Source organism: Pithys albifrons, chromosome 9 (assembly GCF_047495875.1).
Source record: "Pithys albifrons albifrons isolate INPA30051 chromosome 9, PitAlb_v1, whole genome shotgun sequence".
NCBI lineage: Eukaryota > Metazoa > Chordata > Aves > Passeriformes > Thamnophilidae > Pithys > Pithys albifrons.
This window is the reverse complement of record NC_092466.1, coordinates 21,002,488-21,241,899: the sequence shown is the minus strand read 5'-3', so window position 1 is coordinate 21,241,899 and position 239,412 is coordinate 21,002,488. Positions and strand designations below refer to the sequence as shown.

Genomic DNA, 239,412 nt, shown 5'->3' with positions numbered 1-239,412 from the left:
TCAGTTTTGAAACAATCTTCTGCATGATACACTTTTATATTTTACTCTTTCCTGCCTTATTACAGTTCTTCCCACATCCTACAGTTCTACCTTATGTTGTGCCTGACAGATGTGGAAGGAGATAAATTCCCCTTATCACATCATATCTCTGGGACACAGCTGCATCCAGCACTAAGGAGATGAGGAATTTTTAAGGAAAACCAGGGAGCTGTGCAAAACAAAGCAAGTCACAGCTGAAGACAGTGAAGCGGCTGAATTTCCTCTTTTGGTTTATTTCATTTATCCCTAATTCCTACACTCATCCTTTCTACTATTTTCCTCATTTCAGCACCAAACCTCCTTTCCTGCTTCCAATTTGGCCTCATAGTGCTGAAAACCTTGTTTGATTCCAGGAGGAGCACAGGAAGGCAGCTCCCACCTCACTACTCCCCTGGCTACTGTGAACGAAGAGCAAACTGTCAGTGAGAGTCTATAGGGCCAGAGTCACTAAAGGCAGCACTGAGGTCCTTTAAAATAGAGAAGAAACACAAACAGAAAGGACAGCTCTGTAGCTATTGGCCTGCAGCACAATACCTGCATCGCTATTGAAAGGAGAGGGTATATGAACAGCATTTGGACACATACACTGTGAGCTTAATGCACAGATGATATTTAGCATATTCCTAAATCCCTGAAAGCAGCAGGGGCAACTCCACCTTAATTCAGTGTTGGTTGAGTCACAGTTGGGGTCTGTCACTCCTGCAGCTTCACAGGTTGGGTTTGCCACCCTGCAAGAGAAAGGAACTGCAACATTGTCACCTGCTGTCTCACAGATGAAGAGGAGCTGACATGATCGAACAGAAGCTTTATGTGTTCTACCCACACCTGAGGGATCACCTAACACAGGTGCGTCTGTGTCTTTTTCAGGGCTGGAAGAGGGAGAATGGCTTGAAAGCCAAGTAGGTAATGATGTTTAATTCTCTACCCTGATGGTTATCTTGAAGAATTCCCATCTCTGTCACTCTTGGACAACCAGAGCCCTATAGTTGTCCCCCAAAGGGCCAGGATATACACAGAAGATTTCAAGGTCTGGAAGAGAGATAAACCAGGAAGCCTCCTTAAGTTTGTAAACCCTGAGGCAGAAAAAAGGCTGGACACAGCTGTTGTGGGTTGACATTGCTAGAAAGGAACAGTAGAGCAGGCAGAGTCCAGCCCCCAGGCTGCCTGTTGTCACTGCTCCCAGCTAAAACACAGCTGGGAGTTGTGAGGTGTGTGCACTGATAATTGGACACTCACTGTAGTATTCCACTGCATGAAGTGAAATGCCTTCATATTGCTTCTATGATGACCATATATAAGAGATACAGAACACAGCACTGCCACCAGTTCCTTCCTCTAATTTGAGAGGTCAGTCATGTGATTTTAACACCATACCCACCCCTTCCCCAGAAAAGGTTTAAGTACAGTTGGTTTGTGATACGGCAGGTTCCTTTCCAACTGCCTTGGGAATTTTCATGGTAAATGTAGCACACACAATACCTTATTGATGTCTGTCCTCCTCAGGGAGGAAATGGGAAAGGGAAAGGCATTTTCAAGCCTGTATGCAAAATACATTCTTTAAGACAGACGATTTCTCATCCTCCCATGGTTTAATGGTTGCTGGAAGGGGATACTACACTGTCTGAAAGGTCAGCATACCTGTGCCCAAAAGGTTACACCTAACAGCAGTACATTCACTTACTCTTGCTCTGTAATGAGCATTCTTCAAACAACTGATTTTCTTTACTTTTTCAAGTATGTAACCTTGTAGGCTGTGTTGAGGGGGTTGGTAACAATGCTTATCAGGATTTAGTTCTAAAAAGGACATGTGTGCCTTCTTGGTCAAAAGAAAACTTCCTTCATATTGGTGCAGGGCTCCCAAAACACACATCAGCATTCTCCTTCCCAATCATGGTACTTTTTCTTGAAGTCCTAAAGTACCAAAATTCTTCCAACTAAAAAAAGTTATAGAAGACCAAGAAGTCTCAGTGACAATCCTGGGGAAAGTCACTAGAGCTTTAGGCAGGAAGAAGTAGATAAAAATATTTGGGTCCCACTTATAAATAATTTAAGACAGCCAAAAAATATCTGTACAAATATATATAAACAGAAAAAAATCTCATATTCCACAGATGTTGAGAGATTCAGCGACCTCTTGGGGGTACAGGTGGAGGATAAAAACCTTCACAGCTTACAGGCCTATAAAAAGACAGAGAATAAAAATGCATGTAAGAATAGTAGAAAATAGAGTTCTGGGACAACACATTGCATGCAATAACATCATATGTAAGAATATTGTACAAGAAACAGTCATACAAGAAGAAAAACAGGCTATCAGTGATTCAGCAACAGAGCAGATGCCAAGCTGCCGGAGCCCTCTTCCTGTACAAGCTATTTCTTCTGCTCTTTAGCTGCACTAATTCTACTATTACTATAAAGAGATGCTATTAGGGTTGCTTCCTCCTGAAAATTAGAGAACAATAGGAAGAGATCAACAATCTTTTTTCAAACTAACTAAATTCCAGCTATATTCTTTGCCAGAGCCAAGCCAACATTCAGAATTTTCTAAACCCACACAGTGGCAATTACTGCTTTAGCAGTTGGAGAATTTTATTAGTATCTGTACTGAGATAGCTTCTGGGGGGCTTGGACTTCATAGACTTGCACTGTTTGGACCAAAGGAGTGTTTACAAGTTACTTAAGTTTGTGGTAGTCTGATGATATCAAGGCAAAACCCCTTAACACCTCCTATAAAGCCCATGCAGTTCTTTCTTTGAGGCCAATAATACATGTAAATACATCTGCTTTAGAGAGATCTGCACTTTGTCAAAAGGCAAAAATCCAAGAGAATGCCAAAAGGAAATTGCCCCTGCACTACACTTCGTATGTACCAAGAGGACATTCTCCGGAGGGTCAGGTACTGTATCTCTGCCTCGGGAGGATGCAACTCCATCTGGGCCAGTCTTACCATGGCAAGCGCTGTGTGCCCCAACAGTGCTGCCCCTTGCCATGCATGAACCTCAGCATTGCAGTAAAAATGTAACCAACTAGGAAATTGATTCCTCCAAGTATTACAGATGAGAAACAAGGATCATACAATTCTTAACAGTGTGTGTTGACAGGTAACAGCCTGGTAGATTTTGTTCAAAGACACATTTGCTTCCTGCCTTGCTCCCTGTGCAAGGCTTCCATATGGATCACCGAACACTCATGTTTGAGCTGCCTTTTAGCATTACCTGCTTGCACCTCGAGGAGGCACTCTGGGAGGCCTTTCTGGGAAAGGTGGCCTCTCTGCTTGATGGGCAACTGGGCTGCGGCTCCTAGTTGTTTCTGGGACTTCGTTGTCCTACAAAACAAAGAGAAGTGTTTACAGACCAGCAAAATTTGGTTCTCGCTAGCTTCACAATAGAAGTGGCTACATTCTTCTATCTCTGCAAATGCAGTGCCATCTCTGAGCTCTTTCTCTTTTGCATGAAACGGAAGCCATTTACTTAAGAACTAGTACACAGCAGAGGTGAGAGCTTACCTCACTGTCCCCTTCCATCCCACTGCTGACACTCAATATGCTCCGAGTGCTAGAGCGGTTACTCGCACTACCTAGAGTGAGTAAGCAAGAGAAAACAAATCTTAAATCCTGGTGATTTAACTGGAAATCCCTTACTCAGGGGTCTTTCTAACCTCATGTTTAACTCTTGCACATATAATTTAATACTTGTTTAGATTAATTTATTTCCATTGTTGTTTTTCACATATCCAGGATTCAAACAATCGCATTTCATAAAACAAAAACCAGAGGTCCAAACCACTGAATTATGCTTTCTTTCTAGAAGATTTCTGCCCTACCTAGATCTAGTCTTCTGGTTAAATACAACCATAAACTAACTGAAAACATCCAGGGCCAGTATCACCTGGCAAGTCAGGCAAATATTTTCACAAGGGTTACACACCCAACATTTACACATATTTAAATTATCAGTCCCCTATCTTTAACAATGGCATGAAGGTAGATGGCTCTGAGCTGTCACGTAAATCACTTTTGGAGTAAGTGACTGCATGAGAGGTTACTGTTCCAAATAGCTGTTTACCACCTCCTCTCACAACAATTCTCACTCGTTGCAGGACTGTTTCCTAGTCTGTTTCCAAGCTAAAAATTACAAGTTTGTTTAAACAATCTTCAGCAACCATGTACACAAACCCATTTAACTGTCATTGACTCAGAGCAGGGGTTGTTTTGCAAATAGTTATGCCATCTCCAAAGGTGACAGCAACTCACAAACATGTCCTACACTGCTATGGTTGGTTTCAGTTGTAAACAGATAATAAAATGTTACATAGAGCTGTGAAATACTGGGACACTAATGTTCAGAAATCTCTACATTGAAATGGTGGCTAGAGGTTTTCACCTAAGATGCACTCCCTCTCCTTACTAGCTTTGGTAACTCTCACTATCAGTTGGTACAAACAGCAGCACTTAAGAGTACTAAATACTGTGGTATGGTCCATTCTCACAATCACACCACGTTCTAGAAAGAGCACCAAGCTGCACATAGAGAACTCTGCAGACTCAGTTAACTTCTCTCAACTGCTTGTATGCAAGTTACTGGCTCAGTTAGCCATCTCTGGCCCCTATTCTGGATGTGTGTCAGCTCTATCTTACCAAGAGTCACAAAGGCAGTGACCTCACTGGGACTCAGTTTTCCTTTCAGAGGACCAAAATGATACTAATCCTTTCTGCAATAATTGCTCGATCTGCAGTAAGACCAAGAATGCAGGGATTCAATTTGAACAAATTAAACCTAATGAAAGCCAAAGATAATAAAAATGTGCAGACAACAGTCCAAGTCACTCAAGAGGTCCCACAGTTACCAATGAAAAATGCTGTCTTTTTTCTACAACAACTGAGGAAATGACATGTAGAGACTGGTTTCCAGCCTGAAATATAAATATGCCCCACAGGCCAGAAGAGCACAGAGCCTGCTGGCAGTCACAGCATGGGAGCATCCTTTTCAATAAGAGAGCAGCTGCCATCTACTTTCAAGAACTGAAGACAGGTGGTATGCCATCCCCAAGAAGACTCAAGGGAATATTTTGCTCAGGTTTCAGGTTCTCCTCCTGCAGAGATGCAGACACAAAATGCCCAAACCACTTTAAGGACACCTGGAGCTGCTTTTACAGTTTTAAGAACAGCCAGCATGAGGCATGCAGGGTTTCGGGTGGCAGTGTCAGTGCCAGGATTCAGGAACAGAATTCCTGTCCCCTGAGCTGGCTCGAGGGTCAGGCTGGTGAAGTGTTTTCCATCCAGCTTTCCTGTAGAGAGAGTGACACTCAGGGCTTGCTTACTTGTTGTACTGGATGTGCTTTCTGTTTTCCAGTCTCCTCGTTTTAACTCCTTTTTCTGTGGAAAAACGTTTTTCCTGGGAGTGTACTCATATATTCCACATTCTGGTCTCCCCAAAGTATTATAAGAATGTCGAATGGGTACTGTAATTTCTAAATCTGTAAGGGAAAATGAAAAGCTCAGAAGGGTCTATGCAATTATAGCCTCTGAGAGACAGTTTTGCACTTAAGAAGAAAGAGAGTGATTGTAACAATATAAATGAATCGAGATGCACTCCACAAATGTGGACATCCTTTCTTTGTCTGTGAAACTGAGAAGTAGAGAAACTTCCCTATGTTTTTGCCAGCTGGCACATGGATGTGTGTGTTAAAATATCACACAACTACAATACATATGGACAAGTTTCTGCCTGAAGAGCCTATTAATATGGCTGGGTGCTTCATTACCAGAGAATATGAGAGTCAGAGACTGTTACCTGCACTTTTGTCTTTCTTTTGCTTCTCCATTTGCCTCCTGGTTATGCTGTCTCGTAGACGTTTCAGATTTTCCTAGAAATATCACAAGATATTTTTTCAAGGCTTTGGCTAAAGAAGGATGAGCAGCTTTCTGGCAAAATCAATATTATATTTCATCGAGTTTTGCAACCAAGCTGTAACAAACCCTGCTAGACCTGGCTGAAGTCCAAACCATGTCAACAGGTTTTAATGTGTTCCATTCAGAAACCCATGTGTGCCTTTCAAAAGCCTAGATTTTTTAGATAATCATTGTGTAGATAAGGTCAAGTTCACACACCCACTGGCAGCTGCAGATAAGCAGCACACTGGGTTTAAACTCCCTCTGTTTTCTGTTTCCACTGTGACACTGGCACAGAGACAAGACCCATAACTGCACAGTTCTTTCGGCACTAATAAACAGGTAATTCTGACTGCAGAGACAGAAGAGGCTGCTGTGAATCCCAGAGTGTGAGGGACAACTCAAAGAATTAAGGACATCCTGAACAAAGCAAAAGGGGACACCTGAAAATGTAACTGGGAGCAAAGTCTCTTTACTATTGTGTGGCAGCATACTGCACCTTACATTATGAAAAGGTGGGGAGAAAAAAGACAACTTTTGTCAGCAGGGCAAAATGTACATATCTCCCGAGATATGGTGGAATAAGTAGAAAAGGAGGCAAAGCTATACCATGAAGCAAGATTTGGAGCAGAGACTTTGAAAGCTGCTCGTGGGATGGGGCACAGAGCATGCCACTTCATCTCGTCTACAGACATCTACTAAAGTAGCACTGTGTTCTTCACTGACAGGAGAAGGGATTCCTCTGAGTGTTTCTGGGTAGAAAGGACCCTTCCAAGAGAGAATCTGGAGGAGAAAAGCCTTGACTTTGTTCTGACAGCTTCCAAAACAATGTCACACACTGGAGACCAGCACCTCAAGTGTGAGAGCAGACTGCCACAGCGTGAACAAAAGGCTCCAAAAGAAGTAAGTAGTGGTTTTAAAGAGGGAACCTCTAATTTGAGAACGAAAATTTTAAACTATGACTACCAGTTAACATCGGTCATTATGTTGCTGCTGCCAACAAAATTACTCCCTCATTCAGTTAAGCCACCCAAACACTGCTTTGACGACTAGTGACTGTTGCTACACTTGTCCAGACTGCATAGAACAGTCCTGGAGCCATCAACAAACACTTGGGCAGGGATTAAACCAGCTACCAGTTGGGACTTCACAGCCAACACAGCATCTGGGACACAGACTCTTCACTGATCTGAAATGGATGAGAACCAACAAGCTCCATGTTCATCACACAAGTCCCTTGTCAGCAGGGAGGTGCCAGGTCACCTCTAGAAAGGTAATTTAGCCAGCTGGATTTGGTCCAATTCCTAGTGCACAGATCTCCAAAACCTAACAATACTACTGCAAGACAAACAGAGCTGTAAAACAGCTACCTGCTTGCTGCTACCTGGGAACAGCCCTTCCACATCAAGAGACAACTCTGCTAGCTGGGGAACTGTGTTAGCCATCTTCCTGCTCCAACCGGAAAAGAAACACACCCACACTGAACAGCTTGTGATACAACCCAGAGAGACAGTTGTATTTCTTAAACAGTAGAGTAAGTCTGTACCTGCTGGAACCGGAATGATTCTGATCTCTTTTTCTGATTCAGTTGCCATTCCTTAAAATGAAGTACAGCTTCATCCACGCTGAGTATGCCCATTTTCACTTGCTCCTGTAATGTTATCAGCTGCCGTTGGCCTGGGGTTTTCATTCCAGCAAATGGATCATATATGCTTGACTGAGACAGGTCCCTTACAGGCCTGACTATTGTCTCTGAAGAGAGAACACCATAAAAAATATTACTGAACTGGTGGCATCTGCCTTCCTCACTGAATACTCAAGCACCTTTGATATACCAGATGCCAAAAAAACCCCAAACCCCACAACAAAATCAATATTACAGACTGAATGTTTCCTAAGAAGGGCTTTATTCTTAGGCCATCCTGCTATTTGTTAGGGCTAAAAGCCCAGCTGAGAGGTAGCTTTGTTTACAAATACTTCCCAGGCATAACCTCTGTTCTTAAAAACATAACTTAAGTGAGCATCACAAAATGTATTCCTTAAAGTGCTTTGCTTCCTCAGCAATCCAAAAAACAGAGCTTTCACCTTGGCAGTCACAAAGCTCTTCCTAGGTAATTTGTGTAGTGTAAGTCCAGAAACTAAAAACTCATTCTACTGATGCTGGCATTTTTTAAATCATTTATAACACAAAGAGGAGTTACCAACACATGAGATAAAAGTTCAGATGTGGTACCTGGCACTCTGATAGTGCACAGGATAAGAATTGAAAGTATAAGGACAGAGTTTTGGAGGTGCAGATATCAATGGCAATCAGTTCACCAGAAGTTAAATCATGCGAAATAATGATCAACAAGTAGTGGCTATATACAGAACATTAAAAGTGGGACATCATTTGCATGAAGTAATATGGTTCACACCATAGAAAAGGACTTCACTGATCATTATGATCCTCAAGATAAACGTCAAGATAAGAGATACATGTAGAGTACATGATAAAGGGGTACTACCCTCCCACTCTGCAGTTATAAAAGTTTCCAGTGTCACATAAGGTCAAAAAGGTTGGGTCGTTCATAAAGGACTGTTATCCCCAGAGCTTTGCAAAACAGTCTATTCTGTCATATTTCATGCAAATTAAGCTACCTCAGCATATCTCCTTTTGGACTAGTAGAATGATTTTCAGGGTGAACTTCTGACTTACCTTTCTTAACCCTTCCTCTAGGGACATAAAGATTCTCAGGTCTTTGAGCTTTCTGTGCAAAAACTGCAAAACAAACATTCTTTAGATACTGAAATACATCTTATGAAGATAGAAATAGCAAGGATGAATTTGGGAAGCATACACAATTCTGCAGGGCATTGCAGCTTCTGTTACCCTACTATGTCCATTGAATAACACAAGTATTTGTACAAAATTCCCATTTTATTGACTTCGAAGAATTTAGCTCAGCTCCCTCTGAGAGAAATCTGGACATGCTTTCCCCATAGTCCTGTCATGGGGGGAAGGAGAAGTCACTGAAATTCCTCTCTCACATGTTACTGTTGTTCTTGTTAGAATGTTTGTGAGATATGATGAAGACTTCCAAAACTGCCTAGCAAACTTAAGAGGCACAATCTTCAATTTCAATTAAATCCCACCTCAGAGGGAAGTATGGAGGTATAAAATCATGTCCTATACAAATGCAATTGAATCAATGATACTATTACAGAGCAGCAATGTCTCCATTTATTAGCTTGATTGTGTCCTTATAATATCAGGATCTTTTCAATTTAGTTGGATTTGTTTATACCGTTTGGGGGTAATCTGTCATCCTCCTGCCTTCATTAAAAGCAAGCTCAGGCCATGATCTTGAGATACAACATCCCTGCATTTTCAGAGTAGGGAGAAGATGGAAAACATACGAAATTGGATCCTAAAGGTAATTAACTCCAGAGTAAAATACTACAGGGATCTCAAAAAGCATAGGCTTTCTTGGCATCTATTTGGCAACTGAAGCCCACATGAATGCCATACTACAGTTGACTAGTCTACATTTCCACTGGTCCCAACTCACTTTTGGAGATGTACAGCTCATTGTCTGGCTGTGGAGAGCTAGACTCTGGTCTTGGAACAGGAACTGGAGGTCTGTTAGCCATTTCCTGTGGAAAAGTGTCTTGTTCCACTGGGCAGTACACACCTTCACCACACCGCTCATAAACTCCTTCCTCTGAATTTGACATGTCCATGCTACCTCCTACAACAGAGCAGAGTTTGTAAGAATAACAACCCGGTCACTTCCATGAACACTGGATCCCTCCAGGTGCATTATGCACCACATTCCTACCGAGCTGGCCATTTCACAGGCAAAAAACCCACCAGCTTTGCAGTGACTTAAATGTGCCAAAGCCATTCAAGACAGGACTTGACAAAGTCATTAACATCCAGTAGCATGTAACTGTTTGCCACTAAAACTGTACCATCTGTTTTGCTGAAGAAATAGTGAAAAACCTCCTAACTTTTTTTAAGAACTTGACGAACAGTTGATTTAATTAATTCCAGTTAATTAACATACTATAATAGTTAACAAATCAAACAGAGCACTGGTTTCCAAAAACTACTTGTGATAGTCTACAAAGTACTAAAGAGGATTGTTCCTTTGTCTGAAACAAGCAAACAGTGCAGACTATTTCCTATCCTTAAAAGATTGAGGAGAATTCTCAAGTTCTATTTAACTGTTCTAACTGTGCTGCTGCCACCCCTCCCTCCAAACAGGTCTCACCTTCTAAAAACTTGCGCAGCATTGAGTCTTTTGTAGTTAGAGAAACTTCATCTCCAGCAACTGGAGTGTCTGGTTTGCACTGAAGCATCTCTACATCTGAGAAAAAAAAATCAGAAGAATATAACATAATATAACATAACATAATATAACATAATATAATATAACATAATATAACATAATATACTGCTGTGGTATTTTTGACTGGACCTTTGGTTTATGGTGACAATCTAAGAAGAAGCTGGGCAACTGATCAAACATTTTTGTCAAAAAAGGCTTTTAAGTTGCTGTGTTTGGTCCACTCTGCACAAATCATCTCCGTCTGCCTGATGCTGACACTTGAGGGTGACTAACATTGCTGTTGAGAAGTTCTGACAAGGCTTCAAGCAGGCACTGAATATTGGCTGTTACTGCGAGTGTGATGGCCAGGTGAAAGTTTTGGCCTATGCACGGTGCTCCCAAGAGGAAACCTGTGATCTCACAACACAAGACATTAAAGACAATTTTCTTGTGACATATAAAATAGTGTTTGTTTTGTTTATTGGATAAAAGTCAAAACAGTTGGCTTAGTTAATTAGTTGGAGTGGAAGGTGTTTAAAGGATCAAATGATAATCCAGTGTTGAAAAAGGAGTGACAGCAAACGGTATGTTGTTAACTCAGTGTTTTAACATGAAGAATTATGATTTTTTTTTAAAAAGGGCCAACTTTACTGTAGCCTTAAAAATAAAATGTTAGGTAACCATGCTCCTAATGATATTAAAAACAAGAGTGATTAATAAGTGAACTGTTGAGGCATATCTATTACTGTGTCACTATTCTACTGCTATGTAAAATAGATGGTTTGGGTTACATGCGAGAATATGAAATATTATTTATAAATCTATTTTTATATTTTCCAATATTTCTTTTTTTTCCCCTGCAAAGCTGAAGAGATTATGGAAAAAAAGGGAAAAGAATGTGCTAGCAAGATCTTTGTTGGGGTTTTTTTGTGAGTTTTTTTTTAAACCAGCGATTGCCAAAGGACTCACTGGCAGTCATGAATGCACTCAACCTCGATTTAACCTCCCAGGAAAAGCTCTAGCATATACACCACACTGCTGCATGCTGTGTGGATTAACCACACCAGCAGCTTCTTAAGAGCTCTGTGCTCATTGCCACCTTGCATGCTGCTGCAGCTAATCTTCTCACCATCAACAATATGTAAAGTTCACGTAAGTGTCACATGAAAGCACAGATTTGACATTTGAGTATCCTAAAGAATCAGCACTATAGACCTGAAGTTTTTTGTGGAGCAGTATTTCTACCTTACAGCCAGCTTGATTATTTTGAACATAGCACCTAGAAATGAACTTGTAGCAAACACAGGCTCAGAGGAAAGCCACTACTTTATGGGTTTGGAGGCTGAACAGAACGTGACAGGTATGAAAAAGTTCCTTTCACTCTCTGTGGAGGAAACAGTGTCTTCCCAGTTTTGGCTCTGCTCTGCAGGATTACCAAACCATCAGTGCAACAGGGTATTGCAGGTTTTGTTTTCTATCTCATTGTCAATATAGTTAAATTTATCAGCTAACTAGTTCTCCTCAAAGACTAGACTGTCACTTCACTACCCTCTCGCATACAGGCCTGTTGCATACAGAGACCTAACACCTCATCCATCCATATACTGTAACTGAAAGGTTTTGAATTGGTCAGTGACACCTTCTGTTCCACTTGCTGCAAGAACAGGCTAGTGAGACAGAGGTGACAAGAAGATGGCACACACAAATGGGTGTTACAGGAAAGGTCCACAGATTTTCCTGAGGCTACTGGGGAAAGTTGGTCTGAAGGGTTAGCAGGAAGAGGGTGAAGCAGTTCCCAGAAGTCAGAATTTAGTAGCTAAAAGATATTTATTCAAAGAGTTTCTGTTTCCCTTTGTGGGGCTTAAAGCTTCAGAAGGGAGTTCAACCAACCTGCAAATAGACATACAGAGGGTAAGTTATGACCTACAGACCCTTCACAACAGCTAAAATAACAATGTGCGGGCACCCTTTAGAAAAAAGTAACACTCTTCCGCCTGTAAACATTTGTAAACACTAAGGGCCAGGTATTCTTGCAATAAAGCAAGCTACCTCTTTACAGAGATCAGTGCTTCATTATGCAAGACAAAAGATTCAATGTGTTGGCATAAATCACAACTCATAACTTTATAAGCATTTATATATTTGTGCACAATTCTCTCAGCTTGCTCAAGGATGACAAGGTTACTGTTTCTTGCATTAACTAAGACAAAAATAAAAATCAATGAGAACAGTGCTGAAAGTTTGGTCTCAAGAGAATAAATTGGTGGAGGAGGGAGAATATATGGAAGAGAGCAGAATAAGAGCATCACAACTTATTTATTCTTTAGGTATTGGAGGTATGCAAATTACAAGACAATAGCTTTTAGTCTGGAAACTGTCTAGGACAAAGGATTAAATCTCTGCATGAAACTCATACTATCTAGAATCTGATTGTCTACACAGTTCATAAATATGGAAAGAGTGCTATGAGTCCAGATGTTTCAAACAGCCCTCAGCTACTGTCACTGTCAGATCTTGGACAGTGGGAATATAACCTAACTCTGTTCCTAAGTAAAACAGTCTAACACCACACAAACCAGACTGTTTAACTCTCACACAAAACAAACAAGTTCTCAGCACTTTGAAGTGGCCTTGCTCTCAGAGTCCCTCCTGTGCACAACTCCAGCCCTCTCTAAATACTGCTTTGCAAAAATCAGCAGGAGGTGCTGGTGAAAGGAAATCAGAAAAAGTAAAGCACTTTATCTGATGCTGTAGTTCATACTACCAGCTCGATATGATGGAGGCAACCCTTCCTTTTTGCTGTTCAGTCAGCTAAATTCCATTTACCTGCAACCTGCACCAACCTGAAGCAAATTCTCAAAAATTATGTTTGACTGTACAGGTATTTCAGAAGTGTAGTAGGAGTGAAGTGTGAGGAAAGTGGTCGTCTGAAGCAGGAACAATTAGAATAATGATTAAAAAAAATAAGGCAATTCAAGCTTATTAATAAAGAACAGCAAATTAGATAAGAGCAGGAGCTAGTAAGGTCCCACTGTTGTGTTCAGGAGTACTTTATGATTTACACTGCTCAGGGCATTAAGACCTACCTGGCAAACAATGCTCCCCTCAAGCAGAAGGGGAGGGAGTGTTCTGTAGATGAACAAAACCTTTTCTATTTTTTTTTTTAATTCCATCAATTTTTCCAAAACTTAAGGCACAACTAGTAATTCAACACAGGTGTGCGCAACTTAAGCAGCATCAGTCTAAGCAAAACTGGGCCCTTGCACAGCTTCTGCACTTTCTCTGAAAATGTTTTCCCAAGAACAAATGCAGAGAGAAAAAAAATATTGAAGTGCATTCTAAAATCAGAAGTGGGATGACAAATACAACAGAACACTCTGGTATCCAAGTATTTGCTAGTCCTTTTAACTCATTAAATGGCTCCAGTCCTGTGTTACCTTATTCTCAAACCAGTTCCTGCCAGACAAATTGACCCTGTGGCACCTAAGCTTCCTTTGATCAGTCTCTGAAAAACTGTGGTGGAAGCCCATCTTGACCAAATAAACAGGCACACTGACACAGTATGATTACACTTTAAATAGCCCAGGTATTGCCCCCTACCCCACTGCCATATCTACTCACACAAGGGTATGTCCTGGAGAAAGTACCTCAGTAGAAGTTAGATTTGATTTCTTAGTGAGTTTTTCATCCTCACAAACCTTTAAGTCACTACAAAAGCTTGAATCCTTTCTTTGTGATGGCAGTTCTAAATCAACCAGCACTCCCATTAATTTCAGTGGGGGTTTTCCTGTGTGCTGGTATTCTAAATTATAATGAAACACCTTTACTTTGAGAGAACCAATCGAAGTATCACAAATTGTGCCAATTTAAACTTACCTGTTACAATACAGGTAGATTTTAAGCACTGTTCAGACAAGCTGTAAATATTCTTCAGGCAAAGACTAACAAACTACACAGGAAAACCAGAGAATTTCCATAAAAGACTCCTGACTAGAAGGCAGCAGACCTGCGTGTGCAGAGGCAACATCCTAAAACTCCAGAAGAAGCAGGAAAATGAGACTTTTCAGAGTCCAGTTCAAAGTGCTAAATTACAGGGAGCTCGATTTGCATACATGAAAGAAAGGAATATCCCCTGCACAGTTTCTAGGACATATGGGTATTTCAGGACTGAAAGAAGACAAGCTGGGCTTAGTAATTTAAAGCATGTTTTTTCCCCCTCCACAGGCTTAGTCAATCAACCTCATTCAGCCGTGTACTCATTGCAGGCAGAGCTTGCAAACACACCTAGAAACTCTCTCCCCCATTACTGCAAACAACAGCAGCTTTGTTCCTTACAAGTCCAACCCGATTTACTGCTTATCTCCACCTGAACGCAGAATTATCCTGGCTTTGGTAGGAAAACTATCCCTGCAGTGACCAAACAAAACTTTGCAGAGAAGACTTGATGATTTCAGGCAAAGAATCGACAGAGTCTTCTGGACTCCATAAACAAGGAAAATGTGTTTTATAGTACCATTTAATCTAAAACAGAGAAAAAATAGTCCAGGACCAGTAGAGCCTATAAGAAAAAGTATTTCAGAAAGAAAACTTTTCCCTGGAGGCAGCACGCTTAAAACCTGTAGAAACACTAACAGTCCTTATGGAGGTACTTAAATTATAAGAACGTAGATTCTCTGCTCATCATGGGAATCACCAAATACATCATGGAAGAAGTCAGATCAAATAGGCAGGTAAGTAAGAACAGCAAATTTACAATTGCTTAACATAGGTACTTAACTTGACATTTGCAATTGGCCTCTCTGAATATTAATAGAATGGTGAAAAAGTTCAACATCTGCATATTTATCAGAATTAACTCTGTATTTTTAGCAAAAAACCAACCAGATTAGAATTAGTTATAATCTTGTCAGTACACATATTTCTAGATGTTTCCTTCCTTTTGCTTTCAAGTTGTTGAGCTAAAGCTCAGCTCTTGATTTTCAGTTTCCCAGTTGTCAGTAAAATCACACCTTTTCTGTTGGTGTCTGTAAGTCAGAGTGCCCCCAGGCCCCTCCCCTGGTTCTCAGGATGGAGAAGCAGGACATGGTAGAAAATTTAGTGTCTTCTTTATGCTAATTTACTTGCTCAGGGTTCAAGGAGTCCTCAAAACATGGAGGCAACAGCTCTAGATCTTGTACACTAGCAATCAAAAAAAAAAGGTATAGAACAATTTTATCAGCCAGCCAATATTATAACTGGAGCTCAGTTTCCTTGTGGTGAGAGCAGACAAGCTGTGGCTGAGGCACTACTGTGCCTAAGAGAGATGGGAGCTCTGAGCAAATGATGTGGTTGAAGATGCCTCTGCTCATTGCAGGGGGGTTGGACGAGGTACCTTCTAACCCAGATCATCCTATCATTCTGCGATTCTATGAATATACATACAAAGATCTTCTGGAGGACCAGGGACAAATCCAGCCATGGATTCGTAAAGCTCTTCATCGGAGCCAGGATTCAATGAACATTTCATTAACAGGTCAGTGGACAGATGAGCCATGGACTCATAAACAGACTCATCCTCCTCGCCTTGCATCAGCTCTTCCTTAATGTGAGTCTTCAGCATATCTGCAGTTTCCTGGAGAGGAAGGAGGGCAAGAAAAAAAAGTTCAAGTCTCATTTAAATAAAGAATATGGAGAATCAAAGCAGGCATAAGATACTTCACTCTCCCACCACTGACGGAAAAAACCCTCTTAAGGTAGCCCATTCCCAAAGATTAAGGCTTCTCAAATGAATTAAATCCCCACGACAGCTGTCTGGGCCCAGCCTTCAAGTTCTGTGTTGTAGTAATAGGTAAGGAAGGTGAAACAAGTTGGTGCTGACACATTCTGAATAGCTGTTACAGCCTTTCACCCCTTCAATTTCATGTCCTGCCCAATGTCTGCAAACTCCCGGAACAAAAGCATAGCTCATTCTAAAAATACAAATGCCTGTCAAAGGCTATTTTGGGGCAAGCGTAGCTAACCGTAAGGGGGAAAGCTTGCCACATGTAGAGCACTTGATAGCAAAGTTTTAGCTTTGATGTATATTCAGTTTCAGTTTCTTGGCCATTAGCAGCAGCATGTAACACCCAAAGAGGGAGTACAAAGACCCTTTTCTGTGATATTAACAGGAAACCTCACAGCAGGCAGCTGCTCACGTAATACAGGCAACTTCCAATTCACAGGATAACAGAAGCCTTTCTCAGATATCTGCAACATGGAGCACAGGGGGAATGCAGATCTCTACCAAACACACAGGAGCAAAATGTAAAGCTTCATTCCATCTTATCCCCAAGTTCCAACTGTGTCACAAGCACAGCCATCTTAACCAGTCACAATACAAGATATTCTTCCATGCACAAATGCCAGCTCATGGGCCCTCAATCAACAGGGCATGTGTGTCAAAACTTGCTTTCCTCCACAGTCAAAATGAGCCAGGCCAGTAAGCTCATACAATGCTCTACAGAGGTGCAGAGGAACCTCTGTCAGAGAGGAAAATCAGGTAAGTAAATGGTTTTACGGGGATTTTCAGATATCCATTCTAGTAGTGATTCTAGTCACTACCTTGCAGTGGTCACACTAGTGCACATGATTTGTGTGCTCGGGTACTGTGCTGCACAGCTTGACAGTCAGTAAGCAAGACCTACTCAACACAGCTGTCACTGTGCTGGTGGAGAGAATTTGGGAGGAGCACAGTACTGCAATATGAGGTTGGAAACACTTCCTGCACATCTCTCATTTACCCCAATGCAAAGACTTGGATCACACAATTAACAATTTCTGCAGCCCTTCTGATCTCAGAACATGGAATGACTTTTATTAAGCTCTAATGTATAACCCCAAATTCATGCTTATGTCAAGAAACAAGCCCCAGATCCAAGCACCACACACTCCTCCTAAATAGGTTTTAAACACTAGTGTAATTTGCTGGCACGACCACATTAAGTCTTGCAGATCTATCACTCTCCATTCTGACAATTTTTAAGGACAAATACACACAACTTTTCAAATGAAAGCAAAGGCAAATAGAGTTCATATCATCTGACTCAAGGAGCTTCTTGTTATTTTGAAGCATATGGGCTTGAAACAGCTCAAATGGAAAAGAAAGAATAAACTCCATGCATGCCAAGTACCCCATAGAAGCAATTGCTTGGTGCAGCTGGATTCAGGTTCATGTCATAATCTGGACAAGTCAGAGTGCTGTTTTCTGGGGATGGGGTTACCTCAAAGAGAACTCAATTGTGAATTGGAATCCCAGATAGAACAAATAGGGAACAAACAGCTATATCAATGCAGTGATATGAAGTGGAGAAGGTTGACTACACAGATCAGCTATGAACGAGCTAATAAGCAATCCTCCAATACACCTTAAATTCTATCTTTCCAAATATATTCTGTTCCCATATTAGTACCTAAGGTAAGCAAGATGAAAGGGCTGTAGATCAAACTTTAGACGAGTAACCAACCACATCCCTACAGAAACTTCATTAGAAGGATGGATGATAAGGAAAGCCAGCGTGGCACTCTGCTTACATCTTACTTGCTCTGTGCAAAAGCCTCAGGAATGTCCTGAGATGCACCTAACCTGACAGACTGGAAGCCTTCAGTGTGACTGGATGTCTGTGCTCTACACCCCACACACCCCACTGTACACTTTATCACACCATCACTCCCGCGACACTACGTGCCAAGCTCAGTGCCACTGCCCACACTCACTGTGGGACAAGGCAGAAAGACTGTTGCTTCCTCTTACCACATATTCATCAATGAACTGGCGCAGATCCTTAAAGCCATGCTTTTCTGCTATGGTGTTTGGGTAGTGGCCATACTTGTTGGCTACGCTGTAGGCCTGCAGCGCTCCAGGGCATGTAAGCAGCAAGGCAGTGAGATTCTTCAGCCCATATTTTGCAGAGAAATGAAGCAGTGTTGGCAACTCCTCATCCCTCTGATCTGTAAGAATGGGAGCCCGTTAGATTCTAAGTTTTTCTCTAATAGCAACAGAGACAGTAGGTGAGAAACAAAAGTCCTAGCAGACAGAACAAAGCAGGTGTGAAATCCCTTAAAAAGCCTATGTGCAGTTTCAAAATGGAGATAACTGCACAAATAAACTGAGGTATCCTGTGCATCTCCAGGCTTAAATCCTGTAACCTTTAATGGGGAATATGGCACTGTAATAGCTTAATGCATGTAGAATCAAAGGTTTGCAAGGACCTCTTAGATCATTATTCCAGTAAGACTGCATACCAACCTAACTGCTGAGTGCTCACTGTGCACCTTAGACTAGCATTATGGGGTTGGAGGAAAAGGACTGGGCCTTGGAAAAATGCCACATGGGACTGAGAGAATAACAAGGGAGAAAATACAGGAAACATTTGGGAAGCATCACCTTTTCACTCTGGTTGTATTTGAACCTGTCTACACAGCTGCATCTATTGCAGTACAGGGAAGTGAGACTGATGCATCTAACAAAAAAAGGGTCACCTGACTCAAATGGCAATCCCCTTTCTATAGAAATTAATAGAGAAATCACCAGAAACTTAGCTTCCTGGCTGAGACCCAAGATTTTTGAAACAGCCTGTGAAGGGACCAGATACTGCATTGTTAAGGTGCTTCAAGGTAAAACAACTGACACAAAATTTAAAAATCAACCAAAAATCTTTCAGCTTACTTGCTGTCATATCTTCTTCTTCCAGCTGGTTGATGCCAAACAGGTGTAAACCACTGGCAGGAATGTTCTTCTTGAGTGACTCAGTCAACAGTTTGTCCAGTGCTTCTATGCTGTATGGCACGATTTTAAAGGCCTAGGGATAAATGGAAAGCCATTTTATTTGGCGGAGTCTGGAGATTCAGTTAAAGTGAAATTTATATGGTCTTTTTACTATTTAGCACAATCAGAAAATAGTAGGTATGAACATAGAAGATAAAAATGTTCAGGTCGAGCAAAGAACGTGAATAGCTTGCTGGTCCCAAAACAGAGTATCGTTAAACTGACCAGATGAGAACCATACACTCCTCAACAAGACAGAGCACAATGAGAAAGTCACTCAAGAAACTGCAGCACAGAAAACTGTTATCTCCTACTTCCTTGACAGGCATAATCTTACTTTTGAAACTGTTCCAGTGAAGTGTCACTCCTACTTTAGTATGTACTAGTCCATGTTTAATTACTGTGGTGTAAACTCTGGGTTTGGCTTTTGAACTGGTTCTCACCCACTGGGAAGCATGTCCGCTCCCCAAGCAGAGGCATCAGCCAGTACCAGCTGCTCCACAGCTTGAACTAAAATGTAAAAGGAACACAGTTTTCCCTGCCCCAGGTATACTGGTGACTAACAAAACTATCTGTAGGCTTCTCCTACATGGTCTGTCAGGGACATGCAGGCAGGCAGCAAGGCAACACATCTGAGAACTTGTTTGTGCAAGCTTTACCATTCTAATAGCATTCAGAAACTCCAACTGAGCAAAATACAGTATGAAAACTGAGGAGTGTTTTTATTAAAGAAGTCTTAAGAGTAAACAAATGATTTTATATTACTCTGCTCCATCAGATATGAACCTTTGCTTCTATTCACATCTTTTTCAAGAACCCTTAGGTACAAATTCCCAAACAATTTATTTCCCTATAGAACTTTCTGTCATACCAAGTTCTGTCATTCCAAACATTTCAAGTCATCAAGGACTACATGTGAGTGTTGATTGACTGCATTTTTTTGTTAGTTGGATAACCTGACTCACCTTAGCCAGCTACGTGCTCCAGAGACAGAAAAAGCACCTACGCTTTTGCTAAAAGGGGATGTTAAGGTTATATGATAATCCCTAAATAACCCTGCATTTCTTCATTTTCAAAGAGCTACTTCATGGCAAGCACTTCTGCTTATGCCCACTTGTCTTAGCCTCTGGAAGCAGGTTTCCAAAGCAGCTGTTTGCTAAAGTCATTACCTGGCACATGAACTGTACAGGGTTGGCTGCATTAGCCAACAGGCTGCTGATTTCCTCCATATCGGTGTGGTAAGTGACACTTGTTTCTCCCACCATCAAGTCCCCTGAATATATCTGCAAAGGCACTGTCCCAGAAGTCAAATCTTTGAAAAGAAAGAGCAGAAATCAACATTAGTAACAAACAATGGCCATGAGTTTGCACCAAATACTGTGAGGATAGGAGTTTGGATATACTGCCAGATGGATACAGTTCTTTATAGCTAAGTCAATGCACATAGCCTGGGACCTACTAGGTCCTCTGCTAACAGCAGACTGGACCGCTGATGTAAGCAGTACTTCACTTCAAACTAGAAAACCTCACATCCCTCCATCTGTGGCTTTCTCTGTCTTTAAAGCTGTGCCTTAAAATACAAAAGCTGTGGAAAGGAGAGAAATCTGAAAAGTCAGTGAGGATTCTGCAACCTCTGTCAGCCTCACTAGCCTCTGAATAAGATAAATTTAAAAGAATTCCAGCTTTGCAACTTTACCCATGCACAGTATTTTCTTCCACCTGCAATTTAGAAGATTCTTGATATTTTGACTAGTGTACATTCATAGGTCTGGACTTCCTCTTTGAAACAGATATTTTGAATCCCACTGAAATTAGTCTTTCCTTGTTACAACTCAGGAAATTATGAAACAGTCACAGTCACACAAGAAACTTACTTCTTATACTGTTAGAAGCTACAGAGCTTAGATTGTACACTCCATCGTGTGAAGGTCATGTTTATAATTCAAATACAAGCTAGTTTCCAGGTCTGTGTTTATATTATAAGTCTCAATTTAAGACAGATTAAATTGAACCTTTATATGTGGGTGAGGTCACCTTCTTTCAATCAACCCACATCACTGACTTTATGGGAGTTGCAATAATGACTATTAGTCTCTGTTCTCAGAGTTGGAACAATGACTCTTCAAGAGGACAAACTAAAGTAGATTAAATAAAATAATACTGGGAAACCATCATCAATCTTTAAGGCTCTGAAATCGTGGCCCTAAGGTTTTGTGAACCTAAAGTTTAGACAACCTTCAATTTTGTAAATGTAAATATCTAGTAACAGAACATATCTAAATTAAAAGGCAAGACAAAATAGTTTCAGTTCTGATCACAGTGATCATTACACATTAAGCTGTTACAGTCATGCAATTCTTTACTGGCACTTACCTTCTCTTGATACCCTGCCAATGCTAACATGGTGGTGGTCATCACACAGAGTTAAGTTCAAAGTGCTTTACAGGCTGCAGTCTGCTCTCCAAACTCCCAGTAAGGTGTTTCCACAATGCAACCCTCCTGCTACTGAGGGGAAACCAGAGCCCCCAAGCAGTCTCCCTCAGTTCCTCATCACAAAAGTATCACAGATGACAATGCTAGTTCAAGATTTTCTGGCCTCAAGTTTTTCTGTATTGCAGCCTTTACCCTTATCCCTCTAACACTTCTCAGGACAGGCAGGTTGAGACAGAAAGGAAGCAATGGAGGAAGGAGGTATGGGAAATCTCAGTCCAGCTTACTTGGAGCCTTCACAGAGATGGTGTACTCATTCTCCATCTCAGCCAGCACACGCACAGAGAATGCATTCTCTGGACAGAATTCAACTTCAGTTTTCATTTCACCATCTAGTTTACATTTCATGATAATATAAATCGTTGTTTGCACCTATGAGAAAAAGCATTACAACACACAAGTTCAACAACATAAAAACACTGACATTGTGAAGTCCATTTTCTAGGGATTTTGCTGTCATTGCAACTAACACATGAATTACCATCTGTCATTTTCACAAGCCTGATGTTTTTCAGGAGCATCTTGCAGTCATGGACTAACTGGGCATGTGGCTTTTTTTACAGCTTGCACTTGCATAGGTACATGCATTAAACTCAAACTCCAGATGTGCCAGATAGATTTATAAATAGATTAAAGCTGGATTTGTAAAATTATTTATTTTCAACTCTGTCAGTCTCTTCACTCAAGCAGCACAGCTACATTTTAAACAGGAACACAAGAAGGAACTTAAACTCGTGCCATCTGAGGACATGCTATGCTAAGAAGTGCTGTATTTCAGACTAGAAGCCATGATCCAAGATCTTCAGAGTCACTTGTGAGGCACAGACCAGAACTGTCACCTTATACTGCAGGCTGTGCAGTTAATTGGTTCACTACAATCACCTTACTCCACTTGCCACCAGAAAGGAGGAAGGGAGGAGTGTGAACCTGCCTCACGGCACACCAGCCAAGCAGCCATGTTAACGAGACTGCCAATCAGTGACATTGCAGCCTAGACTGCACTGAATACCACATGTTACCAAGCTATTCCTGGGCCTAGGGAACCAAGCTCATGAAACAGAGACAGTGAGGACAGAGGGTTTAAAGGGAAGGACTAATTCCCAGGCCTGTAAAACTGACCAATACAGAACAGCACAATGGGTTGCACCAGTACACAGTAAGAACATAGCCCAAGGAGTGGACATACAGTACCCCACACTGTATGCGATCAGGCTGCACCACTGGATGGTCCCCAGTGCTCTTGGATGACCCGTGTTCTTCACTCATGGCAAGTCTGTGGGAATAAGCTGGATTCTTCTCGTCTTCTGTTTCTGTATCAGTCACAGAGTCACAGCCCGAGTCTAAAATAAAGCATACAGAGACCTGTTACATCACTCCCCTTTGCTGAAAATGCCTATCACACACATTCATCCTGAGAAACAGCCAGGGGGATAGTGGGGTGGAACTTGCCATTTCTCTCAAAGAGAAAAGAGGATCTAGTTGAAGAAAGGGAAACTGCAGAGCTTCCTCTTTTTTTCCCCTTGAGAGGATTTCCGGGAAAAATTCACAAAGACATAAAAGTGGTAGAATAGCACTGAATATGCTTATGAAACAAACAACAATACCACTCTTCACTAAGGTGGATAGTCCTCTCTCTCGTTATATAGGAAAACTAGTATGTGAATGTTTAATATACGAATGACAGGCAAGTGGACTCATCTGACTCCAGCTGCACCCTGATACACTGTGGGATGAATAGCAGCCTTTAGTCTTTCTTTCCCAAAGTACATGATGAAAACCAACTTTTCTGTCATTTTAGTAGCATCTTTAGTTTCCTCAATCCTGCTTATGTTGCTCACCCCAACTTCCAAGGTTTTTATTGCATCAAAAAATACAACATGAGGCAGTAGTATGAAAGGGTTCTGTTCCCTGAGCAAGAGCTATAAGCTCCAGTATCTACACAAGCATGAAACTGAAACCTACCAGAGCTTTTGCTTTGAAAATTAACAGCACTTTACCTAAACAGACTCAAAAATAGAAGTAAACATATGTAAGCCTACAGTAAGTGTGTACAAAACAACATTCTCATTCCCATTTCTCAAAACCCGCATGCATATTGATGGAAGTGCAAACAAACTGAATTGGTATTACTGGTTGAAAAAACCCTAGCCAGAGTTTATTATAGATCACTTACCCCTCCCAGGAAACACTTTTCTCAACTAGAGAAAGGAAATAAAAAATGCTTTTGCATCTACTTAGTAGAAAACACTTTTTTAGCTAGTTTCTACCTCTTGATTCACATGGTTCACACTGGGTTTTTCCCATCGTCTCCCAGAACATGGGGTGAAAGTCACTGACTTCCCCTTGTCAGAAGACTAGTACATATTCTTAAAACTGCCTCCTGTGACCAAAATTTCCCAAACTTTGGAAAACTGTGGAGCGGTCAAGGATTTAAGACATCATTTTGCAAGTCAATTTTTATTTACTACTTAGTATAAAACACAGCTGTAAAGAGCAGTTAAAATTATTTACTAGATAAAATATCGGATTTGGACTGGCAGAATTTTTATATTAGCAAGAAATGTTCTATTTAAAATATTCAGTCCTGATGAGAAAGACCTAAGCAACCAACTGTGTTGTCTAACCTGTGGCATTCCTACAGTGAAGCTGCCAAGAGTCCAGATTTTACTCAGAATCCCTCAAACTCCAAGTACATTAAGTTTCCACAAATCAAGAGAGATGAAGCAGGCCACCTCTAGGAGTTCATGTCCTCCTAGTTTCAAACAGTGAAGGTAGAAGTCAGCCAGGAATTTAAATCTAGACTTCTTCATCATTAGTATTATTATCAAAAACTTCAACTTAAGACATATGAAAATCTTTGTCATGCATTTGTTTTTTAATATATATTTTCTGTACATTTAAAATGAGATTTTAGGAATTATATGAACTCAAACATTGCATTCAGGAGACAAGTTTTAAGCCACAAAACTTTAGCAAATCATTCAGATGAAACTTTTGGTACAAGTAGTGCTGTACATACACTTAACTAAGTATGTGAATCTCTCCACATAGCAAGTAAGCCTGCTCACATGAGTACAAGTAGATTGCTGCTTTAATGTTTGTTGTAGAGAGAATGAAGCCAAAAATTTACAGCTCTAAAGTTCAAGTAAGGCATCACCACTAACACTGACATTTTTAAACAAACCTGAAACAATATGTGTAATTTAGCAAATAGGTTTTAATACTGCACCAACACAAACTTGAAGATTTGACTCAGCAACTACTTTGACACAAGGATGGAGGCTGTACTGAAGGTGGTCTTTTGGATTTTCAAACAGTAGTACCAAGTATTAGAAAAAATTACTTGAGGCTTTACATTCCTTAACTCAATATTTTAATAGATACTGTTCAAATTCATCAGCTGCGAGAGCCAGATACATTTTGGGAACACTTCATTTAAAGGAACATGCACTACTCCCACCTGCAAGTGCCAGGCTGCCCAGCTGCACTTGGCAGAAAATAAAGTACAGGTCCCTCATCCTTCCCTTATATGATACCTCTCATAGCAGATGTTTGGCATACACAAAGCAAGATGCCATGTCTTTTGGGGAGGAGAAGAGGCAACTATTACTGGAATAGTGTCTCTGTAATCTCTGTTGGTTATTTCCCATGTGAGTAAATCAGAAAGAATAGGCTCACAGCAGATGAGAGCCAGTGATGACCAAATTACAGCAAAACATTAATGTTCCTCTAACATATGCACAAAAGGACACTTGACAGCATCCTCATCCTCAGTGTATCACCCCCAACCCAATATGGAACCATTAGTGTGGTAATTTTTACCTCATTTGTCCAACATATGGTCCTTTCCAGAGAAAAACGGATCTCAGCTACAACATCTACAGTAAGCAAGCATAAGACAGGGCAAGGAGAGAACAAGCCCACAGTCTTTGCTTTAATGATGTTATTTGATACTAGAAACAAATTAACAGATAAAGAATAACTAGGGCTTTTAAGAAGTTCTGCCTGACCCTGTCTTGCACTTCTGCATTCTTGTAACAGAGGTGACTGCCCAGAGGTCATATATGAGCACAGAGCTGTTAGGTAATACAGGAAGAAGCAAGCAATGTTAATCAGTAATTGGATTAACAGCTGATGGAACAGGAACTCAGAGTTTCAGATATGAATTATTCAACTGTTTTTTCATTCAGAAAATACTGAAATTGCAAAGTACCAAATTCCCACATAAGCAATGCAGTGATCCTATGATTCATCTTGCAAGTTTCAGTCAAGTCCTACTGACTGACTTATGAACATGCAAGAACTGGAAGAGAAAACCATCCCATTACATTCAAAAATATCCATGCTCTAAAGAAGTGTTAGATCAGGCTTCCCACTCACTAAGATACTTGAGTAACAACAACCTATTTGCACACACAGATACAGCAGTTATATCATTATAATGATGCCCGGGCTAGAAAGGCCATCGCTGAGGAGATCAATAGACCTACTAGAAAGGTTAAGTGAATACCTGAATAAAGCTTCTCCATGTGCAGCTGCTGTAGCTCAACAGCTTGCAGCTCTGCCTTTCTGTTCCCCTTTAAATGGAGGCTACCTCAGGTCTCACTTGACAGTCTGTAAAATATTTGTGAGAACCAGTAGCAAGGGGAGGAGATGTGGTCCAAGAAACCCAACCACATTTCCCCTTGAAGAACATGCCCCTGCTCTGAGAAGTGTCAGTGGCTGAGCTGCAGAGAGCAGTGCCATACCCTTCTCGCCTGCCCTGCTGAGCTCCCTGCACAGCTGTCCTGCAAAAACTCACCCCAGAGAAAAACCCAGAGAAAATGTAGGCATGGACATATGCTTCAAGAGCCATTTAGCAGCTTTAGAAAGTAATATGAAGCAGCCAGTTATTTTGGCATGCTGCTGTCGAGCCCACACAGCTCGCTCTGTCATCCATTTCCTCCTGGCTTCGCTGGGGCTATCGGCATGGAGCCCACAGCTGTGGTTTCTCACAAGTCAGCCCTTACACCACAGGACACGTGAATGCTTGGAAGGAGTCAGCAGTCTGACCACATCACTCTGTCATCCAGATAATAATGCAAATGGTACAACTGGGCAGCACCATGTCTCTACACGTTCTGCACGTGCAGACCAATCCCTCACTGGCATCTGCAAATATTTCTCATTCTGTCCATTGACCAGTCAAGACAAATCGTTCTCATGAGGCCTCAGACCTTCACCTCAGTGTGCTGAGAGCAAGAGGGAAGATCCTCAAAGTGAGCTCCCACTTTTACCTAAAGCTTGCAACTGGTCAGTCTCCTTTTCCAAATGCTAACAAGGACATAAAGTCTCTGAGAGCAATCCAGTTGCATTTGCAAGAAGCAGGCAGAGTATCAAGAAGTAGTCAGGGAAAGCAGGGAAAGTTATCTTTCATCATACTAACGTCAGAGCCCCTGCTTTACCAAGGAGATAAACACTCATCAGGGAAACATCTTGTGATAAGCCCTCAAAGCTGAGTTATACTGTAGCAACATTTCCCCTTTCAACAGAATGGAAAGAAGCTGCAGAAAAGGAGCAAGTGAGAAGAGCAAAACACAGGAAAATGTAAGACACTGTAAAACTCTCCCTTTTCTCCAAACCCCTCATCCCAAGCAGCACAACTACAAACAGATTTTCAATTCTACAAAGAACATAGTCATGTTTCATACATTGTGTAAAGCTCAAATTTACAATAAACTATTTCTCAACCTCAGTTAAGGAAATAAGGTGTAATTTACTATGTCGAATTTTGCTGAGGGGTCTCAAAGGTCTAGTGGTCTATTTGTGACAGGATCAAGTGTATAAACCTAAAGAACTGGCTGGGGAGCATGGGAACAGGACAGAGACAGGAAAGAGTTTCTGAGGAAGAAGCAGGTTTCTGGCCACCCAGATAATTGTGTACATGACCAAAATCTCAAGAAAGAGAGCCTGGAATAGTTCACTTCAGCCGTCTGTGCCAGAAGGAGACAACACATACGGACAAAACATACGCATGGCTGATGAATTTTGAGAGTGCCAAGAATCGCATTACATCTGTCACTGATTCAAGTTTTCCTGAGCAGCCACAGGTAAGAAACATGAACATCCAACCTGCCAATTCAGTGCCTCCTCTTGCAATACCTCCTTGCTTCAGCTTAAGCTCAATGCATAACACTTGCATTACAGAAAAGACAGTTCCCATAAAAGCCTACAAAGCTGGAATTCAACCTCGGAGAGCTGGGTAGCTGTTTTAGAAACATTTGATCAGGAGAGATCACTGATTGACGGAAGGTGTGGTTCTACAAGTGACTGCAGGAGATCTAAGACCACATTACTACTGAAAGGGCAGTCCTACCCTCCCTTCTCCTTCAAATAGTCTCTCTTGGAATATCACCCTTGCAGTCCAGTGCCACACCAGATCCTCCAGACAGGTGAAAGGTGGAGAATGAGGCAGACCACTTTTTTTTTTTTTGCAGCACTCCCTACTGAGGTCAGCCTATGCCACTGATGAAACTTCCCCCTGGGAAACTTAAGATCCACTGTTGTTCTCAAGTCACTTATGAAAATCATGTCAAAAGTTTTCTAAGGTACTAACAGACAGCCATGAAAATCCTACAAAATGCAATCCTGGAAACAGAACAACTGTCCAAGTGCACAACAGAGGTCTCTGACACAACCTGAATTCTGCTCCACAGATCTCTTCAGACCTGCTCTGTAAAGCGTCTTTGATTTGACCACACACTTCTGCAAAGATTTTTCAGAAATTACTCCAACTGTTCCAGACTTGAAAGTGATCAGTGATGGTCACTAGGCTCTTATTTTAAGCAGGTTTTTTAAAGCCTTGCCATTCACATTGGCAGATACCTACAACTAGTCTTAGACACTACTGTAAAGTAACCTGTGAGGAGATTATCAGAACTACAAGACACAAAGAAATAATAGTATTTGCGATGTGCATGAAGACTGTTATTGCCGGACGGTTCCCAACCACACTGGTTTTTGTCCTTTACTACTTCTGGACTATCATTTCACTGTCTCTCTTAGAAAGCTGGTATGCTAGCACCGCTGGAATTTTATACCATCATGAAAAACAAGCCATGAAGTACTGCTTTTAATATGCATAAACTGGAACTTTATGAAACACATTGATGACAAACAATTCATCCATCCTGCAGCCAGGATTTCAACTGCTTGATTTGCTACATAGGGATAAGGACGTTCATGCAGTTCTCTCAGTATCACTTAGTGGCTTATTTGAGGTTTTCCCAATTGCTTTAACCAGCTCTCTGAAGGCTGTGTTTCCAGCACTAATACCCATACTAGCATCTGCAAGGAAAGGCATGCTACCAGCATGTTCTCTCAACCTTAAGTCCTGAGCAAGGGTGTCAAAGTTTCCTCTCTTTGACAAGCAGTGAGAACCAGCCAGGCTGCCAAGCTCCCATACAATGAAGCAGGTCTCACCAGCACCCAGAGGGCTGACTAAGAGCTCACCCGTTCCTCTTCAAAGAACAGGGTCAAAGAACCATATCCTTCTGTTTGAACACAACATAACAGAGAAAAACATAATTTTAAGAATTCACTTTATTTTTCCCCTTTAAAGAGCGATAAAAAGGAGGCAGTTGGAGGGAGGACTGCATGCTACCTCATGTCTTCAAGGCCACTGGCATGTAATTATCTGAGATAGGACTATTCAGAATGTATTCCTCCGGAGAGCACCGAGAGCCAGAAGTAAACATCAAATGCCAGTTCCTGCCAAACTTAAAAATTCATTGTGAATTTCAGGTCTCTGGCCCTAAATGGCAGCTATTAGCAAGTGAGCAATCAAATAATTACAGAAGTGTCAGGCTGAAGGGACTCTCCCACATACTGCAACTTCATCCCTCTGGGCTGAGACACACTTGAGAACATCTTATTCATCTGTCCAACCTGACCTTAAATTCCAAGTAGCTTATTCCAAGGTTGCTTTAGCTTTACAGCTTGAGTCTAAGCCAGGACCGCAAAGATGATTAAGGGACCACAGATCTTTCATAAGAGGAGAGGCTGCATGAGCTGGAACTCTTCAGCCTGGAGAAAAGAAGACTCAGGGGGATCTTATATTGGTAAGATAGGAAAGATTGAAAAAGAGGTACCCAGACTCTTCCCCATAGTGCCCACTGACAGGAAAAGAGGCAATGTGCACAAACTAAAACACACAAAGTTCCATCGGAACACAAGAAAACGCTTTGTTACTCCTGAGGGTGGTCAAACAGTGGAACAAGTTGCTCAGATAGGTTGTGAAGTCCTGCAGAGTGTCCACCTGCAGAGGCATTCAAAACCCAACTGGACATGGCCTTGGGCAACCTGATTTATCTGACCATGCTTGAGCAGACAGGTTGGATTAGATGATCTCAAAAGGTCTCTTCCAACCTGAATGATTCTGCGATACGGTCTCAAGTTTCATTTGTGGTTTCATCAGTACAACAGAAGACAGTCAGGAACTCAATTCAATTCCATGACATGAACAGGAGGGAGAATGATACAGCTTACATGGTTCTTGTTATGCCACTTCCCTCTTGAAAAAGCTCACCACCGTGGTCTCTGGTATCTCTCAGTTAGGCCCTCACTAGGTGGAGTAATATTGCAGCTCTTCCTGATCTACAGAGCTCCAGAAAAAAATCTCATCTTCCTTCTAACTGTCCTCCATATTCACCATATAATTCCTTAAACCCACTTCTGACCCTCCTATTTCGCAAAGTTTGCTTGTACTCATCTTTTATTTTTGCCTGTTTCACTGCACAAGGGCTCTGCTCAGCCAAAGCTGCACTTTTCCTTCAGCAGCTGCTGCCACATTCAGTTTTCACCTTAGCAATTTCAGGCAGATGTCAACTTCCCTGTGTATTTACCTGCAAGAGTTTGCTTGGATACAGAAAGTTCAAAGTCACTGGACTTTCAAAGTAAGAAGTTTGAAATGTTTGGAGACAACATAGGTATGAGGTTGAAATAAATGAGCAGTTGAAATGTCAACTGAGCTTTGATAACACAAGAGGAAGAGAACGGTCACTGACTGCGACTGTGTGGCACAGACTCCCAGCTGCTGATTCCACACAGCACAGCACAGTGTGGTATCACAAGCCAGGCAAGAGGGATTAAGTAGCAGGGTGGTCACAGCACCCCAGCTGGTGACCATACCCTGCCAGACCTGAGCTGGTTTCTACAGAAACATTGTGATCCAGAATGTTTAATTTAGAGAGAAGGAAGCTCAGGTGGGATCTTATTGCTCTAAAACTCCCTTAAAGGAGGCTGTAGACTGGTGGAGGTTGTTTGGTTTTTTTACCCCAGGCAACATGCAATGGGACAAATGGAAACAGCTTCAAGTTGAGCCAGAGGATGTTCAGATTGGATACCAGAAAAATTTCTTCACTGAAAGGGTGGTCAAACATCGGAACAGTCTGCCCAGAGAAAAGGTGGGATCACTATCCCTCCAAGTGTTCAAAATATTTGTAGATGTGGTTTTTAAGGACATGGTTTAATGGTGGACTTAGCAGTGTTAGGTTAATGGTCAGACTCCATCTCAGAGATCTTTTCCAACCCTAATAATTCTGTGATTTCCATGTCCTTAGCACAGTAATTGCATAACCTGAAAAACTTCCCCAGAGATAACAGGAGTGCCTGCAAATGCAAACCTTTGTGCCTTCTGTATTTGGCAGAATTGAGAAACTGTAGAAGTAAAAATACCCCATCAAGAAGAGAGCAAGTGTCAGCACACAGTTTTCAACAAAGCTAGATGAGTGCTTCCTCATTTTAGAATTCATACTAAACTAATATAAATTAAAATAGGTTTCAGGATGTGATTTCTGGAGGTGTCATATTCCCATGATGCCCTAAACAAACCGCAGCCAACAGCTGTATTAGAGGCAACAGCACAGCCTGAGCAGGACCAGCGTGCAGCCTCTGGAGAATTTGCCTTCACTGTATCCTGTCTCACATGCCCCACTAGCTCAGGATTCAGCATTTAGGAAGCTGAAGCTCAGCCACTTTAGGCTTAGTTTTTCAGTGCATGCTGACACTGCTGTTAGAAGTACTGGTGAATGCACATGAGAAGTACTTCCCAGAGGAAGACACCCAGACCCAAATAATTTCAAATATGGTCATAAACTTTCCCCGCTAAGCACTGTAAGAATTGACTTACGAAAATCACAGTCTGCTGTGATTCAACTAAGACCTTCTAAGAGCTCCTGACTTCCTTTAAAATCCTAACAATGAAGTCCTTGGAGCAGGGCACAGGCCATATTTCTCTTCGGGAGAGGGCTGCTGTCACAGATCCTCTTACTTTTAGTCACTCATGCTGGAGCTGGCCGCAACCAAACCAAAAGACAGATTTGTTTTTTATTACCAAACAAGAAGAAAGTTTTCACAGTTTCACCCAAAAGGGGAACTACGTACACCTGGGTCTGACTTCTCTTCAGAGGAAACATCAAGACATTTGCATTTGAGGTCATTCACAAAACTTCGTCTGTAGAATCACACAATGGAATAGGTCACAGAATATCTTTTTTTCTCCATACAGAAGTTGGATCTGATATGTTCATCCACATACTTTGGCCATGAAAGTAGTCTATCTTAAATAGGTTCTTCCTTCACAAGAGTCAGTGAGAGAGCAGATAGTTGGCCATTGCAACTGCTCTGATGTGCACAGATCAAAACCTGACATTGCATGCAGGTGACAGCCAATATCAGGTAGGACTCAGTTACCTGTAACAGACGTCCAGAAATTCCGAACCTTTGTGTACCGAACTATCTGGAAAATGCTACTACAGACTTGGTAGTAAATGAGTTTGGTTTTATCTCTTTTTTTCTCTCAGTAAAATATTTTCTAGATATGCTGAAGTCAGTTTGAGACCAATTGTATGCTTATTAGAGTGATACGTAAAAACAGCAACAAAAATCCAAAGCACAATCTCACTTTCAAAACATCATTTACATAAAATGAAAGCACAGTTCTTTTCAGCACATGCTAAGCTGCAGCACAGATAGCACCTCTGGAGAAGGACTCTACACCCAACTATGAAAAGTCAGACTGTACAGTCTTTCCCTAAAGAAGTTTTGCCATAGATGCCTGACAGCCAGACCATTAAACAGCCGGGCAGCCCACTAAACCGTTGCTCAAAATGCAGCAAATCTGAAAAGCCCGCTGAGAGCTGGCTCTGGGAAAAAAATTCAGGATCAATGCCCTTTGTATTCTCACACACTCTTCAACTACATGAGAATTTTCTCCCAATCTGCCTAAAATAACTGACAATCCTTGGACATGTTAAGTAAAACCACTAACACTAATAATTCAGTGAGATGTTTAAACCTTTCCAACTTTGAGTAACATATTTAAAAATCAATAAAACATTGTTGCCATGCTCTAAACCCAAGTTCGGAGAAAAACAGTAAGCAAACATTTTCTTTTGCTAGCTAGAAAGCATCAGTAAAGCTAACATAATCTCTGTTCAGTTTTATTTTTCAGAGTATAAAAGTTCAGCCACTGTTTTCTGTCTTCTTCCAGACTGAAAGCAAAGGAGCCAGACTACTTTAGTTCTAGGTTATACATGGGGAAACCAAGATGTTTTAGAGGTGTGTGAAAGGGAGGTGCAAACTTCAGTTTATGGAGATTTTTAAAAGGTACTAGGAAGTATCTGCTGTGATCTGGTCTCCTGAGAATGACATCTGCATATTCTCTAAATTATCTTTATTCAGGAGGACCATTTTGGCCAAGATCATGACTTTCAAAATTTAGTGATAAATTTGCTAACGTGCTATCGTTGTTATCCTGACATAAAGCATCTTCATGCACACAACACCAGAAACACTGGAAGACTGCACTGCCTCATTTATGCTTCTAAACAGAGACAAATCTTAGTCCAAGATCCAACTGCAGGATTCCCATCTTGCTAAGGCTGACAGAAAATACTATAACCCGTTGTATGGCAATGTCATAAAAACACCTTGACCAGCACAACTCTCCAGAGCTCTCCATCTTCATTGCAACAGAAACAGAAAGGAATACTACATGCTCTTCTAGAGTTTAAGAAAGTTCAGAATCAATTAAAACTCAGTACATTGGGCTTCTGGAGTCTCCAGCTGTTAATACTTCTGTGCTACTTACAAGGTGATCACTTTCAGAAGGGTTGCATTATTTTTAAGGCCATCAATGCAATTCTCAAGTTAAATTAATCTCCACCTTTATATCACAGGTAACAAGCTCATCTGTTGCCGTATGGTTACACCTCTGATTTTAGGCCCAGTGCTAGAGAATAATTATTAGAAAACCTTATTTTGGTTCTGGCATGACAGGAAAAAAAAAAGTCTGAAGGAAAAGATAATTGTTTTCCTTAAATGATATAAATGAAAGACAATTTTCCATTAATTTGAGTGAATAAATTGCAGGGCACAATATTTACAGGCAGAACACTAAAGGTAAGCAGTTTTAATTTTCACTTTGCTTTCAAAACCAAGCACCTAAGATAACCTCAAATTCAGAAGTTTTCTATGAGTAACCGGTAAACTTTTCTGAATTATGGACCAATTGGCCAGGCAGAGAAACCTTTGCTTGCAAAAATTCCTCGTTTACAAGGGTTGGACAATGTGCTTTATTTTTCTGTTTCAGTAAAGCACATTACCAGTGTTCAAATCAGAACAATGTCACGTATCTCCCTCCTCCAACCCTTAACCAGAAAGCACAACTTCATGGCTATTGCCTTACCTTCTGAAATAGCCTTCTTGACAGCTGCAAGATAAGCCTCAGGCTCATCATCATTTGTGAGTTCCTGCCACTGAGACCAGTCCTTGAAAAAGGTCCGATAGTCATCACTGTCTGTAACACCACAGAACAGCTTGACTACTTTGCACGGGGGCCATAATGCTTCCTGAAGGCTCTGCAGGACGTGAGGAAGATAAAAATTCTGCACCAGCTCAGCAGAAAGCAAAAGGATGATGCTTCGACTTCTGTTGAACAGGTCCAGCTCCGGGTGGGAAATGGCAGACTCCCCTTCCAGCTGGTAGCTCAGAATCCGATGCTTTCGAATGTGCCGAGTAAAGAGGAAGAGGTTCTGCAGGTACTGGCACCATTCAGTGGCGTCACTTGCATACACAATCAGCACATCATATTCTCCAGGGGTTCCTGTACAGGGGCAAGATTATCACAAGAAAAAGGATTATATTCAAAGCCTGAACTGACTCATAGCTTTGCAACAAAAATCCCACAGCTCTGTCTCAGTAATTCATGTCAGAAGCTACAAAGAACTTCAAAAGAACAGCAGTTCTATCCAAAGTGAGGTGTTCGCACACAGAAATTCTAAGGGTGGATGGACTCCTATTTGTATCTACTAAAATTTAAGTAATTTTTCATTCTCAAAAAACTTTCCCATGAAGAAGAGCATTTCATATGTAGTTTGAAGTGTAACAAACTACATGTTGAGATTTACAGATTTAAAGCATATTGGTGGAAAATAAAAAACCACAAAAACCAGACCTTCAAAACAAACTAGCTTGAAAAGGGGAGTTCACCTTTGCATCTGAAGTTAAATCATTTTAGGCAACTACAGTGCTTAAAATGTCTGTGCAACACAACTGCAGACCATTACACGATCAAGTGAAGCATACACTAAACAGCACATCTAAAATAAGAAAGTCCTTTATTTAAATGAGGTCCCACAATACTTACAGGAAGTCACTATGGCTTCCACGGTGTTAGATATTTGCTTTCACTGCAGCAGAAAGCAAAGCGCCTGCAAAGTGTGCATGCACCTAAGGGTACACCAGCCCCAGTGCTCGAAGAACATCAGCTCTGTCATTCAGGTTTCAGGCATTTCGCAAGCCTGCGTTAGAGTCCTTCCTCCAGAACTGTCGTACAAAGGTTTCCCAACAATTTTGGCATGACAAACCTTCACTTCAGCGGGAAAGAATTAATACAACAGTGGTGTCCATAGCACAGCCCAAAATATGCTCATCAAAGTTGACTTCTTCCAGAATTCTCTAGAGACAGCTTCTACCTACAGACTCGTCCATTTCTGTGCTCTAGAACAAAAGTACTTTTAAAACTGTTACCAGCTTGTTAGGATCAGACGCAGGCTGAACCAGCAGGTCATGATGCAGTGCTCTCCCACCAATCCCAAGGAAACTTTTAAGGCTAAATTTAATTTTCCCTTTTACCTGTGATGAAGTTTACCCAAATCTGATGTTTACAGCTTTGGTCACATGGTAAATACCAGAGCTGAGCATTTAAAAAATCTTATTAGCCAATTGTCTTCTTCTAATTCCAGTTTGACTCTTTAACACTGACAACATTTCCAATGCATCTCCATCCACAAGCAGGCAAAGGCAGATTTGTCTAATTACAGTAGAAGGCAATGCCTAAAATTTGGCATGCCAAAAAGAGGATCTGCAGAGAGTGAATTTACCAGAACTGAAGATGACAGTTTTACAATCACCTTATAAAAATTCAACCCAAACTGCACAGCCTCCAAAGACTTTATTCTACCACCTTTCCCAGAACTTTCATTACAAAATTAAGGCTGAAATGATGTCTAGGCTGAGGGACACCAGCCTTAAACTGTACAATTAGTAGCTTCAAACTGTAGTTCAGCAGAGTGACAGAGTTGAGAAGTAAAGCACAGAGATGTGCTCTGTGTTCAATCACTAGTGTTATGGTTACCTGCATAAATGGGAAGTCTCTAGCAATGAAATGATGATGTCCTATCTATGGAGAACAGACAGTGCAGTTCTGCAGCATTCACTAGGACGGCTGCTTGTTTCTGAGCAAACACAGCTCCCGAGCCCAGATAGAGACTTGGGGGGATCCAGCAAGCTCACAAAGCAGACAAAAGGACTCAAAACCTTGGGACCTTTAAGCTATGAGTGAAGACCTGCTAAGAAAAAATATGGCTCTTGCACCAGCAAGCACACTATTATTGCCAAAATACCACTGATAATGGCTGAACACCACCTGACAAAGACGACAGAATCACAAGCAGAAACAGGAAAACCAAGCAGAATTCAAATTTTATTCTAGAAAAAGAGATGTTCCACCGACTTCTGCTTCCAGTCATGTGCTGATTTACATGCAGTACAGTGGGAAAGGACAGCACAACTGTCTGCTGAGAATGGAGCCCACGCACTGCATCCTGGCCAGCTGAGTCCAACCTCAGCAGATGGGGAGACCATGCAGTGACTCTCTGAGGTGTACTCAAGGCTCCTAAAGTCCTACCCTGGCACTCTCTGGGACAAGCCTGACCACCAGTCTCTGGGAAAAATCAGTGATGGCCTTTCAGGCATTTTAACATTCTGTAAATTGGAACACCTAATCCTATCATTAATCTTTAAAAAGTGTATGGCTTCTACAACTAAATCTGTTAGCCAACAGGCCCTTCTCCAGTCTGCCAATGAAAGGAAGCAGCTGTATTTGGAGACAGGGTAGAGAAGGCATTGATTTTAAACATCCACCGCACTGCTGGGACACTGAGTATCTGAGAAAGCCTCCCTTCTCTGATATGCAGACAAAAGAAGCAAACTTGACAGACTCACTGCCAAGTTCCCCGACAGAACAGCATAGCCTTTGCATCCAGCAGGAAGGAACTTCACCCAGTGTTTAGGAAACATATTGATTCCCTGGCTAGCACTGTCCTACAAGCACACCATTCCCTTTAACAGAACTGTGCGAGCTCTCCTCTGGCCCTTTTACCTCAACTCCTACAACCTTCTACACTTATCCGATGAACGGAGGAACAACAGTCCTAAAAGGAGAACTGAGAAATTACTGACTCCACTCTTACAGCCAAAAAAAAATGCTTTATGTTCACAAGCAAAAATACTGAAAGTGGATCTTGCAGAGCTAAAAAGCTTAAGTCAGCACTGGAACTGTTTCAAATAAAACAAAAATCTAGAAATTACTTCAATTGCAACATTCTCTTTTAAAATAAAGATGACACAGGACTCACTTTCCTGGATCATGCTGTTGCTTGTCTAACCAAATTGCTCCCTTTGCAGCACCAACTACTGCCCAGTCTTCAAGGAAAAGCATAAGTGGAGAATACAAAACATTTCAGGGAGGTTTTTCCACAGTTCTTCACACATCAGTTACTGAAAAACTCACAGAGCACAACTCAAAACACAATGTGTGCACTGCCTATTGTACACATATAGGGAAATGCCTAGGTGAAAACCAACCATTTCATTTCCTTAAACCCTGACTTCAGATGGATGCTTTGACAATGCTTTTGACAGGCTGGTTTTGGAAAACCCAAGACAAGGAAGTTTTCCATTAAAGTAAGAATATATGAAAACTACATAAAATAGCATGAGAAAGAAAGAATTGTGCCAGTCGACCATCTCAATAACCTTTCACACTCTCAAGAGTAACCTAATTTAAATTTTAACAATACCTTCCTTCTGCATTCCTAAACTCAGGGTATTAAAATCACTTTTGCCTCCATCTTCAAAATATTAGCACTATTAATAATATTGCAGAGCATATTTATTTATTTCATAGAAAAATCAGGAAGATGCAGTTCTGTTGCAGTTTGCAATGATGAACCATAACCTCTGGATTCCTTTCCTGCTGTAAATGCCTCTTCAGTGCTTAGCTGCATACTCCATTATACAGCAATGATAACAGACTGATGAGATTACAAGCCAGTGCAGTAGAAATGTCTAAGACCTCTAACTGAGATGCAAGGCCCACAGACCAAATAACACAGACAGAACATGACACAAAGCTTTCCCTTAGCTTACAAACTGTGCACAGAATGGAAGCGAATGAAACAATTCACACCAAAAAAAATCACAGGAGCCCATGGCAAGTGAATAGAAGTATACTATAAGTGCTAGACTATGTCATGACTTTGATAGTCCCTCTCTGAGGGGTAAAAAAATCAGTCTTATTTTCAAACTACATCTGAGAGTAGTAGGGTGATGGTCTTCAAGTTAAGAGCAAACGTGGGATAGCAGTTTATGGCCACATGACAAGGTTCTGATTGCCACCAAAATAGATAAAGAATACCCTGGGAAGTTGGCATATCAGCTCTGGGTAAGACTATATCTTAAAATATCAATTGTTAGTATCTACTATTTCATTCCGCAAGCCAAAAGGATTTGACCCTTTTCAATTCACAGATGATAAAGTTTTCAATTGTACTTGTAGGTCCCATAAAGAAAATTCAGGGCCTGTAATAATACACAGCTTTTCTGTATCATCTTTCACATACCTCTCGTAAGTAGACTATGATTTCTCATTGTCCACAGACCAGATAAACAGCTGAGACACAAATTCTTTACTTCAACTTAGACGATCACGCGCAGTGGCGAGCAAATCTATTTCCATCTGCTAGCAAAAATCTACCTCCAAGTCCGATGACATAAGAAAAGCATTATGTAGGCTTTTCCACTTTGGTGTGGGATTTATGACTATGGATGATACACAAATATCACAATCCAAAATAACAATCCTTGATAGAGGGGAATTCACTCTTCATGAAAGACAATTGCCTATTGGTTAAAAGAAACCCAACTCAAGGTGTCTTAAAAATAAAACTCTTTAAATAGAGTGCACTTCCAAGAGGTAATAGAAACTGCTGGCGGGCCTTGAAGAGAAGTCCTCAGCACCTTTCATACTTTAGTGTCTGAAGTGTGAGTATTTAAGTGATGTATGAAGAAATAAATGCATTCCTTGCATAGATGGAATGTAAAGTAATAGTGATCACGCACAGTAATTATTAACATCCTAGTAAGACTTCTTACCTTGACTGGAATAGAAAACCTTCACTTTATAAATAAAGTGCTGCAAACAAGTAAGAGGAAATAGCAGAATCAAAGCAGATACAAATTCTGCAAACCAAACTTCAGTGATAGGAACCCGAGATTTGCATTATGATATGTTAATCTAAGGTTGTTCTATTTTTAAAAGTCTCTGTGAAATCACCTTCTGTTTATAAGGAGAAAAGTAGTCTTGCCCACAAGTCTCCTGAGGCCTCCCTTTAGCTTATTTTTACATCACAAGGAGATACGCACCAGTGAAACGCAAACGCTACTTCACACCCTGAGAATGGCACGTTTTTCCTTTTTTAGATAAAACACATACACTTCCCTGCAAGAAGAGGAACTTGCACAGTGAGCTTTAGCAAGACTTACACAATACAGGCTAGATGCCTCTCCCCATTGAGTTTACAAGTCTGTTCTAGGTAGTTTTACCTTCACATATGTTAGCTAAAACATTTTCAGTTACGGCAACCTAGCTCAGTTTGTGATCCTGTGCCAAGGGGCACCGAGTTCTACGCTCAAAAAGAAGTGCAGTGCAGGGGGGATAAAGCCGTTTTTAGGAAGAACTGACTTCTCTATAAAACATCACAGAAAAACATAGGTAGTAAAGGCGGACGGGGCCCGATTCCTCTACGGAACACCCTCCCTTGCGAGCTCGCTGATCTGCCAACCCGAAGAGCATACAACACGTAGGAGAGCTCTGCCAGCACCTGCCCTGAACTCAAGCTAAACGAAACAAGGCAAGGTAGCAAGAAAGGAGCGAAAAAATGATCCAGCAGTGCTCTGAAGAGCTCCGCGGTTCCCCTAAACTCGGGGAGCGGACCCTCCTTCCCCTCTCCCCAGCAGCGAAGCGCCCGGGGCGCGCAGAGCCGGCAGCAGCACCGCCCGCAGCGGGAGCCGGCAGGGCTCTGCACCGCACCGCACCGCACCGCCGGGGCACAGCGGGCACAGACAGCACCCCCGGCCCCACCCGGCTCCCGGAGCCACAGCCACCGCACCTACCGGGTGCCGCCATGGTCCAGGGCTGACGGGGCAGGGGCCGCTCCCTTCCCTCACATCGCCGGCGGGGCGGCGCGGAGCGTCCTGCCCGTGGCTGAGTCCTCGCCTCCGGCACGGCACAGGACTCGGCACTGGGATCGCCACCGGGCACGGCCCCGGGCACGGCACAGGACTCGGCACTGGGATCGCCACCGGGCACGGCACCGGGCACGGCACAGGACTCGGCACTGGGATCGCCACCGGGCACGGCACAGGACTCGGCACTGGGATCGGCACCGGGCTCCTCCCGACCCCGCCTCCCTCCCGCCCGCCCGCCGGGCCGGGGCCGCTCGGCGGCGGCAGCGGCGCCCCCTGCTGAGCCGGGCACGGCGCGGCCCCTGCCCGGTGCTCCGCGGGACTCTTCCCCAGGGACGGAAACTATGGTCACGCTTATGTAGAGAGAAAATAAGCAGTGGAAGGACACTGTTAGAACTCAAGAGAGTAGGACTTAATTTATTAATTTTGTTGCTGAAGGCAACAAAATCTGCCTAAATCATTCAGTCTAATCCTTTGCAAACAGAAAAAAACACTTGCACCGATTTGGATTCAGAAAGTTCTTTGCTGAGAACCAGTGATGCACTTCAGCACAGCAAAAGCAGACTCCTTATAGTCTGTTTCCCAGTTAGGGCAGTCATTCCCAAGCAGTCAAGTGGACATTCTGTATGCACCTTAGTGTCACCAACACTGTTAGAACTGAGCTGGTTACAAGCAGAAAGGAACCAAGTATTTCCTACTAATCAGCTCTTAGAAGTTGGTCAAACTCTCTTGTTACATCCAAATCATTCTTTACTCAAAACCCACTTCAAGCTTACAAACTGTGTCTTCCAAAATAAAAACATTTCTTCTCACAACAAGAAAGTACTAGGACAAACAGCACTTCCTGAGCACAGACCTATGAGAAAATTCAGGTATGCAAAGAAGAAACCTTTACTTTCCCACCTGAATCATCCCAAAAACATACACTAAAGAAAACACAGGCAATGGAGAAGTGTGCCAATACAGAATCTACTTGGGTAGATTGGAAATTAGAGTCTCTAGCCAATTTTTTTACTATTATGGAATAGTAAGCATATATTAAGAACTATTAAAACAGATAAACAATCACATGTGACTTTATGATTGTTCCGTATTATTTCCATTGTAGAGCTGTTTATCTTCTAACTTCCAGTATAAAAGTTAAAAACAAAAGCATCTCTCTGATATTAGATGAGGGTTTCAACATGATTTTATGAAATGAGCTTTTAAATTATTTCTGTCTTTATAGCCTTGCAGTAACACACGAAGGTGTAGCAGAGTCAGCTTCCTGCTTTGTGGGAACCCACTGGGCTTCTCCACATATATATCAGTGTCACTTAGGATGCTATGCATTTTATTTAATCAATGCAAGCCCACGGGAAACCTCTTTAAACTTCCCAAGTGTCTAAAGTGAAATAAATGTACCTCCACAAATGAACTTAAGTAACTGCTGGCGGGTTGTTTCAGCAACCTCCACCTAAAAACTTGGATGACAAATTGAGGCAAAAGCAGCCTATAACATTAGGGTAGCCTAGGGGACAGTTACACAGCTCGTAATGAATTAAGAAAAAAATGAGGAAATAGAGGGAGCTTTTCATCCTCCCTTGCTCAAAATTGACTATACAACACTTCAATTCACTGCATCTTGTGAACACAGCTGCATTTGCAGCATTAATCTCAAGGGTCTGTCTTATCCCTGTCAAAACAAAAAGGACTAGATTACTTTTTCTGGAGCCACTGCTTTTTTTGCTAGGTACTTATGAGGGGTAACAAGGAAAGATATGGCAGTCAAGGGGAGGACTGAAAAGACCTATGAGGAGTAAGTGAGTGGAGCAAAGGAGTTCACAAGCAATTACATAAATCAGTTGGGTTTGTTTGCTTTTTAGATCCAAAGATCTCCCACTACTGCCTTGGGAAATACAAGAACAAAATATGTTTCCCTGCCAGGTCATCTGGACAGCTGCAGGCACAACATGGGGGAACACACCTAGACAGCCACACAGCTCTGCAGAGAAGCTGCCAGACAGCACAGGGAACAGACCTTACTGGCAAAGGCCTGGCAGGAGAGAGAAATACTAATCAGACAAGAAACAAAGGGAGTCAGTGAAGCAAACAGCCAGTAATTTCCCCAGTTCCTCAGAGCAGTTACTTCAGACAGCAGGACTTAAAATAAGGACAATTTACCAGCAATGGCTATATCTCTTCCTTTCTGATGCAGACAGAAGCACAAGTTTGCTGAGCTTAGCAGATGGAGCTTGCAGCTGTAGCTTACTGTAGATGGAAACTACAAAAACTAAGAGAAATATTAGTTCCTGAAAACAGTTTCCTTTCTACAACACAGTCCCATGTTATTCCATGCATAACAGGGGCAGGGCAGGGCAATTCCGGGATATCTGAATGTCCCTTTTCTACACTACAGGGTACAGTACCCCTACAAAATTACAGGATCTTACAGTATGAAATACAAAACCTGACTTCTACTTCCCCATGAGTGCAAACATGGCATCTTCCAGAGACACCAGCAACAGGCATGCTTTGCTGAGAGCAGAGCCCGCCCAGGTGTGTGTGTTCATCAGGCAGTACAAGAGGGACAGAACACCCACACGGCAGGAAGCAGCAATATTTAGAGATGGTTAAATGCAGAGGGCTAGGTAGGGGAAATGTAAAAAGCACAATGCTAACCCTCAGCAAGTTTTACAGCACATTCTATTGAAGAGAATAAAGAAAAATTGCATCACAAAGGCAAGAACAAAGAGGCAGAACCATTAGAGCAAACCTTCAGTTTTACAGAAAAAAAACTTCTCTAGAGAAAAGATTGATTTACAGCCACAGACCCCCTTTGCCCATAGGCTCCATTTACGCTCAGACTTGGGTCTTCAGAGTTTGCTTCAGATATACCTGTTTCATGCCCTGTTTCTAACCTTGCCTCTTTGAAGCTCTTCAAGCCTTTATTGTAAGTAGCCTTACCTCAAATTCCCTTTTTGTTTCTGTCTTATAGGCTGTCACTTTAGGAACCTGGTGTTACTTTTACCATAGTCCTTCCTCTAGCACCATTTCCTGTTGTTCCTGCATGGATTCATTAGGAGTATCTCAGACCTGGTTTGTTACTGTAAACTGGCAAATAAGAAACCCCTAAGACTCAATTTTTGAGCATTAGGAGGCAGGCAATCTTTATCATCAGCACTGGGCACACAGGGAGGGCAGCTCTTCTAATCTTGTGCGTCTTATTTTTTGGTCAGCACAGCCAATATTTACTTACAATTTTACATATTCATCAATGGTTATGTATTCATTAACTAATTCTCTCATAAATTAATACATATGTTAATTGACTCTGAGAAGTTCTTATTGAGTCAGTAGGGGTCTTCTGGTGGTCTCCGGTGGTTGGTTGAAGCTTGAACTTTCCTTGAACTTGTCCGCTGAGCAGCGCATTTACCGCTGGTTATAGAGCGTCTCTGCTCGGCATCTCTTATCAAAGACTGGATACTTACGTTACTTACGTTACCGCTACTTTAACTAAACCATTCAGAAACTTGTTTATTTCGCAGTTACCGTAAAAGAAACTTACATTGCAAAGGCCAGTGGAAAATTACAATGGAGAATTATTACTCTCAGAGTCATAGCTCATTTGTCCTGAGACTACCGATAACTCGCGGTCAGTATCCAGCCCTGCCTGGCTGGTACCGTGTTGTGAGGGCTCTGCCAGCCCCAGCTGCCCACAGCCCCCGGCCTGTCCTTCCTGGGGCAGCCCCACTCCTGCTCCGCAGCCACCCACGAGCTCCGCGCTGCTGCTGCTGCCCCACGGTCTCCTTCGAGCCACGGCGCTGAAAATGGATTACAAGCAGGAGCAGGCTGACGGAACTTAGGCGAAGCCTTCTCTCTTCCAGGGTGGCGCGGGCACTCCCGGGTTCCCAGCCCTTCCTCTCTGGTTTTTGCACCTTCAGGAGCCGCCCCCACGTCGCCGGCACAGCTGGATCGCTCACCCCTCCCCGCACCTGAGCACAACACGGCCGCGGGCAGGGGGCGGGGACGCGGGGCCGCGGCTGCGCGCACGCACGCGCACGCACGCGCACGCACGCACGCACGCGCACGCACGCACGCGCACACGCGCACGCACGCGCACGCACGCACGCACGCAGGCGGGAGCGCGCGCGCAGGAGGCACGTGTCGGCGCGGGCAGCATGGCGGAGCGGCGTGCGGTGCCCAGCGACCTGTTCCCGCTCGTGCTCGCGTTCCTGCGCGAGAGCGGCTGCCAGGGGGCCGCGCGCGCCTTCGCCAGGGAGGCGGCGGCGGTGAGCGGGAATGGGAATGGGAACGGGAACGGGAGCGGGAGCGGGAATGGGAGCAGGGGAGGGAGAGAGGCGGCCTGGCCGGACCGGGCTGGGGCCAGGGCCGCGCGCACTGACACGGGCTGACGCGGTCTCTCTCGGTTTAGAAGGAGCAGGACCCGAACGCGGCCTCCCTCCTGGACATCTTCACGTACTGGCTGCGGTGAGTGCCCCCCGTGCCCGCGGGCCGCGTCCGGCCTGACGGTACCGGTGCCCCGCCGGGCTCGCTCCGCAGGGCCTCGCTGAGCTTGTCTGTCCGCAGGTCTCCAGCGGCCAAGAAGGGAAAGCTGGTCCCGAACGGCGCCCAGGCGAAGAGGAAGCCGTCGTCCAGCAGCTCCAGCGAGGAGGACGAGAAACCCCCGGCCAAGAAACCAGGTGGGGTTTGTGAGCGGCCCTGGAGCACGCCAGGGTTGTGTTTGGGATTGGCTCCTCATCTGACAGGGTTGAGCGTCAGCAGCTCTTTTGAGGTCCTTCAGCAGCTTCAAGCACTGCGTTTGTATTGACTGATCTCGTTTTTGGCAGGTGTTTTGTCCATGGCATGTAACGTATGTTCATCCTAGGTAAGGGCTATCTGGTTATAATTTGGACATATTAGAGTTTGTGTCCCCTAGAAGGTGTTAGCCATTCTTTTTGTCTCTTTAGACTGAGCCTGGGGAAGGCACTGGGCAGTATTTAATTTGAAGGTGCTAATGAAGTAATGCCTTCATTACCTTGTCCATACTGAAGTTCTACTTCCCAAACACGCATTGCCGGGATATCTCAGCAGGGTTATACCCACTTCTTTTGGCACATTCATATGTGTTGATCTAAATATTGAGGGAAATTTGGGGTTGAAACTATGGAGATTGGGCAGGTGCTGGAAGGAAGCTACCTCATGCAGCTTCTTCCATGTAATTTTCCAGGGAATCTGTTACTGAGATCTTTAAATAATGATTCTTATCTTGATTTTGTAGGAAAATGGATTGAGGTTTTACAGGTGCTTGTACGTTTGTGAAAATAAATGTAATTTGACAAAACTCCTGCATGGCTAGGGTTTATCTAAGTTTATTGGGGTCCTCTGTATTGGTGGACACCATGGCCTCTTGGGTGCAGAGCAGTTGGACATAGTATTCTTGAATTCCAGAGAAACACCAGGAATCCTTATTCACCTGCTGCTTCTGGGAGGTTACTACCCCTTTTTCTCTCAAGCTTGTATTCTAATGCTATCAAAAAAACATCCCTCCACTGCATTCTAGTATGTGGTGAGCTGCATTTTTCCTTTTTATCTGGAATTGTTCTTGTATCTTTTCTTAATTACACTGTACAAAAGATTGTGTGTATCTCACAGGAGATTTGCAGGGGAGAAGGAGTAAATAGGGAAAGGGAGAGACAGAGAGACAACTGGTCTTCAACTTAAACCATCCTAAAGCTGAATTTGAACTTAGATCTGATTTTTATTTGATAAGGGCAATTGCAAATATATGATGAGACAAAATTATTTCTTTTGATCCGTGTTACTAAAAAGCAATCAGTAGGAAGTAGCAATCAGTGGCTAAAACACATTCAAGTGTCTGGAACTTGAATACAGCACTTTAACCACAGAGAGTGGTTCTCTTTGCAAGGACAAGTCTGTGCTCATTCAGCAGGTTTCTTTAAGCTGAAAGGTGTGCAGACCCAGTTAATGTTATCTTAGTTTAGGGGGAACTCCTTTAGTGGGCTCTCCTTTTTGGTGATAGAAGTCTGCACTTAAATGTGTATGTGACAAAGATAAAATCTAGAATTGGTTTTATCCTCTTGTTTACCCATTTTGGACTAGTCTGCCACGTACTGCTTAAGAAACAAAGTCAGTTTTATGAATTTCAGTCATGGTTTAATAACCTTAGTATATCCTTTGCCTTGACACCCACTAGTACAGAATATACGTATGTGAAAATTGTGAATTAATCTGTCATCAATGTGTGTTGTGCCATATTTGCAGCTAAAGCAGCAGCTGTGCCTAAAGCAAAAGCAGTTCCTCCAGCCAAGAAGGCAGAGAGCAGCAGTGAAGACTCCAGTGATGAATCAGATGAGGAGGAGAAGCCAACAAAGGTTAGCTTTTCTTTTCAGCCTCTTTGACATGTTTGATAGTGATGAAAAATAGCAAATTTGACCAGCAGAATTCTCTGAAATGGGGCTCACTTATCCTGAACTAGGAAGTGCCTGTGCTGCTGCAGGTGCCATGCAAGACATCTCTGTGGTGGACAATGTGCCATTTGGAGAGCTCTCAGGAGAAGTTAATTCTTGTCCAGCATCTGCTTTGTTTCATATCCAAGTCTCCTCCTTGCTTTTATCCTGAGACTTCCAGGGCTTCCTTCTTTCCAGAGAAAGATTGATTTGTAGTTGCTACGGTAAATTTGATCTTTATATACGTGTGTGTGTATGTGTTTGTGTAAAAAGAGAGCTTTTCCTTTTTCATGCTGCAGTTGTGGTCTTTGTAAGTGTGGGGGGAGGAAGAGTGATGTCAGCATACGCTAGAGGAGACTGACCAGAGTTGCCCAGTCAGTATTTTAAGTCTTCAAACTAGTGTGGTCTGTAGAAGGAAGAAAACAGTGCCAGTCTCAGATCTGCCCCATTTTGAGGAGACAGAACTCAAAACTGAGGTGCAAAGGAAGCAAAATTGTTATCCAGAGATTTTCAGACCTTGGCCATTAGGCAGGGTGGTGTTTCCAAATCAAAATAGTAACCTCTGTGAATGACAGGTGTTTATACATGTATCCCAGTTACCAGCCTGATATCTTTGTCATGACTATGAAGGCTAATCAGTTTTTCTTCCTGTTGTTTAGAAAGGTACAAAACCTGTGGTGAAGTCAACTGGAACCAAAATCCAGCCTCAGAAGAAAGCAGAGAGTTCCAGCTCTGACTCAAGCAGCTCGGATGAAGAAGCACCAAAGAAAGAGCCACCAAAACCAGCAACACCTAAATCGGGTACTTCTTACTGTGTATCTTGAGTTAAAGTGGAAAACCAAAAAAGCCAGGGGAGGTGCTGGGAACTGTACCCTCATACAACACATATATATTAACATAGCAGTCTGGAAATCTGCTGTCACTGCCATTTGCACTCCAGTCCAGTCTGCTGCTGACATAGAAAGAGATAGAACTGATTGCAAATAAAACATCTGTCCTGAATGCTGCATTGTTCCAACAGGTAGCTGTAGTCAACAACCTTAACTGCTGAAGTTTTGCTTTTGACAGTGTCTTCACCTCAAAAAGCAGGGAAGATCTTTACTTAGCCTTTAGTCCTGGAACTTCCCGTGAGCTACAAAAGACAGTTTTCAGAAAACTTTCTCTCTAAGCTTGCAGTAGGTTAAACCAACAGTTTGGCAGTACTACCTTAATCTACTCTATTGGGTTCCTGTGGTTCTTTTCTCTCTATGATACTTTCTGCTCAGTGTAATTATCCCCCATCTGCCATGGCATGTTTTGTAATGTTCCTTTTTACTTCTCTCAGGAGGAAGTAAAGCTGCCCAGGCACCTACCAAGGTTGTTAATGGAAAAGCAGCAAGCAGTAGCAGCAGCAGTGAAGATTCTGATGAGGAAAAGGCTGCACCAAAAAAGGTAAATTAGAGCATGAAAAACATCACGAACACTGCAGAAGTCTAGTAAGACCAGGTGTATCATCTTGCAGGCACAGACTGTATAAATGCTGTGTTCAGCATACCACTTATAGCTCCTTCTCCTTTATGCAGTGGGATTATACATACCTCTATACATACCTCTGTTCTATACATACCTCTACCTCACCATGCACTGCTTTCTTCCCTAACAGCTCCTTACTGCTTTTTGTGTTCTGTCCTTTTACAGAAAACATCTCATTGTGTCATAACCATATCATAGCCTCCATTATATGTTCACTTTGGCATGACTTTTGTGTTTAGCTGACTGTAACTGAGTTTTCCACTAGAGTGTTTAAAAGTGTTTTATTCAACACAAAAATAATCATAGTTCTTTTTAATCATGTGGCAGTTGCTACCATTTCAGTCAGTTCTGTGCCCGTTTGTCAAGAGGAGCCCCTCTTGAAGCAGGAAACAAGAGGAGTGGCCAAAAAAATAATAAAAGTTGTATTTGAAATTAATCTCTCTTTGTCTTCAGAATTTGCCCTCTTAAGTGAGGTGTGGAGTTAAACAAGATGTCTGCAACTTCCTTTTTTTTTTTTTTTGTTTATTTCTTATGATAAGGCTGTTCCCAAGAAATCGCCTTTGCCGAAACCTGCAGCCACTCAAGCATGTCCAGGGAAAAACAAACGTGCCAAGGAAAGTTCTAGTAGTGAGGACTCATCTGACAGCTCAGATGATGAAAAGCCACCTGCAAAACAAAAGCCAAAGTCTGGTACGTACTAAATACCATTGCTGCTGTGTGGGAGGATACTTTCTGCTAGTCCTGTCTGGGAGAAGTGCATGTGGGGCACAGGCAAGCCCTGCTGCACACAAGGCTCCAGGGGGTGCCAGTGGTGGTAACATGAACCAGAGGTACAGCAGCTCTTTTCATGGGTGCTGTTGGGGCTGGGTTTACAATTCAGCTTCTCCCTCAGCAAGGGATAGGGAGTGAGACTGTGGTGCTCTGCTTGGTTGGCCTGCCTTCTACTTGGACAGCCTTTAACTGCATTCTTTGCATGTTTCCTGTGTGCCAGGATTTGGGAAGTAGATACCAAGTGGTTTGGTCTTTCTGCATCTGCAGCATTTTAAGCTTTTTTAGGTTTTTTTAATGTGAAGTATCCAGGGCTGTTCAGTTGTAGTTCAGCTAATGGGCTAAATCGGCCTCTGGTCAATGTTGCATAAATGCTTTTACGGTTCCAGTAGAGAGCTGGTCTGAGAGGAGGGATCATCAGAGGTCCGTGTAATGCTCTAACCAGAGGATTTGAGAAATCAGTAAATGAAAACAATACATAGGTGATATGTCTAGTTTCTTTCCCAAAAACGTTCAGCAACAAGCTCCTGTTCTTCTAAAGGTGCAGAGGAAACTTCTGCAGAGGTTATTGGGTCAGCTGAACTCCAAGAGGAGAGTTAAATTCACAGTAGAAACAGGGAGGTAGCAGTGCGGTGGGTATTACCTTTCATATTATAATACAGTATGTCTGATTGTAGTTACAGAAGGGGAATAAATGGAACTCAATAGCAGAAGTGCTTTATTCTAACTACAACAAACATCTCATGCTGCTCACATTATCATGCAGGAATCTGAATGCTATGTCTTACTTCATAGGTCAGTACAGTGCTGTGCCACCTCCTCAAGGAACACAGACAAAGAAAGACCTTGCCAAAGCTCCAGCAAAAAAGGCTGAGAGCAGTGACTCTTCAGACAGTAGTGATGAGGCAGAGCAGGTGCCCCCAAAAGGAAAAGCAGCAGGTATGTTGTGAGGAAGGGAGGCTGCAGAGGAAGTACTATATGGAACCAACAGTGTTTTGGCAATGTCCTAGTTTCCTTTAAAAAAACATTTGTCTTTGGTCTGTGCTTTTTTGGAAGCTTCTGATTAATTTGAAGGCCTCCCAAACAACACTGTTACGGATCTGAACTCTGTGCAGGTCGGATTACTTTACACATGTTGGTTTGAAAAGTCATCAGATAGTGGGAATAAGCTAGGTTCTTGCTTGGCTTCCAGTTGCTGGCTAGTACACTGAGAAGATATTTGGGGAATATCTGATATACTGAGAATGGAGCTTTTTGACACCTGGAAAGGTTTAGATCTGAGGACAAAGGTTTGGTGTGGATGTGGCCTCTTAATTTTCAACTTGCTTTTGCAGGCAAAGCAGTAGTAGCTAAAACAATCCCTGGCCCCCAACACAAAGCTGTGACTAGCAAGAAGGCTGAATCAAGTTCTGACAGTGACTCAGGTAATTCAAGAAATAAAGTTTTGATTCTTTTGGTTTAATGTTTCTATTGGCTAGGTTGCTGTATAGTGATGTATCTGCTAAGATCTTTAGTGTATGAGCTCAAAAACTTCAGTCTATGGGCTAGCAGGATGTGAAACTGGAAAACAGGAGCCTACTATGCTGAGTGGAGTCTGTTCATGAGACAGACCATTGGCAAGTGCGGAAAGGTCTGCATGTTGCTAGATTGAAAGAATGGGAAATCATATGTCAGGTTTCTTCAAGCAGGTTAATGCTTGACCTTTTTGAAGATCTGTGTCTTAAGATTTTTGGTTTCTGTTATCTCATCAGTCTGGGAGAAGTTTATGAAATAAAAATGTAATCACCATACGAAGTTCAAAATAGACTGAAAAGATGACCCTAGAAATGGGGTGGTGTGCTTTGTAGCTCCTGTTATCAGGTTTAAGGTTTGTGGTGTTGTATTTCCTATGTAAGTTCTCCGTGTGCTCCATTTCTCGAAGTTTAAGGTGCTGCTGTTTTGTATCTCAACATCTCTGGTGCCACAGCAAGGACTGTGGATGGCAGCTGCCCATCTGTCTGCCAGCACTAGACTGTGACACTGCAGCAAGTGTCAGGACTTGTGTTGTCTGTTGCATAGTTTCTCTCAAAATAGTCAAGTTTTTGATTGCTGTTATCAAAGTGTTCAAAAGTATAGGAATAGATCAGATTTAGTATTCCAGATTCCTGTAACACACAATAAGAAGTGTATTTATACTCAGGAGTCTCTAGTCCATCCTCAGACTGCTGCTAAGCTCATCTGATACAGGAAGTACTAACAGGAGATACTGTCGCTGCCTCACTTTGCTGCTTTGTCAGCTTTATCTCCTAATTGTATGGTTTTTTGATCATTATGACATTTCTTCTTAATGTTTCTTCTCCCTAAGTTTGGTTGTGGTGATACTGGTACTTTCTCCAGTCCTATATTCTGTACCTCTTCTCCTGCATTATTCTCCAAATTCCTGTTTCCTTGTGCATGTATTCATGAAGAACTTAAACTGTTTTTTTCCACTTCCCAACAAAGGCAACCACTCAAGTGTTCATCAAATGCTGCTGGTTGCTAGTTAGCTAGTGGCTCAGCCTTGAGCCACAGGCCATTTTGTTTTTCACTTCCCTGTTTATATACATGTTATTAGTAAAGTAACTTGCTCGTGAAGCCTATTAACTTAAAGAATTTTTTTTTTTTAGATTCTAGCTCTGAAGATGACAAAAAGAAGGTAGGGAGTAAGCTCCCAGCTAAACAACCTGTGATAAAGAATACATCCAAACCAGCAAAAGTGGTTGTCAAGCCTGGACAAGCAAAGAAGGACTCCAGTTCTTCCTCAGACAGCTCAGGTATTGGGGTGGGAGAAAAGGAGAATTTCTACATGCATGTTGTTCTTCAAACCTCTGTTTCTAGGCAAAGTACGAGGGTGCGGTTGGACAGGAATACTCATTGCAGAGTTGTTTCAAGCAGCTAATGAAGTGCACTGTGTATCAACGTTAAAGCTGTATGTTAAATTTGTATTGAAGGAATGGGACTTAGCTTTGATGGTTTTCTTCCTCTTCTAGATTCTGATAGCTCTGACAAGAAGGCAGCTCCTGTGAAGCCTACAACTAAAGCAGCAGCTCCTGCAGCAAAGAAGTCACAAGCTGCCACAAAGAAAGCACAAAGTAGCTCTGATTCAGATAGCAGCTCCAGCAGTTCTGAGGATGAGAAGAAGAAGAAAGCCCCTCCAGCTAAATTAGCTGGCAAAGTGGCTAAGCCAGTGTCCAAACCTTCTACTCCAGCTCCCAAAGCAGACACATCTGACTCTGATAGCTCAAGCAGTGAAGAAGATAAAAAGCCAACAGTGAAACCAGCTGCCAAATCTACAGAGGCAGCAAAAACAACTGTGGGGAAGAAGACAGCTGCTTCCAGTAGTAGCAGCAGCTCATCAGATAGTTCCAGTGAAGAGGATGAGAAGCCCCAAAAGGCAGCAAAAGGGGTACAGAATGGTTCTAAGGCCACTGCCTCCACAGAGAAAGCAAAAGCATCCTCAACAGCAGCAAACAACACAAAGTCTAAGCCACCTGGTGGCAGTAGTAGTAGCAGTGAAAGCAGCTCTGAAGAAGAGACCAGAAAAGTTAATGGAGGTATTATTACCTGGAGGCTGGGAAGGGGGTCTGTCAGACAGTGTTACTGAGCTAAATATGAATGGAAGACTTTCTTAAAAAATATTCGGTCTAATCTCTGTTACTCGTGCAGTACTGAGAGGGAAGGGCTAGTTTTGAATTTGGTGGAATCCTTTTTGTCTGTATTGCATCAATGCTGGCAGTAGAATTTGTAGTAACATGAAGCACATTTCTGTATAGCTGTTGCCAGTTGCCATCTGTGCATGCACAAGATGTGGTGACAGCAAAATGGACTGCTGGAGGACCTTGTCCTTGTGGAGTGGGACACAACAGTTGATGCGGCAATGCACAATCTCAATCTTTAACCCTCCAGGAGGAAAACTAGTGATGCCCTAATGATGTGTGCAAGTACATATGGTATGACTCCAAAACCTGGCAAACTTTGACCAACAGAACTCTCTCAAGTGTGCAAAATCATTAATATACAGGTATCCTATTCCATAAAATTATTTTTATCCCTTAGGATAGGATAGAAAGATCCTTGCTGACACAGAATGGTTGTTAGTGTCTGGTACAGCAGTCTGGTTTCTGGGTGAAGTAATGCAGGGACCAGTTCTCACACCTGTGTCAACACTGGGTTTGCTTTCTGGGGGAGAGATGCCCTTACCTTTCCCGACACTACAGTTACTCACTTTAAAGTTTTACTGCTGTACATCTAACAGGCACAATCAGGAAGAAACAGAAGAGGGAAGATGGCCAGGAGCCAGAGACACCACACAGTAAAAAGGCAAAGATCAAAGCCAAAACACCACACACAGTTCCCAAGGTGAAACGGGTGAGTGAGGGTGGACTATGGCAACTGACTGAAGAGGCATCTCTGTCTTCTGAACCCAAGTTTTTGGGGTTTTGTGGGAGGTTGGGCCCATAGGATTACTTGTATTTTTATTTCCCCCCTCAAGCACTTATACCTGGTATGGAGAACCCTAAGTGGAGTGCACATATGTGCATAGTAGTATTGTGGCTAAAGCTAATGGGATATGCTTGCACAGGAGCATGACTGAATTGCCTGATCTGAAAAAGGGAAAGAATCATGAATCTGAGAAACACTTAAAGATTGAGGTGATGTGAACAGGGCTCCATATTTGCAGGGCAAGGAAGGAGGTTGTCACTAAGGGAATGTTCTGTGTTTACATATGTTTACTGTCTTGTTTTCTTTCTCAACAGCCAGCCTCTCCATTCCGCCGTGTAAGGGAAGAAGAGATTGAGGTGGATGCCCGCGTTGCTGATAACTCATTTGAAGCAAAGGTAGGGCTAGGCAGTGTCCAGAGTGGTAACCCTTAGTTTTTGGAAGTGCATGTCTGCAGAGCAGCCTTGGTTGCTTGTGAGGAGTGGTTTTGGTGAGAACCTTTTCCACCAGGAGGAGCTGTTAAGAAGCGTGTGAGCAGTGGCAGGGGGCGCATGGGAGGGTGGTATCAGCTCCAGTGTAAAATGACTGGTGTTTGCTGGGTAGGGTGAACTGCGAAGCACTGCCTTTATTCGCTTGGGTACTGACTTGAATTTATTTTTCCTTCTCCCCCTTCATCCCTCACAGAAAGGAGCAGCTGGTGACTGGGGTGAAAAGGCTAACAATATCCTGAAATACACTAAAGGCAAATCATTCCGCCATGAGAAGACAAAGAAAAAACGAGGCAGCTACCGTGGGGGTACTATATCGACCCAAGTCAATTCTGTCAAGTTTGAAAGTGACTGAGAACGTTTTCTTTGGAATTTATAAACCATCTGGTCACCAGTATATCTTGGATGGGCATGTGGATGTTACACATGTCAAGTCTGCCTGGAATGCTGCCTACCCTAGCCCCTTGTGGGGCAGGCAGCTCCAGTGTAGGGATGTGGGAGAATAGTTGGATGTTTCCCCTTTTTATTTCTAATTTTGCTTTAGCCCCCTAATTTGGAGCCACCTTTGAGCTGGTATTATTGGCACCACCAGGGTGATCTCCAAGGCTTAGATTTTCTACAGTCTTATTTTAAAAGGCTGGCAGTGATTTTTAGTTTTGGTTTCCTACCAATCTAATAGAAGAAAGAGAAATCATTCTCATGTATTTTAACTTCCCATTTCTTTCTCAACTGGGTTAAATCTGATACCTGTGAAAAGGTAAGTATTATAACTTGCCTTTGACTAGTCACTGTAAGAACAACTGATTCGAGCCCTCTGGCTGTAAGCCCTAACCCCACATGACATTTCAAGTTCACACTTGCAGTGTGACAGGGTTCCTCTTTTCTGTGTTCTTTTTTGGTTTTACCTTGCAATAAATACTTTTCTGTGCACTTCTGTTGAGGCCACTAACCAGAGTACTTGGAGAAGCAGCATCTAAATACATCTTAGTAGTTGAGTAACAGTATTGTTTGCAGTTGCAAGGTAGGGGAAGAAAGACCAAGGTCTATAGTACAGCTGTGGCACTCTTGATAACACTTCCATTAGGAGTGTAGCTGAGGACTGCAGTTGTGCAGAAACTTGACTGCATGGAGATTGTGGTATTTCACGTGGTGGTAATGGGTAAGGAGGCAGAGGAGATAAAGCCCTGTTTGCCTGTCTGCTTTATTCTGGTTTTGTTTGAGACTGACTGCAGTGTGGCATTAGTACTTGTTCTCTCTGAACATAAAATGTGCCAGCTTATGCTTACTGCCAGCAACATCAGCTGCAACTTGGTAGGAGTCAAGATTAATGTATTATTAATGCCTTTAATTTCTTTTCTGGGTTGGATCACTTGCTTTCCATCTGTTAAATTCCTTTTGAGAAGTAAAATGCCAGTTTCCCTCTAGCACTGAGGCAAATAAAGCCTGGTATGGTAAGGTTTGAAGTGTTAACTTTGAGTATGTGTTCACTATGGGGACCCGCAAACAAGTTCAGAATCTTGTAGCCTAAACTGAGACTTCATGAGCAGCTGACATAATATACTGGCTTACTACTGCTGAGGAGTGGGCTTGCTTTCCCTCGAGTTGTGCAGCTGCCTCCTTACGGTGCAGCTCTCATCTGGTAGAAAATGGTTCTCCCAAATACAGGTGGGTTAACTAGTTTGTGGAGCAGTTGAACGAGCCCACAGCCAGTGTGAATGGAATAGTGGTAGTGCATGTTTGGGAAGCTGAGTAGTGGGCTGTGAGAGCTGCTCACTCCATGTGATGAAACTGCCAGCTACTGAGGGACATGGTGTGGGGCCTGATTTCCATGTTTCCATTCCCTCCCTAAAGGCTGCCAATGAGAAGAGTCATTACAGGAAGCTGCATTTGTGTGCAAAGCAGTGTCACCTAATTGAGGGTTAGATGAGACTTGATGAGCCACCCCCATGTACATGAGCAGCAGTTTTTCCCAATGAGCATTTTTCAGGACTTCCCCTCTGGCTTGCACACTCACTCACTCTGGTGTCTGGATTCAAGGCTGTAGTGCAGAGGGGCCCACAAGACCATGGTTATTACAAGAAAGTAAAGGTTAGAGACGAAGGGAAGGTGGGAAGAGTATTTTCTGCATGAGGACTTGAACATCATCTTATATGTCATCTGCCATCTTTTTTCTGTATCAGGAACTTACATTTGGAGCTCTTTTAAATATTTTTATGCTTTGGGATCTTTTAAAAAGTGTGAATTTGATGTGTCATAAAATAAACATTGCTGCCTTTGTAGTCTGAATGAATCTGGTAGTTAAAGATACAGAGTAGCAGGTGGGCAAAGGGAGGGCACCAGTGCTGGCGGTAGCAGCACTATCTCTACATGTCTGCAACCACTTGTCATCTTACTCACGTGATTGTGGGCATGTAACAGACCTTCAGAAGTGAAAGAGGGCATGTGGAGCTCACTGTGTTGAGTGATTGCAAGAAATTTTGATAAAACTCTAGAGTATTCGTGTATGCCAAGACAAACTGAGGATGCTCATGTCCCTTCTCACAAAGAGTATCGCTGCCAAATTACAGTATGGCAGCTGTCCATACAAGCATCACCATGCTATGGGAATAAGAAAGAATAGGCATAACTGAAAAATCCTCTATATGCCAGGTTAAAATAAGTAATTTCTGTAACCCCTTAGATTTTTTTCTTCCTCTGATCACGTGTGCAAAGAAAAGAAACTTGCTAATACATAGGGCCTTGTGGAGATCTTGAGTGCTGTAATGCTCAAGTTTTGCCCCTTGTGCTATATGGAAAAGTTGGGGTGAATCACCAGGTCCATCAGGCTCTCAGTTGCCCTAAAACCAATGCCCTTTGCCACGCTTTCCACCTTGAACATTATGTTGTAGGAGAAGGTGTAAACCTATTGGAAATTTCAACGGAGGATGCAGAGAATGTCATTGGCCTCGCTGCAGATCAACACCTGACTAAGGAGGTGCAACAAGTGCTGGGTTGGGAACTGCTTTGTCAAAGCTATGTGCTTGACACTCCAGGGAAGAACTTTTTTCAAGATTTTGCACCTGCTAGGCAGGCTTAACCTACATCTGTGCTCTCTGCTGCTGTCCTGGTGTAGAGGAGCGTTCTGGTTTCCCTGTGCAACACTGGTGCAGTTTCAGCTGTGGTTAGTGCTGGAACTGGACCAACAGGACCTCCCCTCTGGTGTGTGCTGTCCCTGTATGGGTGCCCTGCAAGACTGCCCCTCACATCCCAATTCCCCTGTGCCCTATCCTTTCCCTCTGGCTGTTCTACCGTGTTCCTTTCTCTCAACGAGGTCCCGGCACTGAGAGGGTCCGAGTGGGGCCCAGCAGCGGCCACTGGAGGGATGCTCTGACTCGTTTTAGGCGCTGTGGCCTGGCCGGAGGCACAGGTAGCAGCTGTCAGGCGCTGCCCCTCTGCCTGCTCGAGCTGCAGGGGCGGATCTCCGTGCCCCTCGGCCCCGGTCTGGCCCTGACTCCGTGCCACAGCGCCGGGCTCGGCCCGGGGTGCGGCCCGTGGGACGGGGATGCGCCGCCCGGCCCCGCCCGCGCCCGCCGGCCTGAAAAGCGAAGGGGGCGGGTGGCGGCCGCCTTCCTCCTTCCTTGCCTCCCTCATTCCCTCCCTCCTGCCGCGCCTCTCACTCGGGCCGCGCTCCAGCGGGACGTGCTGCAGGTGGGTCCCGGCACCGCGGCGGAGGATGCGGGGCGGACGGGCCGAGAGCAGCCAGCCCGGGAGCAGCTGCGGCCCGTGCTCCTCGCCCCGTCCCGCCGGGGCGGCTTCTCGCTCCGCTGCCCTGCCCTGCCGCGCCCTGCCCTGCCCGACCGCCGTGCGGGAGGGCCCTTCCAGCCCGCGGTGCGGGGCCGGGGCGGCGTGGGCGGGGGTCGGTGTGAGCTGCGGGCGGTGCGTGCCGAGGCTGCGGGCCTGTGCTGGGCTGCGCTTACCAGGCTGGTGGCAAAGGCACCCGAGCGGTCCGAGCTTCCCCGCTGTCAGCCTGGCCCCGGCGCCTCCGGACCGTGTGCGCAGCCTGGGTCGGTTTAGCGAACCTACTGACGGGCCCGAGTTAAGCATCTGCTTCAGGGGTAGGACCAGAGTGGCACCTGGACGCAGGTTCAGAGCACTTGTTTGTAACTTACTTCATCTTCCTTTAGGAGATTACATCTCAGGAGTGTCTTCCCTCTCCTGTTCTGCCTCCTCTTCCTATGCATCCCTCTTCAACCTTTGTTTGCAGCAGCTCAACCAGGTCTCTCCTCTGGCGCGCTTAGAGCCAAGGAGCTCTTCGTTTTGGTTGTGGTTTTTTTTACATGAGGGCGTCAATTGTTTCATTGAAGATAAGACTCACCCCTAGCTTCTCTACTCCTGTAACTGTCAAATGTGATCAGACTTGTCTGTCAGGACTTTATCACCCCCAGTGCTTTCTACACAAGATTTCACAACTTTATGGGGTGCTTAATAATTTTTCTTTTAATGTGGTGCTTCTCTGTAGAATGAATATGAAATGACAGGGCAGTAAATGGGGAGACTCTTTCCTCTTCACTCCTCTTGACTACTTCTCTAAAGTTTGGTCTGCTTATATCTCTCCAGTTTTCTCTGCAGTCTGAAGAACTTCTTCAACTTGACTGTACAGAAGTAACTCCTTAAGACCAAAAAGTGCACTGCACTGTCATGTGCCCTCACATTGAGGTCTATAGCTCACCTGACTATTTGGAAATGGCTCCAAGCTGTTCTATCTCTTGCATCCAGGGATTACAAATAATGTTCTGTTGTGCTGCCACACCTCAGACTTCAGACCACTCACAAGGAGCACAGTCTCACATCAGCTGCTTAGTCTTGCAGTTGTGTTGTAAGTGAGAGGAAAAGGTCGTCCGGAAGAACTTGCTATTACAGGGCACCCTGGTGTCACAAACCATCTCTGTTCCTTTCAGAAGACAAACAGGAAGCCTCTGGATATGAAATGAGTGAAATCTCACCACCTAGACTGATTTAATGTATGATGAGAGGCCAGGTGGGGAAGCAGATATGTGCTGTTTGATGCCAGCCCCCAGCTCAAATTCTTGAACATGTGTGTGATTTCAAATGCTGCAACAAGCTGAGATACGGGTCTTTGTTTATTTTCTCAGTTTTTACAGACCAGTATTTTCTTTAATACTGTGGTTCCCTGGCAGTGACCTGGGGACTTCCAGCCTCCTGCTAGCCCACAGATTCCTACCTTGCCTGTCCTCTGTATAACTGTAGTGAGACAGGAAAGCTGTTGAAAATGGTCCAACATCCCAAAAGTTTGGAACCAGTTGGGGACTACATCAATCTTTGTCCAAAACAGATGACCCAGAGCATTTGTAATGCTGTTTTGGCTGTAGCAATAGTAGCACTAGTGTGGTGCAAAGTATGGATTATTTTGTTGCTGACTTGATCACTGCTGTGGTTATTCCCTTTAGTCCTCTGGGGATCTGGACTTCATCCTCTGTGTTTGTAGTGAGCTTCCGGGAATATGTAGAAAGAAAGATGTTGGAAAGGTAGGCCATTTTGAGCAGACCATCTGTGCACTATTCATTGTGTGAGCAAACAGAATTTCAGAAAAATCAGAGCTGTAACCTGCCAGGGGATGCTTACGTTTGAGGGAGAGGTTGGGGTTTTTTTCTTGCTTATTGTTTTCTATACTAAAATACTAATACTAATGAAAGTGTATTGTAATACTAAAGTTAGTATTCTATAATGCTAATATTAGTGTTTTATTGTTATTTACTCAGGTGACTCTGTTGATGAAGGAGTCTGTGATAAACCAAAATGAGCACAGAAGGCCACTAAACACTGGGCTGGATCTGATTCATAGTTAAACTTCTTTAATTCCACCTGTGCTTTATTAAGTTTACTTGGTACAGTATTGTGTCTTCTAGGTTTTTATTAGAGATTCCCCTGGGCAGCTTGTAGTGCAGCATCTTCCTATAGTGACAAAATTCCTCTTGGAGCTTCATACTGCCTCCTTGCATGGAGTCATGGCTCCCATAAATTAGCCACAACTAGGTTGGCTGCCATTAACTTGATGGTAGAACATGGTCCTGGTTTTTCTGGATCACACCCAACAGAACAGGCATAAAGTAAATAAACTTTCACGGAGAGAAAGGACTTCACCAACAAGCTTATGAAGTTTATAGTGAAGACATTTTATTTCACACAGCACATGGTTTATATAGGGTTAGAGGTACATCTTATTGGCTAAAAAGGTCTCACCCCAACACCCTAGAACTTCTAATTGGTTAAAAGCCTATCTCTCACAAGTCCAGTGTTTGTATTATCTCATCCCAATGTTTTGAGGTCCATGTCTGGAGATCAGGAAGGCAGTTGAGACGTTCTCATGAAAACACTTGCAAGGAGTGACCGTCGCCTACCGGACAAACAGCAGGTGTGTGTCCTTGCAGGCTGAAGTATCGGCATGATTCTCACGGAGCTGAAGCAGTTTGGATTGCTCAGAAATTAACTTTTTGCAAGCAATCTTACAACACAGGCAGACTTCAGTATCTTATTCCAGGAAGAGTTTTGAGCATCCAAGGGAAGTTGTCCTTTGCTTTTGGTTTTAAAGGAATTCTGCTGCTTTCTTAACTCCTGAAAAATTTGCAATGAAAACATTTCTTACTGCAGGCAAAACCTAGACAGCGACTAGGGTAGGGTGCAGGAGGGGAAAAAATTCTGTCCCATGAATATGGGCTTCCAGGGCCTAGACAGGAACAAGGTAATATGAAATACTGTAGGAGAGGGAGAGATGTAAACAACAGACTCCTTGCACTTGAACCTGTTCATTGCCCATTCTTTATGAAGTTCTTTGCCTAATCTGCTTGCTGTCAGAGGTTTTAGTACTCCAGCCTAATAAAAGGCACCTGAATTAAATTAGACCTGTAGCTGTTAATTTAAACAAGTTTTCACTTAAATTAATTGATGTAATTTTCCATCAATACCAAAGTCATACCCTGTCAAACATGTTAAACAGGGCAAAATTATGGGGCAAATTTCAGCCCAGTAAGAGGTTTCTCAGGGGGATTTCAGAGCACTGTGCTCTCTTTGCTCCCTTTCTGCTGCCTCCCATTTTAATGTCAATGGATTGTTGTGACTTTGAAAGCAAACTCCCAGCCACTGAGTGTGGCCAGGTGTGCAGGGCAAGGATGCTGCTGCCTACAATAAAAGTCTCAATTCCCCCCTGCAACAGGTTTTGGTCTTCCTCTCATTGAGGTCCTGCTCTGCTCTGTGCGCTGCAGTGGTGAAACTTAAAGCCTTTGTGGCATGGGCTTTTCTATCAGTTCCCTTGAATCCTGGCTCTGGCTTCCAGTGTTAACTGTTATGTTAGGGGATTGCTTTGCATGGCTCCACCAAGCATTGCCATGAAAACAGGAAAGGGTCTGTTCTCTCTTTACAAGCCTACTTGCAGTGCCCGGCTTATTTTTGCAATATTTATGTGATTTAGCCACTAGTCCAGAAATTCCAGACCACAAACGAGGAGGTGATTCTGTCTACTCTGCCCTCAGGTCTAGTGTGGGATATGTCATTTACTTGGATTTTGCAGCTGCATCAAGGCACAAGCTGTGAATTCACCTCTCTACAGAATCTCGTTCCGGTGCCCAGATGTTTGAAGGTTTCTGTTGAAGGCTACCTGCCTGCAGCCCTCAGTGGGTGCAAACAGCTGAGCTGCTATAGCCAGAGAGCTGGGCTGAGTCCTGTGCTGCGGATGATGCTGTGCTGCCCACAGCACCTGCCCTTGTGGAGGACCCTGCCGCAAACCTCATGGTGCAGCTTTGTTGCACAGTGTCAGTAAGACGTAAAGCAGGAAGGTCAGCAGGTGGATTTTGAGCCATCCCTCATCTGGGCCACTTAGCCCTTTTCTAGGTCTGGGACTTCTTTCCTCTTTGCTATCAACCTGAGATTGTAACAGTGACTAGCTGCTGAACGAGGGACAGAGAGCAGAGCACTGCCCTTTGTGCTGGTAGTTATGCCTTCGTTATATCCCAGGAACACTAAAAATCAGGGATGTGTCTGGTGTATCCAGCACAGCTCTAGGGCTGGAGCTGTGGCCAGGATACCTCTTCAGCCACAGACAGAGCAGAAATTATCTCTGGTGGTATTGAGCTGGGGTTGGAAAAAAAGGTCTCTTCTGCAGTCTGGCATCCTTTCACCACTTAAGAAGATTTACAGCGTCCTTTGTTGCCTGGGCAGGGAGAGGAGGTTCCTGAGCCAACACCTTTAGGGGTTTCTCCTGATGTTGGAAAGGATAAAGCTGCCAAGAGCAGTTTGCAAGTCTCACTGTGTCAGCATGTGCCCCTGACCTGAGGGTTGAGATTGCCAGCTTGTCATTTGGATTTTGGCAACCCGTAGACAGTCCTGGCTGAGCCCCTATAGGGTGATGCCTGGCACATAGGTCCATGGCAGAACATGGTCTTTGTTGAAGATGGATGACAAAATTTTATTTAAGTAACTATTCCTTTCACCTGCACTATTTCTTAACCTTTTACTTGTTGCCCAATGAGAAAACACCCTGTCCCACATATAAAACCTCTTCTGCTCTTCTCAACTATACTTATGTGTGTGTATGACCCATGAGGTGCCCCAGGACAAGCCTATTCCTGCACCTGTCCTAAGCTCCCTGCCATCCTAGAGAAGACCAGGAGTGTGTGGCTGCCATCCTTCCCTTGTTTCCTGGAAGCAGTATGTATTCTGAATCTGCTGCACAATGTCATAGCCAAATGCATTATTTTACCTGGTGTTGAGCAAGATAAATTTCCTTTGGACCTCTGAAGTAAGCTAAGAACTAGACTGGCTTTGTGGGGTGTAGCTCCATTGTGACCAACACTTTATCACAGGCCAGCCTGTTCCCGCTGATGGAGAGGCAAGATGCTGCGCAGATCCTTACTTTCCTTGCAGAGCTTATGATCTCTTCTCTCCAACCCATCACCTTTGCCTCCATTCTGCTGGAGCTCTTGCTCTTTGGGTCCAACAACACCTTTGGTATCTGTTAGGGTTTCTCATGTTTCTTACCACTCCTGCAGGCATAGCCACATGGTTGACCCTGGGTGGGAAGGGTGGGAGTCCAAGCACCAGCAGGAGTTGCCTTTGAAACAGGGGAAGGTCCCAACAAGCACCTGCTCTGTTTCCTTCCCATATCCTGTCCCCACATGGGACAGGAAAGCAATGGAGGAAGAACGAGGCACTTTTACTCTCCCATGTCTGGACCCTAACTTGCTTGGTTTGACCAGAGGCAACCAGATGCTGAGGGTAGTCTGAAGATTGTATTTAGCAGGAACTTGTCCATGACTTTCTTTCTCACCTCTTAGTTGATCAAGCACTAGTGGAAAGACTATCATAAGATCTTGTACCAAATTCTGTTCTGTCATGTCCCTGAAGCTCTTCCAGGGCTTAGTGTGTGGGGCCATCCAAAATCCAGTTCTAATTGTTCCCATTTTAACTTCTTCCCCTTCCCCCCACTTCTTAGCATGTCTGAACTGGGTCATCAGAAAATGACTCTGCTTCTGACTATTCCCAAATAATTATCATGTAATTCTTTTCTCAAAATAATGTTAGGTGTGGGTGAGGTGCGTTTGATTCCAGTGATGTAGCAACATCCCTTACACAACAGAAATGTTGGGTGTTTCACCAAACTGAGAAGGGGATGACGGTTTTAGTAGTGTGACTAAGGGGCGTCAGTGTGCCACCGGTGTTGCGTGTTATCTCTGGGGTTGCTTTCTGCGTTTGCCTCCTTTCCAGTGGATGAGTATCCTGGCACCTGCTTTCCCTTTCCAGCCCTTTTCCCAGAGCCCCTCATGACTGATCTGTAGTGGAGCAGCTCTCTGTCCAGAGCCCTGTTGTGCTCTCAGGGATTGCAGTTTCTCTTAGCAAGTTCTAGTGTGACCTGGATTTGCTCCCGCCCTGTCTGTGCTGAGCAGGGTGCCTTGCTAGCCATGTGAGGGCCAAAGCCAGAGCACACCTCTTGGCATTCCCACCCAGCTCTGCAGGCCTTCTTGCGAGCTTGCACAGACATCAAGGGCTCAGAGGGAACCAGCCACTCTGGCTGGACAGAAATAGAAATGAAATCCCGCTGGGCTGGTTCCGTAGCGGTAACCAGGGACTGAGCAGCAAGTGTCCCTGCTGGTGCTGTGACCCAACAGAGCTCCTCCAGCTGCTCTCCCTCTAACTCTCTGCTGAGTTAGTCTCTCTAAGTCAGTCTGCTAGTTTTTGAGCCTTAGGAGCATGGAGAAGAGGTTTTATGGAAAACTCCCCAATATACCCTGATATATAACTTTAGTTGTTGGGAGGGGTTTTTTGTGTTTGATTTGTGGGTGTTTTTTGTTTTTTCAGGGAAAGGCAGATGGATGGGGATGGATGTTCCCCAGTGAAGAGCTCCAGACTGCTCTCCTTTCCTAGCTTGTGAGCTTCTGGCTTGCAGCTACAATCGCAGCTGTTAGCTGCTCAATGCAGGACAGAGCATTTCATACTACACTAATGGCATGTTTCTCTCCTTGCAGTGATGAAGATGTTGAAGGTGCTACTGTGCCCTGCTGCTCTTCTTTTCCTAGTGACTGCATTCACTCTGGAGCCATCTCACTGTGCCAAGGTGCTGATCATGCCCACTATAGTCTTTGACAGCCATTTGCGAGTCTTCATGCGAGTGGCAGAAGCGCTGACTGACAGGGGCCATGACCCTGTGCTACTTCTTCATGAAGGTCGGGACGTGGAAACCCACGTGCCTGGCTTCCGTGTGCAGAGGTACTGGGGGATCTTCAGCACAGAGAGCGCAGACGCCTGGGTGCAGGAGAAGATAAAGCGTGTCTTTCAAGGGAAGATGACCTCTCTGGAGGTGTTTTCCTTTTTGGAGAAGTACCTGGAAAACTGTGACCTAGTACTGGGAAACTCTACCCTTCTGCAGAAACTCCAGTTTGAGCACTTTGACCTGCTGTTGGTGGATCCCAATGAGATGTGCGGATTTATCCTGGCCCATATCCTACATGTCAAATATGCTGTGATTTCCACTGGTTTCTGGTTCCCAGCAGAGATTGGTGCCACTTCCCCCATTGCCTATGTCCCTGAATTCAATTCCCTGATGACAGACAGGATGGACTTCTTTGGTAGGACTTGGAATCTCCTAGTCTACATGATCACTCGTGTGGCTACAAAGCTGGTCATCCTGCCCAAGTTTGAACGTCTCATGGAGAAGCATAGGGTGGAGCCCAAGACATCCATGATGGACCTTGTTCATGGAACTAGTCTTTTCTTCCTCTGTAATGATGTGGTGTTGGACTTTCCCCGTCCAACACTCCCCCATGTAATTTTCACAGGGGGGATCCTCGCTGAGCCTGCAAAGCCCCTTCCAGTGGTAAGTCCAGGAAAACTTTGAGCTATAATTGCAGGTTAACTGGGGGAGTTATTTAGTACAGCTCTTCTTTTGAAGAACCTTGTGAAAGTTCTAAAGCCCTGGGAGTCTGGAAAGCTGCAGTTCTAAAGCTGCTTGTGGGTACATCAGGGAGACAGAGAACACTGAGAGTTGTCAGGCTGCAGAGAGGATGTAGAATTAAGTTGTCCCCTCTGAAGTGGGGTTTGGCTTCACTGTCCATGTAAAATGGAGTATGGAATTCCTAAGCTGCAAGTGTGACCCCTGGGACTTGATCATGAGTAGTTTGTTTGCTCATATGCTGAAGTGGAAATGGGAAGAACAATTAATTTTTCTTCCTTCATCACTGATACACGTTAATCCAGAATTTTCTCTTTCACCCGATTTCTCTCAGGGCATTTCTGCCCTTGAGCTTATAATCATAAGAACCTTGCTTGTTTCCTCATCAAATTCAGTGCAGAATCCCAAAGTTACAAAATAGAGGACCATCATCCCCCTTTTCTCAAGGTCCAACCTCTAGGATGCCTGAAGAGTTTTCTCTGGCCTATACCTCATCACTGTCTGTAACTACCTGAAGGGAAGTTACAGCCAGGTGGGGGCTGGTCTCTTCTCCCAGGCACTCAGCAGTAGGACAAGGGGGCACGGGCTTAAGCTCTGCCAGGGGAAATTTAAGTTGGATATCAGAAAAAAATTCTTTACAGAGAGAGTAATCAGGCATTGGAATGGCCTGCCCAGAGAGGTGGTGGATTCACCATCCCTAGAGATTTTTAAACGCAGATTGGACGTGGCACTGAGTGCCATGATCTAGTAAATGGACTAGAGTTGGACCAAGGGTTGGACTCGATGATCTCTGAGGTCTTTTCCAACCCAATCAATTCTATGATTCTATGATAATCCCAGTAGTAAAGTCAGAGGAACAAGCTCTTAAAGCCTCCACTTAAGACAGTATTGGAATAGAGCAGGATCTGTCTGCCAGTACACTTATTACCTTACCACTTTGAAAAACACCGGGGCGAAATAAACCTGGATAACAAAACTTGAGCAGTCAAGCTGTCCTGGTGTCCTGACTACAGGCCCGAAATGAAAATAAGATTTCAACTTTTAAATTATTAGAGGCCAGTCAGGATCTCTGATGGCAGCCTTAATTGAGAAAGGATGACAATATTTTTCAGTTATAAAGAAAAAAGTGAGATCAAGTGCCTTTGAAAATAAGGTCTCTGGATGTGTATGCACATCAGCCTTTCCAAGTGGCACAGCATGCAGGTAACGAAATGCACGTAGGGTGCTCTGAAAGCTGTGTCAGAGAACTCTGTGTCACAGCTCTTGCGCAACACTGGCTTGGTCCAATCTGCCTGCATACCTACCTGCCTTATAAAGAAGGGAGTAGTTTGCTAGGGCATTACTCATGTGCTTTACAGCTTCCAGAACAGATCCCAGGGTGCCTAAGGAAGGAATGATGGAGATAAGTCCAGAGCCCTGCAGTGGGTGGTGGCTGTCAGGCTAGCAGGTAAGCATGTCTGGGTCCAGCTTACGGGATGCCAACAGAAGAGAGAGCCTCTGTAGGTCTAGGTGTAGCTTAAAAAGGTCCCATCTGAGCTGGAGTAGAGTTATGTCATTAAGGTGTTTATTTTCTCCTATTTGAAACACTATGATTTTTGAGTGCTCCTAACTAGGACTTGGTGAAATATAGGTATGTATTTGAGAGATAGTGAGAATGTTTGGTGGTCAACCATGTTTCCCTAATAGCTTTAATGCTGTTTATGAAAGTCAAAAGTTAAGGCCCAACTAGAATGGAAAACATATCATCAGTTTTGTGAGTCATTGTACTTTTATTTAGAAAAGTAAAACTACCACATTCTCTTCTGTAGCAGTTTCAGTGGTTGTACTTCTCAAAGGTTGTGAAACTCAAGAGAACAGAGAAGCCAAAAATCTCAGTTGTAAACTTTTTGATTCTTGGACTGTTTTAGGGCCTTTTAAGCATTTCTGCAAAGGTAGGCTTGAGTCCCTGAAGCATACAACCAAGGACAAATATCGCCAGAGAGTAACACTGAGATGTGCTTTGTAACACTTTTGTACTAGGAGCCTCTGACTTACAGACTACTAGTAACATTCTGAATTATTCACATTATTTTTCTCTTTTAATAATAGAAAGTGTGGGGGGGTTTGCCATTCATGTTCTCCTACATGTTTATTTCAAGGAAGTATTCATATTCAAAGATAGTTTTTATTAGACCTCCCTAAAATGCTGCTGACTGGGATAGATGGGAATCTTGAAGCAGGACAGAATCCATAAAAAGGAAGAGTCTACATTTGCTCCACAGCAGCTGTGGTATCTGATCCCTTCTCCCTGCTGCCTTCTGGCCTTGGTGGAAAAAAGCACAGACTCTGTTCTGGATATACATCTGTTTATGTAGCATTACAGGTAGCTTCTAAATGAAGAACCAGTAACTGTGGTTCTTACTGGATCTGTAGCTACCTCTCTGCCTAGTGATCAAAAATGAAATCTGCTGCCTGCAAGTAGCTATCAAGAATGGGTAGAAATCTCCTAGCAAGATAGCAAACCCTTCTGCCACCTCCAGGAGCCTTCAGCATTGGAGTGTGGGGAATCTCTAGCAAGGTGTTATTCCTGACTGTGGGATGTTTTCTCTGTTGTATTAGCCTACTGTTAGAGACCCTGACAGGCCTCCTGTCTTAGTGGTGATGGGAAAATAGCCTTCCTCTTTTTACTCCAATTTCCTTCTCTGCTCAGAATTTCCTACATGGGCCCTATGTTTTCAGAACCTTGTCAAAGAGTAATTGTGTTACCTCCAATGCACGAGGTAATGCTGTAAAATGCACGTTTTGGACAACAGCCTGCAAGTTCCCAAGATCAGCAGGTGCTCAAGTAATTTCTGCCTGGCTGAGTGCAGCAATCAGTGAGTTTAGAGTTTATTCCCTGGTGAAAACCATGTAGCTTTGTGCTCCAGGTGGATTTGGCTTCTTCTCTGTAGACAACTTTCTACTGACAGAGGCAAGAGTGGGAAGGGCCTTTCTCCATCAAGACTTCAAGGCAGCTGTGTGTGTTTTGCCCACAGGGTCTGCGTCTCTGGGTGGAAGCAGCAGAGGCAGGTGTAGTTGTGGTCTCCTTTGGCATTGGGATCCGAGCTCTTCCAAGTGATTTGGTGGAAAAGATGGCTGGTGCGTTTGCTCGGCTCCCGCAAAGGGTGGTATGGAGGTGAGAAGGGAATGGGATTCCTTTTAACTTGAGCTGGATGAAAACCTATGTTGAGGGGGGATTCATTTCAAAACACAGAATTTGCTTTCTATCTCTCAATCTGATTGAATTTATTGTTGTTCTCTGTTTCTTTCTCTTCCCTTTTTTACCCCTCCTCTGTCTCCTCCCACAGATACTTTGGTCAGAAGCCAAGAAGCCTGGGCAAGAATACTCTGATGATGGGGTGGCTGCCCCAGAATGACCTGCTAGGTAAGGCTGGGTTCTGTGTATGTGTGTGCTGCTAGCAACATCCCTGGGGTTTAGCCCAAACCACAGCAAAGGCATAAAAGGACAACAGCATCTGTGTGGGTCTAAGTCTGCTGCTTCCTGTGAGTCTGATCTATACAAAATATGGTCCTCACCTAACACATGCTAGAAGCTGCTTGGCTCCAATCTCTCCTCTCCTCCAGGTGCTGCTCAGCAAGTTCTGGGCTGCCAAAGGCCAGGTGTGTTCCCAAAGGGTAGCATCCTCTTTACTCAGCATGCCTAGTTTTCCCTAAGCATATATCGACGCTGTGTGTAGCCCCTGGTAGCCCTGTTTCAACATGGAAGGCACTGACCTGCTGCCATTTCTTTACCTGCAGGCCATCCTAATGTGAAAGCCTTTGTCAGCCACTGTGGGATGAATGGTGTATTTGAGGCAATTTATCATGGTGTGCCTGTGGTGGGATTTCCTTTCTATGGGGACCAGTTTGACATCATGACCAGAGTGCAGGCGAAGGGCATGGGTATACTCATGGACTGGAGCAGAGTGAAAGAAGAGGAGCTTTACCAGGCAGTCATCACAGTCATCTCTGACCCCAGGTGAGGCATCTGGAAGCATCAAGCTCTTCCTTGGTGCAAACTGTGTGTAGGAACCAGTGTGTGTTGTTGTGTTGACCCCTACACAGCCCGTGATGGCTTCTGGATGAAGCACAGTTGCAAGCATTGCTCAGCTGGCCAGGTGTGTTAGTGCCTCAAAATCCTGAGATGCAGTTCAGTAGATACTCCAGCATTTGCTGTTAGAGAATGTGATCTAGTCCTGTTTGATTCTGACTGTTAACATTCTTAGAAAGCTTTCTGAAATGTTGGGACACAGACCTCTTCTCTTAACGCTAGCATATCACCAGGGAAAGTGAGATGACACCTCACCTTGGGATTTCCTCTGGTGTTGTCCAAACAGCTTTCTGCAGAAACAGAGAAGGGACTGCAGGTAATGCTCCATCTGTTTGTTCTAACAACTGGATACTCTGCCCTTTACTAGAACTGCTGCAGCACAGTGGCACAGGGCTCCCATTTTCTAACAGGCCATGCAACTGCTGGTGCTTGAAATACTGCCTGAGAGCTTGATTTTCTTAATATTTTATATTTCTTACATATCGGGACGTGTTGCAACTTGGTACCTTGAAGCATTTGGCCAGTCATCAAGTGTGTAACTTTACTTGATGCTGGGGGAGGTTTTGCGTGCAAGTTCCCCTCAGAAAGTATAGCACACATGAACTCACTGAACAGGTACTTATGAGCTGAACTGTCAGTATTGTTAACAAAACACAAAGTAAATACACTCTGGTTTGTGCTTACATGGCTGGCAATTGCCATCAGAGTGGCTTTCAGAAGAAGAATGGAAGAAATTTGCCCTTCTCACAAGGTATTATTTGGGACTTGAAAGCATCACTGGATGTCTCATCCCTCTTCTCAAGAACGACACTCATGTCAAAAGGTTAACTTCTTGTCCTCTTCCCTTGCAGCTACAGAAAAGCAGCCCAGCTCATCTCAGCTCTGCACCTGGACAGACCAATGCATGCTCTCAATAGGACAGTGTATTGGCTGGAGTACATCCTTCGTCACGACGGGGCACCCTATCTTCGCCCTGCTGTCTATGACCTCTCCTTATATGAGTACTTCTGCCTGGACATCTTGGCTCTCCTCTTGTTGTGTCTGGCTGGTACTGGATTTGTTCTGTACAAGTCTGTGGTGTGGTGCAGAAGGAAGAGGGCCAACCCTGTGTATCAGAATGGCAATTGCATGAAAGGCCACTTCACAGAAGAGAAAAAACTGCAGTAGTGGCTCAGTGTGTTCCAGAGTCAATCCTGTCACTGTGAAATGAACTGCTGCTGTGCCAAGAAATGTATGGCATGCAGGCACAGAGAGAGGTGAAAGATTCGTGGGTCTGCATGAGAAGAGAGTGGGGAGGGAGGAGTATTGCAAAGGCCTGTGTGCACACCTCTGTGTACAGCACCTGTGGGCGGGGGGGCAAATTCAGGTGTGGGTGGGAGCACTTGGCCAGGACACTGGGAATGGGACATGGGTAGCTAGACTTCCAGGGAGGAGTGCAAGTTGTTCCCTTTGTATTGCACGCTGGTTTAGATGCTGGTGTTGTTCTTGTGGCTTTTTGGATTATGGAGGCTCGGAAGGTAGGAACAGCATTTTATGAGTGGCAGCCACCATTTCTCCTCTGTCTTGTTACTGAGAGCCCCAGGAGTCAGGATACCTTTATGTGCAGGTGAGGACCTGAAGAAAAGCAGTGGACAGGGAAGGACACTGAAAGTATCACCTACAAGAGAGCAAAATTGGTCTGTTTTAAATTCCATGGGTAAATAATGTTCTCCCTGCTTCAATGACCCCTTTGCAATTCTGTTTGTGTTTGAACTAAATTATTATTTTTTAAAATAAAGTTATACTCTTTCTCCTGTGTGGCAGTTCTCTGGTCTTGGTTTAATGTGAACCTGTGATATTTGCAAGAGGAAGTTGTTCAAGCAAGATTAAAGTGCTTTTTCCTTTTTGTTACTGCTGCTAAGGTCTCTGCATACCTCCATCAGCAATTTTTTGGCCTTTCCAGAGGGTTTCATGCAGTGCCTTCCCTCCTCTGCCAGCATGTGGCACACACCCATGCCCATGGCATCTCTAAACCTGTGATGAAAGAAGAACCTGGAACAGATGCAAGTGCCAGGACCACAGGAAGAGCAGCCAATAGCTTGGAGATCTGGTTGTAGGCATATGGGCCATACAGCATGTTTATAGAAGCAGAAAGCTCTGGCCTTTCAGAAGAAAAGGGAAACACCTGCTCATTTTGATGTGAACAGGCCTACTGTTGCCCCACTCGGGGACATGGTATGGAGCGACACCTAATGTGTTTTTACTCACCCTGGACTCTGAGACAAACCCACACTTGAGTGCAGTTGCACAACCCACCTACAGTGCTGACCGATGGTCCCACTGGCAGTGCCCCATGCTGAATGTCCAGGGCTCTGCTCTGTGCTCCCAGCTGGGGCCACTGCATTGCTGACACAAACTAGAGAGTAACGTCACTGCCACAGCTGCCCTCGGTGGTGTTTCCATGCTCTGCCCTTGCTTGCTCTTGTGTGCGTTTCTCTTTTTGGTTAAAAAGTGTGTTACCACGTGAAACAGCAGCTTGGCTGGGCTCCTGGGCTGCTCTTGGTTGGGATAGTGCAGTGCTGTCTTCGCTTCCCCAACCCTCAGCTTGCAGAGGGGCTATGGTGAAGGTGACTTCAGTTGAGGATCTCATTTGCCATCAATGACATATGAGAAGAGCCCATAGTCCTAACCTGTAACTATCTGGGAGTTGTAACTATCTCATGACAGAAGATGCTCTTCCTGGAGCTTCTTGCTGCCTGGGATGCCCAAGCCTGACAACAGGCAGTGGTGGGCACGGCAACCCATCAGTCTTCCTCTGTAGTAGCCCTTTGTGGCTTTGAGCCCTCTGAGCTGAGGATGCGGAGTTTAGTTGTCCCTAACAGGACACAGATGGAGATCAGAGCAAAGTGAGCTGCTAACACATATTAGGGAAAAAACAGGTCCTGTAGACAAGTGGTAGAAACACTGTCTGCCTGGCACCTTTCTATCCGCAAGTTGAAATTTAAAGGTCGATGGGATTTTGGGTTTATTTTTGCATTAAAAAAGATACTGCCACAAGTTTTCAGTATTCCTGCCTGTTGCCAGTTGCACTATGGCGACCTTGTTGTCGTCTCCTAGCAGATGAGCGTGGATAAGGGGGTGGAGGTGCGGCATTTTGTCATCTCTGAGGTGGAAGGAGATCATTACTGCTGCCTACGTAAGAGTTTGGATGTTCAGATTAAGCTGAATATAGCAAGAGAGTTGGCAAGGTTGTGGATTGGTGACAATCTTGGATTGTTTTGAACTTTAAGAAAAAGTAGCAGAGGAGAAAGGCACCATGTTTGCAAACTGGTGCACTGGCAGGAGCACCATGGCCTGATGGGGACAGAGCCCAGTACATTGCTTTGCTTGCAAACAGAAGAGCAGACAGAAATGTTTGAGACCCAAGGAGCCTGTGTGGGCTTACAAAAATATTAGTCTATTTCCCTATGCTGCCTCCTTGCTAGTCACAATTCCACAAAGAAGTTCAAGCCAGCACCACATGGAGCATTAGCATGTTGTCTCCTATCAGATATGCCCTTAACTCCTTGAATTTCTCATGACTATCATTTCCAAAGGTATTGCAGGGTTAGGAGGCATACCTATCCAGGGAGTAAAAATATATATAATCTATTAAAAAATGATTCAACAATTTGGTGAGAACTACTTCTAATGTAGTAAAGCACTAACCTGCCCAAGGACACTGTCAAAACACTCAAAACACTCTGAAGTGATGAATCTTGCCCACAAAAAGCTATGTACAGGATTAGAAACTGTCAGAAGCCATTCTTTAAGTTATGAGGTTGTTTTATGGAAGTATTTGAATATACTCATTAAAAATCAGGGCTTCTCTAGCTTTCCCAGCTTTATTCCTGTCCTCTTTAAATCTTTTCCTATTGAAAACTTATCTCTTTACTTTTCTCCTTGATATTCTTTCAGTATTGAATACAAAAGGAAAGTATAACAAGGCATTAAGCTACTTATTAAGTTAGATTAGAAGTAATGAGTGGCCTGTCACACACATTAAAAGCTTTTGTGGGGGAAGGGATGTGGGTGAGCTTTGTCCTTCAGGCAGCTCTGCCTTCATCTTGGTGCCTGATCTCTGGGCACAGGGCGCCTCAGTTACTGAGAGCCCTCCCCCGTCACAGGTACTGAGGCAGGCAAGTAGAGCTCTGGTGTAACTTGGGAAATTATAACTGCGGTTTATGAGGCAGCAAGCAGGGAGCAAGCCTTTTTTTTTATTTTATTTTTTCCCCTCAAGGAAAAGTAGGACATGAGTCAATACTTCTCAGAAGGCTGAAGAAGCCCAGGTGCTGCAAGCCCAGCTAAGCCCGGCACAGTGCAAAGCTGCTTTCTGCCCCTCTGTCCTGCTCTCGCAAGGCGCGAGCAGCCTGAGCGGGACGCAGCGATGCCGGCAGTCTCGCTGCTGTGTGCTGATCCGGCTGCGAGGGCCCCGAGTGGCTCTGCAGCGGGGAGGTGTTCAGGGCATGCATGAGCCAGCTTTTCAGGTTCATCCGGCCCCACAGCTCCTCACAAACCGGCTCTGTGCGTGAGGCACGGCAGCCTTGAGATCGGGAGCCATGCCGGCGCTGCAAACACCCTGGGTTTGCCAATGAGTGTGTTTTCCAGGTGCTGGCTGTCCAGCTCTGCCCAAACTCTCTCCTCTGCGGGAGCAGCCCCTTGCAGGGGACAGGGAAGGGGTGAAGCCACTCTCGCACGGCTCCTCCCTCAGCCCCCAGCGCCAGCCGCTGCACCATTGCGGGAGCGCACAGCGGAGTTGGCACTGCCTCAGAGGCTACTCCCCTGAAGGATTTGCAACCAGCTCATAAACTGCGGCTGCTCATCCCCGCTGCCTGGCTTTGGGAGGGTCCCCGCATACCCCTGGCAGCATCTCCACGGGAGTGCCTGGCCGTGGGCTGCAGGAGAGCCACGTCAACTCCACGGCTGGTTTTTCCGGCCTGGTAAGGTGTCGGCACCAAACTGTGTCAACAAAATTTGGCTAATAAAGAGAAGCCGTCTCCCTCTGCAGGCGAATGTGAAATCAGTGCATCTGGGAGAGCAAAACCTGGAGGAGCCTGATTTTGACTCACCCCACCGTTTAATGACAGCGAGGAAAAGCGCACCTCTGTGACAGGAAATCCCTTCTCTTCGGCTGATGGAAGGGGCTGTGCATGGCTCAGCCCCGGCCACTCGCCCCCCACAGGCACGTTCTGCCCACGGACATCTCCCTCGTGGCCTCCTTGCACCTCTCTGACGCTCTCGAGATCATGGGCAGTACTTTGACTCTGAGGCTTCCACATTACAAATATTTCCCACAGAGGAAGGCAGTGAGCCCAAGCTCTGTGGGTGCTCAGTCTCCAGCAGTGGCCTTTTGCCTTCAAGACTGCTATCGGAGTGGGCAAGTCCCCCTGTCCCTGCCAGGACCTCCCTGGGGCTGTGTCACGGCAGATGGAGCTGCACAGCCGAGAATATCACCAACAACTATCCCTGTTCCCAGAAGCAGGGAAGTATCAGACTGGCGCCAAATTTCCAACCCTGATTTATTTCAAGAGGGAGGTTTCCCTGGGGGGATGAGCTGTATTTCAGCCCTGGGGATCACCTGACTCACCAGCTGTGTTGCAGGGGCTGGAGTCTTCCATGCCACTGGAGCTAAAAGTCCTCTTCAGTGATGCTTACTTCATGCTCCTGTGGTGTGAGCCCAATTAGCAACATGCAGAAAGTGATATTCCAAAATATAGTACTGCTCTCCCCAGCATCAGTACGCACATTGCTATTCCTCATTTCTGAAAGAGAAAAGCCAGCTGCTAAGCTCTGCACAAGCTCCCAGCTGCTCTGCAAAGCTCAGGGAGCCCAATATGATGGCAAGGTCTGTGCGGCAGCACCTCTCTGCCAGGGCCAGCCAAACTGCAGGAGTGGGGAAGCAGGGCCCTGGCACTTAGAGCAGCTTCTGCTCACCTGGAGAACAAACGAAGCAAGTCCTGAAGGCAATGCACAGAAAGCAGCTTTTCTCCCAGGTACTCAAAGAGGGCATGATCTCAAAAATAAGAAAAGCCTGTGGTGCCTCTTAAGCTGTGCTTTTGGAAGGGCTCACCAAAGTCTTGCAAACACCAAGGACACATTACACACCAGCCAGGAGCTGGGCACCATGCCTTTCAGGACAGCTGAGGGCAGCCAGTCATTTCAAATAGCTGACATCTGTTGAGGTTCTGAAAGCTCTTTCTTTTTCTCCCAGCCTCTTTCTTCCCCCTTGTTCAGGGACTGCTGTTAAGGTGTTTCTCCCTCTCCAGCTGAGCCTGCGTACTCCCAGCCGGACCCCTGTACCTGCTGCTATAAAAGACTCTGAAAGGGATGTAGCTGCAGGCAGGTATTTTTCAGCTTCTTACCCCTCCTCTCTGTGCTACTATTGCACAAATGACTGCTTAGGAATCTTCTTAAGGAAAACTTTTGTGTTACTATTTAATAAATTAGTGTTAGTGATGCTGTTGATTAACATAATCCCTGTCTTCTTTTAATTCAGTTATAAGTGTTTCTGTAAAGTAAGCTCTTCCAAGACCAAACCATGTGCTGATGTAAAACTCAGCTATTTTACTAAAGAGCTTTGCAGAGTTTTCTTCTGTTATTGGGAAACCTGGAAAATGGGGAGATCCTGCTTAATTGTGAAGAGATAAGTGTGCTCATAGTTATATGCAGAACCATTTATCAGGAGTTCAAAGGAAGTTGTTTTTATGAAATCCAAGATAACAAAGAAGGTTGGAGGAGTTACTGAAAATAGAATGGTAGTGTTCACAAGAGTAATGGCAGCCCCATATATCTAATGTCTGCTCTTAGAAAAGTATGTCAATAAACAAAAGAATAACACCCACAGCATTCTTGAAAGCAATACATATTAACCAGTGTATCTTGCTGGAAAAAAAAAAGGAAAAAAAAGAAAGAACATTCCATGTTCTGCAAGTGGTAAACTCAGTGTTAAAATGCCAACAGATTTCAACAGAGGCTTTGGCTGGAGCAGAAGTTCAGTGCCCTTCCTGCAAAGCTTTGGATAACGTGATCTATCAGTTCAGACAGTTGTAATGCTGGATTTTGAGTGCTAGGCAGAGAAATATTAATGGCTGTGTCCTGAATCTACCTATGATCTACATGGGCTGCTATTAAGGCCAGTCTTTTTAAAAGCTAAACTAACTGGGAAGGAGGGTTGAATGGTTAATTTTCATTAAAACTAAATTAGCAAGAAGCTGAGTCCTTTGCAAGAACAGAAGACAAAACCTAGTAAAATCTAATCTTAAAAATTAATTGCTTTGCTCTCTTTTCTCTTGCACTCACCCTCCAGACCAGCAGAGGGAGAGATGATGCTAGAGACATATTTTGGCAGGAGATGAATGAACAAAGTTGTGAATAACTACATATAGTTAAAAAATGGTTGAATTGGGATCAGGCCTAGAGGCACGTTGGAGAAAGTCTGGATTAATTAATTGTAAGCCCATGATTGGGATGGGAAGTTAAAAGTAGCACAGGGCTGGAGCAGGTGGGGAGGGGAGTTCTTCAAGCCATGCATGAGCCTGGGTCCTCCATTCCTGCCCACAATTGCCCAACAGTAAAAAACCCTCTCTGTTGTCTAGGTTGGTCTGAGGTGGCCCTCTGGGCCATGTTCTTGTTTTAGAAGAAACAAGAACATTATGTTTTCATGATATCCCTACCTCCAGGTCTGTGTGTGTTCCCTCAGGCCTTGGCTTTGGATGCAAAACTGTTTTCTTCTGTTTTCTTATCCAGCCTTATCTCCTCTGAGTCAAATGGTCCATCCTTCCCCTGCCTGTAGTTTGGTTTAGGAAGTGGTAGAGATTTGAAGAAACAGCAGACCTTTTGAGCAGCACGGGATCACAGTTGTGTTTGGATTTCATTCCATTCACCTTTTGTCAGGACTGCCCAGCAGCAAATGGAGTGAGCACCTGTATTGTAAGTAGTGGTTGGATCTGATCAGGGAAGTTGCATTACAGAAATCCTTGTACCAAATGGGTTGAAAAAATCCCCCAATGTGGACCAAAGGCTTGAAGATTGTCCTTGCAGGTCATACCTTGCCAACCAAAGGATCCTCTGACTGTATCAGTTCAGAGATGGGTAAAGGAGTATGGGCTTTCCTTAGCAGGACTTTCAAAGGTGTTATTTTGGGTTCTCTAAAAAGCTGCACAAAAGAGGCAAGTAACATGGTGGCAAGCAAAACTTTGCTGGGGATCAAAATAGACTCAAGTAAAATGAATGCTTATCAGTTTAGTTTAGTTAAAAGGCAGAAACAAGCACTTCCTGCTGGCATTACAGGAATAACATTAGTCCCACTTCTGTAGCCAGGGGGGTTTACAAAGCAAAGTGCTGAACTTTGGGCCTGTGCTCCCAACTTTCCCTGGGGTTGGTGTCTGGACTCTGCAGCCTTGACAGACTTCAACCAGAGGAAAGAGGTGATGTTTCATGTGTGTCTGGTGTTAACGTAACTTCTGCTAACCATCAGAATGAGCAGAATGCTTAAGTGGAGAGGTGCCAATGTAAACCCATTGGCAAAATCTGGCTGTGAATGACCCTGGGGCAATTCTGCTTGGCTTAGCAAGGGAGAAGGTGCTTTCTATCTTTGAGAATGCAGGGTGGAGAGTTCTTACACACTATCACCAATGTAGGCAACAGTTCACAATGGCTATTTTGTTAATGCAATAATGTAATTGTACTGTGGCTTATTTTACTCTTGTTTAAAGCACTTGACCTGTTCTGGCTGAGAAATACTGAATGTTGGTTTGCACAAAGTCTCTCTTTAATGAACAGTTCAAAAAACACAAACAAGTACGTGCATGAATGCCTGTAGAGGTTCCCAAGCTCAGCCTGAGTTTTGAGACTTCTCTGTTAAAGGCATTGCAATCAGGTTGTTCAAAGGACACTTTTGATCTTAATCAGAAGTCCTTCAATGGGACTTTCATACATGCATTTGTTCAAGAACTTGTTAGTTAGACTAGTCTCAGCACCTAAATTTTTAACTGTGAAAACAGACACTGACAAATTAAACCGACAAATTCTCTCCTAATCTCAGGTTCTTTGGATTCTGCATGTGTATTCAACCCTTGTTTTCAGAATTAAATTTGAAGACCTAGCAACTCCAGGGAACAGCCCAGCTGCTCTTACTTACAGGCTTTAGAGAACAAAAGGGTTGTAAATGTTACATGCTACTATCAAGAGAGCTCCTTAGAGGTGATTTTCATCATTGGTGTTTCATATATGATTAGGGCTGTGATAGCATTCATCTGAAGGATAATTTCAGATTATGACATCTCTGGGTTAGTAGCTCCTGATGTCCCCATAATTTTGTTTAAGCCTTATGATATTAGCTAACCCTTATGTACTTTTCTCTTTCAAGATGTTTCACAGTGGTAAAAGCAACTAGGTCAGAGGGCAAAAAATAACTTGGAGCACTGGTAAGGACTCCAGGTAGTCCCTTCTCAGAGGTCTCATTTTCCCATTCAGTGGGTCTGCTTTGGATTTTCTCCTGTTTGGAAAACGCTGTTGTGTCTGGCAGAGGGAAAGCAGAACCAGAAACCATCTTTTAAAGTATGTGTGTGTGCATGAAGGGACAATACTCTGTCTTGTCTATGCAAAATAGTTTTCAAAGGCCCATCTTGCTTGATCATCACACACATCCTTCAGAAGGACCATGCACAAACACTGAGGATCTGATACAGGTACGAGGGCTGTTGCTTATGGCTGTATCTTGCCACAGTACGAAGAAGAGATGTTATTGCTGAGCTGTGTCTCATTATGTCTGCTACTCAAACATACAGGGAGATGCAAGGAAGAATTGTTTCCTCTAGTACTCTGCAGATGTTAAACCCTAAACTGTCTGTATCAGCCTGTTTGGGTGACTCTTGCAAAGCAATGCAACTGACCTGAGGCTTGAGAAGCATAAGGATGACGGACTACTTGCAAGGAGCAGGGGATCCTCTCTTGCTCCTGGGCCTGAGGGCTCTGCTTCCCAGGGGAGGACAGCCAATAGCTCCAGAGAGTCAGGCAGGAACACAGCAAACCTCCTGCCTGCTCTTGCTTTTGGGAAGTGAAGGGCTCTGCTCAGAAGGTGATGCCTCCCTCCACTTTTGCAGCTTTTGCTCCAGCCTAACGGGTGAAGATCAGAGACCCCCTTTGCTGGAAACCGTGGTGTCACAGGCTGTGATGACTGGTGCCAGAGGGTGCTCCAGGCAGGCTCACAATTACCCAGCACTGCACTGGGATGGGGTCTCCCACAGCTCTTCCCACAGCTCTGATTGCCGAGTTTTATCCCTGTTTTTTGTTACATCTCCAAAGAAATGCACTTATATTGTGGTTGCTGGGAGAAAAGGTTACAGCTAAACTTGGGAAAGAGCAATGAAGGCAAATTGGGAAATCTGCATAGGTCTCAGTCTTCCCTGAATCAGCATCATCCTGTTTACATCCCTAACTGAGGCTCTCTGCCTCTGACACGTGCAGCTCTTACTTCTCCTTGGAGCAAGTTATGCCCACTGCCCAGGTTTTACCCAAACTAGGTATTAACAGTCTTCTGCAGGCTAGTCTCTATGAAGCCTCAATCTGTGCAAAAATGTGTGTGCTTATGTGCTCAAAGCTTTGGCTTTTGAACAGCTATGCTATTTATTGTGTTGCGTTACTTGCTGTTGCTCTTTATAAAAAAGTCTCTTCAGAGCTGTCCACATTTGAAGTGTCAGAAAATTTAAATAATATCTCATTTGGATCAGCTTTTGCATGTAGGGATTATCATAAAATGGTTTGGATTGGATGAGACCTTTAAAGATCATCCAGTCTCAATCCCCCTGAAATGAGTGGGTATATTTTCAACTAAATCAGGTTGCTCAGAGTCCCATTCAACCTTAAATATTTTCAGAGACCATCTCTCTGGACAATCTGTTCCACCGTTTCACCACTTGTGTGGGCATAAGCTTTGCCTTAGCTGAATGTAAGCCTAACACAGCCCAGGGTAACTCCTCCAGCACCTTCCATCAAGCTCTTTGCTGCAACCTGCTAAACATAGGCTGCTTTCCAAAGTTAGGGAATCAGCCAGGAGAGAAAGTTTGTTTCCTTATTTGTACCATTTTTCCTCACCTATTAAAACCTACTTAAGCCAAACTGCAGTATGTGTAACAAAATCATGCCTTACCTGCCATGTCACCTGGGTTGGAGTCAGAAGGGTTAAAGGATATTTTGATCAAGAAGGCTAAGATTATTCTTTGTCTTTGTGGTGTGGTCTGTGTGGTGAAGAAGCTGCCCCTGGAAGAGTCCACGTGTGAAATCATGTGCTTTACAATCAAGAGGGACATATGGAATCAGGGCATGATCCTAAGCTTTGATGAAAGCTTCCAGCGCTTCTGCAAGGAGATTCCTCCATGACTTTCACCGCTCTGATGTGTAAATCATAAGTAACAATCACAGGCAGTAGAACAAGCTGATTTGCATGTGGTTATGTGCCATCTTGGCCTGCTTAGAATTGCATGCTGTGCAGCACTGGTGGGGATGGCAGCGTAGCTCAGGCCAGCACAGTCCTGTTTGAGTGAGGTTGTCTCTGAGCGTACTCACTCCTAAAGAGCCTATCAGGGGTCTCATTTAATGATAGGCTGAACTGACAATACCTACCTGGAATCACAAGGCTGGTGAAGGGACTGGAGCATAAATGCTGTGGGGAGAGGCTGAGGGAGCTGGGGTTGTTTAGCCTGGAGAAGAGAAGGCTCAGAGGTGACCTCATCACTGTCTAGAACTATCTGAAGGGAAGTTATAGCCAGGTAGGGGTTGGTCTCTTCGCCCAGGCACTCAGCAATAGGACAAGGGGGCATGGGCTCAAGCTCTGCCAGGGGAAATTTAAGTTGGATATCAGAAAAAATTCTTTACAGAGAGAGTAATTAGGCATTGGAATGGCCTGCCCAGAGAGGGGGTGGATTCACCATTCCTGGAGGTTTTTAAACTGAGATTGGATGTGGCACTGAGTGCCATGATCTGGTAAAGGGACTGGAGTTGGATCAAGGGTTGGACTTGATGATCTCAGAGGTCTTTTCCAACCCATTCAATTCTCTGATTCTATGAAAATAAATACTTGTGTTAAAAAATCAACCATCCTGCCTCCTTGTTTCCCCGTCCCCACCTGCACAGAGCAGGTGGGTAGTTGGTGGCAATACAGTGAGAGTCAGCTAGCCAACCAACAGCTGAAGACTCTGGTGGCCACACAGTTCCTGTCCCCCACAATGAGCTTATTTTGCCTCATCCTGGTTAGTGTAGCTGCTCTCTGCACTCCTGCCATGTAGCCACTGTCTTTAAGTCCTTCCACAGACTGCTCTGTACAGTCTTTTTTCTGTCACATGCTATGGAAGTGGTTGATCTGCACGGCCAGGGAGCCATAAACATTTGTTGTCCTTTATCTTTCCTAAAGCTTTGGGTTTGTTAATTTGTGACATTCTTTGGTAAGTGATTACCTACTCCGTCTTTATAGAAACCACTTCCTGTCCTTTGGATCCTGCTATCATTTGGTATGTTATTACTTGTCCTGAGTGGTATCTGGAGTCTTTTCCCAACACTCACCTGTTCTTCAGTCTTGACAGAAGGCAAATGTGCTATCTACCACCAAGGCAGTCAATTTGTTGTTTACTGTCCTGTTACAGGAAATTTATTTTAACACTTGGGATCTGAGATGTGATATTTGTGCAAAATTCAATTTTCTTGTTATCTTGACCCCAGGGCAAATGAGACTGTAGGTGATGCTCAGACACCATATCAGAAAGTAGTCCTCCCTCTGCATGTATTGGTGAAGAAGTGAATCTTCACCAGAAAACTGAAACTCTTGTTGCTAATAGCAATTTGAACTTTAAATGAACATTTAATCTATTTAGGGCTACCTCAAAGAATTATTTCTGGAATTCTGTAGAAGCAGTCTAATTGGAAACCTGCTCTCCAGAAGGATCCACAATCTTATTTCATGTTCCTCAGGAAACTGCCCTTTCTCTCTGAGGTCTTACCTAACCATCATGGGCTCTGAATAAAACCATGGAGACTTCTGCTCCATAGAGTCTCTGTCTCCTCCCCGCTCATCTGGAGGACAAAAGAATGTAGTGCTCCTTTGCCACTAATTCAGGATTGCAGCCCTGTGTGTGAGGTGTTGCTGGGGCTCTGCTTCCTCAATTGCAGCAACTGAGCTCAGTGCAACTTACTGTACTGTGTGAAAATAAAGTTTATTTAAAAGTCACTATGATGCCCACATTGCATGTCAGCTTCTAAAGCATCCCGAGTCCAGCAGTGGTTCTGAGCACAGTACCAGTGACTAGGCAGTGGACCTGGGAGGTCTCTGCATGTAACTCACTCATATCTGGGAGTGCAGACAGGTGTGTTTGACATCAGGAAGGCAAGAGGATAAACAGAATGTCACAACTCTGTCTGGATTGCTCAGGTAAGCTTTCAATCTGTGAGAAAGCCCTGCCTTACTAAGCAAGACAGGGATTGTGGAGGATGCCAAGAGCCTCATTCCTTCTGTCTGCCTCTGTTCTTTACATGCATTGTTCTTGTTCCTGTCTGACAAGGAGGCACTTGGGGAAGGTTGCCAGCTGCTTGCTCAGGTGATACTAAACAGCTGAAGTCATGAGCTCCTCCTATAACTGTACATGCCACCACCTCAGAGATGGATGGACAGACCTGCTCTAGGAGAGGTATTGTTCTTGTTCATGTTGCATGAAGCAGTTTCAAAATGAATACTTTAACTACTGAACAAAAGACTAGACTAGGAATAAGAAATTATGTCAGTATCGGCACCTTTTCTGCTCAGCTAATCCAATTTGCACTTGCATCTCCCAAGACAGTTATTTCTTGTGACATGGTGTCTTACACAAAGATGGCCTTGTTTAATAATTGCTAAAGCATAGGTCAAATAACCAGGTATTTTGTATTTGTAGTGCCTCAAGCAGCTAACCACCATATTCCATCTGAGAATAGCAAATCCACCGACAATATCCAGACAAAGAAGTCAGCAACAGTGAAACCATTGTCCAGAGCATGAAGAGGAATAAATTTTTAAGGTCCCAAACTTGGCTTTGCTGCTGAATAATGAGACTGAATGTCAACTTGTATGCATTAGAAGCTAGTGTAAAAAGTACCCCACATGTGTTACCGTGCTGCCTGTGTTTTGCCTTTATCCTTTGATTTGTTGGTGGCTGCACCTAGGCTTTTTGTGTGCAGGAGCCCTTGCAGTAGACAAAAGTTGCCTTCAGCATGTACCTGAGTATTCTGCTTGGTGATGCTACTGCTCAAAGTAGGTGATGAAAGACAAGTGACTCATGCTAAAAGACAAGTGACTGTACAGTCCTTGAGCTGCAGTCCTTTAGAAGGGGCAGGACCTCCTGAGGGCTGGAAGCACTAAGGTGAGAGCTGTGCAAGGCACAGTGTGAGCTCATGCTACAAACAGGGTCTTCTCCTTATGCAGGGAATGGCAAAACACCGTTGCTGACATGTGTAAACTGACCTTTCTACAGAAACTTGCAAGTGCTCTGCAAAATAGAGAGTGTAAGTCAGAGATGGTGCAAAAACAACAAAGGGATTTTAATTCCTACATGTCAAATTATTTTCTGATTTTCTCACACTACCGCACTGTCAAATGCAGAGCTAATTGTAGATGTCATTCCTGAAAGTGTTTAACACCAGGCTGGATGGGGCTTTGAGCAACCTGGTTTAGTGGAAGATGTCTCTGCTCATAATGGAGGGGTTTGAACTAGATGATCTTTAAGGTCCTTTCCAACCCAAACCATTCTATGATTTTATGAAATGTCTCAGGGAAATGCTCACCTCCTGTTTGAAGAGGCAGCAGTTAAGCAGATGACTTGTGTCCAGGTGCATTGATGACTGCATGAAGCAAAGTGCTCCCCAAATCTGTGAGCTTTATAGGGTGCTGCTCTTGCACATGTGTAAAGACATGCTACTTGGATGAAGCATCAAACTGACAGAGGGTGCAATGTGTATGCTGTGTTCAGAGGATTTTGACTGTGCTGGAATAATTTTCAGCTGCAGGAATCTAAGTAGGAGATTATCCAAAGCCCATCTACCCTTCAGCAGCAGCGGCCAAATACTTCAGTCTATGGTGAAGCAGACACAGCAGGTAACGGCAGTCAGGGTAAGGGCATTTCTCCCTCTTGTTGGAGACTGCGTTGCTATCACCTGCACACACGCTGAGGGGCGATCTGGGATGGGTGGAGCTGATACCCAGTGGAGGGGAGGCGGAAGCCCCCCCAGCTCTCACCCTATGGGGAGACCGGACTGTCCCACTCCCTGTGCTGGGCAAGGAGGAGACGGGTTTAGCCTCCCCGTGGGGCCGGGAGGCTCCCAGTCCCGCCCCCGGTGTGATGTTGGGGCGGAGCGCACTCCCGGGACTATATTCACCGCTGCGGCGCCAGGGAAGGACCGGTTTCGGGTTGCTCCCGGGAATGCTGGATATGGAAGTCATGATTGACCCGTTTGAGCTACAGCCACTGGGAGAGTATGACTTCGAGAAAAGCTTCAATCAGACGGCAGCCAGGAAATGGATGGCAGAGAATAGGTGAGAGGAGAAAAGGTTGCAGCTGTGTTGCGCCTGGGTAGCCCCATCTGGTCGTTCTATTTCTAGCAGAACAGGTGTGGGTCTTCAGTCCCGAGGAAGAGTAGGATGGGGGTCTCTGGTTGCACACCTGAGGCTGTTGAGGAAGGGCTGCAGCAGTGCATGGGGCAGACCAAACAGCGGTCCAGGTGGTGCAGTAGCCTGTAGGGAGGTGGTAATGTGGCAAGAGGGCAAAGAATAGCCATGGATGGACACTGCAGCCCTTGCACTGGCAAACAGGTTACTCAGCCCTGACAGGCTGCCCTAAAGTTTTGGAAAGGGGTGGGATGTAGCATAAGACTCTTGAGGCTCTAGCTTACTGGTGAAACTGGCCTTTTTAGACCTCCTACGTAGGCATCCTGTAGAGTCTCATGTGTAAATGGATAAAATGCACTGATGTGTTTGCTTGGGATTCTGCTCACAGACTACCAGAACCTGCCTCATCCTATCAAGGCCTTGTGGAAATCTCCATGTTGTAGCAGCTCTATTTCTTCTCTGCAGTCCCCATAGTATTTACTTGCTAGCTCTGCCTGCTGTCAGGGCAGGCTTTCATCAAAGTCCAACCTTAACACAAGAATGGATGATCTGTTTCTCAGTGAGAGCACTTTGCTGGAGCTAGGAGCTACAGAAGTCTGGCTGAAAATAGGTCAGTTTGGGTCTTTTCCTGATGGCTCCCTCTCCTCTACTTGCAGGCACAAGTCTTTAATTTTTGGTGCTGTTTATTTGATCGTGATCTTTGGAATCCAACATTTCATGAAGGAACGGAGAGCCTACCACCTGCGGGTACCACTGACCCTGTGGTCCTTCAGTCTGACCTTGCTCAGGTAAGAGCCTTCATTAAACCTGGAGACAGCTGCAGACCTTCCCTAAGGACTGGATTGATGGAAAGTTCTGGGTATCCATGATGTCACTGGCAAAATAAATTATTTTGTTTCCCCCCTGAAGGCCCTTTCCAACCAGAGGAAGTGACCTGCTCATACAGGTCATTTGTTTCTCAACAGAAATATTCCAGCTAGTCAAATGAGTTGCAGAGAGGCCATTGGGGACTGTGCTTGAAACCCATTAGTGGGTAGCTATGAATGTGAAGCCTGCAAGAGCAGAGATCCTCCCTCATTCAAAGGATGCCTGTCAATTACAAGTTTGATTTGAGGTCTGTTACTCTTTAAAATATAGATTATTTTTTTCTCCCCACCTTTCTCTAATCTTGTTTTGTAGGAGATGAGGTAAATTCTGTTATGCTCACAGAAGCACAGAAGATTAGTCTAAAATGTATGTTTTCAACCTGTCAACTCTTACAGTACTGGTTTTCTGCATTAGCCATGAGACTGTTTCAGCCCATGTTCTAATTAAACAAGATTCAATTTTCCAAAATTCCCCTCATCTCCATGCCTCTTCCTGTCTGTTTTGTGAGACAGAGAGAAATGAAACTACTGCCTCTAGCTCCAGTTGGCTTTGTTCAGGGAAAGGAACACTGGTTAATCCTCATGTTAGGGCAGGGCGTGGCAGTGGTCTGTAAAATCATAAGCTGTGGGAGAGAGGAGGTCAGGGAATGACTATTCATGATCTGTTTGGAGACAAGCTCATGCAAATGAAACATACAGGTTGCTAACAAAGAAAAAGTGGTATTTCTTCTCATAAGCTGTAGGAACTGCCTGCTACAGCAGGTTGTAAACACTCCCTGGGCAGTTCCTGTGGGCCCATGTCAAGAGATGGGACGTCAGGACCATTGTCCTCCTTTTCTGATCGGTATGGCAGCTTTTCTTCAAGTGCCTCTTAAAGCTGTGGAAGCAGAGGGTGTAACAAGGGAGCACTCTTTGATGCTCAGACCTTGGCTGCTGCCACCTTTCAGGAGCTTCATGGTGGCAAACTGAAGGGCCGTGTTGGTGGCTCACAACCTACTTACTCCTTGTGCCTTGCTGCTGTTCTCCTGTGAGCAGCAGCCTCTCACTGCTTTGTCTTGCAGGAATATGTGCTAAATCCTGGCTAAAAGGTGTTAGGCAAGCCTGCGTCCAGCAAATAGAGAACGGAAACCTGTTGGGAAGTCAACAAGACAACAGTTTGCTTAGATGTCCCCAAGACTAGCCTGGGCATTGAGATGGAGTTAGCTGAATATCCTTGGGTGCAGAGATGTCAGAGGCTCTGGTGAGGCCCTGGGCACAGTGTTCAGCTTTGCTCTGGTTTTCTTGCAGTGTCATTGCAGCCTCACGGATCTGGAAGCAAATATCCTTTCTACTTCTTACCAAGGGATTAAAGCACTCATTGTGTAGTCCATCTTCCTATGTCCACCCTGTCTCCAAGCTTTGGGTCTATTTATTTGCACTGACCAAAGTCCTGGAACTGGGTAAGTCTAAAATGTCTCCTTATCCTGTGTTCATAACTGTTCCTTGGTTATTTAGCCTTGCACGTGTCACTCATTTTCTTGCTCTCTCAGATGATATGCTTGCTTTCCACGGGGTTGCAGCCTGATGTTATTGCTCTAGTTTCATGCCCAGGCCAGTGCAATTCTACACTGGAATGACTGCAACAAGGAGGCAGAAAGCAGGCAGGGAAGGGCTGGGCTTTCCACCTAGTTTCCATTCAAAGAAGTAAAGAGATCATCTGAAGTGCTGGGTAGGTAGAGCTAGGTAAGCAAGCCTGGCTCAAGGGACTCTTGTACTATAAACATGTCAGCAGGTAGTGTGCCTAAATGATCTTTTTCAATACAGATGATTTCAATGCAAACCTAGGTTTTGGTGGAATCAAGCCATAAAATGGCTTCAGCATTGAAGCTTGCTTGTTCTGCCTCATGTGCAAACTTGGCCAACTGCTGTGCTTTCACCTAACTAACAATACACCTCTCTCCCAACTCCAGGTGACACTGTGTTCATTGTTCTCCGGAAAAAGAAGCTCATCATCCTCCACTGGTACCATCATTTAACCGCAATGGTTGTAAGCTGGTATACCTATAATTATATGCTGCCTGGTTTTGCCTGGGTTGCAGCCATGAACTTCAGTATCCATGGTTTGACATACTCCTACTATACTGTGACAGCCATGGGCATTCGGGTACCCACCTCCATCGCCATGATAATCACCACTTCACAGATGGTGCAGATGACAGTATTTGTAATCATGAACATCTTGTTCCTCTTGTGGAGGGATAATAAGGTCTGCCCGTTGCAGTGGCCAGTGTTTCTTATTTCATCAGGGGTTTATACCACTTTATTGGTACTCTTCGGCAACTTCTACTTCAGAACTTATCTGAGTAGCACCCGGAAATCAAAGGGGGAGTAAAACTAGGGATGGAAGAAGAGACTGGGGTGGAGGTGGGAAAGAGGGAAAGGGGTAACTTTTCACTTCTGCCTGGATCTCAGGTACCTGATGGGATGGGTGAAATGAGTGTTAGAAAGAGGTCGCTGTGGGTAACAGCCTTCAGATTAACTTGGGCATTGGCCTTTGGGGCATTTTACTTGCAGTGGGTGGCATGCTAGAATGAGATCTGGGTTGTTGCAGGCTGGTAACAGGAGAAGAGGGAAGTATCTAGGGACTGGAGACCTTGGAGTTGTGGTTCTGCTTTTTCTTCTTTGCATCACTTGGTTTGCCTTGTGCCTCACCTCCTTCCCAAGGACTGCATCCATCATGATAGGATCCTGCATGCCCCAAGACTCTCCTTGGGAAAGAAGGTAGGGAAAGTACTCTCAAAACAGCACTACCCTCTCCATGATCCCTAGTTCTGGGGGAGAGCAGGAGAATAGAGCCCTAAGTTGCTACTACTTTGTTAGTAGGAGCCCCAGTAGCTTACTGGTGGGAACAGCACTGAAATGGAAAATCCCTGCTGTTTTCTAAGGTTGCATTGGGAGGGTCTCTGCCTTGGCTCTCCCTTCTCCTCTGGGGTGCAAGAAACTGAATCCCCTGAACTTTAATGGCTGTTATCTGTGGTGTGCCTTTTGTACAATGTTAAACCATCTATTTAACTTGACTAGCTACTGCCTCAGACCCTGGAAACTGAGCAGGCCCTGCAAAGTATGCCAGGCACTGCCAGTGGTGCCAGCCCTGTGGGCTGGAGGCATAAGGGTCCAAGAATCAGCTCCTCTCAGAGTGCCTCTGCCACTGTGTGATGTGTTAAACTGACTAATAAATGCTGTCATATATGGTTTGATTGATTTCTTTGATGCCTTTTTCATACTTGACCTTTGTAGAGAACTGTGAGAGAAGTGTTGCTTTCTCTATTTCAATATTGTGTCTTCCTGAGCAAGGTGTCTGGCAGACTCTGTCCCTCTGTCCTTACCCCTTCTGCAGTCATTAACAGCTGGTCCTGCTGCTTGAGCCCCTTTGCTCACCACCATGGAACTAGAATGAGAGATGATAAAAAAAATCAGGCTGTCGTTTTACCATCTAAACAGAGCATGTGGCCATTCAAAGTCACTGTGCTTCATGAAGCCAAGATGAGCCTCTGAGCCTGAGTCTGGTCAGGAGCACCCCAGTGTCCAAGCCTCCAGTTGTGTGCTGGCTCCCCAGAGTGGTGGGCTGCACTTTCATCCCCAGCAGATGGTAGCAGTCTGCACCCTGCCCAGCCTTCCCTGACAAGGACTCCTGCTCTGGACTTCCCAGCGTGGTGGATAGTAGGGCAACAGCACCTTCCACAGCTTTGGGAAATGCAGAAGCAGTCAGCTGAGGTGTTTGGGGAATAGGAATAAACTGACTTCCACATTTGGAAGCTCTCTTTAGAGAGGGGATGGTGAACACATGGAGGTAATGGGCTGATCTCTCTCCTGCATGGTGGTGTTTGGGCCAATTTCTGTGACAGATGTGGTCCTGGTGAGGCAACTGGCAGCTCTCTCCTTACACAAGCCTGTGGCTGCCCCAGCAATGCTCCCTCAGCTGGGCTGGGCATCTGCACAAATACATAGAACCATAGAATCATCAAGATTGGAAGAGACTTTTAAGATCATCAAGTCCGGCCATCAACCCAGCCCTACCGCTGTAACCCCCTAAGCCACTAAACCACATTACCCAGGGCCAGATCCAGATGCATCCTAAATGCCTCCAGGGATGGTGCGTCTACCACCTCCCTGGGCAACCTAATATGATGCGTGAGCACCCTAACAGTGAAAAAAATTTTGTAATATCTGATCTGAATCTCCCCTGTCTCAGCTTTAGGCCATTTTCTCCAATCCTCTCACTGTGAGCATGGTAGAAGAGACCAGTCCCTCCTCACTACAACCACCTTTTTGTATAGTTGTAGAGAGTGATGAGGTTCCCACTGAGCTTCCTTTTTCTTGAAACTAAACAAACCCAGCTCCCTCTTCATCATAAGACAGGTTTTCCAGACCTTTCACAAGCCCTGTTGCCCTTTACTGGACACACTCCAGCACCTCAATGTCGTTTTCAAAGTGAGTGGCTCAGAACTGAATACAGCACTCAAGGTGTTGTCCCACCAGGGCCAAGTACAGGGGGGTGATCATTTCCCTAGTCCTGCTGGCCACACTATTCTTAACACATGCCAGGATGCCATTGCCCTATGTCCTCCCCAGGGAATGCACACCATCCACCAGCCCAGCATCAGCCCCTTTGCTCTGCTGTTCTCTCTGGCTAAACAAGAGATACCTCTAAATTTCCCAGACGTAGGAAGGAGAAAACTTTTATTTCTCCTGTGTTTTCTGTTGCTGCTGCTGTTTGGCAAGTTCTATGGAATGCTGAGCTGTGGGTGTGAGTAAAGTGGTAGTGCTTGCTGGGGTTTGGGGAGCTAATAACAGCACCCTCCTCTCCCAGGTCAGTGCTATTTCCCTGAGGCTCTCTGGAAATGACTCCTCCTGTGACTCTGTGAAGAAAAATCCATTTTTATGTGTGCTGGTGAGCTCAAACAGACAGCGGGTCTGCTTCGGAGGGGATATATCTTGAGAATTTGTGAGCAACTGGTTGCCACTTATGAGGTAGTCATTGCTAAGGGGGAGCCGTGGTCCCTGCTGAAGGCGTCTTTGAGGACCCTTGCACAGTTGGAGCAGTTTGGCTTAGGGGCGGCCGAAGGGATGTGCGGAGACTGCGGAATGCAGGGCAGGAGCCCTGCAGCTCCGGCTTGGCCCGGGCAGACGACGTGCTGCAGAGAGGCAGGTTTCCCGAGGGCGGGAGTAGGCAGGGCCCCAGGACGCGAGAGCTGGTGAAGCAGGGCAGGAGCCGGCGGGGAGCGACAGGGACGACCTTTCCCGGAGGCTTTCTACGTTGTTCCGGACGGGAGCAGGAGCGCGGCGGCCACCGACACCCCGTGCCCACCGCCAGGTGACACCCGCCGCCAGGAGACACCCACCGCTAGGTGTCACCCACCGCTAGGTGTCACCCGCCGCCAAGTGACATTCGCCGCCAGGTGACACTCGCAGCCAAGTGACACCCGCCGCCAGTGACACCCACCACCCGCGCCGCCCGGCGGCAACCACGTCCGAAACCGCGACTGAGTTAGAAATTAGAGCCGCGTCTCACAGCTGTGGATTTACCTGAGCCCAGTTATTAATACGTGCTGCAGGGGCTCGGGTGTTCGCATCCACCCCGCAGTTCAGGGCTCTGTTGACGGCACGCACCAAGTAAGAGGAGCCAGAAAACATCCTCCGTTGTGTGAACAGGAGGATAATAACCAGGGATGGTGCTGTGCTGCTTTTTGGCAGAGAAGAAGCACTGACGGCAGGCACTGAGGACACCCAACTGCTTGGTGCACTTTGCCTTAGCCTTCAGAGTAGGAAAGCTACGGGGAAACGGAGAGCACAAGCCAAGCTTCCCCATGTTGATGGGGGGATAAAGGCTGACCTTGAATAAGAAAAGCACAAGGAAGAGAGTATTTAGACAAACAGGAATTCTTTCGACCATCTGAGTGTGGTGAACTTCACACAAAGCAATCTTAGAATTAGTTATTGTTATCTGTGAGAATTCCCGAGGGACACCAGAGCTTGGAAAGACTGTTAAATGCAAGGGTTTTACCCCCTCTTCAAAATGGTGATTGGGGACACCAGAGCTTGGAAAGACTGTTAAATGCAAGGGTATTACCCCCTCTTCAAAATGGTGATTGGGGCCAAAAGCCGGGGACTACTGATAGTTAAATCCCGCCCCCATCACCAGCCAAAACACGCTGGAACAAATAATCTCACTATTTGTAAGCAGTGGAGATGAGCAGGAGATATATGGACCTATCAATAATCTGGTCAAGTCCTCCCAGTAGAAAGAGCAATAGCATGGTGGAGAGCCCTGGCTGCCATCTAGATGGGATGTTGGGTAGGTACAAAACCTATTGAATAATTATACCCAGAGAGTTTTTCACAGTTCACTGTTGAAAAGGAGGGGGTCTGTTGAGTGAAAGGGACATCTGTTCTGAATCTGCTTTTGCTCAGCATTTCCATTAATGACCTGGGTGATGGAGGAGAAGGTGTTCTTGCTAAATCTGCTCCCTCCATGGATGCACCACCCAAGTGAAAGAGAAGCTGAATCTCCCTTCAAATTCTTCTTCTGGCAAAGTTACATCTTTATGAAAGGTGCTTATTCTAACTTTGCCGTGTTCCCACTCATGCTTGAGATCTGCACAGGGTGGAGGAGCAGGATGGGTGGAAAAGGAGGAGGAGGACCAGGTGCATAAAGAGCTCAGCTCTTCATCAGGCGGTAGGAGAGGATTGTGGTACCACCTGGTTTGGGTTATCAGGGAGAGGAGTTGGACTCAGCTGTGAGTGAGGCTCAGTGGAGGAGAGGATATTAGAGCTCAGGCCCTTTTTATTTTCCCTTAGGTGGAAGAGCCATGTCAGAGAAGGGAGTTAAGTGCAATAGTGCCAAGATGAGGTGGGTATTTGGTGGAAAGGCTGCTGAATGGCAGCTCCAGCACAGAATGGAGATCAATCACTGGAGGTGCTTCAGCAGTACTGGTGCCCAACAGTAAGGTAGGATACAGGTTACAATGAAAGATCTTGTCTGGGATGCACTAGGTCTATGTTTTATATGCTGATATTTGAATACATGTTGCAGTTAGGACTGTGCTTCTATTGGTAGCTGTTTCACTGCAGGGTAACTTGGCACCCTCATTTTGGATTAGCTCAGAGTGAAGACTAATTTGTTACAGTGATGGTGGGCTGACACCTGTGACTGCTTTCAGCATGTGCTCACCAATACCTTCAGTAGTAACTGTTCCCTGTGCAATAGGCTTTGGCAAAGACTGAGCAGTTTATATCCTTTGCTTATGAGAGACCATTTACTGTGTCCTAGTGAGGATCCATTCTTAGCAAAGAACTTGCTTTCTCTCTGCATGCTAACAACATTGCTGAAACACAGTTTATGCTAGATTTGCCTGTGCTATTCTTCCAAGTAGGATAGTTTGTTGTGAAGATATGTTTGGGTTGGTTTTTTTCTTTCTTAAGAGACAAGTAAAATATTGGGGATATTTTTTTCCCTTGGAGCTTGTGCCTGATGAAGAGAAAGGTGGTTATATTCAGTAAGGATGTCCTACTCCCCTGCTGCATGTGCAGCTTCCTTGGGCCCTTGGAGGGACCTGCTGCATCCCTCTGCATTGGTTGAAGCAGCGTATTGCCCAAGTGCAAGTGTATCTTGAGAGGGCAACCTCTGTTTTACAACTTTCCCAACAGATCAGGTTGCTGCAGCTGCCTCTTCCTTGAGTTTCACTGCTCAGAGCAGGAGTGCCTGGGGTTTCCTGTCCTGGGCTGCAGAAGTCCAAAGGCACTGGTCTTACCCTTCACAATGAAGAAGCCTGAGCCAGGAGAGGTTCCACCGTACTGCTGTAGTGAATGCCTTTGGACAGGCAGCAGGGAGGGGAGTTGTTTTCCTCTTCATACTGTGTCTATGGGCTTTTGTTGTTGAGGAGGCAGTTGTTTGATTTCTAAGTGAGCAACAGAGATGGCTTCTCCAAAGCGCAGCCCTGGTTCCAACTCAAGCTGCCTCATGCTGATGCTTCTAAGGATGCTCACTATTGCCTGGACTGCTGGCACTTGATTACAGAATCTTCAGATGCAGTTTTGTGCTCTCAATAACCAGACAAGCAGAAGCTTAAAGGATTGTGCCAACTTTTATTTTATTATCTTTTTTGGAAATGGGATTTGGAGAAGGGAAGGGAAGGAGATGTGCAAGGAGGAGCTGATTGTTGCAAAAAGGGATAATTTGGATGTACACTGGCAACAGTGTTTGTGTCTGTCTGGTAATGACTGAGCAGTAAAGCATGACAGGCAGGATACTGCCTCAGAGGATGTGCTTCCTTTACAGGGTTTTTGGCTTTAAGGTCTGCTTTGTAGGTTATTTCACATACAAAACAAAAAAGCATATTTTATTGTCAATATATGTATTTGTATATATGTAAGATATATATATACAGACACATATTTTATGGTCTTACAACCCTCAGCTCCTAAAGGATTCAAATTTGAAGGGCCACATGTAGATATGCATTATAAAGAGAGATGCCAATCAACTGAGACAAGGCTTCCTTACTGGCTGTAAGATAAATAAATGAGGAAGATATCTTTAACTGAAATCTTGCACATATGTAGAGAAAATGGGTCAGCCAAGCACCAAATGGTACCACCATGTTGTCCCATCTCTGGCTATTCCCTGCAGGTGTGGAGTGTGGCCGCCTGTGCTGTTCCAGGGATTTTGGGGGCTCACTCCTGTGGGGTTTGGAGGGGCAGATTGAATACTTGCTTCTGCTGTCCATGGGTCAGGCACCCTGCATTTTGGGGCTCCTATTTCTCCATTAGGGCTTCCAGTAGACTATTTTGGGTTTTTTACCATGGAGGAGGAGGTTCAGTGGGCAAGAGGGGAAGGGGTTTTGAAGGGGAAAGACAGCCAAAATTCACCATACAATAGACATATCTTCATAAAGGTTTATCTGCCTGCTTGCTTCTCTCATTCTCTCTCTCTCCCTCTTCCTCTTATGCTCTCATGTTCACTCTCATTCTCTGCAGGACGTATGCTGTTATAGGGCTAAAGGTCTCCTTTTGTCAGGCTAAGGTCAAGTCCCTGGTTGGCAGAGGGCAGCCCTTCATACAGGCCTGTCCACGGCATACTGGCAAGGGCTCAGGTTGGAAGCTGCTGTCTGCACTGCTGGGTAGGTGAAGTTGGCGTGCTGCTTGGCCTTCAGCCGCAGGCTGGCCAGGCTGGAGTTGCACGTGTCCCTGTACATGTAGGGGCTGGCTGTTGAGGCATAAGGACAGGCACTGGATGAGACAGCAGAGTTGAGGCTCGGACTGTTCAGGTTGTTGATGTTTCCCAGGTTGTTGAGGCTAGAGGCTGGTACTCCGGTCACTGCAGAAGGGACCATGGATGAAGGCATGGTCATAGAGGTGATGGAGCTGGGTGGAGAGAACATGGGTTGGGAGGAGAGGGGACTGACGTTCATGGAGTTGAAGAATGGAAAGCTCTTGGCTGAGAGCGGGCTGGTGGCGAGCCCCTTGGTGGCCCAGTTGTTGTAGGAATAGCTGGAATACATGTCATCGTAAGGCTGCATCAGTCCATTGAACTGGGCTCCGAAGCTGTTCTTGCACAGTTCAGCCTGTTGGTTCCTTTCTCGTTTCCTCCACTTAGCTCTGCGGTTTTTGAACCAGACCTGCAAGAGATAGAGAGGGAGGGCATGGGAATCGCTCTGGGTTGTCCTAGGAGAGGGCCTTGCCCTGGTTTCTTTGCCCAGCAAGCCCAGAGCTGTTGAAGGGTTGTGAGGCTGAGCATCAGGAAACAGTTTCACCAAGATGTCTGGGCTGCAGAATCATCTCCCAGCAATAATCACCACCTAGATCAAAATCCAACCAATGCCATTTCACAACACACAGAGTAACTCACCTCACTTAACAAACAGATGGCCTTTCTACAGGGAAAAGAGAGGAAAATAATTGCTGTATTTCCAAGTGACCAAAGCCAGGATGTGGGGTTGGGGCTGTGTGACTTGGGAGCAAAATATTTGGGGGATGTGGCTTGAGAGCTGCTGAATGGAGGAAATAATCTCTCTTGTTTTTATTTCACTTCAGGAGCAGCTTGGGTGGGCTATTATAAGTCTGTCTTCTAACAGGAAAATCTGCTGGTGTTGGAGGGGCTCAAACAATATAATTTACTAGAGCATGGAAGCTGCTGGAAGGCTATTCATGGTGTTGCTAACTCATATTTCTAGTAGCAGAGAGAAGCTCTCATTCCAGCTGGAGAAATGCCACACCATGCCTGTGACTGGGCAGTGGTTTGTGCACCTCAAAGGGTGCCCTCCAGCAAGGCTAGGGCTGGGGAATGATGGCACTGCAAGGAAGAGTCTGCTGGGTCAAGGCAGCCAGGGGCTTTGTGGGGCAGAGCCTGGGCTTTTTATCTTACTGTGTAATTGTAAAGTGGCCCTGGATGGGGAAGGCACCACCAGCATGGGTGGTGTGATATATCAAATCTCAGGGGGAGACTCTGGTGAGGTGTTTTCAAGACAGGAAAATTTTCTAGTGATCCCAATTCCTTCCTTGGTTTGGGGCAGCTGTGTTGCTTGTATCACAGCAGGCTTCTTCCCCACAAGCTCAGGTCCAGGAAGGTGGAAGGGTTGCAGTCCTACCCGGACTCGTGCTTCTGTCAGGTTTGTCCAGACTGCAATCTCCTCCCTGGTGCTCATGTCTGGATAACGGTTTCTCTGGAAAGTGGCTTCCAGCTCTTGGAGCTGCTGGCTGGTGAAGTGTGTCCTCTGCCTCCGCTGCTTCTTCTTGAGAGAGCTGTCTTCAGGGTTGGAGTCGTCTGTCTGGTTTTGCTGGGACTTTTCAGTGTCTGTGTGAGAAACAGAAAGATGGGAGAGATCCCTTGAGTTAACTTGAGGGCTTGGATGCAGTTGGGGAGCCTATCCTTGGTGCAATCGGTGCATGCTCAGTGAGGTCCCCCTCCACTTCAGCTACCAGTTGTGGTCCTGTCCCCTCCCTTGTCCTTGTGAGCAGGCATCCACCCTGCACCAAAATCAATGGCCCCTTGATGCAGCACAGCTTGCCCTCATTTAACTGCCATAATAGATATTATCTTCCAGGTGACTGGATTTAGATTTTCCAAACTTCCAATCTCTGGTTTTCATTACCACAGTTCACATGGGTGATAGTAGCAGAACTTACCCAGGCTAGCAGGTTCTTACTCTACTTAAAACTCTCTGCCTAAGGTGTCCTTTAGAAAAACTGAAGAGAAATTACACTTACAACACAGCAGAAGATCCAGTAGTGTTGCTGTGGACAAGTTATGGGAAAATGCAAATTGTCAATAATAGCAAGTTGAAAGTCTTCAATTAACTAAACCTGAGGAGCATACATTTTCACCTTTTCTCATTTCTTACTCCTCTACCTTCTTACTTAGGTGCACATATTTTAATTTTTAAAAAGTAGTAAAGGATCTGTCTTAGACCTTATCATAAAACACTCCAGCGTCTCCCTGTCTTTCTGCCTTTGCTCTTTTCCTCACTCAGAGCTCCTTCTTCTAGAGGCCATGTCTTTCATTTCATTGCCCCTTGTGCTGGTTTGAAGGTGAACCAGCAGGGGAAATGAACTCACCACGAGAGAGATTATAAGTCAGACCTAAAATTTAATAATAATATTACAATAACAACACTGACACACAAGGGAGATTGCTTTCAACTCACAATACCCCAGCAGTATAACCCAGTGTCCTGGGGCACAAACCCAAGGGGGTTTGTTTGCCCTTGTGCTGAGACTCCTGTGGCTCCCCCAAGTCCAGAGCAAAAGGAAAAGAAAAACCTGTTGGTGCAGGCGAGGGCTGTGGTCTGGGCGAGAGCGGTGATCTCCTGCTGTCGAGGTCCTGCTGCTGCTCTGGATCCGACGAGAAGGCGCTGAGGTCTTCTTACCCACCACTTATGTACCCTCAGGGAGCACTCAGTCCCTCCCCCTGGGCGGGGACTCACACAATGGGTGATTAACTCTGGGAGCCAGGGGTTGTTGAGCTGTTGATGGCCCATTAGCAGCTCCGCCCCCCTCAGGCTGGGTGTGAAGTGATAATGGCTCCCTGGGCAGCTGCTGCTAATGGCCCATTGTCCTTGGGGAATGAATAGAGGGGGTGGAATACACAGGTTTGATCACCACCACACAGGGTTAGCTGGTCCTTCCAGCTGAACTAGGACATTATCTACCCTTTATTCCACTCTATCTAGTCATTCCTAAATTAACTTCCTTTTTACTTATACATATATATACACATGTATACAATGAAACATTACAAACTCTTCTTGCTCAAAATTAGGTCCCCTTGTGGTACACAACGTGTTTCTCTATCTTTTTGCATTACCCACTAAGTGCAACCAGGTCCTTGAGCAAAGACAATCCCTCGGATGGGTTTGCCTTTGTTTGAGGTGGGACTAACCCAAACAGTCTTTCCTAACATACCTCTCATATGGACCACAGGGACTTTATCTCCATCTACAGTATTCAAGAGTTCTGATTGGGCAGGGCCAGCTCGATTGATGGAGCCCCGGGTGTTGACCAACCAGGTGGCCTTTGCCAAATGCAGCTCCCAGTGTTTGAAAGTTCCCCCACCCAACGCCTTTAAGGTTGTCTTCAGCAGTCCATTACATCGCTCAACTTTCCCGGCAGCTGGAGCATGGTAGGGGATATGATACACCCACTCAATGCCGTGCTCTCTGGCCCAGGTGTCTATGAGGCTGTTCTTGAAGTGGGTGCCGTTGTCAGACTCTATTCTTTCTGGTGTGCCATGTCTCCACAGGACTTGTTTTTCAAGGCCCAGGATGGTATTCCGGGCAGTGGCGTGAGATACGGGGTATGTCTCCAGCCATCCAGTGGTTGCCTCTACCATGGTCAGCACGTAGCGCTTGCCTTGGCGTGTTTGGGGAAGTGTGATGTAGTCAACTTGCCAGGCTTCCCCGTACCTGTATTTCGACCACCGTCCACCATACTATAGAGGCTTCACCCGCTTGGCCTGCTTGATGGCAGCACATGTGTCACAGTCATGGATAACCTGTGAGACACTGTCCATAGTTAGATCCACCCCTCGGTCACGAGCCCATCTGTATGTTGCATCTCTGCCTTGATGACTAGAAGCATCATGGGCCCATCGGGCTAGAAACAATTCACCTTTATGCTGCCAATCCAGATTTACCTGAGAGACTTCAATCCTGGCAGCTTGATCCACCTGCTCGTTGTTACGATGCTCTTCATTAGCCCGGTTCTTGGGTACATGAGCATCTACGTGACGGACCTTCACACTCAGCTTTTCTACCCGGGCAGCGATGTCCTGCCACATCTCAGCCGCCCAGATGGGTTTCCCTTTGCGCTGCCAGCCGGCCTTTCTCCAGCGCTCCAGCCATCCCCACAGAGCATTGGCCACCATCCACGAGTTAGTGTAAAGGTAGAGTCTTGGCCACTTCTCTCGTTCAGCGATATCCAAAGCCAGCTGAACAGCTTTCAGCTCTGCGACCTGACTTGATCCACCTTGTCCTTCAGTCGCTTCTGCAACTCGACGTGTAGGACTCCATACAGCTGCTTTCCATTTCCGGCTTGTCCCTACAATGCGGCAGGAGCCATCTGTGAAGAGAGCATATCGCTTCTCCTCTTCTGGTAGCTGGTTATATGGTGGGGCCTCCTCAGCTCGTGTCACTTGCTCCTCTTCTTCTTCAGAGGACAATCCGAAACTCTCACCTTCCGGCCAGTTGGTGATGATTTCTAAAATCCCAGGGCGATTAGGATTCCCTATCCGGGTTCGCTGCGTGATCAGAGCGATCCACTTACTCCATGTGGCATCAGTGGCGTGATGGGTAGAAGGAGCTTTTCCTTTGAACATCCAGCCCAACACTGGTAGTCGGGGTGCCAGGATGAGCTGTGCCTCAGTGCCAATCACTTCTGAGGCAGCTCGAACTCCTTCATACGCTGCCAGGATCTCTTTCTCAGTTGGGGTGTAACTGGCCTCAGATCCTTTGTATCCCCGGCTCCAGAATCCCAGCGGTCGTCCTCGAGTCTCCCCAGGTACTTTCTGCCAGAGGCTCCAGGATGGGCCATTCTCCCCGGCTGCAGTATAGAGCACATTCTTCACATCTTGTCCTGTCCTGACTGGCCCAAGGGCTACTGCATGGGTAATCTCCTGTTTAATCTGCTCAAAGGCTTGTTGTTGTTCAGGGCCCCACTGGAAATCATTTTTCTTCCGTGTCACAAGGTAGAGAGGGCTTACAATCTGACTGTACTCAGGGATATGCATCCTCCAAAAGCCCACGGCGCCTAGGAAAGCCTGAGTTTCCTTCTTGCTGGTCGGTGGGGACATAGCTGCTATTTTGTTGATCACCTCTGTTGGAATCTGACGACGCTCGTCTTGCCACTTCACTCCTAGGAACTGAATTTCCTGAGCAGGTCCCTTGACCTTACTTCGTTTAATGGCAAAACCAGCTCTTAGGAGAATCTGGATTATCTTCTTTCCTTTCTCATAAACCTCCCCTGCTGTGTTCCCCCATACAATGATGTCATCGATGTACTGTAGATGTTCTGGAGCCTCACCCTTTTCCAATGCAGTCTGGATCAGTCCATGGCAAATGGTGGGACTGTGTTTCCACCCCTGGGGCAGTCGATTCCAGGTGTACTGCACCCCCTTCCAGGTGAAAGCGAACTGCGGCCTGCACTCTGCTGCCAACGGAATGGAGAAAAAGGCATTGGCAATGTCGATGGTGGCATACCACTTGGCTGCCTTGGACTCCAGCTCATACTGAAGCTCCAGCATGTCCGGCACAGCGGCACTCAGGGGGGGTGTGACCTCATTGAGACCACGGTAATCCACCGTCAGCCTCCACTTTCCACTGGACTTTCGTACTGGCCATATGGGGCTATTAAAGGGTGAGTGAGTCTTGCTGACCACTCCTTGGCTCTCCAGCTCACGAATCATCTTGTGTATGGGGGTCACAGAGTCTCGGTCAGTGCGGTATTGCCGACGGTGCACTGTGGCTGTGGCCAGCGGTACCAATTGTTCTTCAACTTTCAGCAGTCCTACAGCAGAAGGGTCCTCTGAGAGGCCAGGCAAGGTGCTCAGCTGTCTGATTTCCTCTGTCTCCACAGCAGCTATGCCAAAGGCCCAACGCAGTCCCTTTGGGTCTTTGAAATATCCATTCCTTAGGTAGTCTATGCCAAGGATACATGGGGCTTCTGGACCAGTCACAATGGGGTGTCTATGCCATTCCTTGCCAGTCAAGCTGACTTCAGCTTCCAGTACAGTCAGCTGTTGGGATCCCCCTGTTACCCCAGAAATAGAGATGGATTCTGCCCCGACGTATCCTGATGGCATCAACGTGCATTGTGCGCCAGTGTCCACTAAAGCTTTGTATTTCTGTGGGTCTGATGAGCCAGGCCACCGAATCCACACAGTCCAATAAACCCGATTGTCCCTCTCCTCTACCTGGCTAGAGGCAGGGCCCCCCTAGTTCTGGTCATGGTATTCACTGCGCTCTCCCTGTGAATATGACCGGGAGGTTCCTTCAAGAGGATCGGGCATAACATTATCATTCCTATACTGTCTGGAGCCTTGCCCACGAGAGACCGGAGCAGCCTTCAACCTTGAAGAATTCCCTGTGTTAGTTGTGCCTCTTTGCAATTCACGTACCCGAGCTGCTAAGGAAGAGGTGGGTTTCCCATCCCACTTCCTCATATCTTCTCCATGCTCATGGAGGTAAAACCACAGATTGCCGCGTGGAGTGTACCCTTTCTCCTTAGCTGGGAGACGCTTGCTTCTGATGGCAGAGACTCTTGTTTGTTCTGGAGAGATATGGAAGAGTCCTTCCTTAATCTTCTTTTCCAGTTCAGCCAGTTTTGTTTCCACAGCTGAGACATGGGCTCGTAATGGAGCAGTGACAGTGTCTTCATAAATCCTGAGTTTGCTGACCAGTGCACCCACCTTGTCTTCTCCCTCTCTCCACTGCAATGTTGCAAGGTAGCGAGAATACATTTCTGGCCCAAGTCGTGCAAATTTTAACCACATCTGGGATGTGCACTGGACACCATCTGGACTTTTAGGGAATCTCTCATCTTCTGAAAAGATTATCTCCAGTACGGCTAATTCCCTTAAGCACCGGATACCTTGTTCCATCGTGTTCCACTGTCCTTGCTGTACGTGGAGGTCCTCCTTACAAAGATATCTCTCCCTCACGCTTGACAACAGTCGCCGCCAGAGGCTGAGAGTTTCCTGTCTCTTTCCAATGCCCTGATCAATGACAACATCTCGAGACAGGGATCCCAGCTGCCTTGCCTCACTCCCATCTAGAATTGTATCATTGGCTGCAGCATCCCAGATTCGAAGTAGCCAGGTCAAGATGGACTCATTTGCCTGTCGTGTGAACTCTCTCCGGAGCTCACGCAGCTCTCCCAGGGATAGGGACCGGGTGATTATTTCTGGCTCCATTTCTTCTGCTTGAGATGAAGGTCCTGACTCTTCCTCGTCATGCACTATACGAACTGATTTGGTCTTTGATTTTCTTTTCTGGACAGGGGCAACTGCTATCGGTTTCTGTTGTCCTTCTGGCTCCTCCATGGTCTGGGTGGACATGGTGCTGGTTGATGTATCTCTCTTCCTCTCTGGCTCCTCCATGGTCTGGGTGGACATGGCGCTGGTTGATGTATCTCTCTTCCTCTCTGGCTCAGTCATGGTCTGGGTGGACATGGCGCTGGTTGATGTATCTCTCTTCCTCTCTGGCTCAGTCATGGTCTGGGTGGACATGGCGCTGGTTGATGTATCTCTCTTCCTCTCTGGCTCAGTCATGGTCTGGGTGGACATGGCGCTAGTTGATGTATCTCTCTTCCTCTCTGGCTCAGTCATGGTCTGGGTGGACATGGCGCTAGTTGATGTATCTCTCTTCCTCTCTGGCTCAGTCATGGTCTGGGTGGACATGGTGCCTGTGGATTTGCTCCTTTTCTCCTCCTCCTGATGATGCTGTACCACACCAAGCAGTGTGCGGTAGGCAGTGGCCAGGGCCCAGCAGGTTGCTGTGAGCTGCATATCTCTGGGACTACCAGAGCATCTTCCTTTGACATAGCTTAGCATTTTGGCAGGGTCCTGCAGTTGTTCCGGGGTGAATTTCCAGATCATTTGAGGAGAGAAGGTCTCCAAATACTGGCCCATATCTTCCCACTTCCCGTGCCACTCAACATCATCCGCTCCCAGGGCAGGCCTCCAGCAAGTCTCCTTAGAGAGCCCAGTTCTGACTCTAAACATGGTGTATACAGTACAGAGGAGACAAAGCAACACTAACAGCAGGATTATGCTGTCTCTAACATCAAAAGGAAGCTCAATATTTTCAATGATTGTTGTAGCAGAGGTGAAAAGGTGGAAGTAACCATCTCCGCCTGTTTTCCCCACAGTCTGGGTGCTATTTTTAATGAGACCCCAGAGGTAACAACCCAAACCAGGACAGGCAGACCAGACTGAATATACATTCACAATGAAATTCATTGCTTCTGATGTTATGACAACATAAACATAGTATATTAATAAAGCAATTTTGATTCTTCTCCCTGGTACTAAAGAGAGCATCAAAACAGGCACATGGTTCCCCATGTGTCGAAATATGAACAGGCCCAGATACACGATCCACATGAATACATCAAGCAACATGGTAGTCAGGGAGTTTCTGTACCCAAATACACAAAATGAAATTGTAGTTCTGACTTCTCTCTCGTGCCCCACGTTGGGCGCCAAAAGATGTGCTGGTTTGAAGGTGAACCAGCAGGGGAAATGAACTCACCACGAGAGAGATTATAAGTCAGACCTAAAATTTAATAATAATATTACAATAACAACACTGACACACAAGGGAGATTGCTTTCAACTCACAATACCCCAGCAGTATAACCCAGTGTCCTGGGGCACAAACCCAAGGGGGTTTGTTTGCCCTTGTGCTGAGACTCCTGTGGCTCCCCCAAGTCCAGAGCAAAAGGAAAAGAAAAACCTGTTGGTGCAGGCGAGGGCTGTGGTCTGGGCGAGAGCGGTGATCTCCTGCTGTCGAGGTCCTGCTGCTGCTCTGGATCCGACGAGAAGGCGCTGAGGTCTTCTTACCCACCACTTATGTACCCTCAGGGAGCACTCAGTCCCTCCCCCTGGGCGGGGACTCACACAATGGGTGATTAACTCTGGGAGCCAGGGGTTGTTGAGCTGTTGATGGCCCATTAGCAGCTCCGCCCCCCTCAGGCTGGGTGTGAAGTGATAATGGCTCCCTGGGCAGCTGCTGCTAATGGCCCATTGTCCTTGGGGAATGAATAGAGGGGGTGGAATACACAGGTTTGATCACCACCACACAGGGTTAGCTGGTCCCTCCAGCTGAACTAGGACACCCCTTAAATGAACATCTCAAAACTTTGCAGTGTTTACACTGGTGTCTAACTGAAACATACAGCTCAGCCTCCTCCAGGGCATTGAGCCCATGTCTCAATGCTGAACTTTGGGCTGCCATGGCTGGTGGGCAGGCAGATGCTCCTCTGTGCTACAGGCCCTTCTGGTGCTGTTGGTACTCTGCAAACAGGGGCAGAATGTAGTTATTCTCCACAGATGGCCCAAGTGCTCAAATGGCACATTTTCTTTTCATGATGGAAGAAAGCTATCGCTTGTGTTTAATTCTGCCAGGAATCACAACAAGTCTCAAAGAAGAAAATTGTCCCAGTGAAAATAAATTTTATGTTCAAATCCTCCTACCTCTGATCTAGAAGCCAGGTGAAGTATTTCCAAATGAAAGTCAGGTCTTCAGCAAGAGGGGAGGTGTCCTTTTACAGTGGGAAATAGTCAGCTAAATTAAATAGAAAGTATTGCAAATGGCTCCCAAACTGTTCGTTTCACTTGGAAGAATAACTTTTAAAAAAATCTTGGCATCACTGCTGAAATTCAGATTTTTGTTTGGTTGTGGTTCTTCAAGTGGAAAGCTTAAAAGAATTCCAAGTCCAGAAAAATCTGAGCATGAAGGTGTCTGGTAAAGCCCCTTAAAATGCAGGGAGGTAAAACCAGCAGTCTGGAATATACTGCACTGACTGAAACAATGTGGGTTCCCCACAGGCTCCCCACCACCCACTCCTGCTTCTGTGGCACATCTAATGCTATCCATCAGCAGCAATGTGAATGCAAGAAGGGTGAGATGGCCATTGCTCATAGCAGCAGAATGTACACTGGTTCTTCCAAGCAGGAAGGTGCCATGTCCTGTTCCCAGTGCCAGGACTAGCTTGTGTTTCTACCCAGGGTGTACCTGTACAAGAACTTTGTCAGTGCACTCTTGAAACAGGCGAAGCCATAGGAACTGAAAAGTGGAATGAAAGAGCTGGATGAGATCTTGTGGTACTCTTCTCATTTCCATGAGCATCTTTTTGTGGGGATCCCATGTTCAGCAGAAGTCTTGGAAGAATGCTCTTATTGTCAATTTTTGGATAGTGGTTCTTGCCAAGAAGATAAATCTGATTTCTCTAGCTCAATGCTCTAGAGCAGTGTTGGATGAGGGAGATCCATGCATTATCCATCTCCAAAACATTAAAAGGCGAGTGATGCCACCACATCTGAGCTAGTTATTAGGAATGGCTTAGTACAGAACAACTGACAACAATTGGTTTTTTTGATGATATGCTGTGCCTGGGTTAATTAGGAAACTGATTCGTACAGGGGATATGTTCTCACCGGAGTGCCTGACAAATGTTCATTTCCAAAGGGACTACTGTGAAGCAGGAGGCTCTGCCCTAATCAGGAGCTCCTGCTCACGACTGCTCTTCTTCACACAGGAAGAAACTATATTGAGAGTGAAGGAGAATGGAATGAAGGTACTCGCTTGTGGGCTTGTGGGCTGCATCTGGGTGGAAGAGATCTCCAAGTATCTTGCTATGATATTCATCTTCTCAATACCTTCTGGCATAGAACTTTTCATAAATCTTGTTAAATTTAAGGAGACATAGGAATCCTGACTTTGAACGTGGAAAAATCTCTACAGTTACAGGTTCATCTTGTCCTCTTTGTTTCCATATCTGCTACCTGTGCCTCTTTCTAAGCATTGCTTATAGGGAGTGTCATCTTTTCTGCTTCTTCTCTAGGCAGGGAAGAAGTGCACTCTGTAAATGGTGCAGAGATTTGACATTGCAGTGGGGACCAACAACACAGCAATACAGGGAAAGAAGGGAGCCCACAGAAAGGATGTGTGTGCCCTGAATCCGTGCTGAGAAGCACAATATGGGGAGATGTAGGGCAATTCTTTACCTGCCTCACTCCTCATCCTTGCTCTCTCCTGACCTGTGCTGCCTGATGAAACCAACAGAACGGAGTGTCACAAACTGTTCCATACAAGCAGTGAACACTTGAGATCCCTGAGAGCTGTGCTCAGACAAGCAAGGTTTGTGTTCACTTCCTCATGATCTCTTACTCTGTGGATGGATGAATGAAGCAGGGCCAAGGAGAAGTCGGGAGGCTGCTCCCTTGAGAAGAGTCAAGAAGTGCCAGAACTGCAGCCCTGCTCTGTCCTGGGCAACCCTTGGCAGCCAGCTCTGCTCTGCCTGACACTGCTGATGCGTGGCTGCCATCAGCCTCTGGTACAGAGGCACAGGCTTCCAGCATCAGCATGCAGGTAGTGCTGACCAACACTCACCTCACAGAACCATTTTATTTCTAGACCACTTAAGACAGTGCGGAGTGATGTAGCCAGGCATCCAGCATTTATTGTCACCCAAAATAGGTTGTGGAATATATCTAGTGCACATTCGCCCACTGAATGAAACGACTGTGGTCATAGCTGGAATTAGCTGCTCGTGCCAAATGGAAAAAAAAGTCAGTGCCTGAATTGGCAGTTCTGCAGCATGACAGGGTGGGCTTGATTGGGAAGGCCACTTGAATGGAGATGCTGTCATGCATCCAAAGCAGCTGACAAAGAGCCACTAAGCTTGGGGATGTGCCCAACTAAGGTACAAGTGCAGTGGGGAATTTGGCGGGTGGATTCTCTGATCATAGTTATCCCTGCATAACTCCCTTCACGATATTTACTCCAGGGAATTTTAATCTGCATCATTAGACTTATTAACTTTTGCACACAGGTGAGCCTGAAGGCTTTACACGAAGAGCAACAGGCTGTCCCCAGCACTCACCTCCTCTCATGCTGGCACTGGCAGGAGCAGCTTTGCATTGTCCCAGAGTAACAAGGGATGGAGCAGTCACCGGACAGATATAAAACCCAGGGGAAGCCATTGCATTTGGTAACTGAGTTCTGAACAGGTGTGAATGGTGATGTTTTTTATTCAGAGCCTAATAAAGAATGCAACAGGCTTGGGGTTTGTTCAGCCTTCGGAAATGGTCAGAGGCACCTCCTGGGGAGAGCAACAGCCCACTGCAGAGCCTTGTACCAAGCCACAAGTGAGCAGGCCTTTTCAGTTAAAGCAGGAGCAAGACAGTGTTTCCCTTCCTTCTTATTGCCTGAACCTGGGAAGTTCTGCCCAAGGTGTACCTTTAGCATTGAAATTTTAAACCTAAACAATTTAAACTCAGTTTAAAAAAAAAAGGGCAGTTTAAAATTAGGGATAGCCTTCTGTGCCTTGGATAAGATTTCCTGTGTTGTGGGAAGAGCTCTCCTGCTCTGGGAATCCTGTTCAGGCAAATACAATAAAATCTTGATTGGACTGTGATCTGGATGGCCTGGCTCCTGCCTGCCATGAGCTGTGCTCTCTGTGAGCAGTGGTTTCCTGTAGCCAGGGCCAGGCAATCCCATGGCCGCTCTTGCCCTCCCTACAGCTGTCACTGGAACCAATATGCACCCCAATGCCTTCTTCCTGCTTGCTGGGACAGCTATGCTGCCATGGCATTGTGGAGGCTCCCAGTACAACAGGAAGCTCAGTGTGTCCCTGGGAGCACTGCATGTGGCTCCTGCAAGCCACTGGCCACCCAGATCTACCCACAAGGACAGGTCAGGGTCTTTCTTGCATCTTGCGCCTTGCACTCACCGCTGTGGTCCTGCCCTTTGCAGCTGTGCTCGTGTTGAGGAGTTCCAGAGTCCGAGAGAGACAAAGCTGGGCTGCGAGCCTCTGTGTCTGCCAGCAAGTTGAAATCCATGGGGCTGGGATGGGTAGTGGAGGAGGAGGAATCTGTAAAACAGCAGTGACAGGGTGATCAGGGAGATGAATTTATGTGTGTGACCTCTCCCCACACCTTCTGGCAGGGACTTGCCAACACTTAAGGAAAGGTCTAGGAAAAGCAAAGGATCTCTGTGTGATCCTTGGACCCCTTTGAGTTTCCTGGCTGGAAAATGGACATACTGGGCTTTCTGCTGAGCTTCCCTATAAATCAAAGATCATCTAGTGACACTTCTATTTGCAGCCTTCAGAGAAAGAGCCTCCAATTTATAGGTGACATTCAGACTGAAATAGCAACGCCGGGAGCATGCTGTGTAATGGAGATCTGAGGAAGTGGTTCTGGGCCAGCCAAGGGCTGTTAGCACCTTCCCCAGTCATCCCACCTCTCCCATCCTCCCTGCCCAGTGTCCCTCCTCTTTCTCTCTTGCTTCTCTGCAAGCTGGTCAAGCTCAATTAAAGCTGTTCAGAGAGCACTGTGTGCACACATCCCAAAAGAAAAGCACTCCTGTGCCTGGCACTGATAAGAAGGCACATCTCCCTGAACAGCCACTGCTACAAGCAGGAACCCAGGCAGTGAAAGGGGACTCCTTTGGGGTACTTAAGGACCTCTGGAACCTGAATTGACACAGGAATCACATTACACGCCCTTGGGTGCCTGGAAACGAATGATCCTGGCTGCAGAAGCAGCTCGCTTCCAGCTTTAGGTCATCCTGACTGAAGGCTCCCCGTGTTCCCTCAGGTGACTGTTCTGTATGGGTGAGCCATCTCCCCTGGCTGAAAGCATTCCAACTGGAAAGCTGGCAGTGTTGCTACACACAACTGCAGGAACCACTGTGACTCCTCTGCCACCTCTTTCCACATCTCTCTGTCCCAAGATCAATTATTCTCATCATTCTCTTATTTGCTTTCTTGGAGCCCCTGGGCACTGTATTGCCCAGAGGAGCTCAGCTGAGAGCACCACTTTGTTCTGGACAACACTGGATGCTCATGAAGAGGCAGGCATGAAGTTGTAAGTGCTCCAAGTCTGGCCACATCCCCTTGGAAAGGTGAGCTGGCCCTGTGTTAGCCCTTAATGTGAGTTTTGGATCATAACCCTGCCAAATGCAGGATGTTGCATTGTCACCAGTGCATGGTTTATGAAGGCTGGATCGCTTGGAGGGGACCACAGCAGCTTCTGAACTTTGGCTACCTCCAGCTGATACTTCACCTTCCCAGCTAGGGATCCTCTCCCTCCAAAACACAACAGCAGCTGATGCATTGTGCCAGGATATGGGACCTCTGGGTTTAGGAAGATTTTGATCAGATGTTTGGACCTTCCGAATTTCAGGTGGAGGTCAGTTGTGAAGACTGGATTCTAGGTGGTGAAGGACTGCCCAGCCCCTCAAATCCATGCGTGTCAGGGAGGAAGCATGCTGAAGGCAGTCTGGACTGTGCTACTGTTTAGATATGTAAACGAGAGATTAATCCCATAGCTGTTGCACCTTCTTTGGAGGTGGATGACAGTGACTAAGAATGTATTTTGAGCTGTCTAAAGCCTCCTGTCAATTTGTGCAAGGCTGCTGCCTGGGCCCTTTGCAAGGCAGATCCCCATACCTGCAGCATGCTTCCCAGGCTGTGGTGAGAGGGCAGGGAGCTATTTCTAATGTTTGTCTAGCTGGCTTCTGCAGCAGATCTCATAAAATTCGTAGCAGTTTTCCTTGCTCTCCCCTATGCTTGATCTCCATTCCCAGCCTTTCCCAGGTACCAGCAGATCTCTCTCAACACTGGCCTAATTTAGTGCACTCCAGAAGCAGCATCTAATGAAGGTACCTGGTGCTGGTTTCCCAGACCTTTGCCTTGCTCTGAACTTCGCCTCTCCCGTGGGAGAGAAGTGGCAGGATGCCATCTTTGCCATGCAGCTGGTTTCCATTTCCACCTCGTGGCAGCCTGACCTTTGATGTCTGCCGGCTGTGTTGAGCTCCTGGCAGCAGCAGGGCACAGCCCTGTTGCTTTTTGCCATGTGTACGTACACGAAGTGATGTGACAGGGACTGTGTTTTCTTTAATACCTTTGCATGGAGTAGGGGGAGTCCATCTGCTACTGATATTGCCATGGCTTTTAGCATTACTCTCAGAATTATGCAGAAACGCACAGTGAATTAATTCCATGGATTAAGTCTTGATTAAGATGTGTGTCACTTTGCTGTCTCAGAATTTATTAAGAGCCCTTCTTGAGGCTGCGGCAGATGGAATTTCTGCCCAATGTTTGTAGATGATAATTTCCCCTCTTCTACAGCCATTTGCATATGATTGCATCTGTCAAGCACAATTTCCTCTCTTCTAGGGCTTGACTCTGTACTGAACTAGATTTAAGGAGGAATTCAGATTCCTGGCTAGCTGTAACTCAAGGACAGTGTCCTCCTGTACAGGGTCCTGTATGCTTTTTTTGGCACATCTTGCATTGCTTTCACCTGTGCAAACTAGAGTGAAGACAGAAAAACCAGGGGGGAGTATCTTACAGCTGTTTTCATAGGTGTAAATGACAGCACAAGGTACACGGCTATTGAAAATTCATGCCCCATACTGGACTGCACCAGTGCAGTGGTTGCAAGGTTGATCCAAGCTGCTGGACACATATAGCATGCTTGGCCTGCCCCAGAGATACAGTGGGCACCTAGATTAAAACTGGTATTAAAGTGCAGCCAGTATTCAAGTTGAAACTGGGAATTGTGGCTGAGCATAAGTTTGCTTTGTGAACTGAATTTAAAACCAGGAGGATTTCAAAGAGGAGATGTTGTATATATATTTGTAATTGCATAACCTATTGCATGTGCCATTTGTGGTGGCATCAAGGAGTACCTTCTCAGTTCATTATGAGCAGATCATGGAGAAGCAAAAGCAAAGGGAGGTAGGGGATCTGATCACCAGTTATAAAAGCAGGAAAAATGTAATGGAGACAGCATTGTGAGCTCTGTAACAATGTATTTACCCAAAGACAACCCCATGCTACTGACACAAAAGACTTGTAGGTATTATTCTAGATTATAGTCTTTTCAGATTCAAATAAAGGAGCTTTCTTCTACATTGGCTAGATCTTGCTGTAGGCAGAGATTTTAAGAAAGTCAATCCTAAACCTTTGTGGCATTTCTACTGAGTTGTTTGCCTGGTCTTAAGGAGTTACTGATATTGGCACCTCAAAAACATCTTTAGATAAAATAAAATTTATCATCTTTATCTGACTAATTTTCTTTTAACATAAACAATCAGTTTCTTTAGGAACAGCTTCTGTACTAGCACCATGCAGCCAGGCTTGCTCAGAGGCTTTTGTTTTGTAAAACTAGCCATGGCTCCTAGCCTGCTCCAGCACCTGTAACTCTTTGCATTGATGTATGTTATTGCTCCTGAGATAAAATTTCCCAAATCTGTAACAAACACATTTCTTGTTCCAGTCAATGCCTGTGTGCATCCTCTCCTTGGTGCCCATGTGAAGGTGCCACTGCCACCTACACAAGAGCCTCCAGCCAGACAAGGAGTTGCCATCCCTGCTCCACGGGCATGGCAGGGGAAGAGAGCAGTTCTGGCTCAAGGCTTTATCTCATTTCAAATTCACACCGTTTCTATTTCTGCATCAGTTCCTGGCTGCCCAAGCCAGGGCCATTGGGGCAGGAGAAGGATGACATCCTACATGAGGAGGACAACCTTGTTTACCCAAAAAGAGAAATAAGGGTCCCTGTGACCCCTTTCCTGGTTCTCAGTAAGGTGCAGTTCCATCACCTGGAAGCAAAGAGGCCTTTGCTTGGTGTTTGTTTGTTTGGGGGTTGTTTCTTGTTTTTGTTGTTTGTTTGTTTTGAGGGGGCAGGAAGGAAACATAAAGGTTAACTTCAAGTCAAATAAGGCTAATTATAGGGGTGGCTTTTGTGATGTGGATGTTGGCTGTTGAGAGCTGCCTTCATACTGACAAGTGTGTGCTGCTTGACACTGCACTACCATTGGGGAGCAGGATACCTGCTGAACCTGCTTCAGCAGGTTGATCTGGAAGGGAAAAGCTGTGTCTTGCTTTGGCTTCCCAGGGGTATGCAGTGGTGCTTCAGCAGGGACCAGATGCTTCAGGTCCCTAGGCAGCAGCACAAGGACTGCTGGTGACCTAAGGCTAGGAGGGAAGCCCTAAGCCAGCCTCCTTCCAGCAGATCAGCACGGCCCTGTGGACCTGTGAGCTTCCTCCATGGTCTGTGCTTCTGGATAGGGCCATGATGGCTGAGTCCTCAGCTCATCTCCACAAAATGTTCAGGGTTATCCCTCAGGCTTAAAGGTGCTCTGCAATCAGTCGGGGCAAAGTGTTCTTTCTTTCTTCCATTCCCTGAGGTGAAGGTATGATGTTACACTAGATTCTTAGGGTCAGAGCTGTCCCTTCCTGCTCCATCAATCGCAGAAGTCAAACTGCTGGGAGGAACCTGCAGTTCCTGATGGAGTCTTGCTGATTGCTTCACTCCTCTCATGCTCGCACTCCTGTGTGCTGGCTTGCTTTTAGCAGAGACAAATGTTTGTGACTCCATTTAACTGTATATTTACAGGAAGATGATCTGCCTCTATACTTTGGACTCCATGAAGGGCTGAGCCAATGTGGAACTGTCCGTGCCTCTTCCTCTGCCCCTTGTCAAAGAGGAAGTGGCTGAGGTTGTGCCTGTTCTCTTCTGGAAGAGCATTTCATCCTCTGGACACATGTGTTTGTTCAGGGGATGGTGCCATCAGAGTGTCTGCAGGCTGAGATTTCAAGTGTCACACCTGCACAGCACATGAATTGCTCAGCAACCCAAGAGCCTCTTTGCCAGCCAACACAAGTGCTGCCTGTGAGGGACTCTTTCCCTGCTGCTAGAAAGCAAAAAGGATGTGACATTGAGGCAAGAATTAATCTTTGTTTCCTTGAGACTATAGAAATAAAACTATGGGGAGACCAGGGTCACCCACTGCTAAACATCTCAGTGTAGCTTTAAGTCTCTAATCTTAATGGAATTGCAGCAGGAACCAAGAGTGACCATTAATCACTGGAAGATAAACAGCAGCAGCCAAACGGTGACCCAGAGCACAGAGCCATTATGGGATAGGAGAGCCAAGCTGCCTGCCTCCAAAAACATCAGGCTGTGCACAGTCCCAGGCTGGCTGAGCAGTGCTTTCGAGTGCTCACTCCGAAGTAGATCACTGACCTCCAGCAAGGGCTGAGTCACGGGTTATAATAAACTTTATTTCTCGATTTAGTCCCTGCAACTGGGCACTAACCCCTGAGCTCTGGCACTGGGTGGTTTCGTAGCAGTGTGTGCTGCTTTGAAGCCTGGAACATGGTTTGGGGGTTTTATTCCTCCCAATCATAGGAATTGCCAAAGCTCCCTGAGGCACTTAGTATCTTTGCTGTCAGAGCAAGTTGCCAAGCACTGCCCTACACATGGTGTGGGCTGCAGAACACTGCCAGCAGTGCATGGTGCCATGCAAACCACAGCAGCCCCAGACCCTTGCTGCCACAGCTGGCAGCATATGCTGGCTCTCTGACAAGGGGGTCTAGATTATTTCTCTTTGAATGCATGGTTCTATGAAGAAGTTTCCAATAATGTGAGGTGGAAAGGGAAGGTACTGCCACTGACTTGGTTTATGATGTAGATAAAACTACTTGACTGTTCTGGGACCTTTTCTTTCATCTCAGAAATCATGTTAACCAGCTGGTGGAAGTAATGAAGCAAAATTCCTTTAAGTGCTTTCAGATCTTCAGATAAGAGGTGCTAGGAAAACCCCCAGCCTTGCTGGACACTGTCTAATGCACTTCCTGGGGGCTGGTGGCAGCCTGCAAGGTGAGAGCAAGCTATTCACTTCCTTCATTTCGATAGGAATTTCCAGCTGCAGAGGAGGGTGATGCCTGAAACTTCTGCTCTGGGCAGCAGAGGGTTAATAGATTGTCACAATGAGGATTACCACAATGGAAATGTCCCAAGGATTGACAGTTCCATACTCATGTCCACAGCAAAAAAAGCCCACAATGGAATGTGTCCCGTTTGCGTATTTGATGGGCCAGGCCGCACTGTGCCTCTGTGCCATGGGAGTGCCCTGATGTCACCATGCACTGTACATGGCACACCATTCTCCCTAGTGGGTATGTCTGTGGCCCCTGGACCAGTGTAGACCCTGCCAAGCTAGAGCATTGGGTTCTGCAGAGACAGGGCAATGTGCTTGGACTGGCTTAAAGCAAGTTATTTGCACTAGTATCTTTGGACCTCAGTGCTGCCTTTAGCCTACCTGAATAGTTTCTGCAATCAAGAACAAAATTTGGAAATTAATTTCTAATCCTAGCACAGCAGAAAAGTCCTGCTAGACTTTCCACAAAGTTGTTTCTTTCCCTAAACTAAATATCCATACTTCTTGCATTCTTCTAAGCATTGTACAGCAGGTCTTGTTGTGCCCAGCTGGGTTTCCAGTAGCCCTTGGCTGCTCAGCCTCAATGGGGCTTTAGTCTCATGGCTCTCTAAACCAGGATTGGGATTTTCTTTCTGACAAACTGTTTAGTTATATTAATAAAGCTATGCTTTGTTATGGCTTATTTTATTTGTTAGCTATCCGGAAAAAAATAAATCAGCAAAGAGTCAGTTTTGCAAATTTCAGTTGCACGAAGTTGCTGGTGCAGTGTGGCTCCACAGTGCAGGGGTGCTGGGAGTGAGGGCATGGTATGTAATTATGGGTGAAGGAAAAGTCCTTCAGAGAAATTAATCCCCTTTTTTCAGGGGAGGGAGAAAAGAGGTTGATTTCAGTAAGAAATTCTGTCTGTGAAAAACTTGCAACCAAAACAAAGAACCTGCTAAAGTCTTGGCCTGGCCTGAACGCACTGACCCTGCTCATCCCCGCCTGCCCTTGCCTACTCCCGCAGCCCCATCAGGCTGGGTCCCAAGTGACCCATGCCACCAGCAAGGGATGCATCTGCATGACAGAAACAGCTGCACAGCCACAGCAGACAAGGGACTGTGATCTCCTCTTGCAGAGCCAGGGGTGAGATGAGACAGTTGCAAGCCAGGATCCTGGGCAGGGATGAGAGGTGCAGGCAGCCTGCCTGCAGCTCAGGGCCGGACACACGCAGCTCATACAGCAGCAAAGGCCACCAGGGCCTGGCATCAGCAGATCGGTATGTGTTGCTGTATTTATTTGGGTGATTGCATGAATTTGACTAATTATTCTGGCAGTCAAAGGAAACTGGCCTGATTCCTGTGGGGGCTGTGCTTGGAGAAGCTGGGCAGAGTCATTTCTATAGCTGTGGCTGTAAAGTTGGCTCATTTTAGGGCGGCCCAGATAGCAAGATCAAGGACTGGAGCCCTGTGACTCCAGCCACTGTCAGGAGATTTGTATGCAGATGGAGGGGGCAGTGGATGACTCAGATTTTATCAAAGATGTAAATGATTCTCACAATTAGTAAACACTGCTCAAGCAAGCCCCTAATCAAGTGGGTGATGCAGGGGGTTGAAGGTCAGGAAGGATCCCATGCCATCAGCATGTCACACCCTTATGGCTGTCTGACCTCAGTGCACTGTAGAACTGACAGTGTCCACCATCCAACAGCACTTCTGCTGGAAATCCTTTCTGGAGAAGTCTGACTTGATCATAAACATTTGTTCTATGACAAAACTTGGCAAAATTGGCAGCTAGAAAGAAGCTTTTTCTTGGAGAGGTGGTGCTAGGTCGTTTGAAAACAACCTGTGAGAGCCTAGAGGGTTGCAGAGCTGCCAAGGGAAAAGGGGTGAAGGCCAGGAGTGCCGTGATGGCTCCACCAGCCACCACGGCCACCGAGCAGCTCTGTTGGTTAAGGCAATGAGAGCTCCGAATGCCTGGATTTTTCCGAGGGATGTGATGTCTCACAGCGAAAACCCACAGCACCAGAGGGAGCCTATGTCTGCTGCATCTGACTGTAAAGTTTCCTGATGATTTGTCTTTTTTTCCCCCCCACGAAGCAATTTAAATTTTTTTAACGCTGTCTGGCAATAAGACCCTTGCAGGACGAAGGCTGCTGTGAATAAAACAAGCAGATGATCTCAGCCCGCAGTATCCCTTCCCTCTTCCTTGCGATACTGCAGCTGGTAGGGCTGGGGCGGGAGGCTCCGGGAGAGATGCGGGAGCTCGCTCCCCCACACACTCCGTCTTTATGGACCTTGCAACACGCCCTAAAGGTCAGCCTGTTTACCCAGACACTGTTTGAAGGGGGCGAAGAAGGCGATTAGCAAATACTGCCCGGCCGATCCTGCAGCAGCGGCTGTGCTGGGAGGATCGGGCCCACGGATCGCCGGGTTTTCCTGCCGTGCACCCGCAGCGAAGTTACATTGTGGGTATCGAGGGCAAAGAGAAAGAGGGGGGCAAGCAGGGGGGGCTGGCAGCCCTTCTCCCGCAGCCACTCGCCCAGGTGCCCCACCCGGGCCCATAGAAAAATGTCCCATGCCCCTAAATCCAGGGGCACAAAAGACGTCTTAAGCAGCAAAACCAAGAGGTTTGACTTTGGGGATCCTGAAATGCAGTATGCTGCCTAAGGACAGTATACAGTCTGCCTTTCCTTTTTTTTTCTTGTTTTTTTTTTCCTCCCTCACTCCCCCGTTACCCCGCCAAATCCTTAGTTTTTCCATCTGCTCGAGGCCACATCCCATGCGGAGCCTTGGGAGGTAGGCAATTTGGGCGGGTAGGAGAGGAAGCTGCAGAGCCCTAATTACTCAGCCAGTCTGGCCCTCGGGCGATCCCATCAAAGCGACTCGGAGAGAAAAGGGACGGGGCACGGGGATGTGAGCTGTCTCAAAACGCTTCTGCCTGGGTCACATACCTCCCTTCGACGGGCAGCCGGGGCCGGGGCTGTGCAGGCAGAAACGCATGTGCCCGCCTAGCCCCTTGTCATCCCGAGAGCAACCTCTCTTGCAGCTCCAGGGCTAGGGAAGGGCTTTATAGCCTCCCACCCTGACCTGGGACTAGGACATACCTGAACTTAAGCACCGGGTTTTTTAAATACCGTTACTAAAACCCACCCAACACATACTAAGCTGTGAAGCCCTGCTAAATGGGACACGAAAGTGCATATTCTACTTTAGTATTTCTCCCTAGTTAGGTTAGAGATCCATACTGAGACTGACCTTTATGGCTCAATTAACTTACCATAAAGATCTAGGGTTTTTTAATCATCCTGGTACATCCAATCCTCTAGAATATCTTATTTATTTTATTTTGGAAGGAACCCTCCCTCCATTTGCTTTAAAAAATAGCCTTGCAGTAAATGCAAGCAAAAAAATCCCCAACTTGTAGAACTGGAAGCTGGGATATTGTGGCACCAAAAATAAATCTGATGGAACAAAAAGGGAATTTCATGTGGTTTTCATTGTCAAGTCTAAGCTCAGAAACAAACAGGAAATAAAAATGGCTAAAACAAAAGAGATTTCTTTTAAAGTGTGTTCAAATCTAAGTGGGGAGCTGCTTTATGTGGGAGGGATTCTATGTTTATTTGTTTTTCAAAAAAAGGAGTAAATAAAAATGCCCACATGCAGACAGGTCAACTTGATTTACACTTAAATCCTCATGCTTCACAATGGCCATTTATAATCAGCTTTTTAAAAGAAGATTAGACTCATATAAATGGCAGCATTGGAAGGGGGAGAAAAGATGATGTGTGGTGGGAAGGATGCCTCTGCTTTAAATGAGGTTGAGAGGAAGAAGGAACGAAGAGGGAGAGAGGTGAAAGTAACTGCAAACTTTCCAGTCATTCATTTTATTCCATCTTTGTATTTTTCCAGTTGTTGCAGGCAGCTCTGTGGGTGCTGAGCCTTCCAGCCCATGCAACACCATTGAAGCTCCCCAGGTAGCAAATGAGTGCAGTTATTTAAGAAGAGTAGCCTGTGGGATCAGAACTATGGGATCTAGAGTGGCATATATGCTATACTCTCCCAGTAAAAGTGTCTTTTACATTTGGGATTGTGGAACTTGTTTAATAGGGGTTTACAAACCGGTGTCTCAATCACAGTAGCTCTTACGGTGATTTTGAGGGTTCAATATAGTTCAAATAGGACCCAGCTCCCCCAGGCTGGGATCAGCTGAGATCCCCAGCAGCTGCTTTAGCCCCATTAATGCATCTCTGAACATTTTCAACAGTTAAAAAGTCAGATGGACAAAATTAGTAACAGTTTCTGCAAATCCAGCTCTGGTTTCCCTCCTCTTTTGCACTACTCAAAAGAGTGCACATGTTTATTTTCTGGTGGAGCTGCGGCTTAGGAGATAGCAAGGAGCATTAGATTGAGGGTCCAGGGGGTGGGGCAGAAGGTGTTTCTAGCTCAGGTCAGGTAATTCTGCCAGAGGTCAGTTTCTCCTCTGCTCAACAAGGATACTTCCCTTCATCCTACAGCATCCAGAGATCCAACTATGGAAAGGCTAGGAGGCTGTCGAGGAGAGAGATGATAAAGCTGTTCAGAAGCATTGCTTCAAGCTTGAACCTGTACCCTGCAAATCAGCAGGAAATTTCCTATTCGTGTGCACAGAAAGGATTGGCCCCCTTCCTGAATCTGCTTGGTAATACTCCAACACTGATGGGAAAGGAAGAGAGAGACCTCCCTTGCTCACTCTTCATCTCTTTTTAAAGTCTAATCTCAGGTATGTTTCTCAGCTTCTGCCCAGCTAGATTTCCCTAATTCCTTCCTGGAAACAACTTTTAATAGTTAATTTTCACTGAAAACCAACAGATCCACTGCTAACCATCCCACAGGAATTTGTAGCTCTGGCCAGGCCATACCTGTCCTCCTCTGGGGTCAAAGAGAGATGAGGATTTCAATCAAATCCTCTCCCATAGAAGCAACCCCCTCTTTGCTGAGTCTGGCCCCAGTCCCTTGTGCTGCTAAGCTTCCATGATCAGCCTGTGGACTCCCTTAAATGCCCCAAGGAAGCCCAGAGCTAATAACCAGCTTCATTCAATTCCCAGTCACATTATTATCCAATCTGCCAGAGGCATTAATATTCAGAGGTGAGGTGGGAGGAGGGCAGGGGTGCTGGCAAGGGGGAGCAGCACACAAAGGGGAGGAAAGGAAGTGTGGCGGACTGGTCTCAGAAATCTTCTTTCTCCAGCCATCTGAAACCCTAGCCCATTTCAGCTGGGTGTTGACAAGAGAGGGTTCTTCCAATAGCCTCAGCACTAAGTTCAATGCCAGCTGGTGGAGGCTGTTCCCCAGCCAACAGCAAATGCCCAGCCTTGGCACAGCCTGATGCCCTCACCCCTGATGGCCCACGGCAAGAGGGAGAGCTTTGCCCCCTCTGTCATCGCACTCTAAGTAAATAGCAATCTCCCATTTTTAAACAGCCAGAGAAGTAGCTGAGCTCCACAGAGCCACCATAGCCTCCTGTTTCTGACCCTCCTCCCTCCATGGCCCCACAGCCTCATCCCATTGCCTTCCTGATGCAGGGCACACAGCATAAGAACAGCAGTTCTTCCCATCTGGACTTCGTTCCCAGCCCAGGTACCTCCCCTGTCCCCAAAGCTGGGGCACATATGCCAAGTCACGAGACAGACCTCATGTCCCCAGCTCATCTCATCTTCCTTTTGGAGCGGTCTCCTAGATCAGGTTTCTGGCTTTTTCTTTTTGGCAGTCTCCAAAGTCAGCCTCACCTCTCAATCTCAAGGTTTTGGGTAGCATCTGACAGAGGGAAGATGCCATTCTTTTTTGACAGCTCTCTGTAGGCTACACTAACCAATACTTTTGCAATCCTGTCACAATTTGCAGATCTATTAATTGCCTGAATTAAGCCCTTATAGAAATGTAATAAATATAAGTGAGGCTACAGTTTCTCTGACAGAGATTGTTACTGTTTTTTAAATGTCCAGTGCCTTGGGCAGGAGACAACTCAGAAATATAGGTGGGCTTTCATGGGGGGAACCTGGGCTGCAGGTCAGGTAAACCCAGTAACTACAGTAACAGCAGCAAACCCACCACCCTTGCCCAGACCCCTCTCTAGACTGCAAGAGAAAGACGTTTACCTTGTGAGAGCTCCTTGTAAAGAGTACTGGGCATGGTGCGACAATTTGTTAATGAGAAAAAAAAAATTAAAAAAATTTCAAGTCCTTCTCTGCTTCAGCAGACATTTACAAAGACCGAGAGCAGCTATCATGCTCTGAAAGTCCCTCAGGAGCCAGCAGGCAGCTCTTTGTCCCTCACAGTAAGGCATCACTAAAGCCTGCACAAACACCCATCCTTTCAGCTCACCGTCAGGCTCACGGGCTTAAGAGGTGGGGCCGGGAGCCAGAGAGACCCTGATCCCATCGCCAAAAAGGTCTTCTTTTCACTGTTTTTCAAAGGTGGAACAGGAACAGAGGTGACACTCCTGAAAGACATCTTCCTGAGCAGTTGCTTTTAGCATCTCCCGAAATTGCAGAGGAGATAGAGCCATTTCACCCCTGGTATCCTCCAGGCTACGTGCCATGTGTGGAAGACCCACAAGCTTGTCTGGGGGATGCCAAATTCCTCTCTCTGCCTTCGGCCCTTGTCTCCATTTACAAAGTGAACGGATCGTGGGCCCATCGATAGGGAAACTGCCTCCCTCGCAGGAGAAGGAATGGGGAAGCAGATGAGGGACTAGTTTTGATTCTTGCACCCCCAGCTCGAAGCATCAGCCGGGTGCGGCGGCCGGGGGCTCACCCCCGAGCTCTGCCGGGCACCAGCATTCTGCAGCAGCGTGTTCCTCTGCGGCCGCCACTGCGGAGCGGAGCTCCGCACCCGGTAATCCCCGGGTCGGGCGAAAAAGGGGCGCGGAGCCCCGGCCAGGGAACCGCTGTCCTGAGCTGGCCAGCCCCAGCGCGGGGGGCTCTGGCAACACCACCAGCGCCTCTCCAAGGCCCTGGCACTGCCGGGGCGGGGGAATCCAGCCCCCTCCCCGCTCGTCCTCTCAGCTGTCCAGCCGCGGGGGCGCCGAGTGAGAGGCCGACAGGTGTGTCCCGCTCGGCGGCATCGGGCCCGCCGCCGCCCCCCCTCCCCTAGCCCGCTCCAGCAGCTGCGGCGAATCGCGGGCATCGGCCTCCGCCTCGGCCGCCCTCCCCCGCCACAGCCGCAGCCAGCCGGGACGAACCCGTTCCCTACTGCCGCTCCGAGGAGGGGTTTGAGGGAAAGGATAAGGGGGTGCTGAGCTGGCGGGCTGGCCCTTCCCCTGGAGCCGCACTCGTTGAGCGGGGAATAGCCCGGTGAGAGGACGGTACCGGGCTCCGTCGGGCGCCCGCTGCAGTCTGCCGGGCTTCTCGGCACTCAGGGGGACGCAGGGACGCCAATTTGAACCGTGTCCCCGGCGCCGGGGAGGCGGAAGAGCCCGGGAAACAGTGCGGAGGTCCGACAGCCGGTCCTGCCCGCAGCTCCACCAGCGCTGAGCGGCCGCGCTCCGCCGGGACGGCTCGATGGCCCCGGCAAAGCCGCCGCGCGGGTCGGCGCTCCCCCTTCGCGGCTCGACCAGGTCTGTTATTCCCGATCGGGTGCCCGGAACCCCGTCCGCCGGCGCGCCGCAGTCAGCGGCATCCCGGGGCAGGTTCTCTCCGTCCGAGGGGGCCGGCTCGCCTTTTCCCCGGCGCTACAGGGAGGTCGGCTCTGCTGTAAACAGGAGCTAGCCCGTTACATAAATATCATTTATCCAACTGTCCAAAACCCGTCGGGCTGCCTTCCTTTCCCCGGCGACGTCTCGCCGCCTCTGCTCCCCGCGCCCTTCTCTCCCGGACCCTGAAGACAGCTGAGCCGCAGCGCCGTTATTTACAGCGAGTCCTGGCTAATTTAAACAGCCCCTGCCCCGCTCGCCTGAGTGGAAAATGACTAAGTTTAGTAACGGCGAGAGACTCCGGCAGCGCTTGCCGGGAAGGGGCCCGCGACGGCCCCGAGGGGACGGCCGGGGCTGCGGCGCCCCAGCGGTGGCGAGTAGGGGACCGCCGGGCCCTAGAAGGACAGAGCAGTGCAAGCGCCGCGCCCCACCGTGCGGGCAGCGCTCCCGGCAGCGACGGAGGGCAGTTCCGCCGCGCACAGCCCCGGAACCCATTTCTGGACGGCAGGGCAGGGCCTGATCCGCCCGCTCTCACCTGGCTGCCGTGCCTTGCCCGCAAGAGGCGACAGAAGCCGGGTCCCGCGTGGGACTGGGGCTGTCCCCGTTCTGCCAAGTGGAGCGCGCCGAGCCGCGCCCGCCGGGGATGCTCTTACTCTGCACCAGCGTCGAAAAGGTTATGGCTGGCTAGGCTAGTACGGAGGGGCTGGCTCATGCAGAAAGAAGGGGAGAAGCCCGCCCGGAAGGCCAAGGCCGGAAAGGCACTTACAGCAGCTCCAGATGAGGGCTCGGCCGGGTGGCCTTAATCCTGCGAGAGGGGCGAAGCTGACCCCCGCCCCGCGGCCCGGGCTGCTCTGCCGTTGTCAGAAAGTAAATTCCTCCGGCTCCCCGGCCACTCTGCGCCTCGCTGCTGGCCCGCGGCTCACAGGGAGGGCGGAGGCGGAGGGCGCCGGCCGAGTGCCTCCCATTCACCCTGGCCATTCACTTTATGGCGGGCGGCCGGCGCCCCCCGCCAGCTGCACCGGGCGCCCCGCTCCCGCCCGCCCCATTCCAGCTGCGCGCCCGCCGTCGCCCGCCCCGTCCAGCACCGCCCGCCCCGCCCCCGCCCCCGCCCCTCCCGCCCCCGCCCCTCCCTGCCTCCGCCCCTCCCTGCCTCCGCCCCGCCCCTCGCCCGCGCTGACCAATCGCCCCGCGCTGTATTTACATAGGGCCGCAGTGCGGCTCTCGGATTGGCCAAAGCGGGCGGCAGGTCCCGCCCTCCCCACGCCGGCCCCGTCCCGTCCCGGCGCGCCGGGCAGGGTGAGCGGCGCGGTGGGTGCGGGGGCATCTCCCGCGCGGGGACCGGCGGCGCTGCCACCCCGGGGGCACGGACGGGGTACATATGTACGTGTGCACTGACATACTGCTGTTGCCGCTGCAGATACTGCGTGCCCTGTTCAGTGCTTGGCGAGCTGTAACCCTGGAGGCTGGGTTGAGCATCCTCTCCGCTCAACACCGGCGCGGCGAGCCTGTTCGGGTTTTGCAGTTGGAGCCACCAGCCAGATAGAAGTTTCTGCGGAGAACCAAGTTCATAGTCGGCTGCTGGAAGCGGCACGATGGAGAGGCAGTTGCAGGGCATGCTTAATCACAGGCCAGTTACCGCACGCACTGTTGCGGCTCTTGGCGGTACTGAGAAGCGCTTCCCTGTCGTTATCGTGCCGCTCCTCCCGGGACATGGCGGCTGCCGGTTGTGCGGGAAGACATGACCCTTCTGCTCGCTGATGGCTCTTTGGGAGCCCAAATGCGGCTTGTCAGTTTCGGCTCCAGCCTGGCTCCCACTGCAGTTCATGGCAAAATCCAGGTGCAGGAAGGCAGGCTGCGATCCCTCCGTAAGTGTCCCCAAATGCTTGTTCCAAACCTTGAACCTGTTTGCGCACACATTTCACTTCAAGCAAATAGGCCCCCTCTCTCCCTGTGTTTACAAGGAGAAGTTTGTAGAAGTCGAGGTTGGCTGTCCTGCCGTGGATGCCTGAGCCCAGGGGAGAGTTTTATCCCTGCCAGGCTCTTACGGAGCTGGATGCATGATCCTACAGTCTGATTTTCTCGAGGTCATTCCCATGTCAACGTGCTCTCTGATTTATGATGCCAAAGGTCACCGTCAAACTCTTCCACTGACATATTTTAAAGATTAGGAAATAATGTTGTGAGAATAGGAGTGAATTTTAACCCTGGATGATTTACCAGCCATATTTATGGAGCTTGCTAAATGCATAACATGGCATATAGACAAGTATGGGAAGACAAATTCACACAAAGTAGCACAGTATGTAAAGAGAGGTTAAGCAGATACAGGCATTATGAATTACAGTTCAAAAACATGCACAAACACGTTAATTCAGTAGAAACACAGAGAGTTTAAAAGGAATCACAATGTTGACACACTTATGAGAAATTACCCTGGTTTTTTAATGGTAGTAATCTAGGGCTCATGTTTGCCTTACTGCTCTTTTGTCTGCCAAAAATTACAGCAAGATAGACCACATCGTTTTCCAGCCCAGATTTTAATCCACCCCAGCATAGGCTCGTCTCCATCAAGAGAAGCAGACACAGTTTAACAGCACTAGCACTTTCCACGGGACAGTCTGTCTCTATCACCACATGCTACAGGGAATCTGAAAACCCTGTGCAAGGTCTGCAGCAATGAAGGGACCTTATTTTGAATTGCCTCCCTCTCCCTCCAAACCTTTCACCATCAGTAGCATGCAGCAAATACAGTTAGTGCTTACACTTACAAGTAATAATTAAACAAATGTATTTTTAGCTATTTCCCTTGGGCACTATGTCACAAGCTTGTTCCCTGTGGAGCACAGTAAGAAGACTGCTGGATTAAACCATCCAGGGACCTGCAGTAGGAGTCTGTCATTAAGGCATCCTCAATGCAACTGCTGGATTAACCCCTGATGGGTTTTTTGGGAGGGAGGGCTCTAGTGCTCCTCATCGAAATATAGATCTTGCTACTTAGTGTCAAGACCTCTTGTCTGTAGCACATCTTGTCTTGCCAGCTGGAGAATTCATTGCTGATGAAGAGACTAAGAACTTCACCTGGATTCAGGAGACAGATGTTACTATTTTATATAAAATAAAATTAAAAAAAAACCAGAGTGAATTTGATTCATGTCTTGGCAGAGAGATGGGATATGAAAAAGGAGTTAATTACCAGCATCTTAGACATCCTTAATTTTTCACTAGCTGGGAAGAGTTTGTTCTCAGAGAAAACCCTGTCTCTGTCACAGGCAAACATGGTCCTTGTGCTGGATGGGTCCACTGCTCTTGGAGAGTGGCAGAGTTGTTGATTGTTGATCATGGTTTCCATCTTTGGGTCTCAACTGATCCTTTAGCCATGCTGGGTCTGTGCCATCAAATGTCTTCAAGATCAGGACTCAGGCCTGAATTTGGCTTGGCTTCTATGCCAGAAGGTGGCCTAGGGAGCAGCGGGTAGGTTTGATGTGCTTGTGGCAGCCAGGGCTCCCACTGCAACATGCTCTTCTAGTTGGCATTTGCCAAGCACTATGGGCTTCATGCCCAGGTGTATCACATAGCTGTAGTCCAGCCAAGAGGTGACAAAGATATAACTAACTGAGCCTGGGTTGCTCCTGCCAAAAAGGCATGATTTGCCTTGGCCAAGAAGAGACAATTAAAACATTGGGAAGTTCATCAGGAGCATTTCATGTCACTGGGAAGTGCAAGAGTTTCAGAGACACAGGCTATGTAGACAAGCTGGCAGGATATTTTAGCCTTAGAAGGCTATAGTATAGTTTTTATAGCTTGTGTAATTTCCAGAGGAGAGTTTTAATACTTCTAATTGTTCCAATTTAGCTTCAGTTGTAGGTGCTAACCTGAGTGCAGGTTGTGCCAGATTCAGCACATCAGTTTTTCTTTGAAGAGCCTTCAGCTGGCTTTGGGCTAGCCTCTACCTGAGCTTGCTCTGGAAAGGAGCAGCTGCTTAGAAACATTGTGTTCTACATTCAGTAGCATATTTTGATGCTTAAATTTGGGAAGAGTGGCTGCAAGTAGTTTCTAGCCATGACAACTGCTTGTACCTTCTGAGACAACTCCCTCTTTCTGCTCTTCTTCTGGAGTCCTTACTAAGCCTCTGAGAAACAGCAAAAGCCTCCAAGAAGAAGTGAAGAAGTTCAACCTCTCTGACTACCTAACCTGCTGGAAAATTTCTGTGTTGCATATACCCATGGGTCTGATATCTGGGCTCTGAAGATGACCGTGAACTGGTAAGAGCTGAGCAAGAGTAATGGACAGTGGAAGATTGATGCTGATTCCAGAGATGCAGGTGGGTTGGCAATGTGGATTTCTGACAGGTTCATCAAAGGCACGTGGTTGCTGTGCCCCATGGAGACACTGCTCTTTGAAAGGGTCTGGCTGCTCCAATATCTCAGATGAAAGCAGGTGAACTGACCAGGCACCTGGGCAAGGCCTGCAGGGAAGACTGTGAGTTTTCAGCCCTTCCATATGCTTCTTGTGGGCTAAGAAGGAATATCCAAGACAGAAACTGCTGAAAAGCTGCACCTTTGCAGTGAAGATAAAACCCAGCTTTCCTTATCAGATAGCAGGGACTTGGGAGATTTGCACAGACTGTTTTTCTGATCTTTGGTTTCATTATACCATGCTGTGTGTAAGAACTAGTGCATTATCTTTGGAGTAAAGGGACGAAGGATTATTCGGTGTTCTCATCCTACATCTGCATCCTTTGGTGCAGAGTGAGGGCTTCCACTTGCCCACATGTGTCCAGAGCTGTGCACTACTCTGTTCAAATGCTGCTGGATCATGCAGTCCAGGCAAACCAGGTTTCCCCACTACTGCCAGGCTTGGGTTGTTGGTGCCTCACTGTCACATCAGCAGGATTTTTTGTGCAGCCAGGGTGGTGCTGGGCTGTTTGAGGGCTCTAATGCAGCGCTGTAATGTGTGTGAACTCTCTCCTCCCCAGGCAGAACGGGGCCATTCCATACTGTTTTTCTCTCTAGACAATGCAGTGCTGGATTGTAAGTAAAAATGCAAAGCACATTGCAATGTTTGCTCTTTATTAATGCACTAAGATGCAGAAGGCTCCTGCCTGGCTTGGTTTCAAACTCCGTGACAGCCTTCCCTAAATAACACCTTAGCAGGGTCCAAATCACCATATTGGACTGGAGGGGAGCCTGAGCTGCACAGCAGGCAATGGAAGGGGCAAGAAGGGGGTCCAGACCCTTTGTAACTGACCTGGATTGAGCTGTGCTTTGTACAATGGTCAAGCCAGCACCCAAAATCCCCTTTCCAGAGCAGGGAACAGACAGATGGAGTGGCAATGATGAACTCCTGCGAATTTCCAAGTATCTGGAAAATACCACCAGGGCTTTAGTAGCTGAAGTAGGCCAAAAGGGAAGGAGAAAGCAGTAATAACTAGTAACTACTTCTGGAAACCTTCACTCATTGTTTAGGTGGCATTTGCAATCTGTACATGGTGAGTATTCAACTGTTTTGTAGCTGAGAAACTCAAGTTAAAAACTGCACGTACCACAGCTGCAGTGGAGACTGAAGGGATACATCTTACCTTCTGAGTCTATGGTTAGGCCACTGAGACATGCTGTTTCTTGTTCTAGTTTGGGGTATGTTGCTGCTTAATACAATTACAGCTTAAACTTCCAAATCTGAAGTCTTCCTACTTGCTGTCAGTTAACACCCAGCTGAAGAAGGTATCAGAGTTGGGAGATAATGGCAGTGTCAATCTAAGACACATTGAATCTTGATCAGGCAGTATTTGAGCAGCTATGACAATATCTGGCTGTCTTTTAGGGTGACCTTGGACTCAGCCTCAGATTTGGGTTTGGCTGGGCAGGAAAGAGTTCTGTTGGACATTCCCTTGGGTCTTTGAGAACTTCCCTCCTTCAAGTCACACTGCAGTGGATGAAGTTGGGATTAGGACAGTGAATGAATAGTTTCTGATCCTTTCACCTTTCACTTGTCTCCAGTGATTTGTGTTTTCCCTACAGAGCATAAGATTTTGGGGTAGCCGTTGCTTTGACCACTCCAATAGCTGCCACAATTGATCCCTGGGCTGATCTGGCTGAAGATGCCAGAGCTATGAAACTGCAACTGCAAGGACCTTCTATCCTCTGTCCCAAGTTCAATGGGCAGAGGCCTGAACAAGCAGTGACCCCTGCAAATTACTGCCATTAAAGTACACTGCATTGACACTGGGGCACAGACAGTGGCTGAGGTCAGAACAGGATCAACAATTCATTTTGCCAGATGCTGTATGGCTACAAAGCTCTGATTGCTCTTGCTGCAAAGAGCAGGCCACTAAATGACTTCAATACAGCAGTTAAGCTCACTTTTGGTGTCTGTCTGCCACACTCGCCGGGCTGCACGAACCGAGGCCACAGCACACGGCTTGTAGCTCAACTCGAGCAAAGCATCAGCTGCGTTCAGTTTACTGGGGAACATGACGGCGGAGAGGGGACACCCTGCGTGTGCTCCCGTGCGCTGTCACACACGTTCTCCTGACAGCTGCACGCTCTGCTTTGTCCACTGGAGTCCTTCTGCCTGCTCACTCAGGGCCTGGTGCGGGTGAGCTGTCCCAGCACTGGAACAGCAGAGCTGTGACACTGGGAGGTGTCCAGGAGGAAAGAGAATGCTGGCAGGTTATCACCTCCCAAACGCTCCAGAGAAGCTGCTGGAAGAAGCTGTGAGGCAAGCTGCGAAGTCTCACCAGGCACGGTGGAGCTGCCCTGCCTCCTCCCTCAGCCCTGCAAGCCCAGCGCCGTCCCCGACGGGCGCACCCTCGGCCCAGGGCGGCCCCGCCGGCGGCCCGGCCCACTGTGCTGTGCGCGGGCGGCCCTCCCGCCGCCTTCCGCCCTGGCCCCGGCCGCGCCGCACCGCACCGCGATTGGCCAGCGTGCCCGCTGGTCCTACTGTGCCGCCGCTGATTGGCTCGCTGTCGCTGTCATCGCAGGGCCCGCCCCCTCCGGTGATAAACCGTGCTCCCATTGGGTAGCGCGGGGCGCTGCGCCGCGCACGGCGCGCCGATTGGCTGCACGGGCTGTCCGTCTGCGTAGTAACCAGGCAGCGCGCACGGTGCGCCCGTTTCCACGTCAGTGCGAACAGCGGCGCCGGCGGCCCTGCCCTGCTCTGCCCTGCCCCGGGACCCAGCGCTCGCCGTGACCGCCGCCGCTGCGGCGGGAGGGAGGGAGGGACGGACAGAGCGGAGACCGAGCCCTCCCACCCTCGGCGCCGCCTGCCCGCCCGCCCGCCCGGTTATGTGAAGCGGCGGCCGCCGCCGGGAGCAGGCGCCGCCATTTTGGATGCGGGGGTCAGTGCCGGGCAGCGACTGTCTGTCGCGATACTGTCGCGACGTGGGGGCGGGCAGGAGGGAAGCGGGACGCGAGGACCGTGCAGGGCCGGCGGAAGCGGGAGCGGGGCAGCGCCGGACCAGGCCGGGAGGCGCGGGGGGTGCGTGGCGGCCGCCCCTCCCCTCCCCGCGGGCCGGCACCGACACGCGTGGCGGGGCCCGCGGGGCGAGGGCAGGACGGGCCCCCCTGGCCGCGACCGCCGCGGGCCTCGGGGAGGAGCCCGGTGGGGCACCGGAGGGAGGTGCCGGTGTGCGCTGCACCTGCACCGGCAGCCGCTCGCCGGATGCCCGGGTGGCTTCGTGGGGGTGGCAACGGGCTTTCCCCGGCATATGGTCAGCCCTTGCGGGGGAAAGCTCAGAGCTCACGTGGCTCGTGTGTTACGAGGTCCGCTGGTGGCATGTTTGTCAGTTTCAACAATATGAAGTAACTGGAAGAAAGAAAATGCCCCTCGCCGTGTTAACCTTAGGTTTCATTTTTACTGCGCAGTGTTGACAGATAAACGTGAGTTGCCTTTCTCTTCTTGATTCCCAGGTCCATCTCACTGGTGCAGCTGAATGTGAGGGCTTGCAGAGGACTTTGTCCCACCTCCCTTTCTCATGTGCCACCCCTGCCATTTCACTCCTGCTTATCTTAATTGCCCATAATTATGGCATCACTGGGCTGCACGGTTCTTCTCCATAGTTATAAAACATTGTTTTATATCACTTGTGTCCAGGCCTTAGGAGTTAGCCTTCCAAGAAGCATCCTCTGAACTTTTGCTGCCTGTGATGTTTATTGCAGAGTAGTTACTACACAGAAAACCCAAGCAGGTTAAATTTTCCAACAGAGGTTCATGTACCTTCCATATGCAGTTAAGGAGGAAGAAAATGAGTTTGTTCTTTATCAGCTGGGCTTCTGGGTAACCTGGCTAGCTGTGAGATAGGCAGAGTTGTTTGTGATTCATGGCTGTGTGTTCTGTTTTGGTAACAGTAAGTTTTATCAGGACCCGAGTGGCCAAGTCTAGGTCAGAGACTATATACATTATTCATGCATTGTCATAAACAGTGCAAATTTAGGCCAGCAGAAGCTTACTTTGAAATACTACCATTCTTGCGTAGCTTGTGATTATGTTGTTTTTCGTTACTGCTGTTTGTTGGAGTAGTTTCACTGGGTCTGACTCGGTTGTTGTAGCTGAAGGCTAAAGTTAGAGACAGGAAGAAGTGACCTGATGGAAGTCTGCCAGACTTTGTCACTCTGAGGCTTAACTCCTGCTTGATTACACAAGAATTGCAGGTGTTTCTCTGTAGAGGAGGAAGTGTTTCCTAAAACTCTACCCAAGACTTCTATGGTAATTCTCAGGAGTAATTTCTGTTCTTATGCACTGGAATGTTTTGGGATAGCATGTTCCAAGGTTAAGCAATAGAGTGTTCAGTGCATGTGTGAGAGATAACATTTTCAGATGTAAATCTTGTCAGCACTTTCATATGAAGATTTTACATTTGATGCTATTTAAGAAATCTGAGTAGTGTTAATTATTGTTTGTAGAACATTGCTGAGGGTTTTGAGAAGGTTATGAATGTGAGCATTTTTTCTTTTATGGCATGCTTAGGCACCAACTTATTCCCAACTGTGAGTGCCAACACCCTCCCTGTTTCTCGTGGTGGCCTGGGCAGCTTTTTGCCTTGGTTTGGGGCTGCTGTTTTCACTGTGCCATGTGCTGAAATTCTGTGCAGGAGAGAACCTGAGGACTGCTCTGCAGGTTTAAGCAGATGTGTGAACTTATCATGAGAAATAAAAAAGAGTTTATGTAGGACTAACTCCAGGGTTAAGGAGCTAAAAAAAAGCATTTGGAATATAATAAGTACCTTGCCTGTTTTTTTTTTCCTAACTCAAGACTACAGAACTGAATTTATTTATTTCTGTACTGAGTCCACTATCTTGTGTTTGATTAAAAATTGCTTGCAAGAAAGGCATCTGGTTTTGAAGACATCAAGAAGTGACAGAACTATGCCTTTGTTAGGAAGGTTGTTTGAAATTGTTTAGTGATCTTCAGTAGTTCTGTTAACCTGTCCAACCAACAGTTTTACAATATTTCATTCTTCAGATCATGCCTTTGTAACATTAAGCGTGAATTCATGTTAGCAATTCTTTTTCAGTAAGTTGAACAAACATTTAATGGTTTTGCTTGAACTCCTACCATGCTTTCGTAAACACAACTGATTGTTCAGTGCTGGTCTGCTAAATCATGTGACTTTCTCTGTCTCTTCAGAGCATTAATTTAAATCTTAAAACTTCTTTCAATTACACTGAGCTCTAAAGTGTGATCAGTTGTTGCTTGTGGTGAAGATACAATTGAAGGAGCACATACAGAAATTATCTAATGGCTTAGAAGGGGTGGGCTTTGAGAAGTGTGAAGTTTAGTGAAGTGATATCCATTACTTGAAATAAACTGAAATTTTTACACGGGTGGATGGTGCTTGTGGTGGGCTTAGCTTTCAAGGTGAATCTCTCTGAAAACAGTTTTCTGGCTTTCCTGCCCATCTGTAGTTACTTTCTGTTTCCTTCTTTAGGACACAGTTGCAAAGGTCCTTTGCCTGAGTGAGGGTATTTGGCTTACTTTGGAATGTGTGTGCTGCTACTTGGTTAACTGCAAGTTTAACTATAAAGCATTATATCCCCTCATCAATGCACAGTGTTGGTGGTACATTGGTTGTGTATCTGATGTTCAGAGATCTGAGAGTGAGTTTGCATCTCCAGCACCATAGGTTAGTTCAGTTGCTCTGGTCCAGTGAGTTTGTTGTATGCATGAAGTGAGTTTCTGTACTTTTGAATGAAGTTACATTCAATGGAATCAGCAGTGAGGAAAGGAGTGCATTCTCCCCAAGTGTTCTCAGATAGTTAGCAATGACAGGAGATAATTTTAAAAATGCCCCCTGAAGTTTTGCAGGGTTTTAATATGTCAGGGGAGCCCTGCCAGGCAACCAGGATTTCTTGCCCCTTGCTTGAAAGGATCAGAACATTTAGTTTCCCAGCAGGTTTAAAGGAAAAGGTGCGTGTTGGAGGTTTGTGCCTATCTTCTCTGTATTTTGCTACTTAGAGTTAGCTGGACATTTTAAGTCTTGTACATTCAGGAAGGACTGAGTTTAAGAACCTTTCCCATCTTGATTCTTTTGTGTAAAAAGTAGAGGAGGTGTAGGAGTCCTACAAGCAGATTCAGTAGTATGCAGAACAGCATTTAAGCTTTGGGATCACTTTAAACAATGTCAGAACTATTGAATATCTATGTATGTGCAAAATATATAATGTATATGTCTGCTATATGCTTTTTGAAATCATGTTTCCATGTCAGTGCTAAAGGCCTGCAACAACGCTGCACAATTTACATGGACAATACTGTTTTGTAACAGTGGAGACTGGAAAAACTTAGATTTAACAGATTTGAATGTATAAAGTATTTCCTCAAAAGTACTGTGGATGGAATTTTTGGTTCCTGAAATTCCTATGCAGAATACTGATATTACCAAAACAAGAAATAAATGAGGAATTCTACACAAAGGTGAAATCTGCCATTAGTGCCTTGTACTAAAGCTAGGACAATAAGGTGGACTAGAAAAAATTGTTATCAATGTATTTTAATGCAATCATATGAATAATATATGGAGTAATTTGCTGTTGAGAACAGGAACATCTCCAAGTATTAGACATAACAGTAGGAAGAATATTGATGGCTCTGTTACATGCAGCTGTTGAGAAAGGATATAAACCTTTGTTCTTCAGGGCACAAGTGAATTACTTGGAAGAGCTATTTATTTTTTGGAATCGTCTTTTAGTGAATGAGATAAACTACGGATCTGGTCTGTCAGGACTGTTTTTATATTGTAAGATACTTTTGTCTTTACCCCTAAATTATTGACTTACACCTGGGAATCATCATCATGGCTAGGCTTTGCAAACGCAGATTTGGGCAGGGCTCTCCCCACATGGGTGTGCCCTTCCAGCCTGCACAGTGGATGTTTTAGGTGAGGCACAGCGTGTGCAGAACTGGCCCCACCGTTTCAGTCCTAAGGTCCATCTGCCACGGCCGAGCGAGCTTGGACAATGACAGCGAAGTCCTCGGGACTGTCACAGCCCCTGGTACTGACCGGGGCCGACCCTGCTGAGCATCCGAGATCTGACTGGATGGGATGGTAGGGGGGCATTGAACTGCCAGGGCCAGTCCCCACTGAGACTCGAACTCAGGTCCTTGGGATTCAGAGTCCTGAGTGCTCTCCATCACACCACGGGACCACCCCCTGGGAATACCATTATGTGTAATTAACCTAATGAAGTAAGAAACAATTTTGCGATAAGATTATTCATTCTATTGCAAACACATGAGAAAACAAAGAAAGAAAACTTATGCCATCGCTTGATAAGGTATCTTTTTGTAATACTTTACTTTCTTTCCATTATTTATGAAGTCCTGAAGCAAATTAGTCTCTTTCACTCAGAGAACATTTGTGTATTTGAAGCGTTGTTGATAATTCAACCATGTTAATGAATATGAAGCCTGACAGATCCAGGATTATGTTCTGGAACTTCTGTCTTGAGTAATGCACCAAACCATTTCCTTCCAGCCTTGTTTTTGCTATGTGGGCAAAAGTCCTTCTCATATTCTCTGTGTTTTTTTACCCCCCACTTCCCCTCCTCAGCTGAGTCTTTTAGGTGAGCCAGTCTGATTTGAAGTGTTTTTGGTCTTTTGCTTCCCTGTGGATGACCTGTTGTAATTTTAAGCTGGAGTCCTCATTTTCCTTTCATTCTTCTGAATTTCTGCCATTTCACTAAATCCTTCTCATTTGCAGACACAGGATTATCTGATTCTTCGGCCTCTTTATCAGTCCTCTTTATTCTTCATAAACAGTTGTGTCTATTTATTCCCCTCCATTCCTACCCATTCCTTTACTCTTGACTCTGTCTGGGCTGTAGCTTGGATAGAGAGAACAGTCCCATAGTAATTCACTCACTGTTTCTTTTTCTCGTGCCATTGCAAGTATTTCTTGCTTTTAATTTTTTCCCCTCCTCTTCTGACACTTCTAGGTACATCAGTTTAAATTTTTTCCTGACATACCTCAGGCTACAGGCGAGTAGATTTCTGCCCTTATCTTTCCCACTTTTTCTCTGTGTTCCATCCAGCTTTGTCTCTAGTTTTGCTCATTTCTCTGTGGAGTCTTAACCATGACTTTTTCACTTCCCTGCTTCCTTGAAAGATTTGTTTGTGAAGCTAGTATGAAATCAACATCTGTTATAAATTACTTTATTTTGTCAATGTTTTAAGTCCCAAAGAGGTTTGCTCTCGCTGGCTTATTCAAGCCATTGATGCTTATTTAATAGAGCCCAAGGTTGGCTTTGTGTTCTGTGTGGAATTGCGGGTCTTTGCCGTAGTGCTGGAGGTGTGTGTGTTATTGCATTGTTATGGATGTCTGTCCTAGGACCCCAACAGTTTGTCTTTCTGTGAACTTATATAAACTGGAACAAAATGAGGAAATGTGCCTAGACAAAGTTGTCTCTTGAATCACAAATGTCTTGTTATAACTGTCTGCTCTCATTTTCTTGCAAACACACCATGGAAAAGTGCCTTTCTTTTGTCTTCTTTTTGACGGAATAACTATTTGTTATGTATAATAACTTATATTGTGTGCGTACACAAAACAAAGATATGAGAGTTTCTTGCATCTCTGAAGGCATCCTCTTGACTGTGGCCAACTTAATGTTTCATATGAGCAAGACAATGATTCTGAGGGGCTGGAGATTAATTTGAATTACCTTTATTTTCAGGATTGTCAGGATGGTGGATAAGAACATTTACATTGTACAAGGTGAAATCAATGCAGTGGTGGGAGCCATAAAGCGTAATGCCCGATGGAGCACTCATACACATCTGGTGAGTTACCTTGGGTTGTTGCTACCTCTGGCAACAGGGAGAAAGAGCTATAGCAGAAACCACCTGGTTTTAGAAAAGTATCTCAATTTTTTTTAGCATTCATTATAGTACTTTTGAAAGTAAAGTTGGAATAACTTTCTGCATTGTTTTGGCTTCTTATATGCCAGTGACTCTAAGCGCTACAAAGCTGGAAATCTTCTACCTTTTTACCCTGTAAATAAGAAAAACTCACTTGTACTCCACGTGGGAATCATCTCATTCAGACTTTTGTCGCCTGGTGTGTCAGGGAGTTTAAATATAGATATATATGGTGTTAATTTGATTTAGCACAATGTTTTAATGTGTCTTTTGTGCCTTTTTACAAAGACAGTCCTCAGGAAAGCCAAGAAATAAAAATTGGAGAAGTCATTATCTATAGGGTATTTTAAAATGTTTTGTATGGCATAGTATCTTTTTTCATCTCTGTTTTGTTGCTGCTAGCTATTCCTCACTAAAACCTGTTAATAGTTTCCAACCTGCTTTGATACAGTGTTACCAGGTCTAACAATGCATTGGTCACTTTATGGCTGCCACAGTGCCAATGTGTGCGTGTGGTGCACTTCAGAATGTCACACAAATAGGTGGCTGTCACCCAGCACAGGTGGTTTCAGTTTGTCAGGGCAGGGCCCTTTTTCTGCCTCCCATTGGAGCTGTGGGTGCGGCTGTGCACAGCCTGGAGAGACTGCTGCTCCTCCTCATTTTAGTATTGTAAAGATAGACTAAGGCTAAAGGATGCAGCTAATTCATATAAATATTGCACTGTGATTCTTTCTCCAAGTTATTTTAATGGCACCAAATGTCATTGTGTTTCTGTTCCTATTGCAATCTGCATAGATTAACATTATAGCAAATCCAGATGAGCCATTTCAATATGGTGTGAGTTAGATTTGCTGTGAAATTTATTGAACAGCAGAAGGCTAATCAGACATACTTCTAAGGGCAATAAAACCAAACCAGAATACTCAGTCTTGGACCTGGACTTTGACATTTGAGCTGTACGATATCGGGGAGCACTAACAGGAAAATAAAATTGCTTCTCTTGGTTTTGGTGGTGTAAATGTGCTGACAGTGATAAACTCAAACCATGGTACTTCTGTGAATGTAACGGTGAGGTCTTTACCAGGCTCATTATAAAGATTTGTCTTCAAGAATATGTTTGCCTTATTAATTATTTCCTTCCTATATATAATCTATAGGATGAAGAAAGGGATCCCCTGCTACACAGCTTTAGCAACTTAAAAGAAGTGCTGAATAATATAACAGGTAAGCTTATACAGAAATCAGCAGGTATGTGGACCTGCTAGGATATATGCAAAAAATGTACAGGTGTACTTATTTGTCTACTTTCGGACAGATAATACCAATGTAAACTAGCACATAAATACCACTGCTACCACTGCTGTCTATGTGGAGAGATATGTATGTGTGAGTATGTGTATATACTTGTGTGTGCATACACACCCACATATTTTTATATTTAAACATGCGTGTTTCATCAAAATAGTGAAGCTTGATAAAATGTGAAATCTGGTATATTATCATTCATAGCCTTTTTGTCCTTTATTTTTGCTTTCTGATCTGTGAATGATGGGAAAAATCTGCCCTGAAAGTAGCATTTCTTTTATTTCTTTTCTCTCATTCCTTGGTTTCTTGGTTTTCACCATGTGTTATCAGTAATAAGTGAAGCACAGATCCTGCTTTCCATTTGGTCTCTTAAATCTTGAAGTGAAAGAATACCTTTGTGTGTGATCACCTTCACTGAAAGAAACTGGAAATCTGTATTGATTACAGAAGTAGAACAGAAGACTGTGGTGTGTATTCTGACCATTTGTTTTCTCGCAACCACTCTTTCTCCCCTTTCCCCTACATTTTCTATTTTTGTAGTTTCAGGAGTGATTGTTTTAAGTGTAACCTAATTGTGTGTTGAGAGTCTGGGAGTGAATCTAGTCTTGAGCTCCTCGTGGCAGTCTGCTGGTTCTTAGGATTTGTCTTCCTGATTGTAGTGTTTGAAAGTAAGCTTTATTTCTGGTCCCTTTATTACAGTGGGTGTTCAGGACTGCACTCAACCTACATTTGAGGTGGACTTTTTGCATTTCTGATTGTGAAGCATGCTCATGCTTTTGTCAGCGCTGAGCCTGAAATCCCATAAAGTGTCCTCCCTAGAAGTGCAGTAGTGCTGCTTCCAGATGCTAACAAGAGGTACTGAGGACATGTGCCAGTTCTGAACCCTCACTCGTTCTTATTTTGTGGCTGCCTGTAAATGTAATTCTTTGCTTTTCTTTGCCCAGTGAACTTCCCTTGGTTGTGAGAAGGACTTTTCTGTCAGTTCATGACATCCTAGGAAACTCCAACACAGTTTGCATATTTGAATAGTATATTTGTTCTGGACATTATGCTTGTACCTGGACTATGTGACAGTCTAGATTTGTGGGTTTTTGGTAAGCTCACTCATCTTTTGTAAGATAGGCTTGCAGTCACCAAAAGTGTTTTGGCTGAACATTTTCCTTTTCTCCCTTCTTTGAGATAAAATTTTCTTTAAAATAAGACTCCTGAAGTTCTTTGCCATTATTGCAAATATCTCTCCTCATCATCAAGAACAGCGAATGTCAGGATGCTCAAATAAATGCAGTATAAGTAAATGTCAGGGACTGGCCATTTATCTAGAGCAGCCAGATACCATGTGCTGTTGACTTGTTGGGGAAAAATGCAAGTTCACTATCAGCATATGTTAGAGAAAGCAAATTTTAATGTACTGAGAGATTCAGAAGCTCCTTTTGAGTATTAGTCATCATGTAATTGTGGCTTCTGCTGAGATAATAGTTGCCTATATATGGTGATGACAGCATGTTGGTTTGACTTCATGGGATTCTTCTAAACACATGATTTCAGCTTCAGTGACTTCCATTTATTGAATAGTGTCTTGAGATGGGACATCATTGCTATGCTCCACTGTTTTCAGTTTTACACATGGACTTGTTCCCAAGCAGTACTTTGAACCATACAGGGTATCCTTCTTCATCTTCCAGGCAGTGAAAAGTCCAAGCTTAGGGGGTTTTGGTGTGGGTTTTTTGGTTTTTTTTTTTTTTTTTTTTTAGTCCTAGACCTTCCTTTCATGTCTCTTTCATTAGCTCATGGAAACACATTGCTTTTATATTTAAATTTATTCAAGCTGTAATCTTTGACATTTGAGTTAGCTTTTAGTACAATTTTGCATTTATAGTAATATATATTATGTATTTTCTCAATCCCCCAAGAACCCATTTTAATCTGTTCCGGATGCAAATTTCAGGCTGCCTTGTCCCATCTCCCCTCTTGCTCTCTCCCTCCCTTCCCCTCCCCCATGGAGCATGTTTGATCAGGTGTGGCAGGAATATCCACTGTCAAGCTGCGCCCTTTATATTAGTCAATATTATCCTTCCTTCCCTCCCACTCCCTTCGTTCTCCTCTGGGCTTTACCAGTTGATTTATAATTTTGGAATTCTCATCGGAGTCTGTAATACAGTTTGTTCATTATTTAACCAAAACCTGTTTAATGAGCAAAGAGAGGCAATGTAAATGTTAGGCATGTTGCAGTGGAGTACCTTTTGTTCTCCTCTGAGCTAGTGGGTATTAACTCTGTCATGACTGTGGTGCTGACATACCCTGGTCAAGGGTATAAAGATGCACCATGTGCCCCCAGCATCCAAAGGTTCCCCTTTCGAAGTGTTGCACCTCAAGAGTAACTAAATTACACGCTGCTTTGTTTGATTACGAAAATAGTAAAAGCTTGCCTGCAACTAAGTATTGGTATCCCATCCCATTGTAACCTCTAAATGGGCTCTCGGAGGAAGCATGTGGAGAAGATCAGCACAAACAATCCCCTGATTATGGTAAGAGTAACTTCACTTCTACAGTTCAACATACCTAGCTAAGGGCCTTGGACCTGAATTATGTGGAATGAGGTTTCTCTTTGAAATTCTGACAGAGACGCTTCATTTCTGTGGCAATTTTACATAGATTTATAAATATAAGAGTTTAATAATTTGAAAATGATCAGCATATCTCCTCTGATCCACTGTCGTTTGGTTTACTGGGGCCATTTTGCATTTTCATGGACTGCATGTATTTTAGTTACTATTGATAGTAGTTGCCTGAAAAACAGGAAGGGAAAATAGAGGTTCTGTTGTCTTAGGTGATGCATAAGTTAATGCAAGATAAATTTAATAGCTGAATGCCTCTTATACTAAGATAAGCACTGTAAGTGAAAGCTTGATGTGGTGTCTTGTATTTCTAATGCATAGAAAAAGCAAAAATCAGTGTCCTGAGTTATGACCATATAAAACGGTGACTATCAAGCTTTGTCCATATATGCAAAATTGAAATACAACTGCGTCTTCAAAGGTTATTCTAAAACTGTTGAAAGCCTGTATTGTGAGTTTGGATCTAGAACCACTGTCAATGCAACTTCCATTTGACTGCTCTGTAGAGTGAGCTGAGTATCTTGAAAAATGTGTCAGGATGTTGAAATACTTGTTCATTTTGTCAGTTTTGTTATGGAATTAGGTCAACAAAAGGAAGCTTCTTTTTGACATCCAGTGATAACTGAGCATTGTCTCTTTCATGAGTGGTTTTCCACTTAGGATGCTCTTGATTTCACCAGGGGAATGTTTTGTAACTGCAAATGGCTGGAAATAAGAGTTAATTAAAAGCCTCTTTTCCATGATTTGATGAGGAATGGGTTTTCTTAAATCTGGCTGTGACTGTTGAAGTCTTCAGACCGTTCTGGTATGATGTAGAGGTAAGAGCAGATACTTCTGTAGTCATTCTTCTCATTGCAGCATTTGTGTTTTGCTTTGTCCAGGAGGATGAGTGCCAGGATTTTTGTGCCTGAAGTTCTGCATCCTGGTGTGTAGGATGGCTTTAGGACAGAAATGACTGAATACAACTGCCTTGTACAAGTCTTCACTGCAGTGGGAGAAGCAGGTGTTTGTGGAAAGTGTGTGCATCAAGAGTATATTTAAATAAGGTTTAAACTAGGTAAACACACCTGTGAAGAGGTGCTTGTGTATATTTTAGGCCCATGAGTGCCAGACTAGAGGGTTTGAGTCCTTTTATCCTCTGGTGGTTCAGAGTTAGGGCATTTAAACAGAAGCTGCAAAGTAAGCTGTTAGAAGCACTCTGATTTCATGCACATTCATGACATTTTAAATGAATGCTTGTACAGTGGGTTCAGAAGAATCTTTTCATGGCTTATTTCATACAAGAAGCTGCTGCAAATCTCCATCTTTAGAGGGTTGGCTGGGGCATTAAGAGCTGGCTAAAGGTCAAATGACTGTAACTGCAAGAGAACCTTTGCCCAGTGTACTGACTTAATATACTTGTTACTGTAGCCATCAGTTTTCTGGTACGTAGACTTGATTGCACACTCATTTTCTCATGTCTGCACTCTGGAAACTCAGTTTTTAGGGAAACTCTGGCAGGTATATAAAATGGCAGAGGAATTTTATCATGTTTTGGGATTAATTTCTGAACTTTTTCTGAAAGATCTAGTTTTAAGAAGTGGTAAATGAAGTAAAAATTAATGTGTGGCCCGTTCTCGGTGCTATTGAAGTGCTCTTGAATAAAATATGAATGTTCATTGTGGTCTCTTCAAGTTAAGAAATCAGAAAAAAATGTTTGGATTTTTTTTATAAAGAAATGTAAGAATTAGACTATGTGGACGTGTGATATGTAAAGTGCTGAGATGCTTGTTGCTCTGCCCTTTGCAGATAAGAGCAATACTGTATTTTTTTATTTATATCTTGAGTTTCTGCAGGAAGTGCCTGAAGTTACTAGCAAATAACAGATACTGATGAACCTTAAGCTGTGATATTTCTCCCATTGTTTGCACTGAAGGATTACAATTTTATCTAGACCAGACATTAAAGAATCCAAAATCACCTAAGCTTTTTTTCTATTGCGTATTGGCTTCCTATAAAAGATCTAGAAGACTTACTGATCTTCTAGGTTATATCTGTTCTTGTGATAATTCAAAAAAAATAAAAGGAAATTTTTTTTTTTTTTTAAATAACAGGTATCTCTCCATGTCAACTTGGTATTTTGGAAGACCAAGCAATTCAGGCTAACATTTAGCTTTTTTTGCATTCTCTTCAAATTTTTTTTAAGAAGAATGGAAAGGCTGTAAGAAAGATTAGGAAATTGACAGAGTAAGTTTTCTTCGATAACTTTAACTCAATCTAATTAGTGGATGGCAATACAGTTTTAGTCCATATTGAATGACCTGACACAGTGTACTGAAATGGTAATTTACTTCTCTTCATATTTTCTGTCACCTTCTTACTATAAGAAATATAAAGATTAAGGTGACAGCCTTAATTTGATGCTTTGGTTGCTGATTGAATTGAGACTTGATTTTTGCCAGTTGTGTTCAGACAATACAGTAAAAGTTGTCATTTTAAAAGCAAGTTGCTAGTCTTTATGAATGCAGACATCCTTCCAAGTGTACAGAGAGTGTAAACCGCTGCAGTGTTTTTGCTTTGAAACTGCAGGAAGTTCCAGATATTCTCTTTGAGTGAGATTAGTCTTTTTAATCTCTTTGTAGCATCAAATGAGTCAAATTACCATCTTGTGCCTGAGGTTTTTGAATTTGTCTCAGGGAATACCTTTCTATTTTTATTTTTGGCATAGATTTTCTTGGTGTTACTGGAGAAATAATAAACCAGACTTTTCCCAGGTGCTTCCTTTGTGTTTTACTTTCTAAGTGATTTTCCTCTAGTGACACTGGTGTGCTCTAAGAATGGTAGCTGCACTGAGAGACCTGGGATGTGAACCTCTCAAGCCCAAAACTAACACCAGAATTGTCATAATTTCACTTCAGATTTTGTTTATTTCCTGTATAAATGAAGAAGGGGAAGGAATGTCCTTGGTGAAGAATAACTGTTCCTATTTGTGAAGCTTATAGATACACCAAGACAAGCACCATAAGCTTTCTCAAGGCTTTTCTGTTGTATGCAGAACACACAGAGTGTGTGAGGAGTCAGATATTGATGGTGGCACTCTGATTGACTCTGTTGAATTACACAGAGCCCTTCAACACAGGTTAGTGAATGAAAACTGGGACTCCTGAGAAGGGGAAGGTTGTGACTGAGAGATTTATAACTAAGACTGAACAGACAGAATAAACTGTCGGTTTGTAGTATCCTTAATTTGGTAACTTTTTAGCTATTGTGCTAATCTTCTATTTTGTGTTTCTGTGTAAGAAACTTACTGAATAAATTCAAAAGAAATGAAGTGGATCTGGGAGTGCCTAGACCAAAAAAAAAGAAACCAACCAGCCCAGTAAGGTGGTCTTCACACAAGGTGTTTTTGCAGCCCAGCACCACCATGCTTGTGATACCACCTATACATCCTTTCAATACAGCCCTCTGAATGCAATTTAAGACTAGAGCTTGAAGCTTAAAAGTCTTCCTTCTGTGTGTGGCTGATGACTGGCAGGTACAGGCAGGAGGTGGTACTGTTAGAAGGAATTGTTTCCTGACCCCTAATCCTTAAGGACCCAAGGAATTAGATGGACAAGCGCTCCTGGCTGCTGCTTGGAAGAGTTCCCACAGTGGGCTTGTTCTCTAACACCAGCCTTCTGTTCCCAGTGTAGGGCTGGGCTCTGAAGAGCTGCCACATGTGTGTGCTGTGCAACCGACTCTCTTGTTCCACGCTTGTTGAGCAATTACTCTGCCACTTGTTGGGCACTCCATTATTTTCTTCAGTTACTGCTTCTGTGTAAAGTGGAGCCATAAAGGAAGTGGCTTAATGTCCATACGTTAGAGGGCAATAAATTGCAGTTTGATTTGGTATAAAAGGCAGTACCAGATGCTTCGTAGAAGCTGAGGTTCCTCTTTAGTCAGGCATGGAGGTTTTATATCAAGTTTTTTGATGGTGATGTCTTTGTTTTGGTCAAGAGCAGTGAAAAGGAATTGTGGCCAATGAAGAGACATTAGAGCTATTTGAATTATAGTAAAAACCCTTTGCAAGTAGATGTGTACATGAAATTGCTGCATTCTAGTACAAGTTTATTGATGATATAGCTCTTCTGTCATCTTTCCTTCTTTTAACTATATTCTCACTGAACTGCTGCCATCTAACCTCACTGTGAGGTATCCTCATCTCGGAGTTGTAGCTTAAGAGGGTAGCAGCGAAGTCATTAAGTATACAAAGTTGTTAAACTTTTGAGTGTTTTTCTTAATGATTACGTCTATTTGTCCTTCAAACAGGCTATCATTGGGTGATCCCTAATATGGCTTATACCAAGGTGTGAGTTTGAAGCAGAGGTTTTAAAGAAGATACAATTGGGCAAAATGCCCTTAATTTTGTCAGGAATAGTGCAGGGATCTGTGATGAAGTGCTGCTTCTCTCAATAATTAGTGTGGAAGAAAAAAGCCAGCAAGAAGAGAGGTAGAATGACATGGGTTAAAAGGTAAGTGTAGAAGTAGCATACTAGTGGAGAACTTTATTATTAAAACAGCAAATTGGTTTGTTGGGGAATGTTAATAGTGAGACATGGCCAGTTGGCCTGCCCGTTTGAGATAGGCTTGCAAGAGCTTTCTAACTCTTAGCTGCCTGAGTGTTGTGGAATAAACTCTTGCTGAAGGGTTATATTTTGTTTGGATTTGTGTTTTCTTTCTAAATCAGGAAGAAACCCCATTCCAACATGTTATGGACCTCTTTATTGTAAGTTCTTAAAAAAATGTTGGATAGACAGTCAAGATCTGGCTTTTTAATGTGCCTTTAGCGAATGATACAAGACAGCAGATTTGTCCAGGAAAGAGATATAAAATTTACACCTTCATACAGTCCTATGAAAACTCCTGGCATCTTCTAGATTACATGATTTTGACTTGCTTTTCAGCAACTTTAAAAGCTACTAAGAAATTTTTATATATAAAGTCTACAATACAGTGGCTTAAAGGTAAGTTCTGAGGTTTTATGATATGCTGGATTCTGAAATGAGAGAGATGGAAGTGTCACAGGTGAGTTTGTTGATGGTATCTGCAGGAACTTTCTGGAGAAAAACTTTGGAAGTGAAGGGAAATCTGTGGTTTTGTTAATGGAGTGAGAAAGACTAAATCATGAGTTAAATATATGTAAATATTTTAAGGACAATGAATCAGTACATGTCATCACAAAATTATAGGAAATAAAACCATCTTGAGAGGAAACATTTATCAAGTAGTCATCATAGAATCCTGATAGTTCTACACTAGAATTGTGTGATGTACTGTATCCGTGTGACTTGGAAATGCGATTGGAAATGTTGAAGCAACCTGCTCTTGCTTTGAACTCCTAATAACGTTTGGACATTTCTTATTTAGTTTAAGGGTGTTGATAGATATAGATTCCTCATCTCTTGAATTTTCTGAAATTACTATGTCTGTGCTTTTTCCATGTTGCAATTGAGAAATTAAAACTTCCTAGTTCAAACTATTGCTGTATTCAACATGTTGTGAAAGAGGAAGAAGATGTGTAGTTATGTGACACTTGAGGAATAGGCAAGACATTATGACAAGAAAACCCAGTGTGAGTGAGGTGGGTAGAAATGTAAAATATATTAGATGAGAGCTTGCACATATATGCAATAGAGCTGAAGTTCTGGGTAACACTGCCTTTAGCTATCGTGTTAAAATGAATGGATTGATGAACAGCTTAATCAAGCTTATTTTGCCCTGTAATTACACAATTACAGTACTCAAGGGGCATATTTCATTAAAGCTTATTAGCTGAAAATGTTCAGTGATGGTGATTCTTTGATTGTTTGATCCTCTATCAATATCCTAATATGGGGCAGTCCCATGGTGTAAAGGAGAGCACTCTGGACTCTGAATCCCAAGGACCTGAGTTCGAGTCTCAGTGGGGACCATCCCCTGGCAGTTTAATGCCTCCCTGCCATCCCATCCAGTCAGATCTCGGATGCTCAGCAGGGTCAGCTCCGGTTAGGACCGGGGACTTTGACAGTCCCAAGGACTTTGCTGTCACCATACAAGCTCGCTCGGCTGTGGCAGATGGACCTTAGGACTTAAATGGTGGGGCCAGTTCTGCGCACACTGTGCCTCACCTAAAACATCCACTGCGCAGGCGGGAAGGGCACACCCACTTGGGGAGAGCCCTGCCCAAATCTTCGTTTGCGAAGTCTGGCTGTACATATAGATACATCCTAATATAGGCACTTCAGAAGTTCTGTTTTTCAGTTCTGTCCTTGTGGGAGCAAGCTGAAATTTATTCCTAGACATATTGAAGTACTAAGTTACAAACAGAGTAGTCTTTCAGGAAGTTAAGCTGCCTTTGCTTGGTGCAGGAGTCTTGAGTGCTTGCATGACTAAATAATTTTCAAAGCCTGTGCTGCTTAAATGAGATGAGATACTTCAAAACAATGCTCTTCACTTTTGATCATGTTTAGCTTGATTCTGGGAGGAAGTGTTTTATTAAGATATGTCTTTGCTCTTTGTTACTTACTGAAATCGTAATTTTTCTTGATACAGGGACAAAGTCTGCAAAGTGGCTGTTGAGTTAGATTCCATTTACTGACTGATTAACTGCCTAAATAATTGAAGTTGCAAGTTGTAAATATGAGGAATTGTTGAAATAAATAAAGATGTGGTTGTTACCTTGATCACAGCACATTGAAAGAGAATGGTCTATTAGATCTGGCTATAGCCTAGGGAAGGAGCTTTATTCTGGAAGTAAAATGAGTGGCAGTGATAAAATATGGTTGGTTTTGTAAGCATCTTTAGTAACTGCACTTAGCAACTTAGATGTTCTTCAGAGTGGGATTAGGCAGTTTATAGTGGCCTGTCATAGTTCTGTACTAATGAAGATGAATGTCATGACAGCATAGAGGAGACATCATTAGCTGATTTTCACTTCAGTCTGAAAGGCATGTTTGTTGTTCACAAATACTATGTTTTTCTTTGCATACTCAGCTCTCACTGAAAAAAAAAGTTTTAACTATCTGAAGTGCAAATATAGCCAGCCAGACTTAAAATCTAATAAGCACTGTGAAATTTTACTTCTGTACTTCTCTGTATTAAATATATTCTGCCTCAGCATGAAGTTCAGCACTTCAGCTGTGATTAGGCTGGTATGGGGAGTGGGAGAACACAGTCCTGGGAATATTTACTTTGGTGGCATTATTGATGAGCACAAAGGTGTAGGAAACATGTGCTCAAATATTTACCAGTCTGTTAAAATACGGTCAACAGGAAGAGACTTTTTTACTTGAAACAAGAGTACTGAATTTGATTTGGCAAAGAGATCTGAACAACTGAATTTTCTGAAAGCATGAAACTTCTTTCTGTGGTACAGGAATCTGAATACTTTCATCATGAAAACATGTAAAGAAGAAATAGGCATGATTAGTCAATAAAAAATCTAACCTTTTTTTGGGTAAATGCTTTGCTAAGAGTGTTAGAAACAGGAGAGGAAGAAATGAAAATATTCAGACATTGTAGAAAGCAATAGAACAACTCGTAACAGTAGCTGAATGGTAGTTCAACAATTGAAGAAAAAAGTTTTCTTCAGAGAAAACAAATTGCAGTAGAAACATATTATTAAATATAGTTAATAATATTGAATAATATTAAATATATTTAATAATATGGGGAAGAAGGAGGAGACCACCATAGGCATCCTGGAATGCTTCTTTAATGGTTGTTTGGTAGTTCACTATTAAAGCATCGTGTCACAAACAACATCAACTTAAATTTTGCAAAGTTTCTCCCTTTGCTTTATTAACAATCCGTTAAAAATCTGAAAGTGAAGTTCACTGTCAATCAGCTACCTTTAAATTGTGGTTTCTTTCTGGATGGCAGTTCCTAATCCTATAGAGTTTCTCAGCCCATACTGGTGCTTGTTCACATGCTCCAGGCCCATGTGCTGCAGTGGAAGGTCACACGCTCCCTTTCACTCTGCAGGCGCAGCAGGTGATGGTACCAGCTGTTCACATCCCTGTATTAGATGCCTGAATTTGAGCAGCTGTATGAGGCTGCTCATAAACTCTAACATGTAATGCAGTTCACATTTTGCCCACATTTCTCTCGATCCTACTCAGCCATGGCCAGTATTTTATTAAATATCTTTTGATTCCACCCATAAAGTGCTTGTTTTCTTTTTTGTTCTGCTTGTCTCCACTGTTCTTGTGTGATGTGCCAGTCAGGTGCTTGAAAAGTGTTCCAGTGTTGCAGATTGGGAAAGGAAAGGGCATGGGCACCGGAAAGCACACAAACTGTACAGGGTTTAAGAAAGCAGGAGCAATCTCTCCAGCAAAAACAATTTAGAATTTTAAAGTTTTAATGCTGTTATGAGAATAACCTAGATCTAGACTGTTCTTAAACAATACTAGTTTTGAGTACAAACCTAGATATGTGTTTGTCTGTCTGTTGTAGAAGAATGGGTCAAAAGTGCTTCTGTTCTGAAGAATCTTTACCTGCATCCAGCTTGTTGAAGAGGTCTTCTGATGTGAATCTGCCATTAAAAGAAGGCTACAGTGGGTTTTAATTCCACCTTGAGTAATAAAATTGGCCTGGCCAAGAGTTTTGATATATCCACAGTTGATTTCAACTTGTGCTTTTTATTTAAAAAGCTTATTTGTGACCTGTTAGGACCCTCTGTTAAGCCAGTTAAATAAACGGTGGAAAGGTTGAAACTGCCTGTCTGCGCTTTCCAGAAAAGGGGAGGAGGGAGCCAAAGGAACGATATTTACAATTTGAAACCCTTTCAGCTCCACTGTTCACCTCTTTCTCTTACATCATTGGTTTAGCTCCTCTTGCCCTTTCTGGTTCATAGTACCTAGAACTGAGAAATACCTTGATTCCACTGACTGGCCACCAGTGTGATGATAAAGTCTCCTTGCTAATAAGATTCTGAGAGGTGACTTTGGTGTTCTTGTGAGGGGAGTTTAGGTGGGGATTTTTTTGGTTGGTTGGGTTTTTTGGGGTGGGGTGGTTTGTTTTCCTCCCATTGCTGTAATCTCAAAAAATGCACTTTGGAATCCAAGGGGTGTCTATTTAGGAGCTGTGAAGAGCATCTTTGAATATTGTGAAGGTGGGGAAGAGAGTTTATTTGTTCATTTGCTCAAGGATCTTGGAGAATTTCAGCAAGAGCCAAGATAATTATCAGAAGGTAGGTGTTAAGCATTTTATAAAATTATGAAGATAAGAGAACCTAGCTGTGTAGTTAGGATTGGAAGAGAGAGTGAGATCAGAAATATATGGTAGAATATAGGAAGAATATAACTTAAAATAGTGAAGTGACTTAGGCTAGATCATTCATTACATCCTGTTGTTATTGCCCCACAACTCAAGTAATTTTAGCTGATCAACATTCTTAAATTGAACTATCTGAAAGCTGCAACTGATATGTATTGCTTTTCTCCAGCAAAGGTGACAGAGTTGGGTTTTTTCTGGTTGAGGAATTGGCTCTCCCATGGCAGATTAGAGTGCTAACAGAATTGTTTAGGGAGTCTTACAATTTCTTGCTAGAAACCAAGTATTAATTAGTTGAAACAGACAGTTATTTTTAACTTCATGTTTTAAATTTTTAATATTTTTATTTTTAATTTTTATTTATTTTATTTTTTTTACTGTTGAGGTGTCCCTGTCAGCCATAAAGAAAGCAGACAAAGTGAATAGCTGTATCAAATGACGTACCTCTTGTCCCTGCTTCCAAAATAAACCAGGAATAATGCTTTACACATTTTGTCTCCTTTAACTCTACAGGCAAGCAAGAGAGGAAGCATGGATTAACATCTAGTGATTTCTAGGAGCTGTTCTCTGCTCGAATTCCTCTGTGCTTGGTCTGACTGACAGGGACATGTGGCTCAAGTGCATCTGGAAATATATCACTGGCAAAATTTGGTTGGGTAAATATAGCAGGAATGGGTTGTCAGGGCAGGAGACAGATTGTTCTGGGAAAGGAAGTGCTGTCTGTCTCTGTTGTCTGAATAATGTTTTCCTATATTTCTGAGACATACCTATTTCTTTAGCATGACTAAGGTAACAGCAGGCTCTGACATACATGCTGTTTTCTGTTGTTTTATGTACTAATGGTGGGTGTGTTACCAGAAATGGTCAAATCAGTAGGAGCAGCTGTAGAGTTCCTACGGTGTTTAAATAGGAGTGGCACACATTTTGTTCTAGTTTAAGCTCTCTTTGAAAAGCGGCAGGGACTTCAAATGTGAAAAGTAACTCCCAGAGTTTCAGGACATGGTTATACTGAAGAAACCTGCCTTTTGCTTAGGTACAAAATTGTTTCTAGCCCACATGGTTCTTGAAAGCAATCAAACAAAAACCCACTAACCCCCTCCTTGAAAATGGGCTGAATGCCCATATTCTAAAGTTCTTGTCTTTATTGGCAGTTGATGTGTGGATGATGGGCAGGGATGGAAGAAGCCAGTCACAAGGTTTTCCTTCAGCAAAACCTGATTGGCAAAGGCATAAAGCTTCTTGAAGTGTTGTGATGTTGATTCAAGTCTCAACACAAATTACATGGTTTGTGGAGAAAATTGAACCAACTGCATGAGAGAGTGGCCTACAGCAGTCTGTGCAAGCATGAAAAGGTATAGGCTGTATTTCATACAGAAAGGCATAATCATGGGCAATAATAATTAAAATCTTAACAGGTGCAAGCAGTAGAAAATGTAACAGTAAATTACAGACTTTCTGAAGTTTATCAAGGGAAGTTGGAGATGATTACAGATTGGAGTCTGTACCATTTGCAGCATATTCTTAATACAGTGGGCTGGTTTTTTCTTCTGCTTTCTCAAGTATATATGGAAGGTGGAAACTCTGACAATTTTGTGCATGGTGGCTGCCTGTGGTTACTTACTGAGTCTGTTCCTTGTCCTGAGAGGTTACACACTGCTTCACAGTGTAGTGAGCCCTCAGTCTGCTGCCCTGGGATGTGCCTGTGTCTGAAGCAACCAGCAGGTGCACAGCATACCACGTGAATGTGGAGGCAGAGAGTTTGTGTCCAAGGACATTGGGGCGTAAATAACTGTAATTTTAAAGTGTTACATGAATACTGACATCTTCACTGAGCAATAAGTCAATTCTAAAAGCTGTCTCACAAATTTCCATATAATAAGCTTCAATTTTTATCCTTGGAAGTCTGAAGAGCTTAACTGATGTTGGAATTTTCTTTGGCACTTGGGAAAAAAATAGCAGTTTGCTGGAGGATGCAGCTGATTCAGACTAGAGGTTGTTCAAAAACTTTGTTGTTCCAAACGGTAGGATAAGAGATGAGGTTCTGTGCCTTCTGAGTAAAACCTACTTGATCAGTTAAACTGTTTTGTCAGTGTAATGTCCTTCAAAAATATTTGTAAGCTGCCAGGATTACTTAATTATTTCTTCTGATTACACCATGTCCGAATACTGCATGTCATGACATAAGCAGGGATAAAACCTCCTCTTTCATGTTTACAGTGCCAACTGAAGACTTGTTACGATTTTCCAGTTGTTTTACATGGCATGTTCCTTTTGCAATGGAAACTTCAGCAGAAGGAACAGTACATTAAAAAAAAAAATCTGTGTTCATCTTACGGTTGCCTGCATGCATGCCTCCTCTTCTGGGTGTTCCAGCGTCCAGCAGTTGAGGTCTGAAGTCTGTCCCTTAGAAGTGTCTATTTCTCTTCAGATGGCTCAGATGCTGTTTCTCAATGCCCTTTTAATCCAATTTTTTATTCCATTTTATTTTTCCTTTGCCTTTCTCACTCTGGAGTAAAACTGAAGGCTGAATGTCATGTTGCAGGTGAAATTTTGCATCAAAGGACACCTGTGTTGTGTGATCATCTGGTACTGCTACGCTGCTGTTTATTTTTCTGTGCATCAGCTGTCATTATGTATGGCAACAAATGACTTTTTAATCAGGTATCTAGCAACAGAAATTAAGCATAATACATGCTCAGAATATATTATCTTTGCTTATGTGTCTACCAGCATTTTAATAAAAAGAAATTGTTTCTTCCCCTGACGTTTATATTTTGTTTTAAATGGCAGAGGTTTGCTCTAAACTAAAGGTAAGAAGATGAAATTGTCTACAGTGCATTAAAATTCTTTTAAAAAATCAGACTGTTGCCTTAAAAAGAATTGCAGTTACTTAAATTTGAAAGAAATCTAGAAGGACCAAAGTGCAAGGTAGAGTCATAAAGTATTATGTGCAATGAAATATGGAAGAGTATTCAGAGGTATATAAGAGAGGTGTTAGTTTGAATAAGCATGAGAAATAGGATATTGATGTATTAGCAGTGTTTAAAGTTTCCACAAACAATGTTTCTGAACATAATTGAGGCAGCCCTGGATGTATGTACAGACTGGGGAATGAGGGGTTGGAAAGCAGTGCCATGGAAAGGGACTGGGGATCCCGGTTGATGGCAGGTTGAATGTGAGTCAGCAGTGCCCTGGCAGCCAGGAGGGCCAACCCTGTCCTGGGGGGCATCAGGCACAGCATCACCAGCTGGTCAAGGGAGGGGATTGTCCCCCTGTGCTCTGCACTGGGGAGGCCTCACCTTCAATATTGTGTGCAGTTTGGGACACCATGATACAAAAAATGTATTAAGCTATTGGAGAGTGTCCAGAGGAGGGCAGTGGAGATGGTGAAGGGCCTTGAGGGGAAGCCATATGAGGAGTGGCTGAGGTCGCTTGGTCTGTTCAGCCTGGAGGACACTGAGGGGTGATCTCATTGCAGTTACAACTTCCTTGTGAGGGGAAGAGAAGGGAACGGGCAGGCACTGATCTCTGTGGTGTGATCAGTGACAGGACCCAAAGAAATTGCCTGAAGTTGTGCTAGGGAAGGTTTAGGCTGGATATTAGAAATAGGTTCTTCACCCAGAGTGTAGTTGGGCACTGACAGAGGCTCCCCAGGGAAGTGGTCACAGCACCAAGCCTGTCTGAGTTCACAAAACTTTTGGACAGCACTGTTAGGCACATGCTGTGATTCTTGGGACTGACTTGTGCAGGGACAGAAGCTGGACTTGACGATCCTTGTGGATCCCTTCCAGCTCAGGATATTCTATGAATCTGTGAAACTCAAAGCCAGGTATATGCGGTCCAGAAAAAGGAATGCAGTTTTTTCTGATGTGTTAATGAGAAGATGACTGAATAAAGAAGGAGAAAATGTACACATTTCTGTTGCTTATGGCTAGTCATTACATCTTGCCTGGAGTGCTCTGCAACATTACAAGGGAATCAAATGTTGGTTAGATGTGAAGCAGGAAGAACAATAGTATATAATTTGTACTAGATGAAATTGGAAGGAAAGAGAGAAGGCTTCAGTAATAAGTAAAACCTAGAAAACTGCAGAGAGACTATAATTCTAGAATAGTTATGGAAGGTTTTGGACCTGGTGTTTTGAGGTAAGTGACTAGAATACTTAAAATTCCTCTACAGAAGCTTTTTCCGCAGAGCTCTCTTCTGGGACCACTGTTCCATGATAAGAATGGCTTTGCTCTGGATGTGTGTGCGTGATTTATTCAGGATGGCTGTAGAATTACTTGTAACTCTGATCTGTTTCTGTTGCTAGTTGTTGTCATGTAAATAGGAAGCATTTAATCTATGTAAGTATTGCTATTCTGCATTCTACAATTCAGTTGCAACTGCCTAGGTAATACTGAGAGCTTTCGGTATTTAAGCCTTATTTTTGACAGTAAATGCAAAACTGCTAATCTGTTCTTATCATCTCAGCTGTTTCATTGTATGAAGATAGTTGTTTCTTTTGAAACCTTTAAACTGTTTTAGTGTCTTAATTACTAATTCTGGGACAGGAATGCACATAATAAGTTGATGAAAGGAGATGCAGGTACGTGGAATCTAAGTGGGAGCATAATTACTTTGTTCTCGACCCCCTCATGAACAGTTTCCAAGTGGTAGGATATAGGAAGGGAGTCGATCTGATCAGTGCCTTCCTGGAGATACCTTAGTGTCTGGTATGTTCGGAGCTCAAATTTCACTTAGAAAAATCACCTGAAGTATTCAATTAATCTTTGTGTCTGAGTGCACAAACTAAAACTACACTGAACTTTATTAGCTACAATAGGCTGTTGTAAAATATTTATGCTGCAACATTATTTTTCGTTTTGGGAGAAGAATCATTTAATATTTAAGATACGGACAAAGCAGTGAAAACAAGGCAGAACTTGGGACTAGGATAATACAGACCTTTCCAGTGTACGCTGTGTATGCATAGGTGAAGTTTTATACATGAAAAAGCTGCCTGAGTGTCTTGTAATGCACACATAGCACTTAAGGCCAGTGTGAGGGCCACAGAAGCTGCTTTGCAAAAAGGGCATGTTTTTCCAAAAAAATTTTACCTTTGTCTTCCATGACTTGTGTTCCCTTTTTATCTTTTGCTGTTACTCTTTATGCTTTTTCTTTTCTGCTGTCTGTTCTCATGTAAGCCCATTAAGACTCTTTCTGTGTCAAACTGACAACTAATGGAACTTTTCAGTAAGAAAACAATATTTCCCTGACACAGTTCTTCTCACTTCCCATTCTTTATGTCCCTTTGCACAGTTAGCACTGAGTTTTTGTTGGGCTTAATATAAAGGGACTTAGAAAGGCAGGTGCTTCTGGATTTGAATTTATGAGACTTCCAGACATGAGTGTCATATGTGCTTTTTTTCTCCCGTCTTCTTCTGTAATGCTCTGTAGTATGTAATAGGTTGAGTTGTAACATTCGTTAAACCATTCCTCACATTCCCTGCTTTGAAAGCTTATCAGGACTGCTTTGATTTAGTTATCTGGAACAAAAAAAAGCCGTTTGCGAAGGTTGGAATGGAGCTCTGGAGCAATAATATATCAGAGATCAGATTCAGGTCCCAGTTGTATTATTCCTAGGGATTTATTTGCCTGTGTACACAGCAGGCAAAGAGTGGTGTGTATGGAAGGCTTGCAGGAATGCAAATTGGACACATTTTGCTGGGACCTGTAGGGGATTTTCACTGCTTCATAATTTTTCAGAGGTTTGTTATACGTCAGGCAGCCACTGCCTTCTCTTTAAACCTTTAAATCCCCCCTCTTTTTCCTGTTCGAAAGGTCATATTTTTTTGACAACTATGTGCAGGAACAAGATCTGTTAAATCCCTTCATTTTTATTCAACAAATACCAGCATTTAGTGAGCAAGAGTTATCCTAGGATTCAGAAGCACAGAGAGCTCAGTACAAGCCTTCTGAACCTAAATTCAATTCAGAGATGCATCTCTTTGAAACTGAACCTGCCATCTGAATATTAACCTTTGGCACTGCAGAAGGAGCGCATGGTAGAAATTTCATCTCTTTGTGTCATTGAGTGGGCTGCCTTCATAGAGGGACTGGTGTTCTCTGAGCTGCAGAGCCGTGTCCTACCTCTTGTCCTGGCCATAGGGTTCAAGGCTGCATGTCTGGTCATGCTCATCTAGCACCAGTCCTTTCTGCTGAAACAGCAAAATTTTTGAGCCTATGCTGTTCTGATCCAGTCAATGAAGTACTGGAGTGCCCAGTGTTAAATGCTCGTTTATTTTGGGTTTTTTATGCCACTCAGCTTTGAAAAAGTTATGTTATATGATGTTGATCTTTGACATGTCAATGAAGATTACACATCCCCTTTCTGTAGTGATGACTGACAGAGATTTGCGCCCTAGAGAGCTAGTTATGGGCCTCATTCAGTAACTGTGAAGTCCTCATCCTTGCCGTACTTCAGTGTGGGTGAAGAGAAAAGGTTTAGGAGTGGGAAGTTCCTTTTCTTACCCAGAATAGCTCCTGCAGACTAAGGCAGTTGATAGATGAGATCTGGCAAGTCATACTGTGGTGTTTTATACAATATAGTAAACCATTCTGATTAGCGAACTGCTATGCTGACAGGATGGAGTTTTTGTTGTGTAATTACCCATTAAAAAAAAAAGGTGTCAACAGATTGGGACAGTGGTCAGGAGTTGTACATTTTTATCATCTGGTGGATTTCATACTAAGATGGTTGTGGAGTGGCCGTATGTTTGCTTTTTTAAAGTTTGTTGTAGTAGTTGCTGATTTTGGAATAAGGTGGATCAGTCAGCTGCAAAGTCTAGGCTGGGCAGAATCTTTAGTGCTTATTTCATCATAGCAGGATTCTTCAAAGCTGGTCTATCTGCTCCTTACTTTTACCTATGTTATTTACATCTGTGCTATCTGGGAATAAGAACTGTCACTATGTTTATGTCACTGTCACTGGGAATAACCACTGTCACTATGTTTATGTAAAATTATGGTATTATATATATAAATATATGTGGTATTGTATGTATAAATTTATGGTAGGGATGTCCAGAAGTCATTCTGCTTACGCAGCGTGTTTTGTGTAGTGTGAGGTACAAAGCTGTTTTGTTACCTTCCGTCACGCTGAGTTGTGCCGGTACCACATACACCTCACACAGTGCAGATATGTAGTGTATTCCAAACCTCTATCTTAGAGTTCCTTTCCATCACTGCTAGTGACACAGTGTAGATAACTTCAAGGGTGCTTTTCTTGTGTGCTTTTTGTCTATTGCTGTACAAGTATGGGGCATGAGGGAGAGTTTACAGAACTGTTTTCATGACTTAACATATTTACTGTATTTAACATGCCTGACACAGCAGAAATAGACTGTGATCTGGTGCTAAGGAAAAATAAAGAAAAATGTTGAGTGTTTTAGCACAGATCACTGTCAGCTTGCTTTAATATTAATGCCTTTGTTTTTAAGCTATTGCAAAGACACTTTTTGGAGATGTTCTGCAGCTAGCCAAGAGTTTCTGTACTGGGTTAAATCTAAATTGCCTAGTAGGTGGAAACTAAGCTGGTTTCTTCTTGCAAAGTTCTCAGTGTCATGACAAGAGTGGCAAACAGTTGTTTTGTAGCCCTAAGGACTGACCCCTGAGGCTGTGCCTGCTTCTGTTCAGTAAAAAGTCTTTATTCTGACTGACCTCATTGCTAAAATACTATTTCATTCGTGAGCTTGGTGTTCTGAAGCAGAAAGGTGATGGTCAAAAGTATTTTATTATGCTGTTTGCTAAGAAAGCAAGGTCCACTTAAAGGCTGGCTAGTAAAGAACTATTTTGGCAGCCGCTTAGAGTAATGTGTTATCACATGTCCTGTGCAGATGGCTTTTGGCTGCTAAGTGAAATAATGGTGGGCAAGGATGACTTGAGCTCGACACCAGCAAAAGGATGCCTGCTTGTCACTGTGCTCCGTGACTGTACTGCTGTGTTCATACCCCTCTTTCTTGCAGCAGGCAAAGCCTGCGTTGTGTTCCGTATTGCCCAGGATGGGAAGGGTTGTGTGTGGGAGCTGAAGGAAAGGACGTGGTCTGCTCTCTCAAAATAACAAGACAGCTAACACCACCTTGGAAAAAGACCTGGTCTGTGGAGGAAGCATGTTCAAACAACATTGCTAGAATAGATGTAGGGTCTGTAATGGAATCTGTTGAAGATTAACCTTGGTGCTTTATAGATGAGCCAGACCTTCAGAAGGGTTTGACCTGAGTAGCAATTTTAAACACAAGGTCGTGGTTAATCAATCAGAATGAGAGGGAAGGGAAGTAAAGTGCATAAAACTTGTCCTCTCCTTGGTGATTCCAGTAAGAGACTTTGGTATCTCAGAGGCTTTTTTCTCATTTTCTTTTCAATGATCAGTTTAAATGTGGTCCACCCAAATTTGTGGAGCCTCAGAAAAGTGGTGAGGATGACCATTTGGCAGGCATTATGGTAACAGCTAACTAGAAAGGCATGAATAAAATTAAAACAAAACAAAAGGTAATTGCCTTTTGTACAGATAACCTGGCCTGCAGAGTCTTGATTGCACCCATAATATAGGCCAGATGTGTCTTCAAATAAGCCATGGGAGTGAAGAAGATTTCTACATGGATAATGGGCTGTGTGGAAGCATAAAGGATTAGTTTATCTCTTCTGAGTAACTTTTTTCTGTTGTTTTTATTTGAAAATGTTTGAGATGACACTCCCACCCACTGCCCTTTGAAAGACTGGGAAGGTTTCCTTGGTGTTCTAGTAACTACAGAGGCTGATGTGACTTATCCACCTTCATACTGGTCACTTCACTTACCTATTGGAAGATGAAGATATCTACTGAAGGCATTTAAAGGACATCTTGTCGTTTTCCTTTTTGAGTATTGAATCAAATTGATGCATCCCTTCTATTGTTAGTATTACATGTCTGTAAAGAAAAATGTAAATTGTTTATTAAAGGATATTTTTGCAGGATTCATCGACTGATAAATGACCAGATATAGAAAGAGTAGTAGTGGATTTTCTTTTAAACGAAGTGTGTAACACTGCAGGTCTCATTTTTAAAGGTTTGGGGGGTATTGTGGTGAGAGTATTTTTGGTGGGTTTGTTTGTTGTTCTGTTTGGTTTTTTGCATTTAGGCTTTTTAATAACTGAGCATTTGATTCTATACATAAATTATTGGAATGATAGCATAATTCCTACTGCTGCTCGTGTTACCCAAATCGGAGACAAATGTGCAATTCTGGTCCCCCTGTGGGCTTTCATGTGTTTTGTGGCTGGAAGCAGGGAGGGTAGTCTTTTGGGACGAAATGTTATCTGTGTATCTCAGTCTGGGAGGAGCAAAACACTCCCAAGTTTCCACATGACTTGGGGCAAATTGTAGTGATTAGTATAAGTCATTACAATGTGCTGCCTTGAGCGGCTGGTTTAGACCAGTGGGGTTTGCAAGGAGCTGAATGGCAATTGCTTGGCAATTGGTGTGTTGTGGGGGCTTTGGTGTGTGGTGTAAATCAGAGTGGTGGTAATTCTGATGGTGGCTGAAGAACAGTGTTGTTCTTCTGTGACACATTTCAACCTCAGCTGGCTCCTTCTCTGCGTTAAAAAGCAGATGTGGCTGTTTGCTGTGTTGTGTGTCCTCTGGTTCTGGGTGGCACTTAGATTTCATCTGCTTTTAGGTGTAACAAACACAAACACAACTTGTAGCATTCATGCAGGCTAATAATTCACAGAATAACCAAATCTGGATTCACCATTCTTTCTATTTGTTCATGTTGAGGGTCTTCTCTTTAGTTGAATCCCTTGATTTTAGACTGATTGGTGGTATCTGAGCAGTCAGTTTTTGAAATAGCAAGCATGGAATTTATCAGGCAGATTACTTGGTGATGGCTTTGGGTTTTTACCATGATATGATGGAATTAGACCTGCTGGTGAGGAAAATTACTCAACTGGCTGCATGGAGAATTACCTCTTTGACAGAGCAGGGACAGTTTCCTGTTGTTTTCCTTCACGACAAGAATTCAATATGTCCTCTGTGAATGTGTAACAAGTATAGAATGGGATTTCTGAGAATTTGTCAGTAAGCTTCTTTACACAGGAATTAGTTAAAAATGGAGATGTAAGGGTTTTGTCTCGAGCTGAGTTGTGATTTAATGGAAAGATTACTTTTTCAAACTTACTTGTAGGTAATCTAGCTAACCTAGACAAAAAAGGCAAAAGCAGGTTTTAAAAAAGTTCTCCTTCAGTGAGCTGAAGCTTCTGCAGTGTGAGACATGGATGGATACAGCGGTGGATGTAGCAGCAGTGTGTTACAGCACTGGAGGTAACAATTGTGCTCCCTGTGCAGCTGACTTCTATCCAGAAATTTCAAGTTGATTTAAAGACCTTGGATATACCCAGCAGCAAGATATTTAGGTGAATTGGTATTTAGAGGAAAGGAAACTGGAAAGACCCCTGTGTCAGTCTGTGTCCTAAATTTCACTTTTGAGAAAATTAGGCTAAAGACACCAATGTGTAACACATTGAGAGACACAAGGTTGAAAAATACAACAATACCATGTAAGTGGCTGCAGTTTGTACATAGTTCTGAGATTTTCGTGAACAGTAAAAATTTCATTAAAAGTTGAAATGTAGCTAATTGTTCTGTTCTTAGTTCTGCCTCTAATTAACCTTTTCCAACACAGGAAATTATCATAGTATACAAAAGTTGATTAAACTAACCTTCAGAAACTGCCAATAATGCAATCATGTGATGTGGTGAATGGAATGTGGCAAATAGCTGATGGGTTGCTCTGAGGGACACTGGATATGGGCCCTGTGCCTCCAAAAATTAGACAGCCCTATTAAAACAGTCATGCGTTAAATAACACATCACCAGGTCCCTTTGTGTTTCTTTATTCTCATCAGGTGTCGGAAACCATTAGGATCAAAGTTTTCCTTTTCAGTTAGATAATAGGCATTATGAAGTGGAGGAGAGAGAAGAGAGGCTGAGGCCAGCAGACCTGGTACTGATTAAGGGTACCTTCCTAATTTAATTTTTGGGTTTTTGCTAGGCAGAATCAGTGGTTTGCCTGTGTGCAGCCTGCAGGCAATAGAAGTAAGTTTTCATTCTAGTCTGTAGTGTTGATAGCACACAAAGCTGTTTTCTAGCACTGAACATGTATTGGTAGGCAGACTAACTAAATGAAGGGAAAAGTGTGAGATGAAGGACAGTGTGTAAAAGTAAAGATGAGTGTACTTGTGCCCCAAAATTAGAATTCTACAGGTGTTTTTTCCACTCTTCCTAGAGTTTTTAAAGATTATTGTTAGATGTTCTAATGCAAGTCATGCAGAGGGTACTATAATAATATGTTTATTTATGCATGAAAATACCCAGTTTTGTGTTATCTTTGCACTGTTGTTGTATTGTGTGCAAGTAATTCTCCCTACCCTGAGCCCCTTCTGTAAGCAATCACTTTACTCCTTGGCTGCACTTTAAATGTTAATTTGTTTTAAGGGAGAAGGTGATTTTAAAGCACTGCAGCTTTTCTGCGTAACAACGCGTATAGATTACCTTTCTTCTGTTTATCATAGTTCATTTTGAAAGTTAGTATTGAATAATAATGTGTAAACAAAACTGTAATGAATGTCTCATTCTTATTCATTAGGTAGTATCTCTTCCTCTCACTTAGAGAAGGGATGGTTGAGTAGGTATTGGTGGGTCATGAAATTGTACATTAATGCTTTCCTCTGATGTCCATGTTGTGTGCAAAAAGGACTGAATGCCTCCTCTTCTGGAATATGTAGAGGGATTTAACTGGAACAGGGAAACAGACATTCTACTTCTTCACCATACATCCAAGCAGCTCTGCTTCTGAATCATGAAGCAATATTTCTCTGACATTTAGGACTAATTATCACTCACACCATAGCTCAACTGCAGATTTTTATAGGCTAATGGGAGCAGAATAATCATGGAGAAATTTGACAGGGGATATACTTGGGTAAAGGTAAGGCACATGGAGTGGGTAGGGACTTTACATTTTTTTTTTAGCCAGCTTTTTTGTTTTAAGTAATTACTTAAGCTGTGAGGCAGTTTTCCTTATGAAAACAGTTATTCCTCCATATATGCTTTTGGAGGAAAGGGCTAGACAGAAGAGGAGTTCATCTGCTGGGAGAAAGTCCTCATATACTACTCAAGTTCTGGAGTTGCAATCAGTCCCTATATAGTGGAGTCCATTTGTTCTCCAGCTATTGGCTATACTACTTTGGAAGCAAAAGCAACAGTTACAGGTTTGTGGTGGATGCAGAACGGTATTCAACAGTAATTTCAGTGAAAATAGTTCTCAGGAATCTGTTGACTAATTGTACTCTAGTGATTAAATCAAAGTGTGAGCTACTGCTTTAATATATTTGTTTTAATAATATTATCTGTACTTCAATAGTTCTCAGAAACTCCAGGTATGGTTAAGTCAGTTTTTAAGGATTGAACATACATAAATGTTTTAGTTAAAAGTGGCACAGAGCAGAAGAGAGGAAACGTTGCTTCCACTTTACAGGTACTGCCATTGAAGCACAGAATTAACCTTCCTGTGTTCCTTAGGAACTCTGTTGTACACACCCTGAGGAATTACATTTGTGTTTCTTGTAGACCTAATGTGGTGTCAAACTGCAAAGCCAGGGTTTTGTGTGTGGCTTGTTGAAGTACATTGAAATGAGAGATTTCCTTTCTGGCAGTTTTTGCTTTTCACTTTCATTTTATGTTTTAACTTCGCCAAATAGAGAACTGAGAATTGGAGATTGGAATGAAGCGCAGACATCTGTGCTTCTCCATTCCCCTCTTTCTCTGAGATGGTAATTTTTTTGTGTGTGGAGGAAAGAACTGGAAGACAGTTGTGGGCAGAGGAATTCAGTAACTTTTCTTTTTGAATATGGGCTAGAAAGCCTCTAATAGTCTTATTACTCCCAACGACATTGAGTCTTCATGGCAGTGTGGATTTGCAGTCAGTTGCTTCTAGTCTAAAATATTTCTGTTACAAGGAGAAGGTATTATTCTGTATTACATTATGTTGGACAGTATTGAATTTTTCTGAGCCTTTTGAACATGATTTGTTGGTGTAGCACTGTGGATGCACAATGCTAGAAAAGAAAGTCGCTACTTCAGATCCTAAGCAGATGGATAGAGAAGTAACAGTTCTTTCATAGATTATCTCTGCCTTTGAAGTAGTGATGGGAATAATGGAAATGTTTTTATTATTAGGAGGTTTGGGGCACCATCCGTTTTTAGTCATTGGGCATGTTGATCAAAGAAGGAAACAGAGTAGCGCTCATGGCTGGAAGATGAAGACTGGGTTCTGCAACAGCTGTGGCTTCTGCAGTCATTTCCTGCTGTCTGGCACATGCTCTGTATTGGAAGATGACAGCACTGGGCAGACTTAACTCATGAGCTAAAAACAATCTAAGGTCATACTAGCATAGGCTTTTTGCACTTGTGACAGGAGGAAAAGTTTTGTGGAGCTTTGACATTATTACTAATAAACTTAGGACTGGACCTGTGTTATTAGGTCCATATTGCTTGTGTTGAAGTGATTGGTGTGAGCTGGAAATAACACGGTGTCAGACTTTCTTGCCAGCATTTGCTCAGTGTTGTCACTGGGCTGTGAACTCATTGAGGGAACAGTGTCTTGACAAGATAGCTGTGTCTTCTTCTCACTAAATGAGCGTGCCAGATAACATGTGTGGAGTCCTACCTTGCAAAGAGAAACAGTACACAACACAAGATGCTGGAAGCATCTAAAATTGTAAATATAAATTCTAAATTACTTTTCATTTATTGATTCATACGCAGTCAAGGTCAGGGAAAGAGGTGGCTAAAAAAAAAAAAAGATGCACATGCAAGATTTAAATTTCAGGACTACCTTCTGAACCTCCAAAATCATAGGTGTATGTGAAAACTCTTTCTCAGCTACTCAGGAGCCTCTGAGTATAAGATGAATGGTATAATTCTGTTTCTGCTATTTTTTCAGTTGATATATTTCTCTTGGTTTAAAATTAAAGTGCGTTCAGAGTAAGACCAGACCAGTCTTATTTCAAGAATGACTCCTTTCTTCAGTGCTGGATTTGGACTTCGTGGTGGGAATTCAGGTTCAAGGCGGACATTCTTTCTCTTTTTTTTTTTTTTACTGTCTGTGAGCCTGCAGAGAATTTTTGCTCCTTGTACTGCTTCTTAGCATTTTTAAACTTTATCACACACAGAAAAGGAGGAGAGGATTGGTTTTTGCACCTGTTGCTGTTCTCACTGGCCTGTTCTTACCAAGGATTTGCAGAAATGGTGGAGGGTTTGTCATAAACAGTAAAGCTGCCTTTTACTGGCGTGAGTGTGCGTTGGTGAAGCTTTGGAGACTGATGCGTAGCTTGGACTCTGATCATATCTGGTTGTCAAGAGAAAGCTCTCTCTGATTTCTGCGCCTGATCAGTCACTGACTGATATGACAGCCCATGTGTCTGAAGTGTTGAGCAGCAGGTAAGTGCTGACACTTTGATTGGGCAGGCCACAGTTTGGGGATTGACAGCAATGTCTGCAATGACATTGGAAGAGCAGCCAAGAATTTACTTTCAGTGGACAAATGGGATTAGTTACTATGTTTAGCTGACATTAAGCTATAAATTATCTGAAAGGTGGAAAGAGATTCCACTCAGAGTTCATGTAGAATTTCCATTTGCTGATCTGGCTGCACTGAGTCTGAATGTTTACAAGGGTCTTCCTGTACCATGTTCTGTATGGTTTTGGGGTATGTTCATAGAACTTAAATTTGTTACAGCATTCAAAGAACCCCCTTAGAAATTAGGCCTGGTCATCCCAGGTGCTGTGTAAAGTCCTGAGTAGATTACATTATATTACCCTTGTTCTGAGAACAGCCAGGTATTTGCTGAAAATTAAGCTGATGAGTATTTGTGTTTAGGGTTGTGAGGTTTTCATTTATTGATAATTTATGTTTAATAGCTGTTTAATTCTTCTGTCTTTAAGGTACTTGCAGCCACACATTTATTAGTCATTCTTAGGTTGTTTTCGGAGGTGAAAACCAGTCTGCCATGCTCAGCTCTGTTGAGAAGATGGATGGATGGTCATTGGCGCTGTGGACATCTCTCCAGTGTTAGATACCTGCTTGTAAAAACTTCTCAACACTGAGTTATTTTTTGTCTGTTAATGTAATTACCAGGCTCAGGGTCCTTAGCTTGAGTTTTAGGGTGTTTTATTCCTAATATTCAGCTTCCTCCCTCAGCAAAAGTCAGTCATTATTCTTTTTAGATCAAGTATGTAAAGCAAGTATAGCGGAGCTGACATCTGGGTGTCACAGGACTTTGCTTTCGGGGAGATGTTCATCACAATCCCCAGCTGATGACAACTTTCTTTGTCCAGTCTTAAACAGACTTACCTTTAAGTTCACCTTTTTGCAATTCACAATTGAAGGTATTGTTTTTCTTGTCTAGTAGGTTTTATTTTATTCATTTAAGTGACCTCAGGCAATCAAGTTTGCTGTTACTGCTTTTTAAATTTTGTTGGTTTGTCCATAATTAAATCTGACAGAAAACAGAGGGAAGATACTCCAGTTTCTGAAGCACAGGTGGTAAACACAAAATTACTGTTAGCTTTAATAAAAAAGGTGTTTTGTTAATTAATTTCTGCCTGTTGCTGTTTGTGGGAAGCTGCTGAGTTGTTTGGTGTATTTAGATGTTACATAAATTTTTCTTTAAGCTGTTGTATGTGTCTCCTTTGTCAATTGTCTGGTAATTCTGCAGCCACAATTGCTGCTTGAGGTGAACCATAGGAGAAGAAATTCATTGTACTGCTCTACAAACTTTGCTGGCTGGCCTTTTCTGTTGTAAAGGTTTTGCAGCAGAAAGGAAAAAGTTTTGATGGTCACTGCCTTGCAGCTGCCAGCTGATGTTTTTGGGGTGGCTGGACAGCTGCTTTTCTTTCACGTTGTTCTCTTTTGTTGCTACTTCTTGTTTCTTGCCCTTTTTCATACTATTTGTCATAGGGATTTAATTTTGTGTTTGCATTTGAAGGATGCTCCTTGATTTGAATGGGGATCCTTGAGAAGTCTCGTGGAGCAACAGTAGAAGAGAAAGGAAAAGAGGGTGCCTGTGCTTACAGCAGAGAGTGGAATTTCCTCACTGTATGCTTTTTGATTTATCTGTGCTCATAGTGCTGGTGAGAAGTCTTTTGATAAACTGATTTAAAAATTGGCATATCTCACAGCATGCAAGAATTGTAATTCTGGCATTGATGTACCAATAGAGATTTTTGATACATTTCTGACTAATGTGGTATTCAAAGTACTCCAAATTGCTTAGAAAGAGTGGATTTTTTCATTCAATGCTTTTTCGTTCATTGGTACCTAAACCTTTGGTTGTTCAGACAGATTAGAAATGACCAGCATGTGTATTCCCTGTATATTTTTTCCCAGTGGAAAATCTACTGGTTGGATCTACAGACAGGTAAAATCTTAGAGCTTGGCTTTGTGCATCTCTACAGGCTTAAGGCAGTATTTGCTTTCAAGTCTCATGTGAAGATTGCCATAAATAGAAGAATGGAAGGCCAGACTAATGGGTCACACTGGAGTCACGTGCAGATGTTCGTTGTATAAAGGGCTTTCAATATTTTGATTTGGTGATTTTCTGATTTCTTGAAGCAAACTTCCTTTTCCGTATGAAATGCTTTGAATTACAATTACTTTTCTTATTTCCTCATGTAACTTTCCATCTATCATAAAAGGTTCTAACAATGTACTGCATTCAATTAGCTATTTGAGTTTTGTTTCTATGTTCCTTTCCCAGTTGCTGATGTCCTCTTTATTTTGAGAGACATTGATGATGTTAAAATTACTTTGCAAAGCAGAGCGAGAACCCTTCTCTAGGAGGCACTGATTTAACAAGGAGGTGAACCAGACTTCATTACCTTAATTTTCTACTAGGATTATAGACCTGAAGGGCTGGGATCTTACTGGCATCACAGAGACACAGTGGGATGGTTCGTATGCTGCAGTGTTGGAATGGAAGGATACAGGCTCTTTAGGGAGAGGTGTTCCCTTCTATGTCAGTGACCATTCTGAGTGTGTGGAGCTCTGCCTGCAAATGGATTGGGAACCAACCAAGAGCTTATGGATCAGGATTAAAGGGAGGGCAGGTACAGATGTTACAGTGAGGTCTGCTACAGGCCACCCAACCAGGGAGACTGAGCAGGTGAAACCCTCTGTGATCAGATAGAAACAGCCTCATGTTCACCAGTCCTGATCCTCATGGAGGACTTCAACACCCCGATACCTGTTGGAGAGACAACACAGCAGGACGTAAGAAACCCAGGAGGTTCCTTGAGTGCCTTGATGATAACTTCCTTCTCCAAGTGACAGAGTAGCTAACAAGGAGAGGTGCTGTACTGGACCTTGTACTCACCAACAAGGAAGGGCTGATGGGGTATATGAAGCCCAAGGCAGCCTCAGCTGCAGCGACCATACAGGATCCTTCTGGCAAGTGAGGAGGGTGCATAGGAAGCTTACTAGTCTGGACTTCAGGAGAATGTCCTCAGGGATCTGCTTGGTAAAGTACAATGGGATGAAGTCCCACCTCAGTGCCCAGCAAGACCATGAAGCAGATCCTCCTGGAAACTGTGCTAAAGCACATGGAAAATAAACAGGTGATTGGTGACAGCCACTGTGGCTTTACTAAAGGCAAATAACGCCTGACAAATTGGGTGACCTCCTACGATGCGGTTACAGTATTGAGGATAAGAGAAGAGCAACTGGTATCATCTACCTGGATTTGTGCAAAGCATTTGACACTGTCCCACATCCCACATCGTCTAAACTGAAGAGACATGGATTTGATGGATGGACCATTCAGTGCATAATGAATTGGCTGGATGGTCGCACGCGAAGAGTTGTGGTCAACAGCTCAGTGTCCAAGTGGAGACTGGTGACAAGCAGCTCAGTTGTCAGTAACAAGTTCCTCAGGGGTCAGTGTTGAGACTGGCACTGTTTAACATTTTTGTTGGTGGCGGGGACAGTGGGATTGAGTGCACCCTCAGCAAGTTTGCTGATGATGCCAGGCTGGGTGCCATGTGGTCAGCATGCTGAAGGGGAAGGTTGCCATTCAAAGGGGCTTTGGCAAACCCTGGGAGGTGGGCCAGGGAGAACCTCATGAAGTTCAACAAAGCCAAGTGCAAGGTCCTGCACCTGGGTCAGGGCAGTTCCAAGCATAAATACAGGCTTGCAGGAGAGTGGATTGAGAGCAGCCTTGAGGAGGAAGGACATGGGACATTGGTTGATGAGAAACTTGACATGACCTGGGTAATGTGCGCCTGCAGCCCAGAAAGTCAACGGTATTCTGAACTGCACCAAAACCAGCATGGCCAGCAGGTTGAGGAGGACTCTGCTGTCCTGAGACCCCATCTGGAGTGCTATGTCCAGCTGGGGTCCCCAACATAAGAAGTGCATAGACCTGTTGGAGTGAGTCCAGAAAAGGCCATAAAGGTGGTCAGAGGACTGGAGCACCTCTCCTGTGAAGACAATTTGAGAGAATTGGGGTTGTTCAGTCTGGAGAAGAGAATGCTCGGGGAGGGGAGAACTTAGAGCGCCTTCCAGTACCTAAAGGGGCTACAAGAGAGCTGTAGAGGGACATTTTACAAGGTCATGTAGTGATAGGACAAGGGGTAGTGGCTTCAAACTGATGGAGGACAGGTTTAGATTAGATAGAAGGAAGAAATTCTTCACTATGAGGATGGTAAGGTGCTGGGACAGGTTGCCTACAATTGTTCTGGATGCCCCGTCTCTGAAAATGTTCAAGGTCAGATTGGACAGGGCGTTGAGCAACCTGGTCTAGTGAAAGGTGTCCCTGCCTACGACAGAGCATTTGCAACTAGGTGATCCTTAAAGTCCCTTCCAATGCAAACCATTCTATAATTTTATTTTTTAAGCACTAGTACTGGAGCAATACTATATAAGAATAATCATTTATGCAAATGCAGTCAGTTCATGCATGACCATTTAAAAGCAGTCTGAAATTTAGACCAGTAGAAGTGTAGGAGGCAAGTATTTTCACTGAGTCAGGTTTGCTCTGCAAACGTTTTTCACTTAGACTGAGAGCCTTGTGGTTGTTAGCTCAAGGCAGTAGATGAGGCTTAATGTGGAAGTGGTAAATAAATGTTCCTTTTTGTCCCTCTCACTAGGGATGACTTGATTTTTTAATTTTTTTTTTAAATAAATGGATGAAGGCTTTCCTGTGCACTTTCAGTTTCACCCACTACCTCATGCTGGCAGTAAATAGCCTGCAAAAATGTCATTTGCTGGTGGATTGTTTTTCTGTTTATTGGAGGTGACATGAGCAGTGGGGCAGCGGCAAAGAGGCCATGTTGCTATTGCTAAATATACATCCCTGACAGTCTGATAATGGGTTCCAGGAAGTTCAGTGGAAAATTAAAACAAAGCAACATTTATAGCTGATTGAACTTGAAAAGCAGTTTTCATGTTGAATGGCAAATATGTGGACTTCAGCATTCCAGGAGACTGATGCAGCTCCACTGGATGGGCCTGACCTTGTGTGCAGAATGGACTGTGGACACAGCAGCAGGCAGAATGGCTTCATCTATAGAGGACTTCACGGGGAGGAAAAATTTGCTATCGTGCACAGAAATAGTTCTCACATACGCCTATATTTATACAGTGTCCACAGGTCTGAATAACATCTTTCGTATGAGGGTTTTGCAGCCTGTTAGCACTACAAGAATGTCTGGTACTGGGACTGTCTTTGTCTCTGTCAGAGCTCTAAAAATACCCTTCCCTCTACCCCCTTTTTGAAGCTGTAAGCAGAGTTTTCTTTTAATGGTTTTGTAAAATAAGGTGAAAGTTACAGACTGTGTTCTCTGTAGTGGTACATGGCTCTATTTTCAATGTCTTACTTCCTGCATTTGAAAGATACCCCCCTCTCCAAACCCTTAAAACACAGAAAGCAACTTAGAAGGTGTTTATTGCATAAGATTATTCAATTATTTTTGGTTTATAAAGACAAAAAACTTTTAGATACGAAACTTAGAAGAAAACTAGATTTTTGCTCACAGCATTATGTCGACTCAGTTACTAGAGTTAGAGCTTTCACAGGTCAAACAGCAAACTGCGGGCTGGATGGCTGTCATCCACTGAAACCCAGTTGCTAAAAGTAGATTTGATAAAGACTGCCTTGTTTAAAAGAACCAGAAATAGAATTTAAAAGTGAGCTACTACAGTTTTTCAAATTGGACTAGAGTAAATGTGAAAAGATTACTGATTCCCATTTGCTCACAAGAGTATAAGGTTTACTACTTTGTTTCTCTTGGCTGGTATTCTGAATTGGAGTCTGCACATTCAGTATTAGGGGTGTGCATAGATGGAAACATGTCAAGTGGCTCTGCCTTTTGCAATCTTAGAAGTTTGGCAGATACTACTTTGTTGTTGGACTAACCATAATGGCATTTGTGGATAGCTTTATGGGAACCTAAAACCTTCAGACTTTTTTGTTTTGCTGTTTTTAATAATAATTTTGAATCATGAGGTTGAGAGTTTAGTTTTGTGGGGTTTTAAGTACCAAATTCACTATATATCAGTTTTAAAATCAGCCATTATGGAGTTAAAAATATTTAAACATTTATGAGGCTGTATTGTCTGTCTGCTTACTTGTCCTAAAAAATACATTCAATGGTTGGCCTATATCTGAATGTGCACTTGGAATGTAAAATGTTGCATTCATTCCAAGATAGAATGGCCTACAAAATCCTTACTCCAGCATCTGAGATAGTTTTAGCTACATGACCTGTAGCATACCTTTACCTTTTAAAAGGTGCATTAGGACTTGAGCTCTTTGCTGAGGACTAATCAAAAATAAAAACTAATCAAAGATAATACCTATGCACATTGTGCCTTGTTGAATCTTGAATTTTCCTTCTTTGTCCTTTCTTTAAAAACAAACAACTCCTCAAAACAAGGAAGACAAGCACAGGTGTAAGAGTGTGAGCTGTGTTTCCTTGCTGCCAGATATTTCTCCCATGAAAAAACAGCAGATTGTTTACAAATACAGAAAATGTCAACTGCATCTCTGCTCCATTCTGTCTCTGCCTCTGGAAGGATTGGACAGTGCCCTTAATGGATCCCTTCCCATCTGCTCTGCTGCGTGTGATGTGCCTCCACTTTCAGTCTGTTTGCTTGCATTCCGTGTATAAACTTGGATAACCTGGAACAATTCCCTCTCATCACTTACATGTTAGTGTAACACAAGCTCAAGACTTTTTCCCTGTCATGTTTAATGCAGTGGTCCTTTTCTGTTCTGTCACTGTGAGCCACTTGCTTCCTGGTGGATGTGCTGTACTCAGCTCAGCACTGTATCCACACTGAGTTTGGGAGGCTGCTGTTGTGCCTGGAGGACCTGCTGAGCTGTTAATAGCTTGTGACAGGCCTATACTCCAGTTTAAACTGATCTCTGACTTTTTTTTGAGGGTCTAGAGTTTTTCAGTGAGGGCAGAAAATATTGCTGACTCAACTCCCCCCTTTTCATCTATTGTTTTTTCCAGCTAGTCTCCAGAATCACAGAATCACAGACTATTCTGAGTTGGAAGGGACCCACAAGGATCATCGAGTCCAACTCTTAAGTCAATGGCCCACACAGGGGATTGAACCCCTGACCTTGGCATTATTACAACCAAGTTTTAACCAAGTGAATGCAGCTGTTTGACTGATTCTCATACATTCTGTGGTGCTCTGAATTAACTGTGAACTGTAAAAGGCTACTTCTTTTTCAACACTTAACTACATCTAAATTTACAGTAGACCAAGGCTGCACTTCTGGAATTTTTATGCTAATGATTAGGGTTTATATTCTTTCATATCAATTAAGATAAGGCCAAACCCCTTACATAGGAGCTTTGCTGGTACTATGGAGTGTGACACTCTTAGCAGAAAATCCGTTTGTGTCAGTCCATTTTTATACTTCAGTTTAACATTAATACTTCAGAAAGGGCTTTCTCTCCATTTTTAAGAACTCCTGCTTATAATGCTCATTGGAAAGAATAAAGCAGGTCAAATCTGTTGGAGTCTGACATCCTTTTTAACCTTGGTGCAGTGGGTTACCCTTTCAAATTCCCCTGCTGCTCTCACCCTCTCTGAGCACAGCTCACTTTAGCTGTTGGTTCCACAAGCTCGTTTAAAATGAGTAATTTATTATGAGTAATGAGGTGTATTCTTTTATGTGAAAGAAAACAAATCGGCCGCTGTGCAAGCCTTTCAAATTCTTGAGTGTGCTTGGAGGTGTGGGTTACAGGACAAGCAGATAGCAAGTGAAAACAACTCTATGCTCAGCTCAGCTGCTCAAAGTATTTGTGGTGGTGTGTGTTTATTTATGAGCTTGTCTTTGCTGGGGATTCGCTACCCTGTATCCTGGTAGAGAAGACTCACGGGCAGAATGAGGAAGCCCTCATTAATCTTCATGCTCTTGTTTAGAATTTCTTGCGCTGCTGCTGCGGCTTCTGTTGGAGCAGGGACTGGCCTCTCGCAGTGAATTGAAATGGCTAAGATTAATATTAATCCCTTTAATACTGCAGCTCATGATATAGTCATTAGGTGACTTGGAACTAATCCTGCCCACCTAACTAGTGTGATTTATTAAATACACATGGAGGATTTAGTGTGAATACAGCTTGGTGGAATAGGCATCAAATAAATACCGCTGTGTATCTGTGTTAATGCTGGCAGATTGGGACACAATTGCAGGACAGGCTAGGAAGAAGCAGGAGTGCAAGGGATACTAACCATACAGTTCAATGGAGTTTACCTTTTTTGGATTAGTAGTAATGATTTTCTAGCTGGACACAGCATGTGCCAAAATGTAACTGCAGCCTAAATGAGGCTTAAAAATAGTATTAAGAGAATGGGGGAAGCACAAATACCTTCATATGCTGCACTCAAAAGCAGAAATTGCTGTTTCCTTGCTGTACTGTGGGGAGATGGCACATCATCTTCGTTATCTGCTCTGATCCTCCCAATGCAGGGTGCCAGTTCACATACCTTCTGCAGTCATTCAAGGTGTAGAATAAGTAGACAATTAGTACTAAGCTAATGAGCATGAACCTGCTATTTCAAAATGACAGAGGGTCCTGTTGCAACAGTTTGGAAAAATAGCTGGTTTTTTTCTCATGTGCATGATAAAGGTCTCTGCAGAATTGTTTTTAATGGGTTATTTACTAGTTTTGATTAAGAAAGGATTGCTTAAAGAAACTGAGCAGAAAACGCTTTTCTGGGCAAGGAGTGTCAGTGTATATAGTTCTGAAGGGATGACTTCCTGACCTTAGCCCTGGTGACATGCCCATTTTGACATGGTAGGGAAGAGAGATCAAAGGGAAAGTTGATCAATTTCTAGATGCTGGAGGCAGAAGATTGTGAGAGTTTAGGAAATGATCTAAAGTGCAATCAGTGACTATTAAAGCTGACAGGCTGCAAGAGGCTGCACTGTGAATAGTACAGGTTTCTTTGCTTATCCTCTAAGAAACCTTTGTGTGAGCTGAAGTAGCCATGTAAAAGCTGGCAAGGAAAGATTAAAATCTGTATGCAAAAATTTTAAGCTCTTTATGCCTATAATTTGCTCATTGCACTTTAAATCTTTTTAGTTAAAACCACAAAATGTGAAGCTTATCTTGAGACTGTTTCTTTTGGGATGCTTTTTGTAGCTCACTCATGGAAAAAGGATGAAGATGTAGACCCAGTGTGGCTGGACCCAGGTTTTAACAGGTTGGGAAGTAAAGTTGATTGTGGCCAGGTCGTCCTTCCCAGAATGTGGTGCAAAGGGTCAGATTTTTTTTTAAACCAGAACTGCAGGCTGGAGAGGCAGAGATGGGTGTGAGGGACAGACCTTGCTGAGCTGTACCTGATACAAATTCAGAAATGTTTTATTAGTGTATTTTATTTTTCGCTTAAATTTTCAGAAAAAGAAATGGGGTTCTGTGTTTAAAAACCACTTGAACTAAAGAGGAATTATATCTGTGGAAGGAGGACTTGCTGTGTGTTCTACTGACTTCTTCAATATTAGTATGAACAGAAAGTTGAATTTCAAGTTGAGATGCTTACCAAGGCAGAGGTTTGGAAGATCTCCGTGTTGTATTGCTGTGACAGACTAGTTGTTCTGTTCAGTGGGACAGGTATTATTGACCAACTGTGGGCCAGCCTGTTGCTCAGAGTATCACTCTGATGTGTTGGTCATGTTAAGTGTAAATTTTTCCAGTATTTCTTTTTGCTTCTTCCTGCTTCTGAGTTTTATAACCTTTCTAATGATCTATGCTGTTTTCACAAGTCCAGCATACTCTGACTTTTTTTTTTTAACTTCTGTACCTGTTATTTCTGCCCAATTTCAAAGACTTCTGGTTTTGAATTGAATTTTCTTTGACACCCAACCCAGTTCTGACCATCCTGAGACCTGCATTGCAGGGTTGTTAAGTCTTTAAAAGGGGGCATAGGAGACATCATGTTTTTTTCCTTAACTTTTGTCACTTGGGATCCAAGTATAAAGTTCTCTGGCACTTTAAGTGTTATTTGTTTTGCTTTGAACCATGTAATAGAAAGCCAGAAATGCTTAATTATGATGGCAGCAAATAATTTTTCAGTGAGGTGAGTTTAATGGCCTGTTTCAAAGAGGGGATGGGACTCTGCTCGCCTGTTCAGTTGTCTTTACCAGTCAGTGTGGGAATACAGCTGGGACTTCTCATAAGGGATGCAAGGTCATGCACTGGCTCTTCAGAGACAATATACAATTTCTGACAGAATAAATCTGGTTGTAGCTAAGGAAATTCAAAGTATGCTAAATATGAAGCTTGCTGAAATGTACATTTTGATCTTGTACATTTGGAGTTTGTTACATATTTTAATTCGTTCTGAAATAAGATTGATACAGAAATGTAAGATTGTCAAAATAATTGTTGTCTGTTAATAATTTATCAAATCAATTAATGTTGTCATATTTTATCTAGATTTTGGGTTTTACTGCATAGTAGTAGTAGATTTCTGGCATTCATGTTTGTTCCTTTCTGACTTTGAGGTACATTCACCCCAGGCTCCCTCCCTGACACTGCTACAGCTCTCCAGTGGCCAAGAGGACAGTGCAAAAGATTTGTTTTGGAGACAGTGAAATTCCAGTATGTCAAAGGATGTGTGGATCCTCCTATAGGTCTCAAGTCTTCTGGATTGCTGAGTTGATTGTTACTTTGAAAACATACTAGAAAGCGAAGAAGCTGCTAGGCCTTATTAGAATTAAAATTTTAATGTAGAATAGAACAAGATACATAGTTGCTGCTTCTGAAAAGCCTTATGACGAAGGGTAGGGAGGGTTTTTGTTAGCTTGCCTGGTGGCTGTTTGTGTGTTAGGCCATCATTTCTGAGAGTGTTCCTTAACTCAGGAACTTTTAATTTAAATAGCTGCAGTTGTTATTTCTGTTATTCTGTGAGAAGTGCATTGTTTTATCCTCATTGCTTGCAGTCCAAAGAGTGAATATTTGTATATGCTCATATTTGTTCAGTGGCTGCAGGAGCTGTTTAGAATACAGTGAGGAAGTGTTGAGTTTTTTTGTGAATAGGAGCATTGACTCTGCAATGGGTAACAGGATGGCTTAGTGACTCTTCGTACAGTTAGAGCAGGTGTAATTCAGCTGAATTCTGTTAGAATGCAATCATACATTAATCTATATAGTAACAAGTAAAATGTAGAGGGTCTGATATTTCTTAAGTGCTCCCCACCAATGACTTTGTAAAGGAAATAAATGCCTGTCAATTCAGTTAATAAAACATCTATAGTTTTGAATAAAAGTACTTAGAATTTTAAAAAAAGTCTAAAAATATAATTTCTTGTTTTGTTTTAATAGTCAGAAGAGCTTGGCCTCTTTGTGAGCAAGGTACCTGCTTACACTTTCACGGAGAACGGGAAAATATAAGGGACTACTTCCCACAAGGTCCCAGAAGATAATAGTTACTGAAGGAGGAAGATGTTAAGGTGGTTTAGATAGTTAAGACAAGTTCCATTTCATCCTTTCTAAGAGCTATTGAATAATCACAGGATTCTCCTTGGACCTGAAGGAATGCAAGAATCTCAGGAGGGCTGAGGCTGGAGGGACATCCAGAGGTCACCTTGTCCAACTCCCCTGCTTAAGCAGGGCTGTGCAGAGCTGGTCACTCAGGACTGTGTCCAGGCAGCTTTTTAATATCTCCAGGGATGGAGACTGCATGTCAGGATACTTTGGATTATTGGAAGTTACCCACCCACACCCCTGAATCTGTACTTCTTCCACTCTGTCCTGTTTATAATCAAGTTCTTTATTGGCACTGAGTGTCTTTTAAGGCATTTGTTTACTATCGTGTGTGCAACAATTTTTTTTAAAGAAATCTTTTTTTCAGTTTCTTAGCCAATATCTACCAACATCCAGTGAGCAATGCCAGCTTCTAGGTGGCCCTCCTCTCCTAGACAGAGAGGGTGGTATCATCAGAGTCTGTAGGGTCTAAATACAGTTCTGTAATCTGTGAAATTCAAGGATTAGGTGCAAATATACATTGCTATTTTGATATATTGGTAGTTGGAGCAGGAAGTACCAGGCATTATAAGTACAAGCATAAATGAACACCTGATTGCAATTCAACTTAAAAAAATAAGCTTGCAAAGTATTTTATGTGATATGACTTAGGAATGAATCATGTTTGTTTTACTTGGAGTCTTGATTAATTTTGTTGGAAGAGGACACTGTGGAAAGGTGGATGTTTGGGTTAGGATGTTTTTTATTGTTGTCGCTTGTTTGTTTTTTTAATTTAAAATTGTTGTGTCGATTGATGAAGGCGACTCTGAGTATGAAAGTAGGTACTTAAGGTCAGATGGGATATTCATTATGTATCTGAGGTAAGGGCAAGTGATTAATATCTTGCTTTGAGGGTTAAAAATGCTTAGAGTAGAAGTCAGTGTTATAGTATATTTAATCTATTGTTGTTTACTAATTATCTGGGGAAGATAACTATAAATGCTAGCATCTCTGTGCCTGTCTTTTGTCATTGATAACCCCTCTTGAGATCTTTCTGCTCAGTGAAGATAAATCTTTTATTTCCTTTTTCGATTTTTAAGTGCTTTCCTGCCCTTCTGTAATGGAACAGTCTTTGGTGAGCAGGAGCTAATAGCAGCCTTCCACTACCTAAAGGAGGATCACAGAAAATGCAGAGACACTTCTCGTGTGGGCCAGGAGACCCACAGTCATGAATTTGGATTCATTCCAGTTGTACTTAGAGGGACATTCTTTTGAGAGAGAGTTCAATACTGCAGCACAGAAGAGAGAGTGGAATCTCCATCCATGGATCAAGGCCTTGAACAACTGTTACAACTCCAGCACAGTCCTTGGAATGAGCAGGAGGTTGGAGTAGGTGACCTCCAGAGAATTCTTTCAGTCAAAACCTTTCTGTGCTGGTTGATCTTGGTAATTCTTAATCTCCCCTTTGTAGTTATGTGTGATCAGCCAAGTGCTGTCTGCCTGTTTAAAAAATAGTTGATCTTTAAAATCCACATGTGTGTGTGTGTGTGTGTGCACATGCTCTTCCCTGTTCACTCTGTACAATTCCCCTTTATATGTAATTGAATGGCACACATGTCTTGAGTGTCAGCTCAGGTGACTTCTGTGCTAACACATCTAGTCTTAAACAGTGGAATTACCTCTGTCACACTATAGGCTTGGCTTTCCAGTATGTTCCAAAAAATTTGGGAGCAGGAAAGGGAAGAACTACTTCCTTCTGTTTCCCTCCAGCACTTCATCTCTGCTTGAAATGTGAAGTGAGTCTGAAGGATCCTGCTGGTCCCTTGAGCGTGTCATTGTCCATTTGAAGGAACCAAACAGGTGAAGCTAATATATAAGGAGCATTTCATTTTTTCCTACTCTCCCAAATGCACACAGTTGTGGATGTTTGTGCTCAACAGAACCAGTGTGAAATTTAGTCACAGCCACAGCATGTGTTCTAATTTTCCAGGGAAACTTTCTCCCAGCCCTGGGTTAACCCTTTCTTCACTCTTCTTTCTGCCTCTCCAGCATTTTGGGAAATTCCAGTGAGCAATTTCTGTGACCAAGGAAGCCTTGAGAGCTGGAAGAAGAATTAGTTCTCAGTGGTCATATTGGGGAAGGGAATAAGATTAAGTAAGGCTGGGTGTTGATGGGATGTATGTAGGGGATTTTATTTTGGGTTCTTTTAGCTTCATTAAAACAATTGAGACAATTGTATTTTTACAAACTTGCTACACAGTCCCTGCACCCCTCCATTTTTTTGTCCTATGCTAGTGACAAAACTAAGCTGAAGTTACAGTGTCTGAAGGTGCAGCTTATCTAATGTGAGCACTGCCATGCTCTTGTAAAGGTTCTGACCCCAGTAGAGCTGCGTTCATCCTAGGAGTTTTGCCTTTCTAACTTCTAGGCTTAAATTACATTCTTAATGGAGATGGTACAAATGCTCTATTGACCAGGGTAAAAGGGAGTGCCTTTTTTAAAAAAAAAAAATTAAGCAGACATTTTTTGTAAAAGTGAGAGCATTTCCTCTTTGTGAAAGGAATCTGCTTGCAGTTATATTGTTACAATTCTTTGAAGCCTATTATAATGAGGAATAAATGTGTTAGGCGTTCTCTCCCTGCACTGGAAAAGCATGTATAGAATTATATTTTGAGTTATATATGTGTTCTTTTCTAAAAGAAGGAAGCTTCCCGACAGCAGGAGTCTGTATTTCTAGAGTTTAAATCCTAGTGTTACTGTGATAAACAACCACAGTTTATAACGTCTAGTAATAAAGTGATTCCAAATCATACATCAGTGTTGAGTCATATTTTACACCATTCTTTGAAATAGCATTGTCAGAAATGTGGAAAGTAATGCACACTCAGCACTGCCCACAATAACCTCATGAGGCAGACAGAGGGTGAATAAAAGGTATTTTCTTTCAGAGGGGACATGGTGCTTTGTCACACACTGTCTTCAGCTGCTCTTTCTCTGTGGCCTTATTAAGTTATGTTGTGGCTTCCTTTGCCCACTGCTGCTCTTTTCACTCATTTCTCTGGATTCTTTCTGTACTCTGATTCAGTCATTCACAGAGCAGCAAAATGACATCTCCAGACTGCCTGCTGCCAGATCGCAGCAGTTTCAATTGGAAACTTAAAAGCTTGAAGCAGGTGCTGGAAACTCTATTCTCCCTTTGGTCTGATTCATTGAGTGCCAGCCTTCAGCTGAGGAATGAGAAGGGGAGGAGAATTGATTTTGTGACTAAAATCTTGGACTGATGAGTCTTTGCGGTGCTTCAAACAGTAGTGTGAAAGCCCCATAAATTAACTCTGAACTTAGTATACCTTGAGGTGGCTGCAGTGTGACTTGGTTGTGATCTGAAGTTGTGACTCTGGGCCAAGGTGCTGCTTGTTTGTTGACGTTAATATCTGCAGCAGAAGTGATACCTTTTTTAAGAGGAGACAGGAACAACATGGTGTATTTCTGCTAGTTTTATCAAAGTTTCCTAATTCAGTAACCTGAGGGGTGGGAGAGGAGTGGGTTTGTGTTTGTATTTGTTTGTGTTTTGACTTGGTTTGGTTTTTTTCCAATTCAGTTACAACCTGAGTCTGCAGCCTCTGTTTAGAAAACTGATTTAGAAAATCAGTAATGTTTTCTAGGGATAGTTCTGGAATGAACTCCTACTTGGAATGTAAATATTGCTGCTACTAAGCAGGAGAATATCTGGGAAGGGAAACTCCTTCACTCAGTGAACTGTAAAGTGACTACATGTACAATATCAGAGGGGGCTTTTTGTTTCTGGTAAGCACAAGTCAGAATTTAAATAATTTAGGCAGGAAGAAACCTCTGGAGGTTACCAGCTCCAATGCCCTGCTGAAAGTAGGACCAGCTTGGAAGTGAGATCGTGTTGAGAGTTAAAGCCTGCTGAATTCTGAATATTTCCAGGGATGGAACTTCTACAGCTTCTCTGAGCAAACTGTTCTGGTATTTGAACACCCTTCTTTAGAAAGTACCTTTCACAATACCGAATTGATGTTCCCCTTGTTGTAGCTGCATCTGCTGCATCTCATACACTTCTGCACTCCTGCATTGCTTTATTCCTGTTAGGAGAGTAATTTTTCCTAAAAGCACAAGGTTGTCTCTTTGTTCTCATACAATCTGATGTGTTTGAACTAGCTTAGAGACTTTTTCGTGTGATGTTTGGGAGAAAAGGCAAAAGGAATGCTTTTACTGTGGGCTTTTTAAAGGGCATATGTGGATGCACATATGCCCTGCAAGCGCTGGGCTTTCTTCACCTGTGGTGTGTAACAACAGTCAACAGTTGTGGTGTAACAGCAGTCTGAGTCTGATTATCAGCTGAATTTGGATATTTGGTTCCAAAGCTTGATCTAGAAGTTGCAGTAGTCTTTTGAGTACAAAGCATTACTTCTCTGGTTATCACTCAGCATTGACAGATGGAAGTGCAGTAGGAGAAAGCCCCACAGCTGATTAGGGTTGTCTGAGGAATGGTTTTGGTAATGCTGAATGGGCATGAGACATTAAAGTATTTTGAAAGGTTTATCTTCAGACAGTGCTTAGTTATGAGACGTAGGGTTTTGGAAACCTAATTGAGATATTATGGATCAAATAATATTTGAGTCTCACGTCTCAGTGGTCTGGAACAGAACTTGTGTAGGTCTTTTCAGGTCCAATACTACCTCGTGCATCATTTCTACTTGTTATTGGAGAGTAGTGAAAGAGTTAAAGTGAAACATCAGCTGGAAGTTTTTATCCACCCTTTACAGGAAAAACTTTTGCCTCTGCTCATCACTGATCCTCTTGTCTGTTGCTTTATTTTTTTTTTTGTTAGAAACATTCTTTTTAATTCAGTGTGATAAAACATCCGTTATTTGTAAGTTGATTGAGCATAAAGTATTTCGTTATAAAATGGTCATCCATCACTGGGAGCTGGGGACTGCAAAAAACATTAACTATGCACTTTTGGCTGGAATGCAGCTTCTCCAGAATAATGCAGCTTCTGTGTAAAGTATGCAGCATAAAAAAATCGACTGTTCAGGAAAACAGGTGCTTGCCTTGCTCTCCCAGAGCTTTGGGATTTCACCCCAAGTTTTTGGAAGGGCCCTCGAAGTCCTTCTGTTACCTAGAGTCACTTTCTGGTTTTAAGCACCAGCCTCAAAGCTTAACAAAATGCTGCTGTGTTGTGGTTTCATTCTGACCAGGCCATGGGAAGTTGCTCGCAGTTTAGCTGCTGCTTTTAGAAAACTGTGTGCATTTTCTTCCCTTCATTCATTAGCTCCTCTGAAAATTGGGTAGCCTCTTTTTTTTATCAAGTTCCTTAACACTGACACCCCAAAAGTGAGTGGCCAAGCACTGCTAATTTGTTTCTAGATGTCACTCCAGTTTGTCCCTGTTAATTTTCTTGATATTTCACAAGCTCAACTACTGGTTTTCTATGTGAAAAATCGTAAAGATTATTTTGATCTTAACTAGTCTTATACAATTCTTGTCATATTTCCCTAACTTAAATATCAACCTGAAAAACAGCTTTTTTAACCAAGAGTTTTAGTTAACTTTTGGGTTTGGAGAGACATGGGATAGGGTAGGAAGCTTTTATTGGATTGCTGTTACTGCTTTTTGGAGCTGCTTTTTTGATAATATTTCCAGATAATCTAATGGCAGAGCAGTTAGGGCCAAGTATGTTCCCTTTTAATGTGAGGGGTAGAAGCAGATATGAAGTACTTGCCTCAGGGCATGAAGAGATGAGTGGCAGGAGGCTGATTTGCCTGTCTTTGATCAAGGGACTTGCTGCCACTTGATGATCAATTTATTTGTACATGTGCTTATATCCTGTTAGAGCAAATTCTGTCGGTCTAGACTTGAAAATCAAAAGGAAATTTTCTCTCTTTGGCTTGGTACCAAGCCTTGGGAACAAGTGCTGTTGAGGTACAATGGTTCTATCCCAGAGGTCATGGTAGCAGAAATGCTGGGGGTGAGAGGTTAAAGCAGAGCTGTGTCCACTGACCTGTTCAGTGTGTGTTGTGTATTCCAGTTCGAGAGCCAGGCTGTGTTGTGCCCTGGGGGAACAAGAGAGGGATTGAAGAAATCTGTGTAAGTGTGTGAACTGAGGGCTGGCTTGAACAAACAGCTGTGTTTATCTGTGAGTTGAAGTTTTGTGCTGTGCTGTGGGTTTTAGGTCAGTCTTGCTGGACAGCATGTAGTCAGTGATGGCCTTTATCAGGGTCACTCAGCTGAGCTTCTGAACCACTCAGAAGTGGTTTCTTCTGTCATGAGCATGTATGAGATCAAAACCATCAGCAATAGACTAAAACAAGTCTATTTGACACTCTCTTAGAGACTGTAACCAGTATTTACTTCTAAGCTGTAGTGCCAATGGCCTGTATACCAAGGAGTTACTCATACTCCATAAACAAGCTCGGTGCTCAGGGTACCAGGCATCTCTCATCTGTTAAATTCCTGCTTCAGAGAGGCTGATGTAACAGGGAGTAGGACCCTGGGTTGCTCATGTCCAGCCGTACCCCCTTCTTTATTGGTGTTTGCATTCTTCCCAGAAGAGAGATGAGCTGTCAGTACAGACTCTTTCTGCCCTGAAAAATTTTGGGAACTTTCTAAATTGAGAATGTTAAGGATGTGAGCAGGAATGTCCTTTCTCCAGTCCATTTGCAGGTACATAATATTTGCTTGCTGTCATCATACTGGGAACTGAGCTGTCTTTTAATGCAGGCAGTCCAAATTTCTGCTTGTGTGTGTGTGTGCACAGATTACTGATTACTTCAATTATTGCTGTGGGTGAAAAAAAAAGTTGCTTAATGTTTTTACTACTGGAATGTCTTAAGGCAACGTTGAATTGACTGTCACCAGGCCAGTCTCTTCTCCCTTTAGCTTCTGTTCTGTCTCTACTCCTCCAGGTTTCAAACTAATAGCCCATGATGGTTCACATCTTGCTCTCCGAGTCTCCCATTTTGCATCTGTGGTAACTTAGTGTGTGGATTCTTGAGCTCTGGGCAATTGTATTTTGCCATTAGCACTTGGGAATTCTACTTTTTGATAGTAACATGGCAAAGCACAATGTCTCCTAGATTAGTTCAGGTTGAAGAGAAGAATTTGTGTAAATCATAACAGCAAGGTGCATTAAACCTTTGAGAGATTTTTGTCATGAAAAGATTGTCTTTCCTCTTGAGTCATCAAGCTTTTCTTCATTTCATTCTTTGGGTTTTGTCAGTCTCACTGATGCTTTTTATTTTCTCTGGCAACTCAAGGAATGTCTTGGTTTGTTTGGGATTTGTTTTTCTTCAGTTTCCGTTTAATTTTTCCTCTTGGCACTCATGGGCTTCCCTTGAGGAAAGGGAAAACAGAACTGAGTAACATCCAGACAGCTAATTGATGATAAAACTGTAATCTTTTCCTCCAGCTTCCTAGAAATAGTGAAGCTTTGCTTTTCGCAATATGGTGAATTTGCAATGAGAGCTCTATTCATAGCCTGGTAGGCACACAAAGCTGTGGAGAATTACTGTGCTTTAAAATACCAGGGAAGAAGTTTTAATTTCTCCTGGGCTTTTAAATTGCCTTCTTAGTTTGGGCCTGGTACTGTGCAAAACGTGTAAAATATCACAGTGAGGCAAGTCCAGAGACTGAATAGGGTTCTGTAGAGTGTCACAACCTAATTGCTCTTTCTTAAACGTGTGCCAATTTCTTTTAGAGAGAAAAAAGAGTGCTTAAACTTGACATACATCAAACTTGTGCTGTCAGTAAGATGAACGGATCAGTCCATCCTCCGGAGTTTGTAGTGTGCAATTCCCCGTAGGTTTCATTTAGCCTGGTCCATCTTGTTAGAGCGGCCACGCTCTCTTCCTCATATTAGAAGGGAACCTTGGGAAACCTGGCCCTAATTCACAACCTCAGCAGATCAATAACTATCAGTGTTTGGTCAAGGGTAGATGAATTTGTCATGGGGTGGCTGCTTTTTTATTTGGTTTATACTGGTTTAGTAATTTCATTTAGAGTTTAGTGTCATTGGCTTGGAAGAGTTCTTCTGGTTCTGAAGTTCAGAGCTGGTGCAGGTTCATCACAGGATCTGGCTGTTGTCATGTGCACAGTAATTTTCTGCCAGAAATCTTTTGAAATTATTTCATTTGGTTCTAAACAGAGACAAAAGGTGAAGCTTATCTGCATTTCACTCACCTCATTTTTAATGGGGTGGTTTGGTTTGGTTTTATTTTATTTAAGAGTAGATGTTAAGCTCCCAGTGAAACTTGTTGTGGTTTGGCTCACTGAAAGACTTTTTCATTGCAAGTGTGTGGGAAGGTTGATTTTTCTCCCTTGAAAGCTGTTCAGAGCTTCATGTTAAGTAACTTCCACACATGGGGAAAAACCCCTTCAGAAAGGGATTAGATCTCAAATAATTTTTTGTAGAGCCATTGAGGAGTTCAGTTTTCTGGATGAGAATTAAGTGTCATTACAATTGCCATTAGCAGTTTAGAGCCTGCATCTGCCTGTAAATGACACAAAAGGACTTGTATATTCCAGAACCTATTAGAGACTCAAGTCAGCTGTATTCCCCCATCTCCTTTCCCTGAGAGCCATCAGCCTGCCTGTAAGGGAGAGAATAAAATTGTGTAAGTAATTATCAATTTGCTTATTTCTATCATATGTGTATAATCTTACTGTGGAATGTGCTAGCATAATCAAGTGGTGCTCTGCTGTTCATCCTCTGCTATGAAGTAGGAGTAAAGGTTTCACAAAAACAAGGGTGGATTAGTATTGAAATTACTCTTATTACTCTTCATACTGGCAAAAAACACTCACGAGAGACCAGTGTGGATACAGTAGGCTTTTACTATGTACAGTTAATTGATTTGTTGCCTTTCATCTGAACTAGTCATGTCCTTTCAGAAGTGTTAGGTCACAGGATGGAAGGAAATACTCTAGGTTTGTAGCAAGGTCTTCTCCTGATGACCTTCAACTTTGCCATGCTGGGTTACCCCTCAGTTCGCTTTAAGAGCTATTCCTGTTTTGAAGCAGTCTTTTGAATATAACTTCTGACCAATACATGTCAACCATAGCTTGGAAGAAGTTTGTCAAGACACAATTATGCCCATCTACGCTGTCTCTTCAGTGCTAAGAATTAAGGACAAAAATTAAGTAACTTCAACTTTTGAAATAACCTCATATCCCAACACTCAGCAATCTGTGTGACTGCTGTTAAAAATTCAAGGCAAAGCAAGTAGTTAGGTCTGTACTTTTAAGTCCATCCAAACAGAAACCATTGAAATCTTGCCTCTTACAGCTCTGTACTTCCTGTTGATGGCATTTGCTCTCCTTGTGATTGAAGGGAGTATCTTCTACTTCTCGTGATATCTCTCTAGAACAGAATATTACAGCTGGATGAAAAGCACTTGAAGTGACAGTGGAGGGACAGCCGGAGTTTACAGCATGGTTTTGCCTGAAGATACTCTAGGTTACCTGCTTATGAAAAATGCCCAGGGATTAACTCAAGTTAAGGGCTAGCACTGGTGGCACTGTCAGTGCTTCTGCTTCACTGGTAGATGTCAATAATTCCTGTAGGAGACAGTATTTCAGTTGAGTTTATGATGCCCTGACCAGGGGATGTGGAGTCAAATGCTCAGTGTGCATTCTGTCATCCTTCCCCAAAATAAAAATCTCAGTTCTGAGGGATGCTTGAGATCTTGGCACTGTGGAACAATCATTTGTTAAAGTCATGTTTAACGAAAGGGAGATAAACACATGAAGCTGAAGTGTGACAAATGAAAGCATTTGTGCCATTGTAATGAAATTAGGCAAACAGAACAGGCTTGACAGCTCTGGGTTCCCCTTGTCAAACTGCATTTGTAATTGTAGCCTTGCATTGATGTGTGGCTGTGGATGGCACTGCTTTCCTCTTGATATGGTGGGCCTGGGCCCCTGAATGATCACCTTAATTCAGAGGGCATTAACTTTGAGGAGTATATTGTACAGGCATACTGAAAAGGAATGCAGTTAATTCATGCTGCTTCTTCATTGGCTTTTGAATATCCTTGATTTTCAGCCTGTGTTTACTTCTCTCATATGTAAAGCTTTTGATATCACTTCCTGTAGTGAAATGTTGATTTCAGAGGTACACGATTCTTGCTTCCACACATCCCCATGATATGTATGCTGTGTTGTGCAATCCCCACATCCTTTTGGCATAGTCTACAGCATTTGTGTGTTCTGGAAACTGGGATGTAAGCTTTGGTCTCCTTGGCTTCCCCCTAGCTGGCAGAATCCTGTTCTCTTCATCTCTTAAGATCTTAGATTGGGATAAGACCGTGCTATTTTGGGGAACCTGGATAAAATGTCTGATGGCTACTTTTTGTGACCTCTTGTTTATAAGTTTAATGAATATTGCCATCGTTATTCTGCCATCCATTCTCCTTTCAGATCAGAAAATCTCTACAAATGTGCTGTGCATTGCACTGTATTGCAAGGGTTGGTCTAGAACTTGCAAGGGAAACAAGAGCAAAACAAGAACAAAAACCCCTTGTAGGTGAGAGATGGTAAAGGATTCTTTTCACTTGAAACACTGTACCAGGGCTGTGCAGAGAGTAACATAACATTTGGGATCATCTAGTTCAGTTTAGCTTTTTCACACTTGTAACTCAACATTAATTGGCTGTTATTGAACTAGGATTAAATATCGGACTAAATTTGCTACCTAGAAGTCAGGGTCTATCTTCTACTGCAGGTGCAGAGTGGCATGTCCTCCCTTCACTCAGCAGAATTTGTTTTCAGAGTGGTGAAAAACATGCTCCTCCTCCATTCATCGGCTGTGGAGCTCCTGGAGTTGTAGCTTTGCTGGACACCTGGAACCAGTATGGATATGCTGTCCTGTGCCTGTTGCCTGCTGACTCTCTGGAAAACAAGCTCAAGCTTTGGAAATTTTTAGAGGGATTACTTACTCTAGGTCTGTTTGCTCGATTTGTTAATCTCTAAATTAACCAGCAGATAATCACAGGACTAACTTAAAAGAATTTCTCCTTTCTCTGTGATCCTGCATTTGGACCTGTCTGAGATTAAGCCCGTACTTATTCCAGGATTTAAAATGTTTTTGCAAATATGAAGAGTGCAGCCACTCAGTAGTTCTAGATGGTTTTAAAAGGCAAGTACAATTTTGTCCCTTTTTTACTTGTAACTTACTCACTCTGACTTGCTGGACAGACTGCAGGGGCTGCTCACCCTTGGATGAAAAGACAAAATGTTTTGGTGTTTGTTGGATGAACAGAAAGTAAAGTACATACCATGTAGGCCAGAATGGCAGTGTTTGCAGAGAGTGGATTTGAGGGAAGCACTTGCTGGTACCTCCATTTTCTGTAACATAAACTCATTGAGCCTCAAGACAGGAGTCCTGAAGAGCTGGATTTCTGACCTGCTACAGTGGTTTTTGTCTTTTTCTCACCTTAAGAAAAGAGAGTGCTTGTTCATTTTGCAGTTCAATATGTGAGCAGGGAATGTAATAGCACATGCTTGAAGCGTTGCTTGTCTGCACGGGAGAGGTGCGTGGGATACAACTGAGACAGCCTTTTTGAGGGCTGGACGGCAAAGGCCAACAGCTGCTGCATAAGAGGAGTTCAGGTCATGTGGTTTGGGTTGCAGTTGCCTGTCCTCAGGACAAATGATGTTGAAATAACTTGTCATAAACAATTTTTTCTCATTCATTTACTCTGATTCGGAACGCATAGCCGATCCTGATAAGAGTCATTCAGGAGTGAAGAGTTGAACTGCCAGAGAAAGCAGCTTATGTGAGCGTTTTAGATCAGGAATGTGCCAACAGTGTGCTAACAATAAGAAAACTTTTCCAAGGGGGACCTGTGCCTGTTCTTCAGGAGAAAGGAGATGCCAGAGGTCTGATGCAGCTTGTTTGCTGAAGTGCCAGAACGGCTGGATGGGAGTGCTGAGATGGGAGTTAGATGCTTAAACATGAGTTAGTTGTTTAAATATCTTTATAGATGTGTGTGTCTAAGTGCAAATAATCCATAGGATGAATGAAGGAAAACATAGTGGTCTCAGAGAAGTTCTGTCCTCATTAGAATAGCCAGCCTGAAGAGTTGGCTTTCTGATCTACTATTTAGGATACTTTTTCCCTTCTTCTTAATCTCCATGTCCTGCTCTGGGCTAACTGAGCATTTCTGGGTGTAGTGCTGATGCCCATCTCTGCTTCCCTGACATTTCACTGGGGACTTGTGTGAAAAGAATTGGAAGTTCTTTCCAGCTGGTCCCCAAAGCAGATCAGGTAGTTTTCACGTAAGACTAAATCATGTTTTGATATAATTTTCCCCTAGCTTTGAGTAGATTGCAAAGGAAGACAGCTTGTAGGAGTCCCTTGTGAAATTTTGTTTGTGGACACTTGTTCAGTTTTTCCTCTTGTAATAACCTTGGCTGAAATCATGCTTGTAGGGCTGGTGGTTTTTCAGGTGGGTTTTTTGTTTGGTTGGGTTTTTTTCCCCCAGAGTTGAAAGTGGTTATCTCAGCTGAGAGCTGTCCCGTATTTTCTAGTTCAAATGCTGAGAAATGTCTCTTACTAGAAAAAATACGTGGAGAAACCTCTGTACTGGCAGTTCTCAATTCTGTTCCTGGTTATAGTTCGCTCTCTTGTAATGCCTGAACCTGAATCTGGCAGAGCAAGAACCAGGGCTGAAAATTCAGAGCTGTTTTTGTTGTTGTTGTTTTTTGTTTTGGTTTGTTTTGGTTTGGTTTTTGGAGTTTTTTTGAATGTTGTTACAAAAGTTCGAGTATGTCCTTTCAAACATTTAATATTTACCTTTTTTTTGTCAAAGGAATTATTAAAGTAATTGATTTTATTGTCTTCTCAATGTTCTTAGATATTTTCAGCAGCGACAGCATTGCTGTTACAATTAGGTGATGGAAAGACTTCTCTTTCGTGAAATTTTAACTGCTGGCCAGAACAATTCCTTCAAAAGACTATGGTTCCACCCTACCAAAGTATTGTGAAAAGAGTGCTAATCAGTTCTGTTCTTAGATTAAACTTTAGCTGTGATAGAAAAGTTAATATAGAGTGCACTTTGCAGTTGTAGTTACTGATCCAAAAGGGCTGGCAGGTTCCCTCTGGGCACTGCCATGTTCAGTGTACGAGGCCAAGAAAACCTGTGGAAAGAGCTACTGAACTCACTTCACTGAACTCAACAGGACTGCGTTAAAGGAAAAGGATTTGTCTTTGATTTACTGGCTTGTTTGCAAAATTTTTACTTAGTTTAAAACTTCCAGGTAGCTTTAGTGCCACTTTCAGAAGCTGAATCCTCTTCAGCCAGTGTGAGAATCTGTTTAAAGACTGGATACAGCAAGAATAGCTACAATATGAGTGTTTTTCTGTGCTCCCAAACTTCTCATTGAAGCAAGCACTGCTACCAAGATTAAGTTCTGCTTTGAAAAGGGAGCTGGTGACCCCTGTAAGTCCTCAGTGCCTGAAAACGCTTCTGGTAAGAAGAGCTCATTGTGGTAATCAAGTGAATACTCTTCAGATGCAAGCAGTTAGCTGTGTGATTGGTGTTTCACCAAAATGTAGATATTTCAGACAGTACTCCTTTAGTGGGTAAGTCCTGCACTGAAAACACTCTGTTCTATTTCTTTTGCAATAACACAGCACCAGCCATCCAGGGTAAACAGCTTTACAGCATACACAGTCAGTTTCGGTGAGCCTAATGTACTGTGCTGTTACCATAAAAGCTGGAGTCTCTGAATATCAGGGAAGCTGGCCAGTTGCTGTGTAATCAACAATATGTGCCTAAGTTAAATCCTAATTATGACAAGCTGCTCAGTGATCTTCAGGTAAGGTGGGAATTTCAGTTAGATTGGAGGGGACTCTAAATCTTTAACCACAGCTTTATTGAAAAGAAAAACCTGAAACTCCCCCTACTCTTGTAAAGAAAATATCTATTTGTTGTCCACAAAAATGAATTAATGAACAGTGTGGTACCCTATACATCCTCTAATAGCAAGTTTTGGTTCATTGTCTCATTCTACACGTGCAGTGATGTACATCTTTTGAAGTTCCACTTTTCTTACTAATCAAGATGCAGCTTTTTCACCCTGGGACTCACTGGTTTTGAAGGAGGCTGGAGGAATTGACAGGATTATGGTCTGTCCTATAGAAAGGATCAGTTTTGGGGAAGGTGGCTTTGAGTTTTGATCCCTAGTAGTCTTACTATATTTAATGTTGTCCAAGTGCTCATAGCCAGACAAATGTTCCATAAAGCACACATATATAAACATCTCTGAAAGTGTGTCTTATGATCCTCTTCATGCCCATGAGCTATTGAGAGGTGATACAATTGTAATGTACACCAGGATATTATCTGACAAATTCAGGGAGTTGTTCTTAAGCCAGAAAGATTGAATCATCAGGTTCCTTTTAACCTCTCACAAGTTAGTGGTGTTGGCCTTATTTGAACTGGTGACTGAAAGGTAAGAGATTGCATCCCTTTTTTGGATTGCAGCTTTGCATTAGTTAACAGCACTGTGATGTTCTTTGTGCTCTTAACTATTAAAAACACCTGCACTGTTCTTCCTCCTTTACTTCCTTACCATAATTTGTCACACTTATGTTAGCATACTTTCTGATAGGCTTTTTACTTTGATACTTAGGGCTTTTCAGTCAGAACTATTATAAAATGAAATTTCTCTTATCCTAGAACAAGAGCTTCTTTTGTTTTCCTCAATAAAATAATTGAATTATGTTGGTAGATAGGAAAGCTGCAGTTTGTCTAAGGATTCAGGTATTGCAGTCTTTATTTTCTCCTCTGCCTCTAAGAAGTTCATATGACAGATAAGTGCAATATTTGACTATCAAAAGTATAAATGCAAGTGATCCTGTGACATTGTTAGCCATTAGACTTGTTAACTTCTTTTAGGAATAAAAAGTAGGTTTTAGGAAGTTGAGCCAAGTGTTGTACTTAAATATTTCTAGTCTCAGAATTATCCAGGTTACTTTTAATACATTCTTCTATGCCTGTGTACTGACTGTGTTGAGGTTGCCTGCACCTGCTTTTTAATGCTTTTTCTCCTAAATCCCCCTCAGGGCTCCTCTTATTTTGATTCCTTGTGGTTTATTTGGTTGGATATGGTTTTTGTTTTGGTTCATTTTCTTGGTTTGTTTTTTTCCATTGGTCAGTTTCCCTGGTTTTGGTTATTCTTGTCTGTATTTCTTTTTCATTCCCAAAGCATCCCTTGATTGTCTTGGAAAGTTTAGGAAGCTTGTTAGTTGTTTTTTCTCCAGCTCAGTAGCTCAGTGCATTTGCTGCCTTGTACTGCAGCTTTAGAGGAGATCCTTGTTGGCCAAAGCAGCAAGTACAGAAGAGTGCCCTTTTTTCTTCTTTGGTTGAGAGGCTTATGCAGGTATTCTGAGGACAAGACAGAAGAGTTTATAAATTAATTTATTTTGCGACGTTTTCCTTTGCCAAGAAACCATTTAGTGTTGCAGAAATGCGATTTGTATTCAGGCTGTTTTGAAGATCATAAGAAACTGAACTTCACAAGCCATTGCTTTTAAAATACACACATATATGTATGCACCTGTTTGTGTGTGTGTATATATTTAAAAGCAGCCCTGACCTTCCTACCAGCCTGCTGAAAGTAAGCTAGAGCAGGCCTTTTTCCTCTGATATGAAACTTGCTGTAGATTCCTAAACAGAAAATCAATCCTAATGAATCAAGTTTAATTCAATGTCTCTTTAAAATTCTTTTTATTTTACAGAGCTATCTGAAATTGAACCCAATGTCTTTCTTCGGCCTTTTCTGGAAGTAATACGTTCTGAAGACACTACAGGCCCCATAACTGGATTGGCACTCACCTCTGTGAATAAGTTCCTCTCATATGCACTAATAGGTATGTTATGTGACTTCCTGGGATTTACCAAAATGCCAGCCAAGTGTATCTCCATGAGACGTGTCTCTGGCCAGCATACACGCTTGCAGCCTTAATGTGGAGACTGGGGAAATATGGAAATTGTCATTACCACTGGGGAAACAGGCATCTGCAGTTTCCTAATATCATCCTGGCTGATCTTTCGTGTTGCTGCAAAATGTCTGGAGGTGGAGCCAACGCTTCTGGTCTGCCCTGACTGCTCATGGCCCCGTGTGCTTGTGACCTGCTGCAGAACTGTGGGGGGCACCTGCTGCTTTGTAGTGCTATCCGAGCTAAAGGACCAGGGAGGGGACAGTACCGGCTTGGATTACAATGTAACATACAGAAACACAGTAGTATTTATTTAGTTTTGTGGACTAATATATCTGCCCTAGAGTGAGGATATTTTTTTGCCTGGCCCCACACCCTGCCCAGTGGTGTGTCAGGACTCTTCACTTGCCACAATGGTCATGGCAGAGACAGTTTTGCTGCTGCCTAGACTTTCAAATTTGCACAGTCTCCTTTGTATCTGTGAAAGACTAATAATGTGCATGTGGTCAGTTCCCATGGCTCAGCTGGCTTGTAACTCATTAGCTGGCTTTCTGTCTGCCATCAATGTGTTATCCTCTTGTTAGTGGTGCTCGATTTTTCTCTGTAAGTTCTGTTAGTATTTCTGATCATACCCGTGTGAATTACAAAAGTTGTTATGTGTGTTTGTTTATATGTAGTCTCATTTGAAGAAAATCATTTTACCAGTATTCTTTCCCCCCAAGTTGAGATTTCTCAGTTCTTTTGGTCCCTTACATTGTAAGTAAACACTGTTGAATTTTTAGTACTATTGTTTTAAATATTTTGTTCTTCAGAGACAGCGTGAAGGAAATTAGAGAAAGAAAGGGCTTTATGTAGGTGGAAACCACTTTTGTGTGAAACACAGAATTAAAATGAGCAAAAATGGAGACTTGCAGAAAAAAAGTTTAAATAGTAGGATGAAGATTTCATGTATTAAGAAATAAATTAGTGGGCAGTATTTTATGTAATTAAGTGGCAAAAATGTAACTAGAATGATGTAATATTGACATATGAAGAAATCTTAATAAATAACCCTGTGAAACATGCTTCTGAAGGATTAAGCAATAATGCAAAATATGTGACTTCCATCATTAGACTGAGGGATTGACTCTTCATCTGGGTTTTTATGGTCTATGTGGAATCAGAACATCAGGTTTGTATCACATGTCCAGGCAAATGTCTACAGAGGCAACTGACTATAAGTACTTGATTTGAGGCAGAAACAGGAAAAAGTGTGGTTAAGGATTTGTAGCCTTTCTTGATCTACTTGTTGTTTAGAATATTAAATGGGTCACTCCAGCGAGGGCACATCCCTGTAGCTGCTGATAACTCTGTGTGCTTGTAGTAGACAGTGGAAAGGAGTCTCTGTCTGTCTGGTTTTGTGGAACAGAACCTGTAATCTAAGACCTTCGTTGTTGCTTCAGGTGACATTCAGAGCAGGCATGTCCTTTGTGCTGTTCTTATACCAGGGAGGCTGGGATTAGTGGTGCTGACTGAACATCTGGCTAGGTTTGCGTTGTTAAATTAAAGCTTTTTGGTCTTATAATTTCTTCTTGTAATATGAGACTAAAGGTAGTCTAAAGACTATTTACATAAAGATAGGGAAAGCTTAAAACAGTTTTTAATATACAAATCTGCTTCAAACTATATGGAACAAGAGAGAAGGACACCGGCACAGTGGGGAAGTTGCAGTGTCAGATATTTGTGGTGCATTTTGGGGATGCATATTTGACAAGTGAAACCAGCACTTTTTGAAAAAGGGACATTAGCTCTGTCTGTTCTATGAGTGGTTGGCTCCTCCTGTACACACTTTGTTGAAAACCAGGGAGTAGTGAAAGGGCCAAACTCCTCTGATAAATATCTTTGTTTAATATGGCTTTCTTTTCCCTTTTCCAAAGTATTTAATGGCTAATCCTTGTGCAGTCTCATTGTTTTTCTTATTCTGTCACATGTCAGCAGGTCTCCTTTTTAGGCCAGTATTGCTGAAGGGTATGTTTTAAAACCAGTTAGAGTAGTTCTTGAGTAGACTTTGAGACTTCTGAACTCTAAGTAGTCTGAATTGCAAATTCAGTAATGGGGTAGTGTGCAATCTCAGCTCAGTTAGATAAAATGCCTTGATATTCACCGTTTGTGTGTTTTAGGAGGAATAGTTATTCTTACAGTGATTAACCTCTTCTCTAAGTAATGCTTCTACAGAAGTTTTAATGGATAAATAACATAATAACTTTTAAAGTACTAGAAAAGTGTGTGACAATACTAAACTCCCGTTCATTTTTATCCCTCGGATTAGTTATTTTCTTGCTCAGCAATTTTGCAGTAGCTAGTGAGCTGTCAGCCTAATTGATGAATTCAAACATTAGCTATTATAGGAAGACTAGTCGCTAAATTTCAGAATTGGGTTTTTCTATATTTTCCTCAGAAAAGGTATGTGCTCCTTTTATTGTCACAGCATGTCCACAGCAGTTTCTGCCTCTATTTCTAGAGTTAGCTTTTCCTGATGTTCCTGAAAACTACGTATCTGTGAGTAGCTCTTGCCCAGGTTCCAGTGAGAGGACTTGCTGTTTAGGGAGTTTAAAGCTTGTTCCCCTGTCTACTTTCTCTGTCTCCTTGGTGATTTAGTTCCATTAAAAGTGTTACTGACTTTCCTGGAGCCTGGATCTTCTGATTTCAGCTGGTTCTTTTGCCTGCCTGTTCTAAGACTGATCCCCATATGAAATGTGTATATCTAGATGGGGTTGCTAGATCTTTACATTATAGGTGGCAATTTTCAAACTGGTATTTTGCTCACACAAACTTTTTTGTTTGTGATTCTGAGCAGGCATTGACACATCTTTCTGTACTGTTTTCTCACAAGGGAACAAAGAAGCGGGTTGATTTTTTTCTGTATCTTTTTCCTGCAAAGTAGAAGTATCTGTGCTTTTAATTGAACTCAGGAGGCTTTATAAATTGATGTGAATTTGTAGTGCTGTTGCAGGGAGCCAGAACTGAAGTAGTCAGGCGTGATGTGTGTTGGGAGAGAGGTGTTGAAGGTAGGGGCTAGAACAGCAAAGCAGTACTCATAGATCTGTTAAAGAAGCACGTGCACAACTTGCTTGTGTTTCCTTTTCACACATACTATTTATCCGTAATTATGACTATCCCCAAGTTTAGAGCAGTTCTCATGTACTAGAAGAGGTGACAGTGAAGTGAATCTGTGTTCTGCCTGTGGAAGCCTTTTCTGCAGCAAGTGGCTTTTTCCTCTTGATTCCCACTTGGCTGCTTTCCACTGTAGTTTTGAGACTGTTTAACAGTAATGCTAACGTAGGTGCTGGCATTGTAACACCACTGGTCTTCACCTAATTTAATTAAGACAATTCAGAATGATCCTACATCACCATTGGTGGTTTAAGCTTTTATTTCCATTTATGAATAAGAGCACATGAGACACCAACATATGACTGATTTTATTACCTCTTGTAGAAGAGTGGTAGCTTTTAACTGAATTATAAGCCGTTTTTGAAGGTACACAGGGAACTACCTTTAACAGCCAGGCTTCTTACCTAATGCTTTCAGAGTTTGGTATCCTATTGGGTCCAGCTGCTGAACCAGGCAAAAAATGACTGATTGGTCTTAGACTCCTTGATAGCTCAGTGAGGTTTGCCTAGCAAACCAGTGCTGTTCCTGTGCAGTTTTATAGGATTCTGAAGTACACTGATCCCATTTCAGTTTCATGCAACTATTAGAAGTTTTTTATCCTGCAGCCCCTCAGAATCCTCTCAGTGTGGTGGATGCTTCTGTCTTTGGACCACAATAAGAGCAGCTTTCTTAAATAACTAGGGCTTAGCCCTTCCTAGACGTGAATGTTAGTGGAGTCAAGGAGGGATCTGCAAAGCTTCTCTGCAAAATATATTGCAAAGTCTTGCTTGGTTCCTCTGTCAGCTTTATTCTTGCTGGAGTTCAAGAGGCCCCGTTGCCAATTAATGCGGTATTAACCAGTGTTTAGGTTATCTCCTTTCTTGCCTAATGACTATTTAGGTAGGAGGGTATCAAGATTCTTGACCAGTGCCATATTGTTTAAGTAAGAATGAAATCAAAGCCAGAGGCAGCTTTTTTGAAACTACTGTCATGTAGCACAAGATACAGTTACTAACAACAATCTCATCCTAAATATTCTCTAAACTGCACCATTGTTTGTAGTTACAAAAGACTGAAATGGAGAGAAGGAGCCTTGATGAGTGATTGAAGCGGGAGGCCTGCAACTCCGATATCTAAACTGTGATTGTGTCTGTCTGCTGTTTTCTCTGGGGAAAGCTACTGATTCATTCCTTCTCAGCTCTTATTCCTTGGGAGGGATGTAGAACAAGAAACAATTTTTCCTTCTTGATGTTGTGGAATCTGTTTGGCATTTTCTTCTCACTGGAGTAAATTTTAGGTTCCTTACGTTTAAGCACTGTTTTTTCTTTATTCACAAAGTGGAACTGAATGCATTTAACAGCTGATGGTGGTATACTGTAGGGAACAGGACACATCTTAGAAGTTAACATCTAGTATACAGAACCAGTAATGGCTGAATTGTAGTTATTTTCTTTGTTAGGTTACATTTTTGTGCGAATGTAAATAGACACTTGATAAAATCTTGCTGAAAGCTCCCAGTTATAAGACCTTTCTGCTACTGGGAGCTGAGTTTTTGCTCTTGTGGGGTCAAATCACTTCAAGTCATACAAATTAAGAAAGCAGAAGGCCACACAGTATCTCTGTGTAGATGTCTCCCCACAGAGGTGATAGGCTGTAGGTGGCAGTTCCCTGACATGTATTTTTATTCTGGTATTCAGATCCCAGCCATGAGGGCACCGCGGAGGGGATGGAGAACATGGCAGATGCAGTCACTCATGCCCGATTTGTGGGTACAGATCATGCGAGCGATGAGGTTGTCTTGATGAAAATCCTACAGGTAAGTGAAGAGAAATGGTAATTACCATAATGGTTGCTGCCTGTTGTGGAACATATCCTGTTACATGGAGATGAAGAGGGAGCAATGTTTTGACTCTATAGGAGCTTAGTGACAGACTTTATTTTTAAACAGATAGCTCATGTACCTGTGGTAAAAGCTTTTCCAAATGAAAATAATTAAAAGCTTAAATAAAATTATTTTAAAATTAGGGGCTTGTTAACGTGGTAGTGTTGATAATGTACCTTGTGCATGGTCTGTTTTAGTGGGGAGTAAATTAAGCATGTGGACCTCTCAAACGTTTTTGAGAAAAATTCTTTGTAGAGACAAACCACCTCTTTGGTCTGTGTACTTTTGAGCAGATACTTAGTTCTTGAATTTAAATACTGGGTAACGTGAAGCATATTGGGCCTCTTTTAGAACTGGGTTGGGAAATCATTCCTGTTTCCTGATGGGCTTCTTGTGCACTGCATTCAGTTTGAAGTGACTCCTGAAGAACCCTTAGGTTTTCTGCTCATGTCAATCTTTCTTGAGGAAACCAGTCTTCTCTTGGAAAAGCATGCAAGTGTCATTGTACTGTGGTACATCTGGGTGCTGTTCTTTGCAGGTGTTGAGGACCTTGCTGCTGACGCCAGTGGGAGCCCACCTGACCAACGAATCCGTGTGTGAGATCATGCAGTCCTGTTTCCGCATATGCTTCGAGATGAGGCTCAGCGGTAGGTTTGCTCATACTTTGGCAGTTAAGAAATGGTCAGGTTTCCCCAGCATTGACTAGTTCTATTGTGGAAGGTTCATCCACGGAAAGCTGCTGAGCCCTATATTATTGTGTCTTTCCACAAATTCATGGAAAATGTGTTAGGCGTTCTCAGCCCAGCTTTGGACGGCTCCTTTCCCCAGCTGTGTGGCGCCACCGTGTGATGCCGCAACCACTTGCAGCAATGCGGTCGGTGTTGAAGCTGGTTTTAATAAATTTGCCGTAATCTCTGTAAACAAGACTCGGAGGGGAGTCTGCTTGAAGAAGCCTCTTGATAATATCACACTGAGTAATGACACCTGTGTTATTTGTTTTTGTCTTCGCAGAGTTATTGAGAAAATCTGCAGAGCACACTCTGGTCGACATGGTGCAGCTGCTCTTCACAAGGTAAACCTGCTTGTGTTTGCCTCAGCATTGCCAGGATGGCCCTCTAAGGACAGAAAGATTCCACACTTCCACTTAAGGGCCCTCAGAAAAATCATCCAAAATGGTCATTATTTAGAGGTGGAAGGGGATGAAGGATTTGGCACTTTTCTCTTGGGCTGACCTTGTCAGACTGCAGGGAGACAGAGGTAGGGAAGGTTGCCTGGTTTAAGGTGTCATTTGAGGAGAGATGGACAGCCAAGTAATGAAGAGCTTTAGGATAGAGAACCAGTTTCAGGACAGAGAATGCAAACTTCACTGAAAAAAAAGTGTTCTAAAAATATAGCTCTCTTCAGCAGAGAGAATAGAAATGGTGTTGAATAGCCACATGTTTATTTCAAGCTGAGAACTTTGACTTCCCATATCAAAGAAAATTTTAAACTCTTGAAGTCATGTGTCCTGGACAAATAATCTGCCCTTTTTCAGCACCCTTCAGGTCATTAAGATTACTTCTTTTAAACTCAAGTTTAACTTTGTAACTGTTTCTCCAAATAATGAAGTAATCATAGACGTTCTTTAAGTATTGTAAAAAGGAAATGTGCAGATACAGAAATGCTTTCAGTAGAAGAGGATTGTAGTAAAACTGACAGCTTCTGAAATGCAGTTGCATCACATTTTTTCCCCATTGTCACACTCAGTTCCAATGGGATTTCAGGTTTTTCATCCTCTGTGCACCCTGCATCATGTAGTGCACTGTACAAATATGGGCGAGAGTTAGAATCATCTTCAAAGAGGAGAGACCACAGTACTTTTTCTCAAAATGCATATGTGAATTTTGCTTAGTGCTTATTCATTACTTACTGTGCATCCTCTCCTCTGTCCTTGATGAGGCTCAGAGACACCACCTCCCATCTGTCTGTGGACGTTGGGATAGAGAAGAAAGGCAAAGGCAGCAGCTGCAAGGATGGTCTGGTCATCTTGCTTTTCAGAAAAAGTAACAGCCAGAGCTGTGCTCCAAGACTTTTTTCCCCCTCAGCAAGATAGAATTGTAGTAAAGGAACAGAAGGGAGAGCGGGGTGTGTGGAGTTGTAGAGCTGCATGAGCTGTAACTTTGTAGCACATTTGAGAGCAGTCTGTATCATTCTGAGATGAGAACTGCTTATCTCAAAGCATTCAGCTTAGATATACATCGACGTTGCACCACAATTGTGTTTATTTGATGCAGAACTGAAGATAACTCTTGGGGTTTCTACAAACAAAAAGAATTGCCACGAATAGTAATTAACATGTACACTGCAAGAGTCCTGGTGTGAATGACACTGTCTCAGCAGCAGTTTTTAGCAGCATCAGAGAAACCTGTGTTGAACATATATAATTAGTCCACTGCTGCAAACATACACTGAAGAAAAATAGACTGTACTTAAATGACATGAAAATCAATATAGAAAAACTGCCATTAGCAGTAATAGCATGCAAAGTAACTCTCTATACTTGTGTGGGTTTTTTTACCCTCAGCAGATTTTGTCAAGAAAATAAATTAGGAGTGTCTCTTTTTGTGGAGAAAACCTAATATGGATTTTCTAGTATCTACAGCATGACTGGAAAGACCAACCTGTTTCTTTCCCCTTCTTGTTAACCCAAGTAAGTTCATGTATTTTGACTTGTTTATTGTATTTCAGGTTGCCTCAGTTTAAAGAAGAGCCTAAAAGCTACATGGGAACAAACATAAAGAAGGTGAGACTCAGCACTGTGTTGACTGTTCTGCTCGTGTCTCGGGCTTGCGCTCATCTCTATATTGTTTGTTTTCACACTTGTATTTCTTTGTTCCTGCAAGTCCTTAGTTCACTGAAAGAGCATGTTTAACCACGTAAATGGACATAGCTTCATTAATTCCGTGGGATTAAGCTCACTGGCAAATCTTGTTAATGATAATGCTGCTTATATGAGACAGTCTGGATTCTGGGAACAGCCATCAGCTGCTGTGGGCTAGAAAACCCCAGCAAATTATGGGACCTGATGGTGACATTGTCTAGTTATTTGCTGTCTTTTAGCAGCTGGATTCAGTATTTCAAATACCATGATGTGACCTTATATGATTATTAATGTAATAATTTCTTAGGTGAAGGGAGGTCCTCTTGAGGAACTCCATATCTACTTCTATATTGTTTATCCTTCATATGAAGAATGTCAGTAAAGATAAAGGATTCTACTGTTGAGAGCGACAGGATGGGAAGAAGAGTGCTAGAGAAGAAATAGCCATCTTTGAACTTCATGCTGAATATACTTTTTATAACTCTCACTCTGTTTTTATTTTAATGAGTTGAGAAAAGCAACAGTGTAGGGTAAATATACATTTCATAGCTGGTATAGTAGTGTTTTGAGACACTGAATGTAGGAATATGAAACTAGCCTGGGCTTTACTTATTGTATAGGAACCTCATGACTGTGTGTTTTCCCTTGCTATGGGAGAACAGTCACAGGATTTGTGAAGGTAGACAGGCCTAAGGAAAGCTAAGAGATCAAGCTAACGTACTGCAAGTATGAGACTTTGTCATGGTCTGTGTACAGAAGGTATAAAGTGAAGGTGACTGAATTTAGGAAGGCTACTCTCCCCTTACCGAGTGATGGCTGCTCCCAGCTCGGTCAAGTCGTGCTGTGTCTTGTGTCCTGTGCAGTTCCTTGTACTGTCCCTTCGCTGTGCATGCCAGGAGTCTGCCCTGCAGCCTTGCACTCTGCCAGGTTATTCTTCTCTTTGGGTTCATTTTGCATTGTTTAAACCATGCATTTGCCTATCTTTCACAGATTTCTTCATGTCTCCTCAACAAACTGGAGCTAAGTAGTGGGGAACAGCCCAAAGCCCTGAACCAATTAGAAAGGGTATTGCTCTTTAAGAACCTGAAGGTCTCTTTCCCTTCTCCCTTCTTACCTTACTCCCCCTCTTCCTTCTCTTGTAAACACCACTGGAGACAGTTACATTGTGTGCAGCAAATCTTCTTCCACTCATTTGACACAGCATGGCTTTTGGGGACAGTGCATGCCATGGTTGCTTTGCAGTGTTGTGGCTGCAGCTGGGGCAGGTTTGGGAGGGAGAGACCCTTGTTTTACTGCAGCATTCAGTGTCTTGGTGAGTGCCACCTAAGACACCCTCATGGCATCCTCTGAAGGAGTGGGAGGCCATGGGTGAGATCTGAGAAAAGAAACATAAAAAGTGTAGATTGGTCTCTGAAATCTCAAATGTTATGTGTCCTGGCTGTTGATCTTGGTTATAGATGTGGCAATACACCTGAGGAGTCTTTTGACCCAGCATGCCTTAAAATTTTTTACTCAAGGTGAATCTCTGAGCTTTGTTATTTGGTATAGAGCCACAGAGTTCAATGCTCTCTAAAGCTTTTTGAGGGAAACTGCTGTACCTTTTCAATATCTTTGGCCATGTCTTTGCTAAAATTAAATATGTTTCCCAGCACAGTATTTGCTAATGGGGATGACTGGGGCTAAACTGGTTTACGAGACGTTTAGTCCTTTCTAATTCCCCTAAAAATACTTCTAAAGAAGAGTTGTAGGCCTGCAGATTATTGTGTTTGGACCAGTCACAGAAACCTTGAAAAACTAACTTAGATGGGACCCTTCTCAGTTTTCCATGTTGGTTCAGAAACTTAATGTAGCTTTAGTTCTTGTCTTCCATTAATGTCATTTGGTCCAAACAGAGTTGAGCAGAACTCTAAGAAATGCCATTCTTTTGTCCTAGGTGTAGGACAAAACAGTTACCCAAACAGGATAGTTTGAAAAGACAGTGGCTGAAGACTTGCAGATTTATGCAGACTTACAGAGAAGAAAAGACTAAGAAATGTTTCCCTTTTCAGGAGAAAGTATTGTAGTTAAACAATGGGTTCTGTGATGGGAGTCAGGAGGAACCTAAATCTGAGTTTTCACAGATTTGGGGGCAGGACTTGCTCATAGTTGGCTAAGAAGCATAAATGCATTTCACCAAATAACCTTCATTAGTTGTTACAGTACAGGCAGGTACGTAAGTGAGATGACTGGACTGCTACGATGTCTCCAGGACTTGGATCGTGGACTGCGTTCTCTCTGCATGCTTTTGTGTCTTGAACGCTACTTGGTGTGCTGACCAGTTCCATGCTGCATCTAGAATGAGCTCATGTTTTAGTATAATCACTTTAATTACTAATCATTGGCCCCTGCCCTTTTCTCTTGAGGCTTACAGTATCTTATGGAAAAACAAACGAGTACAGGTAAGGTGGCTTGTAGAAAAATGAGATCTCACGGATCCCTTAAAAAGAATCTTGTAGTATTACATTTTTCTTTGCCTTCCTAGACCTGAGCTAGGGTTTTATTGTTAAAACCTCATCTATCAAAGGTAGCATTTGTAATCTTCTAATTCTTTCTTCTTCTCTAATTTTGTGTTCATTTCTCTATGCCAAACCTAACTTGGATAAATGTAACTGAATCTGTACTGAGCTCCAAGATGAAAGAACAGTAGCTCTGAGCTCCCTCTATACTCTGATTTCTAAAGAAAAATTTTTAAATAGTAACTTCAGGTAGTTTTTGCTGTCAAAAGTATAAACTTAATCTAATCTCAAGGTCATTGGTAATTGGAAAACGAATGCAATTGTAATATCACTGAGCATTGGAGAGGGAAGGAGAGTTTTAGATTATGTTTAAGGTTCAGGATATGTTAATGATCTATTAAATGCTATTTAGCTGCTGCTTTTAGTCAAGAAGGCAGCCTTGGGTTTAAAATCTCTCAGGCTGTTACCATACAACCAAGCTCTTTGGTAAAATCAGGAAATGACTTGGAATTTAAGGTAAAAACTGTTTTAAAAATAGTTCCTTTAGGGAAAGGCAAACCACAGAAATGTTTTTCACATTTTTTTATACTAACAGTAAAAGCAAGGAGTCCTGGGCCTGTTACCTTTTAATTCAAAACAAAATCTAGAAATAAAGATGTTACTTTCCTGTCCTTTGATACATTCCCAAACTCAGTGTGTGTTTGTTAAAACAGCATATAGCCACTGGACACTGAAAAATTCCATTAAACATTTCTGTTTGCTTTTTCTACTTTTTTAACCCTATGTAATACTTTGCTACAATGGAGCAAAAGAAGATAGCAAAAATAAAAAAAAAAGGAAGGGAGGGCAGAATTATATGGAAGGTAGTCCTAGGTAATCCTAGTAGGTAAATCTAATAAAAGAATACATGTTTGTGTAGATTGTAGAGTATTGGATGGTGTGAGATGGAAAGGACATACTGGGTAATCTGACCTTCCTTCTCCTCCCCCTTCCTCGCCTCCCCCCCCCCGCCCCCCCAAGAAAAAACCCCAATCAACACCCCAAAAATACCACACACCTATAACACCTCCGCGCCTAAAAAGCTCAGATGAACTTAGATTCTGGTCTAAATGCTTTATACTTTGATTAACTGTTTGAAATTCTGTAAAAATCAAGTGAGTCTTCTTGCCTAAATAAATGGTTTCCCATCCATGTGAACTTGTTGTCAGTCTCTCAAAGATGGCACAGGTTCTCAAAATGATGACAGATGAGCCTGTATCTTACAAACCCCAAGAGGTGGAATGGCCTTTAGCCATTTAGCTAAATATCATACTGTTCTAGGAACTTCTGGAGCATCTGTGTGCCTGAAATAACATCACTTTGCAGCAAGTGCCATGCAGTCTGCACTGCTGCTGCTGCTACAGTTCTTGTTTGTCCAATCAAAGTCCTGTATGTGAACTAGAAGTAGAATCCTGGTCAAGAAGGATGTCTAAAGTTAGGTTAGATTTAGATCTGAAGAGGAGTAATGACAGATGGCAGGTGAAGGTTTGTTTCTAAATCACTAGAATGGTATTTGCAATGTGACTTGCACCAGGAGTAAGTGTTAGAGAAATACTTGTTAATAGTGAAAAATACCTGGAGGAAAGTGAACGTGGCATTGCTCCAAAGATGAAGAGCGAAGTGAGGCAAGAGGTCAGTGACAGAGCTGCAGACGCAGCATGGGACTGGGTGCTCAGGCTTCATTCTCAGCTTGATATATGAATGGCGAAATCTTAGTTGAATGTCAAACCTAACTGGTACTTGCTTATATACTTTGATGCCCTTTGGAAGTCTGGGAGCTTTGGCAAAAGCAAAGAGATTTGAGATGTGCCTGTAGTTCTAAGAGAATTCTTTATCCTAATTCAAAACTGGAAGGTATTAATAGGGAATAGGAGGTGCTGTCATAGTTGAACTGTTAAGTATATATTATAGCAGAGTAACTGCAGTAAATTGTCCCTTGATTCAGGCATGGAGTGTTGGATAATATGTGGGGAGTCAGCAGCTGGTTTGCATGATTCTGAGGTGATGATTAATTTGTGTGGCATATTTAAGGTCTGTTGCCTGACTTTGAGGGATTTGAGATAGCCTTTGTGGGTTGCTTTGGGTAATCCATTGTGCTATGTGGTTTTGCAATACTGATATTCTTAATGATTATTGGTTTTCAGTTGAAAATGAGAGCTGGAGGAATGAGTGAGTCATCGAAATGGAAAAAGCAGAAGAGATCACCAAGGCCTCCTCGACATGTAACTAAGGTCTCTCCTGGTACAGAACAGTCAGCAGGCAATGCTAATAATACCACTGGTAAGTTGAATCTCTTTCAAGAAACCAGATAGCATCAGTCCTAGAGCTTTCTTTGAATCTGTCTTAATTTCATTTCTCTTAACCTGTTGATTTGCCTTAGTTCTTTTTGTATTAGTTCTCAGTGACTGTAGCAATAAAACTTAGTGTAGCTTTTAAAGTCCAGGAAGAAAGAGTTTTTAGAAAATGGAATACCTATTGATGGAGGAAGGCATGATCCTGCGCATAACTTGACAGCATTTCTCTGCGTTCAGCATGCCTCACAAGGGTAGTTTGTACAAAAGGGAATGGGTGCCTGGAGAGGTGGCTGAGGTTATGGACAGCCACGTAGGGCAGAGGAGTCGGTGGATACGTGGAAGAGATTAAGAACAGGAATGCTGGCAACATGAGAACTAAGAGCAATGAATGACAGGACAAGAGAACATAGTGTTAAGCTTCTCCAGAGGAGGCTTAGGTGGGATATTAGGAAGAATTTCTTCACAGGAAGAGTGATTAAACTTTGGAATGGGCTGCCCATGGAAGTGGTAGAGTCACCATCTCTGGAGGTGTTTGTGGAAAGATTGGATGTGGCACTTAATGCCATGGTCTAGTTGTCATTGTGGTATTCAGTCATAGATGGGACTTCATAATCTCGGAGGTCTTTTCCAACCTAATTGATTCTGTGATTTTGTAAGGTAAATAGAGTTGGGGAGAAGGTTTCCTTTCAGGTGATTGCTAACTTAAGTGGCATATTCTTTCCTGTGTTCCTGAAGAGTGTACCAAAGGCTGGGTGTGCTGCTAAAAAAATGAAGAGCAAAGAGTGACTGGGGAAAATAATAAGGTAGAACTAAATGTTGTGCAGAATCTTAGGTGTCAAAAATGGGAGAATGAACAGATCTCTCACTACAGGTGTGACAACTGAAAGTGCACACCCACAGTCCCTGAGATTTTAATAAAAATCTTCACTCATTAAGGGACAGGGAAACAGAGGTTGCACTTATGACTGTTATGGGAAGAATAGAGGCCTTGGTATGATAAGGAGGCATGAAGAGTTACACAGGGAAAAAATAGAGGAAAGAGCAAAAGTACCTGCAAGAGGATTGTGTGCAGGAAAGTAGTATGTGTGAATACTTATTCACATGCTTTGATTCAGCCTGCAGAAGTGATATGATATGTGACTAGTGTTGTGAGCTTAAGGATGTAATGTTGGGGGCTCCCATTTCCTATTGTTGTGTAGGAATAGACTAAATGGTCACAAGTCTGGATAAACGAGTCCCTCTGGCTGCAAAGTACTCTGGCTCTTGTGCACTCTACAGTTTGATGGTCAGACATAAATATTACCGGTGAAATAAAGCAGACAGGAAAACAACAATAATAGGTGTGTGAAATACCTAGTTCTGACACTTACTCTGTCACAGGAAACTATTCGGTGTAGTGTGAACAATTCAAAGTGTGTTTTTACACTACTGCATGATTGGTGAAAACTAAGGAAATAATAAATATGGTCAAATTGCATACAACTCAGAAAATCCGTGCATATGAGAACTTATCTCTATATAAATCCCCATTGTGTTTAATTTTCTGAGTAGGTATTAAAATCTGTCAAAGAGGATTAAAACTCCTGTAACATTTCAGAAAGAAACTTGAATTGTTTTACAAAGTATGTCATTAACTCTAACCTTGTACTGTTAGGTAATGTCACTTTGGTGCTTTTTAAGCCAGAATGCTGGCTTAGCAGGTGAAGAAGAAAAGATTGCAAAATTGGTGATACGTTTCTTAAAAGTCAAGTAACAGTCTGCTACTTATTTAAGACATTTCCAAAAACAAAGTCAGCAATAAAACACCACTGTGCTAAACTATACACATTTCATATGTAAATTCGTAACATAACTCTGGTTTGTGCCTTTATAACTGTGTTCTGCATTTTATCTTCTCTTTTTTAAATATTTGGGGTTTAAATATTTTTTTAAATTCTCCTTAGAACAATGAGAGCTCCAAATATGTGAGTTTCTTCAAAATAAAGACTTAGATTCTTGAAGCATTGTCTCATATTTAAAAATAGTAAAAATTTTTCACTGATCCATTTCAGACCCATTTGAATTTATTACAATTTCATTTGTTTTGGGAGAAATAAATAAATAGGTCCTGCCATAGAATCAAGTGAAAATTCTCACTTTGAAGGAAAGTACACTTCCTGGAGTGTTTTCAGATTTCTTAGTAATGTAAATCCTCTGTACTCTTTAGCTAACTATGTGAGTTATCTTATTTGCTGAGTCTGTTAAACTCCAACTGATTTTCTTTGTAGAACTGCTAGTATCTCACCTGCTCATCTATTTAGTTCATTAGTACCAAGAAAAAGAGATCTCAGTTTTTCTGTGTCCTTTACATTAGAGTGTAATTGAGACCATTTGTAGTGAGCAGTAGTGATGAAAGTAATTCTTTGTTGCTATATTTAATGTATGAATTTGTGGTTAAGGGGCAGAGTAATACTGATCGTTTTGCTTCTGTTTCTCATCAGGAAGTGGAGTTGCTTTCATAGATGCTCCTTCTCCGAGCTCCTCTGGAAGCTCAGAAAATGTTTCATCTGCCGTCAGCCCCGTTACAGACAGTGGTTTGGAGTTGTCCTCACAGACAACCTCCAAGGAAGACCTGACAGACTTGGACCAAGTCCCTTCTTTGGGACTTAATACAGGAATGCCTTCAAATGAGGCCAAAGTCCCTGAAAACCAAAATCAGCCCGAACTCCAGGTATTTGGTTATAAATTCTAAAGAAAAGTTTCAACTCCCAGCATAATCACTTCCCCTCACAACAGTAATACTGTTGAGAGGATGGATTAGAGCTACAGATACTTAGGATGATAAAAAGGCATAAACAGAAGTAGTGTGCTGAAATTATGTAGCATTTTAAACAAAAAATACAAATTCTAACCAGAGGAGCAGTAAGAACAGATAGGTTATGGGAGTATTTTTAAAGTAAAGTCCTGAGTCTCACAATTTAGAGTTCTAAGTGAAAGGTAGAGAGGGTTGCAGATTATCTGGAGACTCTCTTTTCTCTTAAATTTTGTTTGTTTGATCTTTTTCCTTAGTGACCTGTGTTGTTTTAATAGTTTCAAATTAACTGTAAACCAATGAGTCTTTTTTTTTAAACTTGTCTAGTACTTGTTAACTCTTGTTTTGCTTCTTTCATTCTCAAATGGCTAATCTCAATGAAGAATGAAAGTCTGAGGGAGGAGAAGATCCAGTCAACTTCTGTTGAGTCTATCCCTGAGGTCCTAGAGGAGTGCACATCTGTAGCAGAACATTCTGACTCTGCCTCAGTTCATGACATGGACTATGTGAATCCCCGGGGAGTACGTTTTACTCAGTCATCCCAAAAAGAAGGTGAGAAGTGGGCAATGCTGCTAAAGTCCTGTCTCCAGCGTTCAGTCTTACTTTCTTCTAAGAGGGTGATAAGCTCCTATTCCTCAGTGGGTCTGTAACAATTTAATTTTTAACACTTGCCAGGCACCTGCAAAAAGCAAACCCAAAGTTAAGACTGCTAATCTCTCTTTTTCCTTTAGGAGCAGCTCTGGTCCCATATGGGTTACCATGTATTAGAGAACTGTTCCGCTTTCTCATTTCACTCACCAACCCTCATGACCGCCACAACTCTGAGGTGATGATCCACATGGGGCTGCAGCTGCTAACTGTTGCCCTAGAGTCAGCACCCATTGCAAACTGCCAGTCCCTCTTGGGACTTGTGAAGGAGGAGCTGTGCCGGCACCTATTTCAAGTGAGTCTGGCTTATGCTAGCATGGCATTTGGCACTGGGCCGTCGGATACTAATTTGCATCAAATAGTGTATTGAATTTAGTATTATGAGGTTTGGCGTGTCTCAGTCTTCAAACAAGCTCTCTGCTGCACTGCAGTGAGAGTTCTGAATTGAACCAAATAGTGCTGTTTGCCAAGCCAGAGAAGTTGTTGTGTGCTATTTTCTGCAGGCCAGGGCCACAAAGGAACAAGGTGGTTTGGATGAACTATTACTGTGGGGTAATACAATGTTTTGATACAATTGGTTTTGAGGTAATTGTGGATGCCAGTTATCAGTTCAGTAGTGGGCAGAACCTTTGGAGTACCAAGCTATTAATTGCACAGAGACCATCTCAGAGACAGGTCCTTGCACAAGTTCCTGTATCACTAACAGGCTCTGGACTTGGCAAAAGAATGAAGTTGTAGGAAAAGTGTTACCATATGCAGAAGAGAATTAAGCATATCCTCACTATGAAAAAGTGAGACCAAGAGGTTGAACAAGGTTTTATTTTTAAATACTGTTGCTGTGGGAGGCAGTGTGTGTATCTCTGGTTGATTGCAGGTGATGCCTATAGTGCCACAGTACTGCTAATTATAGCACATGATGACTTGCCTTCATAATTTTTAAAGGTTTTTTTTTTCTTGTTCAGCTACTGAGTGTTGAACGGCTCAATCTGTATGCAGCCTCCCTCAGGGTGTGCTTTCTTCTCTTTGAGAGCATGAGAGAGCATCTGAAATTCCAGCTGGAGGTGAGTTTTTTGATTATCACTGTGTGCCTGGTAATAGTTTATTTGCCTTCAGTTGAATGCATATAGCCAGGCAGTAAGATACAGTCTAAGTGCCAGTTTACCTTTTTATAAATGACTCAGTGTATTATGGATACACTGTGTAGGCTGTTTCTTGTTGGATAATCAAATGTCTTTGAGACTGGTGTACTATGCTGCCTGCCTTTATACTGCTTTCTTTAGACCAGGAAATCCAGGTGCACTAAATGGTATAACTGTTTAAAGCCTTTTTACAGCCTCCTTCAGAATGAACTAACATTAAAGATGAAGTGTTATGTGGGAAGATGAAGCTTAAATCTCTTTCTGTAGCTATTCACTGTCCTGCTTTCTTTTTGTTTCCTTAAACTGAGCTGCCCTGTGTTTCTGCCAGATGTACATCAAGAAGCTGATGGAAATAATCACTGTGGAAAACCCAAAGATGCACTATGAAATGAAGGAGATGGCTTTGGAAGCCATTGTTCAGCTATGGAGGATTCCCAGCTTCGTGACTGAGCTGTACATTAACTACGACTGTGACTACTACTGTGCCAACCTCTTCGAGGAGCTCACCAAGCTTCTCTCCAAGGTGCTGAACTGCGGCAGGGGGAGGGAGGGGCAGCTCCAGAGCAATGGTGAGCGAGCACAGGTGCAGAACTGAAAAGTGGGAGTGGTCGAAGGATCCAGGGTGAGTAGGCTGTAGTGATGAAGAAGGCCATTTCACATTTGGAAGCAGAAGAGAAAAGAATAGCCATAGTGCTTTAATAATGTCAGAGAAAATAAACTATTGACTACATGCTAGAAAGCTTAGGGTGAAGCTTAGGATGTTCTCTTCTATTCTTTTGGCTTCCCCAGGCTGTGGGGGGACTTTCTTTCCCTGTTATGGTGAGAGAGGCATGAAAGTTGCCTAATATTTACATGTTATTTCCCAGAATGCCTTCCCTGTTTCTGGACAGCTGTATACTGTCCATCTGCTGTCTCTGGAAGCATTGCTGACAGTGATAGATAGCACTGAAGCACACTGCCAGGCCAAAGTGCTGAGTAACATACATCAACAAGAGAAGGAAGTTGTCAAATCCAGCCCAGAAACCATCAACAGCACTAAAGAAACAAGAAATAGTAAGACCCCTTTCTTTTATGTTTTAATATTAAGTTTAGTCTTGTGTTAAACTTGGAGATCTTTTTGGTTGCTGACATAGTAAACTCCTTACATACATGTTTTCAGTCTTTCTACTGCATGTTTTATAACTACACACTGATATTAATAACCTTGCTGTTTGTAAAACTTAGAGATATTAAAATTTGCCTCTCATGTGAAGCTTTATATAAAGGCCATGTCAAGAGTGGCAATTACAACAGAATGAGGCTGTGACATGGAAATCACATAGACAAAATTCTGAGGATACTGCACAGTCATAGTTACTGACAGGAACTCCTTTAAATAAGCACATGTTCAGTTTAGAGTGGTCAGTTCATTATTGCTCTGTTAATAGCTTTTTTCATGGCAGGTTTATTTCTGTGTGGGTTTTTGGTTTGGGTTTGGAGTTGGGGTTTTTTTGTTGTTTTTGTTTCTTTGCTTGTTCATTTGTTGTTTTTTTTTGTCTTTTACAGATACTGAGAGAGTATTGAGTGAGGGAAAATCTTCCAGTGCAGTCTCAGAGCCGGATGGGGCATGTCCTCTAACCAGTGGATGCCTTATGGCTGACCAGATGAAGGAGAGCTGCATGCAATTAGAAGGGGGAAGCGAGACAGGTATATGCTACAAATGGTCCTGACATTTGCTGACCAGTCCTTCTATGCTGTAAACCACTGTAGCTGTTGTGTTCAAAATTAGAAGAAGGCATATGGTGAATATTTGTTTATTATGTGTACTTAGATGCCTACCAACTGTTGCATTTCTTCTGGGAGGTGTTGGATCTGGTGGGTCACTCTGGGGCAAAAATGTGTGACATTTATACCAGTGCTTAGTGTTTTGAAGGCATTTAGGGGCTCTTCAGGGAATCAGTAATGTAGGTAGTCAAAACAGCCAGTAAATTAAATCTTGGAGATGTGTGAAATTGACTGGGACAGGAAGCTACTATGTAATTGTGTTGAAAAAATGTGAGTGGGAGGAATTTCAGAATTAAATGGGAATGTGACTGCCATTTGCAGGACAGCACATTGCAGCAGAACTCCATGACTGAGTTATTACGGGACATCTCATGCCTCAGTGCTACTCTGGGGGTACGTTTGACTGTAATGACATTTTGTTTTCCTAGCTGAGAAGAGTATCCCCAGGAAGCCCACTCGATTTTCTTGCATCCTTCCAAGTCCTCGGGAACTTATGCAGATTAAGAACAAAAAGAAGGTATGGTTTGAAATATACTGTTAATTGATCCTTGAGTGTTCTTGTCATTTTCAGTCCCATGTGAGCTTTGCATGTGACTGATCATATCTTAGAAGTTTTGAGTTCTGGTCTCTGCTGATCAGAATTAAAGAGTCAGTCACTGAAAATCGTGCTACAATGCAGAGTGAGCAGTGTTTATTTATTACCTGTCCTGGTTTAGTTGTGCTAAACGTTGCAAGAGTTGGAAAAATTTTGTGGCACAGTTTGTAAGCTTGTCCATCTGATTTCTGGGTGGGAAAGTTGCTGGGTCTAGTTTATGTTATATGGAGACAATCAGGTGCTTTCATCAAAAAGGGCAAGTTCACTACTCTTACCAAAGCTGTAAATGGGGAGTGTGCCAGGAGGCCTGTAGTAGAAATTGACTAGTCTGGTATTCTGATTTGCTTATTCCTGTGTCTGCTTTGTCATAAGAATCACCAGAAAGATTGTCATGACCGGGGCAAAGCCATTCTTTGTTTTCAGATGTCTGTTTCCTGAACCTCATTAATCCAAGTTACAGTCTGAATTTTGTAGTTTTCCATTCCCTGAGTGGGCCCAGTCTAGGTCTAGTGTTGACAAAGGTTCTCCAAATGGCTTTGTATTTATCTGCTCTGTTGTGTCAAACATCAGATACTGTCCTGCTTCAGGGACACTGGATGAATTTATCTAAAGTCCTTATGGGTTTGTTTGTGGTTTTTTTGTTGTGCATTTGTTGGAATTTTTTTACATTCACATATGTTCCTTGTACAGATTTTTTTGTCTTTGCACAACATATGCATAAGATAAGTTATCTCAGAGGTGAGAGATTACTAAATTTCAATATGAAAATGACACATATTTTGGATGAAAAATGAGAGGCCACAGTAGTGGGGTAAGGAGCCAGATGATACAGTGCAAAAAGAAATTAATGTCTTTGAAGGATTCATTGAAGGTAAAGAGAAAGGGTTTTTTTTAGTTGTATCTGACTAAAAGGCTTCTTGCATCTCACTCCAGCATAGATGACTTTATTTTACATTATTATAAGGGATTGGTGGTCATATTTGTTTAAACTTACTGAAACAAAAATACTTCAGAAATTATGACAGATCTCTTCCTACTGTCTGGTCTGTGCTTTGTGATCTACTCTGCAGTCTCTGGATCTGTGTGTAATTTAAAACATTGGTTTCTCTCTGGGAAGTTTGCTGCAGTACTTGGGAACTTGTTTCTCTATCTGCAACATAGTGCTGCAGTGGGATAATGGTAACTGGCTTCCCAAGCCTCAAGGACAGTGGGGGGAAGTGATGGTCAGCACAGTCTTCAAACGAACCTTTGAGTTTTGGCACTAACTGATTTCTAAGAAATGAATATTAGTTTAGTTACTGTTTCATTTGTAACCTTTTACTTTGCAATAAATCCTGCTTTCATGGCAACTTTACTGTGAAGGTCTGTTGTTGAGCTTTACTGTGCTGAAAAACAAGGTTAGGAGAAATCAAGAATAGAGGGCAGGAAGATATACATAAATATCTGTGTTTGCCCAGGAAAAACTTGTAGGACCCTAAATCTCCTAATGGTTTCATCCTGAGCATGTAAACAGGGCACACCAAACACTGAGCTTTAGTAATGCTGATGCTGTCGTGGCACTAGCATGTTCTGCTTCCTTTAACCTCTGAAGTGCTAAACATTACCCCAGTTGGAAGGGGGAGAAAAGCTAAATAAAAGCAGAAAAAAATATGCATCAAACAGGATGCTCAGAGTGACATGATTATAAATGGCAGCAGTCTGCTTACCTTTCAAGTGGTTGTAAAGAAGTCTGTGGACTCAAGCAGTCCATAGAATACCCTAGGACTTCGGTTACAGGATTTACAGCTAAACAGAAATGCTGCTAGTGTCATACAGTCCCTTCTGGCCTGTTAGACCAGGGCAGCACATGGTTGTTCTTTTGTTATGCCCTCACTGGGGCCTTGTGCACTCCATGCTATTTCAGGGTCTGTGTTTCTCTGCAATTTTGAGGATGTTCACATGAGCAAGGGAAGCAGAAACGAGAGGGCTGGTGGCTTCTGAGGTACTGAGAAACGTAGGGGAAGCTAGTAATCATGGTGGTCACGAATTTAGTTCACTAGGTCATTGCTAGCAGTTTGATCATGATAGAAGCTAACAGAGAACTGACATTTATTCTAGTTCCTTAGTAAAGTTCATACCGTTGTTTGTGCTTTTGGTTTTTGTGAACATCACCAAGAACATTCAGTTAACTCTTTCTTAGTCAGCTGTTGTATTACACTGTGACTGTGATACAGTCTAGTTTCCCAGCAGGGCAGAGTAGTTGACTTCCCTTCAAAATCAAAAATGCACCTGCTCTTCCCAGCCTACAGATAATTTTGTTAGGCTGGAATAACAGGTGAGCCTGGGACCATATCTCACTAGCAGAATGTTTTCTAGTTCTTAGTTTAAGCTTTTGAAGCACTTCTTTGTGGCTCCTGCTGAATAAGTGCAGGATAAGTGAAGGATCCTTGCTGCATGTCTCCTGGTGGTGAGGTGCAGTTACGAGAGTCTGGAGCCAAAGGGGACAGGAGAGGGCAATAGGGCAGTGTTGCTGTTATAATTGGGTAACACTGATCTTGCCACGTGTCTGGGGTTCATCGGAGACTTTCATCTGCTCTGTTTACATGCTAGGGCAGGTGAGGCATTTGGAATAGCAGACCTTAGTGCTTGGTGAAACATTAAAGCTTGCCAAAGATGACAGCTCATGCTTGCTTTGTCCAAAATTATTTAATAGTGAAGGCTTGTGATGAATATTGGTTTTCTGTCCTTGGTTAGCCTTCTTCCTGGATGATACAGTACAGTAAATTTGATCATGCTAAGGCTGATCTTTCTTCTGTTTTGTTTTTCATTCAAATGCCAAGAACAATCTAAAGTAAGAAAGGCATTTCAAGCTGTAATTATCAGAATATCTCCTTTAGCTCCTGATAACCGGCACAGAACAGTTCAACCAAAAGCCAAAGAAAGGGATACAGTTTCTGCAGGAGAAAAACCTTCTTGCCACTCCCATCAACAACAATGAAGTGGCCAAATGGCTACGGGAAAATCCTCGCCTGGACAAAAAGATGATTGGGGAATTCGTGAGTGACCGTAAGAACATAGACTTGCTGGAAAGCTTTGTTGGGTGAGTATCTTTCTTTATCTCTTTAGTCAGGAAGGGGTGAAAGCTAAGAGTAATAAAAATAAACAGTAGAATGGTAGTTCCTGTAGGCATTAGATTTACATCACTTGGTTCTGTGTACTGCTATGCCATAATTCTTGTGTATGGTAACACCTTAGATACATAAAATAGTATGATATTTGAGCTCCTTTCATCAGGGCCAGTCTCTGTGAAGACTGGAGAGATAAGTATATACATAATCACTTGGGTTCTTGTCTTTCTTACTGTTTTTTGCCTGTTCATGGTACATTTCTTTTCTTCTCTCCTCGCCCTCTTCTGTTTACTGGCTGAACAACCAAGACTGTAGTCAGTAAGTTTATCCTACCTTTCCCATCCTGCTTCAGTTTCTCATTGCATTTCATTCTTTTTGCAGGACTTTCAGCTTCCAAGGTTTAAGGCTGGATGAAGCTTTACGACTTTATCTAGAGGCCTTTAGATTACCAGGAGAGGCTCCCGTAATCCAGAGACTGTTAGAAGCCTTCACAGAACATTGGAGGGTGTGTGCTTGGTGGGCAGAAAGCTCAAAACTGTTCTTTCATGTCCATCTGCTTGCCATGATGGACATGTCAGATCAAACCACCTGTATAAGCTTAGTGTGCCCTGCAAGCAGCAGGTGCTGTGTTGTAGGGGGTGGCAATGGCAAATAGATTTCTGAGGTGCTTTTTGGAAGCTGGAGCCAGAGCCTGGGATTTTTGTTTGTCCCAGAGATGATTCAGTACTGTGATTAGGAAAATGGCTGTCTTGATCACTGATATCACTGTTCCTGTAGGACTAATTTGTGCATATATTTGCCTTTCAGAAATCAAATGGGTCCCCGTTTGCTAATAGTGATGCCTGCTTTGCCCTGGCCTATGCAGTCATTATGCTGAACACTGACCAGCACAACCACAATGTCCGCAAGCAGAATGTCCCAATGACTCTGGAGGTGGGTGTTACCAGTGCAGGCATTTGTCTTCTCTGGTTTTGATAACACTGTAGGTAGTGTCTCTTTGTATCTCAATGGCAGTCTCTTTTTTCCCCTTGGCATTCTTCACTCATGTGCACAGTAAGTTGTTGTGCAGCACCAAAGTTGAGTACAACTTGAGAGAGGAGCTGTGGACAAGGGTCGACCTGAAGCAATACCAGCTTAGCAGACAACTTACCAAGTTAAACGGCTTTTGTTTGTATGAGCAAACTGTATACTAAGACATAGTAAGACTGAGAAGATAGTTATACTGATGTGGGCTTCTAGAGAGTTCAAGTCATGTGAGTGTCAATGCCAGTGGTGCAGACTTGTCATTCTGATGTGTTATATTGTGTCCCTGTTCTTTCTTTCTGAGCATAGACAGAAGTTGCTGTACACTACTCCCACTAAGTATAGCATTTAGTCTTTGAATTTTAAGGCTGCTTGTTGAAGAATGCAGGCAGATCTCCTTCTGGCCCCATGAAAAACAAGTACTTATCTTAGGCAAACAGTTAAAATTGGAGATACCTAGAACTGACGTTGGTGTAACTTTTTTCAGGAGTTTCGGAAGAACCTGAAAGGTGTGAATGGAGGCAAAGACTTTGAACAGGACATACTGGAAGACATGTATCATGCCATCAAGTAAGAATCAACTTGTCATCTCTTTGTATGCAGAGAGCAAACTAGAGTTATTGAGTCAGTGAGATATATGGAGAGTATGGAAAGAAACTCACCAATCATGTTCCTATTTTCCTCAGACCCAATTCCAGCTTCATGTGGGGCTGTGGTAAAAAGCCTGTCACAGCAATTGCACTTGGATTTGTATGTTTGGATTTCTGCCATGATATTTTAATCTACAGAGCTTAAGCTAAAGTTAGAAAATGTGTTACTTCTATAGATATGGCAAAGAACAGCTGAGCAAGACCAGCACATATGAAATGCTGTATCTGAGAAGGCTCTGTTCTCCAGACAAGGCCTTTAGACTTTTTTAGAACTTTATATGTGGTTCAAGAGAGAGTATCTCATCCCCAGGACAACACTGGTGCCCTGACATAATGTGTACATGTCTCAGTTTAATATATTTTCCTTTTGAGCTCTTCACATGAAGCTGCTGTTTGCACCAACCTCCTCTGCCACCCCTGATGCTCTTGGCACACTGACCAGTATTAAAGGAGAATTCCTGATGGTTGAGGCCCATTTGTGCGCAGAGTAGCTTTGGGTTGTAAGCTTCAGTAATAGCTCAAAAATCTAGCCTATCAGTAAATCCAGGCCCAGCCAATTTGAAGCTGAGAGGATTACATCTCTGAGGAGACAGGATGTGACTGACTCTCAGCTAATATCTGTCTGCAGTGGCTTGTGCTGGAAGCAGGGAAGTGTTACTAGGCTGACCCTCCCTTTTGAGCCTTCTCCAGGAAGGTAGGGGTGCTGCCTCTGTAATAAATACCTAAAAGTCTTCAAGAGGTAGCTCTGGCTTTCAAAGCTGTGGTTTTGATTGGCCTCTCTTCCCTGAGGATGTTCATAATGTTTTGAATAATACCCTGAGAATATTCTCCTATTGTTAGTTACTTTGTGCCTCTGTCCCAGTATATTCCCCTTTATCCCCCCTTCAGCAGATACTTCAGCTATTTCAGTATGGTCTGTGACTAAAACAATTGGTGTACTGTTTCAGTATTGCTCCATTTCAGATTGACTGCCCCAGTGTCATAGTTGAGACAGAGAAAATTTTCGTTTTCTTGTATTATTAGGGGGAAAAAAATCAGACTGCAATCTGTGTGAAGTAGTGTATGATCTCTTCAGGGTCTCAGCATTTCACTGTTGAGCACAATTTCATGTCCTGAGTCTTTCCAAGTAAACTCATTCTCTTGCTTCTGTTAATATTAATCAAAGTTCTTAGATAAAACAAGCTGTTGACTGCAAACTTAGTTTCCTATATAATCTCACTTTTAATAGCTCTTGTCAAAATACGCCAGCACCTGAAACTGAGAAGAGCTTATTTCTTACGCATAAATCAAGAGTGATTTTAATAGTTGTCATTAGCACATGAAAATTGCTTCTCTGGCAGTTGAAGGACATTATGTTTTGATTGTTGCAGAAAGGCCTCTACTTTTCAAATTCACTGCAATCTACTGTTCTTAGTGGCTTTGAGACTCTTGTTCAATTGCTTGGTCACTTACAAAGGATTCTCTCTTGTGCAATGTTACCCAAGTCTAGGGAGTATGTATTTAGGCTTGATGTATTTTAACCTGTGATTGCAGGCAGTACTTGGCATTAATCATGATTGCTTTATTACTGTATAGCTTTATCCAGGTTAGATTAAGGAGCTGTGGTACCTTGGTTATAAATCACCCATCATACATTTGGTTTCTTGTTTTATATTTAATTTTATACTACTTGGTGTTCTAATATTTGATTCTGGCATAATATGAATATTTCCATTATTCTTATACAAGGATATTCTTGACTCTTGACTGCAGTGATATAGCAACTTAATTTTTCTTTTGATCTGGGAGTAATGAGATACAGAGAACACTCTAACAGGGTGAGAGTTGGGATGAGGGTTGAAGCTATGCCAGTGTGCTGTCTGAAATGTCCTATCATTTAACTGCAGTATGTGTTGCATTTTGCACTTGTAGTGTTCAGTAGCTGCTTATTCCATATTATCCTTACACTGTTGGTGCTTCTGAGAGCCACTGGACTTTATATTCAGGATAGAAAAGAAGGGCAACAGGAGCAGGGAAGCATAGGAAAACAGAATGTTTCAGGAGCTGGAAAAATCATTCCAGAATAGGTATTGCTTATCTCGGGGACCCTGTAATGAAAGGCACTGTGTAAATGTTAGATTTGGCTTAGAATGAAAATTCAACCTTTCTGCCTTCCTCCATTGTAGAAATGATGAGATAGTGATGCCAGAAGAACAGACGGGCCTGGTGAAGGAAAACTATATCTGGAATGTCCTGCTGCATCGTGGTGCCACTGATGAGGGAATATTTCTCCATGTGCCTCCTGGAAGCTATGACCATGATCTCTTCACCATGACATGGGGGCCAACCATTGCAGCACTTTCTTATGTTTTTGACAAGAGCTTAGAAGAAAGTATAATCCAGAAGGCTATTTCTGGTTTCAGGTAACTCTTGTCTTCATGAAAACCCAGAAGTGTAAAAGCATTTCCTGTTTGTGTGCTAGAGCCATCACAGTGAATATCAGCTGTTACTTTTCCTAACAGTTGAAAAGCATTTTATTGTGACCTACAGGCCTTTGGTTTTGTTTTGTCACTTTTATCGATTCATCCTATGTTGTCCTCTCTTGGTTGCCACTCATTGTTTGGCTTGACTGCTGTGTTGTAATAAATCAAAGTGCCTGGGCTACATATTTTTAAACTCCAACATGGTTGCATTTAAAGGACCTGCCAACACAGCTGGGCTGTTTAGAAGTGAGGGTGGAGAAAGTCACTCTTAACTTGCACAGTGATTCTGACAAAACCTCTGTGTATGAACAAAACCTTTTATGTATATGAGGTCATTTTCTTCCCAGATGGCCAGTATTCAAAAAACTTGCCATCTGTGAGTAACTCTGTTAAAATGATCTTTGGTCATGCTTAGATAGAGATCAAATAATGCCTTAAGCTCTGTTATTACACTCCTGTAGCCATGATCTCTTGGAAACTAGACCTTCAACATTACCACCAGTCCCATCAACTCTCTCTTACGTCAGGACAGGAGGTTGGGTATAATGCTCAGGTGCAAGTGGTCTGTCTGTTTAGACTCACTTTTTTAAAGTGATCTGTGCATCAGCACAGACAAATATTAGGATCTATGGATAAGGATTGGATTATTTGAAGGATAGTAGCAGACTTCTATACATCAGCATTCATTATGAGTGGGTGGAGAGGAAGGTCAAAGTGTCAACAGAGAGGGTCTCTGATTTGCTGTCCTGCAGACTGACTTGTCTGTGCTTAGTACATTATTTTCTGTTTTCTTCTTTCTCCAGGAAATGTGCAATGATTTCCGCTCACTATGGCCTTAGTGATGTGTTTGACAATCTTATAATTTCTCTCTGCAAGTTTACAGCCCTCAGCAGTGAGGTAAGTTTGCAGGGAGTGGGAAAGAAGCATGACTTGTAGTATATTGGAGCTCTCTTCCTCTGTTAAGCAGTAGTAGTTGCTTATTTCTGTTATCACAGTATCTGTAGGTATTTATCAGCCCCTGCCCAGTTTTCTGGAGGAAGCAATGGAAAGTACGTAGTGAAGTGGGACTGCCACAGGACAAGTTCAAATATGCAGATTTCCTTGTACTTACAAGTGGTAGTTTGTGCAGGAGCAGAATGCTTTGATATAGAAGTGTTTATTCCACCTGCATGATCTGAGGAGACTTAGATTTCCCTGTGATTGCAAGCGTCTTCATACATTTCAGATATTGACTACTTCATTAGAGGGTTTATGCAGTGCCAAGAGGGACTGTTTTGTGAGCTGTGCTTCCAAAGTGTAGGGGCTGTGTGGATGTACAACATAAGCACAAAGGGACTAGAAAAACAAATGCTTTGAATTGTCAGTTAATGTGTGGAGTCTGCTAATAAGATTGGCTGTCTGCCCCACTTTTAGCAAGCGCTAAAGACCATTTCTGCGGGTTATACTGTGAGAATAAATGCAAGGTGCAGTGGTTGGTGTAAGCTTTTATTGCCCAAATCTGTTTGTGTGTTACAGCATCAGCCTGGTTTTCCCCAAGATGTTTGCTAGACCGTGTGTGACAGACCATGATTTGTGCTAAAGAGAGGTTGACAGCAACTCCTGTAAAGGGTCAGAACTCCCAAAGAATCTCACAGCAGTACTCCTAGAACCAGTGCAAGACCCACAGTGAGCAGAACAGAACTGCCACACATAAGGGAAAGCAAGATGATTCAAGACTGAAATATGGGAGTAAAAGGGCCAAGACAGGTGACTTTTTTTAATCCCTTGAAGGGACAGGAAAAAGGAACAGTCCTGCAAACTAGTGCAGTTAATGGAATTAGGTTGCAGGGAAATTGAATTGTTCGGACCAAGTGTTTTGTATCACTTGCATTCTGGCATTTGTAACAGTGACAAAGTGCCAGTTTGATTACTAAAAGACAAAGAAATCCCAAGCCATGGGGTTGCTTTAGATTCTCTCTTCCTGCATAGCTCACAGCAGTAAAAATGCAATACTTGATCCCTCTCCAAGCATTCCAGACCTCAAGACTACCAATAAATAATACAAGCAGAGGAATGTCTCTGTAGAAGCAAGTAGATAAGCCCTCAGATGCACCAGCTCTTGCCAGCTGCATCCCATCTAGTTGTGGGAATGGAATCTGGAGCAGTTCAAGGTCTGGTAAATTAAGCAAGCATGTTTTTTGATGATGGTGTAGAATCAGGGACTTCTGGATTTGAACAAGGCTGAGTTCTTATCTTTGGCCACCAGTTACTTTCTGCTGTCTTAAATTCCTGTAAGGATTGGAGACAGTAGTGGAATAGGACAACTGAACAAATATTTGAGAGATAGTCTGCTGGAAAGGGAGAAGGAGGGGCCTTCTTCAGTGGATTGAGGAAACAAAGCAAGGAGGAACTGTTAGAAAGCAAGGGAAGAACATCAAAGTGTCACTTAGCTGCTCAGCATTTCCCAGGTCAGATCATCCTGGTGAGCAGACATCTTCCTCATGCACTGCAGTTGCTATGCATGGCCACTTTGCTTGAAATAAGAGGAATGGAAAGGAACATGGAGGGGGCTTAAGCAATTTATGAAGAACAAATGCCGCACTTCATGATCCGCAGTTAAGACTCATACTGACTCTGTGTATAAGTAGTAGCAAAACCAACGTGTGTTTTAATTCAGTGGCTGTGGCTTGTTACCACAGTGCAAAATCAGCCATATTACTGTTTGCACTCTGAGACTGCAGTGATGTATGTGTTCTTGTGGTTTCCCCATACCAGTGATGGAAGAAACACAAATTGGTAGTCACATTTCTGCCAGATTTTCAGATTGGCACTTCTAGTGGAGTTTGCCTCTAAATCAAAGACCCATTTTGATAACAGTTTTGCCAGCAGATTGGCTGAAGCAAGACTACTTTCTCTGAGCTTCAGATCTGAGATTGAGGGTCAATCCACATTATCTCATGTCTTCTCTGCTATTCTTGATGAGAGAGTAAGTATGGATTTTGTCCACAGAAGCAAGAGAATGGCAAAGGCCATCCCTGCTAAAAGGGAACATGGCAATGACCTTAAGTAACTGCAGAAATGTGGAGTGTGTTACAGTGTCTGATAATAGCTCACATGATTGCTGGGATTATTCTTGTTTTGGCAGCATATGCTTGGTTGGTTTCAATGATTTAGCACACTTTCTGTATTTTGAAAAGCTGTGAGTGCATTGAATAGATCATGAGGATTTGTGATCCGGCAATTATTGGCAGAGACTGCATGTCAGGATTCATCACTCTTACTTTGTATCTTGCTGTTGAGTAGTGATAGGAGTAACTTTGCAAGTCAGTAATGCTTTTGGCCCTAGTTTCCTTCTCTAACAGTAGGACGGAGTAATTGCTGCTTCCAGAGGAGATATGGTACTTTTTGTATGAGGCACTGATCCTGAAAGGAGTTCCATAGCAGGATAATTAGTGTTTCAGCAAGGACTTTGAAAATGTTTTGTCATTCTTGAGGAGCCTGTGTCTAGGTAGTTCAGTGATGCAGCTTGTATCAGGCAGCTTGTATCTTGTCCTTGTTTTTGTGCAAAGTGAATATGAGCTGAGGAGGTATCCAAGCATCATACAGAGAATTTTTCTTTCCCATATTCAGTTTTGAAGCATCTGCCCTGATACGTGTTGAAAAGCAAACATCCCTTTCTGACTGATTGCCACTGCCTCTTTTTTCCTACAGTCTATTGAGAACCTGCCCACTGTTTTTGGAAGTAATCCCAAGGCCCATATTGCAGCAAAGACTGTGTTTCACTTGGCCCATCGCCACGGTGACATTCTGCGAGAGGGCTGGAAAAACATCATGGAGGCCATGCTACAGCTCTTCCGAGCAGAGCTGCTGCCCAAGGCCATGGTGGAGGTAATAATGACCAGCCAGTGGATAATTGAAGAGTAAGGGGAGTGGGAATCTGGCTTTTCTTAGAGCCAGTTCCAAGAGGAAGAGAGCTCTCTTGGGAAGGCCTGGCTTTGGTAAAGTGTGTACAGAGCTTGGAAGCCTGTAAGGGTGTAGTGTTCAAGCTGTGAGCAGCTTCTTTCATAGGGTTTCTTTTTTTTTTTTGATTTGAGAAATTCCAGCATTTATTTTACTTGAACAGATCTTGAGTATTGTACAGAAGAGAGACATGCTTATAGGCACAAACCTTGGTGTTGCCAAATGAGACTGACAGTGTACTGGTGGGATGGGGCGGGGGGCGAAGAGCTGGGTTTGATTGCATACACATGGACAGTTTGGTGTAGTGTTTCATCACTAAGAGAAACATTACAGGGTTGGGGGGGAAGGCTACAAAGAAATGAACAACTGGTCATCTATATGTCCTGGTCTGTATTCCAGGTTGAAGACTTTGTGGATCCTAATGGCAAAATCTACCTGCAGCGTGAGGAGACACCGTCTAACCGGTGGGTGGTGTAGATGTCCCAGGCAGTCATTTTTGTACCAAAGCTGCAAAACAACATGGTTTCTTGTTTTCTTACTGATGCTGGTCCCCTCTGATTTGCAGTGGTGAATCAACAGTACTGAGTTTTGTTAGTTGGCTCACCCTCAGTGGGACAGAGCAATCTGGTATGAGAGGGCCATCTACAGAAACACAGGAGGCAAAGCGAGCAGCTTTGGAATGCATAAAGGTAACATATAGACTGTAGAAGAACCTGTTTTTTCTTGGGGACAATACTATGTGAGTAACAGGCAATAGAAACATAAATATGCATGCTGCTAGGCAGTATTGGAGGTAAAGGGAACTTAGGAACTGTAAGAAACTATGGAGAAGTGTATCTGGGTTGACGTCTAAATGGTCTTGTGTGCACACATGAAAACAGGGCTGATTCCCCTCAAGAGACTGGGATCTGCCCTTGTCATCACAGTCCTGTATTTGAAGACAAATTAATGAATTCTCAAATGACTAATCTTCTGCAAGACATTGTTAAGGCATATGGTGTTAACAAAATCTGAACCTGGGGTTTGACCAATGTATGGACTTACAGGAGTTGTCTGTCAAAATTTGTCTAGCACAGATCAGGTCTGCTAAACATATTTGATGTTAAAGAGCGAACTAGTTGACAGGAGTTTTCCTCCAGGTAATTGTGTTAAAGGCACTATCTGTATCTTTCCTGTGAACATGATGTGTTTCTGGAGGATCTGTTTGTATGCCATCCACATTCCCCAGAAGCACAGTCCTCTTTTCTGTCTTTTGCAGCATTGTGATCCTGAGAAGTTGATCACAGAAAGCAAATTCCTCCAACTTGAATCGCTCCAAGAGCTCATGAAGGTGAGAGAGATGCTGGGCAAGGGACTGGACTGGTGATGGAACAAGTATGCTATGCATGATTGTGGATATGTGCTGTGTACTCACCTAGCTCCTCTGTCCCCAAAGGAGGTCTTGAAACTATTTGGGATATGAAACTAGTCATTAGTTCAGCTGTTAAAAGTAACTTCTGTGCTGGCAGCCACAGTTTGGTAGTAGAAGAAAATATTAAATTGTGGAATGCATTCTAAAAGCCATGAGGACTCTTGGCAGGTGTTTGAAAGTATTTGTAGCTCTGTGTAGGAGCTTAAAAATTTTCATAATTTCTGCCATGCTGTGTACCTAATGAGAGCATTCTAAAAGGCTGCTCTAGAAACATTTGGTACCTGGCTTTTGTGGGAGATGTAATAAGGCTGGATTCATTAGCCTTTGGGCTAGAGAAGCTCATCTCCCTGGTGGAGTGTCATTTCAGTTCCAGGGGAACAATTTGTTCCTATTCCAGTTATGTCAGGAATTCGCCCTTCATATGCAAGCTGGTGGCTTGAGTGGAATAGCTCCAGTATTTGTAGTCATTCCCAGGTATGTCTCCTTTTTTTTGTGCTTCACACATCATTTAACTACGGCCATGCTACCCTGACGCCCCATCTCGTCAGACCTCAGAAGCTGAGCAGGGTCAGGCCTGGTTAGTACTTGGATGGGAGACCTCCTGGGAATACCAGCTGGGTGCTGTAAGTTCTAGTCACAAGGACTTCACTGTCACTGTCCAAGCTCGCTCGGCCGGGGCAGATGAACCTCAGGACTTAAACGGTGGGGCCAGTTCTGCACACACTGAGCCTCACCTAAAAAATCCACTGTGCAGGCTCGAAAATCTTCATTTGCAAAGCCTAGGCATGATGACATATTACTAGCAAGAAGCTGCTGGATATTGCATCTTGAATAATAAAAAATATACAATTTTTCCATATATTTATCTTGATCTCTATCCAGTGCATTTTTATAGATGATGTGTGACCTCACCAGACAGTGGAGTGCAGTTTTGCTCAGACTCAAAGCATTCTTTTGATCCTCACTTGTTGGTCCCCCATTTCTGGAAGCTTGTGATTCACAAAAAATTTCTGGCTCTTCCAGGCTCTAATCTCTGTGACTCCTGATGAGGAGACATACGATGAAGAGGATGCAGCCTTCTGCTTGGAGATGCTTCTGCGGATTGTTCTAGAGAATAGGTATGACCTTGAAATATGTGCTTATTGACTGTAGCATCCCTGCTTTACTGCAGCTGAGTTCCTTATGTGCTTGGTTTGCCCAGCTGAAGCAGCATGTGGCTGTAATTTCAGGGCTTAACAATTCCACTCTAGCATGTGCAAACAGAATGGCTATTAGCTCATGAATTATTGCTTGATATTCTGAAATCTGGAGAATACAAATTAAACTCCAGAGGGATAATTCTCCCACCTGTTTGCTTTGCAAGTAATGAGTAAGAAATTTGACGGCTTTGTTGTTTCTATGTGTCTGTTCTTACATCTCCCAGCTGGAGTTTTTCATTTGTATTAAATACTGGGTTGACTGGAGTTCTGGGAGAGGTAGCTGGATCCTGCTTGTCTCACCTCCTTTCATCCCACCCTTTCCCTCCTCCTTGTTGTGGCTAGGGACCGTGTGACCTGTGTCTGGCAAACTGTCCGAGATCACCTTTATCATCTCTGTGTCCATGCAATGGAGTTCTGTTTCTTGGTGGAGAGGGCAGTGGTGGGGCTGCTGAGGCTGGCCATTCGACTCCTCCGCCGAGAAGAAATCAGTGCACAGGTAAGAGATTCTTGAAATGCAGTTATTGGGGGAGGTTTGTGGCAACACAGGAAACCAGCTGCTATTTGGTGGACCCATATTTAACCTGTGCTGCAGATAAAAAAAAATCAGTTAAAAGTATCTCTAAATAAATGAAGGGTACGTTGATGGAGAATGGAGTGTAAATTACAAGGTCTGTTATTCTTGTCTCCTCTGGCCAGGTTCTCCTCTCATTACGTATTCTGCTTATGATGAAGCCAAATGTGCTGTCCAGAGTTAGCCATGAGGTTGCCTATGGCCTTCATGAACTCCTGAAGACCAATGCTGCAAACATTCACTCTGGAGATGACTGGTACACACTCTTCACCCTCCTGGAGTGTATCGGGTCTGGGGTGAAGCCGCCTGCAGCCCTGCAGGTTACAGCAAGGGCAGATAACGACACAGGTAAGACAGGCCAGCTTTTGCTAGGAAATCTGATGCCTGCCTGCCAGATAAGCAGCTGCTTCCTCAAGCTTTTCAATTAGCAAAGGGGACTGCAAGAAAACAAAGCTGATATTAAACTACATTAGCAAGATTAAAGAACAGCACCTGCTGTTCACTCCTACCTCATAGTCTGTCCCTGTCTCTATTCTGCCATCTCTTCCTATTCAGTGAGCAGCAATCCAGGTGCTAGTCCCTGGGGGAGCAGTGGGAGGAAAACTGATATCAGTTGTAGCAGCTGTAGAAGGTCTTTGATCTACCCAAGGAGCATTTTCTGCTGGTTGTGGTCTGGTGCCTTGGGTACTGTAATCTCTCATCTAGGCATGTAATGTAAACTCAGCTGCTGCTCCTGTCATACTTGCTTCTTTGTGGGACTGACTCCTTTCTGTCTCCATTTTAAGGATCTCATAAAGGGAGTTATTATTTAAAATTCTATTTCCAAATTCATTTGTATTAGTAGTGCCTGAACCATTGCCACAAGACCAACCCATTATTTCACACTTCTCTTGACTATGTTAGAAAGATGGTCTTTTCAGCAAATTGTTCTGTTTTACTTTAGCCAACCGGTAGTGTATTTGAGGCTGATATCTTCAGACTTGTAAAGCAGAGAGCAAGAAAAGATTTTTCCAGAAGGCTTTTTCTTCCTAGATCTTCTTGCTTGGTCCTTATGCTTTTGTTTTAGACAGATGGGAGAAACACAATTTTGTAAAACACTTGCAGCATTTGCCTTCTAGGTTAATGCTGGGCTGTCTTCTCCCATCTCTTTCTTTTCTTTTTTTTTCACTGCTCTGTCTTTGCTAATAGATCAAACTGCTTGACTTGGCACCTTGCACATCAGAACATTAGTTCTCTTTATCTCCTGAAAATGTTTGGTGCGCTGTATTCACAGCAAGTCTGTCTGTTAGTGAGTTTCTAGATAGTGGTGACCAATGGAGAGAATGAGTTTTTGCTTCTAAATAACGTTATATCAGTAGCTTAAATTTGTCCCTTGCACAGATGTCTGTCTTGGGGCATGTGAAATTTAAGGTTAACCTAAATGTCAGGGAAGGTAGATGTGACAGGTGTGGAATGTGCTAGTTTGGATTGCTGTTCATGAGAAAGACCTGACCAGTATTAGTGTGGATGTGAGTGTCCCCAGAGGGGTCATGCAATTCCTACATGTGTTGTGCTTTTGGAGTTGTCTTGGCTGAGCTTAGACTTCAAGTAGTTGTTAAAGTGTATGGTACATCTGATTCTTCCCTCAGGGTTGAAGCATTGGACCCTGCCCTGTTTAAATCCATGGTCAGGGTGACAGATGACAGCAGAGGATAGAAACCTCCTTTCCTCTGCAGGAGAAAGCAAAACACAGCTACAGGGGAGAAATAGGGCTCACAGGAGCAGAGGCCTGGGCTGGTTTCTTCCAGGACCCGCTAATGGTTCCTGGCTGATGCTGATCTGACTAATCTGGATTCCTGCCTTATCCACAGCTACTCTTTCAAGGTTTTGATTTGTCTTTGATCTAATTTCTATGCTTTTGTTTTGAAGGTGCTCAATCAGACAGCGAGGTCTCCTCTTCCTGTCATCTGAGTGACATGAGCCTGGACCGTGGCTATACCTCTGATTCCGAGGTGTACACAGACCATGGGAAGCCAGGCAAGATGCATCGCTCAGTGACAGATGTGGATGTCATGAACAGTGGCTGGCTAGTGGTGAGTAGCCAATGGGCTTCTGGAGCCCAAAGAAGACTACCCCTAGCATGACTGTGAGCAGAGGGTATGGTAGAGAAAGAAAGAATAAGGCAGTAGAAGAGAGAGATAAGATGTGCTGATAATATAAAGAGATGATGGGGAGACATAGAGATGGAGAGGAAAAAACTTAGAGGCAAAGGAAGAAGGGAAATGGACCCTACAGAAATGTTACATGTTGGCTTCAGAAGAAAGGCTGAAGGTGTGTGCATGAGGTGCTGCTTTTATACTACACTCTCCTGCTACCCTCTTGCTGTGCCCTGCAGGTGGGGAAAGACGACATCGACACCTCCAGATCCACTGCTGGGCTCAGCAGGCTGGGTCCATCTCCTCTTGTCAACCAGTACAGCCTGACTGTGGGGCTAGATTTGGGCCCACATGACACAAAGTCTCTCATGAAATGTGTTGAGTCCCTGTCCTTCATTGTGCGAGATGCTGCCCATGTCACACCTGAGAATTTCGAGCTGTGTGTCAAAACAATCCGTATCTTCGTAGAGGCGAGCTTGAATGGGGGTAAGATGGCCTTCACTTGACAATCAGAATTGCACTTGGGGTGGTCATTTGGCAAGAGATGTGAATTATACTGTCAGGGAATGAGTCCCCAACCCCCAGAAAATGCAAAAATTGTCTACTATGCAAAAATTGTCCTGGCTCCTGCTGGCAGCTGGGAGCTTATTCTTATTCTCCTCCCTGGAATGGAGAGGAGGTATGGAGTTGAGGTGTAGGTAGCAGTATCAGCTCTTGCTGAAGTTTGTCCGTAAGGCATGGCGGGTCTTCTACAAGCAGGTGGTTGTCATTTCACAGGACAGGGCCCTCTGCTGGGGATATCAAAAGGTGGCTGCTCTATGTGTTGGAAGACAGAAAATTTTGTGGTGAACTATAGTCAATATGGTATGTTGCTGCCTTTTACTTTCTAGGCTACAAGTCCCAGGAGAAGAGAGGGAAGAGCCACAGGTATGACAGTAAATCCAGTCGGTTAAAAAAAAAGCCAAAGGAGAGCTCCACACGGCGATCCCGGGTCTTGAGCCAGCACCAGGCACACGCACACAGTGATGAGGACGAGGATGAGAGCATCCCTGCCAGCTACCACACTGTGTCTTTACAGGTTAGTCAGGACGTAAGTATAGCAAGGATTTCCTCCTCTCCTTTCCCATACTTAGGGCCTTCCTCGGTAATCACTGGGATTGTTTATGGGGCAAGGGAGGGCTGCATCCTGAATTAGTGGGCATTGGACAGAGGGTGGCTTTGCTGGCACTGTGTGGTTCTGCATTGGAAGAGGATGGTTTGTACTGGCAAAAGCAGAATAGCAATGGAGAGAGAGGTCCTGTAGAAAGCAAGGAGGTCTGAAGCTGTGAATCACTGTAGTAGGTAAGATGGATGTGAGCCGAGGGCATTTGAAGGCATGAGGTTCATGTAGGATTAGCAGGGCATCTGACAGGGCATCTGAGCTTGTGGAAAGAGGAAAGGCCTGTGGGCTGTGTCACTGGGATTTCAAGTACAAAGGACTGGGTTAAGGAAGTAATTTCTCTCCAGCTGATAATTCACAGGTGTGAAGGCACAGGCTTGCTGACTGTCAGGCTGTTGGGCCTCAGTGCAGTAGTAAACTGGCTACAGAGTGCTGTCATGTGCCCATACGAGGCTGTTCTGAGGCAACTTTGCATATACTTCATGCCTTTTTTGTTAAGAAAAAAAAAGTTGCAGAGAGTTGTTCCTGGACAGCATAGTTGAATCAACTGGGTTTAATTTTCTGCCTAGGAGAGTCAATGCTCTGTGCCAGGAAAGAGTCCATTCTTCCTTTTGGCAGGACTCGAATGGTGTTCCTCAAAGATGGGATTGACATGGCAACTGAACTGAAACAAATCTTGCTGAAAATGCCTGGCACTTGACCGCTTCAGGAGGGCACAGACTGCAGGGCCTGACAGCATCTCTATAGCTGTGCATGGTTATGTACACACAGGAAGCAGGCTTGAGTAGCTGTGAGCCTTTTAGCATTGGTTTGGAGAAGAGCAGAGACCAGAGTTGCTTCAAAATTTTAAGTCCTATGTGTTTCTTACTGTGCCATGTACTTGCAGCTCCTGGACCTCATGCACACCTTGCACACGCGAGCAGCTGGCATTTACAGCTCCTGGGCGGAGGAGCAGCGACACCTGGAGACAGTGGCCAGGAAAATCACAGCGGATTCACGAACACTGTGGTCCAACTGCTGGTGTCCTTTGCTACAGGGTAAAGCTGGTGATGACAGCATGCAGAGACACTTACAAAATAATGGCAGGAAAGTTGAGGAGCCAAGAACTAACTGCAGAAGGCAGGCAAAGGTTGTTTTGAAGGTCTGTTGTAATTGAAAAAGAATTTGGATCAGATTTGGAAAGACATCTTTAGCATGAGTTATCTGCCAGCATGTTTCTGGATTTGACAGTAGATGCTAGTCTATGGCCTGGAACAAGTATAATCCTTTTTTTTATCTCAGATCTTCATTGGACTTTTTACCCTAAGCTAGGGAAATTGGGATGTGACACTTTCACTGTGGGCTTTGCCCTGAATCCATCTCTCTCTTGCAGGCATTGCCTGGCTGTGCTGTGATGCCCGACGCCAGATACGGATGCAAGCGCTCACTTACTTGCAGCGGGCCCTTCTGGTACATGACCTGCAGGCTCTGGATGCCCTGGAATGGGAGTCCTGCTTCAACAAGGTAACCCTCCTGGCTGGGCTGGGTATGTAAGCAGGACAGCATTGTTACAAAGAGCAAAGCTGTGTGCAGGAGTGGAAGAATGGTATCCTACTTCAGCACTATCCTCTTGAGCAGCTTGTTCCCCACAAGAGACTTACTCTGGTCTTGTGAAAAGTTCCTCTCTGCTTAGGTTTCTGACAGAGCCTTTTGGAGTATTGAAGTGAATCCACTCGTGTTCGCTTCTGTTGCTTCTCTCATGGTCTCTGCCTGGAAGCCACCAGTCCCAAAAGCCAGCTCCTTCCTGTAAGGTTGTCTGGACAAATCTCATCAGTCATTTTTCAGCTCTAAAATATCCATGTGTCTGATCCAACAGGTGCTGTTCCCTCTGTTAACCAAGCTGCTTGAGAACATCAGCCCAGCTGACATTGGTGGGATGGAAGAAACTAGAATGAGAGCCTCAACATTACTCTCCAAGGTAAGCATGTTTCTGCTACGTGAAAGCTCTGGGGAAACCTTGTTCCTCAAGAAAAACAAACTGTTTGCTGTGTTTGCTTCTCAGCATCTCTGATCTGGACAGGTGTCAGGGTGCTAGTTTGACTGTCTTCAGTGCTGGGCTTCTCCACCAGCTTCTGTTGCTGGGAATTGCCTTCTTTCCAGAACTGTCTCCATGATCCTGGTCCTTGGAAAAGTTGTCAGGAAGGAATTTGTATGATTAAGAGGGAGAAAAGTATTTCACCCAACATTGAAGACAGTCTGTTCTCACGATGAAGTGATGCAAGCTGATAGTTCTGACCTGAGGCAGAGAGGCTGGAAGGGCTGGAAGACATGGTGATGCAGACTGCAGGGGCTGCCTGCAAAGGAGACAAGGTCCCCCTCCACATACGCAGCTCAGAAGAGTGGAGGCCTGTGGCATCCTCAGGCCAGGCTTGTGCGTGCTCCCAGTCTGCCACAAGGATGGGGAATCCAGATTCACAAGACTGGCTTATCAAGCTATGAGCAGCAGCCCCCATACTACTTATTGACAGGAGCTGTGTTTTGTCCTAGGTGTTCCTACAGCATCTCTCCCCACTGCTCTCACTGACCACTTTTGCTGCCCTGTGGCTCACAATCCTAGACTTTATGGACAAATATATGCATGCTGGCTCCAGTGACTTACTGGTAAGGTGCTAAATGTGATGGTGCAGTGCTTTGGACAACCCTTCACCCCTCTTAACCTTCTGAACTTCAAACCATTTTGTTCTATGGTTTCTCACTTTGGACTCTGTTTCCAAGGCATCCCATCAGTTGTTTGGAGCATTTGTTCATTGGTGTGTGTCCATTCTCTGTGTCCTGAGGAGTGTTGTCTCTGATTATAGCTGGAGGCCATTCCAGAGTCTCTGAAGAATATGCTGCTCGTTATGGATACGGCTGGGATATTCCACAGTGCTGACTCACGGACAGGATACTCAGATCTTTGGGAAATCACCTGGGAGCGCATTGACTGTTTCTTACCTCGGCTACGGGATGAGCTCTTCAAACAGACAGTCATCCAAGGTACAAGAGGCTGGGAAAGCTTAAGAAAACAGGTTTTGGAACAGTGCTTGCACCTTGTCCAGTACCCAGCTGCCACAGTGCCTGGATGCTGATGAAATGATAGTTGCAGGAGGCTGTGGGAGCTTGGCACAAGAAGGGCAAATTGAGAGTGGGCAGAAGGAGTGAGGAAGCTGGTCTGTGGCCTCACTGCAGGTTTTGTCTTCCTAGATCTTGTCCCCAACATACCAGTGGAGCAGCAGCATCAGAAATCAATAGTATCTGCCCTGCCCCCTTCTCCTGTGGGGGATGTGAGATCAGCCACCCACCTGACTCCTTTGGAGAAGCCTGGTGAACTGGGTGCCACTGGTGAGTCCTGTTTTCTTTTTTCTGGAATCATCTTCCCAGCATGGTGACATGAAACTGCTTTTCCCTGCTTTAGCATGATCTATGGTGACCAGGCCTCTAGTGTTGTGAACTATTGTACTTCCAAATGGATAGGTTTTGTCCCTCTTGCTGAGGTTATTGGGGTGGGCAGAATGCCTGTGATTAATCACCACCTGCTCCTCAGGGCCTCTTGTATGAAGCTACATGGAAGGGGCAAGCCTCAAAAGGCCCTGAGTAGATCTTCAGCCCTGTTTAGTTTTGAATTAATGGGTCACTTTGTCAGGACCTGTGTAAGGATGTATTTTTGTCTCTTCCTTTTTCCAGAGTCTGAGAGAGCCACTGCCCCTGCCTCACCCACCATCAGCGCACCTGCCTCTCCTTCTTTCCCAGCATCTGCAACAAAGACAAGCCCTGTTACAGACATACCTCCTACGACAGCACAGCCACCACTCATCCTGCAGCCTCTTACTTCTCCCCTGCAGGTTGGGGTGCCACCTATGACTCTGCCAATCATTCTCAACCCAGCCCTAATTGAAGCCACCTCTCCTGTTCCCCTCTTGACTACTCCACGGCCTACTGACCCCATGACAACCTCTGAAGTCAATTAGTTTGAGGGTGTCTGAGAACTGTCTGCTGAGGAAGCTCCGTGGGTAGAGATTGCTTGCCAAATATTCTCTGGTAGCGGGTATGTTTGTTTAGATGATGCTAACAGGAGCAGAAGGACTGTTGCCACAATCCTCTGGAACACATCCCATTCTGCTCCCTTCTTGTCGCATCACCTAGAAATCTGCCTAGAAATTCCTGTCTTCTTGAAGGGGTGCCCAGTTCCACTGACCTTCTTGCCTTTGCAATCTCAGGGGCCAGGCAACACCCCCACCCAGCAGCCTGGGATCAAGCTGCCACGAGTTCATCTGGTAAAGAGGGGAAACTTACTGATGTCACACCAGAGAGGGGTTGCAGTAAAGGGCTGCCTCTCAAGATTACTAAATCCAGTCCCTGGACAATTCTCCAGCCATTCCCTAGCTTTCCTGCCCAGTCTTCTGGTTGCACTGCTTTGTTTGGGCTCTGGGCATGCCTGGGTTCAGCAGGTAAAGAATTTTGTTAGAAATGTGGATTGCTTACAGTGCAGCTCCCAGTTAGCTACATAGGTCTTCTTGCCTGCAGCTACCAGTTTGCTACACAGAGCTTCTTGCTGTAGGCACATGCTTTCCTTCTGCAATACAGATGACAGCAATCCCCATGCCAGATATGGAGTATGCAGCAGAGTCTGATAGGGGCAGCATGGCTTTCCTCCCTCCTCCTCTAAGTGTAATCAGGCTTTCTGGTTGGAGAGAGCAAATCCAGAAGGCTAGTTGAGCAGATGAGAAGGAAATGCTGAGAGCAGAGCACCATGGCTATCTCTCACACAGCACTTGGGGGCCATTCCGTGGGGTACATAGCAGTGATGTGTTGTTTGCCACTGGCGTTTTGGTGACCAGCCCCCTTCCGTAAAAGAACATCCTCTTCAGCTGCAGAAGATGTGGGGATCTGTGGCACCTGCTGGCACATGCCCAGCAAGTCTGCAGTGGTTTCTCTTGGAAGCTCTGCAAAGATTGCACCCTTGTGCATCTTCTAGTTGTTGGGATCCCACATCATTCTCCCCCAGAAACCCCTGCAGCTGAGGCCCTGGTAGTCATTCTTGGGCTTCCACCTTGCAGCAAGGACATCCCGCTCTTCCCCCTCGTGGCCAGAGCCGAGCTGGCTGCCTTGCAAGTGCTGCATTGCTATTCCTCCTCCTCCCTCAGTAGTTGGGTACTATTCTCGATAATTTCAATCTTGGAAATCCCCCTGGTGACTGGGAGGGGCATGGGTTGGACTCCAACACAGTGTGTCCTGTACGAAGAGGAACCTACAGTTGGGGTGGGAATACCACCAGTGTACATACAGAGTAAATTACTGCAAATCCAATGGACTTTTTACAGTGTAATAAATACATCCTGTAAATGAATGCTCCAGTGTTGCACTCCTTTTCTGTCATGCAACTGTGGCTCAGAGCTTTGGGCAAAGTGGAGTTTACTTGTCCAGGTGCTGTGTGCCCCTGGCTCCCTACACCAGAATCCTGCAACAGAGCGCTCTGTCTGTGGGGAGCATGGGGGGACTTGTCCTAACAACTGGGCAGCAGATGGTGGGGCTGCAGTAGAGATGGGCCATCAAAGGCCTAAGCAGGAATGGTTCCCATCATGGGCAAAGCAGAGCTGTAATAGTGAGATTCCTCTTGCAGAGGAAGTTCCATGTCAACTATAAGGTTTTTTGTGGTACATTGGTTACATTGGTGTGTGCTCATGCATTGCCAGGGCTGAGGACCAGGTGCTCTGCACATCTGGCCATGCAGCCAGAAGATAGACCTTGGGGACAACTTGGCTGACTTTGGCAGCTCTCTGATGAGGAAGAAATCCTCGTTTCCACAGACAGACTTTGGAATTGGAGAAGGCATGAGAGATCCTGGGCTCCTCCAGCGCCAGGGTTTTGCCATGGACATGGACAACCACACTTCCCTCCTGATATTTTCTATTTTGTTTTGTGGCAAGATCTGCATGAGGCACCAATGCCTTCCTTATCATAAGGATTCCAAAAGACTCCTACAGACTTGATAAGGGGTTTGAAAACTTGGAGTTTATTTTAATTGCTTGAGGAAAGGTCTACATATTGCATAATGGAAGAGTAATGTGCATATTGGGAAAGTCCTGTTAATGAATCCTGTTTCCCTCACCCCATTTCCACCATTCCTGGAATATTTTTGCTGCTGCAGCCTTCTCTTCCTCACCCTCCACTGCTTCTAGATTGTGTCCTTCCAGCCCTTAGCAGTTTTCATTCATGTGTTTGAGTCCTTGTGCTGCCCATGGCCCTTCTGTATCCAGTCTCCTCTCTGTCTTGTCTTTCCAAGCCTCCACTTCTATTTACAGCTGTTTTTCTGCTTGCTGAAAGCTATAGATGATTAACTCTTTGTAAACCATTGCTCAATTGTCAAGTGCCTCAATGTCAGCACTGCTGCCCTCTGATCCCCAGGTGGTCCTCTGACTTCTTGGAGTGATGTCAACTGATAGTAAAACTCAGCTTTGCCAGCTGCCTTCAGATAGCTTTTTGGGCATGTGCTATGTTTTAAACTGTGTTTGCAAACCCAGTTTCTACTGAGAGCATTATGTCTTAATTCAGACAACTGTGGTACAAAGCAAAAGTCAGCCGAGGAAACTGCAGGAAGTGGGACTGGAATGGAAAGAATGTTGACTGGAAAGACAGAGAGAATTGCACTTTAAACATTTTTCACTAGACTGTAAATAGAAAAATAATCTTTGAACGTTGTTTGGATTTTGCAATAGCGAGGTTTCATGTTACAGAGAAAAAAATAACAGGGAAGGTGTTGAACCGAAAGGAGATTACAATCAACAGACAGGTGTGTGCTGTGATACACATGTTTATCGGTAGGTCTCTTGAACTGCATTTGTAACTTAAATTACATAAAAGCCAGTCATGCTACTAATGGTTGTTGGTGAGGAGTGGTGTTCACAACACTACCCTTTGGGTTTGTTCCAGCATACACTTTTTCTAGTCTTGGACTTCCTTCTAATTTTTACGGGTCTGACTCACTATTTTCCAGAGGAGGTTGGACAGAGACATCACTGTAGTTTGGCATTACATACTTCTGTTCCCATTTACATCAAGAACTTCTACTGCTAAAACAGAATATAAGTAAGTATTGGAATTTAGTGTGTGTCAGTAGAACATGTGGCGCTTTCCTCATTGGTACGAAGCTTCCTAGTGTGAAAAGCCCTATGGAATGATGAGCCCTGGCTGTAAAACATATTTGGCATTGAAACTTGTGAAACAGAAGCACTGCTGCTTTTGGTTTCAATTTAAAAATTGGATTTGAGCATACTCAGAAGACCTGGTCTGTAAGAAAGATTTCCATGGAGTATCTTCCTACAGTGAGCTGGCTTTTTTAGAAGTTACCCTCACCCCAAGAAATGCTGTTGAACTCTAGAAGAATCTGCGCCTGTTATGAAGCCTGGTGTATCCTGAAACCCCTGTGCTGCTCTCTTGGCCCACCTGCACCACAGGCAGCCCGACGGGGCTTGTGCCGCTCTCCCGTGGCCCGGAAGAGGTCCTAGCCCTGCCAAGGCTGCTGGAGGCATTGTCCCTGCTGCCATATGTGCATGTGCTGTGGGGGCTGCCGGGAGAGGGAGGGCCAGGCCTGCTGCCTCGTGGCAGACAGGAATGTACAGGGCAGCTTTTGGAGCACAACGGGCTCGGGACCAAAGTTCTGGAGTGCAACACCTGCCCTGAAGAGTTGGGGACCTGATGGGGGCTGAACAACAAGGAGAGACCCTGGGCCTGTGAGGACGCTGCTTGGAGTGTGAATCAATGCACAGGAAGATGAGATCCCCCAGGACTACAAGTCCCAGTGTGCAGTACTGCTCCTCCCGTTGTGTGACCAGCACCCTGTCCCGGGCGAGGTGCTGGGCAGCCAGAGTGGCTCTGCCACACGGGGCAGGGCCGGTGCTGTTCCCGAGCAGCTCCTCTCTACAGAAGGCAGTGGGAAAGTGGAGGCTTTATGAGCTCGAGACACTCCGGGCCCCAGGGTGCCAACATTCTTTGGCTACACAGGATGTTTTGGGACTTGAAAACACATGCCTGCAAGCATCCAGGGGGCGGGAGGGCAGCTTTATTGCCGAGTTCCCGACAGGGAAATGGGGCTGCTGTGGCCTTGCCAACTCTGCTGCTCTGCTGGAGAGGTTGTGCTTTCTCAAGTTTTCCATGTAAGAAAAAGGGAAATTTCTCTGGGCAGCAGAGTTGGCGTTGGCTGCTAAGCTGAATCCGTAGTTGTAGAGTGTCTGGGATTGGAGAGGTCAGGCTAACCAGGTCTGGAATGCGTGCATAGTGATACAGGGACTTCTCAAGAAAATGGATTCTATCCCTTCTCCATAAAATCATAATGGTCTTAACTAATTTTTAATAAGACCTGTTGTTATGGGTTCACCTAGGTGGGCCTAGATTTGGGCCCTGAAGTCTGGACTAGGCCGAAGCTGTCAGCTGACTTGAGCTGGGCTGAGCTAACAGCTGACCTCTTCTAGCCAGTAATTTTGTATTCCATACCACATTATGACATCATCTCCAGGGCAGTAGGAACCAGTGTGGGAGTGGTTAAGGCAGTCGCTTCTCAGCCTCCTCTTGGGAGGACACACGATGCTGTCCCAGGGGGGATGGAGAGGACCAGGCCCACCACTGGCTCACAGGGTACCTCAGGAAAGTAAAATATGTTGTTCTGGGTCTCTCCTTTCTGCTTGGGTTTGTCTCCCTGGGGAATAAGCTTCTTCTTAAGTAATGTGTAGTTAGGACAGTAGAATTTGTGTGTTCGTTAAGAAGTTGAGGTGGGGAACTTGTTGTTGCAGACTTGTGTGAGTGTATATCTGTACTCTCTTCTAATTGTCTCTTTCTTTCTGTGAAAAATATATGTAGATTTAGTATAAATGCAGTTTGAAGTGTTTTTTTTTCTTTCCCCTCTCTTTTCCTCCCATTCCCTGGTGTTAGGAGGGAGGCTTTTCTCTCTGTGCTTGGGGGGGTTGGCAGTTGCTTATCTCAAACCAAGACAGTTACTGGTGCGTTGGCCGGGAAACTCGGGAGCGACGGAGGACTTGGCGGGTGTCCCAGGATCTTGGCAGGCTTCCCGGGAGGATTGTTGTAGAAACATAGATTGATAAGTGCCTTGTTTAAGTACATCCAGAACAGAAAATGTAAACAACTCTCCCTTGCTGTTGAATGCTCGTTTTCACTGTTTCACTGTCTTTGTGAGTTCAAACAGCTCGACTGGTGCCTGCTGTGAATGTAGCCACTGCAGAAAAGAGAGAGGGGCCCATGTAGCTGTTCGTGTGTGGCAAGACACGGCTGTTTGAGTTGAATCCCTGAGGACTCATCATGTGAATGCTGATGTGCCCAGGAGCTGATGAGGAGCATCTCACCTGGACTGGCATGGGGAGGAGGAGTTCCTGGCTCGATGGGCCCATCGTGCCTCAGGCCACCTGTAGGTGGATAAAGTCGAGGGGTGGATTTAACCGTGAACACTATTCTTAAGGTTATCCACAGTTGTGAAGCGTGCTTGCCATTGTGAGACCCCAGTGAACGAGGAAAAGAGGTGCTGCGGAACCCCCTGCAGAGAACCCAACAGATGCGGCACCCAGAACCAGCGCCCGCAGTGCTGAGCGACCCGCAGGAGCCGGAGCTGTCACTGGCAGGGCTGCCACCAGGGCTGCGAGCGAGCCAGGGGAGGCTGCGAGCCGTGAGAGGCTGTGAGCTGTGAGAGGCCACGAGCCGTGAGAGGCTGTGAGCTGTGAGAGGCCACGAGCCATGAGAGGCCACGAGCCGTGAGAGGCTGTGAGCCATGAGAGGCCACGAGCCGTGAGAGGCTGCGAGCCATGAGAGGCTGCGAGCCGGGGGAGGCTGCAAGCCGAGCCAGGGCTGCAAGCGAGCCAGGGCTGGCGAGCCGCTGGGGCTGCTCCTGCCTCTGCTGCTTGCTTGTGCTGCTGTCGGGGCTGCTTCCGAGGCTGCCAAAGCTGTTAGGACTGCTGCTAAGGGGGATGGCTCACATGGTGAACTGTAGTACTTCTGTGTGACCAAGGAGAAAGACATGAAGAGAAGCCTGCGTAAGCTGTTGATGTGTGGTGGGACACTGCCGTTTGAGTTGAATCTTTGAAAACCCATCGTGTGAGTGTTGATGTGCCCAAGAGCCGAGCCAATGAAGAACATCACACCCTGGACTGGCTGGGGGAGGGTTGTTCCTGGCTCAGTGGGCCTATGATGCCTCAGACCACCTGTAGGTGGATGAGGCCAAGGGGTGGATCTGACTGTGAACACTATTTTAACCCCAGTGGGAAACTAGAGACTCCTGAAGAGAGGATGGTAACCCTATTGAAAGACATGAACCATCAGATAAGATAACCTGAGATGACCTGCTTTGTTTCCATCTGAAATATCTGCCCCATCCTAATGGACTCTTAGCCACATTATGGAGGGGTGGAAATCAGCCCTGAAAAAAATAAGTGTTTAAGCATGAGAACCTAAGATATGAGTGACATAATATGGTATGGAATAAGGGGTGGAGAATGTTATGGGTTCACCTAGGTGGGCCTAGATTTGGGCCCTGAAGTCTGGACTAGGCCGAAGCTGTCAGCTGACTTGAGCTGGGCTGAGCTAACAGCTGACCTCTTCTAGCCAGTAATTTTGTATTCCATACCACATTATGACATCATCTCCAGGGCAGTAGGAACCAGTGTGGGAGTGGTTAAGGCAGTCGCTTCTCAGCCTCCTCTTGGGAGGACACACGATGCTGTCCCAGGGGGGATGGAGAGGACCAGGCCCACCACTGGCTCACAGGGTACCTCAGGAAAGTAAAATATGTTGTTCTGGGTCTCTCCTTTCTGCTTGGGTTTGTCTCCCTGGGGAATAAGCTTCTTCTTAAGTAATGTGTAGTTAGGACAGTAGAATTTGTGTGTTCGTTAAGAAGTTGAGGTGGGGAACTTGTTGTTGCAGACTTGTGTGAGTGTATATCTGTACTCTCTTCTAATTGTCTCTTTCTTTCTGTGAAAAATATATGTAGATTTAGTATAAATGCAGTTTGAAGTGTTTTTTTTTCTTTCCCCTCTCTTTTCCTCCCATTCCCTGGTGTTAGGAGGGAGGCTTTTCTCTCTGTGCTTGGGGGGGTTGGCAGTTGCTTATCTCAAACCAAGACACCTGTAGTAACTTTGTATTTTATATTAATTTTTATTTTAGCTTCTCCCTTAGTCTGTCAGTTATCTTAATCATGCATAGCTTTAGACAAAGAGGAATTTAACCCTTTAGCTGTAACATGAACTCTAAGAAACCTTGTTTAGATTAGAGGCTAAGCTGTGAGAACTAAATCAGAAAACCTGTCTAGGTGGAGGCTTGAAGCTGTAATATTGTTTAGTTAAAAGGAAATACAGGGCTGCAGAGATAAGAGCAGCCCATTAGATCTGTTAAAAGTCACCCAAAGTTATCAGTTATAACTAAGTATATAAACCTGGAAACAGAAAAGTCTCGCTGAACATGTCTTTGGTGGAATTATCTCCCATGTTCCCACTGCCGAATAAAAGGAAGAATTTTGTTCTATTCTGTTGGATTTGGTTGTTTCTTAACTCAATTGGCAGTGTCGTCCAGCGTGGGAGCAGCCAAGGTGTCAGCAGTCATTTAGTGAGAGCAGTCAATGCCGGAGTGCGAACAGAGCGTTGTCCTCAGGAAGGAAGGCTGAGACTCATGTCAACCTTCTTACGAGGAAAAAGAATGCGCCGAGCGAGGTCTTCTCTGCCTGGACGCTGCCTGTCGCGGTACCTCCTGCCTCAGCCTTTGACGGTGCCCACACTCGTCGGAGGAGCCCACAGCTTTGCGGATATGGGTCCTTCACCTGGAGCTGGGGATGGTGCGTCCCCC

The 239,412-nt window shown here is 43.9% G+C and overlaps 6 protein-coding genes across 13 annotated transcripts; 4 read left to right on the top strand and 2 right to left on the bottom strand.

Moving 5' to 3' along the window:
- Positions 1 to 2,103: 2,103 nt before the first annotated feature.
- On the bottom strand, positions 2,104 to 40,563 carry PIK3AP1 (phosphoinositide-3-kinase adaptor protein 1). 2 transcript variants are annotated; one of them, XM_071564005.1, is made up of 17 exons: positions 40,292 to 40,563; positions 34,242 to 34,658; positions 22,706 to 22,854; positions 21,742 to 21,886; positions 20,194 to 20,336; positions 18,926 to 19,058; positions 18,011 to 18,207; positions 15,664 to 15,853; positions 10,186 to 10,281; positions 9,481 to 9,660; positions 8,628 to 8,690; positions 7,476 to 7,681; positions 5,832 to 5,904; positions 5,359 to 5,514; positions 3,545 to 3,615; positions 3,255 to 3,364; positions 2,104 to 2,217 (listed from the first exon to the last, which is right to left on the bottom strand). In XM_071564005.1, exons 1-17 carry the CDS (start codon positions 40,302 to 40,304, stop codon positions 2,163 to 2,165), a joined length of 2,397 nt encoding a protein of 798 aa, XP_071420106.1. In that variant the 5' UTR covers positions 40,305 to 40,563; the 3' UTR covers positions 2,104 to 2,162. The 2 variants fall into 2 exon arrangements, with proteins under 2 accessions (XP_071420106.1, XP_071420107.1); XM_071564006.1 differs by lacking the exons at positions 34,242 to 34,658; positions 40,292 to 40,563 and adding an exon at positions 26,025 to 26,097.
- Positions 40,564 to 44,488: 3,925 nt separating this feature from the next.
- Positions 44,489 to 56,324, top strand: NOLC1 (nucleolar and coiled-body phosphoprotein 1). 3 transcript variants are annotated; one of them, XM_071564319.1, is made up of 14 exons: positions 44,489 to 44,634; positions 44,778 to 44,833; positions 44,933 to 45,045; positions 46,628 to 46,737; positions 47,472 to 47,613; positions 48,137 to 48,243; positions 48,864 to 49,014; positions 49,888 to 50,031; positions 50,427 to 50,516; positions 51,738 to 51,884; positions 52,101 to 52,664; positions 53,366 to 53,478; positions 53,868 to 53,948; positions 54,235 to 56,324. In XM_071564319.1, the coding sequence occupies exons 1-14, from the start codon at positions 44,524 to 44,526 to the stop codon at positions 54,391 to 54,393; spliced, it is 2,088 nt and encodes a 695-aa protein (XP_071420420.1). In that variant the 5' UTR covers positions 44,489 to 44,523; the 3' UTR covers positions 54,394 to 56,324. The 3 variants fall into 3 exon arrangements, 2 of the variants coding, with proteins under 2 accessions (XP_071420420.1, XP_071420421.1); XR_011698575.1 differs by lacking the exons at positions 53,868 to 53,948; positions 54,235 to 56,324 and adding an exon at positions 53,017 to 53,131 and having other exon boundaries at positions 53,366 to 53,448; XM_071564320.1 differs by lacking the exon at positions 49,888 to 50,031.
- Positions 56,325 to 57,619: 1,295 nt separating this feature from the next.
- On the top strand, positions 57,620 to 71,341 carry LOC139675990 (2-hydroxyacylsphingosine 1-beta-galactosyltransferase-like). Of its 2 annotated transcripts, none has more exons than XM_071564322.1 (6): positions 57,620 to 57,725; positions 64,553 to 65,400; positions 68,490 to 68,629; positions 68,802 to 68,878; positions 69,253 to 69,472; positions 70,396 to 71,341. In XM_071564322.1, exons 2-6 carry the CDS (start codon positions 64,555 to 64,557, stop codon positions 70,709 to 70,711), a joined length of 1,599 nt encoding a protein of 532 aa, XP_071420423.1. In that variant the 5' UTR covers positions 57,620 to 57,725; positions 64,553 to 64,554; the 3' UTR covers positions 70,712 to 71,341. The 2 variants fall into 2 exon arrangements, with proteins under 2 accessions (XP_071420423.1, XP_071420422.1); XM_071564321.1 differs by lacking the exon at positions 57,620 to 57,725 and adding an exon at positions 62,683 to 62,738.
- Positions 71,342 to 84,967: 13,626 nt separating this feature from the next.
- Positions 84,968 to 89,293, top strand: LOC139675930 (very long chain fatty acid elongase 6-like). The gene is made up of 4 exons (XM_071564174.1): positions 84,968 to 85,115; positions 85,844 to 85,975; positions 87,341 to 87,492; positions 88,003 to 89,293. The coding sequence occupies exons 1-4, from the start codon at positions 85,003 to 85,005 to the stop codon at positions 88,422 to 88,424; spliced, it is 819 nt and encodes a 272-aa protein (XP_071420275.1). The 5' UTR covers positions 84,968 to 85,002; the 3' UTR covers positions 88,425 to 89,293.
- A 4,884-nt stretch (positions 89,294 to 94,177) lies between these two features.
- PITX3 (paired like homeodomain 3) lies at positions 94,178 to 122,641 on the bottom strand. The gene is made up of 4 exons (XM_071563677.1): positions 122,459 to 122,641; positions 108,038 to 108,178; positions 96,679 to 96,884; positions 94,178 to 95,709 (listed from the first exon to the last, which is right to left on the bottom strand). Exons 2-4 carry the CDS (start codon positions 108,144 to 108,146, stop codon positions 95,146 to 95,148), a joined length of 879 nt encoding a protein of 292 aa, XP_071419778.1. The 5' UTR covers positions 108,147 to 108,178; positions 122,459 to 122,641; the 3' UTR covers positions 94,178 to 95,145.
- A 6,153-nt stretch (positions 122,642 to 128,794) lies between these two features.
- On the top strand, positions 128,795 to 232,955 carry GBF1 (golgi brefeldin A resistant guanine nucleotide exchange factor 1). Of its 4 annotated transcripts, XM_071563113.1 has the most exons (41): positions 128,795 to 129,028; positions 134,862 to 134,967; positions 136,203 to 136,269; positions 190,064 to 190,195; positions 195,094 to 195,212; positions 195,817 to 195,925; positions 196,290 to 196,350; positions 198,006 to 198,060; positions 199,129 to 199,227; positions 202,817 to 202,952; positions 205,447 to 205,676; positions 206,141 to 206,309; positions 206,489 to 206,700; positions 207,368 to 207,466; positions 207,873 to 208,067; positions 208,411 to 208,597; positions 209,090 to 209,230; positions 209,737 to 209,825; positions 212,780 to 212,982; positions 213,392 to 213,515; positions 213,818 to 213,943; positions 214,521 to 214,603; positions 216,849 to 217,085; positions 217,949 to 218,042; positions 220,836 to 221,012; positions 221,484 to 221,548; positions 221,650 to 221,773; positions 222,343 to 222,414; positions 223,519 to 223,613; positions 224,037 to 224,190; positions 224,391 to 224,613; positions 226,174 to 226,337; positions 226,640 to 226,886; positions 227,291 to 227,490; positions 228,446 to 228,596; positions 228,932 to 229,062; positions 229,415 to 229,516; positions 230,086 to 230,199; positions 230,397 to 230,574; positions 230,782 to 230,919; positions 231,262 to 232,955. In XM_071563113.1, the coding sequence occupies exons 1-41, from the start codon at positions 129,021 to 129,023 to the stop codon at positions 231,543 to 231,545; spliced, it is 5,700 nt and encodes a 1,899-aa protein (XP_071419214.1). In that variant the 5' UTR covers positions 128,795 to 129,020; the 3' UTR covers positions 231,546 to 232,955. The 4 variants fall into 4 exon arrangements, with proteins under 4 accessions (XP_071419214.1, XP_071419211.1, XP_071419212.1 ...); XM_071563110.1 differs by lacking the exon at positions 199,129 to 199,227 and having other exon boundaries at positions 231,262 to 232,953; XM_071563111.1 differs by lacking the exon at positions 199,129 to 199,227 and having other exon boundaries at positions 227,291 to 227,478; positions 231,262 to 232,952.
- The last annotated feature ends 6,457 nt before the right edge of the window (positions 232,956 to 239,412 follow it).

Bases quoted from the DNA above. Each gene is read 5' to 3' on its own strand.
- PIK3AP1 (XM_071564005.1), bottom strand. The intron at 20,337-21,741 runs GTAAGCTGGACT...TTCTTTTCAAAG, and splicing joins CATCTCTGTGAAGGCTCCAA to ATTTGACTTCTGGGACAGTG. The intron at 18,208-18,925 runs GTAAGCTGAAAG...CCATTCTTACAG, and splicing joins AGAAGAAGATATGACAGCAA to ATCAGAGGGATGAGGAGTTG.
- NOLC1 (XM_071564319.1), top strand. From the start codon at position 44,524: ATGGCGGAGCGGCGTGCGGTGCCCAGCGACCTGTTCCCGCTCGTGCTC. The intron at 44,635-44,777 runs GTGAGCGGGAAT...CTCTCGGTTTAG, and splicing joins TCGCCAGGGAGGCGGCGGCG to AAGGAGCAGGACCCGAACGC. The intron at 46,738-47,471 runs GTTAGCTTTTCT...CCTGTTGTTTAG, and splicing joins AGGAGGAGAAGCCAACAAAG to AAAGGTACAAAACCTGTGGT.
- LOC139675990 (XM_071564321.1), top strand. The intron at 65,401-68,489 runs GTAAGTCCAGGA...TTTTGCCCACAG, and splicing joins CTGCAAAGCCCCTTCCAGTG to GGTCTGCGTCTCTGGGTGGA. The intron at 68,630-68,801 runs GTGAGAAGGGAA...CTCCTCCCACAG, and splicing joins CCGCAAAGGGTGGTATGGAG to ATACTTTGGTCAGAAGCCAA.
- LOC139675930 (XM_071564174.1), top strand. From the start codon at position 85,003: ATGCTGGATATGGAAGTCATGATTGACCCGTTTGAGCTACAGCCACTG. The intron at 85,116-85,843 runs GTGAGAGGAGAA...CTCTACTTGCAG, and splicing joins AAATGGATGGCAGAGAATAG to GCACAAGTCTTTAATTTTTG. The intron at 85,976-87,340 runs GTAAGAGCCTTC...GTTTTCTTGCAG, and splicing joins TTCAGTCTGACCTTGCTCAG to TGTCATTGCAGCCTCACGGA.
- PITX3 (XM_071563677.1), bottom strand. From the start codon at position 108,146: ATGGATTTCAACTTGCTGGCAGACACAGAGGCTCGCAGCCCAGCTTTG. The intron at 96,885-108,037 runs GTGAGTGCAAGG...TTTCTCACACAG, and splicing joins CAAAGGGCAGGACCACAGCG to ACACTGAAAAGTCCCAGCAA. The intron at 95,710-96,678 runs GTAGGACTGCAA...TATCTCTTGCAG, and splicing joins TGACAGAAGCACGAGTCCGG to GTCTGGTTCAAAAACCGCAG.
- GBF1 (XM_071563113.1), top strand. The intron at 136,270-190,063 runs GTAAGCTTATAC...TTTATTTTACAG, and splicing joins AGTGCTGAATAATATAACAG to AGCTATCTGAAATTGAACCC. The intron at 221,013-221,483 runs GTAATAATGACC...TCTGTATTCCAG, and splicing joins TGCCCAAGGCCATGGTGGAG to GTTGAAGACTTTGTGGATCC.